Source organism: Besnoitia besnoiti, chromosome V (assembly GCF_002563875.1).
Source record: "Besnoitia besnoiti strain Bb-Ger1 chromosome V, whole genome shotgun sequence".
Classification (NCBI taxonomy): Eukaryota; Apicomplexa; class Conoidasida; order Eucoccidiorida; family Sarcocystidae; genus Besnoitia; species Besnoitia besnoiti.
Window position 1 is genome coordinate 3,520,518 of NC_042360.1, and position 273,363 is coordinate 3,793,880.

The window sequence follows — 273,363 nt, forward strand, 5'->3', positions numbered from 1 at the left end:
GGCTTCCGGCATGTTGCCTCTCTTGTGCGTCCTGATCGTCTCCAGTACTCAACCTGCGGAGGGCCCCGATAGCTACGGAGCCATCCCGGGCAATTTGCTCCCCGGTGGAAGCCACTATTCCAGCACAAATCAAACAGACCGTGGTCCACGATATCGTGCTTTCCCGTCGCAAAACCATCTTGCTCACGGGGTGGGACTCCTACTAAAACTGGGGATCACTTGGCTGTCCCCTGCACCGTTTGGTGTGATGCAAACCAAAAAAACGCGTAGCTTGCTGTACTCGAGTGATGATAGGTACTCTGAAAGAACCAGCTTCCTTGACTGTTCAGGCAAGAGTAATCTCTGCACGAACGTCAAAAAATACCGGTGACGTGCTAGCCGGTGTGGACCTGCGGCTTGCTACATGCGGCGCGAGTACAACAGCAGATCCGCACACAGTCAGTCAGTGAACCCGCCGGGGCACCCACTCCCCTCCCCCTCGCCCGCTGCGACAACCCCGCTGCAGCTACAGGCCGCCCTCGCTAAAATTGAGTGCCCCATCACCACAACGTGTACGAATTTTCCGTTTTCTTCGGCTATCGGGTCACGCCTCCTGTTACTCAATTACCTGCGCTGTCTGATGGGGGCATCTTGTTTTTCCGCGCGTCCATGTCGCAATTGACAGGCCTCACGTTAGTGCTCGCTTCTGTTACGCAGAGGTTCTACAATCCAGGCAGGTGATGCCGCAACGCGAAGCTGGGGTTTCACCGTCAGCAAATACGCGACCTTCTGCGTTGTCTTTTGTGGCCAGTGCCTCAGCTCAACGTTCTATATGCAACGTTGTCGTGTGTCGCTTGAACACCGTCAGTGTTCCTATGTATTGGCCGCTCCCAGAAAAGTTGTGATTGAGTCAATGCGGCACCAAATGCATTTCTTTCAGTGGCCATTTCTTTGAGCAAGTTCATAGTCAAGATGAGCCGCCTACTGTGCGCTGGCACGCGCGACTCCAGAGGAGTGGAAGGACAGACGCCGGATAGTTTCTACACAGGTCTCGCTCCAGTCGTGTCGGTGCTATCCGGAAGGCCGCAAGAAGGGAGTGCCAGTGGTAATCGGAATGCATCGTGAAGTGGCAGCCGTGTCTACGAACATGCGGATAGGCAGTTGGCCGCTGTCACCGAGCCCCTTGCTTTATTGTCAGCTAGACTGTCTCAAAGACATGCCGCGGGATAGGGTCAACATTCGCTAGTGTGGCAACGGATGCGCCTGCTGAATATATCTGCTACTAAGAGCAGCTGGTTCGGGTGGCTTTTGTTGACAGCTAGCCTGCATCGCCCCCCATGGTCGAAAAGCTGGCAAGAAGCTCAGTGGCTGCGCGCATGGCGTCGTTCAGCGCCTCACCGGCTGATGTCAATGTACAACGTATATTACATGGTTTGCCACAACACGCACTCGCACCCCCTGTGTTAAGGTGACTGCCACGTGAACCGACTTCTTTCTTTCCGTACCAACGTATCCGGCTTGTCAGGTAGCCCCATCACACCGCAGTTTGCTGGAGCCATTTGGTTCGCCACAGGAAACTCAGAATGTCCTCGGATCCAGAAGAAAGCACGGCGAGTAGAGGACTCACTCGCGAGCGAGGTGCTTCGCAAGCGGACAAGCAGACCACGTTCGATAGTTCTTCCGGCAGAAGCTGGTAATCTGCCATTTGAACATCTCCGTTCTGCCGTCGCTGTCCCGCCTTCCGTGTGACGGGAGGCGAAAATGGCGGTGCGGCCGGTGGTGGGCAAAAGGCGGTGCCCGGCGAGCGGGTTTTACTCCTTCGTGCCCCTCATAAAACCGGAGGCTATCGCCACCAGTAGGCAGTGATGGCTCCCCCTCTACCAGAGAGGCGACCGTATCAGGGCCTCCAGGAGAGGGAGCTGTGAAGTGGCCAAGCAGCGGTGACCTTCTACCGGAAAGGGCCAGCTTCCTCGGAGGGGCAGACCCTGGAACGAAACCTCGTGGAGCTGATTGCTGCAGTAAGCTTGCTGCCACATAGCAGGGACAGAATGTCTGTTTTTGCGGACTGCATCCCATCTTGTTGACAAAAGTGAGCAGCAGCATAATAAGCAGCAATGCTGCTACAAGCCGGCTAGCCATGTCTTTCTGCAGCCGGGACTCAGCAAACACACTCCAGCAATAGTTCCTCCGCGGTTGCGTATTAATGCAAAAGCACCAGAACATGGGAAGCAATTGAAGTGGACAACTTTATCGATGGGTTCACTTGCTTTTCTGGCATGGCTGATGCCCATTCCAGAAGCACCTCGACACAATCGTTTGTAGGAGAGGGTGCCATAGCTAGCATTTGTGGCTCACCGCTCGAGCCAAGCCGTGGGCCACCGCTCTCAGGGCAGGAAACGCCACAGGCGTTTAGAAAGGATACTTGGCGTAACCAGCGCTGCATGACCAAAGTTGCATGAGCATGCTAGCGTGACCTCATCCAGTCAGTTTAGACTGCCACGTGTGTGTTACTTGTTGCTTCCTGCACAACATGCCGACAGAGTCACAGATAGGGTGTTCCCGTTGCGTTGTGTAGCTGCTAGAGCTGCGCGCGCCTGCAACGGTCAGTTCGTATCGGGGGCGAAAGATGCGTGTTATACTATGTGTGGATGTTTCTGTTCACTATCGTCTAGTTCTGCGTGGTCGGGCTGCTTGCCAGACTTGCTCATCGCAGAATTATGAAACTAGTGATAGCATTCGCACATGCGATTTGTATTCAAACCACTTACCGAAAGTGTAGATGACGTTTCGAGGAACGGAACTGTAACGTCAGGTTCTTTAGTGAGGGGCTATCGTTTTGATGAGCGGTTGCTTTTCTTCGGGGAGAGCGCTAGCCGATCAGCCGTGTATCCGAAGTCGTACACCACTTCCAAACTGATAGCCAAAGGCTGATTCGGGGCACCGTACGCGACGGTGTATCTAGAGCACCTTGGCGTAGACGTGCAACAGTGAGCGGAAAGCTTGTCCCGCGTAGCTGTATTCGAGACAGATTAGAACAGTGCTGACTGGACGTGTGTCGCTAAGCATGAATGAATTCGTCATAAATCCATCAACGCTGCTACGGTCAGGCTTCGTTTGACAATGTTGATGTGGCCGCACACTAACAATCAGCCTATCCGAAGGCACACAGTATCGAGCAGCACCCTTCCAGGTGTTCTTATGCCAACGCGAAGCCTCATTGTGGCGCAAGTCCGAAGCGGTCGTTCACTAGTCCAGTGAGCGAGGGTGAGCTATTGCCCCGCCCGTCGCCACCGGGAAACACAGTTGTTCCACTGCTTCTAGGGCCGGGCGTTTTAGACATTGAGGTGCATGTCACCACGTCAATGCACGAGAGCGCCACACTTCGGAGAGCGGCAGCTTTCTCCAGTCATCGGTTTCAGCAATGAAGGCTGTGGAATGCATGCATGCATAGTGACAAGTGTTGCTGTGCAATGGAGCGAGTAGAGACCGAGGCCTCCGCCGGACGTCAGCGAACAAGCTTAGCTTGAGGCTCACAAGTTTCATCGTTGTTGATATTTCAATGACATGTTGACAACATAAATACTAACAAACCACCGGTTTTGAATGGGATTACTTTTGTGAATCTCGGCGCGCGGGCTCGCCCGGTTCTGTACGCCTACAGGGACATGTGAATGATACCCTAACAGCGCCTTAAGTTGTCATGCCGCAAGCACCCAGGCGACTTTGGCAGCTTGCATCACATGAAACCAGCGGTGTGCCATCGGCTCACAGCATGGGCTAGCGATGCAGGCACCTGCGGAGCGAGGCGCTGGTGAGTGAAAGGAGAACGCGGCCGCAGTGGCCGATGACCAAACTGAGTTCCTCGGGTTTGTGCCAGTAGCTGACCGGCGTACACCTGTGACAGTGGAACATATGTCCCGTCTGGCCTGCGCCAGGCGCTGGTGTTTCCCGCTGGAGACCGTCCTTGATATGCAACTGCGGGACGGGAAGCCTGGCGTCCCCCTGTACGCCATGAGTTAAGGATGCTAGAAGGGAGCGATCCATGATAACCCTCTGCGTATGGCGCAGACGATCGCTGAAGGGCGTGCCATCCATCCGCCGTGCTAGTGTGCTGTGGTAAGCGTTTGGCAATGCTCGATAGGTGGGTGGAAGGAGTCGGAGAAGGGGCTGAAAAGTGGGACATAAGATCTGAGCTAGTGGGAAGATCAGGTTGCCCGTCCCCAAGCCTTCTGGACGAGCCCGCATCGGTAGTCACTTCCAAAGTGGCCCACAGAGGAAGGGGTGCTTTGGAGCTGATGAACCTTACGGCCGTGCTGTGATCTTCATGGGCATGGGCGGGGGGCGACGGGAAATTGGCTGCCGTTCGCAGGAACGTATTGCTTTTGTGACGTTCAGACATGTCACTCGCGGCCGTGCTTTGCCCTTGCCCTGGAAAGGCCTGCTGCCCACATGCTGGGAAGAGAGAGGGACCAATAGTTGTTACGAGCGCTACCTCTGCGGCGGTTGTGGCGTATAAGAGTACGACCGAAAAAAAAATGGAGACCGCCATATTGCTCAGAATCACATGACTCCAATTCCTATCGACAGGATTACGAACATACACGCCAAACGCCGAGGGCCTCCGATTATGGGTTCAGACTTCACAAATGCGAAGAATAGGCAGATCGTACATCCAAGCACGGGCCTGACTTGCTTCCAGTCATGTGCTGGAAGCTTGACTCACTTCTAAAAACACCACGCCGCTCCGTTGATCGACGGAGCTACGGGAATGAGCGGAAACTGCTCATTCCGCTAGCTAGGGGGCGGAATCTCGTGAGAGTGCAGCTGCCCCCCCCCTTCCCCCCACTGACTACGGAAAGATAGCTCCAGGCGCGGCGAGCCGCTGGGTGCGGTACTGATTTGGGTGCCGCGCGGCAGATGAAAACACACACGCTATATCCACCAGGACGCTAGCGAGTTAAGCACAGGGTCTTTTAGTGCGATGTTTTCCCGTCAAGGGGCTGTAGGTTAAAAGGGGTGACCGCAGGAAGCGCACCGCCACAACCCAGTACCTGGCGGGCTGCAGAGGAGACGCCTGCAAGCATCCCGCAGCGGGCCGCGCAGGCCACACACGAAGCCTCTGGAGGGGCGTCCTGCAGCTGGTCGCAGCGCGCCGCAACCAGTTTCTTCCGGCAATGAAGCAACACAACCCATAGAAGTCTTGCAGTCACCGCGGGTAGCGACTGGGTAGACTTCACGACAAGGCCATAGCGAAGGACGCCTGCCCATTCTCTGTTCGCGTGCGGGACCCATCTGTACGTGTTTGCGTTTATTCGTGCTAGGCTTCCCCGTTGGATCCAGATCGCACACTGATGTGTCACACATTCAGATCTTAGGGTTCCTGATTCTGCATGTCCAATGTATTTCGCGGTACAGTATGTGGGTCTGCTCTTGTTGAATCCACTACTGCGGCCACAGTTGCATTACAGTCGCATTTTGGCCTGTCAGGCTCCTTCACACGAGTATAGCCCCACGGCCGCTAGACCGCAGTGAAACAAGTGTAAAGCTGTAGATCGTGTGGGTCACGCGGTCACCCGGCGAAAGGTGGATGGATGGGGTTTCGTGTTTCGCACCCGGAGCACGTGTGGCATTCTTCACAGCCTTTCACCGTGCTTCACCGTGTCGTGCGTAGAAAGGCCCACCTTCAGAGGACCGCACTACGGAAATGCAGCTTGGGGACTAGGGTGCGGCGTCCGAGTGTTTGAGGATAGGTTTCAGGGGTTTACCAAAAAAAGTTACCGTAGTCGGAAGGCGTCCGCACTCGAGGGCCATCATGATATGCCCTTCTGGGAGAAACGGCAACGTCTGCAAAGGAATAGGGACACTCGCGTACCGCAGGTGCGACGTCGCAAGTTATACAATTTGGCGTACGTGTTGCTAAGCGCGACTCAGCGTGTAGGCTGCAGTCGTTCCTCACTGCGCCAACCGCACGAATGAGACCATGCGCCGTGCAGGGACAACGACTGTAAGCGGATGCGGAGGGCCTGGGAGCAACGTAGCTCGCACAGCCGGTCGAAAGTGAGCGGCGCAATGGCTGAAGTTTATCGTGGTGGGGCGGGCTGTGGCACATGGACCTGATATCTGACCGCACTTTGTTAGCTGATGACAGCTCGCTTGGCCATGAACATGCGCTCTGTTGCGGTCCACGGTAACACGAAGGCTTCGGAGGGCACGGGCATGCTGAAACTCTTTGGATTGGCGTTCTGGGTCGATGATCCGCGATGCTCCAGCATATGGGTGCGGGATTGTGAGACGCAAGTAACACTGGGATGGGGGACGAATGGCGCCGCTCCTCTGAGTGGGGGAAGGTGCAGGTAGCGACTGAAAGATCGTTAGAGTCAGTCGAGAAAGTAAGTGACGAGGAAATCGACGACAAGTAGCACGAAGAGGGTACGCATGTTGACAGGTCGGAAGGGCACCCGCAAGGGGGTTCGCTCCGGTTTGTGCCTGAGACCGACACCGCAGTTTGGCAAGCACATCACAAGCTCTACTGCAATGGGCAAAGCACGGCCAAACTCTAGCCACTGGCGTTTGCTACCTTGGCGGCATGGCTTCAACAGCGCAGCCGTCAGATGCTTCCACATGTACGGGCCCGCCGGGTGGAGTCGGCTGGGGACTCGCTGGGCTGTCCTGAGAGCCTTCTTGAGAATGCCGATCCTAGAGGACGGTTCCTCCATATATTCTGGTAACCAGTAGGTGCATGGGATCGTCCTCAGGTGGCTGACCCGAACGCACAAGCGGCACCATGGTACTATGATCTCTTTTTGAAATACGCACAGCTAGGGCGATAAATCATTCCTGACTGTGTCCCCTATGTAGTGTCGACGTACACGATGGTCCGCGAGACAGGACCCTCTGCCCGCAGGAGACTCACAAAGTAAAATTAAGTCCGCGGCACAGGCACAGAAGAGGGCGGTTGCTCCTACCAGCCTGAAGCAATACAAAGCGCATCACATCCTCCTGAGTAAGTCTCATGTATCCATCTTTTACGCAGACTTCAGAACGTGGAGTGCTCCTGCACACTTTTGCAGACGGCCTTGAGACAGGACTTCGAATGTAGGGATGGAAGATCACTATTCACATTCCTGATGTCACAGCAGAATTCGAAGGACTGGATGAAAAGATGTGCTAGACGCTCTCGTGTTCTCCCGCTGTGGAGAACCAGGAAATGAGACTGCACCTTTGAATAACGCGACGGTGAGAGGCGGACAAACATCGCATACTCTTCTGCACGTTTTCCGCCTAGCAGGGCTGATGTCAACTTTTTCAAGAAGCTGTGACTCCATGGTAGGGCTTACGATAGTATGAACAGTAGGCGAGCGCTCGTTGACGCGTCGGCGAGATATGCCATGACCGCAGGGCAAGGATCCTCGTCCACCCCGCTGCACGGGTGTTCAGCGGCGTAAACTGTCCAACACCTCCATGCGTCAACTGCTAGCAGGCAACCTAAGGACGCACACGCCAAACCGGGGAGATGTCGGTTCCTCTGCAGTACACGCAGGCCCTCCTGTTGTCATCTTCCGGGTCCCCGCGGACTACGTCGCATGTAAGGTGGAAAGGATACCACCGTCGCAGGCTACAGTCGCACACGTCGCCTTTCTCTTGTGGTCTGCCATACTAGTACAACGAAGCGGGCTTACAGGCTGGGATAAGAGCGGCGCTCACACCCGTCGATAGACCCCGAAATCGATTTCTTTTTCTCAGGCACGGACGCTGCGAGAGCACAGCGCAGGGAGCCAAGAGCAGTGCCGCGGATAAGCGTGTTCGATTCTTGCCTTCAGGATTTGTACCAGAGACGAGTGATGGACCGACATCATTGCCTCGTTGCTGCCTGTGCTCGTGCCCGTGCAACTCATGAGATAAGACGACGAAATGTGCAAACTGACGGACGGTGCTCGATCTTACGAGAGTCGGTAAAAATATTATTGAGCGCGGAAACGCCATGCGATGAATGAGTGGTACGCGAACAGGCTACAATGCGCAGAACCGACAGCGCCGGGGTCGGCAAACTGTTCACGTGCTCCACTGTTTGTGGTTCTGGTTTCTCGGTAAGACGTGCGGAGAACCTGCGTGGTCGCAAATTCTAAACGCACTAATTAGGGGAGGATAATTTGGACCAGGGAAAGTAGAATGACCTGGGCTGCACTCTTGGGATGCATGTATACCCCAGTATTGCCCCCACTGTGTACGGGGCCTCATCATTTCACCCACGTCGTTGGTCCTTTACCAGCTTGCGATGGTTAATGAGGCAGTAGATATTGACCCCCACAAGGAAACATCCCAGCAGGAACACTGGTAGCAAAGAATAAGACCCTATCGGGACAGTCAGTGGCGGCGTGAAGCCCGGCGGGGGAGCCTCAGGCAGAGAACTCGGTGGGTTTACTGAAAACAAACAAGAGCTGAACTTCACTAAGACAAGGCCAACAAGTGGGACGGCTACTCCCACTTTTACCATAGCGTCAAAGAGAAAGCAGTTTGCCATTTCAATGTGTTGAGCCGCCCGAAATACTGCAACAGAGGTAGCCGGTGAGTGCACATCAGGAATTTTGGTTTCCGGAGCAAAATCTGTCTCCGGGTAACTTAGAGTGATGGACGACCGGACATCGAGCAGGACTTATCACCATCTTTCAACGCATTGTGGAGAAATGCGACAAGCACAGCAGAGGCCCCTAGCAATAAAATTCGTGATACTGACTTCAATGTGGCCTGGGCAAACGTGGAACAAACGGGCGGTGACGGCAGCTTTGACGACTCAAAAGCATAAGATGGGGGGAGCATAAAAGAATAAACGCGCGCCTCTGGAGCAAGCGGAACGGAGACCTGACAATTGCGTTTGCCCCTGGCTTGCTCATGCATGAACAACAGATTCAAAGGCAGCGAGCTACTCCCCGACGTCGGGTAGACGGGAAAAAAGGATATGTGTGGAGGGGAAACGGTCTGTTGGACTTATAGATCAGGGTGGAATATTGTAGCAGCCGCCGCGGTTACGATGACTCTATGGTGAATGCTGGGAAGACTCTTTTCTGCAGGAGACAAAATTACGTTCCCTATGTGGGGCAGCAACTTCTGTGTCACTCGAGACATGCACACACTCTGAGATAGTCTTCATCGCATGCAGCACGTGCTTGCTGCTGACATACTTACCCTAATAATGAATACTTCAGGTCTCTTTGTTAATACTCCTACAATGGTAGTGGTTACTGGGAGCCGCACATAATATATTAGATCGGGCACGCGCTCCCATCCTTGTTTCTTGGCATGAGTTCAATGCATCGACTACGCGCAACCTGCGGGCCGGAGACCTTGCAGGAAACATCGAAACGATGTATTTGGCGCTCAATTCAGTAGCATTCTGGATATCGTGCGATCACGCTTCCCAGATAAACCAGCCAGAGGGCCGTGTAGGGTGGCCCACAACGCAGACCTGTACATTTCCTATAGTGCGTTGCCCATGCGGTCGTCAGGCACGCAGCCTGCGTCAACTTTCAAGTGTGCAAGACGTAATGCATCGCGCAGCCAGAGGCAGGAATTCGGCCGCTTGCGTAAGGCTGAGCCCCTCGGGCCCATCATTTTCCTAGGTTGAGGCAGACATGAACCCTCTGCGTTCCGCTTCGGTCGCAATCTGGAATCGAGGGCTTTCAGAGCACGGATCGGTAGATCTTTTGCGACCGAACCTCTGGAAGCCACTTATCCCTCGATCCGTATGGAAGACCACGAGAGAGCTGATGTCGCGGGTGGTGGGTAAGGACGCGCTACCCCACCTAGCGCCAACTGTATCCAAGGCTCTGCGTTTTATTACCCGCCGATATCCATGTCATACCTACTAGACCGTTATTAACACAGCACGCAGCGCACGACCGGGAAACAGACGTTGTCGTGCTGAAGAGATGAGGGCGTACGGCAATCGATTGCCGCCGTGGACTTCTTCCGAGGTGGTACAAGCCTGTGTCCAGTTTCGCCTAAGGCGATCCCGAATTGTGCATCTGCCTTCCGCTTTGTCACACAGTCTAAATCGACCGGAGAAGGGAGGCTGCTATGCCTCTCTACGGATCGCTATCTCTCTTCTGCTGTCACATAGTCTAGTAAATGCTGATCTCCCAAGGCCTTACCATATTTCTCTGTGCGTCAGCTAATGGCGCTCCCACCCTCCCGTATGTCCTCTGATAGGACTCCTTTCTGCGGAGCTGCCAGACTTTGTTCGGCTGCATTCAGTAGCAGAAAAAGACAAGGCTTGCTTATGTACAAAAGGGCAAACATCAAACTGGCGAGGCCGAGTCTTCTCCTCGCAGATACATTGCTGGAGTGAAAACACAAGAGCTCTTCGATACTACCTCACAGCTGCGCCGAGATGCACGGAGCCTGGTGGTTCAGGGGTCCATTCGTCGTCCCCCTGATTGACGCTATCTTGACGCTTCTTCATGAAATATATATCTCCATTTTCTGGGTCAAAGATATGTTCAATGTCAAAGGCATTGCCAAGATCCCAAGCTCGATTCCCCTCACTTGGGTGGCTCCTGGAAATGCCCTGGGATCTGTCTGGCTACCTGTGGTTTACGTGTCGTCTTTCGCAATCTTGGCCCTGCACATCTGGCGCATGATCGTCGCGGCGAAGCACGTGAGCAGACATTCAGCTTGAGCTACAGTCCAGCACCGAACGCTGTCAGGGACGCGGATGCGGGCGCAAATCGCATTGAACTCGTTCTAGTTGTGCCCTTCATTATTGCTTGCGTATTTGTGGCACAACGTCGCGGACTGCCAGGAGACGTACAGATTTTTGCGACATACCCCCCGGAGCGTTAATAATGCCGAAACCACCTAGGGGATCGTTCAGTCTCGGCTCAGCAAGAAGAGAGCAATCTGTCATCAAGCTCACTGCTTATCAACACTAGCTGCCCAACAGTCAGAACAGAAATACCACGCATCTTCATCCTCTCGATCTTTTTCGCAATGCTAGACTCTGTCGCCCCTTTCTCCTCTCTGGTATACGTTGTGCGTCTGCATCCTCCCTGTTCTGTGCCACGACCATCAGGCACGCAACCCCTTTCATCCTGGCGTCATGCACTTTGTCTTCGGATTCTCAATCCTAGCCATTCTGGGCTTTGCAGGTGTTTGTAAGTGAACGCCGCTGCCCCCGTCTGCACTGAACGTCATGCTAAAACGCTGTTCGACACCACTTTGAAATCTCTTGCAGGTTCCAACTGTACATCCTTTTCTAACGTGCGATTCGGTATAGGCAACAGATCAGCCACCGCCAGCGTCTGTGACGGGGCTCGAGGCTTCCGCGTAGTGCCCTCACTCCTGTCAGGCCCCGACCGAGCCCAGGCAGGAGTTACGCAGCAGCGCCAGAAAGAGACTACAGTGCCAGTTCCTTCCTCATCCCTACCGGCAGGCGACCGAGGAAATGGAACGGCGAGAATTACCTGCCCAAGCCATATCTATCAGAATTTATCCGAGTTAGGCACAGCCTTCTGGCTATCTGTCATGCATTCCGTGACCACTGTCTCGCACGTGTAGCGACCAACAGCGTCGCGGTTCACGAAACTGCGTAGACGCGTGAACCGCTTGAAATTGTCTCACAACTGTTGCTGCAGGTGGCATGCTAGCGAGCGATTCTCTCACGCTGGTCAACAAGTTCAAAACGCAAGTTCAGTGCACGCCTTTGGCAGGCGCACTGAACCAGGCCTGTGTGGCAGCCAGGCAGTTCGTCGTTGCCAATCGCCGACAAGGCCATGCATTGCTTATCTTGACGTAGGAGCCTGACGGGAGAGGAAATAGACGGCCACTGGGCGTCAACTGGGATGCATCTGACCACAGAAATATGCAGCACCTTTTTGACTCAAGAAAGCCGACGCATACGCGTTTGACAGCGTCGCGGGCGAACGGTACCTAGGTACAATGCAATCTCCTAGCAACATATCGCAGATCTGACTATCATGGTGCCCGGTGGGCACCGACCAGCACGACGCGTACATTTCTTACAGGAGCAGACAGCTGCCACCGTTGTCATTATACACGTTGTGTTTCAAGCGAATTTTTCGCGTGGATGATGTCCGAACCCACCGCTGAGCTGTGGGTAGCTATTACGCCACGGGACAGAAACCTAGAAACCTAGCGATCCAGAGCGACTTTCCAGCCACCAGATAACCACTTCCGAATAATGCGCGATTCGTCTTGCGGTACGCGCGGCCCATACAAAAAGATGTTTTCCTGCCGATGATGAAACCGTCAGCCATCGCTCTACGCGAACCGGCCGCTCACTGACTCGTAGCCGAAGCGGCTGCTGTGGGCAACGTTGTGCGCAGAGCTGTTTTAGGCTTGTTCGCGATTTTTGGTGAGATGATCATCATTTGGGCGTGCCTTGAAGCTTGCTGTAAGTCCAGAAGTTGAACCTTCCTTTTGCCACTGCATGCAAAGCGGCGCTACCAGCGCCTCCTGCCCACATTTGGGCGGGAGCTGTGCCCAGGAAGACCTGCCACTTCAGAGTCGCCAGTAGCCGCTGTGAGTTGTTAGCTAGGCCAAACGTGCGTGTTTTCCGCCGCATCTCTGCAGTGTTTTCGGAGTCGCATCAAGGTGTTGCGCACCACACTGCAAGTTCTCAGTTAGTGACGGCCTGCACTGCGGCCTTGTGTATCTCCCTAGCGTACTTTTACGAGACGGTGTTCCTTTCACCTCGGCGGGTGTACGCTGTGTGGCGCCCCGAAGCGCTAGACGCGTCGGCAGGCGTGGGACTCCGGGGTAGGAGAGTCAAGGATGTAGCCGCTACCGATTTCCCTGTTGCTGAGGCTGCGTGATCTGTAGCCGCGGTTCGTCGATTGCGTCTGTGTGCTAGGCTTTGGCCCGCATATCCATTGCACCGTCGCGTGCGGGGCGTCTGGCCTTGGCTGCGGGCCCTGCGGAGGCGACTGCCACCCAGTGGCGATCGCCTGCAGTCCCGGCGCCCCCCCGGTCGTGGGCTGCATGTCGGATGGCCCCTGCTGCCCTCCAGTGTCCATCCCAGTCGCGCCGGGGTGCTGCCCGGCGGACGGCGGCTGCCATCCAGGGGGCGGCGTGCGCGCCACGTCAGGCCCCGCCGGCACTGGGCCTATACGTGTGGGGCCAGTGGGAGGGGGCTCCGCGACGTCGATCCTTCCTCCAACAAAAACCTCCACGGCGACGCACACAAGTCACTCCAATCCCTGCCACGCGTCGTGCCCAGTAGACGCCGACACGCAGCAGCGCACCGCGGTGGAGAACCCCGTGGCCAACACCTGTCAGATTTCCATCAATACAGGTACACGAGCGACCCTGTCTGCGGTGGAGGCATCCGTGCATGATCCGCCTCAGCCTCGCACGCGTCCGCGGTCAGCGAGAGCACGCCGATGTCCTGCGGCGATGGGGAAGGAGCCGTCGTGCTCCCTCGTGTGCCGGCTGGGCAGCTCTTTTTTCTCGGGTCGAAGCGGTTTCAGTTGGCGCCACCACCGGCCTCCCTGTGATCCTGTTCGTGCGTTTTACGCGGTAGGAAGGCAAGAGAAAGGCAAGCGCACGCGACGAAGAGGACATGTGGTGATGGATGCCGGCTCCAGCTCGAGGAGCAGCAGCAGCGACGACGACCGCTGCGTGCCAGTTGTGCGGACGCACCCTCCCGCAGTTCGACTACGGAGCCGCAGCCGCCCGACGAGCCCGCGCGCGCGAGGGTGCACGCGGCCTCGGTGCGAGTCTCCAGGCCGGCGCAGGTCGGAGCTTTCCCATCGCAGGCGTCCCGAGCCTAGCTGCAGTGCATCGCCTTCGGCAAGCCCGTTTGCGCCTCGCGCGCGCCCTCGTGTTCAGTCACCGCACTGCCGGCCTCCACATGGACGCACCGCCCGGCACCCAGGCCACTCTTCCCGGCGCGCTTGCCAGTCTCCTCGCGCGGCTCCGCGGACCCGTAGGCCGTGCAATCCTTCTTGTCAGCGCGCTTCAAGCGCGCGCCGGTCGCCACAGCCTTCACACCGGCGTCGCACTGCGTCAGCCTCCGCTCCACGGATGCGACGAGGGCAGGAATGGCCACGACATGTGCCTTCGCGCAGCCACTCGCCTCCACCTCCTCCAGCGGCGCTGAGGAGGCCTCCGTCGCGGCACGCAATCCCTCCACGTAGCCACTCCACGGGGGCGCGCCAGCGGGCTGGCCCCTATCCGCGAAGCCTGTCTCCTGTCCTCCCTGTCCCCAGAGGGCCGCCCGCGCGAGGGCGGCGGTTCGGTGGAGGCAGCCCCCTTCCTGCAGCGTCGCCCATGTACGAGTACGGAGCAGCGCCATGCGACACGGCAGCCCCCTTTCCCGCATCACCCGCCGTCTTGCCGTTTCCTCGCCTCGCTATGCGAAGGAGTGTCGGCTACCCACTCACGGGGTCGCCCCCGCTCGTACGACCCTATCCCCCGTTTCCACGAGGCCCCGTCCGGTCCTTGGTTTCTCGGCCGGGCCCCGCGTTTGGTGGGAAGCCCCCCTGGATCCCAGGGCTGGACGGAGAGCCCCTGATCTTGCCTCCGCCAGCGGGACCGCCGCGGAATACATTCTTGACGACCATATAGGAAGCCGGCCCTCGTCTGGTCTGCTTGTATACGTGTCGTTGTTTTCTGCAAATATCTGACAAAGAGACGAAGGGCAGGGAGCCATGCCCGACACGGGGCCGCTGTACCGGCGTTGGCATGCCTGAGGATTGGAAGGGAAACGCCGCCGCAGGGAAGCGGCCTTACCCTTTTGTCTCCACATGAAGTCTACGCAGCACCTGCGCAAAGCCGCGCTGCTGCTCGTTTGTTGAATATGTGCCCGACTGGCGTATGCAGCATGCGAAAACCGTGCACGTCAGCCCGCGGAGCTTGTGCGTCTCGTACTTCTAGGTGAAGTGCTGCACGCGCGAAAGCTGTTGTGTTTCTTGTCACGTTGCGACTCGCCCCTTCTCTTTAAACGGATGGCCTTGCCAAATGATGGCGCTGATGGCATCTCGGCTCCGTATGACGAAAGCGACCAGGTCGCGTGCTCGCTTCTGCTACAGCGAAAGCCACCGACACTTCTGGCGAGTAACGCCTGCCTTCCATAGTCTCCCCTACAGCAGGCATCCGGCCTGCTGGAGCCGAACGCGGCGTAGGCTGCATAGGATGAGACTAGAACGCAACGCGGCGGGCCGAAAAAAAGCCTCACTAGCCACGCAGATTCTACCGGAGTGCGCCACCAGGTCTAGCAACACTTCTGTGGGTTCCGCCAGAAGAAGGGGGAATTTTCTAGACGCGGACAGCTTCCGACGCCAAGCATGCATCACTGGCCCCCATAGGTCTACGTATACAGAGTCACTGGTCGGCACCGCTCGGCTGCACTGTTCTCGGCAACGGCGTCGCTCCACCTTTGAGCCCCGTGTGCAATTTCCGATTTTCCACGTAAAGCAGAAAAAGTGTATAGTTGCTCACTTCTTTTGCAGAGACCGCACATGCGGGAGCACTCAAACGCACGAAGTTCCTTCGTAGGCAAATTTTGAAAAGAGGCGTTTGAGCTTTGTCCAACCATGCTATCGAATGCGGCAGGTGATAGCCCATGCATGCATAAACAAAACGTTACAGTAGACGCACGCTGTCTCGCGCGCTGCGTGGATAGGCCGAAAGAGGCTGTTCTTCCACTATTCCAATCGCGGGGTATTCAAATTCCTTGTACGTGGCTCTCGAGCCTTTCCGTGGCGGTCGCGCCCTCCCAAAGGTGACCGGTGAACGACATCGGCGACCACGGCCGGGCCTCTATACGCAAGAGTGGTGGCCCCGTAGGGGCGCCCGCGATCGAACCACCACAGGTCATCGTATTCGTCCAAGAAGTTCAGATCCTCGTTTTCTGCCTCGTCGTCCTCTGCCGTGGCCTGCGCGTCCTCGGGACTGTCTGCCCACCTGCTCGCTTGATCCTCGAGGTCGTTTTCTTCCACGGTCGTCTCTCCCTGCTCTTCATACGCTTCACACTCGTCTCCGTCGGCGCGTCTCTCTCCGTGGCTACGTCTGTCCTCCGCGTCTCTCTCGCCAGAGTCAACTCGTGGTCTTCTCTCCTCGCCCCCTCCGCGCTCGTCCGCGGCCTCATACTGACGCCGGCCCCGAAGGCCGCGACCCGCCCGCGACAAGGCGCCCCCCTTGTCCGCGCTGTCTCCTCTGCCTGGTAATCTCCCTGCTCCCTCTTGGCGGGCGAGCCTAGAGAGTTCGTGCCGCGAAAGCCGCGCGCGACGCAGACGAGAAGCGTCTCGCTCGCTGAAATCGAACGCCTCATCGAAAAGTTGGTCTTCATCTACCGAAAGCGCGCACAGAGGTCGCGAGTCCCCGCGGTGCTTCACGCGGGCTGCCGCCCGCCGGAGGAGACGCGACGAAGACATGAGCGGTGCGCCAAACTGCGTCAACACGTCATCCGAAGGAGCCTGGACAGCCACACACGCAGCCACACGCGAGGCACACGCCGGTGCAAACGCAGAATGCGTGGCTGAGGCGCCAGCGAGCCTCCCTTTCATCGTCCACGCCGGTCAAACACCCGCAGCAAGCTCAGCACCCGAGAAAGCGGCGAAAAAGTCAGGCACCCCTCCTGGAAATACCGTAAACCCGCCCTTGACACTAAGGGTTCAAAATGTGGCCGCAGAGGGGAAAAGGACAGATGCGTCAGCAATCACAGGGGGGGGAAGGGGGGGGGGCTGCAAACAACTTCGCGCCAAAGTGAATGGATACATAGCCAGGAGACCAGTTTAGCATGTCGCGTTCTGTGAAGCTTGGGCGACGGGCGAAACGCAGGGTGACACACACACAGACGCCGGTATGAACACACACGTCGCATCCCATGCCCTCGCGTAGGTACAGGGCTTTGTTCTGGCAAGATAAGCAAAATAGAAGTGAAGACGCTGACCTCGTCCGGTCGCAGAGCATCCCCGAACTCGTCGCCGAACTTGCGATGCGTCCACAAGGGTCTGTACAGCGCCATCAGGCGCGGGAATTTCTTCCTGAGCAACAGGGCCAGCCGACATTCCACTGGGACATTTGCCGTCTTTTCCTACGATGCTATTCCGTCATCGTCCGCGCGCATTCATCAGCACGGCGCGGCAACCTGTCAGACCTCCCTCTGAGATTCAGTGGAGTTGCCGTCCAGAGTCTCACTGCGCCGCAGCGCTCGGGTGTGAGCACAACACAGAAACCCCTTTTCTGTCATTTGCGTCTATGTGGGAGATATCCTACTTGCACCTTGCCCGTCTGCATACAGCACTACGCGTACGTCTACGCACAGTTTGCTAGCCACAGGGCGAGAGCAAACACATCCGGACACGCCCGCGCGCAGCTACGTCTCGCCCTGTGTATGGCAGCGCGTGCTGCGAAGACTCTCTCAACGGATGGACTGAGCGGCTTCTTCCCCTCGAACCGGCTCCTCACCTGTAGTTTCGGTCTTCGTATTCAATGTCCGAGTAGCAGCCGATCTCAGAGTGGAAGTCGGTGTAGCGGCCCTCGCGGTGCGACTCCGTCATCCAGTAGTGCCACAGCTCAGCCATTTCCTCGGTCGTCATCTTCGGGGACATGTAGCTGCGGAGCGCGCCCAACACGCAAGCGACACACTTCAGGGCTAACGGGGGCTCTACAGCCCGGCGACCCACAGAAGGCAGCTGGAAACCAGCGAGTGAGCAGACGCGTCCCGCGGCGGAAATCTCCCCAGGCGGCATCGACACCAACACCACGCGCGGAGGACCTCAGCGAAGCATATCTGTTTAAGAACGTGCTCACGCGCACAAATGTATTCACGAGGACGCGCGCCGGTTGTGTCGGCGATTGGGTACATTGCGGATGCGACGGGTCAGGCAACGACGCGAACCCAAAGGACTCAGGGCCAAGCATCCGCTTCTGCAACGCAGTTCCCACGACGCGGCACCGCGAGACGCCGCCGAAAAAGACCTGACCGCCTCCGCCAGGACTCTAAAAGCCTGCAGACCGTACCCCTGCACGGTCGGCGCTCGCCAACCGCGAAAATCCGTTTACAGACACACATCATCACCACTCCGCCCCCCCACCACGTGCCCGGCAATCTCCCTCTCTCGACTCACCAGTTTGCGTGGGGGACGATGTCTTCGCCAAACATGTTGATGGCGATCGTCTGGCCTTCGCCGTCTTCGCAGTTCCACTTTCCGCCGCCTTCATGGTCGTACCTGCCGACCTTGGGGAGGTCTGCGGCCACGTCTATGCCACGCCACATGTCCACGATAGTCTCCTCGGTCGCGCGGTTCGCCGCGATCGACGCCGCCTCGTGCGTCGCCCCCTCGTAAATCGCTTTCTTATACACCGGATGATTCCGAATGTCCTCACTGCACGAATGGAACACAGGACCGCCAAACGAGCGGATAGCGCACGCGCGAGCGGGTGTGCCTCGGACACTAAATCTCAGCAGACGCTCGTTCGAGACTCGCCATCACTGCAGACCTATATATATATATATATATATCTAAACCCTAATATATATATATATATATATATATATATAGTTCAGCAGTGCCGTGGTATGCTTGTAGGCATAGACATACATATATACATATGAGCATATATATATATATATTCATTTGTGCCGACGAAGGGATATCTGTCCCGTGCCGTGCACGCCGGAATACGGAATCAAGGGTGGAGGGGCGCATGTCATTCTAAGCGGCGTGCGCGGCTTCATGGAGGCAGCAGCTGACGGGGAACTTACTATCTCGATTTAATAAGGAGCTGGCCTCGCTCGTAGGCCTCCCGGAACATGGGTTTGTCGAGCAGCTGAGACTTGCGTTGTTTCTTTCGCTTCTTCTTCTCTCCCTCCTCCGGCGCCTCGTCCGTGGTGTCCGCGGCTCCCGCCTCGTCTTCTTGCCACCGCTTCATCTCGTTGTACTGCTCCACGTAGTCTGCGGTACGGCGAAGGCGGAGAAACGCACAGGCAAGAGGCAAAACAGAAGCCTCGTCCTGGGAGTTGGCGCAGACTACGGCTAGTCGCTCGCCTGCCAGTGCTAAGCCTCTCTGATGCGCTGCAGGCAGCCTGAGCAGCTACGCATCTTTTCAGCGGCACTCTTCCCCGCGAAAAGGCGCCCTGCGAGGGTCACTAGGGTTTACGGTTTAGGGCTTGGAAAAAACCCGTACCGAAATGACGTGTCCAGCCGGGATCAAGGAAGTAGCCGCCGAATCTCCCGGCTGCAGCCAAGTCGAACTCGATCGGCGCAACGGGCGGCCCTGCCGAAGGGTCTCGGGAGTTGTAAGGCATTTCCTGAAGGCCCCAGCAGGCACAACGCGAGACAACAATTTCACGTCACTCACCACTACAAGGTGCATTCTCAGCCAGCGCGCACTTTCTGGTTTTAGCGTCCCACGCTTCCCGAGCGCGTGACGCTTGATCGCTTGCGAGAAAGCTAGGTACGCGGAGCCACACCCCTCAATCGCCTCAAGACTCTACCGAATGAGGTCACAGGGAAGCACGCGGTGCGTAGCTTACGATGAACTCGCCCTTTGTGTGTGTCCAGGGATTCGGCATCTCGCTCATATCGTACTGCGGAAGAATGTCTCTCCAGCCTAACATGGAGAACACGAGACCGCAACTCATCAGGAAACACACGCGCACATGCATCTGCCCCCCAGCCTCCTGCTCAGACGAGCGCGCAGTTCGTTCTCACTCCGCACGTAAAACTCGCATGGTCCTGCGTGCGAGTGCGCGGCGATCCATATTCGCATGCACGTATACACATGTAGATACGTTTGTACTCGACAGACCCGCCGCAACCCTGGGACCTGAGCCTCCGAACTCCGCTGCCTCATACACTGCCGCGCCGCGGGACACCGGCACACACCCCGCCTTCGCCAGTATTCGCACGTCCCTAGAGTCGCCCACGTGTTTTCCATTCTCTCAGATCCACAGTCTAAATTCTGAAGAACGCATCGGACGCGTGCCTGAACCACGCAGCAAAGCGGGCCGCGCCTGTTGGGTTGCCGGCGAGGCGGCGCCGTGGGATCGCCTGAGCGCCTCCCTAAACGCAGTCGTCTCGCGCTTCACCCGCTCGACGTAGGCTTTCGGGGCGGTTCTCAGTCAGGCGCTAACGCGTGTTATCTAGTATCATTTGCGCGCGCCTCGGCGCTGTCCCCCAAGAAGCCAAGTGCCCGCTTAGCCTTACCGGAGTCCGGAAAGCCCTCCTCAGTCGCGCGTGTGTGGTGGAAGGCACCCCACAGTCTCTCTTCCAGATCGATGTCTGTCTCTCCTGAACGACAGAAAAGACCGCCTCACGTACCTGTGAACCACCGCGCCCCCCACGCGCCGCCGTCGCGCAAAGGCGGACGCCTCCGTGCCCGCCGCCCCTTCCGCCGTCACACCCCACCCAAACCTCCGCCGCGGTCCACGGGGCAGAACGCAGAAATGTCGGTGTCCGGAGAGACGCGTTTTGCGCCTTCGGTGTACCCACGCGTGCGCGGTTTTGGCAGGGGCCTAGGCCACATCTGCAGGACCAGGTCCTCGCGTTTGGAAACCGCGCGCGACCCCGGTGCGGTTCCGCGCGTCGTTGGGCTTCGCCTCTGCCTGGGCGCGTGCAGTGCACGCGCGCCCGCCGCAAGAAGTGCGAACCCTAAACCTTACCATAGTAGACATCCGAGTTCCCGCAGGGAATGCGGTCGTAGATGATGCGGTGCGGCCGGTCGACGGCTTCTCGAAAGCGCACGCCGTGGTCGAGGTGCTGAGGAAAGGCTTTTTCTCGCTGGCGGTCTTTAGCGAGCGGGTTCATAGGCAGCGTCGTACCCAGGCCATCGTACACCGCGGGGCCCCCGTCAATCAGACCTGACGAAAAGAGCCAAATCGTCAAAAGAAGAGACATCCCTTTCTGTGGAGAGTCACAGAGCGACGCGAGAGTGTTTACACCTGTGCACCGACGTCCTCAAAGCTGCCTTCCCCGACGCCGACAGATCTCAAATGCTCACGCGCACACACAGCTGCGTAGACGCCTTACCCCCGGAGAGAAACCCGCCGCCATGTGCGCGCCGGGCTCCGCGAAACGATACACTGGATCCCCTATGCGACGAAAAATACGACGCATAAAAGGAAGGAGGCAGCGCACAAAACATTCGACGGCATCCGACACGCTTACGCAGGCAAGGGCGGCGGCGCCCTACCTGCGGGTTTGTCCAGCATTTTCCGCGCGTCCACATAGGTCCAGTTGCCCTTGAGAAACTGAAGCCAGAAGTTGTCTTCTTTTTTGTGAACCTTGTAGAAGGGCACGACGTGCTCCCACTGTTGAGGCGGAGACAAGACGCATCAGAGGCCACAGAGCGACAGTAGAACTTAAAACAGACTGAACATATCACGTGGCGCCTCGGGAAAGAGAGAATTCACGCCAGCCGTGCCCACCTAGTCTCGCCCGCGTGTGAGGCGACCCCGGACGGGCGTAGCGCAGAGACCGAGTTGGAAGCAAACACCGTGGTGTCCCTCTCCCTTCGCGCTTGACACGGGGATAACCCCAGCGGACGGCTCTGTCAGACACATCGCCTGCATCGTTCGCCGTACCCCCCAGAAATCAGGGCAGCCACAGAACCTCGCGGCGACCCCGGAGTGACTCGCGATCCTTACTGGCATCGTGTCGATCGGGTTGTCTCTGCACTCAGCCACCTTGGCTTCAAACGCAGTTCCAGGCGGCGCGACGTTCATCTCAAAAGAGCCCAGGCCTCTTCTGGCGCCTCGCCGCGCCTCTTCAGCGCAGCGACCCGTCTCCGCGCTTCGCCTCCGCGTCTCGTCTTCTTCAAGGACCTCCCGTCTGGCGGCTCCCGCGCGGACGCATTCGCTTCGCAAGATCGTTGCTGCGCTGAAAGCACGTCCGCCGCGTGTGGGCGATGACTGGTCCGTTGCCCGCCCCACACGGAGCTGTCGGAGAGCCCGAAACTGCGCCGAGGCAAGACGGAAGCTTCCGCTCCTTCGTGCCGCCTCAGCGCCTCGCACACAGGCGTCTGTGCCTGTGACCGAAGTGGAGTTCTTGACATCTCCTTCGCGGTCGCTCCTCGGTGTCGCGATCCCCAGCGCTCGCTGCCTCGCCTGGGGGCAAGGAGAGGGCAGCTCGGCGCGTGTCTGCAGAACACACAGGAACGCACGGGGTGTTGGAGCCTGGCGTTTACCCGCCCACGCCAGCGAACGGCAGAGGCGCTGCGATCTGCATCTTCCGGCGAACGTGGGTTTCTTTCCGCACGCTGAAGCGCGCAGGGCTGGGCGACGTAGCGGCGCACCTCCCAGGTGTCTCGCCCGCATACGCGTGACGAATACAGAAGAAGAAGGCGAGGAGAAAAAATGGGTGTGCTGTAGAGGGCGCAATGATGCAGCCAGAGAGTTGGGCGCCGACCGAGCATGCACCACGCAACAAATAGGAGAGGAAGAGGGAGCACGAGAAGCTGAGATGGATGAGGCACGGGCTGCTGGTGAAGAGGGCGGAGACGCGAGGCCTGGCTGGTGAAGTTCGAGCAGCGGGGAGACAAGGAATGGATTGATTCCGGACAGACGGGGCTGAGAAAATGAAAAATGCCGCACCGACGAAGGCAGCGTCAAGAGGTCAGTCTGGATCGAGGTCCGGAAGCTGCGAGCCCCCTGCGAGAGTGCCTCAGAAGGGAGAGAAAAGAGGACGAGGACGAAGGCCAGAACAGTCACAGAAAGGAGAGGAAGCGAACACCGGAAAACCATGAGCGGCCCCATGGTTTGCGCATGCAGATGATTCGGCGAGAGACGACGAACCAAAGGCTTGGGGGGGAACCAAAGACTGTGTCCCTGTCTTCCATGCTTGAAATACAGGGTTTAGGTGTTTCACCCCTCCCCGTCGTTCGCGCTGCTCTGCCGCGGATGCGGCTCAACGCGTCGAGTCTCGAGAAAAAGCAGGCGGCAGGCAATCAAAAGTAGTCACCTCGAGGCCGCAAAACTCGAGAAAATACTGGAGCCATAGCGCCGGCAGAGCGCTCTGACGCGATTATCATCTCCTTGCAGCAGGGAGAAAGCGCACAGGGGGTAAACAGGCGACAGAATGGTTTTCGAATGCCAAACAAGGTGAAGGCAGAGGTAGATCCATGCAATACGTGCAAGACACAGGGCATGCACAGCGGCGCTCCGCCGCACGGCCCAACGACCGCGACGGAAGACGAGTCGTTTTGTCCCGGACCCCTCTTTACCTGCCTCCAGAAATTTTCAGGCAGCATTAAAACCTAGTGGAAGGAAGAGGGAGAGCACATGCCATTCAAGTGGCGGACAGCGACGTCAGGGCTGGAGACAGGTTGCGCCGTTTTCTGTGCGGTGGTGACAGAAGACAACGGCAGAGAGTCGAGAAGTCTTCTTCGCGCTGTTGGAGACAAGAGGATAATACATGAAGGAAAAACAGTCAGGCAACCGAAAGAAGACGAAGAGGTCCTCAAAGCTGCAAAAGAGAGACGCGAATAGAGGGGTCACTGCATGCTGGACAAGACCTCCGTTCGTTGCGGCCAAACGCATGCAGTGTCTCCAGACTCGAGAGTTGCGCGCGGGTACAGATGTATAGAAGTCGGGACTTGGCAAAGCTCGACAAACATATCAGCTTCTGCCCACAATGTTCGCGGTACCCATGTCTATTTTATGTTTGGAACTGGTCAAGGCGAAACAGGACACTCACTCCAGCGCGTGGCTGCTGGCATATCCTGCCAGCGCGCCAGACTCTTTTCATGCTGCTCTGACACCTGGCCTTTACATATAGAGAGGACTGTATGCTGAAGCCACTCTTAGGCGCCGCTTCTGCTCTTTTCATGCTTTCAACTACTCAAAATGCATGAAAACGCGGGCTAGAGACAAATATGCTAGGACCCTGCAGCCGCTGAGAGAGTCACGAAGTCGGTGGCAAGCTCCGCGCGGAGACTGCCTACACGCGGAGGCACAGGAGTGCGTTCCGATATCCGGGTGTTTTCTTATTCCCTCACATGTGCGTGAAAACGAGCCCACACTCGTGAATGCTGCACAAGTACCTACAGTGAACCCACCTCTTCGAGCTGGCTCAGTTGTAAGTTTAATGCCGATCTGCAGTAAACTGGCACCCTGCGTGTACGGCCTCACATGGCAATCTGAGGGTCGGCAATATGAGGTGCTCTCCTGAAGGTGGAAAAGAGGAAAGCAGGGCCGCTATGCCGACACTTCAGAGCAACTACCGAATCGGCTGTCGCCCCCTCATATATATATATATATATATATATATATATATATATATATGTAGTGAGCGTGGCGGCACAGCCGCCTATGCACCGAGGTCATTTGGAGGTGAGTAGCGAACCCCACACAGGGCGTATGTTGCACCAAAATACGTACGGTAAGGGAGCAGCTGTGTGCTCTATGCGCGTAATGCACAGGGAGGAGAAACACTGAGCGCTTCCACGCAACGTTTCACAAGATACACAACACGACAGATACTCGTGCTTGAGCTAGAGTTGCACTACTACAGCTAACGTGGTCTCCAGAACTACTGCCCATTCGTCCGTGTCCAGGTTCCTTCCTACCGCCAGGCGCGTTCCACTGTTTTCTTTTGTTGCCGCCATCGGCCCCCTGGAGTGTTTCGACGGCATGGCTCCCCAGTGGCTACCGCCGCGTGCTACGCTCCGGCGCTGGCCTCTTCGTTCGCCTCCTGGATTTTACGTTTTCTGTTAGGTTTCAACAGAGATCGATCAGACCACGTAAAACCTACCGCTCCTCCTCACCCTTTGGAAGCAAGATTCCGTCAGTGTATCCCTGACTGTCTCTTGTGTCTCGCGTGCGCACGCTCCGAAGCAATTTCCATCTTAGACCGTGTAACTATGAGGCGCCTGGCAATGCAGGCCGTGCCCGAATGGCGGTATTGTCAATGCTTCGTTCAGCCTAAATAATTGCAGCAGTTGTGACTTTTCGGTCGGTACACCTTCACTCCGATGTCTGCTGATACAAATTGCAGGTCACGCTCGTTTGTTATATGTATACCCTGTATCGTTGCGTTCGCTCTAAAAGATCTAGGAGTAGGCATGAGCAGTTGAGAATCCCGGGACTGTACGTTGCTGCTCTCCGATCGGCCTCAGCTCTGTGCCGATCGCCTGTGTGCGTCTGTACCCCCGCGCGTGGGAGAGAGCGACGCCGAGCTAGCGCAGACACGAAACGCAGCAGCAAACGGTCTGTCTGTGTTTGAATTGACGATGCCAGCTGATCAGATATTGACACCCAGTTGGCTTATAAGATAAAAGCCCCGCCCACAACATCCACAGCAGCCGCATTCAATCGTGCAGTCTGCTGGCTCGCTTCTTCGTCATCGGTGTCAGCTCGGCCGCTCACTCCCAGCGTCCCCTGCGAGCCAAAGATCGACTCTCTGACGATGCTGACAAGACTGCGAGCAACGTCGCCTTCCCGAGAGCCTTCCTCCGCTGTCCATTTTTCTGCATTTTCACCGAGCACAGACGAAACGGCTGAAAGGGCTACGCCTCCGCCAGCTTCCTCTTGCCCTGGCCTCTCGACTCCCGGGGCGCCGGGTTTGCGCTCCGAGGCGGTGCATGGGCGCGGGCCCCCCGCGCGCGAAGACCCGCTCCACACAGCTGTCTCCTCCGGCGACGGCAGGAATTCCGCGCCCTCGAAGAACGCCTGGCTGTCGCGGATCGCGACCGCCGACGTCTGGTGAGTCACGTCGGTGGGCGCATGCAAGAGGAGATTCGTCATCCAGTCTGTGCGCACCCAGCGGCTGCTGCTCACAGTCGTCTCCGGCCGGCCCCGCCGCACCGCCTCAGCGAGCTCGGCCTCGTCGAGAGCCTCCCAAAGAGTCTCCAGCGGCAGCGCCACTCCGCATCGCCGCCAGAGGTTGACTCGGAGCTGCTGCAGCTCAGAGAGACTGAGGAAGCGCAGCAGCGGCAGCAGAGGCACCGGCCGCGACGCATCCGCGCGAATCGGCTGAAAGGCTGGCGAAGCGCATGCCGTTTCCTCTCGAACTCGTCCAGCCTCCTCCTCGCCTCGTGGGTAGCCTCCAGGGGGAGGCGACGCGGCCTGCGAGGGGGGCGTCTGCGCTGCCGCGCCTCCCTTTTGCGAGAAGCCCGACAGGACAATCTCGTAGACCGCCGCTTCCACATGTCGCGTCGCGCACTCGCGCGAGAGCCGCTTCCAGAGGCCGCGCTTCTGGCCGCTGACGAAAGCGTGAATAATCCACACGGCGAGCAGGTACTGGAGGGGAACGAGGAGCAGAAGCGCAAGCGTAAGGGCCGCGAGGAAGACCGCCACCTCAGTGAGGCTGCGATTCTTCCAAGAAAACAAATTGCAGACCTTCTCGCCCCATACCACCCACCGCCACAGCTTCACGAGGAACCGCGTCGAGGATGCCCGCACTTCCCGATACCAGGCCAAGATCTCGCCCCCCGGCAGCGACGAGCCCCCGGCTCCCGCCGCGACCGCGGGTGTGTCCCAGTCTGTGGGGTCTTCGGAGACAGCTCCCCCCGCGCCGCCAGGCCCGCTCGCCGGAAAGGGCGCCGGCACCGCGCCGCCGGAGCCGAACCCTGACCCAAGATAAAGGCTCGAAGGGGTTGGAAGCGCCGCCAAGCTTGACGGATGCAAGGGCGGAGAGCCGCCCCAATCGCCACACGGCGGGCCTACAGAGGCTGAGGACGAGGCCGCAGACGCCCCTCGCCGAGCCGACGCCTCCGGCCCTCCGCTGCGCGCTGGCGACGAGGAAAAGACTGAGAACGCGGAGGGAAGGAGAAAGAGCGACGCCGAGCCCAGGGAGGGATGGCGCACGGTGAGGAGGTGTAACAGCGCCTCCAGCGAGGCTGCACAAGAAGAAGGCGAAGCGAAGGGAGGGGCACTGAGAACGACGACAGGCGCTTCTCCGCTAGCCACGTGGCAGACAGATGGATGAAGAACGCACGCGCCTTTCTCCCGGCTTTGGAAAGACGGCGGTCTCCGTATGTCCCCTTTGTCTTCTCCTGAGTCCGTCCCCATTCGCGAAACAGCGCACTCAGAGGCACCTGCGTGACTAGGCACTCCCGCCTTCTGCTGAGTCCTCCTCGCGGGCGGGATGCCCTGAGGAGGACTGCAGACGAAGGCGGAATGAAACGGCGAAAACGCAGATATAAGGCTCCGTAGCGCGGCCCGAGCGGCACCTCCGGCGCGCAGCCTGGCCACCAGAAGAGGCGACGCGTATGGCGAAACCAGCGGGGGGACAACGTCGACACTGCGCGGCATGACTGGAGTGAGTCGAGGCAGGATCAGGGAAATCAACAAGCTTCCGAAGGCCTGAGACTGGGACATAGACCTCTGTGTCCACGGGAGTCGCGCATCTTCCATGCCATCGAGCTTCTCGCCGTCAGCCGCCAACCCCTGCGCCTCGACTGCAGGCCCGCAGTCGAGATCCGCGTCGGCAGGGAGGCATTCGTCGCCCCGGCGCCTCGTCTCCCCTGACATTCTTCGGCCCTTTCGGTGAGGCCTCGGTAGCCCCCGGCTTTTTGACGAGGCGGCTTTCCGGCGCACTGGGCTCGACTCCCTCCCCGCCTCAGTCGCTCGCGCTGCGTTGTTTGCCGACGAGCCGGTCTCGGCGCGTCGCAGCGCCCGCCGCGCTCGGGGGCTCCCCTCTCGCGCTCCCGCATCCACAGACTCGCTGTCTGCGTCTTCGCCCCTTTTCTGCACGCCACCAAACCCGCCAGCATGCCATGCGGTGGCACGCGCTCCTGCGTCCTCGTCGCAGAAACGCGCCCTCTTGCCCAGAAGCGAGGCGGCGCTAGTGCCCTTCGCGCGGGGGTCGGACGCTTCCCAGGTCGGCGGGTCCTGAGCCATGATCTCTGAAGGCGCCTTGGAGAGAGGCGGCGGCGTCTGAGTGCACACCGGAATCAAACCGGGCGTTTGTGGAGAGGGCCCTGAAGACGCCGACGGCGGCAAGAAATAGTCGAGTGCGTTGCCGAGCTGAAACAGATCGACGCGAGGCGCTCCAACCTGTCCCTCGTCGGGCGCGTCCGCGGCCACGCGCGGAAACACCACGACTCCTTCATCGCGTGCCTCGTCGTCTGCCTTCCCGCCCCTGGCGCCGACCTCCTGGCTTGGCCTGTGTATGCTTCGTTCGCCGGTGGCCTCTGCTGCCGGCGTCGGGGCTTCCTCCACCGCCTCGCCGTCTCGGCCGCCAGCGCACATGTCGCCCTCACCGGCTGGGGCCCGTCCTGGACGGCCCGACGGCGCTGAGGCGACGCGTGGATTGAGCCCACTTGCATGCGCACCGGCCTCCACGCGAGCACCCCCCCCTGGAGACGAGCCGCGGGCGTCTCTGCCGGCCCCGCACCGCCTCAGCCTCTCCCGCGAGGCCTCTGCGTCTCTGCGCGTCGCCGTCGCAGGCGCCCGACCCTCCGCGAGCCCCCTCTCCCCTCTGCCTTCGTCGCCCGCGCGCGGCGACCGGCGGGACGCGTCCGCGGCGGCCGTTGGAGGCAGCGCCGAGTGCGCATACGCGCCAGGCAGAGACGGCGATCGCGGATGCAAATGGAAGTGCTTCTTCATCCACTTGCGGGCGAGGTGAGCGACGTCCCTGAGGACTTTTTCTGCGCCCGACGAAGCAGACGAGGCCCCCGCCGGGGCGTCTCCCGGACCCCCTGCGGCATCCCGCTCAGACAGAGAAACTCGTGGCGACGACGGAAGAGGGGAACGCAGACGTGCCTGGGTACGCCTGTCGAGCTCCGCGTCATGGAGCAGCGTAGGCGCGGGCTCGTCATCGCGAGGCGTGACGCCCTTCGACGACGCGGAAGACAACGCACGAGAGCGCGGCGGCCCCCGGCGGCGCGGCGACAACGTGGAATCGCCCAAAGACTCTTCCCCGACTGCCTCTCCGTTTGCTCCGCGTCGCAAGGTCCCATTCCCAGCCTCGTCCTCCAGGCGCAGACTCGGCTCTGCCTCATCTGTCTCCGCGGCCCCCGGCGCAGCTGCAGGCCCCTGTCCCTCCAGTGTCTGCCTCTCAAACAGCGTCGCCTCAGCGGCCGTGTGCCCCGTCGGGCGCCCGTGAGGCCCTCGGCCTTCGCGTGGCGCTTCCGCTCCGGGGGCCGCTTCATCCCCGTTGGCGTCTGCGACGCTGATGCTTGCCCGGCGTCCCTCGCACTCTCCTCTGGGAGAGTCGCTCTTCCCCCGTCCCGGCTCGCGTGCGTCTTCGCGCGGGGCGTCCTCGCCTGCGGGCACACGGGGCGCACAGGGCACAAGAGAAGACATGAGACGTGGATGGCGCGCACGCGAACGAGCGTCGCCTATTGGCGGCGGCGCACTCAGGGCGATTCCACTGGAGCGCATGCACAGGCTCGCTCTTTGGCCACTCTGAGCTGCTGCATCGGCGGGGCACCGAGGAGACACAGTCGATATGCGGCCTCGATGCGTCCTTCGCTTACCGTCTGTCTCGTTCGTCAGCTCGAGTTGCTCGGCGGCGCCTGCGGCTTCTCCACCTTCGTCTCCTGCGCGGCCCTCCAGTTCACGCCCCGCGCCGTCCCCTGCGGCTTGGCGCTCTCCTTCGTCCATCAGTTCCCCTCGCTCGCCGGCTGCTCCTCGCTGGGTGCCTCGGTCGCGCCTTGCTGCGTCAGGGCTCGCCTCGCTGCCCGAGGCTGGGGCCAGCAGTTCTGGGCAAGGCTCCAACTGACAGGCTCCGCGCCCGAGATCCGTCTTGCTCTCCTTCGTAAGCCCGCCTCTTCCAGCTGCTCTCCGCTGGTCCGATATCCCTTCTTCAGAGGGTTCAGCTCGCTCGCCGCGGTCGCGTTCTTGCACAGCGTCTACCCCCGACTGCTCGGCCTCGCCTCGCCCTCCCTCATCGTCTTCCGCCTCGTCCCTTTGAGCTGCGCTGTCGCCGGTCTCCGCTCGACTCGCGTTCAGCGTTTTCTCGTCACAGGGCCTGGCGGATGGCCTCTCGACTGCGTCGCGCGCGTCGTCTCCGGCGTCTGTCTCTTTTCGCCCCGCAGGCGTCACTTCGCTGTTGCCCCCCTCGGCCGCGCACGCGCATGGCCTCCAGTAGAAGTCCTCAGCGAGCAGCAGGAAGAGCGACGGCGAGAGCGTGGGCGCGCCGCCCGCCACGGAGAACGCGAGGAGGACGCGCGCCCAGTGGCAGAGGGAGAACGCGAGGTCGGCGAGTTTGTCCCTGAGGCGGGCGCCACTGCAACCCGGCGCCCACGGTCCGCGCCGAGCGTAGCCGGGAAGCAGCAGGAGCGGCAGCGGCGGCGGCAGATACCACGGCGAGCACGAAGGCGAGAAGCAGCCGCACGTGGCTAGCGCGAACGACGCCGACGCCGACGCCGTCACTCCGCACGCCTGTGCGGAGTTCAGCGGCTCGCCATCGACGGCCTCGCGACCCCCACTGGAGGTCCTGGCGTCGCTCTGACCACCGCCCGCGGAACGGGAGGCTAGCGAGTCATGGGCCGACGGCAGGAGCGGGGCCCAGGGGTCAACGGACGAGGCGAGAGAAGCGCGAGCGGAGGCGGAGCCCGGGGCATCCTCCGGCGCTCGACTCAGACCTACATGCGCGGGCGCGCGACCACACGCAGGCGGCGTAGACGGCGCAGGAGCGCACACAACGTGCTGGTGCTTCAGTAGCAGGAGCAGCATGTCGGCGAGCGGCAGCGACGCGGAGGCGGCGGGCGGCGGGGCGGAGGACGTCGGCGAAAGAAGGAGTTTGGCCAGGTGGCGCTGCGGCGTGAGCAGGAGGAAGAATGGGAACTCAGTGAGGAACTGGACGAGCGCCGCGTCGCCGTCTGGGTGGCGCCGGAGGACGAGGAGAAGCGGCGGGAGAAGAAGGAAGCCGAAAAAGCGAGACGGCAGAAGGAGAAGGGCAGCGAGGAGATAAAACAGACATAGCAGCGAAAGCCACGGCGACGCGAACTCCATCAAACACGACGCCGAGGCGCAGAAATCGCCAACCCTGAACAGCGAGGCAAGCACAGCAGCGCCAGGCACGTCGCACACAGTCAGCCATGGACGTCGGCATGCGCGCAGCCGCATCGATCCACGCAGATTCTAAAAAAATAACGCGCGCCCTTCCCGTCGCCACGGCCTACATCGACTAACTACGCATCCCTTTATGCGCCAAAAGCATCACAGCGTACATGTATATCCTTAAACGCCGTAGGCGGCGCGCTCGTCCGCGACTCTGCTCAGTTCCCTTGAGGCAGAAACAAGCAAACGCCAAACTAAGAGCAAATCGGCATGCCTGTTTCACAGGCCTCACTGAACAGCTTGCACGCCTGTCCCGCCGCACTCCACGCGGATACGCCCCCGTGCCGTGGCCTCCACTCACCTGTCGCGGAGGCGCCCGAGGCGCTTGATCTGCAGGAGGAGCTGCTGGATGGGGAGCCACGTCCCCCCGCCTCCGCCGGCTGCATCTGCGGTGGCCGCCGCGCCGGCGGCGACGCTCGCGCACTCGAGGAAGGGCTGGGGCGTGTCGTAGACCTCCTCGACCGGCTGGAGGAAGTTGGGCCACACCAGGGGACTGAGGACGGAGATCTCGAGACGACCGCCTGCGCGACTCCGCGCCTGCCGCGGCTCGCTGCCCTTCTCGCCGGAGCCGCGCGCCGCCGCTGGCGCCGGAGGGACAGCGGGCTGCGCGGCCGTCAGCGCCGAGGCCGCCGCCGGGGGGGCGAGCTGCGGGCCCAGACCCGGCGACCCCACGCCCAGAAACGAGGCCGCAGAACCCGAAGAGGCCGCAGGGATCGCCGCGGAGGAGGAGGAAGCTGTCGCGGCCGAAGAGGGGCGCGTGCGGCAAAGGTCGGCGAGGGGGTGGGAGGGCGTGTGTGCGGAGGAGGACGACGGCAGCCGGAGCGGGAGAGAGAGGCGCTGCGGCGCCGAGGTGCCAAAGAGGTAGTTGGGCACCGCGACAGAGCCCAGGTAGTAGGCGAGCGGGCCTGCGAGCGACAGGGAGAGCGGCGGAGACGACGCGGGTTGCGGCGAGGAGAGAAAAGGGCCCAACGTGTCCGGAGGCCGCTCGCCAGAGGGCGGGGGGCACGGGAGCGCCGCCGGCGCCGCCGCCGCGCCTGCGGCACCGCCCTCGGTCTCCACGCTGGCGTCTCCGCCGTCGCTCCCCCGGTCGCCGCCGCGACCGTCGGAGGCACCCCCTTGGGCGGCCGACCGACCCGGCGGCCTTTTGTGGGGTTTGGACTTCCCGCGTGAGGTCGGCGCCTTCGCAGAGGCTCCGCGGACGTAGCTGGGCGGCGGGGCGGCGTAGAGATGAATGACAAGGTCCTGCTGGCTGCGCGTCACTGCGAAGAGCGGCAGGTTCAAGCAGGGCGAGGGCCGAAAGACGAAGCTGGAGGGGGCAAACGTCGGCACTGGGTGCGGCGCGGCTCGCGAGAAGAGCTTGTGAAACAGCGACGCGGAAGCGGGGGCCGCCGGCGTCGCGGCCGAGGCAGCGGGAAGAGGAAGCACCGGCGAGCACGAGGCCGCGGAGGGCGACGCCGGAATGAGCACGCACGGATACAGCGAAGACTGAATGCTCACTAGAACGTAAGGCGTGTACCCGACAGGAAACATGTCCACGTCGAGTGAGTGCAGCGCGAGCGAGAGCAGCGAGTACGAGGCCGACGACGGCGGCGGCAAGAGACAGAAGGGGTCGAACGCGAAGGGGTTCACGCAGCCGCCGCCCCCAGCTCTGTCGACTTCGCCGCCTCCATCGCGGGGCCGCGCATGTCCGCTCGCTCTCGCTGCGCCGTCGTCGAGCTCCAGCCCGGCGACGTAGCTCGCCTCAACTTGTGAACCACCATCTCCGTCTCTCCGGCGCCCCTGTCCGCCTCCCTCTCCAGGCGCCGCACACACTGCCGCAGCCTGCCGTCCCCCCTGCAGGTGCCTGGCATCGCTCGCGGGCTCACGCGCGCGCCCTGGGGAGCTTCCCCCTAGCGCTCGACTCGCGCCCTCCGCGTCGCCGTCTCGGCTTTCGCTCTTTGGCCGCCCTGCGTACTCTGCACGCTCCTGCCAGTCTCCAGCGCACGCCGATGTTGCCTCGTCGAGGGGGCACTCGGTGCCTCGGGTAAGCTGCGGACAAGCTACCGGCTCCTCGACTGCAGAGCGCGGAAGGGGCGTCGCTTCGTTCGCATGTGCTCTGGGAGGCGATGGAGGGAACGAAGCCCCGCGAGAGGCGTCCGCGTCAGAGATTCCCGCGCCCATCGCCGCCAGCCGCCGGCGCTGCGTCTCGCGCCTTTCCACCCACTCGACCGACGGCCAGAGCCAGTGCGGGAGGCCATCGGTGCAGGCGTTATTGTATAGCTGCACGTCGCGCGAGTGTGCGTACAGCGCAGCTGCCGACCCGAACTCGCTGCACATGCGGAGCGCCGCGACCCAGTCGTGTGCGACCACGGCGTCCTGCGCGTAGAAAGTCAAAGTTTCCATGCAGATGCCGGCCGGCGGGAGGGGGGCGAAGGCCCCGAGGTCATCAAAATATCCCCTCGCCGGCAGCGCGCGCTTTACGGTTCGTCGCGCCGGCGGGGAACGTGCCGGCGCCGACAGAGACGGGTGCCTGCGCGCGGGCGACCTCGCAGGCGACGCAGAGCCGGCGGATGGAGAACAAGCACCGTCTCCTCCCCCTGCGTTCGCCGTTTCGTTGCAGCGTCGCTCCAGCGACCGAAATGCGAGCTGCGGCGTAGGCACACCGACGAGCGCGTCGTCCGCACCTGAACAGCCGGATTTCGAAGGGCGAGGCGCCCCTAGCCAGACATACGGGTGGGTTGAAGCCGACGGACCTCCTCCCTCTCTATCCTCGTCGCGCTCCTCGCCTGCCTCGTCTCCGTCGCTCTCGTGCTCGCGAGCCGTAACGATCGAGTCCGCATCCGGCGCACCAGAGAACGCCGAGAGGCCGCTGCAATCCGAGAAGAAGTCGGGGGACTCCTCGACCGCGGCTTCCATCAGAAAGCGTTCATCTTCGAATCGTCTGTTTCCTTCCTTTTCGTCGCCCTCTCCGGCCGCCGCCCCGGCGACAGACGACGACGATGAGCGGCGAGACGACGACAAAGAGGACGACGAGCGGGGGGCGTCCGGCGGGCCGTCGTCGTCCGGGTCGACTGCATCTTTCTGCGGTTTACTTCGCTGGCCAGCGGCTCTCCAGCGAAGCACGGCAGTGGGTTTTTGCGCGGCTTTCTCAATCTGTCTGGCGAGGCGACGCGTTCTCGACGGAGCTTCTCGGTCGTCCTCCAGTTCCTCGTCTCCGCCTTCCTCGTCCGCCGCGCCTTGCGAGACCGCGGGGGGCTCCGCCTGCGTTACCCAACCCTGGTTCGCCCCTATGACGTCGCCTTGTCTGCTCGAGTACTCGCCCCTGCGCCCTGCGGATGCCCTCTGCATGCCACCGTCCGCCGGCTGGCCTGTGGAGGTCGCGTTCGTTTTCTCTTCGCTGCCCACGAACGACGAGGATGCGGACGGCGTGCGTGCGAGGTCGCCGGCCTGCGCCCGGCGACTCTGTCGGGTCTTTCGGTCCGCTTCCTCGGGCTGCTTCCTCGCGTGCTGCGTCTGGAGGGCGAGGTGCCACACGTTCGGCGCGTGCAGCGTCCACGTGAAGCCCTTCTGTTGCTTGTCGTACGCGAAGTTTGAAACGCGCACCCCCCGCAGGTCCCACGCGCAGGTGGCCTGCGAGAAGTCGAACAAATCCGCCAGTGCCGCGTCGGTCAGAATCGCCAGAGGCGATGCGGACGTGCAACAGGTGGCGGCGCCGCCCGCCGGAGCGCTGCGAGAAGCCGATGTGCGCGGCAAGCTTGCCTGGCCTTCAGTTGGGCGCCAAAGCCCCGCGCGCAGCTCCGCCTCCGTCTTCAAGACGCCCGCCCGCAGGTCGCAAGAGTCGAGGACACTCGCCACTGCTTCCGGCGGCCTCGCCACACGGGCTCGCGTCGCGGTCACACCGCCCGTCGCACTCTGCAGGCGATGCGCCTCGTCCGCGTTCGTCCCTGGGCGCCTGCCTGAGGCCGACAGCGGTGACGGAGCCTGCGCGGGCGAGAACGGCGGCGACCGTCCGACGCCGTGGGGAGGCCCCTCGTCTGCAACAGAGTCGCTCGCCAAGCCAGGCCAAGGAGACGGGGGGCACAGCGGAACAGTCTGAGACGCAGACTCCTGGCGAAGAGTGGAGGGACGGAGGGCTGGCGACGAGGCGGCTGAAGATGACGAGGGGTCCTGCAGAATCGCACTAGCCTGCCACAAGCCCCCTGCAGAAAGCCCCGCTGCTGTGCGGGCTGCGGACGAGGACGTCTCAGACGCGAACCGACCCGCTCGCGTCGCCGCATCGGCTTCTTGAGACGAGGAGGAAGATGGGTGAAATTGATCATCTTCACTGGTGACTGCGGCGAGTGAATGCGCAGGGGAAGGTGTGACGGCGTAGCGAGCAAAGAGGAGGCGGGAGGTGTATCTACACACATTTGTGCATTTGAGAGGAATGGATTTGAACGAGAACAAAATGTGCCGGTCGAGAATCATGAACCGCTTGGCGAATCTGCGAGTATGGCGCGTTTTCCGGTGCAAAAAGCCCGTCTTCATGAACAAAAGGAGCGCGCCTACGGCGCCAGAAGAAGGCGACACAGGCAGAGGAAACAAGCTGTTTGACAAATGGGTTAGCAGCGCCCGGTCTGCGCGCGTATTTAGATTCACAGCGCGACCAGATGCTGGTGCGACCTGGATCGAGCTCTCGGATTCCGTGTCGCTGGCGTTCGTCGCCTTCGATGCGGAAGAGATCGTTCGTTGAGCCCCTGCGGCTTCTACGCCCTCTGCAGGAGACGGACTGACTGCCGCATCTTCTGTTGGACCTGCATCCGCCGACTCACTCCGCGACCTCCGCAAGCTGTGAACTGCGGCGTCAGCGGTTCGCTCTTCCTCGAGCGAGTCGCCCGGCATCGAAGATGCGCGATTGCTATCCTCGTCATCGTGAAACGGACTGGGAATAAGCAGCTTCTCCTTTCTGGCGTCCTCGTGGATCGACCCCTGGAGGCCCGACACGTCATTTGGATAGGTCTGACCTGCGTGCGCGTTGGCCTCGCTTGGTGATTCAGCATGTGCCGAGTTCGCCTCGGGGTGGCGAGCGTATCCTCCCGACGAGATTCTCGAGTTCTTCGGTAGCTGCTGCCTGTCACTCAAGGCAGCCTGCGCAGCGTCACGTGTCGAGCGCGGTAAACTGAGATCCTCTCCAGAGACGTTGTCTGTGCCAAACGCGCCTGCGGCAGGAGGACTGGGGGTGTCGAGGAGGTCTTCCATGTTTGCCTCAGCGCAGCAGATGCGGCGGATACTGCGCTGGCGGCTTTCAAAGGCCGGCGCGTCTTCAGCTGCGAGTGGGCATGGCGACCCCCTCACGAAAGGAAAGACACCGCCCGCGCCTCACTTTTCCCGCGCATTCGCCCCGGAATTTTTTTAAGGCTAGGTGCGCATTCCCGCTTGGCGCGACTCTTGCGGAAGGACACACGGCTGCCTGCTCACAGAGCGCGACGCCTTCCCGGCTAAGAGACTCGGAGGCCGATCACTTCAGCGCCTGCTCTTTCAAATATACAGACGGTAACGCAGCAGGCTGGTCGTGCACGGCGCAGCGGCTGAAAACGCGGCCGGAAGCTCGAGGAGGAAGATAAAAACGAAACATACACCTCGAGGGTGACAGGCAGGCAAAGCGAGTGGAAAATGAGCGACTCTTTTTAACGGGGACCAGGCTGAGAGGTCCGCATTCAGCCGAAGGAGCCGCCCTGACCACCCCGGAACTTGCAATTAGCCAGTTGAGGTGAACGACAACAAAGACGTCACTCTTCCCGCGAGGAAGGCCCACGAGTTGATATGGAAAGCGAGTGAAAAATGCAGAAATTAAAGACTGGCTGCTTAAACAGCACACACACGGGCTTGGCAGATTTTACGCGGCAGTGAGACAGGCAGGACCACAACCAATGACCAAGATACTGAGCATGCAACAGCAAAAAAACGAATCGCCGTCGACAGCGCACACCGCACAGTGCAGGCAGCAAAAGACGTGAATCTGCTGTAATATGTTGGCTAATTTTCGTTCTCGGTCTATTGTCCTACGCAAAAAGAAATGCGAAAAGGCAGCGATACTCTGCTCGCGGCTCTACAGGCAGCGTGCGTCCATTTACAGACATCGCTCCCAGCGATGAGCACAGATAGCATGGCAATGGCATTGTTCGGTTAGCAGTCTCCACGTCATCGTGTCTCAGTATCAGTTGAAAGGTGTTGCTTCTTTCCAGCGGAAGCTGCCGCTTTTCTGCATGGGTGGTAGGTACCCTGGTGCAATGCTGCAGCACGTACCTGCTTCAACCAGCCAGAGTCCGGTCAGTGCAGCTGAACCACGAGACGAATCCGTCCAGCCACGGCCTAGTGAGAATGGTGGAAACGAGCAATTTAGGCAGCAACTGATACTCGGCGGGCTCCCTGCCGTCCACGCCTCGAGGTGTGTTTACGGTCACTTCCGCTGAAGCAGATACACTCAGAGCTGCTTCCTGGGCGTGAAGTACCGCGTGGCGGAACGCCAGTCCCTGCCGCAGCGACAGTAGCAGCCGGGCGGCCCCGTCGTCAACAAAGCTGCCTCTGCCAGGGTCGAACTCACTATTTCCAGTTGACCAGTGTGCGTCTTTCTAGTGGTTCTGAGCTTGCGCCAGCCACCGCCCTTTAGAGGGGTTCCCTTCCTCTCACATGTCTACTCAAACAGCAGAGCACATTAGGTGCATGCGGGATTACGGGGCGTCTGTAAGGCACGGCATACAGCCACTTCCGATTGCTCTCCAGCACCAACGATGTGGTTCACTGAGTCACCGCATCCGCCTCTTTCGTGCTTATCGAACGTTGAAAATGGTAGCAGAGTCTTCCTAGGGGAGACCCGGGATTTCATTGTCGGACGGCTCATCAATCGAACATTGTATGACTGTTGATAGAACTCTTTTCTGTCTTCTTTGGAATACGGAAACCCGTATGGCTGTGACCCGCACGCAAAGGATCCGCATCTCCCGTGCCCTTGTAAAGTCGACACTGGAAGAATCCCACTTCGATGCTGCCGCACCCGCGCATGACATCTGTGACAGAGGCTATCACCACCGGCGGTAGACGTATGCGTCCTCTCGTGTTTTTCGGAGAAGTTCAGTACTGTTCTTCGGAAGTGTCTGTCTCTCTCGTTTGCCCTTGCGCGATACTAACCGGTTTTCCCCAGTCCCTCTGATTTCACACATCCGTAGATACTCGCCTGGCAAACTTAATCTGTCGGGTCCGAAGAGGCCTGTCACGTGTCGATTTATGGGGTACACTTATCGTTTCAATCCGCTGGATTTATGTGGGCATGCGTGTTGTTCATGCATTACGCCGAGCCACGCGGTTATTCCTTGTTATGCGCATCACGTCATAATGTCCACACCACAAGTGCACGCGCAGTTACCTTTCACTGCTACATGCCTTCCCCGCCAAATACACCGTACTCACATGGAGGCTTCTCAATTACATCTACAGGTGTAGACTGACGTGTCTCCCTCCCCTCAATACTGTTGATGGCTCTCCGCTGCAGTGGCCACGGCCCGCACGAGGAATGAACGGTCCTTCGAATTGCGACGCCGCATTTGATGGCACTGTTTTAGCACGTGAGGTCGAATTGACCATCTGAGCTGTTTGTGCTTGCGAAAGTGACTCACATGGGGAGCCCAAAACGCCAGCCGCATCGCCTTGCCACAGTTTGCCCTCAGTAAATCCCTTCCATCCATTTTTGCAAGGTTGCCTCCTTCGGGGTGCCTTCTTCACCGGCATCGAGAGAGCACATCAATACGCGTGGTCCATCATATCAGTACGTTCGCATGTTCCTGGGCCGTACTGGCTAATTGGATTAGTCAACACTGAAGAAAACATTTCCAGCGACGGGGGGGCTTAGCATTCATGCTGCTGCATCGTTAGGAGCACATGCCTTCGCACCCGCGCCGGATACTGGATGCTAGTTGCGCCATCCTGCTGTTTCAGAGCTCCTATTGGGTACCTGCCGGTTAACGGGTTCCTGCGGGTGGTGTAACTGGCGGCGTGAGAATGAAATCTGTTCGATCTCACAACGTTTTTGGGGAGGCGCCTCACATATTCTCACTGAGAAAATCTCCAACGCCTTGTTTTCCATGGAACACTCACCACTCTCTAAACATTACACTGTGCCAGGAAAACAGTCCAGTGGTTGCCAGCAGACAGTTACCCCGTCAGCTTTCCTCCCTTCCGCAGCCAACGGAAAAGTCCGAAGAAAAACTAGCGACTACAACGCAGCATTGGTAAACACGCACTATATACGGTGCTGCATCGGAAAAAAAGACCCGGATTCCTTTGCGGGGACGTTACTCTTCGAAGGACAGTCTCAGGATTTCCGCGGCGCTGCTCTTGCAGCCATGCATCATCCTTTTGTGCCTAAGCCGTGCTGCTTGGTTATCTAGTCCCCGAACGGTTGCACCGCTCACTGGCCCTTCGATGTCGCTTTACGGATGAGTTACGGACGAAATTATCTACCGTGCAAGACGCACAACTGTCTGCGACGCGACTCTTCCCGCTAGCACCGCGTCGCCTGTCCCCTTCCGTGGTCAGTCCTTAAGTAACTGCGACGCTGCTCACGGGCAAATGATGCAGGATCACGACCGGTGCCTTCTCAACCTTCGCTCTTGCTTAGATGGTTGCGATGGGATTTGTCCTGATGTGTGCTTCAACTTGAGCATGATTCCATACGGGTTCGAGGCAGTGGCAGTGGCGCCGTGCTAAAAATCTGCCACATTCTAGTGTGCTCTTTTAACCCTTCCTTCTTGAGTGATTCATGTATTTCATGGCAAAAACCCAGCGTGGATGCCGCACTCGCGCCCAGGCCTTCCGTATCCCCGGGGTAGCCGCCACAAACACAATCTGCGTACGACGAAGCTGAGGTGGTGGCGTGGGGCTTGCCTGTCCGTTTTGCGCGCAACACTGGTCATGGATAACCAATACGACGTAAAGCGAGCGCCCTGCCAGGCATCTGTTTGGATTTAACGTAGCGCAAGGACAGACAAGAGCGTGTGTGTAGGGCTGTGGGAGCGCAGAAGGCTGTTTCTGGGGTCTCCGTCATGTAATGTGCAACTGCGACGCCCCACCTCTGTGTTTCCGAGCTGGTGGTCCCCCGCCGGTGACAGCTCCTGTGACCCAGCGGACTGCGTGTCTGCCGCCGTCGCACGCTGCCGAGGTCACGGCAAGGGAGGCAGGCCGGCAGGTAACCGTTGCCCCCCGGCCGCGTGCACGGGTCTTTTTCCCCGCAAGCTTGGTATCTAGGCAAGTTTTTAATTTGGCAGTTCCTGGATACATATGTATGTGCATGTCTTGTATTAGGCAAGCGAACCATCGTTTGCTCCACTGGAGTAGCCCCACGTCCGAGATTTCCAAGACGACCCCCTTGGAGACATCGCCGACTCTTCGGCTGTTGTGTCTCTGGGAGACTGTCTGAAGACGAATTGTGGTGGACGGTCGTACCTCCGACGACACAGCCAAGTGCCCTGCGTAGAACTTGTTCGCGGCAGGGAGGAGATTTCGGGAAAGACTCTTCACCAGTCCGTGGGGAAGTTTCGGGTTCAGTCAGCTGCATGGTGCAAGAGGTAGTGGTGCCGCTCGCAGTTGGTCAGGCGACTCCCGCGCGTGTCTGGATTGTGTGGCTCCGTGTCTACTCTGTCTCGGGAGCTCGGTGAAACTAAGTTGGATTTTGCCCTGTCAAACACGCGCGCACACCACTCACGCATTGGTCTAGGCAAATAAGGTCTTCGAACATCGGTTGATGTTTCTGGCGTTTATGTTGAAATGTCTTCTGACTCCGACTGGGGGGCAACCGCGAATGACGAGGGGGGCTAGCTGGTGGAGTAGTCGAACGACACACTACTACTTTTTGGAGCCTTTCTCATGCGTATGTCTTTTTCTTTCCATTCTCCGCGGTAGTTGAGGTGAAGGTATCACATTGGCTATCCCCCCCAGAGAGAGCATTTCTCCTTGCACACTGATCGGTTTCACTGAAGTGCCCTAGCAAGCTTGCAAGCTGTTGTTGTAAGGGCCCGCCCGGCTCCCTGCTGGGCTGACAAACAAACGTAAAGCTTGATCAAATTTTAAAGAATAGCATCGGTCTCTTATTTCACGTCGATGCACAGTGAATCCAAGCCTAAAGTATCCAATTTTAAAGCGGGTTTTCCCTGTCCTTTGTTTCTATTCTGTAGCTACCAAGTACACGGGCGGCACAAAGTGGCCGCGAGATGTATTGGCAGTGAGGGTGTCCTGTTGGCGTTGCGCAAAGCTCCGAGATACCGGCGTCGGATAGGGCTGTTCATGAAGTTGCCGTGATTTTGCGTTTTGCATAACGGAACCACTCACCGGAACCGCGTGATATTGGCGCGAGGATTCTACGTTGGTCGTCTCATATTTGCAGCAGAGGAGAGGGGTGCTGAATGGGAATTTATATGCGCAGGCGACAGTGCTCGTCTGCGTATGTCCAACACATAGACAATAGGATTATAAGTGCTAATCTGTTTCAACGGTGTGCAAATGGAAGGCAGTCGTGTATCGCCTTCTGGCGGGACAAGCGTTTCCATGAATGCATCTGAAGCATACTCCGGCGCGCCGGCCGACGGGCGGCGACGAAGGGGCATTCCAGAGGGGTTGTGCGTCGCGGTTGCTGGGCGAAGCACTGACACGCCCGTGTGGACTGAGTTCCTAAATGTTTCAATTCCTGCCGACCTGGGTCACCCCTCAGCAGCCGAGCCGCACGACGACGGGGATGCAGAACGCTATTCTCCCCGAGTCCAGCAACACGGGCAGTCCTCCGAGGTCCATGAGAGTTCTGCAACTGTGGCAAATTGTTCTGACAAGTTGGCGCGTACATCGGGGCCTTCTGAAGGCAGGAGCTGCTCCGCAGAAAACGAAACAGATGGCGCCGACGTCCGACGTGAGGGGAACACAGCGTTGATGGACTCGACATAATTTACGGAAAATGCCACCTGCGACGGGAATGACATATATCGTCCGGGGAGGAGCTCATGCTGCCGGCTGCGTGCACTGCGAACCAACGACACGTATCTAACTAGAAACCGCGCCAATTTTATTTCCGCTCCATTGTTTCGCTCCGTCATGGGGTTGTGCGTGTGGGGCCCTTCTCGTGTTCACGTTAACGTTGCCAAGGCATAGGTGGTGTTGTGACACTCGTCTGGCGGATGCGAGGGTCGTTCGTGTCAACAGTGGAAAGACCTATGTGTGTGTCTGTGCACATCCTGTTCTCAGACGCCCCAGCATGCCCTTCGGAAAAACCAACGAATCGAGGCCCGCAGGAGCGGGTATACCAAGTACCTGCTTCCGCGTGCGTCTCGACTGTGGCTCCAGCCCGGGTGGCGAGTTTCAATGAAAGCACCAGAAGTGGGAAAAGTGTCGGGGGGACGGGGAGAGGTAGAATGTCCCTAGGCGCTGTCGGCCGTCAGTTGCTTCTCGACAGGATTCGAGCGAGGTACCACACGAATCCTGTGTACTACAGTACACTGTTACGGGATAAATACAGCAGCACCATATCGAAGCTCCCGTTTTTCACGGTTAGCCTTCTGCACCAGTTGGCCGCCGACTTCGGAATAGACTCGGGTGCGCTTCTGAACTACAACGCCGAAAGTGTGTTTGGCTTCGGAGGAAGCGCAAGGGCCGCCTGCGGCAGAACCCGGGGAGTGACGCGCACAGCGAGGCGGGTGCCCCTTCCTGCTGAGGCGGGCAGTCTGAGGGCAGCAGAGGCCGTGGAGTTCCCCGAGGCGATCCGATCCTTGCGCAGGAGCTCCATCCGAATGAATCGTAAGGGAGCAGGGAAATCAGTTCATGTCCAGGGCATTTCCCAGGGAAATAGTTTTGTTTGTCGCGGCGCGCACGCTGAGCATGCTCCCCGTACAAATGCCCAGTTTAGGGGGGCTGCTGCACGCTCCCCTTCCGCACTATGCGGGCCCATGCGCAACGGAGCTCCCGACGAGAATCCGCCTTTCGGAGAGCCCGTAACGAAGGCCGACGCCCTGGGCTGCAGGGCGCCCAGTCCCGATAAAGTGGGCACTTCACCCTGGCCTTCCCCATCCAGCGGCACAAACAAGCGGCACACCTCCGTGTCTCACAGCGTCATCCACTCGTCCTGCAAATCCGCAACAGCAGCCCAGGTCGGTCAGCGTACGGCCGCATCGGCCGGCGCCTGCTTCGATGAGCTCGAACAGAATCCGTCCGCCGGGGGACAAATATCAGAAGTTCTCCCCCCAAAAAGTTTTCCGCCAGCCGACAGCTGTGCTGTAGAGCAACAGCCCCCGCCTGTGGGCCAGGTGCGACGTTCTGGATCTGCAGGGTCGCGGGCCCCCGCAAGCGATAGCGGCGCAGTGGAGAAGAAAGCCCCGTATTCCCCCGGAACGGGCTCGACGGAAAGTGTGTCCAGCAGCCCTGCGAAGTCGCATGCGGACTGCGCTGCCGGCGAAGATGCTGATGCGGCCCTGAGCACGGCTGAAGCGTTGGTGGCGGCTGTGGAGCAGCTTCAGGCCGCCGCAGGCTGCGTGGTCACTGGCGTGGAAGCCGACGACGATCTCACGGGTCTTCTGGCTCTGGGCGCGAGGGAGACCACCATCAGGGACGTACAGGCATTCTCTCGCGCAGTTTTGGAGCAGCGTGTCAAGGACGAGCCCAGCTGTGCGTCGCCTGCGTCAGGAGTGGTCAAGGGGGTCGATGGGGTCTGCCACGGTACTGCGGCTGATGGCGTCGAAAGAAGCTGTCCGCCCGTGGCCTCTTCGTCCGGACACAGCCGCTCTCTGAAGCGCTTTGCACGATGCGATATGGAGGCGATCGAGGCCCTTCTTGCGGAGGCTCGCAAAACCACTGCTGAAGGAGGCGTGAGTGTGGAAGATTTGAAGTCGCAGTTGCTCCTAGCTCGCCTGTCACAATATGCGCCAGAAACGTCCACTAGGACGAGGAACGGTCTGCAGGCGACTACTTCTGAAAGCACAGCGTTTACTTCCTCGCCTACATCGCCGACATCAGTTGCGGCCGAACTCGCCGCAACTTCGGAGCTGTGGGCGTCCTCTTCGCCAGGAAGTCCTCTGTTGAGGAAACGGCAGAGTGGCGCATTACTGCCGGCGACCGATCTTCGAGCCGACTCGTCGCCCGCTGCAGGGAACGTCACGAAAGGCGGCGACGCAGGATCCACAGACGGTAAGTGTTAAAGGGGCTCCGCGACGATTCGGGGCGGGCTGCGGCGACTGTGTTTTAGGGAGTTACATGGGGAGGCACTCACTGAATATACCGTGCGGAAACGAGAAACCAGAGCGGCGAGGCCGTCCACTCTCGCTCTGCGCGCATGCCCGCGATATGTGTAGTGCTGCTTGTCGCGGAACAGTTGCGACAGGGGCTGTTGCTTATTCGCCGAAATAGAGTCGCACCCGCGGCGGATGCCAAGCACGATGCCCGCTTCGAGTAGGCGTGCTTCATCCCCCTGGCTAGGCAGGCGTCCGCGACATGGTGCGAGTGGTGCGTTGTTGCCCTGCAGCAAGATTTGTTTTGCGTTGTGTTTGCTGCAGGCAGCGCAGCGTTCCAGTGGGGCGAAGGGACTCTGACGACTGGGAGAAGTATGTCACAGGAGCCCACAAGTGGAGAACACAAACTGCTGGCTGCACTGTCTCAGCATGCCGCTGCAGCAAACTTCACGAAGCTGCCCTTGTTTGCATTGTCCTCGATCCTAGCCGCCGCAGCAACCGGTGCCCGGGGCGGGCGAGAGGACGGTGAACAACGGAGACCCCGTGACGACTTCGCAGAAGGTGGGAGAAGCGGGATCTTGAGTGCATCGAGTCGGGCTACCTCCGTTTCTCAGCCGGCATCAGGCGGAGGGGGTGGCGCCTCAGATGGGCTTGGCGCCGCGCGGCACGAGGACCATGGTGATGCGAGAGTGGCAGATGTGTTCCCAGTTCCGATTGTCGATATGGGCGAGATTGAAAGCTTCCTGCGGACGCAGCGGCTGCGCAGATCTCGGGAAGGGCACGACGTGGGCGATGATGAGAATGTGGGTGTTTTTAGCGTCGGGGGTTGGAGTGATGACTTCAGTCCCTCAGATGACCCTACGGCCCGCAGGTGGGGCCCGGTGGCCAAGATGAGACGGGTCGTAGAGAGCGGTGCGGCTCCGGCCGGAAGCGAAGAACTCTATAATCTTCAGAAGTTTCTGCATTCTCAACCGAGAGATGCGCAGAGGCAACATGAACGTGATGGGACGCGTGCGAGCCGCGCAGCCGGAGGACGCCTTTGGAGTCACCGTGAAAGACCTAAGGAAGACAGTCACCGCGCGCAAACGGTAACTCAGCTCGTCAGATGGCGACGCTCGGTAGTGGGGCTCAGTCTACATTGCGGGCCTGTTGTGAAGGGCAGAGTTTTCAAATTTTGGCGAGGAGCTGTGTCACGTGGTGCAGATATGCGCAGGGACGTCGAGTTGATATCAAGCAAGAAGGACGTCGTGGGAGCGCGAGGGGATACGCCGCCCTGTAGTTCTACAGCAGACAGCTACGCAGTTTAGGGCTTCCTTCAGCCCGGGGTGGAAGATCTGGCTGCTGTGTGTTGTTTGTGCTTTGCAGAGAGCTCGTGTGACAGAGCCGGGCGACGGGGATTCTAGAGTTATTGGGTCTCCCCTAACGTCACACCAGTGGTGGCATGAAACAACGGATTGCCCTGAGGGAAGGTTTGCCGACGCAGTCGTGCCTTCGTCTGCTGGTTCCCAGCGGGTTGGCAGGTTCTTTTTCGAGGCTTGTGTGCGGTCGGGTTCCAGCGATATCGGTTCGGGACGCCCCCAGCGAGTTGAGCATTTGGCGGAAAGCACCGAGATCCTGTTGCAAGCAAGCAGAAGGCAGGGTGGGGAGGCCCGCCGGTCAGATCTGGCGAATACAAGGCTGCTTTCAAAAGATAATCGTGTCGTCGCAGGCCATGGCCAGATGCTTCCCAAGTCTCAGCGCGTTGGCAGCGAAAGTTCACCTTGTGGAAAGGCGTCTGGGAACAGTGATCTCGCCATCTCTCACTGTGTCGGTGCGGACGATGGTGCCAGGTGCTGCGCGGAGCCAAACGACTCGCTCTCAATGTTTCTTCCGAGAACTTACGGCGAATGTACACCGAACAACGACACAAAGAGCGACGCCGATCAACTAACTAACAAAACTGATTCTTCGGGAGGGAGCAGTAAATACGTGAGATTGGATCAGGATTCGAACGAGGAAACAAGTGCTGGATCACCAGTGCTGGAAAACGCCGGAGGCAACAACGACGATGATGGCGTTCGTGACTCTGCTCGGGACAGCCCGAGCGGAGAAAGCACCGAAGCGGAGGTGGTGAAGGGCAGTGACGATACTCGGCTGCTATGTGGGGCCCAGACCTGCCAAACAGACGTGACTACTTGTTGAGAGTGTAGCTTTATCATCGAATCCGAAGGACGCGCATGGCCTTCCGTGACGGCCTTGATCGAAAAACCACTGGCATGAGGACGGAGGCAGCGGCTCTCGCATGCTGCAGTACGCGCTGGCGTATGTGCAGCCTGAGCTAGGCTCGTCTGGGAGTGGACGGTACGCAGTTCTGTCCTGTGGGGACGGTGTGGCGCGGCAGCCATTTGCCGGTCCCGTCTGGTATCATGTCAAGATACTTTCCTCACCGGAGACAATTTCTTGCGCGCATTACAGAAGGGAAGTTCCGCTCATCGGTATTGCTTTTGGGGGAACTTGACTCCTCCTGGGCAAGGCCCGGGCACGAACCGAAGCAATTGCGCAAAGGCGAATAGCCGCTATTGCGGTGGATTGCCGAGACACTGGACGATGGGGAAAATAACGGCGCGCAAGTGTGGAGACGGCCGGTGTTTTGAAGCCAAGTTACGAGGTAGCTGTGCCAACCTACTACGCTACATAGGGACGCGTGAGCGCGTTAATGCTTGTGGGTATGTGCGAGAGCCAATACTTCCTCCAGTCACAGTCTGCTGCACCACCACGGTGCGATGGACTGAAGTTGTGTAGTCCGAAGAACCTTTTTTCTGCAGCGGTGAAGGAGCGCCGTCCGTCAAATCTGTTATGATGCGGCGGGACTGATTGCGGTCTGCGTGTATTGCTCCATGGGCAACGCCAGGCTTCTTGCTTTTTCACAGAAGGAAGACGACGCTAAGTATCGCCAGCGGGTCACTGTGCCGCATGCAGTGATTCCCTCGATGTGTGGAATCCCGCATCGTGGCCCTGTTGCTGAGGTGAACCTGGATGGCGCCAGCTTTTGACATGGGAAATAAGCATACGCCGATATTGCGTCAATGCAGCGGCAAAACAATCGCAGCCGGACGCGAGAACTGTCAATGAATGAAGCCGCTCAAGCATGACGGCGCATAAATGGTCGTTTCGATACCTCGAACGGACTCCTCCGGTGCGTTCGGCTCTTCTCATATGCTGCAGTTCTGAGCACGTGTAACTGCAATACTGCATACCGGGTTCTCAGTGCGCCGTTGACTGGACAATGTTGAGGGACTGCAACCAGAATTCGATGATCGTTATTGTCCGCTGTAGAGGGCGGTACTAGGGCCGATTCAGGTTTTCCTTGCTTGTTGAATAAGGCTCGCATACATTCGTCGCGAACGAGGTTGCGGTGGGGCACTAGCGACCGACTTTTTCCGCATACTTGGCAGTACGTGTATGGAATTACTCGAAGGGCGGCTACATCTTCCTTTCCGATGCCGGTTTGGTGACGGCGGTAATACCTTTGCATTTTTTTTACTAGCCTTGGGATGCTTCCCGTCACGATCGATGTCATTACAGGACCCTGTATTGGCCGAGAGGATGAGTGTGCTGCTATTTCAGCATACACCGTCGCGCTAGTGTTTGTGTGCGAAATTTGTGGCGGCGCGTTCTCCACAGAAGTGTGCCGTTTAGTCGTCGTACTAAGTTTATGAAATCATGCTGATAGCGATTGATTTCTGTGTACAACCATGTTCCGAGGTTAAGCTCGTGGAGAGCAGCAGCGCAAAAGTTGAATGCGGACGTGTCTTCTGGGGACATAGTTGTTTTACTGAGGGATAGAATACTTTTGCTATATCGAGTTACCCAGCAGTTGCTGATTCAAGCTCCCAGAGATTCAGAGGAGCAGTTGCCCAAATGCAGATCAAAGGAGGGTCACTCCGGATCAAGGCATTGATGTTCATGTACGCGCGCCGCCAGGCAACCGGTTCTGTTTTTTGTTCACTTCCCTGTTCTATGGACTGACTCTCATAGCAGAGACGGCACCGCAGCCGAAGGCGTGGTGCATTAGGTAAAGCCAGGAGAGACAATGGCGCAGAGGACCAGCCGGTGCACCTTTTGTCCACTGCAGGAGCGAATCGTGGGCTTCATCTAAAAACACGAGGTTTAGCGCCCCGCCACAGCGAATCTCCCCACGCGGAGATAGCGTAACTGGGAGACACAGGGTACATCTGTGAGATAGAGAAGTGCAGGCAACAATCGTGAATTCCGAGCGAGGGATACAAACCTGTCTGGTGGGTGGACGAGCCTACTTTCCGACGGGGCGCAAGGAGAGGTTATAGAGCACGAGCTGCGGGTCGCCGTCTTCATCCACGTTTGCATTAGCCAGTTCTCTTTTTGAGGGGGGTTCGGACTCAGCCTGAGCCTCTTCGGCTTTTGCTTCGTGTTCTGCGACCGCTGCGACGGATTCAAACTTATGAAGCCTATCCGACGCCTCCTGCTCAGCTGCGGCGATGTTTGGATGCTCGGTCGTAATGCTTCTGAGAGTATTGTCTGCGTTGTTTAGGATGCTTTGTGCGTGGTCAGTGACGATTTCCCTGTGCTTGCTCAACTCTGAGAGCGTCTGATTTAAATCTCGCTGGGCACCCTCATCTTGCTCTCGCTTCGCCTCTTCTTCCAGAGCTTTGAGTTGCCCCTCAACTTCCTCCTCGGTGTCACCGTGAGCCAACGCTGTCTTGCGAGCATTTGCCAATGATACCTCTATGTCAGCTGCTTTCTCTTCGTCTTCAATGCGTTTTATCTCTTTCTCGATCGCTTCCGCAATACTGTGTTTCTCCGCCTCGAGCTGGAGGAGGTCCCTCTCTGCTGCGCCAACCTCCTCCTCTTTCCGCTCAATCAGCTTTTCATTGAATTTATCTTCGGCGTCCTCCAGTTTCTCGTTCTGTTTTTTTACATCTTCTAATTCCCGCTCGAGAGCAGCCACCTCCTACGATGCGGAAGAATATGGGCGTATGTCTTCTGCGTTTTCCCTATGTACCCTTACTGTCTCCACTATATGTGAATCAGCAGCTGCCTGGGCAAGAGTCACGTTAACAGAAGACTCCTCATCCTTGTGCCTGCTCCGCAAATGCCGTTCATTGGCATTTCTTTCGTACTCAGCCTGCTCTCCGCCTAAGACCGCGGCAGCTCCCACGGCCTTAGCTGTTTCGGGGTCACAGTGCTCGGTAATATGTTTCTGCTTTAAGGAACAACTCAGTTACCAAGTTCGGCTTCGGCTTTTCCCTACACAACCGCACTGTACGTCAACTGTAGCAGTACGTGCCGCCGTCTGTCGGCTGCGCTTACCTTACTCTCCACAACCATTTTCTCCACATCACAGCAGTGTGGTTCGGGGCAGCAATGGTGCCGTCGCACGACTTGTCGCCGTTTTTCTGTCCGCGGTACTGGTGGTACGTAGCTATCCTCTGATAATGGCGTTTGGCTGGGTAGTGCCGACGATGACGGTTCTGCTTGCTGCGTGACGCCGTCGGGCGGCTGCTCAGCTACCGGCTCCTGCACACTGTCGCTGGCAACTAATATTTCTCCCGTGACACCTGACGCTTGGCCAACCACTGGAAGGAGCGCAATGCATAATAGAATGGTGCGCATCTTGCCGATATAGTGAACAACAAACAGCTCCTTTTCAGTTCCACAAAGCCGTGTAAGTGTTTGGCATTCCGCATGCAATACCATGGCCGCTGGGGTCACATACTAAATCAGCAAACTGGTGGCTGCATGTGCGTGGACGGTGTCAAGTGCCTGCTGTCATGACAGCAGACTAATCCTGGCGTGTGTTGTACACACATATCAAAGCTTGTCTGCAAACAATCGAGATATCAGCTCCGCTTTGGTGTGTGCGAGCGTGGTCGTTCTTTCACCGGAAAATGTGTGCAGCAAGGTGACTCTGCCGGGCATCCAGCGCGGAGAAAGTCTCGCCCGCGGAGCAGAGGGCGAGCGCTGCCCAATGACGTGTTGTTTTCTGGTATTCCTTGATTCACGTGAAGCGAAAGATGCCGGGATTCTCGGCCGCCGCAACGGGGGAGGCGTGTCCTAGAGCGCCTCGCTTCGAAGGACGAAGCTCGTCGCGCTCTACCCTCAACCATCCGCTTGCGGCTCCTTTATTATTGTCTATCGACCGAATGATTCAGGGGTACAACCTGATTGCGAGAGCGAAAGATGCTGACACGGAAGACTACAAGGAAACTCGTGCTGCAATCCTGAATCCTTCTTTTGCCAGTGCAACATCCAGCGTGGCAGCAGCGTGCGTGTGCCCTCGGCGACGACAGGCCGTTCTGGAGCTGTTTCAGCGGTCTGCAGAAGAGGAGCAAACAGCATCTGCTCGTCTGAATCCTCTCAGTTGGTGTGAGCGAGTTATGCGGTTTCTCACATCAGAGTCGACAGCCCCATTCGACACCAAGTATCTGTGTGCCTATGGGGAGAATTCTCAAGAGCTGCGGTGGCTGGCAACAGTGGAGAAGGCGCGACAGCTGGCTTGCTTCCGAAACAGCAGCCCCGATAACTTGAAAGAGTGTTTCAATGCCTGCGTATACTTCCTCTACACAATTACCAGCAGGTGTGGTGAGCCCAGCATCGCGTCGCTTGTGTGTAGCTTCTTGGGGACGCCGGGAGGGCTTGACGTGTATTGCTTTATTGGTGCGTTGATTTCCAGTTTTACAGCGGACGGTAGTGCTTCACAACGCCAGCCACCACAAAGTTTGTCGAAACAATCCAGAGGAGATGCGGAGGCATTGGCTTGCCTCAGAGAGGGTCGGTCTGGAGAGACATTTCTGAGACTGGTGTCGGTGTATGACAACCTTTGTCGTTCTGAATTTGTGGTCTTGCGAGGTAAAAGCCACCGGGGGATACGCAGTGTCCAGGCGGCGGTTGTAGAAGTCGCCGCGAAGCTTCTCGTCCATGCTGCGTCGGTGCCTGCTGGCATTTCCATCCGCCTGTGGAGCATCTTCGCCCTTTACAGCAAAGACGAGAATAGGGAAGCGAGTGGCTCAAGGCGAGGGAAGGCAGACTTTTCAGTTGATACGAAGCGGTACACCAAGAAGAACAGTCATAATATTCTTTTACTCACGACGTCATCTGTACGGTCTCAGGCGCAGAATGTCGTGGAGCTCCGGGCAACTGTTGACTGCTTTCGGGAAGCCATGCGCAGCAAGTTGTTCTTGCAGTTCTTGCGCACAGAGTTGCTAAGCAGTACGATGGGATTGCTGGGTACTTGTATTTCTTCAGCGGCTGACCTGCAGAAGCAGGGAGACGATATGGCCTTGTCAGTGGTGGCTGAGCTTCTTGTTTGCCTAATTACCGCATCATCCGCGCTACGGCGCCACGCAGTCGCTCAGATGAACCGCGATCCGGCGAATGCGGCGAATCAACACAACGGGGACGACACTTCATCAGCTGCCGCCGAGCCTCTGGCAAAGCGCGCTCGTCAATCCTGCAAGCTGTCGTCGGCCGCAGCGCACTTTCCATTTCTTCTTCAGGCATGTGCATCTCAAAATACTGAGGCGTGCGTTTACATGGGAGCCTTTCTCGAGAGTTGTTTCGTTACTGGCCAGCGGCACGCAAGTGCACCGAGCGAGTGTCTCGGTGTTCATCTCTCTCAAGAAGATAAAACTAAGATCTTTCAGGCGTTTACGAAGACTATCGCCGCTCCATGCGACAGTGAATTACAGGGTACGCGGAAATGATGTCTCACACCTGGTATCAACAGTGGGTTCGCAGTTAGCCTGGTCAAGTGTTAGGCTTAGCGCTGCCCGTGTGCACCTGGGGTAGTTGCATCTGTCTCTTCCGCAGCCGTGGCACACAGCATGACAAGACGGCACCAGTCGATAATTCGGTACTGTTTACTGGCGGCAGGATCCTCGAACAGTGTGTGAGATCGGGCTGGTGGGCGTGGCGGATCTGTTCATTTGATCAGCAGGTACAGGAGAACTTTCGAGAAGGCTGTGTTGCTGTGCTGCGTCCTGGTTACTCTTCGCTTCAGCGTCAGGGGAACAATCTGGCGCGGACAAAGGCTTTTCAGGCGTAGACAGTTGTTGCGCACAGCGTCGAGCGGCGTGCCTCTCGCTCCTCGGCGTGATGGCTGACTGTGCGAGTTTCGCTTCGGAAGTCCAACAAATACTTCTTGACCTCCTCGCGGATGGTAAGCGGGCTTGACACCGTATTCAATACGTCGGTGCTGAGGCGCGAAGAGCGCGCAATTCTGTCGTGGGTTCATCAAATGGCCAGGGTGGAAGCCGACCTGAACGGGGTCTACGTCATGCTGCGGACCACTACTATCAGCGCAGATCAGTGCACTTACTCGCGAAGCCGCCATTTGGCTTTTGGTCGGCCTTCGAGTCTTGCGTTCTCCCGTGGAGGCTGGGAAACTGCTCCCAAGTCTGTAGACCTGAGAGTGTTGCGTGAACTGCTTTCAGTCCGTGCGCGTGACAGATTTCGGGACGCGTGCGACCCGTCAGCCGCTTTTTCCTGCGTCAGCTCTTGTTTCAAGCTTGCGACTCCTGGTCTGTCGCTTCAGCGGCCAGCCGCGCCACTGCGAACGCTGCCTCTCTGGGCGCCGCCTTGGATTTGGCCCTGGATCTCTTGCGGTGCTGTCCGCGGCTGCGCGAGTCTGCTCTTCGCGTTCTTCGCCAGGAGGCGCCCCATCTGTTGAGCATCCTTGCGCAGACTGTAGTGTCGGCGACAACTCCCCGGGCCCAGAGGCGGCTGCTGCTACTCGTTTTCAAAATGCTGACGGAGGTAAGCACCGGCAGGACCGGGGGATCTGCTCGGCGGCGATTCCGTCCTTGAGCGCGAACCTGCCAGACCCCACGGCTTGCCTTGGTCGCGAAACGCACGCGCCTGGACTCTCTGAGCACCCGAACGGCCTGCGCCCGCGGCAGACCAACCTCGACGCGCGTGGCGCCAGCAGCGAGGCTCCACTGACTGAACGGTGATCTAGCATAGGTGATGGCTCTCTGGCACGTTTTGGCTTCGTTCGCGTCCACTGCGCAGGTGCTGCCGTCGGATCGGCGGTTGCAAGCGTCGTCTCCCCCGTGCCCGTTCCACATTTCCTACTTCTTTCTTCCGGAGCCCCCTGAACTTTCAGAGCCTGAGTCGTCTGCCGTTGCGTCGCCTCGCTCTCCCTTCAAGGCGCCCCTCGGTGGGGACCTGTCGTCCCCAAAGGAGCCCGCGAAAGCTATCGGCTCGTCGCCTGCATCGCCACTTCGCGGGCGAGAGGCCACAGCTCCGTCTATGGCGGAAGAGGAAGCAAGCGAGGACGTGAAGTACGCGGCGCAGTCCTGCTACGCTCCACGCGCGCATCGTGAACTCGAGCCGTTCGTCCTGTTGCCTGCTCATGAACTGCCTTTCCATATGAGACTCCTTCCGCTGCAACCGTGTAAGCCTGCTGGGCTCCCAACATCGAGGAAGGTGCTCCAGGCTTGCGTCTGCACCAAGCGCAGCCTCTCCTTCTCTTGCTCTCTCAATCGCATGCACATGCCATCATCATCGCATCGTGAACCTTCACCTCTGCGTGCTGGGGGCTTAGGGCGGAGGAACTCTCGGTCTAGCGTCGCTTCCACGTCTGTTGGCCGCCACACGATTTCGTCCCTGCCCATCGCGAGCCGCAGAACTGCAAGCGTTCCGCGCTGCACGGTTCCCCGTACTCCCCGCCCAAATGGGCGAGCGCGCTCGTGTGACTCTCTCTCGCGCCCTCTCTATTTCATCTCGTATGAATACACACTCTCGCGAAGGTGGCTCAGAGAAGGCAGATGCGTACGGTCTCTGGTGAATGGCGGCGACGGCAGCGCGCACTGCGCGCGACTCTCTGTCTTTGCGGCAGGCCAAGGCGAAGAAGAGAATGCCGACCTCAGCGCCTACGCGGCGGAACTTGCGCATGCCGTCCGCTTGCGAAAGGAACAGCACAAGCTGCTGGAGGATGCTGTCGCTGAGGCTCGGACTCGAGTGAGATAAAGGCATGTCCATGAAGACCGTCTTTCAGGTTTCGCTGTTTCTCAACACGACGCGCAGAGACGAGGCGAGGGGCGGAGGCGGCAGCGTGGTTACTTCATCCCAGACTTGTTTCGCCCACGCGCGCTCACTGTCCGCATCACGATACACTTCTCTCTGTGCACCAAGTATACGTGTGTTGCGAACATGCTCGTATTCGGTTTGCGTACGCCGAACACCTCTCCCTGGGAAACTCTCCTCTCATTCCGAAGCGGGCGAAGGCACCGAGGGGGGGAGCGGCGGCGACTGTCGGATGGCCCCCTCGACGCTCCTCGAGGTGCCCGCTGTCGACTGTTTTGTTTGCAGGCAGACGAAGCGACGAAGCTGATGCAGCTCACGGTCTCGGATCAACAGGTACGCAGACGAAGCGGAAATTCAGGCGTCGAGTTTCGCACTCAGCCGCTTTGCAGCGGCTGAACACCTACAAACAGACCTGGGGGAAGGAACTGCGAGTCCGATGATGAACTGCAGTTGCACACGGGGAAGTGGCCTCTCAGATCTGCCGAGGTTCCGCAGGAGAGCGGAGCTGGCGGCTCGGGTTTGCCAGATGTTCAGGCGCCCGTGTGAAATCGTGGGTGCGAGCCGAGGTCTTACGACGTTCACTGCCGCGGGCGTTTCCTCCCTCTCCGCTTTCGCCCTGAGCATGCCTCCACGCTTGGAGGCGCCTGCATGGTTCCTGGTATACACTTGCGCGCATTCAAGGATCCAAGCGTGCCTTCTGCTGTGGCGCGCGACACAGCAGGTCTGCTCTGGCCATTCGGTTCGCGGGAGAGTTCCTTTTTTTTCGCCTTCCTCTGCCTGCAGTACGAGAATGCGAAAGCCGTGCAAGAGGCGCAGGAGCGGCAGAAGGAATTGGATCGCGTCCACGAGGTCCATCGCGCAGAACTGGCGAGGTTCGCAGGATCATTCTTGTCTCGAGGCTTCGCGGCAGTGGTTGCGTGCCCGCGAGGCTAAACAGCCCTTGGAAATGAAGCATCTTTTGCGCGTCTTCACTCGTCAAGCGTGGCGTGGCTGTTTTCCCAGGCTGTCAGCGCCATCCAGCGCGCTTGTCTGCCGTGGCGAGTCGGCTGGTCGCAGAGGATGGAGCGCGCATCTGGCCGTGTAGTTCCGCGTACAGTCCTTGATACTCGGGCTCAGGCTCATATGCACGTGTACGATTACATTCGTGAACAGCGAAGGATGTGCGCATCTCATCCGCGTGCTCGATTGACAGTTAGGGGCCAATACACAGTCCTCCAAGATCCCGCCCGGGGTGACCACCGTACTTGGCATTCGGCCCTCGTGGTTCTCTGCGCCTTCGGACGCGCGTGTGCCTGTCGCCAAGGTTCGTTGTCGGTGTATGCAGGGTTAGGGTTTAGCGGCATCGACGACTGCATGCGAAGAAGTTGTGTGTGTGGCTTCGCGTGCGATCTCCACCCTTCAGGGTCCGCAGCGAGTGCGAAGCGCAGACCCGCCAGTTGCGCAGCACGGTCACTGAGCTGCAGGCTCTGCTAGAAGGCAAGGACGAAAAGTTGAAGAAGTAGGTCATCTCGAGGCTTCGCGCGAATCAGAAAACGCAGCACGCCACGTTCGCTTTATGGAACATTGTGGCAGTCGACCTCTCACTTTGCTGCGAGGTGTAGTGGAGTAATCTGCGAATGCGCCACAGCTCAAATGCGGCGCGGGGGGACGTCGTCTGCAGTCAACTTGCCACATCCGTGTCAATCTCTTGCGACTTCACCTCGCGACGCAGGGCCCAAGACGCGTTGGCGACCAGCAAGCAGCAGCAACTGAGCAGCGACGGCGAGCGCAGCAAGCTGCATAGACATGTTCAAACTCTCACGGCTCTGAATCGAAAACAGGTGACGCCTCCGCGCCCATGCATGTCTCTGGTGCGCGCAGGCGGCTTGCGCGCTCTGCTCCGCTGCCCCTCCTGCCGCGTTCGCCGCTAGCGCCGGGGACCTACGGCGGATAGTCGCTAGACTGCATGCATAGGGGGGGGGTTGCAATAGAGCTAGGTAGCCGCCATGGAATATCGAGAAAAAGTGGCTCGCCACCCGTACCGACACACAGAGGCGGTTGCGCACATCCAAGACTGCGCCGGTGGGACCGGCACGTCACAGAAGAGATGCAGGGCTTGACGAGCGACGCCGAATCTGGTGCTCGCCGCCACCATCGTGTATCTTACTACCGGATTGGTTTTGTGCATCTACTAAATGAGCAGTTGTAATGACTACATAGGGGTTTCGTGCGCAGGGCGCTGCCGCGACCACTTTGTTTGCTCCAGAACAAGTGAAAACAACTCGCTTGTGCGTGACGGCAGTATGCCTCGGAGGCGGGGTAGGGGTTCAAGCAGCTCCTTCGTCTGTTGATGGTCCGCGCTGCGTTGCAGAAAGACGACTTGACCGCAATGGAAGCGCGTTGTGGCTCGCTTCATGAGGCGAATCAGAAGTCTGTGAAAAAGCTTCACGATCTGTCGTCGAAGGCACGAAAACTCGAAGTACGACCTATAACCCTCGTGCATGCATCGTGTCCATCCCGCTTGAGTTTGACACCTCTCCTTTCTGTCCGCTACATGTGCCCTCTCTTCGCGGCGCTCCGCCTTCTTCTCGACTTGGTTCCTCGCGTCGCGCATCGTCTTCCGTCGTGGTCACGCCGCCTTGCGGGTGGGGGGTGGGGGGGAGGGCTGCGCTGAGGCGGCCTCGCCTGCCGTAGTCTCCAAGTTGTTCCCGTTTGCGGAGACATCCATGGTTTCTTGTCAGCATATACCCGCTCCGAATCCGGTAGACGCACCGCACGGGGAGTCGCTCAAGTCCCGGTTGCTAAATTCGGGTGTTGTATGTCGCCTGGCGTTTGTTTCCATTCTGCGTGCTTCCTCCACAGAGCAAGCATATGCAGCTGCAGGCCGACAAGGAAGCCATGGTAGAGGAGCAAGAGAAGCTCTTCAAGTAAGCGCGGAATAGGCCCATGTAGTGCGACTTCGGAAACGAGAAGTGCGTGGGATGCAGCCAGCGCACTCAGGTGATTTGTAAGCGATACGCTGAACACCTTGTCAATCCGTTAATGACCCTGGTGATAACGCTTAGCCCATAGTTGGGGGGCGTTCCTCTTGTCAACACGCGCATTCGCGGTCGCTTCAGTCGAGTGTGTGTTTGGTGGCAGGCAGCTCATTCTGCTTCTCGACCGCGAGCAGCAGCTGACGATGGAGCAGAAGCGGCTGCGCGAGAGAGCGAGGGAGAACCTCGAGGCCGCCGAGCGCGCTGAGAAGCTCCAAGAGCAACTCGAGTTGCTGCGACACGAAAAAGAGGTCAGACAGCCATGACTCAGGCACGCGTCTTGACGGGGGCCTAAAGAGGCCCGCGAAGCCACAGAAAACCGAGGAGGAAGATAAAGGCCTCTGGCGCAGTAACCGCGGAAAATACCAGACCCGTTCGCTCCTGGAGTGCGCCATTCACATCTCGCGTTATGCGCGTCTTCCATAAGGATGCGTTCGATGGCGTCTGTGAACGGAAATTGACAGCGCCTGCGGGCGAGAGTCATGTTGGCGGCCTGGCATATCCACACTATGAATCCGTGCGGAGAAAAGTGGGCTTTCAGCATGGCTCCAAATAAATTATGATCGTGTCTCGCGCACGCGCTCGCTCGCAGCCCGGTAGAACGCATTGCCGTCACCCTCTGAGGGTCGAGTCTTTCCGGCTCTCGATTGGACACTTAGCAGAGCGCCGTAGATCGCGGAGACACAGTCTTGCTGGGGAGGCAAGAAGCATCGTGTATAGTCTTTTTGCGTGACTTAGAAGCCACCTCCTGCACGCCGCTGTCGTCCTGTGCTACGAGGCGTCTGCACCCGGCTTACGTACGCCGAGTCTCAGGCGAGGCGCTGCCTAGGCCGCTCAACGTCGGTTCACCTGTCTCTCGAGGCCTGTCCCACGCTGAGAACGAATCTGCATCTGTCAGGTCGGAATCGCGGCCTTATGAGTTCCACTGTGGACTGGCGCTTTCCTCAGCACTACGGAAGGGAGGCGGGTCAAATGGCCTCGCGCGTGACCGCGCTGCAAACGGAAGTCGCCGCGTTGAAGGGCGACTTGCAAAAGGAGACCGAACGACGGAAGGCAGCTGAAGGGTGAGAGACGTTAGCCTGCAGGCGCGTGCCGGATGTTCCTGTTCTGTTTGTACTCTTCAGTGCGTTTCAGCAGCCATATGTCTATACAGTTACACGTTGGCGAGCGGGGGGCGGGGGGCGAGGGGAATGACCGGGGCTCTGAAGAGGCACTCGCATGCAAGATTTTTTCATTTCCATCTTTCCCACGGAGGAAGCCGCGGTTACGAGTTCCGGAAGTCTGGGCAGAAGCTCAGAAGTGTATATGCAAACATGGCTTACAGACGCACACGTAGAAGAGGGCGTGCACGCATGTGCATGGACATCAGAGGAGTTGTAGATCAGTTTATACGCAACTGATGCGCCACATCTTGCCCGAAGCGATGTGTAGCACTGTTTTTCACTCCAGACTCCACGTGTGGGGATGCCATACAGTTCCTAAATCTCAGTAGGCGTCGCACGTATGCAATATACAGAAGCCCGTATGCAATATAAAACACACAGAGACGCATATGCAGAAGGTAGATGCGCAGAAAGGTAGAGAGGAAGATATCTTGCGTGCCTGCGTACGGCAGTGTGCGCACCAGGCCCGGCAGCACGGAGGAGTAAGCAAATGCTGTTTGTGCCCCTTGTCTTGCCTATGCGGGTGGAAGCGGGACGGGGCCGCCGTCTACGAGTGTCAGTGGCGCTGTGTTTCGCGGCTCTCGCGAATGCATGGGAGCGGAGCGAGGGCGACCCGTCTACTTGGCCTGGTTTCTTGCCTGTTTCGCGTTCAGGGCAGCCAGCCATGCGTGTGACAAGACCCAGGCCATCGCCGAAGAACTGGAACGCGTAAAACTGACGTTAAAGACGCAAGCAGCCGCTGCCGAAGATCTTGAGAAGGTGAGTGCGGGAGGTAGTGGCCGCAAGGCGCTCAGCTACAGGTGTCTGCAGCAACAGAAGTACAAAACACCCCGCAAGATCACCGTGCTAACGCAGTCTCAGGACGCGCGGCGTCTTGAAGCGTTTTCGCCCGCAGAGGAAGTGCAATTGCTGGTCCCTGTCGCCGTGACTCTCTTGAACGATCAGCTTTTTAGTGAGCTGACACCATACGGAACCATCCGCGACTCAGACTCTGTCTTCGCCGTCAACCACAATCCGGGGAGACGCGGCTAATGCCGTCCCCACCATTGCTTGGTTCAGTGTATATATGTATGGTTAGCATACCTGTATAAGTAAATATATATATTCATATATATACATATATATATATATATGTACGTGCTAGATTATGCTTATACTTTTATTCAGAGGAGTTCTGCCTGTAGTCGGGCGGCTCACTGCCGCTCGATGCTTCTCTTTGCCGCATGCGCCCCTGTTCCGCGGCCATCCCTGTAAGCTGTGTGTTTCGTTTTTGCTGTACCCAGCGGCTGAAGGAGAAAGAGGATCAGCTCGCCAAGATCCAGAGTATCTTCAGTTTGAAACCGTGACTGGAGGGCGGGCTCTCGACTGTGTCAAGGGCGAAAAGCAGCTCGAAGTCGTCGAGGCGGCGCACAAGGGTACACCTCCGCCGAAAGAGGCAATGCAAGCCGAAGACAGGAATGGCAACGGGGTATAGGAGATGCGTTTGTGGCATTTGATCGGCTTTAGAGAGAATACCGCCTTGTCGGTTTCCGAATACCCCTTCGAAGAGAAGTGACAGGCTTCCGTGGATCCTTGAGTAGAATCGCCAGTCTAGGAATCCAACTTGAAGCTGTTCCTGGGAACCCTCCAGCCTGCTTCGGGTGCGCCACTAAAGGCGATACGTCGCCACGTCGTCAAAAGCTTTAGTGCTTGAATCGTTTTTCTAGTTCGGTTTAGGATTTAGTTTAGGATTTATTCTCACGCGCGGCAGCCCTTGTGTGGCGGAGCTATGTACAGGCCTAGTTCCGAAATCGTCTTTTCACCCGTTCGGGGATTTCAGATGCCTTCTGCGCTCTCCTGGTGGAGTCTCAGTATCTTACTCTGTAACATCTTTTCGCAGGTGGGAGGCGTGCCTGGGCGTTTGCGCCCAGCGGCTAGCAATTTTTTGTGAGACCCTTCAAACTCGGGTAGCGTTTGTCTCTCTGTTTTTCTTCTATCGGGAGGATGCGCAGCGGCGAGCAACGGCGGCGTACGAAGGGCTAGCTGCGGCTCGCGTCAGTGAAGAAGTCGCTGTTTGTGTTTTTTCATTTTGGCGTCAATGATAATCTGGCGTCTAAGACATTGTCACGTCGGCGGAGAAGTGAGCAAGCACTTGCTATCTGATACAGATTTCACGAACTTCCCACGAGGGCCGCACTCCAAGGAAAGGTGGCAAAATATGAGGAAACACGGGTGTATAGTCCTCCCGAAGCTCTCGCCAAGAGGCGCACGCTACACGGCGGAGACTGCGGTTTTCGAGGCAAGCAGAGAGGTAGATTTGGCTGATTAGGTGCAGGTCGCTGTGTTTCAAGGTTGTATTAGATCGACGCTGGATTGGTATATGTTGTCCTGAGCGTCTGAGGGTGTTTAGGGCAGGCCCTAAGCTCCGCTGTACAGACTGGAGATCCCCGTGCTTCGTCACAATTGGGATTAGAGATGCGACGCAAGATGATAAGGAAATACCCATGCATCTCTCCGACAGGGCCGACACGCGCCTCTCCGGTTTCCTTTCATTACCCTCGAAATCAGCGACATCGGTCTCGTGAGCATGCGTTCGCTTCAGTGAACGAAGCAATCTGCTTCTTGGGCGAGACGGCGCGCGGAGGACCGCGCATCTTGAAAGAGAAAGTCGACCGCCTCGATGTGGTCCAGTTTGATGACGGGTTGCTCGTCGTCGGCCTCAGTTTCTGCGAGTATCGACGCGGGGGTCAACAGGTGAACCGCGTAGCGGAGCGACGTCCGCTCGCCAATCTCGCCCAAGAGACAGATGGCCTCCTCCTCCATCTCCAAGTTTTCAATCTTCGCGCGAATCCGAATCACCTGGTATATACAAATAAAGACATCCACATGTACATATGTATACGCCAGTGTGCACGGGTGCAAAGCAGCCGCAGGCGCAGAGTCAGGAGCTGTTCAAAGGCAGTTCGGAGTATGACGAACAGCACAGCGGCGGGCTGCAAACACGTTCATGCCTCTTCCCGGTGAAGAAGCATATTTTTGGCGTTCTCGAAAGTCAAGGCCTAGCAAGAGTCCCAGCGCCTCCCACGAGGCAGCAGCCCGACACTAGGCCCTCCGTCGCACGCAGGCAGAATGGAATGCTAGAGCCAAATTCAGCTGCGCTTGCCAAAGGAAGGCACACGGAAACAGATGAGACAGAAACCTATCACACCCCAAGTCTGCGCACTCAGCACCGCCCGCATACAAGTAGGGGAGGCGAACGGCGAAGACTTAGACGCCTGCGATGCGACATGAGGAGGGCTGACAAACGAGGCAGCAAAGAGAGCCTACGTGCTTGATCTCCTCGAGGTTGTACGGCAGAGTTCTGGCGATGAGCATGCGATCGAGGAGGTCGACGGGAATGCCGTGAGCCGAGAGGATCTCTGTTCCTCGAATTGTGCAGATTCCGCGATTCGTCGCGAAGACCACGATTGGGGTGAGCGAAGACTCCAGCGCCCGATTCAGGTACGTGAAGCACTCAATGTCAAGCATGTGTACCTGAGTCACAACAGAGACAGAGAGGGAGAAAGAGAGAAAGCGCTACAGCAACTGGCGCAGGCTTGCTCGGAGGCGGGACAAGGAACGCGTGAGTCGACCACAACGCAGGAGAGATACCGAAAGCATGTGTCTGTGCCGCGGTGCGACCCAATGGTATCGAGCGGAGTGAATATCACAAAGATGATATAGCGAACACCACCCCGAGACCGTTTCACGTGGTGCCCATCACAGGCACAGGAAAGGAAAGCAGAAGAGGAGAGAGGCAGATTGCCATGGTAGGTCGTGTTTGCCTCATCTTGACACAGAGCTGCAGGCGCGGGTTCGCGGCAAGACCGCTATGCTCCATTCTAGGTGTGTGCGTGCGCGTCTTCTTCCGCCACGACCACCACGCTTGCTCTCGCGATCTTTGTAACGGCTGCTAGCTCGCATCCTATTCATAAAGAGAGCCACAAGGGCAGTCTCGCCGCTTCCTCGCTCGACGCGGCCTCACCGGCGTTGTTGAGCGTCATCACACGGAGGCAAAGCACCATCTTTCCGTAGAAGGTCGGTAGAGTGAGTTTCACGTGGGCGGACGATGCACTCTTTTTTTCTTTTACTTTCCTACTTCATCTATGAACAGCACGCCAGGCACCAGTTCAGCGACGCCTTGGTCGATGTAGCGATTCACCACTTTGTTGATTTCCATTCTAAGTTTTTCTGTAATTTCCGTTTTTCGGGGCTTGGCGAGCTGCCCGAGGAGCGAGGCGAAGTCGTTGCCGCCTTGGGGCCGCGCGTTCGCCGCATCGAGGTCGTGCAGAGTCACATCCTGAAAAAGAAGGCAACGAGTCTGCTTAGCATTTCTGGTTGGATCGCGACTTCGCAGTTGTCTAAACTCCTCGTTTTTCACAGAGGTCTGCTCGCGGGGTCGAACTAGAAGTATGTTGCTTTAACGCCGAAGTGATAGGTGCATTAAGGGAGTTCTTCTCTCTCTCTCTAATATGTATATATATATATATATATATATACTGATATAGCCTCAAAGCGTTTCGCACTCAAGGTATGTGGCTTTCACGAGGAAATGACAGGCGCACTGCGAGACCTCTTGTGTCTATATATTTATGTATATTTATATATAAACTGAAAGCATCTACACCACTGCAAGTGCCGATTCTGCAAAGAGCTTGCGCCAGAATAGGCATATAGGGGATGCGAGGGGTGCCAACACAGGTGCAAGTGCTGATGTGCTGATTCCGTATCCTGGTTGCAGCAGGGGACCTCCAGTGTTGTTTCCAGCGTATCTCCAGGATAATAGAGGCAAAAACCGGAATTCTGTTAGTATCTATGTCATCTCTCAATAACCTCGCATCTGGGCTCCACACGTGCCTGCACAACTTCCTTCTTCTTGTGGACGTCGCCGCGAGGAATCGGGACGTATTCATCGGCGTCGAGGTCGAATTCCGTAGCAAACTCATCTGAGCGCCCGACGCGCTTCACGTTGCCCGTCGAAGCCTCAATGTAGATCACGTCTCCTACGTGGATCTGCTGCTGTTTTATGCCTAGGAGACACAATCGCGCGCGGGGCTGTGAAAGTTTGCGGTTGGCAAAGAGGCACAACACGTGCACTCGGTTCGGAATTCCCTCCGCCCTTCACGGTTGCCGCGCGTCTCGTGCTCTTTGGATGGCTGTTCTTGTTTAATAACATATTTTCCATTTTCTCCCCTCCATTGCCACGCTGCAACACAGGCCTGCCTGGGCATGCGCGTTTGTGACGGACGGCCTTGTTGCAGGGGAAGAAAACGTGGAGTGTCAAGGAAGACTCGAGCGAAACGGTTTGCTGCGGCCCGTCGTCGAGGCTTGAGAAGCGCGTCCAGTTCCCCGTGTCAATCCTTATCTTTGGCAAAGGAAGAAGCTCTGGCTTGTGGTTGTGTAGAGTTCTTAGTGCGCTTGGTGTTAGCCTTGGAGCGTCGTATCAGGAACCGACAGATCGGTCAAGGCCGGCCTCACCTTCGTTTATCTGTGGCGCGAGACGAAGAGTTTTAGATCCCTTCTGCGTCTTCAGAGTGATTTTAATGGGACGGGTGGTCGTCTTCGACTTCTCGTCGGTCTCATCGTGCAAGGCGCTCTCAGAAGGTTCATCAACCTGCAAAACGGAGCGAGGAGACACGACGCCGGCGCCTTTTGGCTCGGAGTGTTTGGCTTCCGGGGCGCTGTTCTTGATGCTCCCGCGAGCTGCCGCAACAGAACACAAAGAAGCCTCTCTTGCGCGAGTCTGCCTGTGGGCGCATCGCGGCCTACCAAGTCAACAACTTGGCCTTCGTATACTTCTTTCATCTCCTTGATTTTGATGCCAATAGCGCGGCGGAAATTCTCCATGAGGATCTCTGTTTTCTTCACCTCGGCGGAGTAAACCTCCGAGGCAACCATGGGACAAAAGGGAACCTTAGGGCCGAGCTCCTGCGCAATAGCCATAGCAATGGCTGTCTTGCCTGTCCCAGGCGGTCCTGGCAGACAGCACGGAACGCAGCAACCGATCAAGGAAAACAAAGGAAACGAATCTAGACTGATTCTTCTCGAGCGCCCCGCATGCGGGCGTTGTAACGACGCAGCGGCACCGCCCTTGGACTCCGATGTCTCCTGCAGTTTCCCTGTCATACAGGAGTTTGTTCGGCTCGCGCTTCTGGTTTCTATTCTGCCAACGGGCAGGACGGCTACATGGTTTCGAGATAGGCGTTCGGAGGCGTTTGCCGCCTAGTGCCAGAGATTGACTCGACTGGTGTTTTCCCCGTGCGGCAACTGGCTGTATTTCCAGGGTTCCCTCCTTTGCCTGTGTTTGCTTCCTTGATTGTTCCCTCTCCCTCTCTTTTTGTCCGGCGTTCGAGGCCCACCTCCAGTCTCACCAGCCAGAAGGAGGGCCTTGCCAGCCATGCGTTTGCACCGGATGAGCTCAACGACGTAGCCCGCGGCTTCTCTGGCTTTCTCCTGCCCGACCATCCCCATGAAGATTTCTTTTGCGGACCCATCTTCGTTCAGCCCGAGGCCCTTGATGTGGCTGTGCGAAGCCACTCGGTGGGCGTGCTTCGTCGAAGCCACCTCTTCGATTCTCATTTTGTCTGTGTTACAATCCCAAAGATGTGTTTCCGTCCAAACGATCGCGACTTCCTGCCTCACGCCCCCACAGTAGGGCGTAGGTAAAGGACTTCACACGAACTTTCGTTTTCGAAGCCCGTGGGGTGGTAGTTTCGCGTCAGGAGCGATACGTCAAGAATACTGCTAGACTTTTCCTAGCCAGCGGTTTGAAGCAGATACTCCGGTTTTTCGGAAAGCAAAAGCAGGCCCCTATGCGTTTGCAGTGACGTGCGGAGGATCAGTCAATACGATCTGGTTGGCAAACAGCGTGAAGTAGTCGTTACCGGGGTCTCGTAAATTTCGTATGGTGCTTTAGTGACGACAGCAGAAGAACCAACATCTGCCTTTAGATCACACTCAGACAATATTTTCACGACTGAATGTTATCAAAAGGGGACTGCGGACCGACGATGGAGCGGAGGGCTTGCTAAGAACTGGTAAGCGGAAGAAAGGAGATGCTCGTTCAGACCGTTCAGCCTCGTCGCGGGAACGCCGCAGCAGGCAGTGATGCAGAGCAAGTATGCGATGTTTTGCACACGTTCCGGGGGATGACGTCACTTGAAAGAGAGCTTTTGCTTTGCAAAGAAGGTAGACGTTTAGGGGCTATGTGGCGTGGATATACTGCTGGTCCTCGAGCGACTGTAGCCAAAGAATCTCTTCATGAGGAAGCAAATAAATCTCTGTGCCTACTTTCCTCAAGCGCGACGGTGAAGGAATTCTGAGCAAGCACAGCAAGAACCCGAATGGTCCGCAACGATTGCTGTGGAAAAACTGTAGAGCACTCGGTACAGAGAGGCCACTTCCCTGGTGCCCTGCCCCAGTTCAAATGCTACGTTTCTTCGCACTGTTTCAAAGCAACCGTTTTCGTGAAGTAGCTTTACAGCGGCTTGTGAATAAGGCATATATTTTCTTGTGAAACGGGCATCGGTCTGCTCAGAAGAAAGACATCATGGGCACCGACGGTGGTGTGCGAAATATCGTCTCCTTTTTGCCCGCAACGAGCTCATGCACCTTGCCTGTTAAAAGTGCAGCAGCCCCCCCCTGGTGCTTGGTTGCTGATCTGTTCTGCTTTTCACTTTGCTTCTCGGTGCATGTGCCCTATGCATATTTGCGTGCTTCCCCTATAGGTGCGGCAGACGTCTCGCTCGCATAATCTCTTGGTACGCGCGGTAGTTTTTGTGCGCAATCCGGATTGGTGAAAGTTCTCTATTAGAGCAAGCGGAGGAAACAAACTGGTGTTCCTGGACTGTCACAGCTCCTTATCGCCTCCGCGGGTTAGGGAACTGCCTCGTGAAAATATGTCTAATACAAACTGCTGTCTTCACTTCCGAAAAGCGGAGGCGTCGTGATGGCGCTGTTTCACCAATCTAGTTGGCACAGACAGGGAGCATTTTTGCAGGCTTCGTAGTTTACACTTCTGCACCAGCTGCCTTGCTCCATAATTTCCATTGCAAGCAACTCGGCAAGAAGGTTGTTGTTTTTTTCACCATCCATAGTGCTGAGGCTTGCAGCATACAAAACATTGATGCACGTGGGTGTGGATTAATGGAAACCGTAGCAGCTGCAGTGTCACTGTGCGTGCTTCTGCGCTATGGTCCCGCTGCTGCTTCCTCAGCTGAAAACCGCGGAAGACAACTTCCAGCCACACGACACCACGCGTATCCTCCTGCCACGGCAGGCCGTGAATATTTGTGTATACGCATGTCGTCAAAAAGGGATTCTCGATCAAAGTGACACACGAGAATCTAGCTTTCAGCTTTCTTCACCCGCGTCGCAGTCGACGCAGAGCTCGCGGACGGGCTGAAGAAGCAAAACTTGTCGTGCAAACATGTCTTCGTCGATAACCGGACTTCCGAGCGCTTCGGCCAGAGATTTCGTGCCACAGAGCGTCTGCGGAACCATATCCCTCACATCAAAACCGCACGCGAACCCCTATACAGCCTGGCTGGCATGCGAGAGCTACGCCAGAGGGTGCTGGCCTTCTGGAAATATGTGTTGACAGGGAAAAACCAGTTCCTTGGATGGCACTCTGTCTCGCCTTCGCATCAGCGGCCTTGTGTTGCGGAACAAATACTCAGCTTGCACGCATCCCATGAGCGGGTACAACAACGTGTAACGCTTTGGCGAGCAGAGAACAGCAAGCAGTTCTATCCGGTGACGGCTCACTTGGATGCAGCTCTCGAATTCTGAATGCGGCATCTTTTCTCCGACCTGCACACACGCGTCAACACAGCCTCGATTGGAAATACGTTGCAAGACTCCCATTCGGCTGAGGGAAGCGAATTTAGTGTGGAGCAGCCCGCCAGCGCGTTTTCAGCAATCGAGCGACGCCAGCAGAGACTCTGGCAGCCCAAGCAAATGACACATTTGGTTTCATAAGGTCCTTTGCTTCCCGCTAGTTCATGAGACACCGGAGACAGAAACTGCCTTTTTGCAGCGTTCCTAAGGCGCGGCACGGCGAGGTAATCCGTGGTCCTATCGTGGCATAAAATAGCAATGGTGCTGTTAGACGGCTTGCCTCATGGCGACTATGTTGTCACACGTACAAACTCCAGCCCATGCCAACTGGCGCCCCCTCGCTTTGTGTGCGACCTTCAGTGGCAGGACGACGTTTCATACTGTACTGAAGAATTCCGAATGCTGTGTTCTCGTGATGCAGCTGCAGAACGTTTAAGATGCTGAGTCTCCGCGGAAAGCTCGGTCACTTTACTCCTGAGCAGCCCCTTTTAGTGCTGGGAATCCATTGCCAGGAGTCTCTCTTTACCTTGGAAAGAATGTGCATGAGCACCTCCGGAGTTAAGGGCGTGTTGTGGTTCTTCTTTTGAAGCACGCGAAGGGCACTGACGACTTCTTCGTAGCCGACGCTGACAGCAGCCCGATGGTTCACGTAACACTGAAGAAATTGCTCAAAAGAAACTTTACGCTGCCGCTTTGCAAAGGCACGCTTCGTCGCCCCTGAAGCGATAGGCTGGGTGTCAGCTAGAGTGCTTGTGCATTCACTTATGAGATTCTGAATGTCCATGTTCGAAGGACACTCTCCCACTGCACACAACAAGTTTGCGAGTTCTGTCAGAGGCACGGTGCCGTCAAGCTTGCGACTCTTTGTCGTGCGCTCTCCTTGGGATCGAATCTGGCAATAGTAGAAGTAGTCTTTCATGTTTCGATAGAAGTCCCCCTGGAAGAAGGATGGCGGCATACCCACATACCACACATTCATAGAGACGCAAGTTTGCTTCCTCGCGCATGCAAACGAAAGCAGCATCGAAGTCACAAGCCGACGAGATCGCCTGCGAGCACTTCCCATGGGCGTCACTTTACCGACACTCGGAAACTTTTCACACGAGGACGTCTAATAATTGAACAGCGTGCGAGCGCCATAAAGCTGAATTCCCGAAAATTAACGCAGCACCCAGCGGCAGAGTGCCCAAAGGCGGCTTACATCCACGCCGCCAGGAATGAGGTCGTTGAACGGCTGAGTGCCTTGGCCGCCTGAATGAAAAGATCACCGTGCACGCGCCCCTCCGCCTCGAGTGTTCAGCAACCAACCGGGTGAATCTTCATGAAAGAGGAAGGAAGTTAGACTGGCACGAGTAATGTCTCACGTCTTGTGCGCGGCCTCTTCCCCGTGGCATGTGTATGGAACGACAGCTTCTGGGCACCATACGCTACGCTGTACTTTGCAGAGCAGGCGAGGGACACGAAGCGATAGTGAGACATGCGCTCAGTGTGCATGTCCGAACTCCGTCCTCCATCGAAGCCTGGGCGATGCCGGTAGGAATTGATGGCGTTCGCGTGCGCTCAGGCATGCGCATCTCGGAATCGATCCGTTTGATTTACAGTCCGGTATTTACCTCTCTGTGCGTTGGCCATCAGCACGGGCGGGTTGAGTCTCCACTGGCAGATAGTGAAATCCGTTCCTCCACAAGTGAACACAAAGTCCTTGTTTATCTTCGATTGTAGGCGCTCTACTGCGAACGAGGGGATCTCTCTCGGGTGAGCTACCATGCTCATCACTTTGTACGGATTTCTGCAGTCACCGGCGCCATTACATGTACGAACAAAGCAAAGACCTCTTTGTACTTGGCATGCATTTCTCTCGCAGTGCGGCATCCAAACCGTCAACGTCTCCCGCACTGAAGAGATCAGGGCGATACCCCATCCCCTCTCGTAGCTTCTCTTACCCATCTAGAGGCTTCTGAATAAGTCCAACAAGCCTCTCTTCGCATGCAAACGCCAAGAACTGCCTGTTCCACACAGCATATATCGGTGAAACCTACGCTTGTCACAAACGTCTTCGCCACAAGAGGTAGTAACTTCCAGCGCGAGCGACACTGTTTTCCCTTCAGCATGACGGTCGAGACCCAATATTCTCGTGGCGCCGCACGCGCAGCAGTTGCAGTTCAGCAAGGAGCGTGCGTGGTGTCATAGAAGCAGCGCCATGCGCCAAAGCAGAACGGCTAGTCTACTTTAGGGTTTAGGACACGGAGCGGGCCTGCCCGTGTGCTGCTGACTGGTCAACTTCTTCCTCTTCGGGAGGCGGGCGGCTTCCCTCGTCTTGAAGACCGGACGCTGGTTGGCGCTTCTTCGTTTTGTACCGATAGGATACCTCTTCTACGCAACTCAAGATGCCGCCGTGCATTGGGGCAAGGGTAGTCTGGGAGACGTGACAACAGAGGGCGCACCAGGAAACTGCCACCTAGAAGCCTTGCTCTTCATCCGAAGGAAAGTCGCGCCAGAGCAGGGCTGTAGGAACCGCCAAGACGAATGCACATGCTTAGCGCCACCCTTTCGTTGAAAAGCCGTAGCAAATGTTGATGCGCTGTAAGACACTCCTCTTGACGCTATGTTTAAGGACAGCTAACCACGCAGTCGTGGGTCTCTTCGTTTCGGAGGACGCATTACCCTTCCAATCAGCAATATGTAGTCGCGCTCGGCAAATTTTTGGCTATGTGCGATGGAGCTGGAGCAGTTGCTCAGCGTGCAACGTGGGATGGCCTACAAGTATTGGCCTCGCAGAGGCTACATGGAATCTTCATATCTGCCACGGAAATGCAATGTTTTGACATCCAGCTCACGAATCCTGGAATGGAGCTCGAGCAGGGGCCTCAGATACCACGTACCCGAACGCATGAACGGGAGTTGGCGCTCCACACTTTGACCTTGAAGTCGCTGGTGAACACGAGGACGTGCACATCGGCGCTCCTCTGAAACCGCCCTCCCAAGCAGACATTGACATCAGCACTTGAACATTTAGATCGTTCCAGACCGGTATGTGTTACTGCGCTGAAGCATGCGTTCACGAACACAAAAGGCGCACCTGTCTGCTCAGCACACGACTACGCGGACCGTTTCGTGGAATCGACTCATTGGGCGTCCTGGGTGCGCACGTGGTCGTTAAGTGCATATTTGTGGTGGACCTGTGGGTCGAAATTTGTAGCGCTCTTGCTGCTATGCATCTACCATTCTTTGAGCGTGAACGTTCATCACTCAGTTGCGCTGTACCCCGTAGGCGCGCAGAACTCACATCTTCAGGCTGAACAGCTAGGCATCCCGTAGGCACCGCCTCCTGTTCAATCACCGTCGCGGAACTGATGATCAGACCTGACGACCGGGAAGAAGTGAAAAAAAAGTCCGCAAGAAGTCTTTCGTCAAGTACGGTAATCCCAGTTATGATGGCAGGGTCAGACAGCGCCTGCGCAGGCCTTTCCAGTTTTTGTTATTTTTTGTCTGCCTGTCGGCTGGGACTGGGGCGCGAGGTGTCTTTACGGGCACCGCTAGGCACAGACGCGCCTCACAAATAACTACTTCATTCGATTCTGCGTGCTCCTGCGCATACGCTGGCACTGTACTGGGAAATGCGACTCATCTTATTCCTGAAAGAAAAAAATCACAATAGGCTTTGTCCCAGCAACCTTTGACAGCCCCGCCACGAAGAGGCCAGCTGATGAGCCACGGCGCAAGTGAAACGCAGAGCCCACCCAAGCAGGTGCTGAATATATATATATATATATAGAGAGAGAGAGAGAAAAAGAGAGTATCCCGCGAGTTTTCGGTGGCCTGCGCACGCGGTTGCATGCGACCAGCTTTGTATGCATGAACATGAATGCATGTAAACAGAATTAATGCTGCATGCAACTGAACATGCGGAAGCAAAGCGAAAAGCTCCAGATCTGCGTCAACGCAGCGGATAACTGTGTATTTCGATACAGCCCTCCGGCGGTGGGCGCGCAAAGTGGGCAACTTGCCTGTGAATTCAGTCGAGTTTTGTACATCGTATTCTACGAGTCTACGGTCCTCGCCGACGGAGAACAGCCGCGGCACACGTGAAACGGTTGAGCTCCGTGCTGAGGTGAATCCCGAGGGCGGGTGGCAGAGCGAAGTGTAGGGGCTTGCAGGCAGGCCGCTGGGTGCGGTCAAAAACTCCGGAAAACTGAACGAGTCTGCCTTCGAGAGATATGAGTTCCGCTCAACTGGCGACGAGACGCAGAACGTCAAGCCTGTAATGCGTCTCCAGTGCGACCGATGCTTGCCTGTGGCAACCGGCAAGAGAAGAAGAAATCAGGGCTCGCCTGCAACGGAACAGTTCTGTAGCAGCGCCTTGACCTTCATGTAGAGGCCGCCCACAAGTGGGAGGATGTGTCGGCGTGAGAGTGAGAGACGGATAAGACAAACAGACAGCATTGCTACCTGAAAACAGCCATTCTAGCGGGAGCGAGGTGTCTCCCATGCGGTAGCCGAGCCTGAAGGGGAACATAGAGGCACACGTCCCCCCCCACGCTTTCTTGAAAGGTCTCACGCGGACGCTCGCTGTTGTCGCGTCTTCAAGCATCGAATAGTGAAGGACTAGCAGTTGTTGCGGTTCTATCTGCGTGGAAGGGGTTCGCTGTTTCTGGCTAAGGGGCGGCCTTGTCTGTTCGGATCCCCACGAGGACTGCGACTCCCTATGAAGGGTTGCCTTCAGGCACTCCACGAGATTGTTTTGCACGTCCGCTGAGCGAAATGCGACTATTAAACCCTCTCTTCAGCGCTCGTGTGCACCCATCTTCCCCATGTTTTGTGGTGATACACACGCAAGAGGCAACAATGCTATCCCACGGGCGCAACCTCAGTGTCGGCGACTGCTTGGCGCTAGTCAAGATGCTATCTTCCCAACGAGTGGTTCTCGTGTCAAAGAAATCCGTTGATGGTGTGGAGACGTTCCACGGTGCAGAGATGTGGTGCACTTGAGTCCCTCGCGGAATCCTCAGAGAGCTCACTTGTACAGACAGATGCACCTGTCGCCTTGAGCTACGGCAAGGTGACCGCAGTCTTCGCTGAAGCAAAACTGCATCATTTAAACAGACAAGGGTAGCTGTTGAGCAGCGTCCAAGCTGTGTGTCCGTGTGTGTAAACGACAGCGGTGTGAGCTGACAAGGGCATCCAAAGTTGCCTTCGTCTGCTGCACTCTCGCCGAACAAACAGGCACGCACGTGCTTCTGTGTCGGGGATACAGAACTTGATACATCCCTCTCTGCGCATCCGCGGTTAATGTTCTGTTCACTACCGCTGTCGCAAGCCACTGGGCCAAATCGGCAACATAAAGTGGGTGTGTATTTGCACCGGCGGGAGCGACGACCCTTGTATCGCCCCACAAGGCCAACATGCATTGACACAGGCGTTTGTGGAAGGACCTATTTGTGTCGCGAAATACATCAACTGTTTTAGTTCGCAAGCCTCTATGCCTCTTTGGAGTGAAGTTGGAGTCGGAGACTCTCGCTCTGTAGAGGAAGACCAGCGTTCACCTAAAACACCTATACCGTCTTTAACAAAATCCCTCGCTTTTCGCGGCGCCCCTTGTGGATCAACTGATGTGCCTAAAGGTTTCGTACATCGGATGGCGGACTCTGCCAGCCTAGCCCGCGGCAGAGATGCATGCAGAGAAGGCTCTTTTGATTTGCATGAGCGGAGTTACATGTCAGACCACCTTCGCCCCCACGGCGTTTAGAGGCGAAGCTCGGGTGGAGAGCAAGTCTTTTTCGCTTGCTTGTTTCCCCCGGGGGTGCGGAAAAGTCCTTACATGCGTCACAGCTTCCCTGGACTCCTTACTGCTCAAAAGCTCGACCATGGCGGACTCTGCTCCAGACTTTCCTGAGTCATATTCGTGGCCTGCATCTGCTGCCGCGGGGGCTTCCACAGGTTTCTTGGTGGAGGCCGTCGCCGCTTTCAATGCATTTTTCGTGGCGTGTGTGTTTTTTGTCGTTGCGGCAAGAGTTCGCCTGTCGACAGCTTCATCTTCGCGCCGAGCGAGTGCACGCAAGCGCTCCTCGCTCAGGGCATAAATCTTCACTTGGCCGTTGCCGAATCCAACTCCCATGAGTATCCCGTCGCCAGAGAAGGCGACGACCTGTTAGCACCAGACGCCGGGTGTGCGCTCGCGCAGTCTCGTGCGATGCATCCGCACGCATACACATTTATGCGTATCTAGATGACTTGTGGTCGAGTTCGCTGCGAAAATGGTGTAACCGACATTCACGTCTCTTACGGTCGGTGCGAGCTTATCGAACCAGTGGCTGACGACCAGGCGGTGGGTTTCGTAGTTCCACAGTTTGAGGTAGCCTGCGCAGGTGGCGGCGGAAGAACCACACTTAGCGAATTCGGCTCCTCTGTTTCGCGTTCTTCTGTGTGCTGGGACGCATCCAAGCCTCCTGCGGCCTCTTATCGAGTAGACGGTCAGTCCTAAAATGAGTCTTGGTGCGCGCAATCTGTTTGACCCTGCAATTTAAGATGCTTTCTGTTGTTCCGTCTCGGCAGAGGCGTTTTGTGTGAGGGAGAGAGATATGCAGATGTGTGTTTTGCAGCGATATCGGGAGAGGCGTTTGCCCTTGTCGTCTCTTGCGTCTACCATTTTTGACTCAGACTCGAAAGATTGAAACATACGGCAAGATCCTGTGGCATGGGTTCGGCTGCTTCATGTTGCAGGGAAGTGCATGGTCGCAAGCAACAGCAAGGCTCTCGGCGCCAGCGCCTTCTTCCAAGAGATAGCCAGCTTGCCTGATGCTTTCCGTAGACCGGAAAGCTGTTTTCGGCGGCAAACAGATCCTCACCAGAAGCGCCGCAGACCGCGATCAACGGTAAATTGGGGTGGGCGGCCATGCCTCGGGGCGCGGCGTCCAGGCCTTGAAAAATCGTTTCGTGGCTGCACAACGCGGCATAGACAGCAATGGCTATTGTAAGAGGGAGGCAGAGGATTGGAATCCAAAACCCACATGTGCGCACGCTGATACACGCCTTGGTGCGCGACCACACCACGAATCTGCCTCTCCCGAGACGCGTGTCCGCTCCAACGTACCGATATACACAGATGCTCACAAATAAGGAATCAGCACCCGCTCTTCTGTAAACGAAGACGGCCTGCGGCGCCGAGCCGTTGTCAGCCCTCAGCTGCGCGTATGGACAACCGCCGAACGCTTCGGAGAGGCCTTCCCCTCGAAACTTCGGCAGCTTACTCAGCAGCGACCGCAAACAGGGCGCAACTTCTGCTGGTACGCGACTGAATCCCGGAACGCCAGCATCACATTTATCAGGCATCCAAGGTGCTGAGTGAGTTCAGGAAAGAATGCAATTTGCTAGAACTTCATGAGCAAAAGCTTTTAAAGGGATTAAACAAGAAAAATGCATTTTTACCAAATAAATTAACTATTTCTTTATTTACTTTAAATTCAAAATTTCTTTTCCAAAAGTCAAAATCTATTTTTAAATTTACAATTTAATTACATTGAAAGGAAAACATTACTAAGTTTCTCATTTAAATATTTTGTCGAAATAAAGTTTAAAACTTTGTTATTTTTTATAACAAATATTTTTAAAAATTTGCATTTTCCTTAAAAGGGCTCCCAACTATTAAAAATTGTTTCTCCTTAAAATCACTCAAATCTAATCAAATCTGCCTCAGATCCATATCAAAATGTAGCTAATAATTTAGCACTTTACAATATTCTTTCGTTTACATTGGATACGGATATTCTTTAAAAGTTTGGTAAAAGGATGAATGATAATAAATAATTGGGGTGCTCACTAAAGTCAAAAGGGACAACTAATAGGTTTACGAGGGTTCTTAGTCAATGCTAGAAGATTTTTATTTAAAATACCTTTTATTCAGAGCTTTAATAAAGGATCTTTTCCCTTTCGTAATACTAATAGTGACAAAAGAGATTTTTATCGAGAAATACGAATTTCTTGGCTTCCTGTTTAGCAATCTTAGATAGAATCAAAAATAATCCCATTTGATCTCCATCAGAATCCCGCTACAGAGAGACAACTCAGGATAGAAAGGCGTCTGTGTATCCCAGCGCGACCTACTTCCACTGATTCTTCCACAGCCAGCCGTCGCCTGCAGAGGGTGCGCGCGGTGTCACATGCACGATCGCCGCGTTCGCGGTGGAGAAGATGAACGGAGGAATGTTGGCATCTTCGCTCTGCGGGAAGACGTCCTTCTTGCCCTGAGGCCGCCAAGAAACGAGGAGGTGCGCGTCGACTCTCTCGTCGGCTCGGGCAGCGGCCCGTGGAGCCTGCGCCTGCGCGGAGGGCGACTTCGGGCAAGACTCTGCGAGTGAGCGCCAAAGCAAGCAGAGCAGCCCTGAAAACATTCAGCTTCGTGCACGTGGAGGCGCCACAGAAGAGACACGCGGCTTGGTGCATGCCGCTGTGTAAAATGCGGTTGCCGGCGTATATCCGGTTTTGGGGGTTATACAGACCCCACTGTTTGAGCGTTGGCAACTACCTGCCTTAGAATAAGCTGACAGGCAAAGTGAAGCCGCTACCTGTTGTAGGCTTGTAATCGAACGAAATCGAGTTCACCGGACCCTGGAAGGAAGGACAGACGCATGCGAAAAACTGTGTCAAACACAGCCCCTTGGGGGTTGCGGCAGTGTAGGCAGGGGAGTCATGCGTCCAGTCTGCGGATGCTCCAACCCCCGACGCCTCACGCCTCCTAGTGTTTCGTTTGCGTCCTAGGAGCGGCCGGCGAGGCGGAGGAAAAGACAGAAGGCAGCTGCGCGCGAAAAGCTCTCGCCTGCGCGGCGGTCGCCCTCTGCACCGCCAACTCCGAAAGCGTCTGTCGCGTCCGGCCAGAAGAATCGAGAGCCCTCTCACCGCGTTGATCCCGTCGAACCACCGTGAGATGCGGAACTGGAAGTCGTAGAAGCTGGATGCAGAGAGAAGCCGGGAAAACGAAAGGTGAATGGCTGACCGCGCTGCGTTCACCATCTAGAGCAGGTGTTGCACAGCCGCTTGTCTCTGCAAAGTGGAAGAAGTTTGCTTCGCCTCGTGTCCCTGGCCACCGCCACCGCTGCCTCTTCTTTCTGTTGCACAGGGGCGGACTGGCTGGTGAAGTTTATCAGCTGACTACGAAGTTGCAGTGCGCTACAGTGGATGCCGAGAGGAGAAAGTTGTGAAGTCATAGTTGGCTTTCCAGAGAGCATTCGATGAAACCGGGGCGGTGGACTCACAGTTCAACTGCGCGCGCGGCAGCGTCTTGAGCGCTTGGCGTAAAAGCACGTGAAAAGCGCTCGCAGCGGCGCGGGCGAGTTGAGGACTTCTGGCGGGCATCCAGGAGTGCATGTGCAAGACGGCTGACAACCCCGACTCAGTGCGGAGTAGGAGGACAGACACTCACTGGATAGTGCCGTCGGCGAACCCAGCGACGATCCAGTTCTCTTCGTGGACGAACAGGTAGGTCAGGGCCGCTCGACTCAAGTTCAAGATTCGCACTGCGCGTCTCTCGTCGGGTCGACTGAGGCTGCGGAAAAAATCAAACGCTGCAAAATTGTCTAACGCGGTCGCATTAGGGCGCAGTGCGAAGGACACTGAGACACCGGCATGCAGAGACACAGAGCGTAGCTTATTGAAGCGGATCTGTCAGTCTCCATGATCGAATGACCAGCTAGGCCTCGTCATATGCTTCTTTAGGTTTGAAGGACCGTAGGTTCGCTGGCGCATGGGTGTTCACTTTCCAAGCGAGCTGGGAAACACACGAGACCGCGAGTGTGTGACTCTTGTTCTAGTCCTTCAGAGAATACGCGCAGCAGCGCTTCATCTGTGGTGCCGCAGTGGCTCCCGTCCGATTCGAAGGGGTTCTCGTGGGTTCTTGTGTGCCATTTTGCCACGAGCGGATGCCGACGCGTCGGCTTGCGGTTGTGTTGTGCTGTTTCGTAACCGTTTGTCAAAGTTCTGCATTAGCTTCTCTGAACTCACCCATCCACGATGAGACTCAAGTCCCACAGCACCACGTCGCCGTCGGCCGTGCCTGTACCGAAGCTCCCGCTCAGAGGCAATTTCGAAAAGCTTGACACACGAGACGGAGCCCTTGGCGGTTGGCATATAAACCATCTCTACGAATGTCTGCTTTCTGGGGAAGTGAAAACTACGTGAGCGCCCTACTCAAAACTGCATGCCGGGTACTCTCTGAGGGGTTTTATCTTGATTACTCTATAGCGGCGTCCTAATGCGCAGGTATATGTGTAGAAATATAGATAGATAGATACAGATATTTAGATACATAGAGGGGCATATGCACAAGCACTGACATCCATGTGTCTGTATTCAAGTCAGCGCTTCTACAGATGGAGGAATAGCTGCTGTAAGAGAGTGAAGTCACACGCCGAACGCGGAGCCGCCGTTCTTGATCTGTTACTGCTTTGCGAGGGATACTCTGAGCTCGCATCCCAGCGGACGCCTTACGCGGCCTAGGAGCGCAGGGACGCATGTCCTCATGTATGCCGCTGTGTGAATCCACGCACAGCGTTCCCAAGACTCCGTCTGTCGGCGTACATATAGATGCCTATGCATTGAGTTCTGGTGAATACTGCTTACCGGTTGCGGCTTTCGTTGAGTTGGGTAGAAAGATCGACCTCGTGAAATCTCCGATCTTCTGTTTGAAGTCTTTCGCTTGGAGCGCTGGCGAGTAGAAGTGGAAGTAGTCAGTCGTTTCTTCCCAAAACCAGAAGAACGCCCGTCGCTTTCCATTTGTTAAGACTTCATGCACATCTGTGCTGTTAAATAAAACTGTGTGCTGCACCCAGAAGGGACACCCCGCAGAACCACAAACGCGCATGCGTATGCAGATATCGATAGATAGATAGACAGATAGATAGAGGTAGATATATATATCTTGATATATTTGCATACAACAGGCATAATAGCGCGCAGAAATCGAACTCATGGATGCTGAGAGAGGGGTCTATTGGGAGCTAAACCAGAGACGTTTCTGCATACGCAAGGGCGTAAGGAGTGAAGCTGCTGAGAAACACAGCGGCAGTAGCCTCGATGAGACTCTAAACAATCTGGTTCGCCGCAGCGGAGGAAGATGTCTCTCCAGTTCTCTTACACTCCCGGAGACAGCATTCCCCTGCTTCTTTTGTATTGTCCTCTAGGTAGCAACAAACACTCTCTTTTGATGTGTGGAAAGCAATGCGTGTCGCCGCGTGCACGCCCTCAACTCCAGAAAATAATTACCTGCACATCAGGCGTGGCGATCACCGCTACGCTAATTGGAGTGTTTCTGAGGAAACAGCAAGACGGAAGTGCCTGTCAGTATACTATGTTGACGGCGAAACCGCCTAAAGCAAGCTCTGACGGCCTGAATTGAGGCATGAAGCTTCCTATGGTAGTCTTTCTGGAAACGAAGTCCACTCTGGTGTTGCGTCAATGCGACACGATGCATAGGTCGGTCGAACACTTCCCTATCTCTCCAGTTCCCCGTACTGAGCGCGACGTTTTCACTAAGACTACGAAAAGGGTTGTCTGCCTCTGCAAGCTCCCTTCATGTATCTGGTTTCTTCCTGGTTAGGCTGTGCGTCTGTCTCCACACATGCCTTTCCCCGCGTGCCGGTCTGCCCGTATTTTCCGCGCGCTGGTAGTGTCTCCCTAGTAACTACCTCATTCATCATCTCCCTGCACAAGCACTCGAAGCATGTAAAAGCTATGCTCCAAAAATAACTTGCGCCAAGGCGCGTCCGTTCGAGGGCGTCTGCGCCATCCACGCTGCGTGTCACGTCTCTTGGCGTATTTCTGTCCTTACCCGGGGGCCCTCCAGTCCCACACAGCTACACTTTGGTAAGTGTGCTGATTCGTTCTTTCAGTTTGTGCGGCGTTCGTGGCTGGCTGACTGGATCGCGCGGAGGGCTGCGACCCGTCAGGCCCTTGCTGACTGGACTGCGTGCTTCTCCCCGTTTTCTCCGCGCTCTGAAAACTCAACGAACTGTGACTGCTCCTCTCTGTGTTGGCAGTTGTCTCAGGCGCGAGTCTGTCGCTCGCCTCCGGAGCGCCGCTGCGGTACTCTCTCTTGTCGCTCCTCCTGTCGTCTTCCGCTGCTCGCCTGCGGGCCCCCGCGGGCCCTGCGAAGTCCCCAGAGCCGGGAGCCCCGGGCGCCCACTGCGAGGTCCCCTCCTCGTCTGCTTCTACGATAAGCTCGCGAGGAATCGGCGAAGACAGCGAGACGATGAAGCGGCTGTCTGGCGTGATGTCCACAGCTGCGACCCCTGGATACAGAAAAATACAAATATTCAGGTATATGTATATTTTCTAGATCTATGCCGATACGTACATTCGCACAGTACAGGCATGCATATACCGCGTGCATTGGTGGCAATGCGCGGTGATCACCATGATTCGTTCTATCCAACCCGTGCTATGTATGTCTGATAGAGGGATGTTGGCGTACGCCACGCTCGCCCAACAGGGGTGTTCCTCTCGTCGGTCTCGCACTTCTTCCGACTCTGCTTTAAGTTGGTTTGTCCCCCCACAAGCTAGGCAAAGCGAACGGAACACGCAGGCAGGGAGACACGTATCTCAGAGGGAGCGGCAACTGATGCGCCACCACATATATGAATATATACCTATGTGTACATGAGTATATATATTTATATACTCCGATGAGAAGGCGTATTCGGAGAGGCGATGGTAGCGGCCTGTTTTAAAATCAGGCGTGCGACCCGCAGTCTATCATCTTTGCCTGGTGTTACATTTCTTACCTGTCGGATGGGGCCGGAATATTGTTTTCACTGGCGTCGCCGTCTCTGCGTCCCATACGACGAGGAGGCTGTCCTGACACGCGATAGAGCATTGACTGTCAACCGCAGACACTTTGACGGCGGATTGACGTGCAGATCTGCGATCCGGTAAAGAAAACGTTTACGGTCTACACCGGTAGTCCCCCTCGGCGTGTTTACTCTCTGAAAAAACGCTGGGATTACTCTGTCGGAGAGTATCCTCCAAGGACTGTTCAGCCCCCGCCGGCGCGACGATGCGGATTTGCCGTCACGTGGACGCTAGGTACACAGAACCAGACTGGCTGAGCAATGTATTTGCAGAGGAATCTAGAGGAACAGACGGTAGATGTGATTCAGAAAACAACACCGCTGTGCTCTGTTTCGCGTGAACACGGTCAGCTCTATAGCTCGTAACGGGATCTTGAGACCTTGTCACATCTGCACGTCGACGAGCAGGATTGACGCGGACGCGTCTGCCCAGCGACACTCGGCACGGTCATCCTTCCTACCTTCCCGCTGTCTGCCGTCACGATTCGTTTTTTATCGCTGGAAATCACGACGCCAGTGATGGCGTTGACGTGGCCTTGGAGGAGCTTTTGCGTCCGCGTGCCGGAGTCGTCGTGCGTGAAAATCACGCCTGTTGTTCCAGAGACGAAGAACAAGGACTTGTTCGGGGCGCATTCTTCTCCGAGACTCTGCACGCCCCCTACCAAGTCTTTGTCATATCCGTAGCTCCAAACCAGAGACTGTGGAGAGCTCCACGAGCACGTGCACATGGGAAAGCACACCGCGCAAACAGGCGTGAACTGTGTCCCAGGTTTGACTGCTCTCGCAACAATGACCACAACGTAAAACTGGTATGGTGTCCTGCACTTTGATTCGGGTCCGGCGGCGCACGGCCGCAGAGCCTGTGTGTCTTTGCGCGACACGCCGCTGCCGTATCTGCGTCTATTCAGTGCTGTTTCCTTGTCTGTTTGTTTTTCTTGAAAGACGCAGCTGCATGTCCGCGTGTGTGTAGCGCATTCGCCTTGCGGTCATAGCACCGGTAGTCGTCAAACGCACAGTTTCTCTCGTGGATATACTATCCCACGGATGGGTAAGGTTCAAAGGCGCAACAGTTCGGTAAGACCTCCCTTCTCCAGCACCGCTCAGAACACGCGATCAATCATCAAGTGCGACTACGGTCAGCTGCGTCGACCGGAGATCGGCCCGGTAGGCACCAGGAACTTGTCGTTTCGTGCGCATGTACTTCAAAACCCTGCGCCGCTTTGGCCTCCCTTCCAAACCAAGAGAATGTGCATAGCAGCCTCACCAATGCCATGGACGACTTGTCCTCCATTTTGTCGAGGGAGGAAGCGGGATCGTCGATCCGGGGGATGTCTTTCGTCGGTTATGGTCCCCTTTCCTGGACAGGCGGTTCCGTGGCGCTGTCCACGTTTAGGGACTCGACAGAAGAAGAGAAAAGGAAACGAGAAGATGTAAAGACGAAACGAGCTACAATGTCGTTTTCCCTCCCACGGATATGGGAACAATAGCCTCAGTCGGAGTGCAACGCCCCCTGAATTAGGCAAAACTTATGGGACGTGGCTCTCGCTGTTGGAACGTCGACGCGCCTCCATAATTGTCCCGGAAGGCTATTATCCTTAAGGGTGGCGGCACAGGTGAACCAGGAGCGGAAGACGATGTCCTCCGTGCGGCATTCTGACGCTTGCGGTGGGTTTCACTGCGGAAATGGGAGATTAGAGTTTTGGCGATAACTCTGCCCAGATGCAGCTTCGCTATGCAGTTGTGCTCTCATAAACCGAGGTTTCCGATACCAGGATACACTCATCACTGACACTCCATCGCCGCTTTGCACGACATAGACGCGGTAGGGTAGTGGCGAGGATACGCGAACGCACCTCCATCGACCATTCGAGAAGAGAGCGCCTCCGAGCAACCAGCAATCCACATAGCGCTTCGATGACGGTATTCGCTTGCGTGCAAAGACGAACTGCGGAAGGCCAAAACACGCGCATTTGGTCTACACTCATATTCAATTGTTCTCTACCGGAGCATGACGTCGCTGAAGCGGGCTGTATCCCTTCATGTCACCCTTGCGGAATGGAGCTTGCTGCATCAGTCCGAGGCCGTGCTTGCATGGAACAGGAGCGTCATAAAGGCAAAATAATTTAGTGGCGTACGTGTATTCGAAACCCTTGAAGCTTCCTGAGCAGATATCCCCAGTAGCTGTCGGAGATACAGGCTAGCGACTACAAAATTTTATCCGCAACCCGGGAGGAGGGGCACCTCGCGGCTCGGCCGCCGGACAAGCTTTGTCCTGTCAGAGAAAAACGGCGCTGGTAGCGAAAAGACCACAGCTGTCGCGAATACTACAAACTGTCTCCTGTCAGACTTCACGTTATAGCCGCACCCCTAGCGATGATCAAAGTATGGGCTGGCCACAAGCAGACGGACCCGTCTCACGTCAAGAGCTTGCGATGATGCAAAAGCAGCCGGACCATTCACAGTGGTTCGCTCCCGGAAGGCTGTCCATTTTCCCCAAACTTTCGTCAAGCTGCGCAGCAGGCTCAGGGCATCGCAGTCAGTAATCTCAGGCTATTCTGATCGATGTACACAGCATGGGAGGGGGTCATGGCCGTCTTAAGCATTCAGATCGATACACGATACCGATAGCAGGACGAGCAGCGAACACAACGATTGCTTCATCAGCAATATATAACGAATATGGCGAACGAGGATTTGTCTGAGGTTGCCGCGGGATAGATGGTTTATTCACTTCGCTCGTCGTAAGCTGCGAAGCAAGGCTAGTGTGGAAGGTGAGCGGTCTGCGTTACACCACCGGCAGACTTTGGGGGCTGACAAAGGACGTTAATCGGGATCCAGGTTCAAGTGGAAACGCGGTAGATTTTTGATCCACGAGCAAGAATAGTGCCTATGGGTCCAAGCAGAAATCGACTGTCCTGCACGCATGCGCTGGAGAGGCTCGTACAGTTTCAGCAAAGCGACCAGCTGAGCGCCCCGCAACATTGAATCTCGTCTTCGTAGCACGCACACGGTTCTTTCTACATGCGTTCAGTATTCTTACGTAAACACTCGGTGCGAGTCGGGCGCCGCTGCCAGCGTGTAGGACACCTTAGTACTCAGCTGTGGAGTTCATGTCAGGCGGACAGCCCGCCATGCGTGAATGTAGTTGCCCGTTGGTTCATGCGTTGTCGCTTGCGTAAATCGTGCTGCAGGGTGCGCATGAATACGCTATACATCCGTACTCTAGGGATACGGCTCCGATTGTGTTACGCGAAGTAATCACGGTACCACGCGCTGCAGGATGCTCAGAATTGGCGAGCACCGTCTGCCGCTGGACAGAAGGAGTCGAGACTCAGAGAACGATGTCGTTTCGGGCAGTTTTTCGAGTCGCGCTCTTGACGGGCGCGTGTCTGATTGCTACGCAAACGACGGGGACCTAACGAAAGTAGGTGGGAATCGAGTGTCTCGAACACGAAACTAGACGGAACAACAATGTCCTGTTTGCGTTGCGCCGTTCTACGGCTAGTATTGACTGCGGAATCCGCTCAACGGCTTGGTATGCTACAGCCCCCCCTGCTGGTTCATGTTCCAAAAAAAATTGACAGCAGACCCTTTATTCGGCTATCCCGACGAAAACTGCTCATATTTGCTGTAGGGGCGCAATGAAGCTTGGCACTTAAGACTAGAATGGGAACTAGCGCAGCAGAGGAAAGAACGAGCGCTGCCGAGCCACAGGGGGGAGGGGGGGGGAAGAAAAGGCGACAAAAAAAAAGGGAAAACAATAGAAGGGACAGCCAGACTCACAAACACTTGAGTAATGCAACGTCTCTTCTCTTGCAAAAAGGTAGCAGCCGACCACGAGCTCTGTCACTACCGAGCACCGGAGAGGGCTGGTAAATTCCGAAACAACAGTGGACGGGAGCTGAATGCTCAGTGGTATCGCCCAGTGTTTTCGTCGGGAACATGCAGGCAGCACGCTGTATTAGCATCCGATTTGCCTCAGTAAAATAGGGAAGACAAGCTCATTCCTGGCTTGTGGGGAAAGACGTCAATGCGAGTGAGTCACGAAACTGAGCGCGCCTAAGGGACACTGCCATGAAACGCACCCGCAGAGAGTTCGTTTGGAAATTCCATAACGCAACTGGCAACACAGGAAGAGTGGTCCGACGCAAATATGGACCGCGCCAATCTATAGTTAGTGCCGTCACCTTTTCCCCTGGTTTTGTCGGCTTTGGTTCCCGTGTTTCTCCCCGTTGTTTCGGCCGTGAACTTCATGTGGATTGACGTCATTCCGCAAGGTAGGATTGTTGGCACATTTGCTGTCTATAGTTGATATAGCACATTTCCGTCCTTTTTCCGCGCCGTTCTCGTTTGCGCATCCCTTCGCCAGGTGCCATCCATACCGTAGCTTTTTCTCTCCAATAATGTCGCACTCACCTTTTATGCCCCGTCTGTCATCGTCCATGTCCCGATATTATCTTAGGCACAATCGCCACACCTTCGTGGTCCAGTTTGTCTGCCGTGTGGTTGACTACTCTAGAGTCTAGGATGCGGGAAGCTGTGCTCATTTGCTACTCTGGCTTGGCGCCCTTACCGAAGACGAAGGTGGATTGACATACAGCCATGTACGAAAACGAATCTCCGCCCAACGAGCAACTTTCCGGTTTCTGCTTTCCCTTCTTCTTGGGAATTGTCCCGGGGCTCTACGAGCATTCGTTAGCGTTCAGCTCTGCTTCCTGTTCAGTGAGATGACGCCGGCGGGGCCAGAGTCCTGCCTCATGACACGCCCGGCTGGACCTTGCTCAATGAACGTATGTCTACCAGCCTCGGATGTGGAAAGGCAACTCTAAAGGCCCGCTGCCTGCCAAGTGCAATACCAGGGCAAAGCGACAATTTCCGCTAACTGCAGATGTGGCAGACAGGCTGCCCCGGCGTGCCCCTAGACGTCGCGAGACATTCTAAACAGATTATTTTAGACGGCGGGGAAAAACAACAGTGCGGTAAAAACGAACCCTCCGTGGCCCTTTACCTTAGTATATACCTGTTCCTGAACTTTCGCGGCACTAAATTACGAAAGTTCCTCAGATGCCGTGTCACGGACCCCCCCCTGAGAAAAACCCAGCAGGAACACCATCCGCGTTGCCGCTAACGTTTGTTTGGGGACGCTCACCTCCTGTGCGCTAAGTGTCACCCATAGTTTGCGGGACTTTTGCGGACGCCCAGAAACTGCAGTTATATAGCCGACGCATTCGCCCAGCACGTCCAACAGCAAGCTTCTCTATCCTTTCTTCAAGTCGGCCTTACAGCTCCCAGGTACGCGTCGAGACAGGCATCATCAGCCATTTTCGCCGCGTTTTGGTGGCAGTTCTTCAGTTCTCTCCCCTTCCATTTCGGCAAACCGCATGCAGCATCGACAGAACGACTACCTATCCCCAGGCCCGCGCGTCTCAGCTCGTCTCGAGGTGGAGCGTCCGGCTGTTTCGATGTTCCCTGCGGAGCGCCGGCGGGAAGACGCTAGTTGCTGGGTCGGATACACAGCGGAGGCGCCGTTGCGGCACAAAAAAGGTAGTCCAACTGAAAATCATCAACGTATCGCTTCCTCTACGATGGCTTTCGTCTGAGTTTTGCAACACGGTTCTTTTCTGGCGCCAAGAGAGAGCTCGCGTGGCTATGAAGGGGGAGAGATTTCAGGCGCGATGCCCATGCGCCGCACGAGGGGGGTGGCTTCGAATCGAGACCGGCAATCTCCTTGGTTTTGGAGAAATTGCTGCGCTAAGGGTTCCCCCGCTCCTTGTTCAAGAAACCTTTTAGTTAGTTGCGTGTTCCCGTATAGTTTCGTGTGGGGGGCGTGCGGCAAACAGTGAACTGTGACCTGGGAGAAGAGGGGAAAGCGTCCGCGCTTGCGCACTTCCATCACGGTAAGAAGGCCGGACGCGGCACATGCGGGTGTGCTCATGCGGGAATCACCCTACTTCTTTCCGGTGTCCCAACAGCAGCTATTCAACGTGGCTCCGGCCTGTATACTCCAGTGTTTTTTCCCATTTGGCGTCCTCAACGTTCAGGTAATTGGCTTCATTCCCTTGTGCTCGCTTCGTAGTCGCGCGGGTCTCCGCGTAGGCGAGCTCAGAGGCCTCTCGTGTCGCTCGTAGACCTGGTGGTCCCTGTGACTATCTTACTTCCCAGCCGGTACTTCCCTGATTTTTCTTCTGGATATCACGGCTATTCCGAGCTCAGGAGCTCTTTCATTTGTGTTGGGTGCGAATCGAAGCTACCGTCTTGCATTTCTGGCGGCCGTACGGTGCGTCTGACGACGAACAAGTGGAGTCGACGTACTGCGTGTTGAGGTGACTGAGACGGAATTGACAAGTCGCCGTGAGGATCGCTCGGGTTCGCAGCCTCTGTTTGCCGCGTTTTGTGTGGGCTCCTCAATATCAGCTATTTGAGTCGCGCGTCTTCTTCATCGACGTGGGATCTGCTGCCGTCTATGCCCGACGACCCTTTTCCAGAGTCTCCTTGAGAAGCCTCTCCAGAGAGGGAGAAAAAGTGGGACCTGTTATTTCTTATTTTACCCCCTTTTTCAAACTCTCCGATTCTTCCTCCTCACTCCTTGCACGATGTGGCGGGCAGGACACTCGGAAGAGGAGGATTCCGGCAGGGATGCCAGGGACTCGTTGTCGAAGCCGCTGAAGACATTGCGGTTTCGAGGGTCTTCCCCCGCTTCGTCTCGCTCCGTAGAGCAAGACAGAGAATCGAAACTGGCGGACGACGAGGTTGCCGTCGAAGACCGGCTCACAACCTCAAAGAAGGGCGCTCCATCGGACGAAATCCACGCCGGCCTCGAGGATCAGTCTGAGACGTCTCACCGTGAATCTTCGTCTGTTTCGCAGCTGGCGTCCCTCTCCCCCGACTCGATGCGGCTCCCCTCCTCGAGAGACGCACGAGACCGTCTCTTTGGCGGTTTCCTCACCGAAGAGGAAGAAGAGGAGGAAGACGACGACGCGGAGATCGTCATCGAGCGTGACGGCCGCGTCAGGGGTAAGCTCGACAGAAAGCAAGCCAAAGCGTGAGTGCACCTCCTCGTCTCTCATGCTGAGTTCCCCCGCTGTGCGGAAGGGCCTCGGGGTCAGTCTTGCCTTGTCCGGTATCTTGTGGGGCTCTGTGGGATGTCCACGCGCAACTGACAGCTGAGCGTGGCAGCAACGGATTCGAGTCCACTTGTGGATTCTGTACTGCACCCCCTCCTCCCCCCCCCCCCCCCTCCCCCCCCCCGGCAGCGTGCGTAGGTGCAGACACGAGTGGAGAGATGGGAGTTCGGCCCGGTGTCTGGTTTTCCCTGTTAGAAGCATCTACGGACGGCTCCCTCTGCGTAGTCTCCAACTGCTCGCTTGCTGTGGATATTCTGCGTTTGCCAGTGCATCCTCACAGCCACTACGGCGGCTTCAATTTCGGGCGGCGGTTCCACCGCAGCGGACCGTCGTTCCTGGTCGCTAGCGAACGGCGCCTTCGCGAGGAGCAAAGCGAGATGTCGGACCTGGCGCTCCTGCGGGAACTCCGCCGAGAGAGACAGGACCGCGACATTCACCTGCACATGAGCGAGCGAGAGCGCGCGTTGCAGGAGGAGATTCATCGGATATTTCTTGAGGAAGAAGCGAAGTTCCCGCTGCATGAGTACCGAAGCAACCGGCCCTTCTCAGGTGAGCGTGCACAGCGAGCGCTGCGTGGCAGACAAGCCTCACTCTGCGAGTGGGGAAAGCGATGTGGCAACGCGCTTCGGCCGACGAAGTCTGCACGGAGTGGCGCTGCAGCAGCGGCGGCCGAGAGACAGAAGCTAAAGTTCAGCGTCTGCTGCGCGCGAAGAAAAAGCGATAGTTTTGACGCGGCGGGGGCGTGTTTTGTGTGCCGCAGCCGCGGAGACGATGGCTCGAGTCACATCATCGCCGGGGTCCTCGCTTACATCTGGGTCGTCCTTGATCTCGTCGTCCATCGGGTGAGGTGCAGACATATGCGCTCAGTAGTGCTGGGCTCTCGGTTACTCTATGCATTCCGGGGCTGTTAGGAGTTCCGGCAAGATATTCGGGCTGACTCAGAGCGTTCCAACGAATCGAGAGGATCACGTCAAAGGTACAAACGATCCAAGCTCCCCCCCGGCTTGCGCGAGCTGAAAAATGAAACCGCTTCCACGGGTGTGACTGCGTGGATCCCCGCGACTCTGCCGACGATGCGTGCTGGACAGCATTAGCATGAATGCGTTTTGGCGCGGGCGCCAACGTTTGACAGTGTAGCGATGCATGCCTTGCGCCTTCGCTGGTAGCCTGTCAGCCCCGGCCTGAGCGGACGACGAGGGGATGCGCGTTCTGTGCTGTGGGTTCGGTGTTTCTGCTTGTGACATCAGATACGTCATCGCCTTCATTCTCGGCTTCGGCAGCATCTTGCTGATCGCTTCGCTCTGCTGCGTGCTCCGAGCTGTCTATGTCAGAAGGAAGGTAAGGAGGAGGAGAGAGCAGTGTTTTCCTGTCTGTCTGTGTTTGTGAAGCTTATTTGCCCGCGAGTTTATACGCGTAGGTCGTCTTGTCGAAGTCCCAGTTCACACAACATCGGAGTTCCCATGCGAGCGGCTACGCAATTTGGACACCCGGAGCGTTAATCAGGCACGCATGTTACATAGATGTATTCGTTTTCTGACGGGATATTATGGACGGGAAGACATGTGGCTGGCTGAATCGTACATTTCTCGGCCGGGAGACGACTAGGCGCAATTGCGGCATTCCCTTCGTTGACCGTTCGTTCTCTCGTCTTGCATTGATCAGGAGTTTGACTCCTGCGAATCTGACCTACGGCTTGCGTAGACAAATGTACATGTTTTGAGAATAGTCTGCTCAATTCAGCGGGCGGGGCTTTCTGTGCCCTAATGGGCACCTTCACCCCCCGTCAGTACATATATATGTATCCATGTCTGCGTGGGCAACTGTTTCTTTCTGTAAAAGGTTGAGTGTCACACGTTTCCGCAGACAGTGGTGTTAAACGCAACGTTGCGAGCAGCTTTAAGGGTCGGTCTTAGGCCGCGGCGGCGCGTGTGTCTGAGGGTGTGGCTGCATGTCCTGCCATGGTTCTTCACAGAAGGAAGCTATGAAGAAGCTTCTCAGAGAGAAATTGGGACCGGATGCCGGCTTTGACGATGAGCCTGCCCCGCCTGCGGAAGTTCCTGTCAAAGATGTTCCCGGTGCCGAAGAAGGCTGGGTAGATATTCAAGTTGAACAGCAGAGTGCGCCTGCTGAGGAGATGATGGTAAGGTTTGTTCGCGCCATCCGCTGAATCTGCTGATGCACCGAGTGCTAGAAAACGGGCGTTCGCTGTTTGGTTGCATTGGGCTGGCGCGAAAGGCGAAGTCCGTGTCCTGCTCCCCCAGCAGGTGCACTTGTGTTGTGAGTTGCGTTTTGTTTGTTTGTTAGATGGATGTCGCGCGCCAGACCTCAATTCAGCGGAGCGCTTCAGAGGTGGCACCGCCGCCCATCCCGGTGCCTGTGGAGCCAGAGAAGCCTGCAAAGCCGAACAAGTCACTGAAGAAGAAGAAGGATCGCTCCGAAGCCGGTTCTAGCATGTTGGACGCATCAGGTGTTCCAGCGCCCCCCTCTGCGAAGAAAGCAGACAAAGCAGACAAGAAGAAAGGGAAGAAGAAGAAGGACGACTTGAAGAAGGCCCTGTCAAGCAAACACCGTGGTGGATCAACCGGCTGACAGAGGGACTACGGTTATCGGACCACAACGTTGTGCGGTACTCACCCAAATACGGCCAGTGCCGTCCGTTGCCTCTCTTGTGCTTGAGACGAGCGAGGAAGCCGTTGAAAAGAAGCAAGAAGTAAGCAGCCTTCTCGGTGTACGCATATGCACCAGCGCTCGTACATGTGATTGTATGTATGCCTGTGTAGTGCCTGTGTTTGCGTATGAATGAAGAGTTGGTTTGGGTATGAAAGGAGAAGCTCAGTGGGGCTTTTTCCGGCAGCCATTTGACGCGCAAGTAGACAGGACGTCTCCTGACGTCGAGACATTTTTATTGGGGAGAGACGGGCGCACGCTCCCTCGGCATTATTCTGTCATTTTTGTGTGCCTCCTAATGCGGTCGGAGCGCAATTTGTGCTCTTAGAAAACGCAGCAGTTTTCGGACGCATTGCTCGGGCTGAAATACCTGTAAATCAATGCAGCAGCGGAAATGTAGGCGCATAGGGAAGTATGTTTTGGCACTTTCAGTGCCGTTGCTGGGTTTGTCGCGTGTCCTTGTGGTGAGTCCATCATACTTCCTCAATAATGCGTCGGACTCGTCGCGGTGTGGAGGTTTCTCCCGTCAAAGGGTCGAAGGGGTGTCGCTGCCCCTGTTCTCTCCTCTCTTTGCATCTCTGATCAACCACAAAGCGTGAGAGACTGGCAAGAACCCTTGCAGATCTTATTTTTTTGATTCGAGTAAGCCCCTAGGCTATCTGACCCAAGACGGCCGTACGGTCGGAAAAGAATAGGGAAGGGTTTCTTGCAGTTACCCGCCCACATCGCCGTCTCTTTCACTAGGGTGATTGTGGATGCCGAACACTGCGTTTCGCAGTCTACGCAGGAGCTCAAGATGCACGTGCGGATGGATGTGGGCTTTCAAGTACCCCACAGAGTCCACGCATACGTACATATATATATATATTTATGTATAACTCAAAAAAGTAGATAAGCATATATGCAGGGAGGGCGACCATGTATTGCATATTCGAAGGTCGGATGCATGAGAGGCATTACCCTTGTTGGGGGGTATCACAAGCAAAGTCCGCTTCCTTGTCGCGCATGAGGAATCTGACCATGTCGCATCCGCGAAGCTTCGTTGTCGCTGCACTGAGAAGAAGTTGCGGCCGGAAGGAACGTTTGACAGCACGGGTACCACGAGTGGGTAAGCGGGTAGGATACCAAGTATTTAACGTCTTGACTTCCACTTCCCAAGAAAATTTGTCTTTGTGTCTGCGCAAGCAGAAAATCAGAAGTCACCGCAAGAGGTCTCTGCTCTGGTTCGCCTCTGCTGAACTTCTCTGATCGCCATCCGGCAAGCCGCGGCAAACGCGTACAACCGGCATGTCATGCTCACAGCTTTTGTTTCCGCACAGACCTCTTTTCGACTCTTTTCTCCATCCTGTCCTTTGTTCTCTGTTCTCAACCTGTCTCGTGCCCTCAAGGGCAACGTATATTCCGAGGATTGGCGCCCCCTCTCTGGCAGATCACAAGATACATTCTAAAATGTTTCGGCTTCCTGTTGTGTTCGTGTGAGCTGAAGATCCAAGAGGTTTCTCAGCTGTGGAATGGATCAAGGCTCTACGAACTTCAGCGGCAAAAAAGAATGAGATTGAACATGTTCGTTTTTGGTCTGACGCACTGACGACGGGGAGCTGTGAGGGAGCTCAGCGTGCTCGCGCGCGTGGAATCTGTTCTGTGCTGCTGTGCGAATGGAACACAGTCACGACCTAGGATCGGGTTCTATTTCCTTTCTTTTCAGTCATCAACGTCGTATGTTTTTGTAACTGCTCCCCGACAGTTCGCACGCTGGAGGCACACACACAAAGGTTCAGGTTTTTCGTGGTTTCAAACAGGCGACTGGTCTTTCTTCCAGTCCTGGTCTGAACGAATACATCGCCGTATCGTCACTCGAATCTCAGAGAAAAAACAGATAAAGCAACGTTCTCTTCGATATTCTTCCCAAGAGTCCTCAACAAGCATTTTCGTGTCTGTGTTACCCTCATCTGGAAAGCGATAAAGGCGCAACGCAGAACGTTCACATCGTAGCAACTGACATCGGCGTGCGTTCATCATCAGTCCATCTTGTCCTTTCTCCCTTAGACATGAGAATGGAACGTGTTGCCTTGCCAAAGAAGACAGCTTTGCTTTTTCTGCTTGGCAGTGCCCTTCTGCTGACGCTGGCGACGGCGCAAGACACTAAGACGAGGACCACTGCAGCAGCTCCGGCTAGCGGACATTCTACAGATCCCGCTAAAGCTGATGACAGCACCGCAGTTTCGCAGGGCAACGGAGGTCGTCACAATGGCGGTGTTGGTCCTAAACAAGAGATGGTAAGCTACGCTGAGGTGGTAAACTACGCTGCGGCCGCGGGCTGACGCTCACCGCGGCACACGCGCACGCGCCTCAGACTCTGATTTGGCAGAAGCTCTCTCTAGCAAGCTGCGTTCTACGCACTCGTGTGAGTGGGTCAGAGTTGCCAGAAGCACACAACGAATATATTCCGCTCACAGTGCCCGTTCTCCCGCTTGGTTTTCCAGCCTTCAGATGTGTTGTGGGACCCTCAGTATTGTGGCTGCTCCCATCGTTGACTCAGCTTCGATCCTGCATTGTTCCACTTCTGAAACGTCGTGTGTGCGCCTGTACAGGTGTCCTTCACTGTCAACGTGCCCCTGAGCTCTCTCGAGGATCCTGCAGTGGGTGACTTTTTCTTCGGGGACCTGCTGTCTTCCTTCGGCTCGTTCTTCTCGGATCTGTTCTCTGTCGACGGCTGGAACAGAGACGAGGTCGAAGAAAACCCGTACTCTTCAGCGGCCTCTGGTGTTTCCACGTCCGGCTCCTACGGCTTGGCGCATTCAACATCCCCTGAAAACATGGTAACTGCCGCTGGCGGTTCATACGCTTTCACAAACACTTACGGCGGCTCCGCGTCCTCCCAGTCGTCTACGCGCGTCGGCGAAGAGGACAGCACCATCGCGGAAGACGAAGCTTTTCTCTCGTACCTGACATCTGCGTACCGTCTTCCCGGCATGCAGAGCATCCTCGGCAGTGTCATGGGAGTCCCCTTCATGGACATGTTCACAGCAGGTTTCGATGGAGGAAGCACGGGCATGGCAAATGCAGGCGGGAAGCCTGCAGGCAACGAAGGTGCGGGGATGTTCGATCTCATTGCGAACCTGCTGTCTGCGAATCCTGAAAGTCTCGTCGGGCCAGACGTTGTGTCGCACATCACGGCAGACAGCTGCCTCTTTGAGATCGACCTCAAGTCTGTCCCAAAAACCGCCTCCATCACCGTAGGCGTCGAGGGCGATGCAGTCTTCGTTGAATACTCCAACACCTTCTCCGAAAAATCCAAGTCCTCAACTCTCGACGCAAAGGCGGAAACCAGCGCCGAGGACGCGGCTGTCAACGCGAATGAAACGGGGGACAACGCAGTGGAAGGGGTTGGTGAGGACAAGGCGCACACCGGCTCTCATTCCGAGTCTAGGAAGATGGAGTCAGCCAAGAACCTGAGAGGCAGCGGAGGGGCACAAGCAAATGTATACTCGTACGAAAGGTTCACGATCGACCCCGCATGCGACTACGAGAGCTCCGACGCGAAAGCCGCAAGAGTCGAAGACGACAAGCTGCGGATTAAGTTTCCTCTGAAGAAAACAGACGGCGTAAAGACCACCGATGGTGCCGAGGCCACTCAACTAGCTGGAGAGGATTCCGTAGAGGGAAAGACGGATGCGAGCACACAGGAAGAGGCGACTGAGGCTGAGACTGAGCACGAAGAAGCCAAGGAGGCCACGCTAGATATGACGAAGCCGGAGGAAGGGAGTGCGCCGCAGAGGCTTGCACAGAAAAGTTCTTCTTCAGCTCCGACGAGCCACGCGCGACGGAGGATTCTCCCTTTGGTTGCCGCTGAGGAGTTCTGAAAATGGGTTCAAGCGAACGGCTAGGTATCGCACCAATGCAAGGCAGAGAATGGGAGCAGAGATACAGGGCAAGAGTGCGATTGCACACTGACGTTTGATCTACACGTGTGCCCCCAGGGTCTACTCATTTCCTTACCAGCACAGGCGTCGCACGAGAGGAACTTCCTCTCACACGCATTTCCTCAGGTTTGATTCGTCGCACCCCATACAAAAGAATGACTCAACATGTACCTGCGCGCGCGCTTGCACACGTATCCTCTATGTGCCGTTATCCTAAATATTGCGCCGGCAGTGTGACGGTGGGGGCGGACGACGCCTGCAACGTCTGTTTCGAATTAGGTATATCTGGCACGAAGCATTCATCGTAGGTGAGCAGGGAGGTATATCAGGTGGCTTTTGGGTCTACTAGTTGTGGAAAACGTCGCAAAAAGGTCCTTCACAAACTGGGAAATATTCGTCCTCTCTCAACGATTTATTCGAGTCTCCTCGGCTAGCTGACGCGGCGGCCGCGAGACCGTCACGGCGAGGCTTGCATGTGTTTCACAGCGCCGTGCGACCGACGCAGAGATGTATTTCATGACAAATTGAACCTCCGTTGTTACTCCTGAGGCAATCCAGCCGCGTCGAGTCCCCCGCAATCCACGCGCGCCACGAATTTCATAACAGTCAAACAACTGGTGCATCGAGTGAATATGCATAGACGCGTGTGGTGCGGACGCGGCTCCCGTAGAAAGCAGGATAGCAGGCATCCACCAAAAGAAAGAGGATTCTGAGAAGAGGTTGTTTCCCATGTAATGTTCAGCCTGCAGGCTCGTCTGAAACGCGACGCGCACAGGCGGCACTGCCGCTGCGCCGCGGACGACAATGTATTCACACATATGTAGTAAAGAGGCAGCAACACGATGTCCGGTACTAAAACATGCGATAATAGCTAATCTAATATTACCGTGTTTTAGTCCTACATCAGATACGTGGTACTAAGTATGGTGTTGGAGAAAGGAGCGCTCATTTTTATACACATTTCCACAAGTTGAGGAGGCAAAAAGCCGACCAGCTTTGTTTCTTTCGTGTCCAGATACCCATGGTAAGACGAGCATGAATGTATGTATTCAATGGCTGCCACAAGGCAGCTGCAACGGTGCCGCACTAAAATTAAACAGATGCTGCGCCCTGCACATTCAGCGTTTCTTGCACGCGATCCGACATCAGTGAATATCTCAACGCTGAACACAAAGCGTGCGTAACGCCCTCTCGGATACGTGCAGCAGGTGCGCCTTAGGCGCTCTCTTTTCTACCGCGCATGTCACCTCCTCACCCTGCCCTCAACCTGCCCAAAAACTCCTCGTGGACTCCGCATGTGCGCTACACTACTGTCTGAGGTGATGTGTGCCTCCTTCGCAGCATGAGCTACCAGCTCGTCGCGCCCATCCTGAACTCGTGACGTCAGGGCCATATGAGCGGGGGGAGCAACTTGCCCATTCCCTGAGGAGTAGTGCCCCTGAAGCTGCCTCAGAGTCGCCGCGCCCAGCCATTGAGCCGCCGTAGCCCTCGATGCCTTTGAATGTGCAGAGCACCCGCAACCGACTGCAGAAGCGACGCTCGACTCACAGCGCAACTGCGAAACCGAGGGCGCCCAGAAGGGACAGTGTTGCCGGCGTGTGCGCATGATCGTAGTCATGTGTCTAGGCTCTCTCTCACCCTCTGTCTCTGTAGCACGCGCTGGCGCACACACGCAGGCCCCGCTGCAGCAGAACTCGACAGCCGTGGAATGGCAAGTATGCGTGGGAAACGACAAGGTGCTTAGGTCTCACGGCAGTGAAGCCCTTTGCATGCGGAGTCTACCCAGTGTCTAGAGCCTTGGTGACCGCCGTTTCACAAATCCTCGGCGATCATCCGCCCGTTCGTTCATTCAGTTGCCTTTGACTTCTTTTTCAGAGCTAGTGCACGCCACTGCTTCTGCACGCCGAGAAGGACCGCGAGACGCTCTACGGAGCAGGCCGCTGCCTCGGCGTCAGCCTCCAGCGCCGATGCACCGAGGCGCGACTCCGCGCCTCCCACGGCCGAGCCGCATGCGGCGCTTGTCCCCTCGCCCTGCACATCCAGCTCCAGCCAGGGCGTCAGCGTGAGCAACTCCATTGCCTCGTCGAACTGCTGCTCTGAGAGGCGCAAGAAATCGTCAGACACGCGCCCCGAAGCGAGCGGCTCGCCGTCGGCGCAGGCGGGGCCTGAGGCCGGGACCGACTGGCTGACGGCCCTTTCCGCGTATGCAGCGTCATCCAAAAAATCCGTGCCGGGGGAGAGACACAGCAGAGAGCCGTAGATCGCCTCGGCCGCCAACGACCGAATTTTAGGGAACCTGCGAAAACAAACAGCGGGGTGGGTGGAAGTCTCACAGAAGACGCAAACCTCAAGAAGGCAGGCAATCGCGTGAAGCATGCGACCAGTGTGTGGGTATGGTCTTCGGGGGGTTCTGAGGCTGCACCTACCTCAGCCCGCATGTGCCACACGAAAACGATTTCTTAGGGCAGGGCGACCGCGCCTCCCCCGGTTCGTAGGCGGCGCAGAAGGGGGTCAAGCAGCAGCACGAATGCTCCACGTCCACTGCAATCCAAACTCAGTGCAGGTGCATGCTTCGTTCTCAACTCGGGCTGCGGGCGACCCCTTACCGATGGAGAAGGAAGCTCAAGGCATGGCACAGCGCGACTTTCTGCGCCTCGGTCGCGGCCGCTTCGCGTCGTTCTTCGCAGGCGTCGCCGGCGCCTGTTGTCGCTGTGGCGAGAGCCATAAACGCCTCGCAGCGACTCTTCACCAACTGGAAAGACCGAAGCCACGCGCCTCGCGCGAAGGGACCGGCGGTCAGGAGCGCCAGAAGACGCGGCACTGCGAGACACGTGGACGCAGCAGCACAAGAAAAACCGCCACGATGCGCTTCCCGCAGAGAAAAATACCGACTACGCCCTGCAGTGTCCTGCCGGCGCCGGAGCTCACATCAGCACGCAGACGCACATGCATGCACGCATCCACATGCACGGAGACACACACATATACATATGTACATGTAGTTGGGCATATCTCCGTGCATGTGGATGCGTGCATGCATGTGCGTCTGCGTGTGGATATGTGTATAGCAAAGAAGACAGTTGAGGTTCTCTGGCGCTCGCGAGCGAGGCGCCAGCCTGTCGATGAGCAGGTACGCAACCAGATCAGCTGCGAGGCGCGCCGGCCTCCTCCTCCCTGCGAGCGGCAAACGCGGACGCACCGTCTTCGGGAGTGACGCTCTCGTTGCTCAGCACGAGGGTCACAGCCCGCAGACTGGCTAGCGAGAGCTTTTCGATGTAGGCGCTTGACGCCCCGCTTCTCAGCGCCGCCGCACACTCCGCCAGAACTTCGACTAGCGCGTGCGTCACCACGGCGTTTGGCGCACGAAGTCCTTTCTCCCTCGCCTCATCTTCGCTGGTTTCAGTTGCTTGCAGCGCTGCGACGCAGCCGCAGTAAAACGAGGAGAGTTCATCTGCGCCGCAGGTCGCCCGGTCCTGTCCAGCGCCCGCTTCTGCGGACTTCCCGTGGAGAGGCTGCGCCAGCCGCTTCACGTCGGTCATGAATGAGAGAAAGGCTTCCGCTGTTTTGTCCGCGGTGCTGCCCATCGCGGCCCCGAGGCCCAGGCAGGAGCCCTCGGCGGCTCTCCTTCTATACGGGGGGAGCAGGAGGAGCGGGAGCAGGCGCGGGTAGGTCACTTCTGGGTCGGTGAACAGCGGCAGCCGTAGGAGAACGCCAGCTTTCCGCGTCTTGTGGAGCGTCGCGCAGCCGCCGTCGATCACAGAGAGCTCCAAGAGGAAATCAAAACTCCCCCCCGTCTCCCAGAAAGACTCGCCTTCGTCTCCGTCCTCTCTGAACTCGGGGCTCTGCGGATCGCGCCCTCCGCCTAAAAGGCCCCTCCCGCTGGAGGCTTGAGGAGCAGACAAGCCGGCCCCAGACGCCGGCGACGCTGCCGGGAGAGCCGCGGCGCCAGAGGGCGAGGGAGACGCCGAGCCCAGGTTCGCAACGGGCACGCCGGAGGAGAGGTCAGAGAGGTTGAGACGCTGGAAGGGCAGCTCGGGCTTCGTGTCTTCGAACGCGAGCTTCTGCCGCACGGCCACCGGCAGGAGACTCCTCTGAAGAAGCCGCAGGAAGGGCGGGCTCTGCGAGCCGAGGGAGAGAGTCAGAAAGCACGGGGCTGCGCGCAAGGGAGGCGACTCTCCCTCAGCCGCGTCGGGATAGGGCTCCTCCAGGGGCGGAATGCCCGCGGCGCCCAGCTCGTAGGAGTAGTCGTGGAAAACGCGCCCCCAAATCCACTCAATCTGACACGCACACGCCAGAGACACCTCAGGTTAATCACGAATGGACCACCGAAACTGCTAGAAGTCGCCTGCCGCGCGGTCGCGCGCCTGAACTGCCCGCGAGAGAGGCACGCATGGGTGTCTGCTCACCGCCTGACGCCATTATGCCCATAGGTGGAACCTCCAGCGGCAGCCCTCTGCGTGTCTAAATATCATTCAGCTGCTCTCCACTGCGTCAGCGGCTTCACGTGGATAGGCATGCACATGCACTGGAAACACCCTTGTGCCCATTCTACAATTGACACATCCAGAGCGACCGCCTGTTGGATCGGGTATCGGCGTCGCCTTTCCTACAACCGGACTGTAAAGACCTCCGGGCAGCTGCATACATCAACATATATACGTCCATGCATGCAAACATAGATACACGTATATGCATACGTAAATACATACAGACATACGTACATATATATATATATATATATATATATATATATATATATATATATACATACACGTACATACATACATGTACATACAGATGCGCATTTATATACGTGCACGCAACATGCATGCATGCATATATATATATATATATATATATGCACATGCATATCCGCATGCATACATACATACGCAGATGGATAACTGGTGGTGCTTGTGCGAGAACCTCTCGCTGCCTTACTCTGAATGGCGGAATATGCGTCACGACGCGCATGTCTTCTCGCTGAAGACAAAGCGGCGCAGTCATGTGGTAGAGCAGAAACGCCGCTCGGCTCCGCGTTCTATCCAAGTTCTCCATCGCCATGCGGACAACCAGATTTACCAAGCGCAGCGTGTCTTCTCGACTCAGGCCGCCGGCGCCGTCGTCGGCTTGCGGCTCGCGCCCCCCCGCCGCCTCACACTTGGGGTCCCCGAGCCCCTCCGCGCCCGCGCTGGGCTCCGGAGGGCCTCGTGGTCGGGCTGCGTGGCGCGTTCGCCTTTGCGACACGTTCTCTAGAATGAAGCACGCGGTCTCGCAGGCGACTTCCCTCACCCACGACCCGACGTCACCGCGTTCATCTGCTTGGAAGTCTGCGCTGCAAGCCTCCAGGGTATCCACGACTTTCGCCCAAGAAGAAGACGGAAGCGAGTGCCCTTCAGGCTCCTCCTTGGCTTCCTCCGCAGGAGCCCCAGGAGGTTCTCCCGCAGTCGCGGTCGCGCCTCCCCGCTCTGGAGCCTTGTCCGCTCGCGGCAGCCGCGAAGTCAGAATCGCGGAAAGCGCAGAGCCCAGCGCGATCAACGCATTTCGTCGCGTCTGCGCATCACCCAGCGCAGGCTGGCCGCAGGGGGCCAGGGACGTCGCTTCGCGGCAGAGGACCTCCAGCAAGTCTCCCTCGAAGGAGTCTCCCGCGGCGGCGTCTGCCGCAGCGTCGCCTCCGAAGGCTCCCCGCGGCTCCCCAAGCGAGCTCTCTGCAGGCGCGGCGCCTGCGAGCGGTCCCGCCGCCGCGCCGAGCGGCTTCCGCTGGCTGAGGCACCGGCGATAGACTTCGGGAGCGAGGGTCGCGAGGGCGAGTACGTAGCCCCTTCGGGCCGCCACGTGCTCATCGGGGTTGGCGAGATTCTTAGCGAGCTTGGGAAGCAGCGCTTCGAGGGCCTCCGCGGCCGGCATGCGCAGGTGAAGCAGAGTGCGCAGGGCCTCAGCTGCCGCCAACTGCACGGTCTCGCTGAAGTGACGCAGCCCCTCCAGCAGCGTGGTCAGGTACCGCCGCGCCGTCGCAGCCTTGAACGTGATCGAGGGTGAGGAGGCTGAAAAGACGAGCTCCGCAATGCCGTGGACCGCCCATGGAAGAAAGGAATGCGAGAGAGGTCGACAGACACAAAGGAAAGCGAGAGGCGCCAGGCACATCATCCGCTGAGACCGTGGGCGTGGTCAGACACGCATGCACGTGTGCGAAAATGAAGTTGAGCCTGCTACTCGCTGAGATATACTCATATACATATATTCTTGTAGTGTCGGGTCACGGCGTTTCTGTAACACGATTGCACATTCAGCCGGGCTGTCACCTTGCACGCAGGCTCTCAGAAAACTCGCTGCCTCTCGCGATCTCTGCCTCGCCGCATCGAGCGACGGGCCTCTTGGCGCCAAGACGCGCGGAAGGCACGTGGAGGGCTTGCAGGCGACGTGTGACTCACCCAGGCCCTGAATGAGTTTGCAGACAGCCACCCGGCAAAGGTCTCCGCCCTTGCCTCGATACTGCCTTTGCTTCTCGACTTTGAGAACGACTTGCCGAATCTCCGCTTGAAGCTCCTCGGGGAGACCCTCGCCGCCGGCGTCTGGATCCTGTCCCTCGCCGGTCTCGCTTCCTGGAGCACTTGCCCCGCCAGCCGCGCTGCAGGGCTGCGGGCGCCGCTTGCCGCAGAGGGCCTCCGTCAGCGCCGTGAGCCCGAGGAGGGCTCCGTGGCGCGTCCCAAAGTCCTCCTCCGCGGCCGTCGACTTGGCGAGGATCGTCGGCAGGATCTCCTGAACACGCAAACGGCGCACACCAGCCGCGGAGGTGATGGGTACGGGCGCGATTGACAGTGGGCACAGCATGTATCGCCGCCGCAGCGGAAACGGCATGCGCACATCTCGCCCCTGCAGCTCTGCACGTGCTCAGACATGCCAGCGGGGGTCTCAGGGGGCGTGAGGCGACCCTGCAAGCTGCACGACGGCGCCGCGGAACGGGGCATGGAATGGAGTCGGCGAGCAGACGAGAGAAGCGAGCGTTCAGAGGCGTTCGTGTCGTGGGGACGAAGAACGATGCGCAGCCGTGCTCTCGACTCACCTCTGCGGCGAGTCTGCGCTCCCTGACAGCAATGCGCTTGAGGGCGGCGGCGCCCAAGGTGCGGATCTCTTCGTCTTCATACGGCGAAAGAAGCAAGGCCGACAGCGCTTGGAGCAGCAAGCGCGCGTAGTCGCGGTGGAGGCTGGCTACTTCAGGGGCAACGCGCAGATACGACGAGCGCCGCGTTGCCAGCGCAAAGAAGTCCGCCAGCGTGACGATTCTCAGGCCGCAAGGAATGCCGCCGTGCCGGCCCTCGAGTTCCTGGAAGGCCGCCGCCGCTGCTCGCCTGAAGGCGCGAGCCCCGCACACCTTCACCTGTCCATCGGGCGAGCTGCGCCGAGCCCAGTTCACATCGTTTTCCCCCTGTATCTGTTTGCCTATCTTTCTAGCTAGCTGTCTAGCCAAGAACCTATCTAGCTTCCTAGGTCCGCTATTTATCTGCTCTCTATCTCTATCTTTATGTTGGACGCGCTTGGGCGAGGCCCCACCCTGGACTATCGCCGTGGTTGTGTGGGTCCTTTCTGCGTCCTGCAAGGAGGCTGCGGTGGCGACGGACCCGCAGTTTTCCTCTGAGGAAGAGATCGTGTGATGAGACTTCCACGTCTCACGAGGCAGAGCAGCAGATGCTGCTCTGCCTCTGAAGGCAAATGCTCATGGCGTGTATACAGGCCCACGCGGATCCAGACGCTCACCTGCAGTTGACTTCGCGATCGAAGAGCGCAACGAGGAGGAGGGAGCGGGAGAGCGTTTCCACTTCTTTCTTCAAAGCCTCTGTGCGGTAGTAAGACCGAGCGAGACTCCAGGCCGCGTAGCAAGCGGCGTCTCTCAGCGCAGCGACTGCCGCCGCCGCGCTGGTATCTCCGGCGGCGCAGCTCCCGCCCGCCTCAGCAGCCAGCGCAAGGCGCAGCGACGCGCAGCACGCGCCCAGCCGCTGGAGCCCAACGAGCCCGCGGCGCAGCAGCTCCGCGAGGGCCAGACAGCTGCCCTGCCACAGGCGCTTGGAGGTCAGCGACGACGAGAGCGGCACCGACGCGAGCGAGTCAAGCACCGTGGCGACGACCTGTGGAAACCGAGACACGTGCACACAAACGCCTCTCGATGTCTCTGATAAAAAAGCGGGCGAGGGTTCACCAGTCGCGGCCAGACGCACACGCAGCGAGGTGCGCATGGATTCTTTGTCATATTTTGCAGACTAAAAAGTTTCAACTCCAGGGCGTGCCCGATGCTCTGCGGCGCATGTGCAAAAGGCCCAACGACGCACTCTCCGGATGAGCAAACACAAAAGCTATCCGCCAGAGTTGTCGCCTGAGAAGGGCCTATCGACGAACGGGGGGGAGAAGACCGCACCGCCACGCACCAGACGATGCCCGCCTCGGGGCTAAGGTCGTCGTCGCGCCCTCCCTCCCCTTCTCACGGCACCTGCTCCAAGAGGCGCCCGCCAGCTGCATCGCTCCGCCGCCTTCGCAGCAACTCGCATAGAAAAACATGCGGACACGCAGAGATATGTGTATGTAGATGCGCATGCGTGAAGGGGTTAGGGTAAACCCAGTGCGTTGGTAAATAGACAGAATAGACAAGGAGCACGGCTCGCCACGCCTCTGTGCAAGCTCCAGCGATGCCGAGAAGGCCCCTTCCCCCCTCGCCGAGCGGGTCGTTGTCTCACTTGGTCGGCAAAGTCCCTCGGCAGCTGCATGACAACTCTGGCGACTGACTTCGCCGCAGTCCACCTGACGGCGCTGTCGCGGTCGGAGAGTCTCTCAAGGAGGAGCCCGATGACTTCTTCAACTTGCTCAGGCACGTCCTCTTCTTCCTCTTCTTCATCGTCGGGTTCCCCCCGCAGGTCGTGGGCCTGCTGCGCCTGGCTTACCGCCGCGGCCTCTCCAGCCCCCGGAGTGGCTGGCTGTTTCCTCTCTTGGAGAAGCGTGGTGAGGCACCGCGCGTGCGGCGTGTACCTCCACCGCAGCGACCGCGTGTTGACCGGCGGCAGAAGAAGCATGCAGAGGCGCGCGGCGCAGCTGCAGCGCAGCTTGCGAAAGAGAGCAGAGAGGGAGGACAGCGACGTCCACAGGCTCCGCTCGTCTTCGCAGGACGTGAGGCCGAGGAGCGACAGCAGGCGCGGGAGCTCAGGGAGAACTGCACGTCGTCCGATAATCTTCAGAATCTCGTTCAAAGCTCGAATTGCTGGTGAGACGCAAGAGAGGCACAAAGAAACAACCGTGGGAAGCATCCGTGGAGGACCAAGCAGAGGGAGAGAATGCCGCCTAGGTAGCGAAAGCTGATGCTCGCCTCGTGTAGAGAGGCACACGTGCATAACTATGTGCCCAGCCCTCAAGCACATGCCCTCGCATACAACTTCAGCATCAAGGTGAGCAGGCGAAGGAGGCAGCGGGAGCGGCTCGCATCTCTTGTGAGCGGAGAAGGCAAGCAGCAGGGACGGTGCGACCTGTGAACAGCTGGCGAAACATCAATTGTGCGCCTGCGTGCATGCGGGTATGCAAAATTCAAAACATCTGTATCGGCGATATGCCACGGCTGCTTACCATTGGCGCGGCGAAATATCGGCACAGACGAAGGGGAACTTCCGTCGAGCTCAGGAGAGGAAGCGCCAGCGCCGGGAGGCGAGGTCGCCTCGGTGCTGGTTGCTTCGGATCCCCGGGGAGCCGCAGTGGCAACAGCCCAAGTTGAAGACGTGGAGGCGGACTTCGTTTTTCCAGCAAAAAGGGACTGCTGGCAGAAACCGAGGAAGTGAGGGAAGAGCTCTGGAGCCTTCGCAGATATATCCGGACGGCTGAAAAACCGCGCGAGCGCGAAGGCCGCTGCATCGCTCGCTTTCGTGTTAGTCGTGCGGAGGTACGCCTCCGCAAGAAGAACGATGCGAAGGCCCAGCGTCTGAGGTCGCTTTGTCGCGAGGCCTTCCTGCCCAGTAGCTTCTTCTCTCCCTGCCTCTCGACCCGCGTGAAGCGAGCTGTCGAGGCTTTCTAATCCGAAGGGAGCCAGGACGAGCAGAGAGAGCCACACAAGCAGAGAGTAGTGCGTGCTCCAGAGAGGCAGCTGCTTCGCAAAGGACAGCAGCTCCTGGAAACTTGCCCGCCCGTCGTCGAGTATGTGTCCCCTGGCCTCCCCGTTTGCTGCTCGCTCTCCCAGTCCTGTCTTCGATGTCGTCTCTGCGCACCCGGTCGCCGCCGCGCCTTCATGCGAGCTCGGTTCCTCCCCCTCAACCCCTGCAGAGGCCACGGACCCGCGCTCTGTGGATTCAGCACCTGGAGAGGCACGTGAGGGCGAAGCGGTTTGCACTTGCAGAGGCGCGGAATCTGCGACGCCAGAAGAAATCTCAGCCTCGAAAAGAATCTCGCATAAGTCGACAACGGGTTCGAGGAGCTCGGGGCTCTGCGGAAGCAACAGCTGGATAGCCTTGTACCCACGAACTTTGCAGAGCGAGTAAACGAGGTGAAGCAGAAGCCTCAGAGACAGTGACGCCGCCAACACGTCCACGCTATTCGCTGCCCCCCCGGACGCGTTCCTATCGTCCACAGAGTCGCGATGGCTTTTAGAGGCAACGCTGTCGGAGCCCCGCAGCTTCAGCGTGTCATTTCCAGTCGTGCCCACCGGTGTGACAAAGGGGATGAGGTTTAGGTGGTTTTGCACGACGTGAGCCAACGGTTCGACCATTTGGAGTAGATGGCGATCGAGGAGTGTCGGCTGAGTTTGGTAGCGGTCCAGCACTCTGGCACAACAGGCCACCAACGCAACAAGCTCTTCGACACGCTGCACCGGCGTCGGCTGGCAAAGTTCAGTAGCCGATGCCCTCGTCGCTGACGGAGTGTGCACAGCTTTGCAGAGGGATGCAGAAATATCGGTCAGTCGCGCGAGGTCCTGAAAAAAGGAAGTCGCTTCGCGAAAGTGGTCGAGGTTGCTGCACACGGCGTCACCCGTGGGCGAAGAGTCGGCGAACTGGTCCTCCGCAGCCATCTGCATTTCCTTCAGCAGCGTAGCTTTTGAGGTGCCGCCGTTCCGCAGGCCAGCTAGGGCTTGTCGAGAGCCTGAACCCGCGGACGCTGCAGACGCGGCTGACCGCTTCGAAACGGAGATTGCGTCCATCGGGTCAATACGAATACAGCCGCTAGTAAAACAACTAAAGGATGCAGCACAGGTAAGAAGGAACCGACTTTTTCGTGGCAGCCATTATCCAACAGGACAGGCCGTTGCCTGCGCTGATACGGAAGAGGTCGTGAGCCGTGCCAGGTGCCCTATGAACGCCAGACAGCAGATGAAAAATGGAGGCTGTGTGGTGTCAACAGAGGGCAGTCTTCGCTCGCCGAAGCATCACACTAGGACGCAATATTCTCTTCTAGAGAAAGGAGGACCGAAACTTTGCAAGTGCGTGCGAAAAATATGCGGACCTCAGCAGCCCCTGTCCTGCATGCGTGCGAGGCGGTGGTCTCCTCACAAAAAGGCCAGGGTGCACAGCATTTGGTTGATTTGCAGAGAAAAGTTGAAGCAAGACAGACCATGGCGTTAGTTACGTTATCGGAGAGAGATGACTTGAGGACATCAGAAAGCGTAGCTGTGCGCGCTGCAATGTCTTCCTTGATTTGCATGCGACCGTCCATTGTAAGAAGACACGGGGAGGCTATCAAGGACCGACACGCAGAATGCGACGAAGTTCTCTGTTGTTTCTGGCATTTGTATTCCCTCAAAAATACCTCTCAGCACGTCGTCGCGGGAGAGATGACCACTCTTGCATTTACTCAATTATGAGACCAGGCTGTCACACGGTTGCGTGTTCTCGTGCTGGTTAGCTGTTCCTTGATGACCCTTTATCGAAAGGCGGGCATACGATAGAGAATCTGTGCACGCCCAGTGCTGTGGAAATGGGCTCCCGAAACATATGCTGGTGTGTGCGTATTTTTCAGCCGCCCGCAGCTCGGGGGACTTACGCAGGAGCATTCGGCCTCCTCTACTCTAGAGTCCCCTACTGTTTTTTTTTTCCAATCAGAGTAAGGCACCACGAAAATTTAACCGTGCGAGACAACAGTGCAGAGAGCTCTAAACAGTGTCTGGTGTTTCGTGCAGGTTTTATGTACGCCTGTTTTGACTGGGAAGCCGGCCGGGATTAGACGAAAGAACTGGCTGTGTCGGCGACACATCTACCACACGGAGTCTCCCGTACTGCAGCGTTTCTTGCGACAGTATGAATTATTCGATGCCTTCCTTGTGGGAAGGCCGAAGACTGTAGCCAAAATCAAGGAGAAACGCAGAGGCGAGACGGAGCAACTGCGACGCAGGCAAGGGGCACTGCCCTTCTTAACCCAGATTCATTCTTCTACGTCCTAAACCCTAAACCCACCTTTGGCATCAGAACGTGAGTCAGCGAAAAAGATGCCTCCCGCCTGCCACTCTCCATCTGTTTGTGGCAGCTGTTCCGCTGTCCACGTCTTAAAAAACCGTCGAGTGAAGGCGAGCCGTGCGGACGGGAGGATGACGCTGACTGAACACGTCCCTCGGCGCGACAGAACTACTCAACGCCTAAAAGCAACAAAAGCATCGCTGCAGCAGGATAGGTATCGAATCATAGCGTTCTGTTCGTCGCGTTCCAGAGTTTATGTCGATCCCGCGCGAAGGATCAACCAGTTAACAGCATACGCCAGACACGAATCGTCGGGGTTAGTGTGGTCTTACCGCTCCCGTGATGGTGAGGTTTAGGCAATTACCGTACCCCCATTCATTTTTGTTCCGAGGGGAACTGATTCTCCTATCGGTGTGGCGGTGTGAGGCGATGCCAGTTATGCGGGGTCTCGAGCTTTTCTCGACGGCTCTCTTGCTGTATAAACCTTCAACTACTATGTTCAGCGTATCTTGCGTCCTTACCCCCGGTAATGAGAGAAGCTACAAACTTGAAGGTGTTTCCGGACTGGGCAAGCAAGACCTCACAGGTCAGATTGTAGCGGGCTTGAAACAGAGATGCAGCCACATGCGCTAGGGCTTGCAGATGGCGACTGTGTCGGCGGCGTGCGTACTTAGAGCGGAACAATCGACAAGGCATTCGTTTCGTGAAGAGGCCACACTCCTGCTGAGTGATCGAAAATGAAATTCACCGCACCTTACGCAGCTGAGGTGTGCGGGATTTAAGGGGGGGGACAGCGAAAAAAGCAACATACCGTTAGCGCATACACTCTCATGTGGCAGGCACGGAAGGCATGCACTAATTCGAGCTCATAAGTATTGACGACTGGCAGCGCTGTTTGGATAGGAACCAGGGGGATTCTTCGATCAGGGACGGAGGTGCTGTTTGAGTTTGCTTGCCTTGAGGGAGTGCTCCGCAGCAGCAAGCCTCGATAACGAAGCAGCAGTGTAGCAGTGTGCAGCACAATAGTGTAGCGTCCCGTCTCGTGGATTTGGTTACTACCTTGTTGCCTACACGCTTGCAAGATGCGAAATGTAGTTTTGGTAGTGAGCGCCGGTGAGTATCGCTGTCTCAATCTCTCCTTAAAAGGCACACGGCAACCGCTCCGAGTCGAACTGAGGAGTCAAGAGAGAACGCCAGATGAAACGGAGCTTTGACCACAACACTGCTGTGACTTCCGTTGTGACGACCTACAAACTCTCCGAGGGCGCTGTGACGGCATGACGCTCTTCCACGGACAGGATATGAGCACTCAGGCGCGAGTGTTGAACCGTCCTGACGTCAGCCTTTAGCAGCGAGTCTCCGCTTGACTCATTACCGAGACTTGCGCACCGCTCATGTCCACTGCCCGCTGCGTATTGTGTACGCTCTGTTGTTCCCGCACTTCCAGTTCCATCCGCCGAGACGTTTCTCGTTTTTTCTGTCTCTTTTCCTAAGTTTCCCGTGAAGCCCCGCAACCGTGGATGTCGCGCACAACGCGCCCCAGTGAGTCGTCGGCGATTTCGCTAACCCAGGGCACACAGCTGGTACCAACGCCAGCAGCACACAGTCTGGGCAGAAGTGAAGACCGGCAACTTCTCCCAGTATCTCCCTGTTGTTTCCCATACCCCGTACAGCCGGGGGTTGAGAAAACGAACGGATGGAGAGGTGACGGGACTGCCTGCTTCGGGGGTTGACTTTAAATTCTGCTCTCGATGACACGTCCGCTTTCCTCTCCTTTTTTTTAATTTCTCCGCTCGTGGCACCGCATCTCTGCGCGTCTTCCCCCTTGTTGGTCTCTCACCCCACCCTCGGGGATGCTCGCTCCGTCGCTTTTCCTCTACGCACGGCGACCGCGCCGTCTACAAGGGTGGTTTTCACGCTTTGCCATTCGTTCTCCAACCACTTGTTTGTTTTCTCCCTCAGATCGGCCGTGTCGTTTTTTCTTAACGAACAGCCTCCTTTTTCTGGGGATTATCCTTTCTCGCCCGTGTTTCTTCGTGTTTTCCTTTGCTGCCTCTTCGGTGCCGTTCAAATCGGTGCGCGCTCGTGTCCTGCGCGAATCGTCTTTTCCTCCTTTGCCTTGAGCCGCCTTACCTGCTGCAGCTGGCACGCTCCGTCGACCTTTTTATATTGTCTGCAGGCATCGTGCAAGTTTGAGCAGTTTTTTGCCCATTCTCACTCCGTCTAACCCCGTACTTTCCCCCCGCTGTCTGCCTCCAAAATTCGTGCGAAACCGGTGTCTCCCCCTCCTCCCCGTGTGCAGCTGCCCAGTAATTTTTCGCCGTCTGGCTCACGTATTTCTGTCGTTTAGTTTTATTCCTTGTCGGACGCACCCCGTAAGTCACACTCCAGTCTTTCCGCCGAGGTGTCGTTGGAAGGTGACGTTTTCCGCGTTTCGAGTTCTACCGCAAGTAAAGAATCCGAGTGGGGTCGAGAGCGTCAAACCGACGGGAGGCAAGGTTCCTCGCCGGGCTCATCTTCGTAGCAACACGGATTGGCGCGCGATTGACTTCGCCTTCTCCGATTCGAGATTTTCTTTCCCCCCCCCTTCGAAAACAAAATGGTTCGGGGAGCATACAGCCGTGGTGCGGGCGCAGCCCGGTACTCGAGCAACGCAGCGAGCCGCGGGAGTAAGTGTTTCGGTTCTACAGAGTGGCATCCTTTTCGAAAAGAAGCTCAAGTGTGTGAGGTCTCCATGACTCAGTCGCAGTGTTGGAAGGTTTCGGAAGTGAGGCACGCTCGCGCACACTAGGCGTGCGGGGCGACTTGAGTGGGTCTTCTGCGGGTGCGACCACTTCTCAAGAGATGTCGGTGTTGTCATGTTTCGCTTTTTCCTCGGTTCCCTCCACGGCGAAGGGGATTCCGCGCTGTCGCAGCTGCGTGACTGTCTCGCTGGAAGGGGAGGGGGGGAGGGGGCAGAGACTTCGGCGGGGGACACCAGAATGTGCGCCACCGATCTGCAGCTCTGTTGGCAGCCACGTTGCCAGTCAAGCGGAGGAGGGATATTTCACTTCGGAGGGAGTGCCACGTAGACGTCGCGTATGGGAGAGACGGCAGGTGTAGTTCAGCGAGTCTTCACAACTTACACGGCGTGTCAGTACGGGGGTCGTGCCGCATGTAGGCCTGGCCGCCGCGCAGAGGTGCGCACATCTGTTCTTCGGCAAAGGAAACACACTTTTCAAGCGAGTGATTTGTTGTCGTTTCGAGAAGAAGGGCCCTGGAGTGGTAGGCTCCGCCGCCTGGTTCCCCAGAGGCTCGAACAAGTCTGCGCAGCAGCCAGGGCGTGTATTAGGGAACGGCGTGAAGGCCGCACCGAGGCCGCCGCTTGTCGTCGCGGTCTCACAATTTGGATTCGAGGACCGACACATGCCGTCTGTTCTTTTGTTCGTCTTCGGCGGGAGACGGTCAGCACAGAGTGCGTGTTTGAGCCGGCAAAAACAAGAAGGTTGTGGATTTTCGGGTGAAGCAGAATCCGGGGTCGCCGCTTCCCCGCGTGTCTGTCAGCATCTGAAGAAGCTCGTCTTCCAAGGTTTTGCCAAAGAGCAGCGCGTGCGCGTTTCCGCGAAATCGTGGAGGCCGTCGTTCGAACCAGGGGTCACGAGTTTCTGTTCTCTTCTTCTTGCAGCGGGTCTACGCAGTTGGGCTCGAGCCCGAGTCTACGGAATGAAGAACGCAAACGCCCCTCGATTCGCGTCGAACCGAGGCGGTGCGGCGGCATCCAGAAACCTCGCCATCAGCCGAGGCCGATACACCGGCTACGGAAGCTACCGCAGGGCGCCCAGGTATTCATTTTGACTCTTGCTTCCCCACAACTGAAGAAGGCACACAGCTGCGGACCGGGAGGTCGTGCTTGCCGCGACGCGAGCGGCCCTTCCCGCGTCGCCACGTTTTCTATTTCCTCCGTTTCATCCACGCGCTCGCGGCCACCCACCACCGCCAGCGGGGGGGGAGGGGGGGGAGGGCGCGTCAGTTGCGACTGCCTTGCGCTTGGATGGTTTCCAGTCAAGTCTAGAGAGCGGCGGACACGTAGAGAGCGAGTGGAAACGCGTGGATCGACGAGTAGTGGTTCCCTGGCGCATTGTCTCTTCTTCCGCAGCTCTTACACACGCGGTCGCGGCGGACAAGGCGCCGCTCGGGGTGCCGCAGCCGTCTCCTCCGCCTACAGGGGCGGCAACTCGTCGACGCGCAACGGCGTCCAGGCCTGGAGAGAGAGACAGGCGCAGAGGGGCGCGCGCGGTGGGGCGTTCCCTGCGCGCCGTGGGGGTTTCCGAGGCGGTCGCGGAGGAGGCGGCTTCCGCGGGGGCCGTGGTGGAGCCCGAGGCGGCCGCGGCGGCCGCGGCGGCCGCGGCGGCGGCGTGTCCGTCAATAAGGAGTCGCTCGACGCGGAGCTCGATAAGTACATGGGCGATGACAACATCAAGAAACGCCTGGACAACGACCTCGAGAACTACTTCAGCCGCAGCGGTGGCGCCGTTGCAGGCTCGCCCGCCGCGGGCGCCGGCGCGCCTAGCCAAACAGACGACGCCGCCCGCGTAGCAGGCACAGCCGTCGTCGCCAACGGCACTGCCGCGGACGCGACCGTCAGCGGAGGCGTCGCTCCGAGAGGTGAGACTGCGCACGCTTCTGCGGCCTGGCTGTGCTGTAGTAGCGGTTGCACTGTGTTTATTGCGCGGGAGCGGCGGGGGAAAGGGGGGGAGAGGCGGGAGGCTTCGTAGAATACTTTGTATGGCGTAATGGAGTCTGTAGACCGCATTTGAGGTGGGTGGGGTCCTGAAAGGGGAGCGAGACTTTTTTTGATGCTCCATACGTGACGCGTTGCCTCGAGTTTCGGAAAAATGCAGTGACCAGGAGTCAGTGGTTTAGTGGTGCCTCTGTTTTGTCACGCGCGTCTCAGGCGGCATGGACGTCTCTATGGACAACAGTCTGTAGAGCGGCTCAGCGGGAGAGTGCGCGTCGAGTAGGAAGACGGGCAGGACGGCTCGGAAGCGGCACGGTGCGGCGCGCGGCAGTTCAGGAAGGTGGCAGCCATCGACCCCGATTTCGCTGGGGGCCTCTCCACGCTGCGCGTCAGCACTGCTCTGGCGCGCCGCAGGAACTGCGCCGCCGAGGGCGAGTCGTTTTCGGAGTGTTTGCGTGTGCGAACGGAGTCAGACCCCTGGTGGGGGTGCAGTAGAGTTGAGCCCTGTGCATATTCATCGCCTAGAATGCAAGAGCGTGTCGCTGCGTAGTTGGCGGCCTCGCTGGAAGCCGTCCTTGGCGGGGACGTTGAAGAGTTTGAGCCACGAGTCGCGGGCACCGTTGGCGCTGCGTAAAGGGGGTCGATTGATGACAGAGTTTCAGTCCTCAGGGAGAGAATGACCTGAAGTGGCGGCTGCGGAGGGGAGTCTCGCTGGCGAACGTAAGCTTTTAGAGCAGTGATGGTGTGAGGGGCTCAGATTGTAAAACAGGACCTGGAAACTGCATGTTTCTGAGCATGCGAGGAATGAAGCCAGGCGGAAAAGGGCTCGTCGCGTGGTCGTGGGTTCGGGTGGGCGAGTGCGTCTGGTGTTCAATTGAATCCGGTGTGTCTCCTCCTTTTGACGCGTTTTTTCATCTCCAGCGTCCGTCGAGCATGTTCCTTCTGCCGTTGGCAAAATGTGAGAGAAGCATGAATTTTTGCGCCCGTAGAGACGATATACATCAAACCGCTGTCGAAAGTGAGGGATTCTTAAAGCTGATTGGACACTCGCGGGTGCGGGTTGCTGGCGCGGTTCATCTGCAATAAAGCCAACGTCTAGAGGAGAGTCAGACGATCCGCAGCGCGAAACGCACCTGTAGTTTTAGGGCGCGATGAGTTCACACCGCGACGCATACGGGCGTGCTGAAAAAAGCTCAGTTCGTTCTCGAGATACAGAACGCGAAGAAATCTGGTTGTGCGACACCTTCTCGTTCTTCCGCATAGTTTCCTGAAGCGGTCAGAGTATACTCTGCCCACTCAACTACTGCGTGCCATGTCATCGCAAGTTTGAGGGGGTGTGAGTATGCGTGGATACCCAACGATCATCGAGTCCCGCCTACATGTGTGTCCATCGTATTCGTAGTGACGCCAAACTTCAGCGATATGCAGGAAGGTGTAGCACACACGCCATCTCATCGTGTGAACGCCGCTGATCGTTTCCGGTGTCGGCGTGCAACAAGGATGCTGTTATGAGCCTTCTCATGCGTATGTGGTGTCCGCAATGAACGTCGCCGCAGACAGGACTGCCTCATAGATTGTAGGTTCCCATGTACACGGCGCGGCAGTACCATGTGACAGAGTAACCGCTCCCAATCCTCAGAAAGCCCCTCGAGAGGAGGATGTAAATCCTCGTCGGACGATATGGTCGCCTTTACTTTGGATAGGCCAGCAAGACTGGGGAAGTCAGCTTGAAGTGCCGAGCGTCGGTTACTCCATGCTGCTCTTCTTCGCCAGGCTCATGGACTCGCGCCGTAATACATGAAGAAGTGTTTGCGAGGACTCAATGATCTGAAAGGCAATGGGAGGCCATCGACTCCATACCGCAGTACAGATGCATGCTCGGGACGGCGTGTGAAGGCCTCTCGTCTTTCATCAGCCCGTCGTCCCGTAGTCATTGTTTGGAGTGTGCTGATTCGACAGTCCATTCAAGGTTGGGCCTCTTAAGTTCGCTATTCCGGGAAGCCAGACTGCCGAGTCATTTGCCCCACCTTCATGTATGCAGCTTCCGTGTCTTGTATCGTCTTGTCATACTCTTCTTTTGCTTGCATGTTTTTCTCATTGCTCGCTGCGCACAACAGACTCGGATCGAAAATGACTGCGACAATCACTCAAGCATTTGTCAAATCTTCATCCGCTGGCACCAAGGAACGAGAACTTCTCTCGTCGCCCCTCTTAGCCGCACTTCTGAAGCCTAACTGTTCGAACCGTTCTGAAACGGAGTGCGCGAATGAGATAGAACCAGACGTCTCACAAATCTTCAGCAGTGAGACCAAACTTTCAAATGCCTTGAAATGACCCTCTCTTTGTTATTTACTCGTAATTTTGCTTCTAATTGGACACTGCGCCGGCCCTCAGAAAGAGTGAGTGCTGCCGAGTGTAGTGAGAGCTGCGAGAGAGAGGGAGAGTAGTAGGACACTGGCTGTTCAGCGCTCAAACGTACCGTTTAACTTCTGCAGTTTCTCAGTGAGAGCCGAGATCCCTCGCTGAACTTTTTCTCTTTCTTCACTTTCCTGCGGACAAGATGACTTTGACACAACGCAAACTGGTTGGGCGTCGGGAGTAAGTCAAGATTCCCTGCACCCGCTCCGCCTACCATGCGGTGAACACAGTAGTACCTAGCGAATATCCCGCAGTGTGAACGTGCTGTGCTCAGCGCTTTTTTATGGTTGAGGGCATTTCGTTTTACCAGCATGATCTGCTTGCTGATTTCATCTCGTTTTCGCTTGAGGTCGTCAATACACTTGAGAAGCTCGTTGCCGCAGCTTGACAAGTTCGCAGGGTGGTGATTGGCCATCATTCTGACGACGTTGAAGAATGCAATCAAACTGACCCCCCCAATGAAGGACGCAGCAAGTGTGGTGGTTTGGGATGCAACTGTGTTTGAGTTCTGCAGCACCGACCGGGTGTCCACAGAAACAATCACTCTCTTCGGGTGTGGTCCTGTAGCGGGCTGTAAGAGTTAAAACAGGATGCAAATCTCATGTACCATGGACATGGGTTACAGCCGTCCAAAAGTCGTCTGCGGAAAGGGTTCCGATCGGCGAAACAGATAGTAGTGAAGAGTGCAGGCGAAATGGGGGGGTTCGGCGAATAGGCTGGAGAAGGCGAAGGCGCCTTGTGGCTGACTGGATATACTTGGTCGGACAACCCACCTCGGTTCTATAGAGTTCTTTGTTAAAATGGTTACATAGCGATCATCGCATACTTCAGCAATTCGATCGATTACACGCGTTTACTGGGAAGCAGACCTTAGCGTAACACTTGGAAGGAGGCACAGAATTCTTCATCAGATGCTGGACATTGTTTTCGATTGTGCATTCACTTTAGCAGCCTCGGTGATACGAGTGAAACTCCGCAAACCAGATCTTTCCATCACCCGTAGACCATCTTTTCTGCTGCCGGATCTGATTACAACTGGCTATCTGGGTCTAGCTCGTCAGTTCTCCGATCTTGAGCCCCATGAGGGCGGAACACACTATCCGCTTTCGAAGGACATGTCAACTCCTATCTTTGAAAGCTGCGCATGCTGGAGAAGAGGATGCCCCACAGAAGCGGGTCTTGCTGGCTTCGTGAAAGCGTAAAAGCGGTGGTACTTGCAAGGGACACTCGAAGAATACTTTGCAACAGCTATGCACCACACCAGCGATCCTCTGGTGTTGCTGAGTTCTCAAAGCGCGTGCGTTGGTGGGAAGCGAACAAGACAGAGGTGGGCAAATGAGTATCCAGATCGACCGTGGCTGTTCAGACGATTTTTCACCCACCAGGGCAGCGTGCGCGGCGCCGTTAGGACGGGGGCAGATCAGAAAATGGATGCTGTCGCCCCGAAGTTGCTCACCGTATGCTTGAACCCAAATAGTGGGAGGTCGGTAAAGTTCTCGCCTTGGCCTGTGTGGGCACGTTTGAGCTTTAGCCCGCGTTTGGGGGCTCCCCAGAGCCGCGACGCCTTTCTACGTGCCACCATGCGGTGAAACACGATACTGAAACTGGTCCGCAGCATACCCAACGCATACAGCATGTAGCCAGCATCGTCTGCAGAGAGCATCACTGGCCATTCCCAGTAATCAGAAGAACGTTTTATGTAGTTTGCCCTGCCGGTGGCCCATCGCGGTTGCAAATGAAGGCGAATGCGATTGAGGAACAATGACGGATCACAAGAAAAATATTTGCGTTTGCAAGGAAAGAGAAGTAACAGCCGTTCTGTCAAACCGGAAATGCGCCCGCGCCACCATGCCAGCTCAGGCGTATGTGCTGCACTGGGTATGAGCTCTCACAATTACGTGCCACCAACCCCAGACCGCAACCAGGAATGTGGAACCGAAAACCCTTCAGGTTACTGCACCCGCCTTCTGAATCATTACTGCTGCATCTGCTTAAGACACACGCAGAGGCTGCTACACGCACCAGCAGAGCACTGAGCCCCTCGCGGTTGGCTGACACCGCTTGCGCGTTGCTTACACAATTTCGTGGCGCAGTCCTGTCTGGACTGGCTCTCGCTTTTGCTGTCTATGTGAGCTATACGACTTGCTTGGTCAACTATCCCTCTGCAGGGAATGCAGCTAATGTAGGCGGATGCATCAATCGCAAGTATCAAGTCCTGTAGATAACTGTCACCTTCACGCTTCGTTTCCTCCTGTGTAGAAACTTGCGTGTCGGGTCACTTATTGACTAGATCTACTATTACACCAGTACGCGGCCACCATCGGCATCACCATCGTCCCCCTCGAGGTCATGCCGCACATATACTGGCGGCAATCTGGTCTTTTATCGATCACACGATGTCGCGCATCTCTGTATGCGGCGTTCCCGGGCTGACCTGTCTCGTCGATTGTGACTGACAACAGCGGGGCCCCGATCCCACTGGCATCTGCTCGTCCGTTCTGCATGCGTTTTATGCCACGCCCATGATACGTAATTTGAGATTTTTCTCGATTGGTTCCCCTTCTGTGGCAGTCGACTTTCAGATAGCGCAGGGAGAGAGGACGGGGCGACAGTGGCCTATACGTGGAGTGCGGAAGCATTTGCGTGCGCTCTTTTCCACCATTTTCACGGGCGGTGCATGCCAGATATTACTCGTCGTCTTTCCTCGGGCAACAGTGTTCGCCAGAGTCCTCCTCAAAACCGTCGGCTAAGGCTCGATTTCATTCAAGACAAATTTTGCTTCAGCGCCACACACAGTGGCGCCGATGCCTGCGTAACTACCGGGGAAGGTTTCGTCGTCTCGCATGTCTGACCGTCGATTGCACAGCGCACACACAGGATTATCCTCCTGGAGTCTGCCGCACGGAACGTGCTGACCGAGAATGCTTCCCTATGCCACAACCTCTGCGCATGACTGTCCTACGTCAATGCCCTACCCGCCAGAAAAACACGGCAATGTGACGGACGACGCATTGCTGGTCTGCATACACCAGCAGCACACAAATAGAGAAACTCTGCACTTGGGGCGTTCCAGTCTTCTCTGGCTGCTTGTATATCAACAGGATGCTTCTGAATGAAGCTTGAATTCATTAGAAGCCAAATGCGGAACGCGACATCCTGAGTGTGTAGTTCACCGTACGCGCTTGATCCCGTATGACGTGTACGCCCCACATACTCGAGTCTACAGTGCTCTGAGACTCAGGGAAGAGGCAGGCAGCAAGAAGGAAACTACAAGCATGCCCTCCCTTTGCAAGTAAACCAGCAACTTCAGAAACTACATAACAACCTGAAGAACATGCAGTGTTGTAACTGCCGCAAGCAGCGTTAATGCACGTGATTTGTACAGAGCCAGTTTCCGAGAAATCGCCATCCCTAGGCGATCATCCGACAAGAAAACGCAGTTTGGTTGGCGGAGAGCCCCACAATAACGTCTAACGTCCCAAATCGAGGCCAGACATCCAGCAAGTTCGCGCCTGTGTTCGTGTCATCACAGTGAAGAGAGTAAGACAAGTCCCAGAGGCCAGTGCACGATGGAAGCGATGACCTCGATTGCGGCAGCTCTGGAGGCAGAGCTAGCAGCTGTCGCTACTCCAGCCTTTTCCCTGTCTCCCTCGAGACCAAGTAGTTCAGTTCTCGTACTGACGCCTTCCCACGAGAGGCGTCTTCTTGCTTCGGAGCCGGATTGCATGTCCTCACAGCATGCACCGTCGTCTCTACCTCCGACGCTGGAGACATTCGGCGCCTCTTCTGGAGCCTCAGAAGGGAACACACCCTCCAACCGCTGCGCGAGTCGCCTCTCCTCCCCTCTGTCCATGAGTGAGCAACTGCACTACTTGTCCGTCGCAGCGAGGGTGGCGCCCGAGTCGTCAGCGTCTTACCGACCATTCGCGGGGAGGCCGCTTGACGACAAAGATGGAGATTTGAAGGAGGAAGAAAAACTGTGTGAGCTGATGAGAGTGCAGTACGAGATACAGAGACAGTTGGCCCGCGTGCAACAAGATGCTCTGTCGGTATGTCGAAGCTTCAGCAGGCTGGCGGCGCAAGCGGCCTGCGGAGTGCGGTCGCTGCGGCGCTGTGACCTGTTTTCTCGCAGCGCCCGTGCCAGCAGCGATCCTCCCACACCGGACGGGCGTGAGGCCCCCCCGCGACCCCACCTGAGAGAGGCAGAAGGAGCACCTACCGCCGGCTTCTCTTCCGCAAGCGCCGCTTGCCCGCGTTCGCCCTCGCACTTCTCGGGATTGAGACAGATTTCGTCTGCGAGGCCGGAGAAAAGGAGCCTCTCCGACGCGAGTGTCAGCGACAGACGAGTGACTCGCGGTTGTGAGTCAGCAAGAGGCAGCCTGATGACAGCCTCATTTCCCCTGAAGGGCGAGGCGCCTAAGTTTCAGAGGGCACGCGTGCGGACAGCGGACGACAGCGGCGTTCGCCTCTTTCGTCAAAGAGGCCGAGCCCACAGCACGCTCTCGAACGTGGCGTATGAAGTCGTCGCGACGAGAAGAGTTAGGCGACAGACCTTTTCCGCAGACGATCACCACAGCGCCCAGAGCGCGCCGCCACACCTTCCGTGTTCGCGCGCTTGGGGAAACCGCTCGGGGGCCTCTGAGTTTGCCTCAGACACGCCACACGCGGGCGAACGGACTTCCCTTGATCCGCTGGCCGCGCGGAGTCTCGACAGTCATCCCACTCGCACGCGTGATTCGTCTTCCTGCTCTTACCTGCCGCCGCCTCCTCGAAAAGTCCTTCCATCCGCATTGGCCTTCCAATCGCCTCGCAGACGCGCGCCGATTTGGCGCGTGGCTCTGCTCCCGAAAGGGAGACGGCAGGAGGGCGGGACGGCAGCTGCGACGACAGAGGCCGCTCTCGCGACCCTGAGGAGATTCGTTGAGGCGGGAAGGGACTCTGCGGAAGCCGACTACGTGAACTCAGTACTCGGTGGATACGAGGCGCGCCTGCGAAGGTACGATGAAGCACTCAAGGCAGTCGGACAACGGAAGGACGATCGCGGACCTTCCATCGGCAGCAGGAAGTCGGGGGCGGTCGCCGAGCCTCAGCGAACACAGCACATCGACGCAAAGGAAGATCAAAGCTCCCGGCAGGACGGCAACACACACCCAGCTGCGTGCCCTCGAAGCTCATCTTGCGACGGGAGAGATCGGCCGCCGCACGAGTGGGAGCCGGCGACATGCGCCGTCCCCTTTCGAGGGGGCGAGCGCCCCTGTAACAACGCCTGCGCGCCTTCTGCCACTATCGACTCTTCCCTATCTTCCATGAAATGTGCTTCCGCTTTCTCCGGTCTCTCTTCATTTGCTTCGGAAGACGCGGCTGAACCCACTGGCTCTCCACGGGCGACCGGAGCCGTCCAGGCGCGCGCCGAGGACCTCAGCCCCGTCGCGGCCTGCCCTCACGCCCACGTGCTTTGTGAGCCAGAGGCGAGCGGCGAGTCTAAACGCAACGTGGAGTCTGTGCCGTCGAGCGGTGCGCAAGCTGAAAGCCCCTCCTGCAACCCTCGGGGACGCCAGGCGCGGAGAGAATCCCCTGAGGCAGGTGGGCTCTCGCCGCAACCCCCCCCGACTCGCCTTTTGCCGACGCCAGAGGCGCCGCCCCAACAAGGCGCACCGACGCAGACGAGCTCCCTTCAGCGGGAAAAGGAGATGTGAGTTGAGAAACAAACTGTAGCGAAGGGCGTCACTCACGGCGTAGCTTTCCCGACGCCAACGCATATCTTGGCCGAAAGAGAGCGGGAGAGCGAAACGAGAGAGAGAAAGTAAAGAAAAAAGTCGCTTTTCCCGCAGGGACGGGCTACTGGGATACTCGCCAGCGCTCTGGCTCAGAGCGAAATGCCGAAGCGAAGCTACCGCAGCCCTGGCTAGGTCGAATCGGTGGGGTCCTTCGGTTGCCTAGGGTAGTCTGAGGGGCGCAGTTGTGTGGCGTCTCACCTCGGCGTTTCTATATCGACTAATCCATTTTGCAGACGTATGCGCCTCGTCGATACCTGTGCGTGGGGTTCCGATATGGGCGCGTGTGCATCACCGCGCGAGGCTGAGGCAATGATGAAGGCGTGTATTGGGTGTAACCTCAAAAGAGGGATAGAGTCTCCCGCATTCGCAGCTTCTCCACTCTTTTCAGGCTGACGGAGAGCATGCGCATGTGGGACGAACAGCGACACATATGTGACGAGGACATCCGCACGCTTCGCCTCATAAGTCAAGAAAGAGACCAACTAAAGTAGGTCCGCTGACAGAGAGTGTCTCGACGGGGTGACGCTTCCTCGCGGAGCGGTTCGATGCGGCGCTTCGCCCTGAAACACCAGCCTGCAGCAACTAGATCCAGCTCGCAGTAGCGCGGCCGCGCCAAGGCGCCATGTCGCAAAGAGAGCTGGTTGAGTCAAGACGCGTCACATTCGGTCGCTTCCACGAAAGAGCGCGGCAAAGGCAGAGAATCGAGCGTCTGCGCGCCGGCCTTAGCATCTGTTTTTCATATTGCTGTCGGCGGCGGGGGGGGAGGGGGGGGCTCTGACGCACTCACTCGAGTTCGTCCGCTGCACGTGAGCCGCTGTGGGCTTCTGCGCATGACCAGAGTGGAAAGAGCAACGATGAGCGTGGAGGACGGACGAAGCGCCGCCGCCGAAAATCTTGTGCGGATCCTGGCCTTCGAACTTCCGCAATTCCTCGCGGCCGACAGGAGAAGCAGGCAAGCACAACAACAGGAGAAGGAGAGGCGGCGCGCTGCGGCCGCCCTTCTCCGCCAGGCAAGCGTGATTCGCATCCAAACTCATTGGCGCCAGTTTCGCCAGAGACAGAAGCGGCGGGCGCGACTGCGTAGCGCTCTCGATCTGGTTCGCCGCTTCGAGCGGAGACGCCTGAGCGCGCTCTTCTTGCACGCCCTCAAGCAGCAGACACAGCGGAGATACGCCGGCGTCAAGCTGCTGCTGCGTGGAATGGAAGGATACGCGAAGCGAATCCAGAGACACCAGACGGCAGCTGCGGTCGTGGCGTGGCGGCGCTGGGTGCGCGACGCGAGGGCGCATGCAGCAGCGAGAATTCAAGCGCTTTGGCGAGGCAGGCGTGCCAGGGAGGAATTCAAGAGAGCTCAGACGCTGGCGGCAGTCGACAGAGACTTCAGAAGCCAGGTGATACAGATCCAAGCTGCGGTACGGGGCATGAGGGAAAGGCGGAGTCTAAGGGAGCTCGGAATCCAGCTGCCGAAGGAGAAGAAAAGGAACGCCGCAGCGGCCAAGATCCAGGTAAGGGAGGACGAAAGGAACACTCCACACACTCCTCACACATTCACCGAGGGGGGCGGGCAATCCGACTCCAAGACCGGCGAGCAGACTCTATTGTCCCAGCGTTTGCCGCGGTTTCATCTTGACGCCAATGAGGCCGAGGCCGTCTCGCCTTTTCTCATCAGCCGACTCTCCTCGCACATGGCTACTCTGGAGGCGCCAAGGCTCTCTCTCGCAAGCGAACGAGCTTGCCGAGTTTTCGGCTGCTGCTCTTCCGGGGCCTTCTTGTGACTCAGAGTCTCTTTCGCGGGCACCGGGCGCGCCGGCGCCTCCGCCGTACGCTGGAGGGCGTGCGCAGTGTGACAGGCGAGGTGCTGGAAGCTCTGCAAGAAGTAGACGTCTCGGAGTTCATTTTCCTGGAGAGCCTTCCTCCTGAGCGTTTCTCAGACCTTCTCTCGCTCTCGCTGCCGGCGCCTTCGTTCTACTTCCTACACGCGCGGGCGGCGTCAGTCCACCCGCTCGCCTCGCCCGTGTTTCTGCGACAGCAGCTGTTCCAGGGCCCCACCCAGGTGCCTCCTGGACAGACCCAAGCGCAGACCGCGGCCTCGAAACCTGAGAGCGCGCGCGAGGACGCGCCGCTCGCGCCCTCCGCTTTTGCGCCGCCGCGTGCGTCTCTGTTGGATTTCGAGAGCCCTATCTCTCTGCAGGCGGCCCTCTCGAGCTGCGAGCCCTCTCTGGAGCCTGCTCCGTCGCCTTTCCCCTGTGAGGACCTGGCGCCTGCAGGCCGCAAGGCGCCCCCGTCGCCGCAGCGAGGCCGCGCGTTCGGATCGCGCCAGCCGTCTCGCGCACTCGATGGCGCTACGCCGGTCGACGCAGACGAGGCGGCACGCGCTTGCAAGGCGAGGCCGCCGCTCTCGAGTCTCAGCCGGTTCTACCCTTCGTTCGCAGTCGCGCGCCTTCTCCCAAAGTCGCTGCAGACGAGTGTGGGGTGCGTGGCCGTCGGAGCAGGGGAAAACGAGGGAGAACGCGAGGAAAAGCAGGCGGACGCCGACAGGCTCGGAAAAGTCCCTCCTCCTCCAGCAGAGACAGAGGCGAGCTTCGGCGCGTGGCGGCTGCAAGGGACAGCCCAGTCGAGGGCGCTGCCGTCTCGCGGCGGGCAGCCCCCGGCCCCCGCGTGTGCGCCCACAGAAACGGCGAGGCCGTCACTTGCGAGGGAGACTCAGACCGCTGCAAGCGAGAAGAATGCACCGGGGGAGCGAGCGCTCTCCCAAGCCACGATGTTTCTGTGGAAGTCCTACCGAAGCGTTCTCTTGCCGTTCCCGTCCCCCGGACTCGCCGCGGTGCTGCTGGCGCACTCTCCCCCCCAATCCGCGAGCGAAGTCGAGCCCTGGCACCCGCGAGAAGAGCCTACCAAGAGGCTGCCGCGGGCGCTGCTCGAGCCGCTGTTGCCGCAGCCGCGCGCGCACGGCCCTCTGGGGGGCGCTGGAGACGCGGTGCGGGAGACACCTTTCCCGCGAGGCCTGCCGGAGGCAGAGGCGAAGGCAGCGGGAGGAGGGAACGAACGGGGACTTCCTGGCGGTGTCGCGGGGGGTCTGCAGGCCTGCGAGTCTCCTACAGGAGAGCTCCCCACGGATGCAACATGCAATGCGTCTACACTCCAGGGACTGTCCACCAAGGTGAGGAGAGAGCGGGAAAGAGAGAAAGTCACGCGCCTTGCGTAGGTTGCATGTACGCAGCGAGAATACGGCTCTGAGAGGCTGCGGGCTGAGTAGGCTGAGCCCTCCTCTGAGAGGTCGCGTGCGAGCGGAAGACCTTCAGAAGAGGTCTCGGGGGGCATCAGAGTTGGTTCGCAACGACTGCTATTTCGGCGTGTGTCGACGTGCAGGGGGGGACGGTCACGCCGCCGCGGCACGCGACGAGGAAGAAGCAGACCGCCGGCGACCCAATGACGAGACTGCGAAGCGGTGAGTCTGGGCGACGGCTCGCCGCCGCTCGGGAGACAGAGAGACACACGAGAAAAACAGTCGCGCGGAGTGGACGCCGCGAGCCTGAGTCACACGGCCTGAGCGGCAGATTGCATCCGCTGCTGCCAGGCACAGAATCAAACACGCGGAGCGAGGCGCGGCGAAGTCACAGAGAGAGAGAGATCATGTCGTAAAGAAAGCGACGGATTCGCAGGGAACGCGCTCGGGCACGAGTGTGGTGAGGACGCAGCTTCACGGCTCGTGCGGAGTTACCATCGAGCTGCCTTCTACCTTTAGGCGCTCCGCCGCTGGAAAAGTGTGTCCGCTTCAATGTCGTCAAAGGCACCGAGGCACCTGCGCCGCTGCACTGAATGCGTCGCTGCCCGCGAGTGCAGCTTGCGGCTCTCTTTTTGTGCAGCGGGTGACTGGGGCGATTGGGCGGCGCGAATGCCGAGAACCCATGGCGGCGTCCCCTCCACCGGCGCTGGATCACGAGCGAGAGGCGACACTTTGCTGCTTTGAGCAGCGGCAAAGCGTGAACACATCTGTGCTCACAGGAGGCGCAAGCCTGGACTCGTTGTTGGCTCTCTGCTGCGTGGGTCGCTCCCGCAGGCATGCGTATGAGGCCATCAGGCGGAGCGCGCGACATCGGCAGAGCAGCCAGTCCCTCTGCAGAAGCGTTTCCTCCACGTCCCCCCCGAGCGCGGCGCCTCGATCCTGCGGCTCCACAGCGCACATGCTCTTCGCCCGCCTGCCGCGCGAGCTCTCCTCGCCGCTTCTCAGACCTTGCGGGCTCGGGGGCAATTCCCCCTCCGCGGGAGACCAGAAGGCCGCGGTCTGTTCGCCGGCGCGCGCGGGCCGCCCAGGGGGGCCCCGCGGGGGAAGCCCTTCGCCTTGGGCTCCAGCGCGCAGCGCCGGGCGAGCGGCGCGTCTCGCCCCTGCAAGAGACGCGCAAGGCGAAGGCCCTAGTCCCCTCTGCCGGCGGGGCTCGCACTCGCCCCCGACACGGGCGCAGGGAGCGCCTGTGGACTCTGCTGGAGCGCCGCTTTGCGGCGGTACGAATGGGCCCTTCCCAGACGAAGGCCGCGCCCGCAGCGGACTCTCCGCCTCGCCGCTGCACTCGTATCGCACAAACGGTTCACAGGACTCGGACGCAGTTCGACTGGGTGTTGTTGCGACCAGCCAACCACACACGAGCGCGCCGGCTCCGCGACGAGACCTTTCGCTGAGTTCACTAGATGCGAAGAGCACAACACACACACCATGCGCCTCTCAGGCGCCCGAGCCCGCGCGCGCCCCCCGCCCCGCGGCGTCCGTGAGAGCGCTGTTTTCGGGGGAGAGCTGCAGCGAGAAAGCCGCGTTTTGGGGAGGCGCGGCGGTCTCTGTGTCGCGTCAGCAGCTGCTGCTTCGGCGAGGCACAACCCGAGCCGAGCGACTGCAAATGACGCTAGAGAAGCACATGCGAAAAACAGCTGGCAGCGTAGGAAGGCCCGCGTCAGCTGCTGAGGTTTCCGCACCGGCGAGCGAGCGAGTCACGTGCACAGGCGCGAGTGCAGTTGCACTCCCGCCGCGGGGGACAGGAGCCCCGCCCGCCGGGCCCGCGACCCACGGTGGAACATCGCGGCAGGAGGTGAGGCACCACCTCGAGCGCGTGCGCGCGCAGATGGAGCGGCTGCCGCGGACGAGAAAGGCGCAGGACTCTGTAGCGCGATGGAAGCTGCTGCAGCAGGTGAAAGCTCTCGAAGCGCAGGAGGCTCGCCTTGCGCAGTGCAAACCCGACGGCGGGCACGCTGGAAACGAGTGACAACAAGGGGGCTGCCGTCGGTCGCGCGAACGCAGTGCTGAGACGGCCTTGTGCGGTCCATTTCGGTGTAGAGCTGAGCTGAGTTACACTTAGTTGCTAGGTGGCGTGTGCGGAGGGGGTTCGAACAGGGCGCTAGCCGCGAGCGGAGTTGGTTTAAATTGCTGGAAACCGATACGCGATCCGAGCAACACAACTGGACACAAACGGCTTCGGTTCAGTAGCGGCGCCAGGCTGCTCTGACCCGCGACATGCTTACGGAAAAACACAGGGACGAACAAAAGCTCAAGAAATCGCCACACATGACACAAGCACTGAAAATGCGAGAGACAACCACACCTGCGCGTCGGGTTAACTAACCTCTGCACCCCGCCGCGCATCCCCCTCCCGCCCCCGCCCCCTACACCAGTGGCGAAATCCGCAAGACGCTTGCAGAGAGGAATAAAAACAAATCCTAGGTCTGGAGAGGCACCCTCAAAACGCAGTTGCAGACTGCGGCGCGTTCGGCCGCCCTGCTGCCTTTTCATGTGCACCAGAACCACAGATCGCCCGGCAGCTGCCCGCCGCACAAAGCACCCCAGTCACGCACAGATGAAGCTTCAGGCATACAAACCCGCCTCCACGGCGGGGCCCTCAATCCACATTGAGCAGCCCTTCCACCTCCGCCATGACTTGCGCGCATCAAAGATGGGATTCACGGGTTCGCCGCTTCCACGCCTCCGTTTCCTCTCAACAGGGGACGGCGGAAAGCAAGCTACTGCGAGGCCTACACCTCGGGGAGGCGCCACAGCTGTGGGCGGCTGTCCAGCTGCAGGAACACAGGAAAAACGGGGAAAGAAAGACGTCTCACTCAACGCCGCGCGCATGCGGTCAGACCCGCCGCATGTCAGGGCTCTTCGGCTGCGCCTTCCCACGCCCTCCGCGCGCTGGCGTCGTCGTTCCCCCCCCCCCACCCCCCCTCCCCCCCCGGGGGCCTGCACGCGGTGTCTCTCTTACCGCGGCCGTGAGGATGAAGCCGCCACTGGAGGGCACGACGAGGGTGTCGATGGCTCTTTGGTGGGCGCCGCGAATGAGCTGGATAGGTTTGAACTGCTGCGCGGCGTTGAAGAACTTGAGGTGAGGGCCCGCGACGCAGATGAGGACGCGGCCGTCCGCGGAGAAGGCGAGCTGCGAGACGTGCGCGCGGAAGGTCTCTTGGACCTCCGCGTCGTCTTCGCCTTCGGCCGGGACCTCGAGCGCGCGAGGCACTGCCAGCAGCGGCTTGGGGTCTTCAGACACAAAGTACCGGACGTCGACGTCCCACAGCGTCAACTCGCCGCTCTTGTCCAGGGAGACGGCGCGCGTGTTGTCCGGCGAAATCGCCACACACTTCGTGCCCTTCGAGGTCTTCAGATCCATCGCCTTCTCCATCTGAGACGAGAAAGACACACGCCGCAGCACACGCGCGCCTTCTCAACCCAACCCTGCGAACCCGCCCGCCCTTCCCTGTCCTCCACCTCCCCCCGAAGGGGACTACGCGGAACCAGACGACGCAAGAAGAGGGACAAAGACAGAGAGGCATCGACGCCGGAGAACAAACCTATCGAGAGCAGAAAACATGTTACTTCGGCCTTGTCTCCGTGGCTCGAGAGCCGCGGTCACGCGCGCTGCGGCATAAACGTTGGATCTAACAAACGCGCAGCGAAACTCGTCAAAAAAAGGGTAAGAACTCACCTTGACGAAGATGCCGTTCTTCCGCTTGATCTCGTAGAGCTTCACGCCCGGCGACCAGGCAGACAAGCCCAAAAACCTGCAGCACGCGAACTCTCGAGCGTATTCGCGTGCATTCATTATGCAGCTGTGCCGCTACAAGGATCTCTGCTGCCTCGCCCAACACTCTAGAGGCATTGGCGCATAAGTGCTTCCACGCGGAGGCGCATCTGCGGCCGGCAACACACCCAGATCTCTGTGCTGCTAAACCGCGTCACCGATTCGTGTTTTCGGGTTTCCATGCGCCATGCAGCAGCCTCCATACCCGGCAGCCTCTTCTGTGTCTGGCGTGCGCTCGGAATCCACAGAGACCAAGCCCGATGCAAATATACAAATACATATATAGATAGATAGATATACAGGCATGTACGTATATATTTATATATATATATATATATGTATCCATGCTGCACATGCGTACGTGCTAGCTGGCGAAGCGAGGGCGCTGGACGGCCAAGCCACGCACACAGTGGTCGCATCGCGTCAGAGAAAGTGAGATCTCTAAGGTCCACTGAAAAGTCAGCAACGATGAAACTTATTCAGTTGAACCTTGACGGCCTCGCGGCACGCGTACCTTCCGTCCGCAGGACTGCATGCGAACTGGAACGCCTGAACCTGCTTGGTGTCTACGGCAGCCAGCAGCTCGCCTGTCGGCGCCCAGACTCGAATCTGAGAAGCCGCGACACACGCATCGATGGCTTCGACGCTTCCAAACCCCCTGCGTCCTCCCCCTCCCTGAAGGCATCTGCCTCGGTCGCTCTGCGCGGCCGCGCAGCAAGTCACCGTTCAGGAGACAGAGGCGCATCCTGGCGATGGCCCGGCGCCGGCGGAGACCGCGCCAGCCAGGAGACTCCGCATGCAGCCTCGAGGCAGATCACGCGCCTTCCACGCACAGGCCGCTGCGAACGCGGAAGCTGCGCGCACGCGCGGTGCGTCGCTAAAACAACGACTGAATAAACCCGACAAGAGAAGCGAGACCGCCGGGAAACCCAGCGGCCGTCTGCAAAGCTGCGCTGCGCCTCCGTAGTTGCTTTTACGGCTTTCTCAGAAAACGCACCTCCGTGTCGTCTTCATCGGAGGCAGTGCAAATCCACTCGCCCTTGGAGGCGACCAGCCAGCGAACGCGATTCTTCTGCAGCGGCGTGTCGCCTCGAAATGTCTGAACGCGCAAAAACCGACACTCGCAAAGACAAGCGTCAGCCGCGCTAGAAAACAGGATGCTTCAGAGACGGGGCTGAGGCTACCCTGCGAGCGCGGAAGCGCGCGCATGCCACGAGTCACCCCACGCCGAGTCTCACCTCGACAAGCGTTTTCTTCTTGTCGGCGTCGGTTTTCTGCAGCTCGAAGACGACTAGGCGACGGTAGTTCTCTGCGGGTCACGTACACGCGAAACATCAGTCTTTCTCAGCTTTCTTTCGAAACCTGTCAAACGAGGATGCCATCAATCACGGCCGGAAGAGGGGGGGGCGGGGGGGGGGGGGGGAAGGCGAAGGACGAACGCGTTTTCTCGCGTGTGCACTCGGCATCCAACCGGAGAGCCCGCAGCCAGCCTCAAGGCACGCTTTGGCTCTCGCAAAAGTTTAAGGCGCTCAATAAACGGGCGTTTCATGCGAAACAAGGCAAAGTCGTGACAGCGGCGCTGCAAAACTGTGGGCTGAACTCAGACGGTCTAGCATCTCCGGTTCATCGACCGGGACCTACGAGAAACCCGTGTCTACATACTGTTTTCGTGCGTCTACCCATATCTCCGAATAGCTACATTCTAAAAAATATATATATGTGTACCCCGAAACGCTGCGCGAAGATGCACGGTGAGACAGATGCACATGCAGACATGTTGTTGCACAGCAGCGCCTCTTTGTCGCTCGACTTCCGCGTAACGCAGGACGACGTCTCGGGCGTTTCCTCGACGTCCTTCACTTAAAGAGCGGGCGGAGACCATCTCACTCACCGAGGGCGCCTGCGATGCGGAGTTTACCGCCGGCCGAGGGCAGGAAGTCGACGGCGCTCAAAGCCTCGCCCTCGACGCGAGTGAGGATGTGAGGCCGCGCTGGCTGCGGCGAGCCGAGCGGCGCGACGCCCCCGGAGAGGTCAAAGAGATGCAGACTCGCGTCGCTGCCGGCGACGGCGGCGACCGCTGAAAAACGCGAAAAAAAGGGAAAAAAGACGTAAAACAACGCAGAAGGAAGAGGCGAAAGGGGTGCCGCAGGGAACAAGCTGAAGCAACTGGGAAGATGCCAAGGAGAATCGAGAAAACGCAGGCGCGAGGGCACCGGAAGAAGCACGTTAGACACAACCGCAGCGACAGACGCAGAACAGCGGATAGCGGGAAACAGAAAAAGACGTCCTCCCGCGGAAGAAGCAGAAGATGTGCCGCGTTAAACTTCTCTTCCACTCCATTTTCAAAGTGGAGTGTTGACTTACTTCCTTCCGGAGACACTGCGGCAGCAGTGGAAAACTTGGAAATACCCTTAAGCACGTCCGCGTGCAGAGGGTGCTTGCCTGCGGAAGCGGCCTTCGAAGCCTCATGGTCGGCGCCCTGAAAAATTAAAAAAAAAAACTTCAAACCTCCAAAACCTTCATTCCCTGAAAGAGAACCTCGGAATCCGCATACAAGAAAAGAAACAAGAGTGTCCTCCAGATCCTTACGTTTAAAAAGGGACACGAATCCAAACAACGATGGAGAGAAACCGAGAAAAGGGCTTGGGGCGGACCCCGGAACGACCACAGACACATTCTGCATTCTGTTTCACTGGCTAAAAAGCCGAGGAGGTACGATTGGCTTTCGTGCTCTCGCGCGCGTTTACATTCTACTCCGCGCCCCTTGTTTGTATGTACAGCGAGTGGGAGTCGTTTGCTTCGCTAGTTTTTCGTTTATGTTTTCTCAGCCTCCGCTGCGCATCGCGACCTACGGGAACTTTCTTCCGCTGGCTCCCAAGGGTCTGGTGGTGGCGGCCGTGCCGGTGCTTTTTATCCTTTTCCTTCGTTTTCGAGTCTTCGGGCTCTTCCTCTCTGCGGTCATGCACGCTTTTCGACGGCGAACGCACGAGGAGGAAGCGCCAAGCGGTGAAGATGCTCGCCAGCGCAAAGAGGAGAGGTATGAGCCACATCTCGAAAAAATGATGAGATCAGACAGGACAGTGAAGACGATGCGAAGGGAAAACATACAGGAAACCAACAGATGGAGACAAGAGAAGATCCTATCTACGCAAGTTCGCGCCGAGGGAGAACGCGTTGCCTCAGCGCTGTCTCGCGGTCTGCCTCTAATACGCCGATGGCAGACAAGGCAGGACAAGGAGCCAAAGAGGCGCAACCGCCAGAGGAGCCAGCAGACGAAGAAAAGAAAAAGAAGGCGGGAAACCGACAGCAAGACAAGCAGCTGCGAGACGGTGACGCGCGAGACGCCAGGGCAGCTGACGACTTCCGCTATGCACCGTATACACCGCTACACATGGACTTTAACGAACAAAGGACGCTCTGAGACGGACAGGCCACGCTTCCTGCGAAGTTTAGCAGGAAATTAAACTGTGGTCAGATTCTCTCTCGTCTCCTCTTGAAGCGAACAGCAGGTCAGCAGCCTGTCAGACAGACGGGGCCGTGTATGCATGCGCACATGCGCCAGTGTGCAACGACTCATCCGCGTTCGCTTTTCACCGTCTTCAATCACACGCAGCCGATTTTCCATTGAGCCAGACGCCTGCGCCACCGAAAAAGGCAACAGGTGCTAGACAATGGTTTCGCTTCCGCTTTCTTTATCCCGTCACTTCGCTTGTTTCATCGGTCTCTCGCCGGTGCATGCGCTCGTGGCTGGTCACGGCGTTCTGATGTATATACACCGCATCCTACTGGCGCCTCTCGCACGTCGGCCTGTTTGCCTTGGAATCTAACAGATTCTCGACTTCTCGAGTCCTTATGTTCTACTGTGTCTTGTTTCTGGCCGTCTGCTTTGGATGTGTTGGAGCCTGTAGCGCAATAGTCGTTCACCTCACCAGGCCAGGGCCTATACAAGCGAGCGGTGTGACCGAGCCGGCGACGAGCCTAAGAAGAGGCGCGGAAGCGAGAAAAAGGCAGATTTCGACACAGAAGAACAGAGAGTAGATCACGGACTTGCTCCAGGAAAGAGACCTGCGAATCTGTTTTCACCACAAAGTCCCTACCACTGTAACCTCGTCATCTATACGAACCGCGCATACAGACTCGAAGGCAAAATGGTGGCCTCCGCGGCATCCAGTTCCTCTTCACCACCCTCTTCCGACTTTGTCTTTCCTCCCTTCTTCCCGCTCGTTCGGCCAGGTAGGATCCGTAAAGGGAGAGCGGAACTGAAGACAAGAAAGGAGAGCGAGATGCGAAGAAGAGTTTTTTACGACTTTCGCTTTTAACACCACTAACACTGGCGTGGAATGATGTTAAGGCCGTTGGATTCTGAAGACGGAGCTTCTCTCCTGATTCTTGCCTCGTCTTCCCTCGCATTTTCTTGTTTTCTGCACCCTTCTACTGGCAGCCTTCTCCCTGTTTCGTCTCGCGCGCGTTCTCTTCTGTTGCGCTCGAGATAGTCTTTGCCGTTCGGCGACGGCGAGTGTGTCGTCTGTTTGACGTTCATGGCCCCTTTCGCCTCACACTTTCGGGCTTCTTGCCCTTCTCTAGCGAGTTTAAATTCGCAGGTTTGATTGACATTTAGCCGCAAACATACACTCATCCCCCCCAGGATATATTTTTCTATCGCAGGCTCCGTCTAATGCCCCGTTTTTCTGTCTAGATCACAGGGTTTCCGGTGCTTTGAGGTCACTCGAACTGCAGGATGCGAGAATCAGGCGGACGCGCTCTTTGCCTGCTTCGACGCGGCGAACGTGCCCGGGGCTGGGCCTACCACGGTCGCAGGCCTCGCGCAGTGCCGCGATTCCGCTAAGGTAAGCCAGCTGAGGCTGAGAGAAAAGAAGAAGCAGAGGAACGAACGGGGGTAGGGGGAGAAAGCGGGAGAAAGCATCTCGCATTCCGGGTGGCGCGGGGCAAGCGTGCCGCGAGTGTTTCTGTTGCGTGGCCGCTCTCAGCTCTACGAAGCGTGCACGAAGAAGTCCCTCGCGGATCCGAAGGTGCCGCTGCCCATCGTGTTTGTCGAGTTCCAACCGGGGAGTCAGACGCAAAAGTGAAACGAAGACGCACGGAGGCGGGGCGGGACTTTGTCGCACGCCTCAAAAGAACGAAGCCAACGCGACGCGGCCAGCGCGTCCTTTCCGTCTTCGAAACACCTCAGGACGTGTCTCTCTTCTTCAGCCCGCATGCGTCCCTCCATGCGATGTCTGCTCATGCACAAGAGCTCTCCGCTTCTCAAGTGCAAGTCGACCGCTGCTCAAGCATCAGCTTGCAGATCGAACTCCACCAGCACACGAGGGCGATATACATATATATACATATATATATATATATATATGTTGGAATACGTGATCAGATGTATGGGCGGTGGATCCACACCCATGCCCAAACATAAATGCAAATATGTTTGTGCGTGAAAAACACGCCGGTCACACGCCCTGTGTGCGTCTACGTTAATGTGATAGGCACAGATATTTGTGTTTTCTCGCATTTGATGTTGAGTCTGCGCATGTGTACCTGTCTCTCGGTCTCTGCATGACTTCACTCCCACAGCTACTAACGTCGGTGCGAGTGCGTTTTCTTTCCGAGTGTCGCGAGGTTTCTTTTTCGATCCAGTGTGTCACGAGTTTTCGATTGCATGCTCTGCTGGGGTTCGCCCTATGTCGCCTCTTGTCTCTTGCAAGAATACCTTTCTCCCGTTTGACGCCAGTTTCTTTTTGTTAAAAGTCCGTCAACTGTCGCTCTCCACCAGAAAGACTCGCGCGTTCGCACGGAACTTTTAGGGCCACGCCCTCCGCGGCCGCATATTCATTTCAATTCGGCAGTTCGAGCCTCGGCTCGAAGGGATCTATATACATACACTTATATAAATATACATACTGCATGTTATGTACGGCGGATATGATATTTTTCTGTATTCAACATCACTGGTGACTCGGAAGCTGTTCTTCCGGCAGAGCGTTCTTCTAGGCCGCGGCAGGCCCTCGGTCGCTACTGCGGAGATCAGAAGTGTGCGGCTCTGCTCTGCGGCGCAGAGAGCCTGCCGTTTCTGGAATAGAGAGACACTCAAGCGATTGAAAATCTCATGAAAGCAGGCGCCGCAGCCATGCTTGTCGTAGCAGAGAAATACACAAGAAAAAGATTAGCGATTGAGGCCTCATTCGGGGCCACAATCCGAGCCAGACTGAGATTTGAAAAGCGAGCTTAATTGCGTGCCCACAGCCACAGGCGCCACACCACGCTGTTCACGCTGCATACAGAGTGAGAAGTCGCCTCTTATAGCCCTTCGGTTTCCTACTTGTCGCCCCGACCCTTCTGGTCGGTGATATGGCCGCAGTCTCCTGGGTTCCGCGCGAACGCCACCCTCTAACGCCCTCTATGTGCGCATGGAACAAAATGTCAAACGCGTACAGGATATAAACATATATTTGGATTTGAGCGTACGCATCTAACACATGTATATACGTGCGCGGCAGCGACATGCATGTCACTGCTCTTCGCTTTTCGGGTAAAATGCTGCCGCTTCCGACGTGTAGCTCGAGGCGACGCACTCGGGTGGAGAGAGGCCTCGTCGCCGCGTCACAGAGAGCATGCGCCTGAAGCGTGATCTTCTTTAACGTGAGATACGCCAAGCCAAGACATGCGTGGAGTGGCCCTGGAGGGCGTTGTGCAGCCTCAGAACTCGCGCTGCTTCGTTGTCACTCTTGCTTCTCAAGCCCGTTTGGTGCTTTCCTTCGGCCTGCCTCTCTTTCCCTACGTGTCTGCGTTTCGCTCCGAAAAGACGTCTGTCTGACAGCCCGGGCTAGGAGCGGGCCCCGGTGACGCCTCCTCGTCTCCGCCGCCGGGTGTATCGGCGCGTTGTGAGCGGAAGGGAGCCCAGCTGCGACCCCAACTGGCGCATTGAGGACAGCTCATGAGAAAATAGAGGTCTGCGACAGAGAAACCGCCTGAGCAGATGGCTCTGCGATCTGCGAGCACCCGTGTGCTTGACGATTGGGAAGGGCTTTGCGTTTTTTGGCAGCCCCCGAACAGAGGGCGGCAGCGAGAGACGCCGCGTTCAGTGGAAGGGAAGCTCTGGCACCGCAGGCGCGGTCTCGATGCGTTTGCGAGCGGCAGTCGAGTGGAACTCAGCGAGCAGCCACGTCGCGGCTTTCTCTGCGCGAGGACGTTCACACTCTGCAGCGAAAGAGGGCTGCTTGTGTGGCGCGAACGAGAAAACGTAAACACGAAAAAAAAAACACGGAAAACGCGCCGCAAAAATCAACCGTGTCAAACAACGACTGAGAGTGAAACTCACACGCGCTACCTACCAGTTTTTTTGACGACGAGCCTCTCGCGCGGGTCCCAGGTGTGTTCTTGTTGTGTATTTCATAGAGTGTTCGATGCAGTTTTCTCATTTTTTCGTGTGTGTCTCAAGTGTACATACACCTCGTTTCTCGCAGCAGACCATTTTCTCCGCTCCTTCCCTGACTGGCCTTCTTTGTGAGATTCCGCGCCGCGGAAAGCACGGCGAAAATTAACATTCTGTGAATGCGGCTCTTCGTTTTACACTGAGAGGGCTCGGAAAGAGATCACAACCCACTGGATTTGTTCAACTACGAAACTCATCCCGGCCGACTGTCAGATTCTCTGTACATCTGTCGTTTTCTGGTTTTTTGCGTATCTCTGTCCTTTCATCGGAACGCGCGCGGCGCTTCTGCGGGATCTTTACTCACATCACACAGCGGAGTCGTTTTCACGTGTTTTACGGTGAAACATTCAGAGTTTGGATGCTTCGCCCCGTGCTGTCCTTTCCTTTTGAGGCTTCAGGTGTTCATACACATCAAGATTCGCATCTTCTGTAGCTGACTCGCAGCGGGCGGTTGCTGGGCGCCGGTTTTGCTTTATGCGCGGGCCCAGATTGTCTGTTTCCCTCTTCTTCTCCGCTGTGCTGCCCGCTCCAGCAGATTTGAAGTCCCTGCAGCCGCTTTCCACGCAGCATCTCCGCCTCCGCCTCGGCATTCGCTTCATTCTTCTGTGTACTGAGTCGCTGGGTCAGCCTGTTTTTACGCGTTACCTACTCCGCCTCTCTCTGGCTTCGCGTGTGTCGCTGCCTCTTTCTTGCGTCGTCATTCTCTCATCACGTCCCTTTGCCTCTGATTCGCTTTTTCCCATTTGGCTGCCTCCGGAGACTCCTCTGTCTCTGCTTCCCGTGCCTTCGCTTCCATTTCCCTTTCGCGCTCTTTCCGCGTTTCTCTGTCGAAAATGTCGGACACTAAGCGGCGTGCGTCCTGCGTCGGCGGGCGCGATATCTCGACGGTCGTTCTCATTGACCGAAGCCAGCGTCCCATCATGAACCTCCACAAGGTCCCGCTCTCCGCGACGATCTGGGCGATCAAGACAAAGATCTCTGAGCGCCTGAAGGAAGTCGGGCGCTCGCTGAGCGCTGACACCATGTAAGTGAATAACTTGAATAAGACGAGGCAGTGTGTGCCGCGGAGGAGCGAGGAGGCAGGTACCGAGAGCGAGAGAGACAGAGAGAGCAGGTTTCTCTGCACGAGCTGCCTCATACAGTTCCGTTGTCTCGGGCACCTGCGCCGTTTGCGCATCCCATTGAGCGACACTGTGGCAGACACAGAATGCAGAAAAGCGGCGCCAATGCCGGCCGACAGGAACATAACAGAGATGGGAAGCAGAATATGTGGGCGGGAGAAGTTGCGGAGGGACTGGAGAGACGCTGACCGGTGTGAGACAGCGGAATCCTGACGCGTGATGGAGCTGAGGAACTATCCAGAGTTTCTGCGTTTGCGATACAGGCGGATTCGTGCCTGTCCCGCGCGACTGTTGTAGATCTGACCCAGACGCTGAGGAGTTGAGCCTCTCGCAGCTCATTTCTGCCTGGCGAGAAAGCCCGGTCATCACGCCGGCGATGTACGACCCTTGCGAAGCGATTCTGGTCTGTGTAGGGTTGCTTCGCTTTGTTTTTCCGCTTGCGAAAGCCTCGAGTTTGCGTCTGTGTGCGCGGCTCCAGGCAACTGTTTGTCGGCGAGGGCTCAGACCGTCTCGAGGAGATGAAGAACAATGAGATGCTTTCTACCTACAACACGCTCGGCCTCTCGCGCTTCACCGTCATCATTTCGCGAAAGACGAAGGTGGAGATTCTCATCGCGCTCACGAGACGTAAGTCGCCTCTAGGCAACCGTGTTCGAGTAGGCGCCATAGAGGCCTGCGTAGACCATGCACGTGTGCAAATTCCTCGGTTTTGCGTCCTCTCATTTCGCTTATGGTGCTTCTGGTTGTTGTGTGGCACGTCTCTTTGTAGCGGAGAAGAAGTGCCTGTGCATCACCAAGCAGAAGAAGCTCCAGGAGGAGTTCCCGGTCGTCGTCTCCCTAGGCTACAACCCTCTGCAGTTCACGGTGAGCGCAAGCGTGCCCGCCTGTGTGCTTCCGCGCCTTTTGGTTTTTCTGCACGCTGAAGAGGCGCTCTGTTTCCTGTGGTCGGGGGCTCTGCCCGGTGAAGCCTGGGTCCGGGCTGGAACAGATCTGAAAGCAAGTGCAAGCTGTTCGCCAGGATGGTCGAGGAGGCGCTCTGTTCAGTTTTCTGCGGTGAAAAAATCTGCTTGCCGTTTGGTGCTCGAGTCTCTTGGTTCGTCGTTCTGCGGAGTGTGTCTGGATCGCTCCCATCAGGCTTGGTTGCGGCTTTTTCGCGTGTGTCTCGGTGGTGTCTGTCTCCCGCGAGTCGTGCGGGTCTCCCTTTCTATCCAGAGGCGTTTACGCGTGTTCTGGTTTTCAGCGATACGTCGCGGAGACTATGAACTGTGGAGTCACTCGCACCGATGTGAAGCTGTACCAGGATGAAGCGATGCAGGTGAGTCGAGTGCTTGAGTTCGAGCTGTGTCTGGGCTCCCTCCTCCCCGCCCCCCCTGGCCTCCCCACGGCATTCTGGGCGTGGCTGCGCGCCGTCACGGGCGGTCCCGCCTGCCGCGCCAGCCAGGCGGCAGCTTCCGCTTGTCAGACACATCGCCTTCTCGGCTCTCAGCTGGCTGCGACGCGCAGCGCTGAAAAGGTTTCTTGCTTCTAACTAACTCTAATTTTCTCACCGTATCTACAAGCATTTCAAGAAGGTAGTTTGACTGGATTTTTGCGTCTTCCTCAGGACAAATTCCCAGAGGAGGGCACTCTGCGCTCGCTGAACATCGCCGATAAGACGCGGTTGTACGCGGTGATGCCTCCGGGGTTCGATATCAACAACATCAAGTACCCGACGATCGAGGCTGAGGCGAAGAAAGTCGTCGTCCAGGAGCCTGAGACGCTCACAGAGGAGGCACCCGCGCAGTCGGTTGGCGAGAAATCTAAGCAAGAAAAGGACTTTGAGGCGCGAGCAAAGGTGCGCACCTCTGGGCTGCACTTGAGATGCGTTCACACATGCATACAAAAAGAAAATAGAAGCCAGAGCGGACGACGCGCGAAGCGAGACTATGCATGTCTGTATTTATACAGACGTAAATTGGCACGCATATACTAATGACGATGCGTATATACATCTACAAATATATGTCGATAAATATGTATATATATATATATATATTTGTTTAAGTTGGGGTGGAATTGATGAGGGGCGGCAGTGGATCTTGGCGTCTCAATTTGAAGGCGCTTCTGCGGCGTTTGAGACATGCTGTTGTTCCATTTGTGCGTTGTTTCGATCTCAGCTGGTCGCAGGGTCTGACTTCATCTGCTGAGCTCGTTTTGTCGCATGACTGTTGTTTTTCCTTTTTGTGTTTTCTTTAGGGAGGCTCGATGTCGCAGGCCGACGCCGGAGCTTACGCGCGCTTGCTGGTACGCTCGCTGTCTCTGCGCGCAGGAGCTTTCAGTTTCGTGTGTTGTTGGAGGCGCGAGGCACTAATCTGAGCTCCAGGGCGAGACTGAATCGTTTATAGACGCAATGCAAGGCTTCGATCTGTTCCTTTCGTGTATCACAATATGCCGTCCCATGCGGCCCGTAGTTGTAAATCTATTCATATCTATCTATATCTATGTTTCTATATGTGCTCTATCTATCTGTCTATCTATATCTATATATCTATATCTATATCTATCTATATCATTCTACCTATATCTGTCTATATCTTTCTACCTATATCTATCTATATCTATCTATCTATCAATATCTGTCTGTATCTACCTATTTTTATCGATCTCGATTTATTTATGTGTCAATCTCTATCTGTTGATCGATGAGTGCACTCACACGATCTTTCAGCTGTCTGTGCAAAAGAGTGATATGTGCGATACCTAATAATCGGCGACGACAGTTCTACGCGGCGCAGCGCCTTTTCGTGCAATTTTCCTCCCGCAGATCTCTCACATGTCGTACTCATTTGTTTCTCACAAATCAGCTGCGCTGCATCGGAGCCAAAAAAAATGCGGTTTCCACCGCGCATGCAAATATGAACCCAAGTGTTTGGGGTGCTCATCTCCAGGGCTTCTCTCCGTCTCTGAAAGAAGTTGCCGCGCTGCCCGCCAAGGTTGGCTACAAGGCTTTCCAGGAATTTTTGAACGTCGCTATGCATCCCGATGACAACCAGGAGTCTTTTCGCGAGTTCTTCAACTCGTTTGACACACGGGTATGAGGAGCTGAGAAAGGACTCTTTATCGCTCTGCGAAACGAGCGCTGTCTTTCTGATGCTGGGCTCGACGCATGCAGGCGACGTCGCTACATGCCACCGTTCACGCACTCACGGCAGGGCCAGCTTGACAGTCCCTCTATGCATTTCTGGCAGACGTCGGACTGGCGCTGTGCCTAAGTCTACTGGCCTTCGTGTAATACATATATATATATATATATATATATATATATATATATATATATATATATGTACATATATATATATATATATATATTGTCGAGTACAGATGGCCTGCCGCATATATATCTGCATATGTGTATCCGCATCTGTTAGACACATGCATGGGTATCGCCATGGATTCCTAGTCTCTGCCTCTGGATATCATGTGCGTGTCGTGTCGCACATCTGCAGCCGTGTATCACCTGCACGCCGATACAGATGAATGGCGTGCCTACGCACCTTGGAAGCATGTGGATAAGCGATTTTGTGTGTGTTGGCGCTGACTGGACTGCAGGCAAGCGGCGATCTGACGAGGAAGCAGGTGACAAACATTCTCCAAATGTGGGGCGATGAGCCTCTCAACAAGGCCGAAGCCGCGGCGTTCTGCGAGTAAGCCACGTGTGTGCGGCTGAGTCTTGCTTTGTGTGAGGCCTGCATGCGCATCGGATTCTCGAACACTAGGACATCGCCTTCTGTGAAACCTGAAAAAATCGTGTTCACTCATTCCAGCATTGTCTGGTTTCGCGCGTTCTTCTGCAGGCTGGTCATGGGCCAACAGGACAACATCCCAATCAAGGTTCTGCTCGATGTGTAAGTTCTTGAGAAGCGAATGTGGAGCAAGCTACCTAATCTTGGCCTCCAGGCGAATGCCCACGCAGAGTTACAACCTCGACTTCGGCCTTCTGTCGTTCCGATGGCAGATTTTCAACAACTGCAACTGCCTCCGCCGCCAGTGGGTGCTGCAGCAACGTAACCGGCCGCCCATGTAGAGAGCGGCCGCCGCGGTGTGTGTCGCAGTCTGCATTTTCTTTCTGTCCCGTCTAATGTGCGTGTCGATGTGCTCCAGGGCCCGCGCCCCGCCCCGTGTCAGAAGCGTGTGCTGGTTTATGCGTTCGGCTAGACTGCTTTTCGCTGGCGCGTGACAGCGAGCGTCGTCACCCGTGCGTTCGCCGTTGCTGTTGTATCGATGTTCAGGCTGCAAGAAGGCTCGGCGTGAGCGTCTTCAGGGCTCCGGCGACAGCGACGCTCGAAGGTGTGACTAGGTCAATTTTGTAAGCGAGCGATGCGCGGCGTTGAAAGGGGCTATGCACGTAACGTCGCGACGAATATGGAGGAACGGAAGATGACGGAGAGAGTGGATTGGCGAAAAGAGGGACTGTTGTCTCTTGTCACCGAATATCGAATTCGGTAGCTACTTTGTCATCCGTAGAGGGTGCGGTCTATAGTAGGAAAAAGCCAAGAACGCTTCGCCCCTGCTGTTTCCCTTGTGCAGGTGTGGTGTTTTAGCGCGTGCTTAGACTGTACGCGTCTCGCGCGCACTCTTTTGTGTTTCTTTAGAAGACAGCGTAGAGATTCCTTGCACCTTTTCGGCGACCCTCTCTTGTCCAGCATCCTACCTAGACTGCGTAGAAAGGACGCGCGGCTCTCCCGCAGTGTGCGCGGAGTCTCCCGGACTGCCTCGTGGGCACCGGCGCAGGCTGCAGATTTGCTTTTTGTACTAGACAGCATCGCCACGCGAATATCCATTTTAAAAAAAAGTCGCCAGTGGAGTTTCCTGGGCACGAACCACTTTCGCGTGAGATGGACAGACGAAAGACGATGCGCCTAGCTAAATTAAGCGATGCGCGGGCGCCGCATACTCTGATAAACCAGTCAGTTTACTGAAGGACCGGTGCGGCTCTAGTGGCCTGAGATTCAAGTTTGTACCCGAAACTTGATCCAGGATAAACGCATTCTCGCCCTTTGGCAAAAGTAGAAACGGGCAGTAAATGCGCAAACACTGTCGCCTTCGCTCCGAGGTAGTCCGCGCCGGAGCAGCGGCGCCACAGACGGAGGATTGAGGGCTTTCGCCGTTCTCGGCGTGTGGATTGCGCGCCTGAAGTTTTGGTGAGCGAGTGAAGAGCGAAAAAAATAAGGCTGTTTGTCACGAGGTGCGCACACAGTCAGGATACGCACTCAACTTCAAATCGACTTGCTATGTGGGCGCGGCTTCTCGACCAGGCATGAGCAGTATTGACGAGTGCAAGACCTTCTAATCTGATGGAGTGTCTATTTTGTGCAATTATATATAATATAATATATATATGCAATATAATATAAATATATATATCACGCGAAGACCCTCGGGGCCTCCTCTATTGCCGAAACCCAATAAGACGTGCTCGCAGTTCCAGAGTGCTGGTGTGTCGTCGGAAAAGCGACTTGAGTGGAAAAACCAGCAAGGTTGTCGAAAGGACGACAGCGCCGGAGCCAGGAGACTCGCGTGTGTTCTTTTTCAAGGAGTTCAGGACACGCTGTGTGTGTTGTCAGACGTTGGTTTTAATGCCTCCGCTGCGCACCCGAGGAAGCGGCTGTCTAGACGGTAAGTGTTCGCGCCGTTTCATCGCAGGGAAACTGCCTTACGTTCGAGGCCTTACTTTAGAGGGTCATCACCTTAGTTAAAAGCATCTCTCTCCTCAGACTCATCCATAGCGGGTTGCTTCCGCCCCGCACGAGACGACACAGCAGCGGCAGGATGTGTAAAAACTCTCAATGCTAGAGTTGAAGCGGGTAGCATGCATATGCGGTAGGCGGCTGGTTGCGACACGAGTCTGGGGGCAGTCTATTCCGATCGATTTTAGATTCATCAGTTGAGCTACGTAAGAATAGACCTTTCGCGCTTCCTTCACTGATCTGAAACGACAGGCCCGTTGGGGGCCACGCTGCGACTCTCCTCGCCACCACACAGCCCCGCATGTGCGTCTTTTCTTGAGTCTTCGCATTTTCTTTTCCGCTTGTTGCCGGCCCCAGCGCCTCCAACTCACAGACTGTAGCGACGCCACTCTCCGCCGATACAGACACTTTCAGGTGAGGTAGAATCCGTTCCCCCTCTGCGCGATATCCACCTCGAGCCTGACTCCCGTTCTAATCGCCTTCCTAGAAGGATCTAAAGCGGTCGACTCTTCTCTGCATATCTAATTCTCAGCAGCTTTGTGAGGCTTGTAATTCTCAGCAGCTTTGTGACACTTGCGTTCAGGGTCTTCTCCGCATCCAGACCGGTACTTTTTGAGTTCCACATCCTGCAGTTTCGTGCTCTCAGCTACAAACTCTGATTCAGCTCTCTGTTTATGAGACGATTCTCAAGAGAACGTATAAGCGCAAAAAGGTTCGCCTCTGCGCCGCGCAGTTTAGGGTTGTGGGCTCGACTTCAAAGCTCACGTTGCAGCGAGATGCCGTCTGCGAGCCGACGCTGCGCCTCAACCTTTACCAAATCCACGAGTGAAATCAGATTCCGAGCTAACGTTTCTCATTCATTGGCACAACAGGCAATCTGTACAGAGCTTCTCCTCTGGAATACCCGTGGATGTCTTAGTCGTTGCCACGAGTTCCCGTCCGGTCATGCTCTGATGTGCATAAAAAGTGCGTCTCGGGTCCCCGCGTACCGCGTTCAGCGTTCCCCTATATCTTGAAAAATATGCGGCCGTGTTGCAGTGACAAGCAGAGCCCGTTTTTCGAATGGCACCTCCGCGAGAAACGCTTAGGTTGCAGCACTATAGATAACATTGAACGAAACGGGGATGCACACGCCGTTAAAGGCCGTGGCTATTGTCGCCTTCCCCAGGTTCTAGGCGACGCTTAGAAACCAAGAGTGTTTGTTTGCAGTTGCGACAAGGACGTGGGGACGATGGCGATGGAAGCGTCCCCCTGTCAGACATCGTGTGCCTCGAGCCGACAGGACAATGGCGCTTTTCACTCTCCATGCAAACACACGAGCGGCGAGGCAAGTACTCAAGCAAAAGATGGGGAAGGGGCTCCACCGCAGCCGTCACCCGACTCGAGGCACACCTGCGTGGCACCCACGTGCATCCCTCTCTTCTCGCCCGCGTTTCGCCCTACTGGCAAACCCTGCGCCTGCGGGCCTCGCGCCGCGGCACCTCTCAGCGCGTCGCCGACACCCCGAGAGACCGGCGTCTCGGCCGGTCGAGAAGGAGACACCGGCGCATTGCTTCCCGAACGCGCCGTCAGGAGATATCTGCTTCGAAGCAGCGAAGACTCGTCGCTACACCTGTCGCCGACATGTTGTTCCATGGGCATTCCCTCTGCCACGTCGCTCGCCGCCGAGAGAAGGCTGCCTCGTCGGCCGCCCCCCACTGAAGTGTCTCCTCTCCCGGCGAGGCTGCTGCCGCGGACCGAGAGACAGACAGCCCTCGCGCCGAAGGCCCGCGCCTCTGGGGCCTGGCTGGAACACAGCGCGCCCGAGCCGGACGCCGAGGCCGACGGCCTGAGAGAGCGGAGTTCGAAGGCTCCCGTTGGAAGCTTGGAGCCCAACAGGCCTGAGGGAGGGGATGCGGAGACCCACGCTCGTCCGTCGGGCGATGTGACGGCGGTCGCGTCGCCCAACAGACCCCGGCCCGTCTCCGCGCCGACGCCCTGGGCGAAGAGTGGCTCTCGAAGCTGGGACGTCTCTTACTCCTGCCTCCAGGCACGCCCACGGCAGAGCGCCGGGGACCGGCTACCGCAGCGGGCGCAAGCCCTGCTGAGTTCGCTGAATCAGAGAGAGAAAAGAGCAGAGAAAAACCCTCCCTTCCGCTTCGAGCCTATCGACAGGCTTCCACAGCGCAGGGCCTCAGCGAGCGGGGCGACTCGGACCGGCGATCGAGTCTTACTTGAGGCCGACCAGAGAGCGGTGAGAGTGCGACACTCGAAACCCTCAAATGCGCTTGCGAGAGGATGCTTTTTTCCGCATGAGCGCCTAAAAGCCCGACCTCTACCCCGCCAGCGTATCCGCACCTTGGTTTTATCTGCAGCGTGCTGGTCAACGCCATCCGCCGCGTACGCGCCTGAACGCAGTGTTTCTGGGTGAGGCGCCGTGGACTTCTCTTCAGCTGCAGATGCGCATTTCGCCACGTTTTGTCGGTCTCTCGGGTTGCGCGGCGTTGTTTTTCAGCTCCAAGCTGAGCTACGACGGCAACTCGCGGAGAGAGCGCTGATGGATGCGGAAGGGCCGCGCCACCATGAGCGCCTGCGGCTGCTTGACGAGGCTTCGCGCTTCCACAAAGCCGCGCTCTCGAAGGTGCGTGAGACCAAGAGACGCACTCAGAGAGGGGGAAGGGCTCGAAGCCAATGACAAGAGAGCTAACGTGAAGGAACGAAGGCACCGCGAAGAGACAGAGGCAACCGCGTCTCACCGTCGAAACGCAGCGACGTGCGCGGCGAGGAAACGCTGACAAAGAAAAGCGCCCCTGCGGGTGCCTTTCCCCGCTTTGTCCTCGGCGTTTTCTCAGTGAGCTTGTGCAGATTTGCCTACATACGTTTCTATACTGGCTCCCATGTATGCTCTGCATTTACCGGCCGCGACTTACATCTTCGATGGTGGATTAGCTTTACCCTGCATGTGCCTCTGCACGGATGTCCTGCGCGTTCGCCTCAGCTCGGGCCCTTGAAGGGTCTGATCAAGGAGCTGGACGCCACCTTCGAGATGGTGACGTCTCGCTTTCAAACTAACGCTTCGTTTCTCATTCCTTCGCCGTCCGCTCCGCCGTTCGCTCCACTCCACTGCGCTGATCCTCGCGACGCGTCGCCTCCGCCTGCGTCTTCTGCGCGCTCTCACACTAGCAGTCAAACGCCGACGCCCCGTCCGTCTGCACCGCCCTCGTCGTCGCCCTTTTCTGCTCTTTTGTCCTCTTCTTCCGCATGTGTCACGCCCTCTGCGGCCTCGGCTCCGCTCGACTCTCCGCCTCGCGAGGAGGCGCAGGCTTCCACTGGGTCAGCGGGCTCGCCGCCGGTGCCTTTTCTGAGCCGCCTGCAGCCTCCGCCAGCGCGCGAGTCCTCACCCGCGCGCCTCGCCCTCTCTCGAGGCCGGCGCAACCCCTTGGCGCCGGCCTGCGACTCCGATCTGCGCAGAGAGGCGCGGAGGGCATCTGAGGACGCAAGGCTCGTCGCGGTTGAACGCGAGGAGGACGCGCTCGGCGGCGAAGGTCACATGCACTCGCCGTGGGTCCTCGCGCAGCTCGCGGAGTTGCAGGAGGGAGAGGAAGCGCAACGACGCAGACAAGGAGACAACGAAGCGGACGCGCGGGAGGAGGCGCAGCGGCGGAAGGTCAAAGAGGTACTAAGGGGGGAGAGATGCCATCGGGAGGGAACGCCCCCGAGAGGAAAGGCGGGAACAGGGTCTGGGCGCGCGACGCAGGGAAACGGCTTGCGCGACAGAGTCCCCAACACCACTCAGACATACGGCAGATCGACTGTCGCGGGGACCGCTGCGGAGCCCTATTAGAGAGCTTAGTTGAGACACCAGTCACCCGCCCTGCGTCATGACCCCTGCATCCGTTGAATGCCGCGAGGCCGGCAGTGCGTCTTTTCGAGTCTTTGGGGGACGCTCTGCGCGCCGAGAGAGTTGGCATGGCTTGGCGTTTCGCGCTCGTGCTTCGCTTCAGGGATTCGAGTTTTTTCGTCAAGTCCGCGAGAAGCTCAGGCAGCTCGCGCGCGCGCCTGACGCCTCCGCCGGCGCCTTTTTTGCGTCCGTGAGAAGCCTCGAGGAGCACGTGAAGGCGCGCAACCTTTCTTCTCGCGCGCGAAACTCTTCTTCTTCCGCCTTGTCTGCGCTTCCTGCTTCGCCTCGCATGTCCGCGCCGCCGCTTGCGCGCTGCAGCGGAGAGCTCGGCGTGACGCCGCCGGTCCTGTGGTTACGGCAGACGCTCTTCCGGTGAGCGACCGCCACTCCCCACAGTGAACGCACCCCATATTGGAGGTAAAACGTAAAGATAAAGCGCATATTCAAACGTCAGACACCCGCTCACGGCACATGCCTGTATGCGAACACGACGTGCTTAGAAAGAAGACGCGCAGGCCAGGGGGGACGGGGGGGCCTGTCGACCTTCGTAGCGGAAGGCTGATTCGCGCCATCCGCCTCGCTGCGTGTTCGCCACGAGCAACTCTGCCGAGAGAGGGACGCTGTCGAGCCCGGAAGTGTGGGCGGTGAAGGAGACACTTGCAGGCCCGAACCTTCCGCCACCTGCGAGAGTCGTCTGACCGACCGACACGGATGGGAAGCAAACACGTTTGCGGTTCAACACAGACTCACGCGCGAGTGACACGAGACAGCGCCCCTTCTCTTTTGAGGGATTCAAAGCTGCGGATGCCTCTGCGCCTGCTTCAGCGAGATGGTGCTGCCTTCTGAGAGCGTTCGAAGGAAGTATCTGAGTCTGGTGCACCCGCGCCTGTGTCTGCCGTCAAAGGGACCCGCGGCCCGCGCTTCGCTTCTCGCCAAGGAGCGCGGGAACTTCTGCCTCAAGCGTGCCTCCGCCCTCGCGAGGACAATGAGGAATTCGCTTTCATGCGCCTCCCTCCCCTCGAGCTGCACGGCCGGTGCCGCAGCCGCTTCGCGTCTACGCGGCCGGAGCTCGCCGTGCTGGTCGTCTCTCTCCGGTCTTCTATCGCCCTCATTTGGCCCCCGAGACAGCCTCCGCCCAACCGCAGCCGCTGCGGCGGACACGAGGCTGCCTCAGGCGCTCGCTTCGCCCTCGTCTTCGCCGTGTTTTTCCCCCCCCCACGGTGTACGTACCCCCCACGTCGCGGCGTCCCAATCGGCTCCACCACGAGGCGCATCCGTCTCGAAGTCGTTTTCCTCCGCGCCCGCGGGCCGCGGCGCAGGAAGCGAGGTCTGCAGTTTGCGAAAGCGAACGGCGACAAGTCACGACACAACGGGCGACATGGAAACGAGGCTCGCTCGCGCTCGCCGGCAGATCGCGCAGACCCTCGAGGCGCATCGGCAGAGGGATCCCGATGTCGACACAGTCCTGCTCAACCTCCAGGAGCTGAGGCCGGATGCCACAGCGGAGGACTTTCTGCGGTAGGGTGAGCGGCAAACCGACAGCGAGCCCCTAGCACGAAACTGAGACACCCCATGCATCCACGAGAGCTGGGGCCGTCACAGAGTAGAGCCAAGCCATGCACTGCGAAAGGGGGGTGAGGGCTGCGAGCAAGGAGCGATCGAGGAGGAGAAGAATGTCCAGCTACTCGACGCGCACTCCACGCTCTCAGGCCCTCGCGTCTCTGGCTGTGTATATTTGGATTATTTCAACACCGATTCTGCGTCTGGCGGCAAGTCTGCGTCCTGATTTTCGCGGCGTGCGCCTCTCTTTGTGTGCCTCCTTCTCGTTCGTCTGTCTGTCTTTCTCACGTTGCGCCCACCTCCTGTTACCTCTTTGCTTGACATCTTCGCGTGTCATCTTCTATCTCTTGTACGGCGCGTGGCGCGTGGCTGCCGCAGCGACATCCGCTTCGCCCTGCGGCACCTGCTCGCGGAGACAGGCGCGGGAGCCCGCTGGGCGGTCGCCGCCGTTGAGCTCCTCGTCAAGAGCCTGATCGTCACCCTGGACTGCGAGCTCGCCTCCCACCAGACGTGAGCCTTCCCGTTCCTTCCTTAAGGCGAAAGGAGAAACACAGTTGCGGCGCAGGGGCCTGCCGAAGCAGAGGCGCACAGAGGGCGACCACGACCTGCAGCGTCGCAGAGAGGGGCGACAGACACTGCACGCGCGTCGGCGGAGGCACTTGCCTTCAGCTGCGCGAGTTTGCATCTATTGTTCCCGAATTCCGGCTTTTGTACTTTTGCGTGGCAGCTACATGCACCAGCTGGAGCACCTGTTGCTGGCGCACCAGAGTCGCGACGCCGAGCTCCTCGCACTCGAGCTGCGGAATCGCGAGCTCTGCTGTCTCGTCGATTCCACCAAGCGCCTCAAGCAGGAAGAAGTGGAGAAACACGAGAAGGCGCAGGCCGTCTTTCGCAGCAAAATCGCAAAGCTGGTAGACGAAGTCGCTCGCCTCACCCCCAACGAGGAGGTGCGCAGCACATGCCCCGGCCCCGGACCTTTTCGGCGGTACCCTCTCGATCCGCGAAGTCTTTACGTGCAGTCAGCCTATCGTGAAACAAAGCACTCGAAGCTCTCGAATGCTGCGTGGGGTTGGGGAGCCTAGAGCGTTGCCTGGCTCTCCGTGCTTCCTGCGCCTTCCTGCACCCTGAACTCTGCTTCCCCCGGCGTCGGCCGTGGTGGCGACTAGGCTCGCAGTAGCGAAACGCAGCGAGCTCTGCGTCTGCAACTCCTCTCCGCGCCCCGCCTGTCTCGGGCGTTTGTTTTCGTAATAGCTGCACTTGCATGAATTGGTCGCCTTTCTTCAGAGAGGCGCCGAGGGCAGGAACGGAGGTCGCCTCCGCTTGTCTGCCTGGAATTCTGAAGCTCCCTCCAGCGCAGCCGGCGCTCCCCGCAGCGCGCGTGCGGCGCCCGCGTCGCGCCTGTTGCTGCGCGATCACTCACTCTCCGCGCGATGCGCCTTTTTCACAGGTTGTCGAGAGGACGCGCGATCTGATGAGCGACGTGGCGAAGGCGCTGGAAACGCAGAAGAGCGAAACTCTGCAGCAGCAGGAACTCCTCGAGGCCCTCCGGCACACGCTGTGCGCGCTCGCGGTCGGCGAGGAGAGGCCGATGGAGGCCCTCAGAGACAAGGCCGCTGGGCGCCTCGTCGAGCTGACGAACGGCGAGCTGGAGATTCGGTGAGACTGGAGCCGCGAGCGCCTCGTGGGCCGGCGCGGGAGACGCGCGCGCCCAAACCGAGTGCGCCTCGACAGCCGCGCGCAGTTCACGCCGGTAGGCTTGACAGGAGCACCCATGCAGAGTCAGACGCGAGGCAACGCTGTCAAGCAGACGCACTGAGCAAAGAGACTCTCTGCCGCCGCACCCTGAGTGCGCCGAAGATGCACACGCGAACTTCCTTCTCTGCGAGCGCCACGCTGCTGATGAACCCTTTGGCTTCAGGAGGGCGTCGCGGGAGTGTACTGCGTGTCTGCAAGGCACAGAATACTCCTGTCTTTTTCACTCGCGTGACTCCGCTCCACGTCGGCAAGGAACTGTTGGATTCCGAGGCGCAGACATCCCTGGCGACGGCAATCATGCCATTGGCCTCTCTCTATCGTAGCTCCTCTGTCGGCGCCTGAGCACAGCGCTGCGTTTCGCTTCTCGCGTTTCTGTTTGCTGGAAACCGGCCTCAGGTCAGTCGACACGAAGGACGCTGCAACGCTCGTCGTAGCAGAAGACCTCGGCGATCCCGATTACTGCAGCCCCGTGAAGCTCCGCTGGCTACTGCTGCGGCAGATTCTCCTCGCGCACAGAGGCGAGGATCCCGTGAGCGCAAGCACTCGAGGCAATGATCCAGAAACGCGTTGAAAGAATGAAAACAGAGGCTGACTTTAGCGGGATACTGGGGGAGTGCGATAGCGTGGACAGCAGAGCAACCGCCACGGAGCTCGCTGCCGCTCGGACGCGCCGGCAAAGGAGAAATGAAATCTTGAGTCTCGGCGTTATGAACGATGGTCAAAGAGGAGCCCGCGAGGAGGACGGAGGAGGGAGGGCGACGCAGAAAGCGGCACATGCTAGCTGACGAAGGAGGGAGGCAGACAAGGAACACAGCGAAATAAAAGGGCTGGCGGACACAAAGAGATGGCCGTGGACGCAGACTGTCACTGAAAGGAAGCCGCTCAACGACAAACGTGACACATCGCAGACACGATTTCCAGAGAGCCGAGGCGTGACCTTTCGAAAACAGGCGTACCTCCTGATAAAAAGGAACCAGGTCACGCGTAATCTACATACAGTTGTGTAGTGAGATGCAGAGAAGCTAGAGGAAAACAACAGTCTCTCGCAGGCTTTCACTCAGAGTATCACCTCTCCCTTCGCGTCTGCAGCTCATTCGCGTGCGCTTACTCCGGCCTCCGCTTTCGGTTTTTCAGCATCCTCCGTATTCGACGGCTTTTCTTCAGTCGTTTGCAAATCATTGGCGGCGAGTTTCTAACTCTTTCCGTGAGTCTTCATCGGCTTTTTGTCGCCCGCTTTCGCTCAGGTCTCGCTGTCCATGTCGGATCTTGTCGCGCATATCGAGCGCATCTACGATTTCAAAACTTCTGTTGAGTTCTCGGCACCTCCCGCGCCCGCCTCCGCTCCTTCTGCTTCAGAGGGGCCTGCGGTTTTCGGCGCGCGGCTCTCGCTGCTCGAGGCCTGGCTCGAGTTCGAGGTCGAGGAATTCGGCTTCGTGTCGCAGGGAGAGAAGAAAGTCGCGCACATCCTCGCCACGCTTCTTGGCCTGCTTCGTGCGGCGGGTGGCAGGACTGAAGGCCTTCCAACGGAGGTCAAACTGTTTGCCAGGTGAGCGATAGAGGCGACGAGCTGACGCGAGTGAGGCAAGGCATCTGCGGAGTCAAGTCACCTCTGTCGCTGCACATTTACGTGCGACTCCTACGAGTGGGTATATATTCTCTCACCCCTCATCAGTCCATCGATTCAGATATATATATATATATGTATAAATAGACATACATATGTATTTGCAAAGGCACATCCAGCCGGAAAGAGTCTGTGCGCTGCTACATCCGCGTGTTGCCGTCTCGCACTTACACGTCCCTTATGGGCTGAGTATCCGCACTCCCACTCGACTGAAATAAACAATTTCGCTCTCCACTGTTGGCAGCCCTTTACACGAGTTCACTAGACTTATGTCGAGTCCTTCTTCACTACTTGGCGCAGGTTTCTGGGGCTCTGCGAGCTCACGGTCTTTTATCCGCCGCCGCTCCTCAGCGTGTTTCTCGGCGTGCGCCAGCAGTGCATGCGGTGGCGCCGAGAGAGGCTTGCCAGCCTCGCGTCGCAGCTGCGCCTGAGGCAGGCGAGCCGCGAACGGAGGCGGGAACTCGAGCGCCAGCAGCGCAAAGTCCTCGAGGAAGTCATGAAGGAGACGCGTCTCGAGATCCTCTCAAAGACACAGCGACCCGCCGAGCGCGCATCAGGCCTGTCGCGGCCGCCTTCGTCGACCGCCAGCGAGGCCCGCGACCCTCGCTCGCCGCCAATCCCGCGCCCTCTCGAGTCGGCAGCGCTTCGCCAGCGACTTGCGCAGGCGTCCGCGGGCTCGCCGCTTGGCGCGCAAAAGGCCAGGCCTCGCTCCGCGCTGTCGGCTGCTTCCTCCTCCTCTGCCTCAGCGGTCCCTTCCGCTGCGTCTTCTTCCTCTGCGCCTCGCTCTCTGGCTGAGACTCCATCGGCTGCCGTCACCGCGCCTGTCGAGCAACCCGAAAGACGCGCAGAAGCGGAGGAAGCAGACGACGGGGGAGAGGACGACCGCGACCTTGCGGCGCCTCCTCCGCACCTCGTCGCCGCGAGCGCGGGGTTCGCCGCGGCTGTGGAGGGTCTGAGGGGCTTGCCCCCGAGTCACTGGCCTTCCCTTCTCAACACGCTGGCGATGCAAGTCGTGCGCTGGTCGCCCTCCGCTCCCTCGGTTTCGCCGTCCGCCGCGGAGTCTGCCGCCGAGACCGCAGGGCGACGGCGCGCAGACGAGGCCGTGGAGCGTTCCTGGTCGCTGGAGGCGAGCGAGGGCGCCGCGTCCCGAGACATGAAGGAAAAGCTCATGCGGGCGTTTCTGCGCGAAGCATTTTGCAAAGAGTTCGCCGCCGTCTTGGAGCAGAAGGTGAAAGAGGCCAAACTCCGCCGACGAAAGCAGAATCTGCAGAGCGTGAACATCTGCCTCGAGCTGTCGCACGCACAAGTTGAGGCGGTGAGGCAGCGAGCCGGCGACACGCGTCAGAGAGAGTGTCTGCGTGAAGCTTTAAGACGGGTTTCTTAAAGGCGTGGTCGCCTCCCATAACGCGCGTCCATTCGTGTCTATCACGCACGTCAACCGCAGCTCGAATAGGAGCGATGAGCCCTTTCCTTATCGCTTCAGCGTTTGTCTGCGGTCCTTTTCATCGCAGTCGGCGCTGCGTGGCGTGTCCAGCATCTGCAAAGCGCTGGCGTTGAGGGTGTAGGGTTCAGAGGCGCTGTACAGCCGCTGCAGCCGTTCGCCGTGTGTTCGAGTCGAAACCGCCGAAGGCGCTCAAGGCCTCTCTGAGGAGCAAAGGGCGGCCCAGCTCGCGCGGAGCTCTAGAAAAAGCGCCGAAGCCGTCTGCGTCTTGGAGGGAGATGCGTTTGTCCTTCACCCATGTGCCTTCAGGTGCTGGACAGGACTGGACTTCGGCTGCCGGGCGACGTCTGGAAGCCGCTGTTGGATCCTCTTTCCACTGGTCAGGTGGAACTAACCGAGTGCATTCTGTGTGAAGCGGACTCGCCCCCCGAGCGGCGGCAGGGACTCCTGGAAGACGGTAAGAAGAAAGCGTTTACGGACGCGGAGAGAAAGCGACGCACTCGAAAGTCTCTGCAGCTGAGCGACGCGAGGCCAGGGGCCTGACTACCAGCTGAGAAGGAGAGGAAACGAGTCGCATTTTCTTGTCTGAGGCGGTGCGTCTACTGGAGCCGAGCCTCAGATCCGAGTGACCTCGCAGCCCTTGAGGCAGACGACGCGCTGCAGCGTTTGTCGCTTACCTCCCTCGCGAAAGTCACCGCGCGCCGCTTCGCTGTGTGTTGTCAGAAGCCCGGATCGCCGGGAACAATGTGCATGCCACTGGGGGTGGAGGTATCGAGGTCTGCTCCGTCTTTTCTCTCGCTTCGTTCCCTTTCCCTGGCAGCCTTGTGTGGAATTGATTTACGCGTGGCTCCAGGCTCCTCCTGCGTTTCTGGTCCCGCCTCTTCCGGGTTTGCTCAGCGTATCTGCCTTTGACAGACCTGCTCGAGGCCGTCGTAGAGGCGTACACTGCCGCGTTCAAGTGAGAGAGGAAGCGAGGCACATGCAGAGAGAGAGAGAAGTCGAAACGACCTGAACAGGAACGAGATCAGCCACGAGGCTCTGCATAAAAGCCGAACGTGAACTGCGCGGACATTCTCACTCGAGTTCTGCTCAAAAAGCACACGCGATGCCGACCGAACACTCGGCTACCCCCAGGGGCTTGTCGCATCTGTCAATCAAATTGCATGCACGCCCACGCGGTCACACATTCTCATATATATATATATATATATATATATATATGTATACATGGCCGCCAGTGCATTATTCCCCCGTCTAGGCAGTGAGGTCTCTTTGGAAACCGAGCGGCGCGGCCTCTCGCCAACTACGCGCGTAGTCCAGCTTGTGGACAGTAGACTAAATAAAGCATTTTTAAACGTGGAGGACCACTTGCTGCCAGATGGTCAGCTTGTCGAGGCCACCACGCAAGTACCGCGTGCTGATCTAGTAGCAACACGCTTATTTGTTTTCTCACCGACGTGGAAAACGCGGAAGAAAGGTCGAATGGCCCAAGAAACGAGGAAGTGTGCAGGTTACATCAACGAGCGATCCAGAGACATCGAGAACGCAATCGCTCCCCCACAGCGTACATACAGGTCTTCGCCGAACAACGCGCTTCACAGTGCTTTGTTTCATTCTTCTACCAGCGCCTGTCGATTTGTTCCTCCTTTCTCACTTTGCCATATGCTGTGCTTCTGCCGGCCTCTCGCTGTTTCGCTGTCTCCTCGCTGCGTGGGAACCCCAGAGAGAGCATGGAGACGCCTCTGAGTCGCTTCCGGTCCGCGGTGGAAGCGAAAGGCTCTTCGCGCTTTTCGCGCGCAGAGTTCCGTCGAATTTTGAAAACGATCGACGCGGGAGTGAGCGCCGCCTTTTCCCGATTTCTGACTCCTGTAATGAGATACAGGCAACCAAGTTCTGTACGATTGCACTAGACAGGCCTAAGACCCCGTTATACTACTCAGATCACATGGCGTCTAGCCGTTGAAATCATGCCGGCGGCGGAAATGCCGTTTCAAAGAAAAGGATGTTTAGCCGAGACGCAATTGCCACCGCGACGAGGGCAGTTGCAGGCGAACGAGAAGTCGACGCGCTTGTTGCCTGAGATGAGAAAAACGCTCTTCTGCATGTTGTTCTGCACCGCCACGAGCTGCATCTCCAAACCTTCCTACCGACAATCAGATACACCTGCAGCAGTGAAATCGTCTATGCCTCTCTAGCTCTCTCGCTCTGTCGCTCGGCATGCGTCTATGCCTTAGTCGATCTATGCCCTAGTTGATGCATTTGCAGCTCTACACTCATACATGTGCCGGCATGCAGATATGTATACATATATATATATATATATATATGTAGGTAAATACACCTAACGTGCCGCCTTCGTCTCTGCTTCGTGCTGCGGATCTGTGAGCCTCTACCTCCTTGCATGATGTCGGTTGCATTTCACCTCTCTGCGTTTTCCTCTCTTCCTGCCAGGCGACGGTAGCGGCTTCCAACGCCCTGTTTGCAGAGTGCCGTCGCCTCCGCGCCGCCTGCACAGTAGACTCCGAAGTAACGTCTTTGAGATCAAGGGAATTCCTCGATTTCGTTGAAGACGCGATTCCTGAAGACGTCTTCTACGTTGCGTCGCTCTCCCAGGGTCACTTCTTCGCACCCACCCTAGCCCTCAGAGGCCTCGCAGAGAAAAACTTCATGACTGTCCGCGAAGTGAGAAAAGCACCAGGCGTGTACCGTCGGCGCCCGCTCCGCGTCACCATCCGGCCGTCTCCCTAGTGAACGAGATCAGATCTATCTGCCATTTCTCCCCGTACATCTATCTATCTAGATATATATATTGATATACCAGTCTATCCATATCTACCTATATCAACCTGCCTATTCATGTGTATATGCATCTGTATATCTACTTTGATCGGGAGATATTTTTCCACTGTGGCTGGACAGATGCTCGTTTCGCCATCGCACATGTCTACGATTGTGCGAAGCCGTGTGAGGTGACGCCTCTATATCTGTGTATATCAACACAGAAAAAAATACGGAAGATTACCCATCAATGCTCAAGTGCAGACACACTCCTAAGCAGGGAGGTTGTTCTGAGCCTTAGTTCGAAGCCAGTGGATATATATACATACATACTTATGACCATATGTGCATATATGTATACTGGAGCCTACACAGTTATCCAGCAGAGAATATGCTCACCAAGCAGTCACAGAGCCTACGGCCTTGCGCGCTCCAACTGGCAAAGCGCGTGTCCCAAGAAACTAATTGATTTTTGCTTTCCTGTGCCGCAGGCTGTCCCACCTCCAGTGAAGAAGCGGCGCCGGGGCGGCAAGGCGGGACGCGAAGGAAGCCGGCCAGCCACCGCTGCCGGAAAAGCGCCAAAAAGACGAAACTAAAAAGACAGAAAACCAGGTTCCTGCTCTGTGCTTCGTCTCGCCGCGCGTGTTGTAGCGACGCGCCATTCTTTACGCTCAGATGCCTGGCAAAAGTCTCTCTAGGGCTTCCCTCGCTGCATGCGAGCGACCGTGGAACGAAAGCAAATCGTCTGGCGGCCGTTGCGAGACGGCCGGAACTGAGGAGGGTTTGCTATCGCCGCGTGACCGCTCTCTCTGATTGAAGAATGCGTTTGATCTCTCACGTTTGAGTGTCTTTCCTCTCTCCTCTCGGCAGTTCTTGTGCCTGTGACTGTGAGAATACTTTCCTTCCACAAACATTTCCGTTTTTTACACGTCTTTCGTTTGCGATTCTTAGTGATTTTCTCCTTTTCCATCGATGCTGGTGCCTTTGCACGGCGCGACAAGGCGTAGAGGCCTGGCGTGCGGCGGCGATTCGGCGGTACTTTGAGGACGGGCAAAATAGGAAAAACAATTCAAGAGAGGAAAAGCCAGGTCGATACATCCTCAGGCAGCACGTGTTCTGGAGCCTGGGTCGACAAAAACAAGAAAAAAAAGACATCCGACGAAACTCATGCACTGCCCCTTCGCACCCCCTTGTCCGAATCCCACGACACGCACTTCTACACATGCACATGCGTACACTTTGCGTCCTACACATATATATATATATATATATAAAGTATAAGCATGCATATTTGTGGCGCATGCAGATCCACACATGTGTATGGATCTCTGCTTGGCTGACGCATGGCGCAGTCGCGACGTCGCAGTTGCGCGGGCGCGCGTTCACCTCCTCTTGGGCGGCATGCGCATCTGAGGTCCCCCCTTCTTGTCGTTCGGGTTCGGCTGCTTGATGGTTTCGTCGATCGACAGAATGATGCACGCCGCCTCAGTTGCCGCAGCGAGCGCGTTCTCCTTCACCAGCGCAGGCTCCCAGATGAACTCCTTCATCGCGTCGCAGACACCTCCGTTGATGCAGTCCACGCCGTACCACTGCGTCTCACCTGAACGCAAAGCACAGCGGACGATATTATTATACATTTATGTATGTGTATTTACGGATTTATATTTGGATACAACTGTGTTGCGTGCATATTCCCTCGATGTGCAAGCACGCAGCCCGAGCCGACATGAGTGAAGACGCGAAACGAAACTCGAGGCAGGGCGAACACGCATCTCCTTTGCCGGCCAAGTGAGGCCGCGCCCCTGGAGACATGAACTCCTCAGATACCAACACGTAGCCACAAACCTATACCTAAACATTGATAAATATATACATGTACGTATCGCCTATCGACCTAGTCCTACTGATGCAGAGGTGCCCTGTAAGCGGGCGGTGTATCCATTTTACGGCAAAACGGCGTCCAGACGGCACACGAGAGGATGGAGACTCTACATGCACTTCCCTCCGCTGAAACAAACGAGAGAAGGGCCTCCCGCCACTTCTCCGCTCCCCACGTGAGCCTCTCTCGACTCACCCTTGCCTTGTGCGTGTTTGTGGCGGAGTTTGTTGAGGATGTCTGTCGCGTCGTAGCCCGCGTTGGTAGCCAGGGCCCTCGGAATGCACTCCAGCGCGCGAGCGAAGGCGCGCACGACCAGCTGCTGCTTACCGGAAATGCCTTGACTCACTTCGCGGAGGTGCTTCGAAAGCTCCATCTAAAACAAACCACGCCCAGCGCGCACATCCAATATACACATATACACAAATTCATATTTACATATACAGACATACATACATGTATGAAGACACGACCGGTTAAGGAATTGGAGAACTCGTGCGCCGTCGCATCTCTGACTTCACATGTAGACGCAAATCTATGTCTGTCTCCAACTCCACCGATATACATATACATATATATATACATCGATCCCTGGTGGCTCCTGCGACATGAGTTGCTTGTTTTGCAGGCGCATGGGTGACTTGGACGCCGCTGAGACGTCTGCATGCAGGCTTGGCTCCTACCTCGATCGCGCCTCCTCCGGCGACGACGGTCTGCGTCTGCATAGCTCTGCGGACAATCATCACCGCATCGTTCAGCGAGCGCTCGGCCTCCTCCAGGAACTGGTGCGCGCCGCCGCGGAGAATAATCGTCGACGATCGCGTCTGTGGGCAGTGCATGAAGAGGTTGAATCGCTCGGCGCCGATCTGGCGCTCTTCAAAGGTGCCGCACGTACCTGAAGTCACCGCACGCGCAAGACGCAGGGAAATGAAACGCCGGCGCATCCTCACAGAAGCAGAGCTTGCGAGGCGCCCGACTCACACAGCACGCGACAGCGCGGAAAAAGCACGTCTCGGAGGGCTGTCTGCTAGAATAAACACACAGGTGTTGGTTCTATTTATATGCGAAGAGACACGTAGAATCCCCTCTCTTTATTTTTCCGTGTCGACTTTTGCTGAGACTCACCGAGGACGTCGGGCGTGATGTTGCTGACGGTCGTTTGAATCTTCGCGCCAGTCGCACGCGCGGTGCGCTTCATGTCGCCCTCGTCGACTCTGCCGGCGCAGAAGATGTCGCGATCCGCGAAGTACTGCGTCGCCAGGTCTCCTGAACTCAGAAAATAAAAAAGCAAGAGCTGATTAGCGGATTCTGTAAAAGCCTAACCCCTAAACTCACTTTCTAACGGAAAAGCCCATTCTGAGTGCTTGTCACTGACGACTGTGATTTATTTGCGTTTTCTGACTTCTCGATTTTTTCGCACTCACCGATAGGCAGGCGGGAGAGGACGACCTGTGCGCCGCTGTCGCGGATCTTGTCGAGCTTCTCGTAGATGATCTCCCATTCGGCATCGATGATGGACTGGTATTCCTGTAGAATGAAAAAATGGCAAGGTGCTACGGTCAACACAACCTATTCGCACGCCTTCGTGGTCTTTTTTAGCGATTTCTGCCGCTGAGCTCCGCTCTCCCACGCATATTCAGGTATCAGCCATCCACGCGCGCAGAAAGAGACGCAAACTCAAGAAGAAAAGCTAAGTATCTAAAATAAATTTCCACTCAAGCGTGCACTCGCCCCCTCAGCCTCGCATCGCCCTCCAGGCGGCGATCCTCTGCAACCCCGTCTCTGTGGACTACATGCCTCACCAAATTTCTAGGCTTGTAAAGCAACATAAGCACACACTGAATACATATTCGCACGCTTCTGTGTAGCTTCACACAATATCAACTGAATTCGTTGTCAGCATCGCTAGACGGGCGCGACCCCTGGACTTTAGGATTTTCAAAATTGTGCTTTTTCTGAGCCTCGAGGCGCGGAGGCTTGCTTCTGTGGACTCTCCGTCGCTCTTACATCCGGATTCTTCAGGCGGACTTCGGCGTTTTCTTTTTCAGCCTTGAGCTCGAGCTCGAGGTTGAGAAGAAGGATTTTCGCGTTCTCGAATTTCTTCGGCTGCTGCTCAAAGCCTGCGTAGGAGAAGGTCTTGGCGAACGCGACGCCCTGCACTACGAAGCTGTCGGTGTAGGAACCGCCGGTGACTTTCTTGACGCCGATCATCTCCTTGTCGAGCGACTCGTCCAGCATCGAAACCGCGTCAACTACCATCTGAGAATGCGCGCACGGGACAGGCCGGCGGAGACCGTCAGGAGGCGCCGCGCGGAGAAACGAAAGCCGCGAAGAGACAGGAGCAGCGCACGGCGCGCCAGCACAGACGCCGTTCAACCTCGCGCGAGAAAAACTCACCTTAGCAAAAAAATCCTTGTGACCCGAGACCAACTTCGAGTTCAGCGTCGTCTGGGCGCAGCGCTCCAGCAGCGCGCGCTTCTCGCTGAAAGAGGAGACGAAAGGAAACAACACAAACCATGTTCAAGGCGGCCGCAGACGTCACACTCGCACACGACCTAGATCTGCTGATCTCCATACCTGTCTACCTGTCACTCCATCTTTGTGTGTATCGATCTTTCTACATCTATCATCCCTTGCATCTACCTATCCATACAGGGTTACAGATCTGCGCCACGTGCAGTGTTGCAGCCAGAGGCAGCCAAGCGCAAACAGGCTGTTTGAAGCGACCTCTGCTGGAGCCGTCGTCTCTCTCGTGCACGAAAAACGAAGAACGAGAGAAGGACTCACTCCGCGGGAGTGCTGGACAGGTCGATCTTGAGCTCGCCGATGCGCTCGACGGCCTGAAAAAGCATGTCAAAGACGCGCAAAAGTAAGCACGATGACTCTCGCATCGAAGCGCAAATGCAGACGAAGAAAAACGCGCGGAGCAGGGCACTGCCGCGACCGTCTTTCTCAACTCGACGGACTTGCGTGCACCGGCATACACACACTAATGTCTACGCATACACGTAAGTCTATTCATCTATCTATCTATATATCGGTAGACATGGCAAGTTACCCTCGACCATACGGCTTCGAGCAGAGACGAAGGCCCCTGAGGCGTACCCATTCGGGCTCGAGGGATCAGACAGCGCCCACGGTCTACCGCTTGCAAAACGCAAAAATAAATATGCTTCTCTCTACATGTGACTGCATGCAGAGGAGATTATGCATACATAAACACATATATAGCTCGCACATGTTCGAGCGGCGCTCTCCTCACCCACTCTGAAGGACAGGCGTGACTCCAGCATCCCCATATACATATATATATATATATATCTACATGTACGTGAACTGCATATGCGTAGGTGCGCAGGTCTCAGTTCGTTTGTGAGGCTAGAGGAGGCCGTATGTGTCTGCGCACGCACCATTTGGCAGGCTGACGCGTATCCCTTGATGAGGATTTGCGGCGCCATGCCGCCTTCAATGAAGCCCTTGGCAGCCTCGAGGAACTCCGCGGCAAGCAGCACCACAGAGGTAGTGCCGTCGCCGACTTCGTCATCCTGCGCCTTCGCGATATCGACCAGAAGAGACGCCGCAGGATGAACGACGTTCAGAAGCGAAACGACCGTCGCGCCGTCGTTGCTAATCGTCACGCCGTTCTCTGTGTGAATCAACTTATCCATGCCACGAGGGCCTGCAAAACCGACACATGCATACGTCGCCCTCAATCCAACCAAGATATATACAGAGATATGTATACGTATATATATATATATATATATATATATATATATATATATATATATATATATATATATATATATATATATATATATATATATTTATATACATTCACGTGTGCGCACGCCGGTGCAAAATGGTGCAGTTCGTTCTCTATATACATGTACATATACATCTATGTACATACACGTATGAGTGTATGTATGTTTGCAAGTTGTCGCTGCGTGAAAAATGGGAATTCCAGACAGAGGGGAGACGAAACAAATTGCATGCTGCCTCGCACGACAGAACAAAGGTCATACATACAGGAAAAAATATTTTTTATATGACGTGACACGCGTGAGCCGCGCAAGACAGAGTCGTGGAGCTTCGCTTCCCACGCAGGCGCGCACACCCACACGCCTGTGGGTAGAGCAGCACACAGTCGCTTGGGAGGCAGACATCTTCGTCGTATTAGATGTTTTTCAGTAAAAAGGACGCGTTTCTCACCCAGCGTCGAGCGGACGATGTCGGCGACGACCTGGCAGGCGTTGATGTTGCTGATGATCTGCCCGCGGCCCTGGGAGGTGTCGACGCCCTCCTTCAAGAGGATGATGGGGGGATTCTGAAAAAGAGAGAAAAGAAATCAGTCGAGTGAGAAGCGGAAGAACGGGGAGGCCGCGTGGACGAGAGGCCCGGTTGCACACAAACCAACCCCGAAGCACGCGGAAGAGACAGGTGAAAACTGGACCCGAAGCTGACGGAGACACCACGAGAAAGAAGAGGCAGAAAAACGGCGAGGAAGGAGACTGCACAATGCTCTGCGCCTCTGCACATCCGGCAAATTGACTGCGGGAGGGCATCACAGTTTCGCACCATGACACACTGCCGCAGAAAGCACGAGACGCGAAAACAGGAGTCTTTAGCTCTTTCACGCGCACGAAGAGACGCATCTGCTGGAGCCTGCGGTCGCAGAGGACGGCTAAGCAAAGTGCGAGAGAAAAAGACCTGACCCGTACATGCCCAATAGAGGAAGAAGAGTCAGAGAAGGAGGAATCGGAAACCAGAGCCTTCGAGTGCGAGGGAGAGGAGAAAACCGGTCACGAGACAGCGAAAAGGTGTGGAACGGGAGACTACGGAGAAGCGCGCGAAGACGAGACTCAGAGGAGGAGTGAGATTCGGACGAAAAACGCGACAGAACTCGAAACCGTTTGAAGGGGAAGACGCAGCAGAAGCGCTTGTGCCGCGTTGAGAGGTCGGCTCTCGACCGCGAGGAGACGCCCGCACGCCGCTCGACGCAGGGACAGCATCGGCACGCAGAGAGGAGAGGAATAAAGAGAGGCGCCAAGATTCACGAAGCGAGGATGCATTAGTTGCAAACAGAGAGTGCCCAGCGCAGACGAGACACCGCTGCATCCGGTTCAAGAGGCCGAGGCACACACGCAGCAACTGAGAGGGCGGGAGAGGCGCCGCAGACAGACAGGGCGTGGAGCGAAGAACGGAGACGAGCGAAACGAAGACAGAGAAAGAAATGGACAGACAGTCTGAAGAGCGGCCGTCGCCGGATAGGGGAGAGGCACCGAGGCCACGGCGGAGTAGAGACAGCGGAGAACGAGCTGGCGCCGCTGACTGAAAAAAAAAGAGATGGAGCCTGAGAGACGAGAGAAAGATGTAGAGAAAACTTACCAGAAGATGACTCATCTTGGCGCGGCGGAGGAGCAAGAAAGAGCGACGTCGGGGGAGAGAAAACAGGTGGCGCGCGGAGAAGTCTCTCTTCGCGGAGAGAGCTTTGGCGCCCAAGACAAGGGGACTCACAAAAAGTATTTTTTCGACTTTTCCGTGCAGAAACCGACGCGCGGGGGCCCTAGACACCAAGAGGGAAACGCAGAAGAAACGCGATTTGCGACTAGACTTCACACAAGTCCCTAGACGGGCAGACGAGACTGGCAGCGTGAGAGAGGAGAGCGAAGAACACGAGCGAGAGCAAAACCTGGGACGACACCAAGGGGCGACGGTGAAGGTGGTGAATCTTTGCGAGGCACCGCGCGAGAAGCTGCACACGCGCGAAAACCCCAACGGCGGGCGGCAGACATGAGCGAGCGCGTGTGAGGGCGGGTGTCTCTCTCTCCCTCGCTCTAGGCTACGAATAGAGCGAGTTGAAGGCTGTTTCGCGTCGCTCCAGCGTCATTTTTTCCGCGGAAACGAGCAGGCTCACAGATAGGCGAACAAGATACGCACATCCTGCTCGTTGTCGCCGTTTTTTGGGAAGGAAAAGCCCTTGCGGCGCGGCCAGGGGGGCCGCCCTCTTCCCCTGCTCAAGCACTAGCACCTCCGAACCGCAGCATCTCTCTCTGGAAACCCCACTGACCCTTTTGCTGCGGCTTCTTTTCGCAGAAGCGCGGAGGGCCGCACCGCATGCCGAGACACCTCAGGAGGGCGCACAAGACGCGCCGCCGCCAAATAAAGCAGCTCCTTCGTGGAACGGCGGCTTTTTCAACGCAAATCCACTCTCAGGCACTAACGCTCAACACTTTCGCTCTCCAGGTTTTCCTGATCGCCTGCGCCGCCGACACTCTCACGGACAGACACACCACGCGCGCGCATGCAGCACAGCACACGCGAAGGCGCAGCGTCTCGCGTTTCCGCCGTAAGGAAAAAGAGTAGAGCAAAGCCGAGACACGAGTTGAAACGAACCTCTGCTTTAAGGCTGGACACGCGCAAACACGAACTCTCGGGAGACGAGTCCTCTTTTTGCGCGCCGCCTACCCCTGCAGGCCGCCGCAGAGAGACGCCCGCTTGTCGCACATGTCTCGCGAGCCGTCCATGTGTGCTTTTCAAAAAGAAAAAACGCTGACCTATGGTGTTCAAGGCGCCTACTCTGCTCCCTGACCCATCTTCCTCTCTTCCAGTCGTCTCTATTTTCTCTGAGGTCGGTCTGTCCTCTCTCGGTCAGTGAGGCGACCCAGCGTCCCCACCCGGACGGTTGCCTCGTCCCTGCTGGCGTGTTGGCTGCCAGACTTTCAGCGGTGCATCCCTTTCTTCTCAAAACACAAGGAACCGGAAGACAGGCTTGAACTGCGCGTCACGGGTCAATCGGAAACCGCTGAAATTACGAAGGTTGTTCTCGGCTCGTGAATGTCTTTTAATCGCTAACTGAGTGCTTCTACACCACCGGCATCAACGCAGAACCAATTGAGGCAGGCGTAGAATGCTCTATGCGACAACCGAGTCCTCCTCAAGCATCAAGCTCCGGTAAAGGCCGGCGACACCACGGGGAGGTTTCCACTTCTTTCTTCTCCCAGATCCAGCGGAAGGCGGGAGAGCGACAGCGAGGCGACCGGCCTTCTTCTGGGGCGAGAGCGGAGGCCTTCGCAGAGCAGAGAGGCAGGGAGCATTCGTTTCCTTCTAGGCTTCCCTCAGCGTCCACGCTCCTCAAGCAGCATGGAGGCGTTGCTACGCCGCGAGGGAAAAAAGAAAACTCGAGGCGACGGCTCGCCGCACTCGGTGAGACGAGGCGACGAGGTCGCAGCCATCGCGTGCAGGCCTCAAGGTGAGTCGGGATGAGGGCGAGGGGTCGGTGCGGCCCTGGACGCTCACCAGCATGACAGAAACTCGCAGCTTCGTTTCTCGTGTCGACACGCACACCGGCGCCGAACTCGCAAACACGAAAGCGAAAACGGCGCTTCCTGACTGGGGGTTGAAGCGCGGCGCCAGAGTAGCCGACGATGCAGCCCGCGGGGCCTCCGGCCGCCGCTGCGGGCTGGAGACGGAGGAGACGCCCCGAACCTGAGGCTCCAAGAGGAGGGCGACAGGGGCGTGGGGAGAGAGAAGGACGCCTTGCGTTTAGCTGGTGACGCGCGGGAGTCGAGCGAAACCCGAGTCGCGTGTGGAGCCCGGCTGCTCAGCGCTTCTAAACAAGGCGCCGCAAACTGGCAGCCCCTCGCGGCGAAGTTTAGTTTTCAGAAGGAGCTGGGGCGGAGTTCAGCTTGGTGAGTTTCTTTTTTCGCTTTTCTTTATGGGTTTTATTTATTCTTCTCGTCGGACTCGAGGCGTCTCCTTGTGTTCTCGCTGCCTTCAGATCGGAGGCGCTTCGACGCGCTGCACGCACTGTACCAGACCGGCGCGCGGGCGCTGGATGCCGACCTCCTTGAGGAGATCAACGCGGCTCTCGAAGTCAACAGCGGCAGCTACACCGTGTGGATGCTGCGCCGGCGCATTCTCTCGGCGTCTCCCTCGCTAATTGACGCAGACGAGCTCGGTGAGCTCCTTCCCCCTCGCGCAGCCTCTTCGGCGCAGCAGCGGACGAGCCTCGAGGCCTCTGCGCCCAAGTCCAGCTGCTGTCCAGCCACATATTTATATATATGACTCTGTGTTCATATGTATATGCAGGTGCGCCTGTATGGGTATACATATATGCATATGTATGCGTGTCTGTATGTGTATGTGTGTCTGTATGCGAGTTTGTTTGCCTTTGCTTCCATGTGCGCGTGTGACTGGCGAGGGCCTGCGTTGCTGAAAAAAGACGAACGCAGAACAACCGTTCTCTAAGGAGAATCACGGAAAGGGGAAAGGTCTACCCGTGGATCTCTTCCCCGCTTGCCGCTTCGGGCGTTGCTCCTGGGCCCCGACCTCGTCTGCCCTGCGCCTATACGTCTATACAAACACAGGCGTATTGCCTTGTGCATGTGCAGGGAAGGGCTAGGATTTAGGGGGGGGATATGAGTTGCGGCGTTGCATGGATTCCCGCACTTTCGCCGCTTCCTGGCATTCTTTTTTCTTGCTGCTGGTGCGCTCGCGCAGAGTTCATCCGCGACTGGACGAAGGCGAGTCTGAAGAACTACCAAGTCTGGTTCCACAGGCGCTGGGTCGTTGAGCAGTGCGTGAGCCGCATGCGAGAGGAGGCCGCGAAAGCAGGCCGCGACGCCGAAAAAGACGTCCGCGTCTTCTGCGAGGAAGAGCTCGAGGACCTGACGGATGTGCTGTCGAAGGACGCGAAAAACATGTCGGCTTGGTCTCATCGGTGAGACACTTCGGCCTGCCTAGAGTCGAGTGGAGTAGACGTGTGTGACATCCATTGTGCGGCCGCGGATCTCGACTCGCGTTTGCGTGGATGGCAACTCGCGAGGGAAGTCCGATGGCGCCACACCGGGCATTTGGGCACTTCGCAGAGCGCCCAGAGGTGCTGCGCGGGGAAGAAAATCGAGCCTCGATCTCGACTGGAGATGACCTTTTTCGAATCTGTCTAAGCTTTTCCCCCACCTCGCAGTATGCCTGCCTACCCAGCTGTCGAGCGCCTCATTCTTTGCGTCTGCGGCTGAGGCGTTGGCCTCTATCCGCCTCTATCGCTCGGCGCGTCTGAGGCTCGCGAGCTGTCGCCTCTTGGTCTTCCGCGAGATTCAGATCTCTGCAGTCGCCTCGCCGGCGTGTCTCTCCGAACGCCTCAGCGCGGCGTCTGTGTCGGTCCAGACTTTCTGTTCCACTTTCTAAAATGGGATTCCACGTTGATATAACGTACCGTTTTCTGGGGAGTATGTACTATGAGCTGGGCTGTCGCGCTGCGCCCGCGTGTCGTCCCCTCTGAGGGTCTAGCGCGCCTCACTCTAGAGACTTCAGTGTCTCTCTTCTTCTGAATTTCAGCGTTTGGCTGCGGAGCGTCTGTCCGCGGCCGGTCGCCGCGGACGTCGCCTGGGGCTTGCGCTGGATTCGCGCAGACCCCTTCAACAACTCGGCGTGGATGTTCCGGCGCCTCCTCGCGAGCGCACAGGCGCGCGGCGAGGGGGAGGCAGACTGCGGCGCGCGAAAACCCGAGGGCGACCCAACGACGCAGAGGCCGCAGGCCCCAGCTGCAGCAGAGCGTGAGGCGGAGGGCGACGCCGCGGACGCCGATGGAGGCGCGAAAAGCGTCTCACGAAGGGCGACAGAGACAAAGACCGCAGAGCTGGCGCGCCGACGCCGCATGCGGACGTGGTTAGACGAGGTTCGGTGAGTTCGAAGCTTCGGCTCCGCGGGCCGTGAATTTTTCTCCTCCTTTCTTCTTTTTCTTTTGCGACTTGCTCTTTTTGTTTCTTTCTGGCGGGGCTGTTGTGTCGGCGTTTCGTGCCCTTCCGCCTGCCTCCTCTCCACTCGCCTTCGCCCGCTGTCGCGGCTCGCAGAGCATCGGGTTCGCCTCGTCCCTCTGCGTTTCCGTCACTGTGCGCAGCTTTCTCCTCGCCCCAAGCGCGAAGCAGCACCTAGAAAACTCCTTTCGTCCCGTGCGCGTGACTCGGGATGCCAGTACGTTGTCGCTGACGCGCGTCCGCGAGCTCTGTCTCGTTTGTTTCAGATTTTCGCTCGTCTGCTGGCGCACCACGCCAGGAAACGAGGCCGCGCTTCGCTACCTCCTCGACGCTGCAAACCAGTCGTTGGCAGCACTCGCGGAGGCGCAGAAGGCCGGCGTTGCGGACAAGGCTGACGCAGTGCATCGTGAACCCGAAGCCGATTCGCGGGCCTCATGCGGCGGAGCGCCCTCGGCTGCGCAACTCGAAAGGGAAGAGGGCGACCTCTCGCGCGAAGAGCTCATTGGAGTCCTGCAGCGAGCCGCAGAGCATGTACTCAGCCGCGTGACCCGTGGAAAGCCGCAAAGAGCCACGTCATCCTCGCGCGCGTCCGCGGCTTCGCCGGCCTCCGCTGCGTCGTCTGCTGAGGCGTCTCGCGACCCTCCCTCAGCGTCCACCGAGCCGACATCGCGTCTTTCGGTGCCAGCAGAAGACTCACGCGTTGTGCTCTCGGGGTCCCCCAGGGGCGAAGAGAAAGGCGCGATGCGCTTCGCGCTCGAGTTGCTTCTCTTCTGCGCCTTGGAGGAGAGTAACTTCCTTCACGCCGCGCAGGTAGGCCGCCGCTGCAGCGTCTGTGGGCGCACATTTCGACAGAGACAGGGGAAGATACGTAGCTTCCATCGGCGATAGGGAGATTACTGGCTTCGGGACAGAGCGGCGCGCCGTTCAGTTTTTTGATTCTGTTTTTTATGGTGCCCTGGCGCTGACGTTCACTTTCACATAGCAGCCTGGCGTGTCTTTCGCGCCATCTTGTCTCGAGAAAGGGACACCGCATTCTTCTCTGTTTTTTTCGAGTCGGAGTGTCGCCAGCCGTGTGTAGAGACCTCTCCCGCCGCACCGTACTTGGACTGCGTTTTTTATCAGATCTCTGATGAACTCGCGCGCGTGGACCCAATTCGCAAAGCCTACTGGGCGTGGCGAAGCGACGAGTACCTTCGCCGCTAGGAGAGAGTTTGACAAGCTCAAGACGTGCATTTCCTTCTGCGGCGGAGTTGCGAGGTCCCATTTCCTCGCTGTTTCCATTCCACCGCGGCGCCCCTTTGTGCGGCGCCTGCTTTTCGGCTCACGTTGACTCGCGAGTGACTCATCCTCTGTCTGTATAAAACGGGAGAAAACGTCGCAGAATGCCTCGAATCTCCGCGACACGCCTCCCAGCGAGGCAGCAACGCGCCGAAACTTACGCACATGCGCATGAAAAACAGTGCAAATCCACATACCTACCTCTACGGTGCACGTGGTCATACATTTATATATAGTCTAAGCCGTTATATATCTATCTGTCTATCTAAATACATATATATATTTTATATACATCTTTGTTCTAGGGAGAAGCTTTTTTCTTGAATGTAAGCCTTTTATCGGCTACGAGGACATCGAACGGCGGCTCGCTGGAGAGGGAGAGAGAGCGCACTCGCACTGCGCCGCGGAGAAACTGCATACGCGTCGCTCACCCACATTCAGTTTCGGCCTGCATCGTAAACCATTCGGAGGTTTGCACCGCCCCCAGAGACAGATACACATTCTCACGCATGAGTTTCGAGTTCCATGCATCCATATATACACTTCTAGAAAAAGGTGCAATTTTTTCGCTAGCTTTCTAGGCCCTGCGCTGTGTCCGCTGCTGCACCTAGGGGCTTGAGACGGTCTCGGGGGCGGCGCTGTTAGCGGGTTCGCTCCTCCCGTAAGACATTGCTTCTTGCGTGCAGAGTCTTCATTGATAACGTAACAAAGTTTTCAGACAGCTTTCGCGCGTATTCTCGCGCGAGAAGACTCAGAAACATCTACATTTGCGGTGCAGGTGCAACTATATAGCGGACGCAATTTCATCAAGCCAGAGCTTTACACGCAGGTTTCGTTCCAGCAACATCAACGCACGTCCATAAAGAAATATATATAAATATATATGCCTATATGCGAGCGCTTCTGTGAAAAAATATCTGTATATGACAGAAGAGGCTCGCGGGAAGAAAAGGACGCTACTCAAGTGGATCTTTGCATGCGACAGACACACACTCTTGCCGCCGCATACGTATATATACATATATAGGGCTTGGGGATAAATATGTATATATACATATCAGCGGGTTCTGGGCGACACTGCACACGATGAACGCGTGACGATTTATGTTTTAGAAAACCCTCTATCTGTCGAGGGCGCGGCGTCCAGGAGACGATCCTGTGCAGAGGCTGGGTATCGCCTGGCTCGGCAGCACGCGGACGACGGGGGGGGGGGGGGGGGGGGGGGGGGGGGGGGGGGGGGGGGGGGCGGTTTCGGTTCCCGCGGCGTCTGCCCTCTACGCATGCGTGGCGTCGAGAGGCGCGCCCTCCATTCCCTGGAGAGGCCGCGAAGCTGGCGAAGCGCTCGGGCGAGACGACGTGCAGACCGTCTGAATCGACGGCGTGCGACGCGAAGAGGAGGCGACAGACAGCGGCGAAGACACTGCCGTGCGAGCGGCGGGGGGGGGCAGCGCCGGCGCGTCGCCAGCGCCTCTCTCAGCGCGACCGCCTGCGGAAGAGAGTCCGGGCGGCCGCGAGCCAAGCGCAGACGCCCGCGTAAGCGAGTGCAGCGAGGCCGCGGAGAGCGCCGGCGAAAAAGCGGAACTCGCGGGAGAAAACAACGAGGGAAGCGACGGTTTGTCGGCGGACGGCGGCGCGCCGGCTCGCGCGAGGCCGTTCATCGTAGCACCGGAGGAATCTGCGGACAGAGAGAGAGCTCGACACTGCATGTGGGACTTTGATTTCGAGCCTTGACCTGCCTCTCTGTACTGGGAGTAAAGACAGAAACCTATCTACTGGCAACAGACAGAAGAAAACTCAAGCCAGGAGGCGCATCAGCGATTGTGGAGATTTAGGGTCTGCGGCTCGCTCACATGATGACGGGGCTGGGCGCTCCCGAGGTGGTCTCTGCGGCGCGTTGGCGCCCTCAAGAAACGTCTTGAGGGGAATGAGTCCGCTGCTGGAATCGACTGCAGGCAGAAAAAAGCGAACCAAAGCAGCAGATCTTCTGCGTCCTTGGAGAGACAGGAAGCGGACCCCCACCGCAGCGCGAAACGCGCAGAGACACACTGCACGGGGGCCGACCTAGACACGCTTTTCCATCACAATATATATAGACATATATGCATGTACATTCGACAGATTTAAGCAACCAGATACGCGAAGGAGTCTCTATGCGCCTGGATATACGCTTTTTCCGTGCTTGGCTAGCTCGCGCCGCGCAGGTCAGGCCGAGGAGGTCCTGTAGGTCTGGATTTTGGCTGGAGCGGAGAAAAGAGCTTCGCGCGACCCCAGTTGTCTCTTTCTGCCCGCGAAGCTCTCCGGGAGAGTCGTACCCATCACCGCGCCGTTGGTCAGGCGCACTCTGAGGCGCCGGCCAGCATGCAGGTAGACGCCTTCGGAGATCCTCACAAAGGGCAGCGCGGAGCCTCCGCCTGCCTGCTGCGTCAGCTCCCTCACGTAGCGCTCAATCGGATCGAGCTGGAAAAAAACGCAGAAGCACTCTGGTAAGACACGTGAGAGAGGGAGAGAGAAGTTCCGCTCTCAGGTCTCAACTCTTGGACTGCGTGTTGAGCTTCCTCGTGCAGACGAAACTGCCACGCGTTCCAGCGTTGCTGGATTGTGCCAGGCCGAGAGAGGAGGCCGCCGCGAAACGGAAGCCCACAGAATGAAGAAAAGGCAGCGAGCGGAGAACGAGACTTCCACGCGCTGACGACAGGCTCGCCGACAGAGCAAGGCGTCTGTGTGTGAGGATGTTCATGGCATGTCCCAGGGGCGCTGCCCTCCTTTTGAAGTTTGAGTGAATCGCGACAAAGCGGAGCCACGAGCCTACCGTCTTCTGTATACCCTCGACGCCCGCGAGGGAGCTGCGACTCAGCACGGCCTGCGGGAGGAGGATTCGTTCCTCCTGCCTGTGTGGCTCTGCGCCGCGCGGGGCTTCTGGCGTGACAAACTCCGCCCCGAGTCGCCCAAGCTCCCGAGGACCTCCTTCCACTCCGATCTCGCGGACGCCTTCCCGCCCGTTGCCCTTCGCCTCACCAGACGCTGAGGCCATGCTGACCGGCGCCGCCTGGGCTCGTGAATGACTCGCGGCTTCCAGTCTCTGCTCCGCCCCCTGCGGCGCCGGTGCGCCCGTCTTCGCGCCTCTCTCTCCCTCGTGTCCTCTCCCCGCCTTCTGCTGCGGACCTGCTCGGCTCTCCAGTCCGTTCTCCGACGAAGGCGCAGCCGACGCAGACGCCGCGCGCGCCGCGTGGGGATGCGTCGTCGCGCCTGGCAGGGTGGCACCCCCCACAGGTCGCGCCGCGGAGACTGACGAGAAAGCCACAGAAGAGGAAGCGGAGGAGGAGGCGGGCAGGGGAGACGCCGCGCGCGCGGCGCCGACCTCTGCGCCAGGCTGAAGCTGCGCCAGCGCCAGTGATCCAGAGGACTGTCGAGTCATCAGAGACGGCGCGGCCGAGAGGGCGAGCGGCTGGCCGTGGGTTGGCGGCGCAGAGGGAGGCGACGACGCGGAAAAAAAGGACGAACCCAGAAGCGAAGCCGAGGTCAGCGACGCGCGCGCAGCGGCCTTCTCGCCCGCCGCCAGGGCCTGTCTGCAGCTCGATGTGTGAACTTCGCGCAGAATCGCCAGCTGCGCACCTTGCCGCCGCACGACGATCTGCGCTTCTTCCAACTTCAGGCGAAGCGCCAGATTCTCCGCGCGAGTCTAAACACGCAGCAACGCACAGAGGAACACGCATGGAGCGATGCAACGGGCGGCAAGCGGAAAGTAAGCGAGTATATCATTCCGGGATACCCCCACAAATGTTTCTATATATACACTTCAGGTATATTTGTAAGACTGAAGGTATTCATCATAGTCGTGTCATCAGTCTCTCTGGACGTCCATCTGTATTCCCATGCGCATGAATGTATACAAGCTGTGGTCTCTCTCTCTCTCTATATATATATATATCCATCTATTCATCTAACTCTACATCTCTATGTCTATGGAGGTCAGTCCGCGATTCTTTTTCGCGCTGCCTGGCGTTGTTCCTTACTTGAGCGAGCATGTGAACGTCCTGCTGCAAGACGTCGTTTTGATTCATCTGCTCAGCGAGGCGTTTCTTCAGCTCGCGCTCTCCCCGACGCAGGAGCTCCAGCTGCACAGACTAAATCCGCAGAAAACACAGCGAACGAAGAGGGCTCCGACGAGATCAACCGTCATCCCCGAGAGGACGTAAAGGGGAGAAGGCCAGCCAAACACGCCGAGGCTTAAATGCCCTTCAAATTGGTTTCGAAGCTCCCTGTGGAGCGTACCTTGTCGTTGACGTGAGCATGCATCTCGAACTCTGCGAGCTGCTCCTGCAGCTCGATCAGCTGATCGTCGCGCGACCTCAGCATCTCCGTCGCCTTCTGAAGCTGCTCGGAGAGAACAAACTCACGAATCGCTCAAATCATGTCCGCGTAGAACGCAAACCAAACTAGCCGAGACACACATAGCTGCCTCCTTCAACCTGAGCTCTCTGGCCTCGCGCTCGCAGCCGCGACTTCGCCACCAAGTCCCCGCCCTCCTCTCTCCGCGTGAGACTGCCCTCTCCACCGACTAAACTCAAGAAATTAAAAAAACTTAGAAATTATATAATTGTGTACAGCTGCTAATTGTACTCCAATTTCTCACCCCTTCTTGCAGGTGGGCGTTTTCCTTCTCGAGCTCGCGCACAGTGTGCTGCAGGTCCTCGACCTGAGTCGCTCGCTCCCGCACCAACTCCGCCAGTCGATCCACCTTAACCGACAGAAAAATAAAGGTGAAAAAATGAAAAAGTATTAGCTGCGTGCCGTGTTCGCCCCAGTTAGTCATGGCTCTGGGTTAGAGTATGAGTCAAATACTCGCGCCTACTCTGCGCCCGCATAGATACATATATACACACATGTATATGATTTATATTATATATATATATATATAAATATACAGCCAGGCAGACATGTACGCACTGAATACTGCGACTAAAACCACAGCAAACCCGTAGGCACAAGCCTCCCTCACTTCGCAGACTCAGGTTCGCGACAACACATACGCTAATAGTACCGCCGCGATTTCAGACATCGCAAAGGAAAAACGAAGAGGTCAAAACAGCCGGATGAATCACTCTGCAGACCTACTTCCACTCGGAGCACCTGTCTGTCTTTTTCTCTCTGGCGCTGCATCTCGACGTCCATCGCCTCCTCCCTAGAAGACACATCACGAGAAAAAACAGTCACGCTCGCCCGCAGTGGGACCTAGAAGCGGACGCGCGCCACATGACGTACAAAAGAGGCGCAAAGCCCTTTAACCACTAGGTAGCGCGATTCGGGACAGACCTTAGGGTTCAGAACTCGGAGCAATTACTTGTTTTTCGCAGCTTTTTCCACGTCGGCGAGGTGAATTTTCATCAGGGAGACGTCGAACTGCATGGCCTGCATCTGTCTCTGGAGCCGCTGCGCCTCGCCTTCTCGCTCCTGCAGCCGCTGGTGCGCGACGCGGATTTCGTCATCCTTCAGCTTCATCGCTTCCTCGAGCTGCGCGTGACAGCAAACGAGAAGACCTCAAGCCCCATCAGAGCTGTCAACGACTACCGCCCCGCTAAGTGCGCCATGTCAAGCGTGCTGGCGACCAAGCGCTCTGAGAGAAAAGTCACAACTTTCCCCTCCATCGCGGCCGCGCGACGCAGTCTACGTCTCGCCGGATCGCTACGCGCCACTCCGCATTCCGGCTGCGCCACGGACCGCCCAAGCTTCCCTCCCCCGCTGCAAGCAGCGGGGCTCAGAACAGGCATCTCCCTGTCGCAAACGGCGATGCGGCGTCGAACGACGAGACGATCAAGCCCGCACCTCGCGCAGGCGCTGTCGAAGAACTTCCTTGTCCTGCAGGTGCGAGCGACACTCGGCGTGCGCAAGCTCCACGCGTGCGTCCGCGTCCTTCTGCCGCTGAATCACCGCGGCGACCTGCCCGCTCTTCATCTTGGCTTGCCAGTCTCGCAAATCCTCGACAGTGTGCCTGCAAAGAACGACACCGGTGGGCAGGGGGCACGATGTGACACCGCGGCAGCACGGCGGCTTGGAACAAACGGGAGTTGCTGAACAGAGGCGGTGCGGCCTCGCGACGATGCGGCAGAGGTGGCCGCGGCGATAGACAGAGACGAGAGAGCTCCTCTGACTGCGAGCCGTCCTCTGCCGCGCGGTCAGCGCTCAGGAAGCGGCGAAGGGCAGTTCGGAATCCGTAGAATTTCGCGCGAGCGTTGCTGCCTACTCCCAAGCAAGAATTCGGGTGAGGCATGTCTGCGGCAAAAAACGGAAGAAGCATCCTTCACACGCGCAGCCGCGAGCCTTGGTTTGCAGGGCGGTCACACGCCACCCCAGCCGACTTACGTGAGCTCGTAGATCTCTTCTTCCTTCGCAGCGAGCTGGCTGTGCAGCGACGCAATAATGCGCTCCTTCGTCTCCAGCTGGAACTGGGACATAACACGCCGACCCCAGCTCAATCGAATTCAGAAAAAAAAAGTCGACTTCGCGGCTGTCCTGAGACACATTTTGCAGCTATAATTGTCAAGGACAGGCGACAGCGTCGCGCGCAGAAATCATCTCCTTTAGATCTTTCGTTAAAAAAAGGATGCACAGACGGTGAGCTGCGCGAGGCACATCCGCGCTCGATGACACCCGATACCCACGGCCGGCAGCGCGTCCGGCGGAGGCCCTTACACTCAGTTTTTCGAAGGCGAGTTCGCGACTCTCTGCCTCAGTGTTGGCGAGTTCCATCAGCGACGTCTGGTGTCTGAACGCCGAGGGACACACGCGCGACTCTTCTTGCTGGAGATCAGACAGCAAAGCTGACGACGCGCGCAGCAGCAACGCCGCGAATGCTCGGGTCGTTTGCTCAGCCCCCTGACAGGCGCGGAAAACCGAAAAACCGCGGAACTTCGAGGAGCAAGAGCGGCGAGTCAGGACCCTAATCCCTAAGGACACGAGCCTACTCGCACGTGTATATCACAGAGTTGAACCGTGCATAGTGTGTAGAGGGCACTGTCTGTTTACGCGTCTGCTACCTGCGAGCGTCGAGGTAAAAGTTGTTTGTGAGTTGCTCCTGCTGGCTTTTCAAGTCAAAGCAGATCGCCTGCGTCTCCTTGACCTGCGCCTGCAGCTGTGCGTTCTCCTGGGCCGCCAACCGCAGAGCCGCCTGCAGACTCTCCACTTCTCCATCCTTTTCGCTGAAACAATGCGGCAGGTCACACTGAGACACACCTTTTCACGAATGTGCGATGCTGCGCATGCACAGCTACCGTAATGTGTGTAGAGACTGCACATCGTATCCATAGAAAGAAGTGCATGCAAACATGCACACTACATTCACGGATATGAGCATATCCGTGAAGTGGCCTGTGTGCTGGAGGAGACGGAGGACGCTGTTAGCGATGCAGTCAGGGACTTTCGGAACGCACGCTCCAGTTCGACTTACATAACAAGTTCGCGCAGAGAGAGAATTTGGCAGTCCTGCGTTGCCACGACACGCGCGAGTCGCTCCGCGTCGACAGCTCCCTGAAACAAAGAGGCCCCCGCAACATAAACGAGTCTAAGGCTCAGCGGGAGCTGCGGCCGCCTCACAGGTTCGGGGTCCACGGTCGCTGCTCGCTGTGTTCTCTCCTCTCCGCTTGCGACTCTCTGTGCACCTTCCTCTTCAGCGGCTTCGCCTCCCTTCTCTCCGTTCCCCACATCGCCACCTCGGTACACCCTCGCCGTCTGCCTCCAGGCACCTTGGCTCGCCTGCGGCGCCATCCGTCTCCCTCGTGTCTCGACACGTGTTTAAATCTTGACTCCATGCATTTCGGGCAACGCTGCTTCCATGTGCGATTCTACCCACCTGCAGCGCCGCCACCTTCGCAGCGACAGGGCCTTCTGGCTCCGCGGCACAGAGTGCGGGGCGGAGTGCGGATTCCGCCTCGCTGGCAAAGCCAGCGCGATTTTCATCTCCAGAGACCTCCGCCAGCAGGCCTAGTCTCCCTGCCCCCGCCGTCTCTGCGACAGGCTCCATCGCACTGGCTGCGCTGAGGCAACTTTCAAACTCTCGACGTGTCTGATTTCTGGCTGCCGCTGCCTCCTCGCGCTCGGCGGCTTCTGCGTCGACTGGAAACTCCCCGCCGCCCTTGCGACGCTCTCCGCCGCTCTGCGAGGGCCTCCGCCGCTCCTGCGCGAGCTGCGCAGGCGCAGCTGCAAGCAGGCCTGAGTCGAGTGCAGCCGGCGAAGCGGGAACGGGCGAGGAGGACGAGGAGGGAGAGGGGCAGATTCCGCGCTCGGCGGCGGGCTCCTGAGCATCCAGGCGCGCCGCGAGTGCAGGCGAGGAGGGCGGCGCGAACGAGCAAGCGCCTTCTCCCGCGCTAGACAGCGACCGGGAAGAAGCAGCGAGCTGGCAGAGCCACGAGGACGACGGGCGCGCCTCGCAGGCGACCTCCTGGCTTGCGGGCGGCCGCGGATTGGCTCCTGGCTGCCACCCCTCGAAGGCGGGAGACGCGAATCGAAACGTGCAAGCGAGCAGGTCCTCAGCGATTCTCTCGATCGCCCTGCTCCTGCTCTCCGTCTTGGCGTCGTCGCGGCTCTCCGCGGGCGCCTCCGCCTGCGGCTGCTCGCTGGATGCTGGGCTCAGGAAGCCGGTCTCCGGCGGCGACGGTCCACGCGCCTTGTCCATCTTCCCCTGGGCGCCCGCCTCCGGTCGTTGCTTGGGCGGCAACAGCCGAGAGCCCGCAGAGACGCCCGCCGGCGCCGGAAGAGGAGGCGACGGTCCTCCTCCCCTCGAGGCGCGGCGCGGAGAAACCGCCAGCGAGCGGGCAGACGAGGGCTCGCGCGCAGGGCACGAGAAAGAAACAGGAGCCGACGCCGCCGGCTCGGCAGCGGCCTGGGCGGAGAAACACGTCCGGGGCGCCGGCGACGAGGCGCCGCGGAGCGAAGCAGAGAAGGCGCCGAACACGCCGGCTGCGGGCTGTCTTCCGCCGGCGGTCGCGGCGGTCGCGTCGCGCGTCTCGCTGTGCGAGCGGAAACGCCCAAGAGAGATGCGAAGAGGCGAGGGCGCGGTGTGAGAAGCCAGGTCGGCGGAGGGCGAAGGCGGCGTGGAGGGCACCCCGAACGGCGAGGCTGCAACCGAAGAAGCGGGAGAAGCAGCGAGGACAGCAGAGGGCGCTGGAGAGGGGCGGAGAGGGACCTCGCGTGGCTGGCTGCCAAGTCGGTCAGATTTCCCACTCGTGTCTACAGCAGCTGCGCGCGGAGCCGCGTTTTCTCCCCGTCCTACAGGCAGCAGAGCCTGACTGCCGTCTGCCGCCTCCCTCGTGGGGACGGAGCGCGTCCGCGGCTCGCCTTCCGGCGAAGAGGGGGTCGACGGCGGCCGCCGCACGCGCGCCGAAGGCGCCTTCGAGCCAGAGGCTGGGCAGGAAGAGGCGGCGCGCGACGCGCTCTTCGAGGAGGCGCAAACACGAGACGAAGAAGGAGCAGAAGCTGACGCGGTCCGCGGATGAGGCAAGCCCGACATCTTGCCGTAAGAAAAACGGAGGCTCGGAGAGAGGGCGGAGAAGCGCTCGGCGAGGGCAAACAGCGGCAGCGTCTGAATCCCCGTGTGTGGATTCTTGCTGGCCTCTTGGCTCTCTGAGGCACGCGGCGCCGATAAGCAGGACGCGAGAAAGCCGGAAGACACACGCGAAGGCGCGCGGCAGGGAATCGGCAAAAAGCTCTCGCCTCAGCTCCGCCCGCGGCAGCGAAGTGGCGCGTCTGCAGCGGCAGAGCCAAGGCAGCGTCTGAAGGACATTCCCTGCGGTTTCGCTGAGTCCTATCTCCGCAGGCCATCGCTCGCCCCGTTGCAGTGTGTACGGTGCCGACGGCGGACGTCGTCCGCGGCGATTCAACTCGAGATGAATCGGCGGAAAAAGGCGAGACCGGGCTCCGGAGACACGCGAGCCTGTCAAAGTGAGACGAGAAAGGAGGTGAGCAAGCGAAAAGCAGAAAAAGGAAGGAAAGGGGCGTCTTTTCGCAGCGCAGCGTCCGTGCCGCATTCAGGCCACCGAAAGTCCTCTTCCGGCGCGCATCTCCGTCCGCGCGGCGGCTTCCACGCTTCTTTTTGGCCTGAGAGCTGCTTTCTTCCGCGGACTTGATTTCTGAAAGCGAGGCGGATCTCGTAATCACACGCGGCAAAGAAATCGACGAACCGAAGCGCAGGCGAGCCGGAGACACCGAAGGATGGCGCCTGCAGCGGCGCCGCGAGCTAGGCAGGCGCCACGAAGACGAGTTGACGCGCTTTTGCTGCGGCTGACCGCCGAAACGAGTGCATGCAAAAAAATAAGTCGATTGTGATGTGCGCGCGAAACTGGGTGTTTCACGCGGACTTTGTGGGCACAGAAGAGACACCTCGGGCGTTTGTCTACACGTTTTCTTCCCGTTCTTTCTGCCTCGACTGCAGAAAGTATTTCATTTTTCGCCCGAGGCTCCTCGACGTGCCGTGCTCTCTCGTCACGGCAGGAAGTTTTCTTCTTCATCTCCGCTTGACGGCCCCACTGAACTCAAGCCGAGCTCACGCGCGAACTCGAGAGTAAGCGAAAAAAAACTCTTCTACACGGTCTAGATGGACTCCACCTTCTAGCTGCCAGATCTGCCTCTGGTTCTTCGTTTCGCAGACTCAAAAACTGGAGGGGTTTCGAGCTTTTCACCTTCTCTTCTCTCTCTTCTACGTTTCCTTCATTCCCTCTCTCTCTCTCTAGGCTCATCTTCTTTGTCTCTTTTCTCGCCCACATCCTTCCTCTTTTCCTCTCCTCCTTTCCTCTCCTTCCTCTATCTGACTTCTCCGCGCTCGCGATCTCGGTCTCCTCTGTAGAGGCGTGGTCTCTTACTTTCCTTTTCTCTTCTCCCTCTCGAGTTCCCCTTTCAGCCCCGGAGATGACCGCCGAAGACGGCCGCGGGCGCAAGAGGCGTCCGCCGCCCACAGGGGCGGAGGACCTCGAGGCGGGTGAGGAGGCGGCTCCTGCCGCCGCGAAGTCCTCGTTTCGGCCTTCGAGCATGCCTGCGTCGCCTCTGCCGCGCGCGGCCTTCAACGCGGCGCTGCAGCAGGCTGTCTTCTCTCACGTGCGCTCCTACGACACCTTCGCCGAGGTATACGTTGAAGAAATGGTCAAAGACCTCCCCGTAGTCTACGTCGACCCGAGCTACGACGCGGACAAACACGAGGCTAACCCCTACTACGCGCCTTCAGACTGTAAGTCGCTCCGCTGCGGCGTTTTGTCGCACCCTGCCTCCCTGATTCAGTCTGCCGCCGGCCTTCCACGAGCGTCTCTGCGCCTCGGCGTTTCGGTGTTTCTATCAAGTGGTCTCCCGGGAGCTGACTTGCAGGCCTTTTCGTGTCTTCTCTCTCTCCGATTTTCGCATTCGGCGACTGCTGGGCGTCTGGCGCGCTGCTGCACCTCGCGCCTTCTGGCTTGCTACTTGCTTCACTCGCTAGCTAGCGCACATCCGCCTGCTTGATTCGCGTCCCTGCGGCCGCGTAGAGCACATGTCATGCCATTGAGAGTCTCCCGTTGTCCATCGGCGTTTCACAGACATCAAACTCGCGGTTTCATCGGTGTCTCTGGGCGCGCCCGTCCGCTTCGACGCTTCGCTCAAGTCTGGGCTGTCGCCGGCGGCGGCCGCAGTCGAGAAGCTCCTTCTGCTTCCGCGGCACTGCCGCGAATCTCACACGACTTACGGCGCGCCGCTGAAGGTCTCCTTCGTCCGCAGCAACAACAAAACCGGCGAGACGCTTCGTAAGGAGGTCGTCGTCGGCGTCGTGCCGCTCATGGTGCGAAGCAGACTCTGCTCCACTCGCGGTAAGCAACTCTCACTCCCGTCTCTGTGACGCGCACGGTGCTGAACCCCTCAGTCCTCGAGCGCTACGAAAGGCGCTACGATTCTGCCGCAGACGCATTTTAACTCTGGACGCCGTGGGGACGGCTGCGGCGACACGGAGCCGCGTCGACAGCGCGCCGAGGCGTCGCTTCGGGCTTGAGAGACGCGAGGTGCGTCGCGCAAAAGGAAAAGGGACGCCGCGCGGAAACGGCTTTCGCGCGAGGCGACGCCGCAGGTTGCATTCACCGCGACGAGTCAAGCGCTGAATACGGGGTCTGAATCGGGGTGGATCCCGAGATGCGTGAGCGCTCTACAGGGTTTAGAATTCGGGGAGAAAAGATTATTTTCGTGTCTGTGCAGGCATGAGCCCCGAGGAGCTGCAGAAGGCCGGCGAAGACGTCGACGACGGCGGCGGATACTTCATCATCAACGGCAACGAGCGCGTGATTCGCTACGTCATTCAGCAGCGCACGAACTTTCCGATTGCGCTCAAGCGCGCAGCCTTTGCAAACCGCGACGCCTTCTGCACTCCGTACGCCGTCCTGCTCAGGAGCCAGAGGTACGAAACAGAGAAAACAGGATTGCAAGGCACAGGACTTTTCTGCGATCGCACGCCGAGTCCTGTGTGTGCCTACGTCGCATGCGCGTAACCGGCTTCACTTCGTAACGGTTTTTACGCGCGTTTCGCCTGTCGCCAGCGCGAGAGCGCGCGTGAGTGTGGCCTCCGCGCGGCGCCGGTCTGAACGGGTCGCGTGGTGCGTTTTCTTGCTCAGGTATGACGGCACTTCGACGTCAAACATTTTGCTGGACGCCGAGGACGGGCGGTGCACGTACCGCATTCTGTTGAATCGCCAGGAGCACTTTTGTTCGTTTTTCCTACTGCTGCGCTGCCTCGCGGGCAATCTCTCGCTCGCGCAGCTCAAGGCGAAGATGCTAGAGGGAGCATGGGCGGACGAGCAGGACTGCGTCGGGCTCAGTCAGCTCTTTGAACAGATCTGGGGACAGGAGGCGCCTTTCGCGGACTCCGACGTCCTCGAAAACCGAGTAAGCCACTTCTCCGCGCCTGAAGCATGCAACTCGAAACCCGGGTTGATAGTTTTCAGCCCTGTGTGCAACAAGCTGGCAGCGCCGGTGCCCGCTTCAGTGTTGGTATTTGGCAGACGGCATGTCGGCAGGGTGTGGCTGGAGAGGAGTCAAGGCTTAGAGAAAGGCGCGGTACAGGTGAGCGCGCAGGAGTTGAATACTAGCGGAGCTGCTCGCGGCGTGTGACGCGGTGGCGCACGTGGCGACGGCCGCTGTGTGCGAAAAAGATCTGTGTGGTGCGGTGTTTTTCTCGTTTTCCGCGCGCTGTTCAGCCTCTGCACCAGCTTGGCCTGGTCTTCTGGCGGGGCGTCTCGTGGCTGCTGCGGCCGGGTAGCAGCTACGAGGACGCGGGCGCATATGTGATTCGCCACTTCGTGCTTCCCCACCTGGACTCCTGGGCAGACAAATTCAACATGGCGCTGCTGATGTACAAGAAACTCCGTCTCTTGAAGCAAGGAAAAATCTCCGTAAGCCGCCTACCCAGCGGATCTAGACGTCTCCACAAACGCGCATGCAGTTTCGCCGCTTGTGTGCCCTGTCTCCAGTCAGGCATCGTGGGGGAGGCCTCGTGGGGGGTCGCGTCTGTGGAAGCGCCGGCTTGCAACTTTGCTCACCACTTAGGTTTAGGGTTCATCGTATACATTTTCTCTGGATACGTTTCCTTCTGGGGTCAGGAGCCCAGGATCTGAAATCCCGCGTTCGAAAGCCGTCCCTCTAGGACGTCTATCTGTCCATCTCTACATCTATATAGCTGTATATATATCTATACGTGAGATTTTAGAAGTTGCTTTGCTGCGTGTTTTGTGGTTTTAAGGCGGAGAGTTTGGATTCCTTCGCCTACCAGGAGGTTGTGCTACCCGGGCAGATCCTCGCGTCGGTGCTGAAGGACGCGCTTTTCTCCTGCCTCGCCAAAATGAGGCTGCATTACCTGCAAGTAGGCGCTGCGGCAAAAGAAATACTATTCATGTCTCTGCGCCTTGCCTCCGGCCTCGCGGTTCTAGACGCGTGGGCACGCGTGCGCACACATGCCGAGCAGGCAGGCCTGCTGTGGTCGTCGTCGCGGCCCTGGACTTCCCAAAAGCATTGCGACGGCCTACCGCCGAGCTCTGGGTTTACCTCCATATATGTATGTATGCATGTATGTATGTATGTGTATGTGTGTTTCTGTGTATGGTCCTGTGTACGTGGTCGTTCTCGGTCTGTTCGAAGTACCGCTGTCCCGCTGCTTAGCAGCGCACTTGGGGGGCCGTCGACAAGACTCGAAACGGTCCCGCGGGTTTCGCGCCGCGTGCTGACTGTCTCTCTGCCTTGGTGTGGCGCGAGTGCTTCAGGAGGTTCGCATGCTGCAAGGCGCCGACCAGAACCCGACGCCGGCGATCTACTCAAACAAGCTCTTCGACGTCGTCACAGATCGGTACGTCTCGCGTGCGCTGCGTTTCGTGCTGCGTCGCTGAGGGCGCGTTTCGGCGCTCGCGTAGCTGGCGGCTGGCGGACGTTCAAGCCTCGCGGGAACGAAACGTCCTCTGCGCGACAGCCGCTTCGTCCCACGCTCAGCGAAACCGTCCCACGTCTTCGTCAGGTGCTCTGCTCTGGGGACGTGTGCGGTCGCTGGAATGTCTGCAGCTGCGCTCCTGAGATCTCCCAGAAGCTTTCCTACTTCATGGCCACGGGCAACATTCGCACGACGCAGCTCGATCTGCAGCAGGTTCGACTTCGCATTGTCGCGCGCTGCTGCCGCGTCGATCTCACACCTCTTTGGGCGCTTCGGGAACAGACAACGCTGCGGCTGCCGCCTTTGCGCTGCTCGCCCTGAGCAAGCGGAATCGCTCGGGACGGGTGCACTCTCGGAGTGCCCCGAGGTGTGCCCGGTGCTATAAAGCGGCGTAGTCATACGCATATCCATATAAACGTATTTCTATGTGTTTATGTATATACATGTATTTATATATATGTATGCGCGGAAATCTTTTGCATGGAACCGGATCTGTTTGGTAGGAGGCGCTGGCGCAGTCGCCTCGGCGTGGTGCTTATGCGCGCTTCTCAGGCTGGGCGCCGTTTCTGCGCGCCTGTCCCCCCCGTATCCATTCTCCGCGCAGTGTTCGTCTCCTTCCGTTTTTGACCCGCAGCTCTCAGGGTGGACTGTGACAGCGGACCGGCTAAACATCCATCGATTCCTATCGCACTTCCGCGCCGTCCACCGTGGGCAGTTCTTCACGACCATGAAAACGACTTCGGTAGGCATCCTCCACGTTGCATCTGCATCGATCCATAATCCTTCCCCCTCCCTCGCCGACGTGTCCGTGCATTCGTGTTTTCACTGCGTCGCGCTGTAGTCCAGCGCCCTCTTGGGATATCGGGCGCTTTCTAGATCTCGCCGTGGGCGTCCTTTTGCTCGCCGTGTGCCCCGCAGCCGCCGTGGACGGAGTCTTTGAGTCCGCGGATTCATCAATCTGTTATGTTCTACTAACATATTTGGTCCTTGCTCGCTCGTTCATGGGTTCCAGTGCTGGTCTTGAGAATTATATTCTGTGCATCTCGGCTACCGTCTTTACTGCTCGCACGTCAAGTATTCTCGAGACACCACTGTCTTCTGCTCGGTGTCGGTTTTCAGGTTCGCAAACTGCTCGGAGAAACATGGGGATTCCTCTGCCCTGTACATACGCCTGACGGTGCGCCATGCGGTCTTCTGCTCCACCTCGCGCAGTCCGCAGCGCCCGTCGCGCTCCCCCCCGATAGAAAAGTGAGTCCGACAACTTGCGACGAGCGCAGCGACGCACTGGTTTCAGACGCGGGAGGCTTTATCTTGCTGAAGGCGACCTTTTGCATGCCGACGTGAGCGCGGCGCCCAGAGGGGGAGGAGACGCGATTCACGTCGTGAAAGTCTCAAAAAGCCCCTAGGTACACACGGTTCACTAGAGTTCGCAGCGATGTGCTTCAAACGCCCTTTTCTGTGCCTGATGCATCCTCACGAAAAAGGGGTGGGGTGTCGGCAGCCTCACAGTTTTCTCCCAGGGGCACGCACCTCGTGGCTGCCGTCGCCCGAAAGGCCCGCGACCGCGTGGAGCACCAGGCGACGCGTCGGCGAGCACTCGAACGCATGCTGGCGGCTTTACGGAGAGGCTCGCTCGATAGAGTGTGTCTCATTGTCGTGTGGCGCCGGTGTCTTTGCGGCTTCAGGCGATCGCGAGCATTCGGTTGTTCCTTCACAAGCAGGGGATCTGCGTCGACCTCGAGGGCATCTCGGGCCTCCCGCCGGCGGACCTGGGCGCCTCCGTCCGCCTGGCCTCGCGCCCTGTGTCTCTGGCGCCGCCCGCAGCTTCGGCCGAGTCGGCAGAGCCTGCGGACGCGACTGAGTCTTCGGAGACGTCGCCCGCGGTCTCCGCGCCCTCTGCGGGCGCCGCATCCACCTTCCCGCTGGTCGTGGACGGGGCGGTTGTCTGCCACCTCGACAGAAAAGACTTCTTCTACTGGGTGGAGCGCTTCCGCGACCTCAAGAGCAAGGAGGCCGAGGACTTCAAGCAGCACTGGGAGGTCGTCGGCTTTCCTCACAAAGGGTAGGCTCGCGACGCGGACAATATAAGTATATATTTATACTTTGTGTGTTTACCTCCGTTGGCTGCATTCATTTGGCTAGGAGAACATATGTGCGTCCTCGAGCGTTTGTGAGTATTGCGTACTGGGAAACGCTTGACGCCTTCTTGCCGGCCGCCTGTACCCAGGCGTGTATGTTTGCATGCACCTATTTATAAACGAGTACATCCACCTTTTGCAGTGCCGTCGGCGTGTGTGCGCACTTTCTTTCTGTACGCGTTTTGGCGTGTCGCTGTTGATGTGCGTTGATGTGGCCCTGCAGCGGAAACTTGGAGAGCATTTTCATTTTCACGTTTCCAGGTCGCCTCGTGCGTCCCGTGAGGCACATCAAGAGCGGCCGGTAGGGATCGGAGACTCGCAGAGGCTTCGCCTTTCTACTTGCCGGCGACAACTCACAGCCCCCATCCTCCTCCCCAAGGACTGTGGCTTCCGTGTGCACGTTTAGTGTCGTGGCGCGCCGCGCCTGTGTTCGCCGGAGAGCAGGAGCCAGCGGTGTGTTCGGCCCTGCAGCTGCATACATCCTATGTATATAAAACAGTGTTTGCGTATGTGTACAAATATGTCTGTATGTATTTGGATCTGTATAGGAAGACCCCTGGAGAGGATAGACCCTAGATTTGCACGTAAAAACGGCGAGTCGTCCGTCCTTAAGGCGTGTGTTTGTCGGCGTTTGACTCCCGCGCCCTGCGCGGTCCGGGGGAGGCGCTACAGTCTGCAGCTTCACTTTGCGTCTTTTTTTTATGTTCTGCAGAATCGAGTATATTGGTCCTCTGATGCAGCCGTGGGCGGCGATCGCGTGCCGACCGTCGGACGTGAAGCGCAATGACCGTCTGCGGAAGCTGCATGAGCCGATCATTTCCGAAGTTCTTTCCTCCTCTAGCGGGAGCTCGAAGGACGCCTTGGCTTGGCGCTTCCAGGCGCTCGCAGGCACGCCCCCGAGCAAGGCGAAGAAGTCGAGCTCGGGCGCCGCGCGCGAGGATGACAAGCCGTTCCCGCTGATTGGCGCCGGCGAGGCGACGGGAACGGACGCGCTCTTCGCTTTCAACGCCCCGGTGCAGTACGAATACGTCGAGCTGAAGTCCTCCGCCTTCCTTAGCATCGCCGCCAGTCTGACGCCCTACAGCCACCACAATCAAAGTCCGAGGTAGGCATCGCGCGACCCCGTGAGGCAGGAGGAAACGTGGCACGGAGTTAGAGTTTCCAGTTTTTTCTAACTCCCCGGCATCAGTTCAGAGGACCCTGTCTATACCTCCACGTCTAAACGTATATATATATATATATATTCTATATATGCGTGTATATGTGTATTATTTGCATGCGTTGGTCAGTTTGTTCTTGCGTTAGTCCTGAAATGTCGTCTCTTTTTGTGCAGTGGGAAGCGTCTCGCGTCTCATGAAGCCTGGCCTTGCTTCAGTCATCGAGGCTGTAGTCTATTGTGTGCATGGTGGGCACGCTTTGCATCCGTGTCTGCGATGTTTGTTTTTCTCAGAAACATTTACCAGTGCCAAATGCTTAAGCAGACGATGGGGACTCCGTTCCACTCTGTGCCATATCGCCACGACAACAAAGCGTACCGACTCATCACGCCGCAGCGCCCGCTCGTGCGAACCGAGGACTACCGGCGTTTTGACTTCGATGACTATCCCAGCGGCGTCAACGCGGTCGTTGCTGTCATGTGCTACACGGGGTACGCCTCGTCAAGCGCTCGCGAGAGAGGGACAGCTAGCAGATTGTGCGGCATGCGCGCGTTTCGTGCGTTCGTCTCTCTGCTTGCTTTCTTCAGTCGGGGCGTGACGCACCTGCAGCTGCTTTTGAATCTGCTGGATAGCTCGTTCAAAGAGATCCTAACGCCTGGCGCCGCGAGTTACCTCTGCCGCTCTCCGCGTCTGTTGTTCTGTTCCTGTTCTCTGGGCTGGGTCCGCGCTCGCTGATTTTTTGCTCCCTCTCTCTCGGAGTCCTTGGGTGTTCAGTCTGTCTCTCCGTTCTCCTCTGTTTGTGCAGTTTTGATATGGAAGACGCAATGATTCTGAACAAGGCGTCGATGGAGCGCGGCGCCTTCCACGGATGCGTCTACAAGACCAAAGTCATCGACGCAGCGCCGGCCTCAGCTCGCATGGTAACCCTCCTCATAGTGGCAGGTTTCGTCGTGCGCCTCTTGAAGCGTAGTAATGCATGCATAGTTATGAAAATATTTATATTTGTTTTCACGGTTATGCGAATCAGCACCTCTATCCGGACGCGCAGACTGCGGAAAGAGGTGCTCGCCTTTATCTCGTGAGGCACGGGTCAACTCACAATCCCTACACAGGTGCCCACATGCATGCATGCCCACAGATAGATAGATAGATAGATAGATAGATAGATTGATTGTTTGATTGATTGATTGATTTCTAGATAGATATATATGTGCTGACTGATGTAAGTTGTATACATATATCATACGTGTATATGTATATGTATTCGAATATATGAATATTACTGCGACTTGCAGGAAGCTGTTGCCTGTGCAGTTGAATGGAATTCGACTGGGGTTTTCAGGGCACAGCGGCGCAGTACACTTTCAGCAACGTCAACGCCTTTGGCAGGAAGCACGTGATGGGCCTTGACGGCGATGGCTTCCCGCCGATCGCCGCCAGGCTCGAGAAGGGCGAGACCTACTGCAGGTGCGTCGGCGTATCCACTTTTGAAGCGTTTCATATCGACTCGTGTTTTCGTCGCTCTTCTGCTCCTTTGCTTTGTCGCTGTGAAGCGACCGGCCGGCGACTCTTCTTGGCATCGTTCCCCGCGTCGTTATGTCTCTGCTGATGCGGCCTGTACAACTCTGTCGCAGCGTGCCTTTCGCGTCGACACCACCACCGCATTTATACATACATATATATATATATATGTATGCATACTCATATATATATATATATATGCGCACGTTCATTAGCTATGTAGGAACATGGAGGCGTAGAACGGCGTAGATGGTCTGACTTTGCAGAGGAGTTTGGCACGTCGAGACTGGCACGCAGGATTGGAGATCTTTTTTTTCGAATCTTCTCAGAGTACAGACATCGTCTTCGTCGTCGTCGTTTCTCTCAAATAACGGAGGCGCGATTCAGCACGGGTACAAGGACGGAGAGACTGCGTACGTCGACGGCGTGACTTTTATTTCGCCGCCCGAGTCTTCGCAGGAGCGCTTGGCTGCGGCAGGCCTCAAAGGCTGCCGAGCGTCGCTGCGCTTGCGCTGCGTCCGAAAGCCTGTGATCGGCGACAAATTCGCCTCCCGCCATGGGCAGAAGGGGATTCTCTCGATGCTCTGGCCCCACGAAGACATGCCTTTCACGGTGAGTGCGCCCGCATTCACCGCAGAACACGACGGGGGACGCGCCCCTGGGCAAGCTCAGCGCTGCGTGGGAGGAGTCACTCGCATGCTGCGCATCTCCGCGGCGCAGCGAGGCGGCAGTGCGGATCAGCGCTCGGACACAGACGGCGCGAGGTAGCCCTGGAGAAGGCCAGAAGGCCGGGGGTAGAGGTGGGCGCAGCTTTGCAGTTTACGCGCAGAGTGCACAGCCAGAGGACCAGGCTTCCTAAGACACCGCTGCTACAAACTTCGGGTGCATTTCTGCGCGCCGTGGGAGGGGGGAGGGTTCAGGGGGAGGCGGTGAGCTCGGTTTTCGACGTCTCCTAGGCGAGCCATTTTTGCGGCTGGGTGAGCCGTCTGACTTGCGCAGGAATCGGGTCTGGTGCCCGATATTCTTTTCAATCCGCACGGCTTCCCGAGTCGCATGACGATCGGGATGCTCATCGAAAGCATGGCGGGCAAGGCCGCCGCAGTCCACGGCGCGTACCAGGTGAGATCCGCGCTCGCACACACTTACACATACATCTGCACGCGCACTTGGGTGCAAGAAGGTAAACCTTCTTCTACCCTCCTCGCCCTGCGAGGCAGAGGTGTCGGTGGGCACCCGCCGGCTTGCCGGGGGGCGGCGCGGGCCGGCGGACAGGCCTGAAGCTGTCCGTCGGCGCGGTGAGAGTGTGTGTATCGGCATCGCTCTTCTGGACTGAAAACCTGTCCGTAGAGCTTGAACGCTAGATATCGCCTGCAAACAGACACATGTGTGGATCGGGGTTGCGTTGCACCACTTGTGCGTTCGTCGTCCCGGACATCCCAAGACGCTCAGAGAGAGTTTCGGTCGCGTTTTTTCCACATTTGACTCCGCCTTCAAACTCTCGCCTTCTGTCGCCCACTCCGCCTTCAGGACGCGACGCCATTCCGCGAGTTCCCGCCGCAGACTGCTCAGGGAACGAATAAGTGGCTAGACCAAGGAGGCTACCATGGTGAGAAGCAGACACGCCCCCGTGGCCTCACGTCTTTTCAGCGTCGTTTCCTTTTCGTACCAACTACACATATAACATTCCTATACATGTCGGGGTTCGGAAGCCTCGCGGGCTAACCCTGCAGTCGCCTTGGTGTCTCGCGTTTTAGTGACGAAGGTATTTGTGTTTCCGTTGTGGATTTGCGAAGTCGCGTGGGTGGCTATCGTCCGCGTCTTTTTCAACGCCGTGGAGCGACACGTTCATGGGTATGGCCGCGAGGTGGAGAGTCACCAGGGGAGGGGGTTCGCCCGGAGGTGACTGATTCACTTTCTCTCCTTTTTTCTTTGCAGGCTGGGTGAAGCGAGGCGAGCGCTATCGCACTCCCGAGGAGGAGCGTCAGGCACAGCAGGAGCCTGAGACGCCCGTGGACTACTTCGGAAAAGCCCTGCTTCGAGCCGGTGCGTGCATGCGTCGCACATCGATCATTCAAAGACGTTTCTTCTGTGTTTGGTGCAGGCCTCCAATTCTTCGTATTTTCTACAGGCATGTGTGGACGTAGATGCGTAGTAGCATGTTGTATAGGCACGCATATATATATATATATATATATATATATATATATATGTGTATTTGGAATCCGGAAAGCCGTGTAGCTTGCGTTCGTCTGTTCTCCAGGTGTGTGCGGGTGTCTTGCAGATTCACACGTGGCCTGCTCGTTCGTCTTTGCTAGTCAATCGCATCACGTATTCCTCTGCCACGGTTTGCATGCGCGTCTCTGCCTCGTCTTTCCTTAGCAATTGTTCATGTTCACGCTGTCAGTGTGTAGCCGCGCGTCCCTGTGCAGCTGTTTGATAGCGCGCACGTGGCGGTGCTATTTTATTTTGGATTTTCTCCCGTTGCGCGCGCCGGTTTTCTGCAGGCTACCAGTACTACGGCACGGAGGAGCTCTACAGTGGCGTCTACGGAGTGCCCCTGACGGCCCACATCTTCACTGGCCTCATTTACTATCAAAGGCTCAGGCACATGGTAACTATTGCATGCATGTATATATATAAGTATATGCATACGTATTCGACCCCACATTGTGTGAGGATATAGATGGATGTCTGTCACCGTTCAGAGTCGTTTCGGGGGGTCTTTTTCGTGAGGACTCGATGCGTGCCATGGTTAGGAGAGCTGATTCAAAGACAATTGGCGACTCGACGACGCGCCTGAATCTCCGGAGCTGCCGGTCGGCGGCTGCGGAATGAGGGCGTTTGGAGATTCGCGCAGAGATTTAGAGTCCGTCGGCACGTAGTCTACAAATGCACCTAGGCGCGCCACTGTGTAGTCCGTGTCCTATACGCGTAGGTACTCATGCACAGAAGTCTGCAAGTTTTCGCATATATATATATATATATATATATATATATATAAAACCCTAAACCCTATATATATATATATATATATATATATATATATATATATATATATATATATATTGGAGTCCGTCGCGGGCTCTTCCCGGCTCTGCGTGTTGCCTAGAAACCCAAGTTTTTTCCTCGCTTTCGTTGGATACGTTTTCTTTCCAGGTTACGGACAAGCACCAAGTTCGTGCGACAGGTCCTGTCGATGCGCTGACGCATCAGCCTGTCAAAGGCAGAAAGCGCCACGGAGGCGTGCGGTTTGGCGAGATGGAGAGAGACGCGCTCATCGCCCACGGAGCCGCTGCGCTCCTGCAGGATCGTCTCCTGCACGTATGTCGCGCCTCTGCGGTGCCGTCTCAGTGCCCCCGCGCAATCGTACAAACCCCGCTCAGCAGGCCGTCAGGCGTCGTCAGAGCCGCAGCACCTATATATCTGTCTCTATAGATATGTACAGGGATATATATCTGCATATCGTGAGTCATGTGCATCTGTTTTTGTGCACTAGAAAGGGATTCCTAGGTTCGTATAAATTACACTTTTTTGGGGAGGGAAAACGGCTTCCGAACCACCAACATATCCAAGTAGACATACCTCTGAAGCAGACTTCCACGCAGTAGTTGATAACTACGACTCTCGCGTCGGTGTCTCACGCCACGCAGATGGCGCGTGTGGTTCCACCGGCCGTGTGCCTGAGTACGTGCATGACGTCGGTTTTCCGGCAAGTCACCTGTCTGCGCGTGTGCACGAACTTTGCCTTTTCACTGTGCTTCCCGCTGCTGCCTCCTTCAGTGCTCGGATGCGCACAAAACCTTTTGCTGCCCTGCATGCGGGAGCATTTTGACGCCGGCGGTCTCGCCGACGCTGCGCGGAAGGAACGTCGGCGGCAAGCGGACGGTGCCTCTGTGCAAGGTCTGCCACGTGCCTTGCCGCCTCATCATGATTCCTTACGTGTTCAGGTAGGGTTTAGATCTCAATGAGCGCGAGCGGAAGCAGAACGCGGTGCGCGCCGACTCGCTTCGGCGTTTGAGGGGGGGCCTTGGGGGTCTGGGGGTCCTATCTGCCCGGGGTTGCAGCTGTGAAGGTAAGTCGAGGAGTCTTTTTCTGTGCTGACTTCCGAAGCTGGCGATAAGGGAACTGGCGGGGGGGGTGGAGTCAAGGACACTCTGTCGACGTCGTGGTAGTACATAACCGGGGAAAGTAGTGGCTATAGGAAGTAGATAGTCTATTCCGGGCACACCTCGTCTTTTGTCGGTGTGCGCTCAATCTAAATTCATCTACAACTTTGGTTTCTTAGTTGCAATTACCGTCGTTCTCAACTGCGTTTTCCGGCGCATGGTTTTTCTCCAGGTATCTCGCGAACGAGCTCGCCGCGATGAACGTCACAATTCGGCTCAAACTCGCCGAATTCGGTCAGCCCCTAGGCATGAAGCCGAAAACTGCTTTGGGCCCTGTAGAGGCCAAATAGCGCCAGCGCGTCGCCATCCCGTCGGTGCCAGGAAGACGCCGTGGCGAAGGCTGAAGCTCGTGGGAGACCCGCGCCCGCGGAACGCAGTGCAGTGGCGGTGCGCCTTCTGTGAAGAGCATTCAGCTGTTTGGTTGATCTCGCGCGACGGTTTGTCTCACTGTTGATTTCGCCGCCGGTGTGCCTGTCTTGTCTCTCTCGTTAGCGCCCTAGGGCGCGGTCTGGATTACCCTCTTGGCCAGCTGTGGGTCTGTGATAACGCACCGTCTTGCTCGTTTCCTTGTCTCTTTCGTCTCCAACTTTTCCTCTCAAAGCACCAGGTGCTGCTTTGGGTCCTCCTCACTTCACTCTGCCTCTCGTTTCCGTTCCGCCTCCATTCCTCGTACTGCTGCGGTGCTGAGCTACCTCTTTCTGATGGAGTTTCTCCGATTCGCCGCTTCGTGAGCGCACGGGCTGGTCACGCCCGGCTTCGCCCGACACTCACGCTAATTGATTCCCTTCAGAAAGTTGAGCAAAGCGTGGTGCAGCTAAACCGTTTCCTGCGCTTCTGAGGCAGGTATGCGCTTTTGGCCGCCACGTCGAAGAAGCGAAACGCATCCTCAAATTAGCATTATTTCTCTGGAGGAAAACATGTATTCAAAATCGATTTTGGGGTTGGTCTGTCGCACAGTCCGCGCACGGGGCTTACCGACAGACGCGTATTCAAATGTGAGGTGTTTGACACGACACTGCCAGCTGACAAGCCGACTCGACGGTACCCAAAGGACTAAGCGCAACAGCACGTAATGAATATTCGCTGGTTAGGGTTGCGGGCTGGGAATGACAGGTTGCGGGACATGAAGAAACGAAGTCGTCCTGGCGAGTGAAGAGAGACTTGCACGACGCCAAGGGGCGAAATCACACACGTTAATACACAGAGCCAAGTTCACATTTTTTCCCACTGCACTTCCCGCGTCGGCGTAGACGCTCGCAGGGACACGGTTCAGTCAGGCATCACTCAAACGCGTAGGCGCATGCAACAAGCAGGCCTACGCTGTGGCAACAAGAATACAAAGGTGGACAGCACTGCGTCTTTGTTCACACTCGCATCGTCAATTTCCCACTTCCCGCAAATTGCTCAGGCCACCTTCCAGTCTCTTCCCTGCTGCATGAGCTAGCATACGTACAGAGACAGCACTTTCTGCAGGTTATGCAGAAACACATGCACGCGTGCGCAGGAAACGCGAGATGCCTGTTCCAAGAGCCAATCTGCATCTGCGGCGCGAAGTCCTCGGATGCCCAACCCGGCAGGCTCAAGCAGATGGGATGACGCTCCATAGAGGGGCGCAGGGGGGAACTGGGGAAACAAACATTTTTATCTACCAGTCATCGCGCTGTAGCATTCACGCTCCTCTCTGAGGCATCGCGTCCTTGTCTCGCGGCTGAGTCAGATGTCTTTTGGTTCACCTGCCGCGCCTTACCCGCCGTCCCTTTCGTCTCCAAAATCTCCTCGGTTCGCGAAGCGGTCGCCTACGTGTTTGTCCGGGGCTCCGCGCCCTTCGCGCGCTCTCGAGAGTAGCGCTGCTACTCTTCGTTCGCGGAGAGCGGCTGCTGGCTCTCAGGAAGCGCGGAGCGAACCGCTTCCCACGCCTCAGTACGAAGCTCGTCCTGCAGGCGATTGCGCACGCACACGAGCGACGACGCGGGCGCCTAGGGTGCAGTTGCTTCGATAAATCTATCGTCGCTATCCGCATGATCCCCCTTCAGTCCTGTACGTTTGCTTTTTCTCGTCACTGTCGGCTCTCGTCCCTCCCCGAGTCTCCGCGCACGCTGTCACAGCTGCAGTCTGACTGGCAGGCCCGCACTGGCAGGCTACGAGGAAGGTAGCTCCAATCTGGTAGCATGGTGCGACAGCATGTAGCAATCGCAACAGTCATTTTGCGTTGTCTCCAGCCACATGCTCGCAGCGCCTATCTCTCCGCCTGAAAAGTTTCGCAAGTGCTGGAGCTTCGCGCCGCCGACCTCCCCCCCCATCTCGTTTTTCGCTTGCTTCCCTCTCCACCTCCGTCGAGCCCCTTAAGTCCCTGCCATCGCTTTCCTCACGTGGGTTTTGCCGTTTGGCGAGATCGGCGGATGAATGACGACCTTCAGGCTGCCAGGTGGCGGCCGCGCAGGGGGCAGAAGGGACTTTGCAGGGAGCAGCGAGTGCGTGCCAGTGATGCTTATCGGCACGACGCGCGTTTTCGTCTGCACAGGAGAGCAAAGGAGAAGGTACAGTAAATCCACGGCCTGCCGCTCCGAGTGAACGAGCGAACGACCAACCGGCTGGCGAAACGGTACATGCACAGGAGGGTTTGGGGTTTAGGCTTTAGGGTTTAAACGCGGGAAAAGCTAAACGTGCTAGGGTCGGTGGATGGACGAGGAGACAGAAGGAGGCACACTAACGATAGGCCGCGGACGGGCGCCCACGGTCCCCTACTTGGATGGCGAGCCGAAAAACGCCTCCTTTATCGAAGGGATCTAGTCGACCATCCGCGCTCCGTTTTCCTTCTGGAAACGCGACCAGGCCAGCGCCTTCTTCTGCGACTTCTGCTGCGTCCTTCGCCTCGCCACTGGTTCCAGCCGCTCGTCGCCCGTCACCTTTTCTCTCGCGGCCCTTCAGGAGGCGCAGCGTCTCCCGGAACAGCGCGAGGTGGCTTTCGGGCGAGTCACGGTCGACAGTGGGACAACCGGAGAGCCGCATGGCGAGCCCGACGACGGGGGCGGCGAGGAGTTCGACCTTCGCCACGAAGCGCAGACAGCGGGGGACTGCGAGCGCGATGTAGGCGACATCCATCAGGGAGCAGTGGTTAGCCACGAAGATGACTTTTTCGTCGCTCGGCGGCAAGTTCTCCCTTCCCACAATCTCCGGCGTGCAGCCGATCATGTTTGAAAACATTCGGCCCCAGAACGTGTTGATGCGCCAGGCGAACCGCCGCGCGCGCTCGGCGACAGTCTCCCGCCACGAGGACGACGGCGCGAAGCGCGCGGCGACGGCGGCGACTGGCGCCGAGAGCGCAAGGGCCGTCACGCCTTGGTGCAGACGAAGCGCCGCCCACCAGATGCTGCCAGTTATCGCAGTGGTCGCGAAGCAGTGGAGACCGAAGAGCGACGCAGCCGGCCGCGAACCAAGCGGCTGCGGCGACGCAGAAGCGCGCGTAGGCTCCGCGGCGGAATCCGCTGGAGGCGAAGGAGAAACTGACGACGCAGCAGCGCTCTCCCGCGACGCCAGCAAGGCGCCTGGGTCACTGTCGCGACGAACGCGCAGCGGCAACAGCGGAGATAACGGCGAGGAGCGAGAAGACATGGGCGGCGCTGTGGAGGCACGAAGCCAGGAGCTCGAAGAGACGGAGGCGTGGGGGAAGAAGGACAGGAAGGCGGGGCGGTCGTGTGCAGGCCGAGCAAGAGAAAAGAATCTCGAGGAGAGCGAAGCGGCGAGTTCATCCGGAGCAGTCACGCAGGCTCCTGTGCCGCGGCCTGCAAGATGGCAAGAGGTCTGAGGGCCTGGAAACAGAAAAGCCGCCGGAGACCTCGCGAAGGGGGACGTTGGGAGGTGGTCGCTTCCCAGTGTCTGTCCGCATCCCCACTCTCTGCCGTGAGTTTTGACGTCGTGAAACGAGCCGCGGGTGGCGCCCGATCGCGTGTTGTTGCAGAGCTCTGTTTGGCCTCCGTCGAAGGTGAGCGCACACGAGGCAAGCGGCGCAGACGCCTTTCTCCGTCGCTCGTCTCCTCCAGTCGGCGGCCTCATCGGCGCCAGAAGACGGTCGCCGGCAGGGGGGAAGCGGCGATGCTGGTCGCGGAGGGCGTCGCGCGGCGACAGGGCACGCGGAGGCAAGGCGTAGCCGGATAACGCAGAGGAAACCGAGGGCGCTGAAGCAGGCGCTGCACACGCGTGACTGACGAGGGAGAGGAGAGAAAGGGCTCCAAGCCAGACGGCGCGACTCCGCGAGCTGCCCTTCCGCGCCGAAGCGGAGGAAAACCATGACTCGAACCCCGCAAATGGAGAGCCTCGAGAAGCAAACAAACGCCAGGATGGAAAAGCAGCAGGCGCGCGAGCCCTGGCGCGCTCTTCTAAACGCGCTGCGTTATCGACAGGAAACAGGGGAAACGGCTGCCCGTAGGAGAAGTTAGGCGCACACCCCAGAGGCGATATGCGCGCAGCTTCTCTCCCCATCTTGGCGCACAGCCCGCGTTCGACACCTTCTGATGCCGAGAGACACAGAGGACATTCCTCGTTCAGTGAAAACGCGCAAGCAGCGGGCTGAGGATAAAGGGCCTGAGCGCCGCCGGGCGAGGCAGCCGCAGCGGGGAACGGTCGTCGGCAGCTTCTCCGCAAGGCTCAGCAACGGAGATGCGCAGAGACAGAAAACAAGGAAGGAGAGACAGAAACCGAACGAGCAGACGAGACGCGGGAGCCAAGCACTCTTTTTCTCATCATCTCTCGTTCCGCGCCTGGCGTCGCAGGCGCTCTCCCCTCAGGGAACGGCCTCCGGCATGCCGTCGAAGAGAAACGAAAGCGCGCATCCAGAGGGCACGTTTTGGGATTGCAGGCCGCCCCGTCGCCTCTCAGACGCTTCAACAGGTGGAGGGGAGAGCCTGTCATGTAGTTCTGTACAGCAGCTTTTCTGTTTGTTCCCTGTCACGTACTTCTGTGCACCCAAGCTGAAGTTTGCGAAAGGTTCGTTGCTCAATCTCTCGGCCACTCTCGCCCTCTTTCTCGAGAGGAGGGACCTGAAACACAGTGTGTGGAAACTGCGGATAAAGAGATGTTGAGGGCGCGCCGTCCTTTCGTCGTCATCTCGCAGCCTGCACGGGCTGCGGCTTCGGCCGACCAGCGCCGAGGCTCCAGAGAAGATGAGTTCCTGGTGTTCAGCTGCGCATGCCTTTATGACGACGTGTGTGCGGCTCCACAGAATGCCGTTGGAAACGCACGAGTGCACCGAGACAGAGAGAGAGGGAGAGAGGAAGGGAGAGAGAGGAGACGGTGTTGAGGTCACTCGGGTGCCCGCCACGTGGTACCAGGTGTCTTCTCTGGTGAGCATGTTCCAACCTGCAGAGACAGACCGGGAAGCTCGTGCTTTTTTTTGTGGAATTGGCGTTTTCTTGCTACGTAAAATGCATCCGTAGCGAGCGCTCCTCGTCGTCGTGTTGGGCTTTGAGCCCCGGTCACGGCCGCGGGAGCCAACAATCGAAACGAGTGCGCGTCTCTCTGAGAGGATCCGAGTCCGCCGGGAAAGGTCTCCGCGGCAAGAGGCGCGCACAGTAGTTTCTGCCTTCAAGAGGCACTGTTCAAGCCTCGCTTGAGAGCAGAGGGCGCTTTCTCTCCGTTCCTTTACGGAGACGAGTCTCCAGTCGAAGCAGGAGATGCCGCCTAACGCTATCAGCGGATCTGCAGACGGCTCCTGGGCGGAAACGAGTTGTTTCTCGAAAGTAACCGCGTCTGTGCGAAAAGGAAACAGTGCAAAAAGCGATCAAAACTGCGCATAGAAACCTGTAGAAAACGGGAAGACAACTGAATTGCAAAGACGGTGGACGAAAAAAGGAAGCGGAGACGGGAAAAACCTCGCGCTGCATCGTACATTTACTGCCGAACTGGGAATCCGGGTTCCTCTAACGACTCCAAGACGAAGAGGCCGGAAGAAGCGAATCCAGTGCAGCGGAAAGAGAGAAAAAATGAGGAGATCGCAAGTAAAGGGCGCATCTCACGTGCGCGAAGTCACCGTCATTAATCCTGATGCACACCTGTCCTGCGAGATTATAGGCCGCCGACATCGACCCGCGACAGGCCTGAAGACAGGCTTGTCTCCGGCACCTCCGTCACGCTGGTGTAGATGATTCAAGGCTTAGTGAGTCATGAGTTTACTTCTGCCTCACAGACACCTCGAAAGCGCTTCTGTTGACTAGACAGGGCAACTGAGAGAATTGAGAGAATCCTGCGGCAACACCAGAGCACGCCCCCGCTGCGTCAGTACAAGACACGTGTGTCTCGTCCGTTAGGCTCCAGCCCCGTCTCTGTCCGCGGGAAGTGAGTTCGGAAGTCTCCAGGTTTTTAGAGCTCGACAGAACGTCTCAGGAAGAGCTACCCATTCATTATCGACCAGAAACGCCTTCCGCGTGTAAGCAGAAAGCTGGCAACGGCCCTATCAACGGGCACGACATCAAAGCCCCCCTCATGAGTGCGAATAAAAATTCGCACTCATGAGCGTACAAGCGTCCTTGGGCCTGAGGCCACCTGTTTCTCTCTCCACAGAACTATGATGGGCCGGGACTCTCCGCGACTGCTTCCACCCATCTCCAGCAGAACAGTGGAAGCGAGTGTATGCTGTAGTCCACAGGATGCGTCCAGGTCTCCTAGACTTGTGAGGCAGACTCTGCCCCCTCATGCAGCATTTTCGTGTTCCGACAGTAGTCCCGGAACTCGGCTGGGGATCTCTGCAGGTGTCTCAAGAGATCTCCTTCGGCACTAGAGTGAACTGTGTGCACCGGGGCACCGCGCTCTGCTTCTACTCACACCCCTCTCTCCGATTTTCCCGAGACGCGTCGTTGGCCTCTCGAGGGTCGCCAGCAAGTCGCCCGCGGCCTCTCATGGAGAAGCGAACGTTGCGGTGGAGCGTTTGTCAACAGAAACGAACGTGCGTCTTCGCCGCCGTTGCAGGACCCGAAAGCGTCCGCCGAGACTGAGACACGTGACAAGGACGTCGGTTGGTCCCAGCAGGATGAAATGTTCGCTCGAGCGCGTGATATGAGCAGACCGGGAAGCTATCTCCCTGACACATGCAAGAAGCCTTCAGCGCCTTCACGTGGGCAGCGGCACTTGCAATAGGCAGAACGTGAGAACACCTACGAGTGAAATGAACACGCGAAACACTGTGTGCGCGCTTGTTCGCGCCCTCGTGAGTATGCTCATCCAGGACAGACTCTTCCTCGCACCTCTATGCACGCTCATGTCTCGCAACCTTTCCTGTCGCTTTGGAGAGCAGGCCTCTACGTGTGTAGTGGCCTCGCTCGAGTCGATCCCGTGTCGCGCTTTGCCGACACCCGCAAGAGTAGCCCCCTTCTCTCCCATCGGTGGCGCGCTGGGAGACTCCTCGAGCGCGACACCCTCTCCAAGCCTGCGTTGGAAGCGAATCCTCCAGCAGGATAACATCTATCTGGCTTCTTCTCGCGGGGGTGTCGGCCGCTGCCTTCTCGTGAGTCTGTCTCCCTCGCGCCGGCGGCTTGCGGTGCGCTGGGCAAGCCCCCTAGATGGGGTTCTGCCTGACTTCGTCATCAACAAGGAGGAACTCCAAGGCGCCGAACAGGTCGGCCGCTGACGGATTTGTCGCGAGGGATCCAGTCGTCTGAATCGCTTCCTTCGCGTCTGCGTATCTGCCGCCTCGCCTGCCGCCGCATGTCTCTCGTTATGCGAGCGGCCCAGTGCGGCTTGCGCGTGTCTCGATATGTTTTACAATCGTCCAGCTCGCGCAGGAGACGAGAAGGGCAACGGCGAGCCCGTTCGCCGCGACAACCGATCGTCTGCTAATCATCGATGCCGTCTGAAACCGCTCGCAGTCGCGAAGATCTCTGGGTGCCTCGAGACGTAGGCCGTCCGGGCGCTAACGTTGTCGTCTAGTCTCAGCGCCAGGATAGCCTCCTCCGCAGACGGCAGGCCGAATCTATCGCGTTTGACTATCCTGAGGGCGGTTTGAACCGGATCCGAAGACTTCAGGTTCAATCCCAGCGCGGACGCGATAGGCTTGGCCTCGAACCGGACGGGCGCGCAAACAACGCGACGAAGCAAGCGACCAGACTGAGCACGCTCAGCTTCAAAGTGGCCTGCTGCAGAAACCTGAGGGGGCGCGTAAGTTTCGGCTGCTTCGCTAGCACTTCCGTGATCGACGAAAACGAGTCCGCAGACGCAGTCCGCGCGCAGTGCATCTCTGCAGGCAGCCACACGCATTCGCAGACTCAAGGCGCACGCAGCGTGGGAGAAAGACACCAGACGCGCAGAAGACATACGCTTGCATGGCAGCTCAGGATGCCTGAGCGCACGGACACACATGCCCGTAACCCAGCCTTGCACCAACCGATCTTGCTTCGAACCGAGCTACCTCTGCTTCCATCGCGGGCGGCGTCCAGCCTTGTCGGGTGTGCTCTGGGCCTGCGCGGGTCGACCTTGAATTCGGCGCTTTGCATGGCCAAGCCCGTGTCCCCCCCTCCACCCGCGAACTCGGGTGTCGAGAGCGTCTCTGCGTTACCTTCTTCCTGTCGCGCGACTCGCCAGCACTGCCTTGTGCTTTGAAAGGGACGCACAAGGAGACACTCTACTGCGGTGCCTCAAATCGCTCGAGCGCGCTTCGTCCTCGGCGACCAGAGCCTGCCAGGTCGAGGCGGGCGAGCCGCGTGAAAGCGCCGGGTTACGCGCCAGCAGTTTAGTGAGTCACGAGAACTCCCGCGAAGGCGCTTGCAGTTTGTAGACGACATTGGACTGAAAATTTGGTTCGTCGGGAGGTTGGGCGGCCGGCGCATATGCAAAAGCTGCGGCAGAGATCCCGGTCGACGCGCTTACGCGCACGTGGACTGGGCGGCACCATTCGCGTGTGCGTCGTCCTTCGGCACACCGGGAATCCTTGTCCCGCGTGGCAGTGAATCGTGGCGAAAGTGACGTCTCTCTCTCGATGCAGATAAAATCCTTCTTTTCAGTGCAGCACACGACGGATGCCCCGAAAATTCAGACCTTCACGGAGCATTTCGTCGCCTTCGCTCGCTCTCTCGCCCGCGCCGCCGCGTACGCACTACCTTCGGGTCTCCCGAGCGCCGAGCGGGTTCCACAGGCGCACACGGTTCCACTGGTGGCAGTCGCGAGGACATACAGAGCCAAAGTGCTCAAGGATTTGTTGCTTTCCCGTCAGCTGCGCTGCCTAATCTTGCAGATGCCTCTACGTCGGCTCTGAAAAGACGTTGACTCGGAGCTTGCTGCTCTTCAGAGACGACAGACACATCAAATCGTGGCCTACGAGCGCTGGGTTCTGTATCGAATAGTGACGCCCGTCTCCGGCTGCAGGTGCCCGGGAATCTGGCAACGTTTCGGAAGGAGACTTCTTCTTGCGCGAACCCCCCAAGGCGAATACTCCTCGTCTGTCACACTTCGGTCGAGTGAGCCCTCTGCCTGCGACGAGTTGAAGGCAGTTCAGCAAAGGACTCCTAATACTCAGTGCGTAGACACCCACATCCAGGGGAGCTATCCTCGCACCGACCGAGGCAGCGCAGAGGCTACCGCAACGATCCACGCGTAGTGGGCTAATGCAGGTGGTAGGGAATACTGGGGGCCGTCCTGGATAGAGAATCAATGCATGGACTTTGCTGAAGGATGGATCGCTGCTTCCTCCAGCGTGATGGTGGTGTCCGCTGCTCTATTCACTCTCCCTACGACGCTCAGCAGGCAAAGCCGTAAGCTGAGCATTTCGGGGAGATGCTTGCTGTGAGATGTGAAGTGAAGCCACTAGATTTTGAATTTCCTGAGGCAGGGGCTGTTGCAACTGTGCGGCCGCCACTGGTCTGAGTAGCTGGTAGAGCGTGTGTGTAGATGAACTCTGCAATGAATGAGCCAGTTTTAGGGAGTCAGAGACGTGTTGCCCTCACAGGGGGTTCCTGATATCTTCTTAATCTTGTGTTGCCCCCAGTCCCTCCGCTCAGATTCCCTCCTTATCGCCTTGCAGCAGGTGCTCCTCCGCACCGCGTTTTCCGGACCAAGCCTCTGCGATTGAGCTGGATCGGCAGTGTATTTCGGTGCCAGCCATTGCCTGTTTCGTAACGGGGTTCGTGAAGGATGAGCCGCGGATCCGCTTTCTCTTCCCGATGCCGCACCTTTTGTAAATGTTGATGGGCAGGCCAGCAGCATTTCCGCAAGTCACATGCCGGCCGAAACTCGACGCTGGTTTCCTTCGCAGAACAAACGGCAGGCCCGCGGGGTTGCTGTGCAAGCGACGCGTGTTCAGTGAGTCAGCAGATGCCGGTGCTTGCGAGCAAGAGTATGGGCTTCCCTGAAAACCCACGGCGGCACCATTCGCTCGGGCTGGAGGAACGGAGCTGCCGCCTTTGGAAAGAAGGAAACCGAAGTTCGTTTGGCGGGCGATGCGAGTGTGTGTCACGGGAGCAAGCCAAAGTGCGACGCGAAAAAAAACACTATCGATTGCCACGCCGCCATCCTGCCGAGAGCGAATGAGGCCGGTTCACAAACATGGCTACTGACGCGCTAGGTGTCGAGATGAACGCACAGCCGTCATCCAAAGAACGCGCCACTTGAGAGCAAAGTCCAAATCTGAAGCCCCGGATACACGTCCCTTGATAATCTCGTAAAGGCGAACAAAGCAGTCACGGAGGCTGGAGGCATTCTGCGTTTCCCACGCCCGCCCAGAAACACGCGACAAACAACTTGGAGATACACCTGCTCTCCAACACAGACAGAGTGACCTCGGGTGGGTGCGCATGAAACACACCGACGCCGAGGCTCCGACGCTCACTCAGACAACGAAAAGGGTAAAAGAGGACACAGATGAATCCACAGATATGTCACTCACACACATGTCAAGCGCACAGGCGACGGCACAAAACACGGAAACAGCCGCCCCTCATATCCACACGTCCTCCTTCCACCCGCACCCCTTGACGCACGGCCATGGCGCTGCTTCGAACGAATTTTGAAGCACACAGATGAGCATGCTGCCAGCAAAGGTGAACGCTTTCCAATCAAGAGCTATTCTACAGTGCACAGCTGCCGATATATATATATACGCGTACAACGCACACACACACCGGCACAGTTGGCGTGTTTTACGGTCACCGGAAGTAGAAACTGGCAACCAGCATATCGAGAAGGGCTTTTACGACATTTTAGAGGTCGTCACGCGGGAAGGGTGCTCGCTGGCGCGATCAAACCGCCACGTGAAAAAAAGACCTGTGGAAAACCAAATGCCTCTGTGAGGGACGCTAACGGGACAAGTGTTGGCTGCGAAAGCGTCGCCCGCGTCTGCTCTGTCGCAGCCGCACGCGAAGGAAACTTGTCCTTTCTGTCCTCTTTAGTTCCCCTCCCTGCTGCTCGGTGTCTCTCGTTTGCCCGGCCGCAGACTCCGTGGCGTTTCTACGGTCGTGCAGATAATCCCCCCCCCCCCCCCCCCCTCCTCCATCAGCGGCTGTCGTGTCTTCACGAATGGCGACCACTCGCAAGGAGAAGACACACGGGAGCTCGTCTGTCGCTTCCCTCGGCGCGCGTTCTGTTTCTGAGTCAAGAATTCGCCGCGCGAGAGACTCCCCCGCGTCGTCTCGCTCTGGCACTCCTCTCCCGGGGTCTATCGCGGAGAGATGACGAAGGTACGATTTTGGGCTCGTGAGTGCCTGTTAATAACTCACTGGTTGCTTGCACAGTCATTACATCAAAACTGTCCCCATTTAGGCGTCCTCGCAAGGCCGCGAGCCCGCGCACCAGCGCCGTCTCCGGACCCTCAAAGGAGACCGGAGACGGGCGCGGAGCACACCTCCCGCGCCCGGCCTCCGTCTGCTGTCGGCGCCAAGGTGTGCCCGAGCAGGACCGCGCCTTCCACGTCGACGGCGGGGAGTTTCTTCGACGTCTTCCGGCTGCCGTCGGGCGACTCCTGGGCGCCAGGGGCCGTCGGGTCCTCGCGCGCGGCCGCGAGGCCCTGCCCGGCAGCGGGCGCGCCCGGGGCCTCGTTGTCCTCGGCGGGCTTCTTGACCCGCACCAGGGGCTGTCCCTCTACGGACCGGTTCCCCACGGTCGAGAGCGAGGCCAGGGGACACGAATAGCGCCTGTTGGAGAAGCTGGGTGACGCCGGCGGCGAGGAGGACGGAGGATACGCGCGACCCAAGACGCCGCACAGGCACGCGAAGCACGCGACACAGCAGCTGGGCACGTTCCAGCGCCCGCAGACGTACCGGATGTCGTCCTTGTGTGTGGCGACGAGCGGGACGGCTCGGCGTCGGACCCACAAGACCAACAGAAAAGCCAGTGCACAGGCGAAGGCGCCCAAGAGGAAGTACGCGTATTCCGGCAGCCGAAGCGGCGGCCGCACGTGCTGCATGTCATGCGGACCGATGTAGACGCGCCGAATATTGGGATACCTCGGCGAGGACTTCGCGGCCGAACCTGGAGAACAAGAAATCGGAGGCGGAACGCAACTTACGCCGAGAAAAAACGCGGAAACCCCTCCCCTGTCCCCCCCGTCCCCCCCCCCTCGCAGAGGGAAAAGGCCTCGCGCGCGGGCGCGGAAGAGAGAAAAGGCCTCGCGCGCGGGCGCAGACGTCCGCCAGGTTTGCGAGATGAAACGAGGAAAGTTCTTCCTGCTCTCTGGCTGCGAGGAATAGGCGCACTTACGCATCTCGTCACGGTCTTGCGCGATCTGCGTCTTCGTGAAGAGAACTTTGCCGTCTGCAGAAACGAATGCGTGGTGGAGCTCCTTTTTGCTCAGTGCATGCAGCGCGAAACCCGCTTCCGTTGTGCTGAACAGACAGCTGTCTCGCCGGCAACTCCCGCGGTACGCCTGCTTGCTGCCACTGCCGCTGATGATGAAGGTGGCGTCGTTCACCCCAGGCTCCTGAGCGGAAACACACAGAAAAAGTAGCTTCGAACCTAACAGGAGATGGCCCCCTCCCTGTCACTGACTGTAGACAGCGATACAGACATGTGGATGGCGTGCGCAGACGTGCGCGTCGCACGGCACGCCCTCGTTCGGCGTGCCTCTACGCGAGCCGTTCGCTACATGGAGAGTTGTGCGTTGAGTATGTGAAGGCACTCAGGCCCGCCTCTCGTGCATGGGCGCCTGCATTCAGGCACGCAGACGTGCGGTGCCGTGCAGGTGAACGACGCGGTTGGCGCGGGTCTCTGTACCTGGAAGAAACTCAGCATGTGTTCGTGGCCCGCGAGGTAGCTGTCGACTTTGTACTTGTTCATCAAGTCTTTCAGGCGAGTCGAGAACTCGGGCAGATTCCGCCTGGCTTGTCCGTCGGTGACCACCGGCGCGTGTCCGCAGATGAAAATCCAGTCCGCCTCCTTCGCCGCTGCACACACGCGAACGCGGAAGCCAGCGTCTCGCGCGTCTGCCTCGGTCCACGCAAAAGACGCACCAGGGGCCGCGGCGCGCGGTAGATCGCCCCCGGGGGCCGTCGGGGGGGAGGGGCGGGCAGGAGCTCCCGCCTAGACTGCGCATCTACACGTATGCGGTCGCATGCGTGCTCCCAACTGTCTCTTGCCCCGGGTGGATGATTCTGCCGCCGCCGGAAAAGCGCGCGCAGCTTGGCGGGCGCACCTGCACTGAGAGTGGCTTCCAGGAAGGCGAGTTGCTCTTCATACACGGAGTCCTTGGGGAACCTGATCGGCACGCGAGTGAATGACCGGCGTTCGTCGGCGATCAGCGTCATCGCGTCGACGTAGACCGTCACAACAATCACATTCGACCTCTCCGACTCGTCACCCGTCTGCACAGACACCAGGACGCCAGACGCTCCGCGCGGCCAGCTGCAGATCCGCAACACCCTGCAAGCCCGGGCGCGAACGCGAGGGGCGCACCCGACGTGGATCACCAACACGCAAACCCGCACACCCGCCAGCCACCGTCGCCGGCAGAATCATCCGCCTGGCATGCACGGACGCAGGGACAGCAGGCGCAGCAAGCAAGCATACACCTCAACCCCCCTCTCTCCGCCGTAAACCCTACAACGTTGCGCGCTCCAAGCGTCACGCTTCGCCTTAGAGGCATGAACGAGAGCGACACTTCACATCTGTGGCGCGGAGAAAGCGTGAGAGGGTGCCCCCGCAGGCCAGCGCATATGCGTGGTGCGGGCTGGTCCCGGGAGAGAGTGCGGCGGAGCGTACCGAGGGCGCCAGAGAGAGATCGGCGACGGAAGCGCCGACTGAAAACGGGTTCTTGATGTGGCGCGGGACGCTGCGAAAAAACGTGCCGGGTGTAGTACCAGTAGTTGGGGAAGCGCCACTGAGGTCCGTCCGCTCCAGACATCGGCGCTGAGGAGACACGCACGCAGAGAGACACCTTCGCAGCCAGCGCTGACAGGGCGCGCCGCGCGAGAGAAAGCAAAGCAGAAAAACCGCTCGTGAGGAAATTGCCGGTCGCCTGACGATGTCACCGCCGAAAGCGCGAGAAAAGAAACACGGCAACTAGCGGACCCTTGGGCGTCGGCATGCAGCTCTGCGGGGGATACGCGCAGAGACGTTTGAAGGACAGACGACGGAGGCACTAAAAGGAGCGGCGCCCGCAGCGTGAAACAAAGGAACGGGCGAGTAGGGACCACAACTCCCCACCCCGCGGCAACGAAAAGAGACCGCATGCGAGCGGACGGAAAAAAAAAGGTCGCCGCACTCCGCAACGTTCGCACACCACACGCGTGTGCGTCTGTCTTCTGCGCCGGTGCCTTGCGCGGGTTGCGGTCACCTTTGCGTCGTCTCTTGTTCACTTCACACACTTTTAAAAGTGATTTCTCGTTCTCAAGCCACGCCCTCCATACTTGATGGGCCGCTCTTCTCCCCCTGCGCGTTGTTGAATGTTTCGTCCTCCATCGGGCCTCACCATTCGAGAATCGCATGGCAGAAGCCCTTTTACTGGCTACAAACCAGGGAAGCTTCTCCTGCACGTAGACCGCGTCGAGCGACGACAACAAGTCATCTTCGTCGCCGTCTTCGGGAGAGAACTCCACGGCGGGCACGCCGGGAGCCGAACTGGGAGTCTCCGCGGCAGCGTCAGTCGCGCGCGACAAGCGGGCCTTCACGTAAGGCGCGTTCTGCTGCGCGTACCGCTCGATCTGCGCGTAGGGATTCGTGTGGTAGTCGTGGTTGCCCAACACGGGAAAGAAGGCTACCTGCTCAGCCAACGGCAATTCATTCACAGCCGCCGTGCTCACCCGAAACCAGACAAGAGACGCCCCGCCAGAGGCGAGAGACGCAACCCCAGAGCCACGCCGTCGGCAGGGCTGCCACGCACGGCGCGTTGATCCGAGAGAGGAAAATAGAGACGACGAGCCTCCCCATCCGCCGGCTTGCGACAGGCTGCCGCAGCGACGAAACACGCTGATCACGCGATCGCAAGCGGCCCCAGAAGAGGTCGCTTCCGCACGTAGAGCTCCTTCAGCTTGTCTTCGGAAACGCTGCCAGTCCCGCCCCTGCGCCGAGCGATCCCCATGCATGCATATGAAGCGATTCCTGCAGAGTCTATCGAGACGCTGACATGTGCTCAGCCAGTGTCTGACGAGGAAACAGAGAGGAACAAGAGCAAAGTTACGGACAGCTGTTCGTGCTGCTCAAACAAGGAACGATTCTCTGAAGCGCCCTGTGCGACAGCGAACTCACCTTTCGCAGAGCGGGGATTCCAAACGGCCGGTCAACCACAGCCGTCCACGAGGTGTCGTTGGTGGAGAGAACGCCATCCGGGTAGAAGTTGTCACCGAGAAGATTCACAAATCGAAGATCCACGGCGGTACTGGCAGCAGCCAGAGCTGCCGCATTCTGCAACGCGATGCGCACGTATCCATTCACACGGCTAAATACATGAATACGGGGTGTATTATGAATTCGTATGGAAAATAGTGCCAGAGTAGAACTTACTTCAAGTACAGATATCGTTAAAATTCATGTAATGCCAAAGCAGTTGATGCTTGATTGGATCTAACCTTGCGGAACAAGCAGCTCAAAAACGAAGAGTTTTTGATAGGAATATATTTTCAAAACCGCTTCTTCCCCGCGGAGTCCAACTCTATATTATACGGAACGAACTTGAAACACGGAAAGGCGTCAATCCACCAGCTCAACGCGGGCGACGCAGGCCCATCCCTGCTCCTTCCCCTCTCGCGCGTGTGTGCAGATGTCGCTGCACCGGTGAATCATCGAGAGAGACTCCACGAACCTTCACGAGGAGGTCGCTGGCGCGGCCTGTATCGCCGATGGACGCAAAGGTGACGCCGAGAGGCGCTTCGAACGCCCTGAGGAACGCGTCTGCTTTATCGGCGCAGCACAAGCCCTCTCGGCCGCCAGCGTTGCCGCTCGTTCCCGTGTTTGTCTCCTGACCATCCGCCGCGCTCTTCGCAGCAAGGAACGCGGCTGTGGGCGAAGACGCGGGGAGCGGGGCCGCAGAAACGGCGCCAGGGCAGACGCACTTAGCTGAGTCTTGCCCAGAGAGAAAAAGCGTCGGCGGCATCGCATAGATCGGGGTTTTGCCCGCGCTCGCTCCCCAAGGAGGCGGCGGCAGCAGAGAGCGGAACGCGTGGACAGGGCGCCAAAAAGCGGCAGCTAGAAGAAGCAGGAGCAAACTGGCAAGAGAGAGGAGCGGCAGAGAAAGCAAAGGCGACTGGGTCCGCATAGAAGCGCGCATTTTCATACGGAGGCTGACGCCAGCTAACAAGTCCCGTCCGGGAATTGAGTTTCGTACCGCAACTTCCACCACCCTGGCTCTGACAGGGAAGGGGCGCCGCGTTCAGAGCGAATTGACAATCAAAAAACAACGACCTGAAGGGTGAGTCACTGCAGAGCCATGTGACGTCGGCCTGGCTATCGGCACAGGCGACGAAAACGGCGAGAGGGGCGCACGTGGAACAAGCTGAATGACCAAGATGTGCGCCGTCCGCCCTTAGGCAAACGTGGAGACAGGTGGTCTCACACACTTTCACGGTCGCCGTTTCGACCGCGATCCCCTCCGCCCGGAAGAACTATCTGGATTCGCTAGCCGCAAGAGCGTTTAGACCGACAAGCACACGAAACGGCACTCTCTACACACACAGCAGCCGAAAGCGACCACCAGAAAACCACGGTGACCGCCAGACATCGACTGGCACGAGAATCCATAACGCGATAGCATGCAACGTACCATTCCTTGTCTTCCTCCAATTCGGACGTGTACCTGCTAAGTCAAGGCCACTGGGAACACGAAATCATTGTGTGGTGCTCTCACGCAACCCTACGAATCGCACCATGGTACGAAGTCGTGAATCCGCTCTGTCCCCCGACCTTTTCTACTCCCCCATAACGCATCAACGATGGCCGCCTCCGTGTTTCAGTCCAGCACGAGGATACAAGCCGCTCGGACAGACAGCCACGGACTACCGTGGAAAAGACCTGCCGAAATTTTGGTCAGCATAGGCCCGTCACGCTGGGCCGAAGACGGACTCCACACGCGGAGAAGGTGAACGGGAGCTCGGCCTCATGAGCGTGGCGAAAAAAGAGACGCCTGCCCTTCACCGTGGGTCGGATGCGCAGAGGTACATTCTGTAGAAAGAGTGCTGCAAAACAAGGACACAAACGGATTAGGAACGTCACAAGCAACTTTGCGAACCGACAAACAGCTTGCAGCAGCAAACTCAGAGTGTCACCGGCGGTCGTGCATGCACCCGCATGTTCGACATTTCCTTCGACAATGCCGCGAGACTGCACGACCGAGTATTGCAGGAGCGAGGCCGAGGCTGAGTACAGAAAAGGAGTAGTACAACCTGAGCTAGAAGCCGAAAAAACGCTTTCCGTGTGTGGACATCTAGCACAGTGTCTGAGTGTGCACGGCCCCGGTTGAGACAGGAGAAAAAGCGACGCCTGACGGGCCTAACGTAGAAAGAAGCCCGCGATACGAGCACCCCCTACCGGAGCCCGTACGAGCATAGATTATATGGCTGTCGAAAGGGAAGAAGCGATTAAGTAGTCCACTGCCATAGATGGGAATTGTTGCTGTGCTACTGTGAAACATCGACCTTCTGCAATACTCTACATCGGAGAACGTTCCAGCATAGCACTGCCGGCAGCTCGCCGACGTGGAAAGAAACACGTCCGCCACTGAAGGCGAACCAGCTGGCAGAAATGAGAGTGGGTGAGAGGCAGCTCTACTAAGGTGCGTTCCTCTTTCAGCTGCACAGGTCGGACCTCAGGCCGACGCCCCTAAAGCAACCTTGAAACTGAAAATTTTCCCGATGAGCGGTTTTCTGCGGATGACGAGTTCCGGCGCCCAGTACGGGAGTGTCGCGTCAGCCATGCCTTCATGGACGAAAGCTATTGTTCCTGGTGCTGACTTCACGAGTGACGCCACTGTCTGCCTCCGGAAAATATACAGCTCCTGCCGCTATTAAGCCGCTAGACGAACCGGAGGTTGCACAGGAGACGAAGAAGATACGGTTCCATTTGCAATCAATGCCCCGCGGCATCGGAGTCGTCGCGCGTCGGCTATGGCTTGGAAATACAACTGTAGTCAACCGCCCCTTCCTTTTTCCTTTGACATGCATCATGTAAACCTGTTCACATGAAGTCGGCTTCTTTACGTATTCTTCTTTTGACTGAATGTAGTCGCGCCCGCAAATCGCCGCTGCGTGTTCACCCTGAAATGTTTGTCATCTGTCAGTTGGTGCCCAAGCACTTCGAAAGTACAAGTATTGCGGGTTTAGATCCAAGAAGCGCCCTAACATGTTCTTAGTCCCGCCACCTGCTTACCTCTGACCTGCTTGCAGGACGTGTTCAATTTAAATGGCACTCCGAGTCGCTGATAGGCAGGCTCCGAGGCCAGCGACAATGTCTCGATACTGATGTGTTCTGATTTATCCGCAGCACTGATTCAGCATGTTTCATCGCTTCGTTTGTGAAGGGCTGCAAGTGGGAACAGCATGCGGAGAGCGACGTTGGAAACCACAAACTCGTATCAAGAGTCACAGAAAAGCTAGGGTAGTCCGATAGCGGGCCTCTTGTATTGAGCAGTTCGAATTCCCCCTCTCACCGGCGAATTCTGGCATGAAGCACTCCCAGGTACCACAACGATATTCGCAGTGTCCGGCAAACAGCGCCGAAAATACTTCAAGCGTATGGGTCTTCTCTATGCCGTGGTAGTGCACTGAAGCAAAAAGAGCGGAAGAACTAGTCTGGTAGAAAGAAAGCCTGTCCTCAGCGAGTGAATTTGTATCCACGCAGTGTGAAGTTTTTGAACACGAGCGGCAGAGGGCTTGGACCTAGAGCAACCGCCAGTTCTCATTTGTTTAGTCTCCTGTCAACAACTTCAAAAATGTCTCTCATGAACTGCTCACTAATGTTGATAGCGATCCGGTGGCGATGCCCATAGTTTCGTTTCTTCTGATATAGTACGATACCCTCTTCATCGGGGGTTCGGAAATGGTTTTCCCAAGAACTAACGCGATCACCTATTTTCTAGTACCATTAGTGAACTCTTTTGGTCTGATCCCAAGTACGCAGTGAGCTGACTAGATACAAGGAACTTGACAAGCATTAATAGATTTATATAAACGACAAGGACATGAGTCTACTGGAATTTATAATACAGGGTTGTGCTATCACTAGAATCCTTCCTTGCTGAAATACAACTTCCGTCCTCACTTCTTTGAAGCCCTTATTCGTGAATGAGCAACTCTCTGGTGGCCAGTAGCCTCGGCAGAAAAGTCAAGACGTTCCTTTCGGCGCTTCCGCAAGTAACGTGTTTCAAGGGTTGGCGTGAGTTAACTACGTGCGTGGCACGTTTCTCCGTACAAGGAACGACTGTGACGCGCCGGTCAAGCTCCTGCTCGATGTGTGTGAAATGGTATCCACCTTTCTGAGGGGTTGCCAGGCCGGCACGGGGGTAGCCCCGTGTTACCAGCGATAAGATTTAGTAAGCGGACAGGGGGCCCAGCAGGGGAACCCGCGACGGGCGCAGAGCGTCGATGAGCTGACCTGGACGTGCTGGATACGCTATGATGAGTCGAAACAGAATGCTGATGGACGTCCGTGAGTGACGAACTGGCGCATGTATTCGAAGTGGGGCATGCATGGACTCGGCAAATGGCTGGCTGCTCAGCACTCCTTGGAAGCGCACGCGCACCTTGACACATGTCAAGGTGTAAGCTTATAAAGCCATTTTATGGACGTCCTCGAACCTCACCAGTACGTGGTTGAGCCGCACGTGCACTGCTTCAGATATAACTAGGGTTTTCTCCGTACCAGCCGGCTGGCCGCTGTGGCGGCTTAAAGCCTCGAGCAGCCGGTGCTGCAACCATAGTGGGGAGAACCAGGGCTGCTTTGTCTCCCGCCTGTCCTGTGCGATTCTTGTGCATGCCTTTGTCTGGAAGATCAGGCGCGGGTCTCTACAGTGAAACTGGTATGGGGGGACGACAAGTAGATGAGCAACCCCAGTATAAGAGGCCGGGTACAAAGTGGCGCCTACAGTGAGACAGCAGCAGATTCTCTCAAGTGTCACTGCACGTTTGACGGTTTGTGAGGTGAATAGAACTCCAGCTCCTCAGCGCAATGTCACCAGAGCAGTCGCGGCCGTTGCCATTAAAGAGGACAGCTGCCTCTGGAAAGGGCAACCCTTTTCGAGTTCTGACGGCCGAAGAGGTAGGTCCGCATCGCCTCACTACGTCTCGCGCAGTTGGGAGCGCAGCTTTGTCGTAGGAGGAAAACGAGTGGCTCCTCTAGCTCTTCATTTGCTCGATGAACTGCATTGTATAAACGCTCAGCAGGCATTCTGTTCCCGTTTCCGAAAACTCCATGAGAGGGCAAAAGAATACCAAGAACCAGCTTGCTGTCTCTAGGTGCCTCGCCCGCTCCTGCGTGCTGACTGTCAGGTTTTTTCTTCTAACGGGCATACCCTGTGTCTTCTACACCTGCTGCATTGTCTGGCCCTCTCTCATGCACGATGTCTGCAAACAGATTTTCGCTGCGCGAGACCAAGAGAGGCGAGAAAAAGAAGAAGTACGTTTGCCTGTCTGACTGCGCGTGCGAGCCCCAGCAAGGCTGCGCAGGCTCTCTCCGCCGGAAAAAAAAGGGGTAACATGGTACACACCTCGTGTTGAAGATCGCCATCACGCTTGGAACTTCCGGTGCATGTGTCCATCGACCACGGTACTACGGGAAGCCTTCTAGTTTTCCTTGCGAAAAACGCGGGACAGATGAGGCCTTTCAGTTAAGCACGTATGAACGCATCAGTCCGAGTCTCTCCCTTTGGCATAGCGCGACCACGACCGAGCGTGTAGCTATCAGGTGGATCCGTTGCAGGCCAAAAGAGTGGTGCAAAAGCTACCCTTGTGGAAAAGGTCCACTGCAACATCAAGATGCCGACGTATACGGCGACTGAGTGAAGTGGATGACAACGGCTTCCTGTGCAGCGAAAAGGAGGATCCAGACGCTTCAGCAGACGAGGGTTCTGGCCCTTACCCGGCTCCAACGTCGCCACTGCAAGCGGACAAAAGATGTTGCTCACCAGCAGGCCTCTCACCATCTGGAAACAGCCAGTCCCCGGAGAAGGAAGGGGAGGGTACTGATGACAGTGATGGAGACACTGATGAAAACACTGACAGCTTGGCGGGCGACGCGCGGCCAGAACACGAAGAGGACCATATCAAGAGCACGGACGCGACGGCATATTCGGCTGCGCGTGAGTGGAACTCAGGTGTCTGCCGCGCAGATTGAAAGCGAATCTGTTGGGCCGCCAGCAGGCTATCACGAGGAGACGTGAGAGGGAAATATACCGCCTGGGGTAAAGGAACACATCTGCCGTGCACGGGCAACTAAAAACGCTTCATCTAGGCAGTGTGTTAAGCGGAACTGATCGAGCGGATAGCGCATGCTTTAAGGACGAGTTCAATAGCTTGGATTGGACGTTGACAGACATCGCACCACCGTTTTTCCCTAAACTTTATCCGAGGTGCTTGCGTCGCTAGACGGCTTAAACTGTCCAGCGAAACTCCGAGGCTCGATGGGGTTTCGCCTCTGACTCGTGGAGACCATTACTTTGACCTTGCACGCGCTCGCCACGCCGGGACGGATCAACTGCGCTGTGTGCACCCCTCAGTCCTCTCGGACCGATATTCTTTTCTCGCGGTCCAAGTCTGTACACGTAGACAGTCCAGCTGTCTTGCGTGTTGTTGGCAAATGGCCCAGCGCTCACGTGAGCTTTCTTGAAACGACGTTCTAGTCGAAACAGCGTGTCCAAGTATGCAGCGTGAACATCTACACAGGGAGTCAGCACGCGAATCCCATCCACAAGCAGCCGATCAACGTTCCGCTTCCGCAGGAGACGCGCCCTCCACCTCAACTGCCAAGAGGCGCCTGAAAGCACCTCCAGGGCGTCCGGAGGGGTTCAGAGAAAAAGAGAGCGCACACGCGTGTGTAGAGAAGAAGAGGGAGATATTTCTTGTACAAATGGCTGTCGAAACCCGTAAAGCAGGTGAGCGAGGTAGCATACCGGATTAGTCTCGATACAGAGAGACGGCCAGTATGCTGTCGGATTCCGTACGCTCAACCGTGACGCAGTGGGCAGCTGTGAAGCACTGGGAGGCTGTGCCGGCAAGGTTCGAAGGCTCATGGGGCACAAGCTGCCCTCTTCGTGTACCAGGGCGTCGAACAGTCCAATACTGCGACTCCGACTGCGATCGCTCAAAAAACAGTTCCTGAGAAGCTGCGCGCGAGGTAGTCAGGGACCTGCCACGTGTTCGCTGCACCGCAGAAATTCTAAAGTTACATGGGAAGGCTGCGCGAAAGGAAGAAGCTCTTCGAGCCGCAGATCAACAGTTGACAAAAGAGATGCAGAAGTTCGACGAGTTTCTTCGAGCGACAGACCAGCGAGCACACATGGCCATCAAAGTATGGCTGACAGAACAGGCATCTGCGTCTTCAGTCCTTGGCTCTTCGGACTGCTTCAGTCGTGCTGGCCTCTGAGCGAGAATGGTTTAATTCCACTTGGGAGTTGGCTCAAAGCCAGCACTCTGCTGTTCCGAAACGGGGCAGGAGTGTGGGCCAGGAACGCTTTGTCCAGGTGAAATGGTTCGTCACCCTCCGTCAGTATAGGCAATAGCATGTTTCCCGCACCTCGTGACTCACCACAGAGCAACTTCGAAGCTGCATACCAAACGGTAACACACTGAACGTAGCCCCGTCTCCTCAGCCGTGTAACCTCACATCGCGTACGCCGCAAGCTGGCGGTGCGATGAAATTGCGCATACAACCCAGGGCCTCTGCGCGGCAGCGTTGTCATCATAGCACGGCTTACTCGTGAATCGCTGACCATGTAGGAAGCAGACGAAGTAGGACGTATCAAACTGGAGAAGCAACAAACCATCAGGGAACTTCAGGAGCGTTTAAGTGCCTGCAATGCGCGGATAAGCAAATACGAAGAGCTCGTGCAAGAAGGAAACAAGTACAGAAGTTTTCTGGAGAAGCTGTCTCCCCCAGTAAGCAAATATGTTGCGCTCCCGAGGCCGAAAGTCGCAGACAACAGCAGCACAACTGCACCATTACTGCGCCACAGCACGGGAGTGCTCACACGACAACTCGAACCTAGCAATTGCGACCGGCAAGAGGCGTGGGAGGCGAATCCTAATGCGACACTGGCGTCCACCTGGGGGTCCTGCGAATGAGCAAGCAGTGGCTCACTCGGAAATATACACAAGGTGTATCGAGTTACGGTCCCCGTATCGCGGCCCTGTGCGCGGCACGCTTCTCTCCAGCCCCCACCGCAGTCGAACATGGAGCGGTTCAAAGCATTATGACGGGGGCGATGAATCCAACGTTGCTAACATTACGAAACCAAGTAGACGCAGCTTCGGGGGTGCGAGTCAGCTGCTGCCTACACGCTGCTCCCGCATGCAACCAGAAAAGGAAATCGCTAGACTCCCCGGTTCTCTATTCAGAGCACCCCTTGATCCCTCGACCCGCGGCGTCAGCGTCTGACTAATTTGCCCTAGGGGGGGCCAGTTGTGCACGAGGAGTTCGCATGCCACTTAGAAGCTAAACGCCTGCGGTTTCTCAGGGGAGGAACTGTCTGGTGAGCCAGAGCACGTCTCACTAGTGTAGCGCTTCGAAATGCGTGCGTGACAGGAGTGGCTCGAAGAGCAAAGGAAAAAGAAGGCGGCACGCACGGCCACACGAAGGAGGGAATGGGCAGAGACACAATTACGGGTGCAAGAGGAGCGGCTGCAAAAGGACATACGGGAAATAGACTCCGAGACTGCCGAAAAGATCAGTGAATTGGAGGAGAAGAGGAAAACAGGCAAATCAATAGATGAAGGTAAACCTACAGGCATGTGGAGCACTTTGAGGAATCGCACAGGATTGTGTCACTTTTGTGAAGAGAATTCCACACTGCTCTGAGACCAGAACTGGCCCTACCATGGGATAGAACCCCGTTATATCGACCCCGGCGCAGCCAGAATGGGCCTAAAAGCCGACGCTTCTTCCGTCATGGGCTGCCAGCCATTCTTCGCCAGTGCGAGTGCATACCACATCTACTGAACTTGTGGAATGCCCGGCTCTCCAGGCCCCGCATTCCCTGCTTCCTGACAGCAGTTTTGATGCACGACACTCCATGTCACTTAAAGCCTGCGGAAGTGGTGCGTAGGATGTCATACGTGGCTTACATGTATCACTTGTTCTTCAGCGCGGAACGAACTTGAAGTGAAGGCAGAAAAAAAGAAAAAGCAACTGAGGCGCCGGCTGCAAACATTGGCTGACTTCGAGGAGGCATACACGAGTACGTAGCTGCGGGAGGCGCGAGGCGAAGCTGTATGAATCATGGCATCACAACGGAGTCCTAAGTCGTAATGGGTGCTTGCATGCGCGCTCAGCCGAGGCCGAGGAGGACAGTGAGGATTTACCCATGTACTTCACCGAGCCTGAGCAGTTGCTCGAGCTGTTCCGCCAGCTTGAAGAACAGAATCTCTTCTTGATTCAGAATGCTCAAGAAAACGAAGCCGTAAGCCACGAATCACTCGACAACAGCGGAGGGAGTGGCTGCCTGCCAGCGTAGCAGGTACGCGCGGAAATCTAAAAGATAATGGCTGATTTTATGGGCACGAGGAGAAAGTCTTTCACCCGACGCGGGGTACTATCAGCGAGTGCCGCCTGTTGGCGCCTTTCGAGAGCAGTGAGCGTGTGGTTTTCGCGCTTGCAACTTTGGGCTGCTGCAAGGGGTACTGAGCGTGGAGGCCGCCGCCTTCATGAGCAGAACACGGGTCGCTTCCGTATGTTTCCTGATATTGGATGCCGCAAGTTTTTCCGGCATCTAGAGGCACACAACCTGCACACGTGCTGAGGCACTTGTGCCGGTGCTATGCGATCTGAGTGCCTGAGCGTGAACCTAACGCAATGTGCAGGCTCTGGAGGACGTGATGGGGAAATTCGCAGAGACAAAACAGCAAATAGAGGGAAAAACAAAAACTTTGGATGCACTGGTCCAGCAGCTGCAAGACCAGGTCAAGACCCAGCAACGAATATGCGGCAATCTGCAAAGTAAACGAAGAGGGAAGCGAGTGAGGCGATGCTGGGCGTCATAGCTGCGAACAGTATGTGCGTTTGGCATTCGATCCCCGTCGGCGTCCCTCCTGTTGTTCGCCTGGATGTGGGTAGCTACACTTCAAAAGAAGGGAAACAAGCGAGAAGAGAAGATGATATTTCAGCAGCTGACGAATAAAATAGGAGAGGTCCACGCAATATGTGGCTATGAAGGTAGAGTTGTACTCCGGCCGTTCTTCGGATCCCGAAATCCCCTAAAGGTTGGACGCACCGAGCGCCAAATTCTTCAGACTCCCACGCGAAAATATGCATTACCAATAAAGATGTCCTCCAGTGTATGAAATGGCACTACTCCATCGGCACCTGGCATTACCGTACAACAGCGTCTGGCGGTGCAGCGCCATCGCGGAAGAGAGTAGCAGCATGTGTGTCTCTTCGATATGAGTGACTCCCTTGCCGCGCCTCCTGATCTGCGCCGCATGCCGCTTACCCCACATCGACGCGATGTCACCCCGATAAGCGTCTCTTGCTTTCTCAAGACGATGATTAGTGCTCACTGGGGGCGCCATGGCCAACACGGCAGAGGGTCACTTCGTGTAATGCATTCATCCTGCGGACAGCCAAACTGGGTTGCGGGGAGCCACACAGTGAAAAAGTCTGTCCTAAGCGCATCGTAGTAGCGGCGCACACATCAAGCCACTCAGATGCTCCGTCGGCTGGTTGGCATGGTGTGTTGGTCGCGGTTCATTCGGTTCGCCGTAGTAGGACTGTGTATGAGGATGTGGTGTAGCACGCAGAACCGCTGAATACCTGCAAGATAATATGATTGTGCGTCCTATCCGCATGCGTATATCTCAGGGGATGCTGCCCACGATGCCATTCGCAAACTCGAGCAGGTCGAAACCAAAATGGAAGAATACCTCGCAGTCCTAGATAAGTATGAAGGTAAACCAGTCCTTTGTGTCGTGGTGCCTCTGGTCAGCAGATATCAGGACCACAGTGGCATAGCTGCCACATAGTGCACTGTAGAAAAGTGTGGAGAAGTCGCTCGGCAGGCAGAGGACGCCTGATGTATCGCTTGATCGATGTGGGTAACGGTACTCTGATATTTTCGAGCAAATATGGTGATTGGCGCTGCGTATGTGACTCTGCGTGATACAGCTGAGAATCCCGAGCTCATCGCCAGGTTGGAGCGCACGAAAGAAAAAGAGCGCAGGGAACGCGTCCGGCAGGAAAAGCTTGATGAGCAATCTCAAAAGAATGATGAACGCTTGCAGGTAACTCCGCGCATCCGGGTTACGCACCTTAAGGACGCTCTTCTATCGTCCTTAACATATAGAAGTTTTTGTGTCCGAAGGACAGGCTGGCACTCACTCGAAACCCTAAACCCAAGACGGCGTAGTCGGAGGTGTATTTCCGCACTGGTGCTAGGTTCACAACTTTGGGTTACGGCCACTGGTTCCAGAGACATGCAACCTAGCGCCAGACGCATCATTAGGCTTCTATTTCCAGACTCCCGCGACTCCAGGAGCGGGGCCATACACCGTAGCTTCACCAACAGATGCCCCACTATCAATGGCATGTGCTCTTCAGGCTTCTCTGAAGAGATCGCAGGAGCCTACTCACCAGCGGCAGGGAAAACAGATAATGTTTAGGTCCCCACCGATACGCCATCAACAAGAGGTACGTCTGTCGCATCTCATTGTTCGGTGGCAATCAAGCTATATGAGGTTACCGAGTGCTTCCACATTAAGACAAAGGAGGGACACAGAATTTTGGAGCGTCGAGTCGCGTGCACATCCGATGCGAGTATGGGCTTATTCCTACACACTGCACCGCGAGTGACGAGCCGCTGGCTGTTCCCTGCATTAAGGGCCGTGCTTTGGCAGAATAATGCCCACATTGCAACTGATATTTTGTGGAATGTGTCCGTTTTTGAATACGCAGACGTCCCAGGCAGCTGCTGATGATTCACAAGCAGAGATGGAATACCGGCTATTCTTTTGCTAGATCACGTAGATCGGGAGATGTGACGTACGTCAATCTCCACACAGCAAGCAGCCGGCACTGCGCAGTTGGATTTTGATGACGACTCATACATAAGAGGCTGCGTAATCTACTGTATCGGATGGTGAAACCAAAATAACGGCACTCTCCACGAGAGGATCGAGAGCAGTCAACAGGCTGTCCGATGTTCTTTGCGATGGGCTGGCTGAAAACTCTGAGTTTTCTTGCTGCTCGTGAGTCACCCCATGTACTGGAAGCAGCGTTGCTCTATGATGGTCGCTCAGTACGAACGGGAACCAGCGGTGCGCTGGGGACCCACCGGCGTGCTCTGTATTCTACTTCTGTGGACGTCCTTTAATAAACTTGCTGCTGTCCTGCTTCCTGCGTCGGCGCATGAGTTGAATCTATTCTTGCGGCCTATCGTGTCTGAAGTCCTGGCGTGTCCGAATATTGGCAGCGCGAACCAGCACACAGCACGTCGCCAGACAGCTCGCCTGAGATTATTTTCCCATGAAAGGAAAGACCCACGAGTGCCGCCTTGAGGGCGCGTGTATGAGCACGCGCTCGGTGCGCTCTATGACCTCATAGTTCCTTGGAAGACTTTGAGGCTCCGTATGCTCAAGGACTCATCGTTTGCCTCGATACGAAACACACAGCACAAACCCAAACCTCGATAGTACGAGTCGCGTAACAGGACGGCCCGCTTCACGTGTCGTTAGCGAAGCCGCGGGGCAATGACACTGCAGAACATCGCCCGCGCTGGAAGTGCAACAGCATCACACAACCCACAACATCTTTAAGACACTGTCTCGCAATGGAAATGGAGCCCACAATAAGACTAGAGGACGTGAAAACGTTGTTTGGGCCTCACAACGCACCCATGAGACTGCCCCAAAATGGCTTCCAGTATCAACCTCCTCGGTTCCGTCCTCAACCTTGAGTCACATGCCAGGGGGTCGGTCTCCTGCTGCAAGCAAACAAGCAAGGCCTCTGATCAGCTGCGGCACCCGCAGCTTACAAAGCAGCAGCTTATTTCGGATGCTTTCCATGGTGGCCGCTGCTCCGCTTCTGCGGTGGTTCTGGTGGGCCCTTCGGCTGCTCATCCGGATCCATAGGATACATGTAAGGTGGATAGCTGGACTTCCCTTCACGCGCATCAGCGTCTGCCGATGCCGGTGGCTGAGGTCCTGTCTCCGTTTGGGGCATCCCTTCAACAGTAATCTGCTTGTCCTGAGGGTTGTTGCCTCTCTCCGCGCCGTCCATTTCCCCTTCTGTTTCTCCGTGAACGTGTGTGGAAGGAAATGCCGCGTGCTTTTTTGACCGCTCTTCCCTGTCGGTCGGAGTACCCGAGCTCGGGAACTGAACGTCAGACAGATTCTGAGAACTTGACGTGCCTGATTCCCTTACCGTTTTGCTAATGTCTGTGCGAGTACCACCGTAATCTGTGGGCCCTGGGGCAGTTTGGGTAGCAGGATCGACGTTCGCAGAGCTGCCTCTCTTCTTGAACCAGTCAAGAACAGAAGATTGCGGGATCGTCTTCAGTCGGCGCACGCCAGGAAAACGGTTTGGCCCTTGAGAGACGGTGAATCCACGTTCAAGCAACTTGTAATATCGTTGCTGTCCCAGACGAAGCGAAACGACTCGCCGGCCCACCACAGCAGTTGCGGATGGCCGCAGACCGCTGGGAAAGACCATGTCGCTAAAATGAATACGCCAGTGTCGCAGTGCGCGTCACCTCGCTGCTAGCTGTGTAAACCCGGGGACACCAAGAAAAAAGTGGGCAAGCTAGTGCCATTGCAGTGACTTTTAGAGTGAAGGAACATGCGCCTGTCCTGAGACAATCGCTGGTTTCTTCCTGTTTTTGCAGGCAAACTATAGTGCCCGGCGCCGCATAGGGATTCACCATTGGCACCAGCTAGCTCCTTGCATGCCAGATGTCCGTCCCCGCCGCCAGCCTCAGTTCGCCTTGCCAGCCCTGCTTTTACCGGCGTGCATACGCGATAAGTGGTTTCTCCCGCCAGTGTGCCTGGTTCCAGGTACCTGTATACGAGATGGACCTGTCGTTTGCGTGACGCGCTGACGCATGTTACACCATCCTCGCACCACAGGCTACACACGGAACACAATGGAGAAATCTGTACCGGTTGAGTGAAGGCAATGAGGGGTAGTGCATGCTACGCATGTGCCACGGTGGTTCTTGCTGGCGGTGGTAATACTATTCTTAAGTTTCTTCTTGTGCCAGTGCACCTTTCCTTCACGGGGTCCCACCGCAAAACGACCACAACAAAAAAGTATCAAACTGCGTAGGTGGCTTGACAGGTAAGTTTCCTGAAGAGCCCTCGGACGGGCAGGTGAGTACACAGAGGCCTATTTCACCTATGCTCCGGCATCAAGGATAAGTAGACCAGCGTCCGTGTTGTCGAAAACCTACTGGATTGCGTGACTCGTCCTTCTTCAAGCTGCTAACGCATGGAGAGGCCAGGCAGGCAGTAACATGATGCACTTACAGCGTTACCAGTGCGTAAGTGGTCTACGAGCGAAGTTTCTGGTCAAGAGACCTCAGGCGCAGGCACTTATGAGCTTTCTGCTTCCTGACTGAATCGTTTCTATAGACTAATAGCGGGGACGCCGGTCCAACCACTAGGAGAGGGGATTGCACGTAGTGACTCCCGTGGGCAGAACGTGTATAAGAAAGTGTTAAGTTATAGAAGAGCTAAAAACTTTCGAACCACCAATATATATTGGTACAAAGAAGTCACCATATCCTCTGTACAGAGCGGGCATTAAGAACATAGAGATCATAGCTAGGCGCTCTGCTAATGCACTTAACATGATGGTCATGAAAAGCACATCTAGTTAGCTCACTGCGTACTTAGGATTTCTAAAAGAGATCACTAATGGTACTCGAAAATAGGAGATCGCGTTAGTTCTTGGGAAAACGCCCAAAACACTAACTGCGTAATCTCAATGGTTTGCGATAGAATCATAACACAATGATCTTTACACAGTTCAACCCTGTATTATAAATTCCAGTTGACTTTCCGGTGTTGGCATCGAGTACAGCCGATGGCTGCATATTATATTGACTACCATAAAAAGTGTGGCTTCTTTGACTCTAGAGTACGCGTGCGGCTGCCTTTAATCTTCCTTGTCATTGAGTACGTTGCCCGAGAAGTTGAACGAAATACTTTTCTTCCGGAAGAAGGTTCTGTTCTACAACTCTGAGCGCGTGTGAGTGGCTGTCTCCTCCGTTCCAAGGCGCTCTATTTCACTCCATTCAAGGCAATGAACACATGTGCTTCCAGCATGGTTTATCAGGCTGCATACTCTCAGCTTTCTGCCCCACTCGATGAATCGGCATTCCAAACCACGAAAGGCGCCCCGAGTGTGCCGAGACGATGGATGAGACTGCTACGATAAGATATTTGGGTCCTTGTCCATCAGCTCCTTCGTAAGCTGCTCATAGTTCAGTACGCCATCCTCCACCAAGACTTCCTGCGCCTGATAGACAAACCCCATATTGAATTTCTTCATTGGGTACTTCTCTTGATATGGAACTTTGAAAGGAGCTGAAGTGTTCAGCGTAGACTTAAGGCTTTCGTACCCCATTGGCATTCCGATTATTAGATAAAACACGTAACACCTTGACGAGCTGGTCAGTTGACACGTGTCGTTGCGCACGGAAGAAGTGCTTACCTTCTGGGCCCACTCGATAAACTCGTCTGCTTCTTCATCCGTTAAGCGCTCGCCTAACTGCTGTAGAATGTAGCGAAGCTCTAATATCGTGATTGTGCCCGCTGCGTCTCTGTCGAACTCCCTGAATGACTCAAGGACTTTCTCTTCCTTCATGGGATCTTGAAAATGGGGAGACTCACAGATTTTCAGGAACTCCGTGAAGCTGAATTGCCCTTTCCCCTTCTGACCGTCGTAAATCTGAATCAACTGCCGCAAAGCCTCTTCTGAAGGATTTTGCCCCACCGACCGAAAGAGTTTGCCGAAGTCTCTGGAAAAAGCAAACAACGTCAACCCCCGCCCCTATGGACTGATAATAGAGGCAGAAAATGGCGTCGTCTTCATGCGTGAAGCAGTGAGCTGCGGCCGTACTTCTGTCGCAGATGTTGTAGCTGCGCGTTAACGTGGGACCGACTGAAGATTCCAGCGCCGTGTGGAGACACGAGTGACCGATCAAAGTTATTTGCACATGCTCGTCATTTCAAATGAATCGTCTTGCCTCGTGTTCGTTATGTGCATTTTAACTTGGTAACCTACCTAGGATCTAGTGGCCGGAGGGAAACGCAGGCGGACAGGCAGAAAGCTACGGCCACTCGTAGTTGACTACAGTTCCTTTTTCGACGTGAAAATTTTCCTGTCGAAGTGAGAAACTGGTTTGTGACTTCGTTGTTAAACATACCCACGATATCGATTTTCCACTTACGAGAAGCTTATTTTCCCATCCTGATCCTTATCAAAGAGCGTAAACGCTGTCTTGAATGTGTTGACCTGGGTCTCGGTCAGCTGATACAAAACGCCGTCCACCTCTGTCATGGTGCCGCGGCTTTAACGTTTTTTTTTCGGCATCGAAGAAATAGCAAAAAGCCGAGAGCTAATTGTGTCTTACTTGCATCTGCCTTCACCTCGCACTGGCGCCAGTGAGATAAGCTGCACAGAATAGCCACACGTGCCGAAAAGCCTCCGCGGGAAGACGCTATGATAAATGGCAGCGACAGCTAAGGCCTCGCTTCTCGTGGGTAGTACCTCTCCAGGAAGTTAGAATGGAGATCATGCCAACCCCTAAAGTAAATAGTCTCCGCACCCGTCAGTGCGGAACTGCGATATACAGACGTGTAAGGGACCCAAATACCTGGCGAAGTGCCCAGCAAAGAAAGCTGGTTAAAGGACAAGGCGTGTGGAGGTCACCTCCGGATGTTTCCCTACCGCATACCAACCCTCGAACATAAGCAGCAGCTGCGATGGTACTTAATATTAGACGTGATTTGCAGAGCGACACGGAGATAAGGCATCTCCGCAGAAGCAAGGCATTGAATAAACCAGCTCCACAGAACAAAGCTTCGGCATGAGCCCAGCCTGCTCGCACAGAGATTTCGAAATGGGTTCTCAGCAGAACCTCAGAGCATATTTCTCTGTCTTGCAATGTACTATTCTGGAGGTGCATGTGTCAATGAAAAGTTCGCATGCGTTGCTCTTGACGGTCCTTACTCTTTGGTGGCACAATCACGATGTTCCTTGCCTTGCTCCGCAGGTTTACGGCAGAAGGAGCTCGCCGAATCTCCAGCGCCATGTAGCGCACACCGTTAGTATCATATTACTCACCTTTTCGCAGGAAGTTCGTATCGTCCAACAGCATGCGGGGTGCGATTGAGTGATTGGGGGCCGTGGGCTTGTAGCGTGCAACGGAACGACAGCAAGCAACCGTGTGTCAACACATAGTTTGGGGTGTCTGCTCTGCGGTGCAGTTGTTACATTCGACTATAACGTGCGTAATGTAACGTTCCCCCCATCTCATACAGATAAAGAGGTTCGATCAACAGGAGGTAGTTTCCGTTGCGTGGCGGCCACCGCGCGGGAACCGCATCTATACAAGAGAGAGAAAAAACACATCAGAGGACAGCAGCGCATTGCTCGTTTGCTCACCATTCCTTTTTCCACAGCAGGAATGCAACGGCTCTGAACACACTATTACGTGGCTCAGTGACACTGGCTCGCCCGTAGACCTTGACGCTTCGCTCTGTGTGAGCACGCGCCGAAAATGACCTAAGCGGCAGTCAGTCTGCGTCAGCCGACATAAGTAAACTTTTGGGCGTTACCACTTGCCACTTTACAAACAGAGAAATAACTGTACGGAAGTCCAGTGTGTCGCAAAGCTGGTAGCATATTGTAGACATGCTGGTGGCCTTCAGTGCCCCCCAGGAGCGTGTGTAAAGAGATGCGTTTCATTATCAGGGTCCCAGTCAATCGCTTGCGTCGGCGCGAGGGCAGCCTTGAGGCCAGCGGGTGAATTTCCTTTCCTAAGGGCATCCCGCGCTATAAGTTTCGACGGGTCCGCGCTGATCGAGCTAATAGGGGCGCGTTCTTTTATGTGGGTACGGTGACATGCAGCACATGCGTTCCCCTCGAAGCTCCGCAGTTTGAATGGAGCCGCCTATTATCGGGACCCAGCAGAATCAATGAAAAAGATATTTATCCGGCGAAGGGGTGGTGCAGGGCAGTTGTAATGAACTTTTATACCACAGCTTAAGGCAACGTTGCTCCCGGCCGGGGTACTGAATTAGCCTCGACTCTACAATGAAGCACAGTTCTTTTATTGTTACCTCCTTCCCAACAGCTTCTGGTGTTACTGAAGTCACGATTTCATCATTAGCAGCACACCCTAACTGCATTTATTTCGTTTGGAACCAGCACATAGGCGCTGAAATGCGGCACGTGGGCCAGCACTAAGCAGCTGCTCGCAGGGTACCATGTGCACAGCAATGAACGCCCCGGTTTCCACAAGAATCCGGACTTGCTCAGCTCGAACGGAGATGGTAGCAGACTTGATTGCAACTGCATCGTCGGCCGCAGGTTGCTCACACTATCCTGACATAGACGCTGCTTTCGCCCCGGCACCGTGTCTGAAGTTAGCCCGTATTTTAACACCCGATGTGCACGGGGTACGATACTGTGCTTCTAAATTTGGATACTGGGAAGAGTCTGTGACAAGCCTGCGCGTCTCACCCAGATCAACGCTATGATAACCGCTCAGGGCAGTCGCAGTGGACAGAGTCCCACTCAGTTACTTCCGTCGTACCAATCTCCCCGCGAAGCGGCGGCCGCTTATACTAACTCTTGAGTGCTCTGCCTGTGCGTGCGTGCCCTTGAAGCATATTCCAAGGAAATGAAAAAAAAAGGTTAAAAAGGTGCACATCGTAGTATCAGCAGTTGAGCACTCGAGTATCGTGCATAAACTCCAATGTAGCCGAACTCTTGATGGCACCCAGTGCGCACAACTTCTTCACAGCCGCCTCAAAGAGGGGAAGCTCGACGCTCCGGCCGCGCTGGACGAAAGCACAGGCAGGCGTTTTGGAACCCCTTGCACAGACAGGCGTGCGCTTGGCGGCTAGAGTAAAGCAGTAAATTCTGATCCCGGTTTCGAATTACCGCCCTGCTCATCATCCCACATCGGTCGGTGTCTCAAGTGACTCCACGCAGCCGCTACCTCCAGCCTTTTACCGCTCGTTGGAAATACCTCTCTCGGGGCACCAGGCATAGTCCCGTCCACCCGCCTCACCCACAGCACCCGCACAGCAATGCGCTCCTTGTTATTCTCGCTCGCCACGGGTCCTCAGGCTACGGCAGCGCGTCTCGGCCTACCGCGCCATGCAGGCTTCAACCGCACTCTTCTGCGCTGCGAGGGACGGGGAGAAACGGGTCTCTACCGACGTAGGTCGTGTGTTTTGGCGCCGAACATTCGGCCTCGCCACCGACGCTTCGTGGAAATCACCGTTTCGGCAGCCAGGGCTGCAGGTGTCCCCACACGGATCCTCTGCGTGCTACATGGGGACCCCAGACCCGTTCTGTCAGGCTATACCGTTCTGCGGAAGCTGCTGCAGCTGCTGTTGCAGCACCTGTCTCGGCTGCTCGAGAGTCTGGAGGTTAGGGTGTGTTGGCTGACTCTGCGCAGAGAGCTGCGCGAACGCCGGCGGATGCGGCTGCTGCACGGCCGGCGGCCATGGCTGGGACAGGGAAATCGGCGGATATCCGGCGTGGGCCGCCGCGACTGGGACCTGCGTCTCAGCCATGTCTCGTCCTGCCGGCGGCGCTCCAGCTTTGGGAAGTTGGGAGAAATGCAGCAGGTCATGAGCCTGGCCGTGGTCGACGTGCTCACTCGCCTCGCTGCCGTGTGGCTGGCGGAGCTCGTGCACACGCGAGGGCGCTCCAAAAGCCTGAAAACTGGAACTTGCCGGATCTGCCAGCTTGCCTGCTCCGCAATCGCCTTGGGTTTTCGCCCCTCCTTGTGAAGACGGCCCCGCGGCGCCGGAGGGTGATGTCGCGCCCTGGGTTTGACCGCTTCTGCTGCCTCCAGCATACGCCACCAGGCCCGCTGAGGCTCCGACGAGGGCGCGAGGCACCTGCGTAGGTCCCGTTGCAGCAAAGGCGTTCTTCACGCTCGTGCCCCATTGAGGGTTGCCTGCAGAGTGCGCGGTCCCGGATTCCTGAGAATGCGTCGCCTCTCCCGACACGCCGGGGGGGCACGCTGTGGGCTCAAGCGCAGCCCCCTGACTGCACGCGCCGGCCGTGTGAAGCACTGGCGCGAAACTCGATGAGCTAGGCCTCTCGCGGGGCACCTCCGCGCCGTCTGGGTTCGACAGGAAAACTCCGATTTGTTCGTTCCGTCTTTCGTTCGTGGCAAAGGCGTGCGCGTGCCCAGCGAACCTCTCCCCTGCGTGGAGTGTCTGCGGCGCCGGCGCACTCTCTCCCTGCGTCGGCCGATTCGTTCCAGCCTCGACGGATCCGGGCGCGTCAGGGCCGCTGGCAGCGCAGGGGACGGTAGTTGCACCTCCCTCACCGCTTGTGGGCGCCGCTTCCCTCGCCGCTGTTTGGCGTGCTTGGAGAGCGGTTCCCTCAGTCCTCCGGCCCCCATCCGGCGTCTCCTTCGCCTGCGTGTCTGTCGGCGCACGGCTCGTGGCCTCGCCGTACGCCTGTGTCGGCCGGGACGCCACCGGCACAGAGGGACACGCGCGTTGGCGACCCACAGCGTCTGCGCCGGGCTCGGAACGGCTCGCTCCTGCATGCAGGGGCACGGAAGACGCGGCGTCGTCGGCGCTGGTTGGGCCTGAGGCGGCCGCCGAAGCCGACGGCAGGGGCTGTGGGGACGGGATCGACGGGGAATTGGAGGGCAGGGGCTGAACTGAGCTTGCTGGCGCTTCGAGAGGAGAGCTCTGGCCGTCAGCGGAGCTCGGCTGCGGTCGGTCCTGCTCTCCTCTCTGGGGTCTTTCTGCATCGCTTCGACAGGACTCACGCAGTATGGTTAAGTTCGAGTGTGCTTTCTCGTTTTCCTTCTTCCTCTGCGCTTTGTTTTCGCGCTCCCGCTGCCCGGCCTGGGTCGCGCGTTCGTCCTCGATGCCCATGGCGCTGCGCTCACTGGCTTCCTGCGCACGCTGCACGGCCCTTTCTTCCCGTTTTTTCAACTCGACCTCGCGCAGCTCTCGAAGACGCCGAGCGTCCTCTGTTCGCCGTCGCTCTCTGCTAGCCAGCTTCTCGCTGAGGCGCCTCAGGCGCGCCTGGATCTTCATTTGTTCCTTTGAATCTTCCTCGCTGATAATGTGCCCCAGGTGTTGTCTCGTGCGCTCCAGGCGATCCCACTGCCGCCTCCTCTCCTCTCGAAGCCACTCCAATTCAGCTTCCTCCGCCTCTGTCAGAGAAACCAGCCGCACGCCGGCGATCTCGTGGTTCGCCCTGAGCGGCCCGCGTCCGCTCTCCTCCTCGCGGCGGGTGCTGTCGCCAGAAGCAGGCCTCGCGCCTCCGGCGGACGTCCGCTCGAGTTGGAAGAGACGCAGGTTTCGAAACTCAGTCTCGCGTTTCTTCTGATCTCTCAGCGCCCCCCGGAGCCACACAGCGAGCTGTTCCTCGTCCAGGTCCGGCGGCGCACGCCAAGGCAGTGCGGCGCGCTGCTCCTGGAAGGCCTCAGGCAGCGTCTGTGGAGGCGAAAAGGATGGAAGTGGCGAGGAGGCGGGCGCGGTCGCGCCTGCGAGGCGCCACGGGTCTCCGGAGCCGGACGGAGGCCGCGCCGAAATCGGAGCTGCGGAGGCGCCCGGAGTTGAGATGGTCGACGGCGGAAACGAAAGCCCTGGAAAGATATCAATGGCAGACGCCTGGTCGCCCGGACTCGAATATAAAACGGAGTAAGGGTCCCCAGGTCCGAAGGGAAATGCGCAGAGCGCATCATCCGCCTCTTCGTCTTCAGACTCCGACGACCACAGATACATGTCTTCTGCCTCTTGCAATAGTCGAGCGTCTTCTTCTCTCTTGGACTCGGCCGCAATGCGCGCGCACGCCGAGGGAGAAGAGGGACTGCATTTCGGAGCGGAGGACCGCCGGAAGGCATCCGAGGCGCCCGCCGCAGCCGCAGGAAAAGCCGAACAAGCCGCTGCCCCCTGGGCACCTGAGGTTCTTCGCGAGGGCGAGGAAGCAGGAGAAGGAGCGTGCGAGCTGTCCGCAGAGGGAGTTGCGCGACCTGAGCGACATAGAACGACGCAGAGGATACATGCAATCACATTCGCGGCTCAGCCCACAGACTCCGCCGCAACACGTATCTATCAATCTGTCTATAGATATATAGATAAATATACATACGGATCTTCGCCAACAACAATAGCTACACGTCTAATGCAAGACGCTGACGACCGCACCAACTTAAAGCGACCTGTGTGACCGCTCCAGGCACACGGTCGCGAGCAATATGCTACAAACAGGTCGCCACGTGTTTGTAGAACGTAGTTTCGCCTCGGAAGCCGCGAAGACCGGGAGCACCCAACAGTCACTGAAAAACGCCACGGTCAGTGTCCGCCGGCGCACGCAGTGGCGCCTCGACGTTCTCCGCTTTGATTGTATTCGCCCCTCGGCAACTGTGAGGACAAGACAGTCGGCGCCGTGGACGGAGTCGACTCCCGGCAGGATGTAGCCGAAGCCACTCGAAGGGGCTGCCTGACCTGAAGCGGCTCCCCGGGGGAGAGCCTCCAATGGCAGCGAGGCCTCGCTGTTCGCCAAGCGAAAGAAAACGTCGAGCCTCTCTGCTCCGCGCTCGGCTTGCAGCCACGCGCGCTCGCTAGGACAGGAGCCGGTGCCTCCCTTCGAGCCGCAGGCGAACGAAGAAAAGTGCGGAGGCTGCGTTGGCGACAACGAGGAACGAGACAAGAGCGGACTCGGGGCGGCGAGGCCCGCCCAAACTGCTGACGGCGGAAGGTCTAGCATCGCTTTCCTCAAAGCCTCCAGAGTCGCGCTCCCTAAGCGCGCGAACAGGAAAAAAAATCGCCTAAAACAGAGTCTCTCGCCCAGAACCCCGAAAGAAAGGCAACGCCTGCCGGCACCGCGGCGCGGCGCGCAGGTCCCGCAGCAAGCATATACTCTTCGAAACGCGTCCATCACACGCAGGAATCAGGGCGCATGCAAGCCGCGAACTCAAAAGATGCATGCATGCTCGCTTAGAGATACGGGTGCGCCCACGCGCCTGCGGCCCATTCGGTGAGCGCCAAGAGGCTGCGGAGTAGCCGCGCGCACGTGGAGTAAAAAAGACCCCACACAGAACCAGCAAAACGCACCACCACACAAGCCTGCTAACCCTCACTTACGGCTGTCGGTCAAACCGTTGGGAGGCGCGTCCGGCGCCGCGGCAATCGTGCGAGGCAGCGCGTCGAGGAGTTGCATCTCTTTGACGCACTGAAAGAGACTCCGCGCGGAGGCGCAGAGATGCTGCACGATGCAGACAAGGCACTCCGCAAAACAGGATTCTTCCGTGTGAAGAAGTACGCCACAGAAGCACGTCCATCAGGCACGCCGCTCATCTATTTGAAAGCAATACGCATGCATGGACAGGAAGCTACACGATTTACGCACTGGTCCGCGATGAACGTGAAACCAGGCCTCAAGCAGCGCATTCTCATTTGATCTGCCTTTCCGAAGGCGAACAAATCGACACCGATAGAACACGCAGGGCTTCTCTAAGTGCGCCGCACCGTCACGTATTCCTGTACGCGCACATTTGGCCAAATACTTGAACATGTATACATAGTTCCCTATATATGTATGCACGGAGCGAGTGTGTCTCCCGCCGCAGGTTTAGGGTTTAGGGTCCCTCCTTACCTCTGTGACTTTTAGTCTGCGTTCTCTGGAGAGTACCGGCAGCTCGAGTTCACGCACGCGTCGCTGCTCAGCAGCGGACAGCCGAGGCAGCGTGTAGAGCATGTCTTCCGGCGGCAATGCAGCCCTGTGTGCAGCAGCGTTGAAGTCGATGCCCTCGCCAGTTCTGTGTCTCTTGCGCGGCGACGCGCTGCTGTCGCCGTCGCCCGAGCTCTCCACGTCTCGCTTGCTGCCACCGCGTCGCGCGTCGTGGCTGCCTCGTCGCCCCAGACTGCCGCTATCCTCCCCCGACGTCTGTCGCGAGAGCTCGGGTGCGCGGTCCACGCCGCCCTCGAGAGCAGCTGAACCCGAAGGCGAGTGCGCGCCCGACGTAGACGCTGCGCGCCGCGGCGACGTGAGGCCTGACCGCCTGAGGAGATCGCAAGCGAGAGGGACGCTCGGGGCACTGACGCGCGGCGAATGGGGTCCCTGGACGCTCCAGCGGGACGCGACCGACGAATGAAAACAAACGCGGCTGACACGCCGTTGGCCGCATGCAGATCAGCCACAAGACGCTACAGAGAACAGGCAACCGACACGCCACCAGCACGCCGACAATCGGTCCACCAGCGCCTGCAAGGAGGCGACTCTCCCTGAGGCTGGCTGGTATCTTCCTCGTCTCACTCAAACAGAACGACTGGACTGCGTAGCGTGCCGCCCCCGTCTCCTCGCTGCGCTGCGCTGTGTCTGCAGATGCGGACTCACCTGTCGGCGCTCGCCCCGTCGTCGGCCGCGCTTCCCCCGCCGTGAACCGCTCCTCCTGAGTGGCTCATCTGTTCAGGCGGAGAGACAGGCATGTGGCGCTGCCCCGTGGCCGCCTCCAACTGGGGCGCCAAATGCGCCCGCACCTTCTCGCGCAGAAGCTTTTTCTTCGCTACACACGCAGGAGCCGAGCTGGCAACCACAAACCAGCCGTCGCCGTTCGGGTTGTCGTCGAGGAAAAGAGGCACCTTGGCGATCTCCAAGTCGTCTGCCAACAGAGCCTTCAGGCCCTCCGCGTCTTCCAGCTCCTCGGAAGACGGCGAAGACAGACGCGGCGCGCGAGAAGGCGTCGCGTCTGCAGAGGTGGAGGAGGGCGAGCCTGAGCGCGAGGCGGCGCGCGTCGTCTTCCCATCTTGTTCGAGGACGGTTTTCGACCCCTCTAGGGGGGGAAACAACGCAGACAAGATCCGAAGTCGGTCCGGATCCTTCTCCCGTTCAGGCTTGGTGGTTTCGGCCTCGCCCCCTTTGCCCTCCTCTGGCTTCCGCTGGGCGCTGGCCGCGGCCTCGGGGGCTCCACGGCCCTTGTCCGCCTGCTCTCCCTGCCCTGCCACCCCAGCGCCCTCCGCTTCCTTCGGCGACTTGCTGGTCTCCTTCGCCTTGGCCTCGGCGTCGACCACGGGCGTCTTGGCTGCGCCGCCGCAGGGCGCCTCTCGATGCGACTCCTGAGACGCAGCGCTGCTCCCCGAAACTGTCGCTAGAGCCCTGGCGCTGGCCGCCTTTCGCGACCCGCCCAAGCCGCCAGCAGCTGGCGAGTCGGCGGACTGCTGGCTGCGCGCGCGCGGCGACGGGGCCGCGTTTGCGCGCCCGAGCGACGAGACTTTCAAAGAGGCACAAGGCGAGAGGCCCGAAGACGTCGCGGCCGCCAGGGAAGAATACCCTGCTGCTGCGGCAGCGGCGGCCTCTGCCACGACAGCCGCTGCCCGGGAGGCGGCGTCGTTCGGCGGCGCTTGGGCTCCAAGCCCGCGCCCGAACAGCGGCGCGCCGCCCACGCCCAGGGGCCCTCCCGCGCCGCCCGCCGCCGTGAGCAGCGGGCCCAGGGCCGTCACAGCCGACGACGGTGAAGGCAGACGGGATGGAACGATCCCTGGAACTGTGGAGCCGGTAGGCGACGCCCGCCCCGAGAGGTGAGCGAGACGGCTGGCGGCTGCTGTGAGCACCGCGGCTGAGGACTGCCCCCCGCCCGCAGAGTTCGACCGCGAGCGCGCGCGGCCGCCAGTCGAGGCCCCTGACCGCGGCTGGGCGCGGTGCGTAGGCGTTCCTGGCGGGGAGGGCGTCGCCGACAGGACGACCTGGGGAGAAGAGCATTTGCTGCGACTGAGCAGGCCCTTCAAGCCGTGTGGAGTGTTCGCCGCCGGAGAAGGTCTCGCGGCGGCAGCCGACCCGCCGGCGGCTGCTCCCGTTTCCTTCTTCGCTGCCGCAGGCGCGTCAGCGGCGCCTGCGGAGCGACGCGCGCCCTGACAGCGCAGCGTCTGCCCAGGCCCGCCTGCGGCGAGGGGAGAGGCCAGCGCAGAGGGCACAGCGGCTGCGCCAGCCATCCCGCCCTGTGGTCCCGCCTCGAGCGGGGAAGCGCTGGGTTTGGGCGCGACCCCGACAGCAGACCCGGCCCCCGCCGCGGCTGGAGACAGGCAGCGCGAGGCCAGGAGGACGGCCTGTGCCCCCCCGCGGGGGCAGCAGCCCCCGGGGCACGCCGCTGTGCAGCTGCTGCAGCAGCCGCAGCAGACGCGGGCGCGAGCGGGCCCGGCGCGACGGCGTTCGCGACGGGCTGGCCTGTCGGCGGCAGGAGTTTCCTCTTCGCGGCGACCACCGGCGAGGCCGCGGGAGCTGGCGGCGCCGCGGGTGTCGGGACGGCTTGACGGCCTGCAGGCGAAGCTGCCAGGGCGGCTGTCGCGGCGGAAGGAGCCACAAAGCCGGGCGTATCGGGGAGGGGCGACGGGGAGTTTGCCGCAGCGCCAGGCGCTGGCAGCTCCGTAGGGAATCGCGGCGGAGCTGTGGAGGCAGCGGCAGACACGGCGACGCTAGTCAGCGACGCGGAGACGAGTTTGGAGCCGTCCTTCCCGGGCATCCGCGGCGGCGGGGCTGTGGCGCTGGCGGCCTGCGCAGACGAAGGAGCCGTCCGCCCTGCGACGCCCCCCTCGTCGTACGCGCCACTCACGCCTCGGTTTGAGGCCGGCAGGGCCAGGGGGGCCGCGCCTGCGTGGCGCGGGTTTGGCGGCACCGAGGGAGCCTTCACAGAGGACGGAGGAAGCCCCCAGTGCGCTGGCAAAGGCGAGGCCAACTGCGACGTGGGATGAGAAGGGGCTGCGCTTCGCGGCGCAGCGACCCCGGCGGCAAGGGCCTCCGATGCACGCGCATCGGCCGGCAGGAGCGACGCAGACGTGACCATCGCCTGAGGAAGCGACGACGAACTGATTGGCTGACCGACACCGGAGTTCGTGGCAAGCGCCGCCGATGTGCGAAGCGGCCCTGACGGGGCGCCTCCGGAGGCGCCTGGCGCTGGTGTCTGCAGAGCGAGAGATCGCTTCCCTCGGCTCCCGGCGCCTCCTCCCTCGACTGCAGGCCCCGCGGGTCCCCCGGCGACGGTGCGGGCTTGGGAGGAAGAGGCGGGGGGAGCACTCACTGGGGGACCAGCGAAAGGGCTCAGCGATGGAGTCGCCACAGGCAACGCAGCCGCATGTGAAAGGCGCTGCAAGGCGGGCAGTTGGTGAGTGTCTCGGCCGTCGGGCAGCCCCGTTCCTGCGGCGTGCACAAGGCCAGCCCCGCTGAGGAGGGCGGGGCACGCGGCGCCCCCGCCGGCAGTGCCTGCGGCGGCGACAGCAGTGCCTGCGGCGTTGTCCGCCGCGCCTTCGACACTGTGCGGAGACTGCGGCTGACTCAGGAGCCGCAGGACATTCTGTTGGACTGGAGTGCCCCGGGGAGTGTGCGCCAGAAAGAAAGCCGCTGCCTGCTCGAGAAGGTGTGGGCTTCCCTGGCTGGGAAGCAGTTGGCCAGGGCAGAGGAACGCAGAACGGGGGTCCGCCTGGTCGGACTGCAGACCCCGCTGCGGATCTGACTCTCCGGCAAGACTTGCGGGCCCTGGGGGGCGCCGCAAGTCTTGCTGGAGAGCGCCGTAGCTGTTTTCCGCGCACTTGGGGGACACCGAGGCCTGCGTTAACTGCGTTGGCGCCACAGATGACCGTTCAGATGTCGGTGACCTCAGGCTGAAAGGCGGAACTGGACCTTGGGTTGCTGCATGCTGCTGAAAGCACGACAAATTTATGCGCGACGCGTCGGCTGCTGGGTTGACCCCTGGGAGAGCGGCCGCTGCGCAGGGAAGCGGAGCGCCTCGGAGGGGTCCGGCGCCATGGTGAAAAAAACTTGCAGAAGAAAGCGGCGCCGCTTGCGTTTTCTGGCGGGCTGAGTGCGAGAGAGCCTCGTCGTCACATACCGCGGGAGAAGAAGGAAGGCTCTCAGGAAGAGTGAGAGGGGCCTGCTCGCCTTGACCGGAAAGAAGGCACGACAGCGGGTCCGCCATAGCTCATGCAACGAACTCCTCAGCGATCACGAGTGTGGGCTTACAAGCGCAGCCCAAGAAAGGCGGAAATGAGCCGCCCAAAAACGCCAGGCCACGCCGTCAAGCGCGGGACGAACTCAGTGGGAAAAACATCGAAAAGGAGGAGTGTGCCTGCTTGGTGCGCGGCAGCGGAAAGAAGCGAAATGAAGCTAGAAAATCTCACATTCCCGCAGGCAAGCCCATGCGACCCACCTTCGGGTTTGCGGAGCCGCTAGTTGCAAAAGGAATAGGCATGAAGAGGGGGAGAGGGGCCTTAAAGATCAGAGACACTGTCCGCAGAAGAAACAAGCATTGTCGGAGCACCTCCCGGTGCCTATCATTTGACGCTTGGTTTCCTGCACATTGCAACTCACCTTTCAAGTACGGAAAGAAAAAATACAGGATAGCGGATCGCATGGTCAGCCATGCATTCACGTACTTCACGAAAGAGCATGCATGTTGATTCTTTTCCCGGTTTTTGCCGTCGTCGTATCAGCGTCCGCGGCCAGAATCAAGATGACTGACGCTGTACGTACGCACACCCAGGTGTCTTGAGGCGTTCATGCATCGAAATAAAATCTGGATTCTCACGGTTTCATTATCTGCGCGTCCGAGCGGGCGCCAAGCCCAGGTTGCGTATCTGCTCGCGACTTCTACCTGGAGAGCGTGCCGCGATCCGCCTGAGATCTGCGGTGGCGCAACGGGCAGCACGCGATAGTAGGCGGAGCTCATGAAAATCTGCCGCGCCCAGATTCAAGCTCGCCAAGTATGAACTGGGCGATTGAGCCACAGGGAAGGCTCCCCAAATGGGAGAAGGACAGCATCTTTAGAAAGTGCAGATAGGCTTGGCTTCAAAGACCTGTTCCGAATCTCAGAAACTCGTCGTCAGAATCGATTGCGAAGGGTATGTGCCCATGTGGGGGGGTGCCACTGCAGTGTTGCCCTTCTTCGATTTGCCGCGCATCAGATCATCTTCCTGCCACGGAATGAACCGGGAGATAGACGCGGAATGATTGAACCCAAGTCTACACGTCCAGCAGGCGCCAGACATAAGGCAACACTTTCACCGTGAGGTTTATGGTGACGAGGCGCCTCTGGTTCGAAGCCCCGCTTGCGAGACATAGTCGCTGCATGACGTTAGCATGATCTAAAGCCCCCACTACATTCCTGACTGGACTCCTGCAAATTTCGTCTTGTTTGGAAACGCGAGAGCTCGCGGGACGCTTACGGCAGTTGTGCTTCTGCGGTTTTGCACGGGGAACTAAGAAAAACAGAGTTTCAAGAATGCTCTGTAAGGCTGCTCACCTGTATGATTGTGAGGCAAGCTGGAAGAGGCGGGGCCTGCTTGCTCAGAAGATTTACATGACCGAAAATCGACGTGAACTTGTCCCCACGTCAGAGAGGATTTCGCTTCAAATACTGTCATCGGCTGGAACCGGTGTGAGGCGTCATCGTGCCCGACGGGCTTTCGGAACGATGAAGGCCTCAGATTCTGTGTGTTGACGACGTTCTAAAGGGCACCCTCCAGAAGCCGGTTTCTTTCCTCTCTAATCAAGAAGATGGAACAATGGTGAGAAGTTGCCATCCACCCTGAGTGAAGCACATGGCGCTGTCGCGCTTTCGTTACAAAATTTTTCTCAGCGGCTGTCTGCCTACGAAGACTGTTAGTGCCACGAAAACTCTGCGAATCTTTCACCTGCAGTGCCGAGTTGCCACGGCCACCTTCGCCCCGCCTCTGTCCAGTAATGGTGCAAAGCCTCTACCCCCTGCAGAGAGTATTTCCGCAGACTTTGACGGCCGAGTAGGCTAGTACCGAGCCCAGCGGTTCCTCTGCGCAGTCATCCAAAATTCGTACAGCCATCCAGAAGGTAAGGAAGCGTCTTCAACTCAGCCTATAGCAGGGCGGTGGCTGGTCGTGGTGGCCTGGCTCGCCTCTGACAGGTGCGGTGATGCGAACTCCACCAGACGCAAGTTGTCCACGAGATCTCACGCCTTCGGCCTCCATATCCCGGCAGTGTTAAGACGATTGTTTCCCCCCGGTGGGTGGGCTAAGCTGCCGTACTGGCTTGTACGTGTAGCGATTGTGCCCGGCTTTCCGGGTAGCCGGTATGAAAATACCGTTGACGTTTGTTCGCAAGAGCAGCTATCACCAGCGGTCACTGCTTCCACTACAGGAAATCCACTGTACCACGCATTTGTCCCATGATGTGCGAGTGCAAGCTGAAGTATCGCGTTCGTGAGCCGCGCAGGTGTTTTTTGCGTTGCAGCACGTGCCTCCTCACATCTTGCACTGGGCAGTTCTGGCTTCGTTTGCTTTTCTCCCCTCAGGACAGTGGGTTGATGGCTTCGCGGCGATCCTCGTCGTGTATCCTACATTAAAGTGAATGTGCACTACTTTCTCATCGGTCCCTGAAGTAGTTGTTGCATCACTCTCCAGGTACACGATTGCAAAGTGAGAGACGCCGCCACGTGAAGACACTCCGCGCCGGATGCTTCCATTTCTCAGCCGCGCGTCGGCGCTGGCTGTATACGCTACCCGCTGCCGCCCTCTGCGCTTTGAATTCAGACAGCAGCTATCCCTTGCGCAACTTTAGCGGGGCAAGTGGGGGCCTCCCCTGTTTTTTTCATAAAGAAGGAAACTCGGGGAAAAGGAACAGGTTCGGGAGGCTGTTGGTTTGTTTATTGGAAAAAGCCGGAGGGAACTCTGGGCACATCACGCCTCCCTCTCTGCTCCTCGGCGTCCTCGATTTCCTCGCCTTTTCGGCTACCGTTTTTCCGTGTTCTTCGCGCGTTGTAGAGAGGGTTCCTTGTGAACCTGTCTTTGGCAGTGTGGCGACTGCCAAGTGCTGGACAAGTCCGTGGAGTAGGCCGCTTTTAGAGTTTCCAGAGGTTTCGCGTCTTCCACTTTCCCTGGCCATATTTCGATTCGTCACGCCCGAGGTACCGACCTCTGGCATTGGTGTGGGTATTCCTTGTCGAACCGTCCAAGCGATGCGGCGCCGCCCATCGGCCTCGCGAACGGCTTGGCTTGCCGAAATGCGTTTGCAGAGCTCCGCTGTGTCACTTCTGTGATTTGCGGGTTACCGGCCCCGCTTCCGCGTGTGTTTGCACTCTTCCGTCGATGATTCCAGATTGGTTTTAGTGTTCCGACCGTGCCACTATCTCCTCGCCCCGGTGCGGGTCGTCGTCAAGGCCCGCGGGCAACAATGCACAGGCGAGGCAGGGAGCGTCGTTTCTTCTACATTTGAGAGAGCTTTCGGTCGCTGTTTTTCGTTTTCAACCCGCGCATCGCGAAGGAAGCCGTTCGCACTCCGCCATTTAGGCCGGATTCCGCAGAGGATGTGCCTGTCTGCCGCAGTGTCGCCTCCATGCGGTCTGACGCCTGTAGGCCTTCTGGCCCCGTTACCCCTTTTCGGGGGCGCCGGCGCGTCTCGCTTTGGCTGGGCCTTCTGGGAGGCGGCCTGATTTCGTGTCTTGTCTGCGGAAAGAATGCGTTCTCCGCGGAAGCCAAGGTGCGCGCATGCGTTGAGGCGAGTCGAGGGAGAGCGCCGCGGAGCCAGGGCACAGCCTGGAAGGGGCGAGTCAGCGACGTGTTGATGCGTAGTAAATGGAAAGGCGCCACAGCGGCTCGGAAGGGATCGATGGGTCGCTACACACTACAAACACGCATGCCTCGACGTCTGCTGAAGAGAGCCCGTGCCCGCCTCCAGCGCCCGTTTGGCGCTCGCCTGTCAGCCTCCGTTTAACTGTCTGTAGACCAGTGTGGTTTTCTGTATTTCTCATAACCGAAGTCCTCTTCAGTATTAGGAACTATCGTGTGTCCGGTCGACTTGAGTTCATTCGGTATGAGTTTGGATTTCACTTCTTGCCCCTCGGCTGCAGATGACGCTCGTCCCGGACTTTGATATCTCCACGATCAAAGTCTCCGAGCCAGACGACCTCCATCACCTTGTCAGCAGCGCGGTGAGAAGGACTTACACGTACCGCGCCGAACGCTCGCGGCCCGCGAAACCGTCGGGGGGCGGAGGTGCGCCGGACAAGCTGTCCCAGGGCGCCACCAAGAGCGGAGTCTGCGCGATCCTCTTTTTCGTCCCTGGAAAGCGCCTGACATCCCCGGCGTTCGCAGGCGAGAAAGATCCCGCCTTTTGGGACTGGGCGTGGCCGTGGAGATATCACAAAATGGGCTTTGAATACCAAGATCAAGTAAGTCGGGACGGGTGCATCCGATTCTCCGTCACCCGGTGCCGCGACTCACGCCATGTCGCAGTCTCTGAAGTTCGGGGCGCTTCGCGGCCGAGAGCGAGCGTCTTTTGCGTGGTACCGACCGCGAGTCTGCTTGGCGTGGCGCAGGCTCTTGTGCTGTTCGGAGAAGCCGCCTGCGTCTTTTGCTGGGGCCCCGCGCTCCTGTCCCCACACCGACCTCTCGTCGGCTTGTGCTGTTTCGGCGTTGCAGGTGGAGAAAGTCGTCGTGTCCGCTCTGCATGTGAATGCGTCGAACGAGTCCCTCCGCGAAGACGCCGTCGACGTGGGAGAGCAGATGATGGGCGTCCTCGATCGCGCCATCTCAGACTACAGCTGCGACACGTACAGAATCTACATCCACGCGACGGCCTATGGCGGCCTCATCGTGCGATCTCTGATGACGATGGACGACAGAGTCTGGACAGAGGTGAGCACGCAGTGTGTAATTGCGTGAAGCGCACATTCGTTATATCTGAACAGTAGACTCTGATCAGGTAGCGGAGCAAGCAGAGCATGCACCTGGGAGTGGACCCTTCACTTAGCTGCTTTCGCTATCTTAAGCAGTCCACTGGGGTGGGGACGCAGTGCACGCGCAGGCACCGCGGCCGCTCGAGAGAGAGAGAGGCCTCTATCAGCCGTGGACCTCGCGCCGTGTGGCTGATTCCGTCTACCAAGGCGGGTTGCGCAGGCCGTTTGGACAGTCCCAGCCAGCTGACATGGGCAGGGGGGTTGGTGGAAGAGAGAGGGAGGCAGGGGAGGGGCGCCTCGGCGATGCAGCGCGTATGTGTGCCTTGGGCAGGGGGTGTTTGTCTCCGAGTCAGCAGGGAGTCGTCCTTCGTTGTGGTGTGCCTCTCGGACGGGCTCCGCGTGCGCTCATCGCGCTCCTCATGTGTCTTCGCTTTGTGGCGCTGCTTTTTGTGCGCAGAATCACCTCGCAGACGATGTCGCCCGGTTCCTGCTGGATTTTCATCGGACGCTGAACTCGAGTCTCTTTGTCCTCGAGTCGACGGTTTTCGTGGGCGTGCCGCACTCCGGGCCCCGCCGCACGCTGGGTCTGAAGTCGCGCGTTTTGTCGCTTTTCAGCAGGTGGTTCTTGAAAGCCGCTTCGTACGTCGTGGATGGCCTTTCCGATGCGCTTCTCGAGTTTATGCATGAAGACGCCGAGCGCGTCTTCTGTCAGCTCGCGGCGGCGGAGGCGCAGCAAAATTACGAATTCGACCCCGTCGTGGGGTCGTCGCGCGGCTCGCTGCTAAGAAGATTCGGAGTCGTCGCCACGTACGGCCTGTTGAACGGGGACGCCATTGCGGCCGCCCGCAGCAGCCTCGGAATCTTCAACGACTTCAGCGAATCCAAAGCTGCTCTCCTCGTCAGAGCGACCCCCGCCCTGCAGAATCGGCCGTTGAGACTGTCTCTGGAGGACGCTCCGCTGAACAAGTAAGCGCACTGCGTAGTCGCGGAACACTCAGAAATGGACCGTAGGGCGGTCTCGAGGACGCTTTCGGCTACGCAGCCCGTGCAGAAAGGTTCGCATGCAACGCGATCGCGGCCCCCGGGAGCTCATTGCAGTTTAGTACACAACCCCACATGCAACCTACGCATCGGTCGCGCTCCTGTAGGGACTTCACGGTCTGTCGGGCTCGGTCTCTGCAGGGGTCCACCCAAATGCGAGTGAGGAAGGAATCAGAGCCAGCCTGGTGCATGTTCGGCGCTCTCTGCATGTGCGGCTGTTCAGGCTCTTACGAGAAAGTCCGGAGGATCCACTGATTCGCCGTCTGTTGACCTCGAAGGACATCTGTCAGACCACAACCACGCCGGCGGAAACCTATGCCCTGACTTTGCAGCTCCTTCAAATCACTGGGCGCGCGACCGCCAAGAGTGCAGCAGAGTACCCAGCGCGTGCGACTCTTGCAGAAGAGCTTCATCGCGTGAATAAAGAGTCGTCTGGCGTCGATCGGTATGTGGTGCTTCTCTCGCAAGAGGGAGCCGAGTCGACGCAGGTCTCCTCCAAGGGGAACATGCAGGCTTTGTTCCCCGAGTTCCTTCGTGCAAAACCGGCTTTCCAGGAGCCCGACTGGCTGTTGGGAAAACAGCACGCGCTGCTGTCACATGTTGTGCATAACGTCCTTTTCCTTCCTTTGAACGACAGCAGCCCCGTGGATCGTTGGTGGTGGCAGGCGCCAACTGCCCAGTAGACTGCGCAGTGGGCTTGTGTGCTGAAGCGCGGCGCGTGAGCAGCCGTATGAGTCGTGATGGCGAACTCACCCAGCACACCGGGTGCGGCATCGGCCGCATAGCTGACGGGGATGCGCACTGTTTTAAGATTCAGACGTCTGAAGAAAGCAGCATGACCTGGGTTTTGCGTGCTTGGTTCTGGGAGCCCCCTGTGGGGTAGCGTGCTACTGCCCTAAAGTAGTGCGATGAATGTCCGTGGCAAGCGGTGCATGCGCCGTTGTCAGGCTTGCCACGCAAGTCGCCATCTTCCAACAAAATTGATTTGTAGCCCCTTTATTTAATTTGAAATGCCGAGCTGCTCGCCCTCAGCCTAGCTGAGCGAGATCCCTACGTTCCGCAGCAAACAGGATTGATGGCGGACGGTATGAGGTGGACGCATCTGTCGGCCGTGCTGTGTCCCGGTTATTTTTTGAGTCTCAGCATATTTGTGTCTACCTTTGAACGCTTCGTGAGAGCCATCCAAATCCTTGTCTTTTGCTTAAAACAGTTTGTTTTAGTCGTGTTTCAGGCACAGCGGCATGCGAAGTTCGCGGTAGCGAATCCCCTTGGACGGGAAAAAAGGTGGCTCCGGGCTTTCCATCTGCCGGAAGGTTCAGCGGCGTCGCTCGTTCGTGTGAACCCCTAGTGTCGATGTAGAAAAGCGAAACGCACAACGTGGGGTCACTATGCTAAAGACTTGCTTGCACGCGATGCAAACATACACACAGAGCAGCGTAGTGCAGACGGCGTTGTGGATTTGTTGAATGCCTCCACGTGCGCGAGTATCATCCTGCGGAACGTGTAGGCGAGCACTTGTTTGTAGACACGTTTGGAGACGACTGGAGCAGTGATCAGGAACGAAGAGGTCTTTAAATCCCGTACGGAAACTGTTTGACGAAGAGTTCCTGCGCTCACGCGGTCGTCCCGCCCAGGGGCTACGGGAGGTCTCCCGATCCCCCTCTATTGCGCAGTTGCCTGTCGGTGTCGCGGCTCGGTGCTGAGAGCAGTTTTCTGGAGTAGCCGCGAGCAGAGCCTGCGCCAGCAGCCACGCCCTCAGGGTATGCTGAGAGCGTAGCCGCTGGCGGTAGCTGGGTCTAGTGATGGGTGCCGCCTTCCTCCTCGTATTCTCGTGTTAGCATCGCGCTTCCTTCAAGAGGGGACGACTTCAAAGTTGAGAGGAGGCGGCAGGTTTGAGTCTCAGAGTTCATCAACAGCTGCGGCCGACAGCGCGCCACACGCCCCTCTGCGTGTTCCGTGTCGACAGCCGCTGAGAGTGGTTTCGGGGTGTACTGAAGCCCAACGCTTTTCCTCTCTCGGTGCATCTAAAAGCCTGCCACAAAATAGTTGACGGAGGCTAGCGCATGTTGTAGTCGTCAGTCTAGTTCGTGTCTGTTGCCAAATGAGTTCATTTGACAGTTCCAGTGTGCTCCCTGCGCGGCCCGTCCGCAGTATTTGCAGCCCCAGGTCCGGCAAGGTGTCCTCACGTAGGGCTTCCATCTGCCTGCGGCTCCCTCTCTATTCTAGCGCCTCGGTGCTAGTCCATTTCAGAAGAGTGAGGGCGTCAATACTGTTGGGGGCTGCCGAATGTGCGGCGCGGCGCTGTAGGGGGGGGGAGGGGGGGGGGGGGGCCTGCGCGCGCCGGTTGGGTCACGCTGCGTGCCCGCGCCCTCCCTCGTCCATTAAAAACTTCGTGGCTCCTCCATGTCATTTCCTGGTAGGTTTCTCCACAAAGAAGCATTCTCTGCACCACCGGCTAGTCTATTTCTCGTCTTCGTTCATTGACGAAGCGGGCCGCGGGCGTCGGAAGCGACACACACGTATACTGGACCCTCGAAGGCGCCGCGAAGAGTTCGCGCATCTTTAGAAACGAACGGCCAGCAAGCGGTTGAAGGGCGAATCTATGGAGGGGAGATGTGGTATCGGGTGTTTTTGATTGTTTTCGCAGCCCTTCTACGTGGAGGGAGTCCCTTCCTGACTGGTGCTGTGCGAGACGCAACGCTAGACGGCGCGGTAAAAGAGGCTATCCACGCGCGCTGTGGTTGCCTCAACAATCGTTTTCTTGGTGTCTCCCTCCTTTGTAGAGTCCACCGGAGTTAATTTCGAGAAGACGTCCTTTCGTCGGTGTCTGAGCGACAATATAAAGACGGAGCTGATGTTGCTGAGGAAGGATCCCTAGCCTGGTGTGCCGAATGAACGACTTGAGCGCGCCCAGATTACGACAGCCAACTTTCTGGCACCCTTTGCGTTTGCGTTTCCCTGCGCATGCATAGAAAAACAGGATGCGAAGGGACCTGTTTTCGTTCCGTCACTTCTCTTTCCTCCTCCTCCTCCATTCCAGTCCTTTTTGGACTTTCCGTGGAAGCAAGTGTTTTCGGCTGATTTGTGCAATCGAGGATGCTGGAGGGATTTGTCACTTGTTCCCGCTTTTCGCGATCGATTTCTCCTGCATTCTGCGAGGCGCCCACCCCAATCATCCACCCCTTGTCCTTCTCCTCGGCGCCGGGGCTGTCGGCTTTTTTTGGTTTTTTCTCTCTTTCTCGCTTCCGCTGTTCAACGGCGTGCGCGCCGTCGGAAGATCTGTGACCTCGAGCGCAGGGCTTGTGGTACGCGTGCCACAGCGAAGGCGAAGTCTTCCGCGCTCTCCTGTGTCTCTCCCGCCTCCCTGTCCATCGGATCAGATTTTATGCATACAAATGCTGTACACAAGGGTTTTTTTTCCGTGCACTCGTCCGGACTGACTTCGGTGAAAGAGTCGCCGTCGTCGGGTCGTCTCCGGCTCTAGGGAACTGGCAGGTAAGCTGCAGCCGGGGTCTGATGCCCCCCGTCTCTATGATGCATGACTGGGGCTGCCGCGCACTCTGCTTGTCTCGCCCATGAGAAGTGAAGGAAAAGAAAAGATCGCAAAGTCCTCGCTGCATGTCGAGCGCAGGGCCCCCTTTGCCCTGCCTCCAGCCTGTGGCGACATGCGGGGAATCATCTCCCCGCACTAGAGTCGAGAGTCGCGACAAGTCACTCCATGACTGCATGTCTCTCCACGCAGCGAAAGATGTCCAGAAAAGTGAATTGGAGTTGCCTGGAGCCCGCCTCTGTCTCGGGGCGCCCGTCGTGACGCCGTTTCCGCCTGACTGCTTAGGTGACATCAGCGTTGTTTTGATGGGAGGATGGTGGCGCATGCAGCGCATGAGTTCACATTCATGTCGTGGGGGATGAGAAACAAGAGAGTGCGTCAACGTTTCGGTCTGCCGCCGTCGCGCCTTGCCGGGCGGGTTAAAAAGCGGTGTCTGTGCTTTTTTCTGTGAATCGTGACTGATAAATTGAACTTTCTTTTTCTCGACTCCTCCAGCTGACGGGCTGCTTGAGCGTTTCCTGGCGGGGATCTTTCGTCCCAGTCTGTATCACGCGCCTTGCTCCGCCCTGTCCCTCCGCGTGGCGTGTCTCTGCGCATCGGTCCTCACGCTGCGTTCGCGGACGGCTCGACGTGCAGTTTGCTGCAGCGTGCACTGCCCCGAGTCGACGGAGCTCGACGGGTTCACAGCCGGTCGAGATGAAAAGGTTGGGTGTTATGGCGTCCTCTGCGGACTTCGAAGGGAGACTCCGCGAGGCGCGCAGTCTCCATTTGAGCGTCTCGGTCTCGCCTCGTTGGGTGATTAAGCGGGCCTCTAGCGCTGCGCCGCTTTCTTTCTCGTCGCTCGCTTCGTAAAAACGCGCAGAGACATCTGTGTGAGGTGTGTCTGCGTGTGGACGCGTGTGTCTCTCGGGAGACAGGACATCATGTCTTCACTGCCTGCGCGATTTGTTTACAGGCGAATCACTGCCATGAACTTACCACCAACGAAGATGTCTTCCCTTCGTGGTTCTCCAAAGAGCCCGTTTACCTGCCGCTGAAGAAACCCGTCTCGTACAAATATGTCATTCTCGACGAGCGAGGCGACATTGTGCGGTACGTGCGGCCGAATACTCGAATGCGCGCATGCATGCATCCGCTGTGCGCGCGTATATATATATATATATATATATATATATGGGTGGTAGCTATATATATATGTATGGATAGATAGATATATACGTATATACGCACCTGTACACATATATGGATATATATATATATATTCTGTAGATGTCTGGTGGGCGTGCTGAGCGGGTGTCGGGTGTCCGTGTGCGTGCGCACGGGGACTGAGGCGGGGACTCCCTAGGCACCCTCTTTTGTCTTTTAGAGACGAGTGAGAAATGCGCAAAAGCATAGGTCAGGAAAGCTTCAAGTGCTTTTTGTTTCATCAGGTGGGAAGAGTGCGAAGGCAACCGCGAGCTGGTTCCTACGGGCGTGGAGATGACAGTTGAGGACGATGACGGCCTCTTCAGAGAGCAGATGACTACCAGAGGGGATCATGGAGTCGAAGGCGACGACGATGTAAGTCCCCCTGTCCACTTCACTTCTTCTTCTTCGCCTTCTCTCTTGGGCTGACCGGCGCACACGCGCCCCAAGTCTACCTGCGTATACGTGGACCTATCCATATATATATATATATATATACATGTATGCGTAGTATGTGTGCATGTGAATATATGCGTATGCACAGCGGTAACCGGCTGGACCGCGTTGACACTCGCCCGGCTGTTCCACGGGCGTGGTCGCCGCCCGCGTCGCATCGCAGTTTCAGAGCTTTGGGTCTGTAAATTTTTAAGGCATCTCTACGCGGGCCTGGGTGACGAGCTGGCGCCGGGCGCGTCCGTGCCTTGCGACTCAGGTGTCGGTGACGGCGATAGACAAGGAGGAGACAGAGGCGCGCAACCGGGTGCTGGCGATCCAGGAGGAGGAGCCGCAGATCGACGAGAACGACACCCTCGTCGTCTGCGCGTTGGACTTGCCGCTGCGGGTAGTCCGCGTGTCTAGTTCCTCGCCCTCCGCCTCAGGCGTCCCTTGCGTGGCGGGGCCGTGTGCAGGGGGAGGCGGTGGCGCGCGGGCGGCGTCGCTGCCTGGGGCGTCTGGCGGGGGCCGGAAGCGCGCAGACGACGGGGAGCACGCGTCCGCGTCCGCGTGCGCGGCCGGCGGCGCTCGTGACTCGGAGCGGGATGCGTCGCCGGCGCTGGTGGCGGCTGGTGCGCCGCTGTTCACGTGTGGGGAGCATCCGCTGCGGAGCAGCCGGGGGACCTTCGAGGTTCGCGCGAGTAAGAGCGCGTTGCTGCCCTCGCTGTACACGCTGCGGAAGAAGACGCGGCTGCCGGTCCGTTTCATTGGATGGCCGGGAGTCGACGTGGAGGACGAGCTGGAGCAGGAGGAGTTGACTGAGTTTCTGCGCGCGTACGACTGCGTGCCGATCTTCCCTGAGAAGCGCGAGTTCCACAGATACCTGACTTTCTGTCACGGCTTTCTCTGGCCGCTCTTCCACAACGTCGTCATTCTCGACTCCAAGACGCAACTCCCATTCGACTCCGACCTCTGGGCCTGCTACCAGGCCCTCAACAGACTCTGGGCAGACGCCGTTGTGCGCCACGCCCACGAGTCGGACATGATCTGGGTCCACGACTACCACCTCCTCCTCGCCCCCATGCACATCACGCGCAAAGTCCGCAAGGCCAACGTCGGCTTCTTCCTCCACATCCCCTTCCCCTCCTCTGAGGTCTTCAGATGCTTGCCCTGCCGAGAGGACGTGAGAAAAACACGCTCACACGCCAGCCACGCGTGCAGCGGCGCCACTTGCATCCAAGTCGCACAGCACAGCGACGCAGCTACATACATACCTACATACATACACATGTATATACACATATATATACATAGATTTACGTGCACACATATACGCCCATGCAACTGTTTCCGCGGGGTTCTGTTGCGATACAATCTGTACAGGTAGGTGCCATCAAATCTGCGTACGGAGGCAGGCTAGGGCATGCATGCGCGCGTGCACGCATGTTTATCGGTGCATGGTCAGAGGCGGACCCGCCGCCCTGTCTCTTTGCCTCTGTCGGCCTCTCGCTCATCCCCCCACGTGTCGGGCGGGGCGTTCGCTGACGAGTGCGCTGCATGCGGAGTCGGCGGATTTTTGTGTCGGTCGATTTCCGACCGGAGGTGGTCCATGTATGTTTCATCTGCATCTAGTCCTGAGTGCGAGTATGTCTTACGACGGTGCCGGTGCGTGTGTGTCGTTGTCCTGCGGCTCTGCGTTTCAGATTCTTCGGGGGATGCTGTGCGCGGACCTGATTGGTTTCCACCTGTTTGAGTACGCGCGCCACTTTCTGGTCGCGTGCAAGCGGCTGCTCGGACTGGAACACCACTTTTGTCGAGGCGGCATCCTCAGCATCGAATACGGTGGCAGGAACGTCTCAGTCCGCATCGGTCACGTCCACATCCAATACGCAGACATCCGCGAACGCATCGAAGCCAGCCCCACAGTCCAGCAAATGGCGAGAGCGATTCGGTAGGCGCGACACGCTGAACGGCAGCGACTAGCGGGGCGGGGGGGGGGGGGGGGGGGGGGGGGGGGGGGGGGGGGGGGGGGGGGGAGGGGGGTTGCCTGTGTTTGGCTTCTGTGTGTTCGCGGCGCCGTCACTCACCCCGCATTCCCGTACGGTTGCTGGCCTTTTTGTCTGCAGACAACGATACGTGGGGAAGTTCATTTTTGTCTCCGTCGACCGCTGCGAGAAGCTCGCCGGTTTGCTTCTGAAGGTTCGCGCCTTCCAGAAGTTCCTCACGACCTACTCCTACGCGCGAGTAAGTTCCTGCTGCTGCGATCGTGCTTCGATCGGCCTCGAAGTCGCCTCGCGCGCGCGTCTCAGGCGCCGAGTCTGTAGTCTGCGCGTGCTGCCTGCTCTCTCGCCGCAGAGCCGCGGCGCTCCGCAGTCCGTCGCGTGTGCCTCGGGTCTGCGTTGCTTCCAGGGGAACACGGTACTCATTCAGTACGCCTATCCGACGATGAACTGGTCTGAAGACTCCGACGAAATGGCGAAGGAGCTAGCCGAACTAGTGGAGAGAGTCAACGCACAGTTTGCGCCGCCCGGGGACTCGGGTGAGAGGCAGAGTCGAGCAGATATCCTTTTCGGATGTACAGTCTATTCTACAGATCACCCGAGCATCCATAAGAGGGAGGGAGTCGCGGTGCCCGCTCCGCGGCTGTCGGCTGTTGCCTGACTGCGCAATTTGCTAGAATCGACGTCTGCGGGAGGCCGCGTGCGGGCGCGGTCCGTCCGTTTTGCCCTGCTTCCACTGCTGTCCTCTCTCTCTGTGAGGCGGATGAACGTCGGCGGTGTCGGTGCAACGGCTCTCTCTCGTTCCCTCTCTCTGTTTCGCGTGCCGGTCTCGACGCTCGCCCGGTTCGCCTGTTTATGCGTCAGCAGGGGTGGTTATGTGGCCTGTGCGTCTGCGCTGTCGCGGGGTTCGCAGGCTTCAGGCACATCGAGCTGCACATTCAGTCGGTCGCTTGGGAGGAGAAGTGCGCGGTGTTCATTGCGGGTGACTGCTTTCTCGACACCTCGATCCGCGACGGCCTGAACTTGAACCCCTTCGAGTACATCTGCTGCCACCGAGACAACGTGACCGGCGTCATCCTCTCCGAGTTCACCGGCTGCAGCCGCGCGCTCGCCAGCGCGATCCGCGTGAACCCCTGGAAGGTAGGCGTCGGGCGAGTCCGAGCCAATCCCCGAGGCAGTGGAGCAGAGAGCGAAGAAGACCTACGGTTTAGGGTTTTCTACGATGGCGAGCGGAGCGAAGAGAAGGAGGGGTGTCGGTTGTTGGCGGGTTGCGGGGGCCGCCGCGGGGCGGCAGGGGTGTTTTCGGTGTGGCGCGCGGATGCGGCGGCCGTTTCTCTTGGTTTTCGAGACGGAGTTCGCGGTGGGGAGACTTGCCTTTTTTTCAGGTGGAGGCGGTGGCGGACGCGATGGACCGCACCATCAACATGTCGGTGGAAGAACAGCGCGACCGCTTCATGCGCGACCAGGACTACCTGACGCACAACAGCACGCAGAAGTGGGCGGAGGAGAATATCCTCGACTTGCGCCGAGCGCGGAAACCCGACGACTTTGTCTACGTCTCTTGGGGCCTTGGCAACACCTTCCGCGTCCTGGGCATGGACTCGAACTTCAGGTGTGTGAGCGCAGTCCTTTTGACAAAGCGGAGACTGCGCTGCTCCTCGCAGACATCAGGAGACGCGGGCGACAAACCCGCGTGCGCCGCCGTGTCGCTTCTGGGGAGAGTCTCGGGGGCGTCTAGAGGCATTCGTTTCTCCCGGGGGCCTCGCTCGCCGATGCCCGCGCGTCGTCTCACCTCTCTTGCTGCACCCGGTCGTTCGCTGCCTCACGCTGATTCCCGCGCGCATGAATCGCAGAGAGACAGCATCTGTGCCGCGTGTCGGTATTCTCGCACTATAAGTAGCTGTCGCCTGATTACACGCGATCCGCGCTGCGGAACTGCGTAGCTCGCATTGTATGAGCGGGCGTCTCGGTCTCGCGTGTCTCTCGCCAGAGCCCTGCGGCCTTGCATCACCGCGTGTCGCGCGCGCGTGGCTGTCTTCAGGTTCCTCGACACGACGCAAGTGATTCGCGGCTACCGCACTTCCAAGCACCGCATTTTCTTTTTCGACTGCGAAGGAACGCTCGCGCCAGACCGTCGACGCATCACCTTCGTGCCTGGCGGCGAGAATCTCTTTGCACAGGGCAGGCCGCCTTCGCGGCAAGTCAAGGAGTGCCTCCAGGCGCTGGTCGACGACCCGCGAAACACCGTTGTGATTCTTTCTGGCAGAGACAGGCACCTCTTGGAGGAATGGTTCGCCTCTGTGAAGGGCATTGGCCTGTGCGCTGAGCACGGTAAGACATACATAGACACGATGCAGAGACGCAGTGCAGACTGCCTGTTTTCTGTCTCCCGCGTGCGGAGAATATCCATACGCACATAGTTGTGTATATACGTTTATACATGAGCGGGCGCGTCTTCCGCTCTAAACGCTAAACCCTATGCGAATTCATGCATACGTGCATGCATACGTCTCAGCATACTTGTATGCATGTATATACATCTATGTTTGTAGATACGCGGCGAGCTGGAGCGTTTTGAGTTTTGCACGTCGCGCCGCGCGTTCTTAGCAGAGCAGAGGGTGATAGAGGCTTTGGGCGCACGTGCTTGGGACTGGCGGTCCGCGGGCGTCTTCTCGTTGCATTTTCCGCTCGCATCTGGGCTGCTGTCGACTGCGGTTTGTGTTCTAGGCTTTTATTATCGAGTCCCTGGAATCACAGGAGATCAGTGGCACTGCATGTCGCGCCAGCGGGACTTCACCTGGAAGCAGGTCGCGATCGAGCTCATGCTCCAGTACGTGAAGCGCACTCAGGGCTCCTTCATCGAAAACAAGGTAAGGCAAACAGCTGGCGAGTTCTCGAGCGCCGCGCTCCACTTGCCCGGCGTCCCTCTCTCTCTCGAATCCTTAGATGTGACTTTGGCGCATCACGCGCACGTATCAGTTTGTAACTCCGCTTCACATGGGGCCTGAGTGGTAGTCTTTGTCGGATTATCCAGTTTTGTGTGCCTTGAAGGGATGGAAATTGAGTGACGTCGGCTTGTGTGCATTGGCTGCTGCAGGGAAGCGCTCTTGTTTTCCAGTACCGAGACGCCGACCCTGACTTCGGTAGCATGCAAGCGAAGGATCTATCTAATTACTTGGGGTGAGAATGAGGACAGAATTTGCAAACTCTCCTCTAGCTGCCGCCCCTGGCCGCCTGCTGCACTGCGCCGGCGACCGCTTGCTTTCTGTTCCCTCGCAAAAACCTTCCAAAGAAGACTCGTGCATGTTCACGCGGCCTTTTACGCGTGATACGAATCGTGTAGCCCCGCGCACCGTTATCTGCGCGCCTTCCTTGCGGAGATCTCTGGTTTGTCTCTCCTTGCCTCTCCTGCCTCTCGGATCCGCATGCGTGCGATTGCTGGTGCGTTTGCGTGCGTGTTCTCTCTTTTTTTCCCAGCGACGCTGATCCCCAACTCCCTTCTGTGCGCGTTGTCCTTTCTGCTTCAGGGAGTTGCTTTTCGGCTACCCAGTCTCCGTGATGAGTGGGAAAGGATACGTGGAGGTGAAGCTTCGCGGGGTGAATAAAGGCCACGCCGTGGAGAAGGTACTACGGAAGCTCAGCAACTTGCATGGCGACATCGACTTTGTCCTCTGCGTTGGCGACGACAGGTAGGCGCGCGCGCGAGCGGCAGACAGACACGCGGGGCCTGCGGAGATCCTGGGAGGGGGGGAAGCCCCGCGGGGGGTCTAGGCGGAGGGTAGCACGCACGCTCGCGTGGGCGTCGGGTGCGTGTCGCGGGTCTGGTGTTCCATCACGTGCGGCTTTGCGAGCGCTCGCCTCTCAGGAGCGACGAAGACATGTTCGCCGTCATCAACGCGATGACCGAAGACGGCTACCAGCTCTGCGTGCCGGAGGGTAGCGGCGCGGGGGGCAGCGGGCTCTACCGCCACCCCCTTTCCAAGGACCGCATTCATCGGCGCAACTCAGTTTCGGTGAGATTTTTCTCATAAAAAGCCAATTTTATCGGCGTCTCAGAGGCTGCTGCGAGTCGAGGCGCCCGTCGACCGGTCTTCTCGCAGGGCGTCCACCCGTAGTGGCGCTCCCGTGCGTTCTGTGCATGACGACTTGTTGGCAGCTGTGACAATCTATGATCTTATTTGTAGGTTGTACTTCTATTCTAGGTTCCTCAGTATGGACGACTCGTTTTATGACGGTTTGGCTGCGAGGGAGTGATGGGTTTTTCTCTGCCTGTGTGCCGTTTTCTAGTCGGATGAGAACCGCGCGGACGCGGCGGCGCCGAGCAGCGGCGAGCCGCGCGTCCAGCGCGTCGAGTCTTCGCCGTCCGAGCACCGCGGCAGCTCCGGCGGGCTGGCCTCCACGTCCTCCAGCATGAACCTCGCAGCAACCGCGAGTGGAAAGGTGAGGGAAAAAAATGGAGGGGAGGGGGGGAAAGGGGCTGCAGGGGTGGGAGGTTGGGCGAGGGCGGAACCGCGTTAAGAGAGTGCCAGGACAAGGCGAAGCATATGTCTACATATATATATATATATATATATATATATATATATATATATATATATATATATATATATATATATATATATGAATGTGCATGTGTGTATGCGTGCATTTGAACCTTTGATGAGAGTGAAACGGCGGAGAAGCGGGGTGGAGGCTCGGGGGGGGGCAGCTGTGTGGACTCTCGCGGGATCCTTTCGAGGGCGCACAACGAGGGAGGGCATCAGGGAGAGACGGGAAAACAGCCGAAAGCGCCGGAGACCAAGCGGAAGCAGGAGGCAGGTGGAGGCACAGCTGTGGCGCAGTCCGGACCCGAGAGAATCTGGGGGACACGCAGGCTGAACTCCGGGCAGGGAGTTGACCTGAGCGATGCCCTGCGCTTGCGCTGTGTTTAGCAGAAAGTCGGGACTCATTTCTTCACATGCACAGTTGGAAAGAAGCCGTCGAACGCTCGGTAAGGCCCTTCTCTGGCTCCTGCGGTCAGCTTTTTTGCTGTGCCCAGTGTCCCTTCTCGTCTCCGCGCCGCGGGCGCTCTCTGCGTCGCGGCTTAGAAAACTGGCATTTTTTTTTGAAGTCCGCTTGGCTGCTGCGCGCCTTCATCGTCGGGTTCCTTCGCGTGTTCCGGCATGCGGACTGTGCTCGTTTTCCTCTTCGTTTTGTCTCTCCGCAGCTCACCTCGCGGTTGCCACACTCGAGCTGGCTGGCGGCGTTTGCCTGCCTCGAAATGAGTTTTAAATGAATTTTAGCAGTCTTCGGTGAGAGTGTGGAGAGGTTGCTCGTCGTTCCACGTGCCGCAACCGGCGAGTTTCCTGTCTTCTTTGATCAGGTACTACCTCAACGACACCGACGACGTGTCTGACTTGCTTGACTCCCTCCGGCAGTGTACGGAAAAGGTAAAGCTTCGCCCTCGTCTTTGTGATGGTCTCTCGTTATGGCGCTCTTGTTTATGCCGCCCCTCTGCTGTTGTGTGTCGACTCACTTTGCAAGTTGCCTTCCGTCGCTTCGCGAGTCTGGTTTCGCTCGAGTGATGTCTGGGTCTTCCGGCGCATGTATCTTCTGCCGTCTCGGCCTCGCCTGGCTTCCTCTGCCCCTTCTTGGTCCCTGCGCTGTGTGCTCTCCTGCTTCCACCGCTCTGGCGCGCGGGCTTTTCCGGTGTAGGGACAGCAAGGCGGCGGGGTGTCTCCCTGTGCTGTCTGGGGTGCAGGAGACGCAGGAGAAGCGCAACACGTCCAGGGACGCGAGTGGCGCGGCGCCGGTGGTCGCCGCGGCCGCGGTCGCGGGGTCCCTCGCAGGCAACGCGGCGGTGCAACTCCGGAAGGGCGACAGCTCAGGGAACTTCGCCGCGATGTGGCTGCAGGGGCCGCTGGGCAGCGGGACTCTACCCCCGAGACGCAGCGACCGCGGCAGCTTCGGCAGCTTCCCCGTCGGGCTCGGCGTGGACCCGTTCGCCGCGGCAGGGCCCTTTGGGGCGCCCGCGCCGCCGCCGCGAGCCGCGCCGCGTCAAGGCCCTGCCCAGGCTGCGTGGGCTGCAGGCGGGAAGGGAGAGTCGCGGCCGCCGGCGGGGGTGTGAGGTGATGCATGGCAGAGGGTGCCGGCGGACAGCGAGACGCGCAGGAGACAGCCGAGAAGACAGGCGGGGGAGGGACCAGCGCGGGAGGCGCGCACACGCGCAGTCAGGTCTGCAAGAAGCGGTCAGAGAACGAGGAAGCATGCGCAGGGGGGGGAGGGGGGGGTGGTTCCCGGTGGAGGCGGGGCACAGAAGGATCGGAGAGAGCGCCGAAGGACAGCAGCGATGCAGGCACAGACACACCCACGGATCTAACGGCGGCGGCGTGCGAGGGAGGGGCGAGGAGAAGTATGCGTCTGCGCGGCTGGCAGAGGCCGGTGAGAAGACCGACATGCGAGAAAGCATCAGAAATGCAGCGGAAGCCGGAGAGGAGGAGGGAGGGAGGGGAGGAACCGGCGACAAGTGGAGGCAGGTGGCGCAGTGAAGAGAAAGAGAGACAGCAGAGACGGCCTCTGGGTGACGGTGTTCTATGGCGTCTTCACCAGAGGGGCCGGCCGGTTCAAGTATCCCGGGAGATCTGTTTTTCGAAACAATCGCGTCGGAGAGGCGAAGCGGACTAGCGAACTCGGAAGCAGTAGAGCGCAGCGAGCAGGCTTGAGGGGGTTGAACAGAGAAGTGAGACGCATGCAAGCGAACAACTCATGGACAGCCAACCCTACACCGTGCAGAGGGAAACAACGCGGAGGCACGCGCAGCGCGAGGACGCGACGCAGCACGGAGGGGCCCTGGCGAGGGCGGGCAAGACAGAGGAACGGATGATGGAGAGAGGCGTTGGCGGGGTACGAGGCGCGAGCAGACGAATCGTCAAAAAGCGAAGCGGTGACGCTTCTTCATGTGCAGCTTGAGCGCGGGAGAGTGTCGTTCAGGAACGCCCCAAGCGACGCACTCGACAGCGTGAGAGGCACATGTCATGAGAGTCGTCGAACAGACGAGAGCGAGACGTTGAAGAGCGAGCGACCCGCAGTCACACGGCGAAGCGGCGTTCGAGGGGCGTGGCGAGCCGCGGCCCGTGCCGCGAGTGCATTTTCTTTTTTTGAGAATAGAGAGACAGCGGCGGAGCCGGCCGGTCGAGAAGCCGTAGGGAGAAGGAGAGTGCGACGAGAAGCAGAGGGGAGCTGTGTGAAACCTTCCTGTGTCCTTTTTTTGCAGGGAGACCGCGCCGCCTCTGTTGGGGTGTCCTCTCCTTTCGATTGTCTTTTCTCAGTTCTTCTCTCTTCACTTTTGCTCGCGTATGTAGCTTTTGTGAGTGCGCGGGAGGCGCAAGCGTCGTGGCTAGGGCGGCCGGTCCTGAGGTCCTCAGGCCTTCTGTCACTCCTGCGAAAGGCGAGCACTGCCCAGGCGGGCGGCGTGCGAGAGGACACGATGCGTTGTTTTGCTCGGCGGCAGGGGGAGGGCGGCTTTTCGCTTCGTTCCCCAGATGGGTTGGAAAGACGCACGCTCGCGCCTCGCTCGCAAGCAGGCTTGCCTCTCACTCGAGAGTGAGACGCCGGGTGCGGTTTCCGGAGGCATCGCCGCTGTCTCTTGTCCGTATTTTTGCCGGGGGCGCTTGGAGCCTCGAGCGTGGAGGACGGAGGACGCGACGCGGTTGTGAGACGATCGCCCCAGAGTGTGGCTGCTGTGCTTGCCCTCGTGGCAGGCAGGGGCAGTGAGAGACGAGTTCATTTTGTGGAGAGAGCCAAACGGAATGCGTGTGCAGAAGGAGCGCATGAAGAGTTGTTTTTTCTCTGCCGTTTCAGTCGGTGGCGCTCGTTCCGGCGGAGCCGATCGACAGAGTAGCGTTGGCAGCGGCCGGGGGGTGCGAGACCTACTCGCTCGTGAAGGCGGGAAAATTTTTCAGAGCTCTAAAGTAAACGCAGACAAAGACTGAATCGCGAGTAGAGAAAGACCGCCTCTCTGAGTCGCCGAATATAAGTCTTGAAGAACTCAGAAGTTCTAAAACAGGCAGACACCTCCACCACACCAGTCGGGAACACAATGTGCCTTCAAACAGAATGCGCGATACATGCGTCCGCCGCCCTGAACGGGTTCTCTCCAGTTGTAGTCGTTTCGCTGGGATGCGCTCTGCGAACATGCAGCCACCGCGTGGGTAGGACTCTCTCGCCAGCTTCTTTCGTTTCACCAGAGGCGCAGGAGCCCTCCATCTCCATCGCAGACGCAGCTCGGGCAGATAGAGAGATAGCTCAGACCCTCATAGCTTTCTCAAATGGTGGCACGCAACATCGTGTAGCCAAAGGGAGCCGACGAGGCGATACCAGTCAGACTCTACGCCAGGTTCCCACGGTCGTCGGCTCGCTGCTGGCTGGTCGCGTTGAAAGTGCGCTCGACGAGAGCCTTGACCTACTCGATTAGAACTGGCCCCCAGGACCCCCGTTGCTGGCGAGTATGCGACAGTGCAGCACGAAAGGACGAGCTTGTGCGATCATACCTTTCTTCCCACAGTTTGGGCACAGAATAAACCGAGTTCAAACGGCAGCCTCGTAAGATATGAAACTGACTCCTTTTGCCGCCTCCTCTATGTGCTGTGCCACAAACATCGGACGCATGACTATCTGCTCGTCGGCTGCTGGCATGTATGGTTCTGTTCAGCGGGCGGGGTAGGAGGCGCCCCGTAGTGCGGTAACTGCTCTCTGGAATTTTCCCGAGAAATATGAGACAGTCTGCCTTTCTAGACATACGCAGCTTGCACTATATTTTTCGCGTGACCGTCCACAGCTCAGGCCGCATCTGTACCTGCTCCGTCGACTGATGACCGTTCTGTTTGCGCCCTACTCTGGGCATACGGTGCTTGTGTGAGTGGCCGTCTTGACTATTTCTGAGTACCCGCCCGCTGTCTCCATGGCGCGGCTAGTGTGGATGTAAAGATAAAAGTTAAGCCTTCGTGGTAGACAGTGCAGTCTGCAACTTCACGCGCCATTGCTGTTTGCATTCATAACCGCCCACTATGAACCCGGAGCGGCTTGATAAGGCCAGGAGAGCAGAGGTATCTAGGTACGCCAGCTGTCTTATTCTAAGTCTCTCGACGGTGCATGCTCCAGAACCCCTCAACTTTAAGGTACTCAAATGCGCAAGTAAACTCGTACTCTGCTCATGATTCGAGGTCGTAAGACAGAGCTACCGTGCGGGGTTTCCTCAGTCCCTGTACGACGAATGGGAAGTACATCAACGCCAACTTCTTGCACGGTCAGGTTTCGGGCAGTTTGTGAGCATATCTAGACGTGAATGGATGTGACAAGCATAAAGCGAGAGACGTCCCAATTCAAATACACCAGGTGCGCACTGATTTCAGGCGGCAGCTGTCTCAACGTCTACGTGCACACTAGCCCCGGCGACCCTCAGCTAGCGGCAAGGCACTGCCGAGGCCTCAGGTGTCGCACCATCACATGATTCCTTTTGCAATTCGTATGATTGGCTGTTGTCTTTGAACAGAGCTCACCCGAGCTGTTCTCGTTACAGGAGGCCAGGTTGTCCTGTTGCCTGCTTCCGTCTTGCATCTCTTTGCGGAATAGACAGCTGCTGAATCCGGTTCCGGGCAAACCTGCTGCAAGATGTCTTACCTAGCCGGCGTTCTCATGTACCGCCTCCTCGCCACGGCCAGCATTTTCGACAACCTCCCTTCCGTGTTGAGGACTACGAAGAAACTGCTTTCCCCGCAAAAAGGCGGCACGCCTATGTTACCGGATGCCGTGAGCGGCGAGGGGGCAGGGGCTGTTCGCGGGATTTTTCAAGCTGACGGCTGCTTTAGCAACAGCCGTCCAGGCAAGTTGCAGACAGCCGACGTCGGCTTCGTTCACCAAGAGGTGATCTGCCCTCGAATCTGCCCGAAGTGCTGCAAGCCGATGAGACGTGTGCGTCCACATAGCGATACGAAAGCCGGCAGCCTAGGAATCGGCAAAGTCCCCTTTCAAGAGAAAACGGATTTTGACTCACCAGAAGACGCATCGTGGCATGCTGTCGATTTTGAACGAGTCCGTGGAGGAGATATGAGGGACGGGAAAATCGATTTTCGGTGCTTACCAGATCTGGCAGATTGGGTGGAAGTGTCTATCTGACTGAGTTTACATGACAGTTCTCTACATGCTACTAGCATAGCGTGTGATTCAAAGGCCGGTATATATTCTTAGATCATGTGACCGACCGGGCAGGCCATGGCAGCGTGTGGAAGTGACCTCGCTGTCCTTGACTTCACTAGAAACTGCTAACCTAGTCTAAGCTCTGATGGTGTACTGCGCGTCGTCGTCTACTGGTCACATCGTACAGCCCCCCTGGGAGCATCCCAGCGCAGCCATTTTTCGGCATTAAACGGAGTGCCAGCGGAAGGCAATGTTTAACATTAAAACGCGGCCTTCTACTCACTCAGATCATAGGTAACCACGACTGCTGGGAGAAGCTGCGTCCAGACGACCACATGTGACTGTGACGTCAGCCTGCACCGTACCGCATCGTAATGCAAAAATACAATACCCACCCAGATAAGACGGAATTGATAGTGACAGCCACTACGAAAATCTGCTGTCCCTTTCGCCCGTTCACTGCGGGGGGTTTCCTCGGTGGCGCGGCCCACACAGAAGGACGCGAGCCGCGACGGTAGCGATGTCACAACCGTTAGAGCAGCTGTCGAGATATGGCGGTGCGAGGAGAGTTGGAAAGAGGCACTGCCGCACTTCATCTGCAGAAGCTGATACGTCGCTGAGGCCCGTGTTTGTGTGTTCCACCTTTTACCTCCACCTTCTTTTGAGCCTTCAATCGCACACAGCTTGTGAGGGTGATTGACGCCGCTAACCCACCCAACGAGTGTAAACACGCAAACGTGTAAGACGCCGTAGAACGGCGGGGCTGCTTGTGACCTCTCATACACTCCCTGCAACTCGAATACAAAGCACAGTTTTTGAGCGAGTTGACACGCCGCGAGCGACACTGACTGCGAAACGGTTGGCTCGCCGGCGTTGCTCCACGCAGATGTGGCAGTCTATCGCCGCCCGTTCGTTTTCAGCTCTTTGGAGCGAACAGTGCCAATCTTCCAGTTCAGTACAAAAGTAAGACCTGATCCTTCGTGAGCGTCTATGCCGTGCGGTCGCTTCTTGGCATCCTTGCATGTTGGCGGGTGACGGCAAAGAAAGGGACTTGTCCATCATGCATTTCAGCGTCAATAGACAGCCGCACGCCGCTTGACGGCTCGGCGCAAGAGCCCCCTGTGCGGTGAGGGCCGACCTCACACAAATAGATCCCGTGTCTCACGTGTGGTATCCTGCATCATCCAGTGAAACGCACACGATTGGCGTTCGTCGCGCCACCGGGGCGGGCTCTCACGGAGAAGTGTGAAGTTGCAGAAATTCGAGAGTTTTGGAAGGTGCTGTTACACATGACGAGCACCTCAGCGAGAAGAATCATTCAGAATCCAAACAACTCAAGCATTCCGCAGAAAAGGCAGGCAACGGAATGCTTATTCAGGACCGGGACGAGAAGACCTGTTCCGTGGAACACTATACTCCTGTCCAGCAGTGGAAACCAGCTGAAACCCTGACCCTCTCCATGACAACTCGATTCGTTTCACCGTGAGCAACCGCAGAAAGCCTTGTCACTCATCGTCTTCAAATAAGGCGCCGTCGCGCCCACTGTCCGCTTCCTCTTCTTCCTCTTTCTGTTGTTCTCGCAGTCTCCTAAGTACCCTCATCGCATCCGGCGCAGCTGAGTCGCCTCTGTGGTAAAATCTCTCCTTCGTGGCACTGTCTTCATACTCGCTGCTTTCGTCATCCGTTCCTCGGCCGCCCCGCAGACGCTTCAAACGGGCGCCGCTTCCTGAGGCCGCGCCTCGGCTTGAAACGGACGCCGATGTGCGTTGAAGATCCTCGTCACTGTCGGCGTCTTCTTCTTCTTCATCGTCCCCGTCCGAGGCTTCTGCCACTGCTGAACTCCTCCGCCTCGCAGCTTCCTGCGCATCAATTCCAAGTCTTCTTCGTTCTTCTCCAGTCGACCCTCCTGCTCGCGGTCGCGCGCCTGCGAGGCCGCCGCGGAAAGGCAAACCTGCAGAAGAAGCGCCATCTCCATCAAATCCGCCGACCTCCCCTTCAGCGGACGACCCCACCTTCCGCCTAGCTTGCTCCGCCGCCTGCGTGTTGGCTTTCACGCACGCGTCGATCCACGCGCCAAAGATATCGATGGGCTCGTCTAGCCGATTGATTCGTTTCTCATACGAGGTACCACAAATTCGACAAGCCAGCGTCCCTATGTTTCGCCCGCGGTCCCTGCATGGCACGCAGAAAATAATGGAGCAGCCAGGTTCTCTTGAAGAATCTGTGAGGATAGGGAGAGCCCGCCAGCGAAAATGCACATACACACAACCCAGACGGCAACTGACGCTTTGTCTCCCCCTCTACCCTGCTGTCGGCAACTTGCCAAGCACCACATCGAGACTACAGCTGTATGCTCCTCTGACGACACACGCCAAGCTGCAATAAAAGAAGTTCCTTTCGAGAGGAGCTAATGTACAAAACGGCGGGAGCCGGCCGCACAACGCAAAAGGCCGTTTCCGAGGACACACGTCCGCTTCTTCTCCTGTCCTTACATCTTTACCGCCACCGCTCGAGGGTGGCTGCAAAACGGGCACTCAAACTCTTTGTCGAGCTTGGGCAGCTTGGATTTCTTCGTCTGCAGCGCCTTCGATTTCCGTTTCCCCATCCTGGGAGTCCAAACTGAATTCGGACGTAAAATTCGGAGATGTCAAGAGAGACGCCGCTGGCGCGAGCCGCGCAGCCTGTGCCACCTCCCAGTCAGCTTTAGGACCCCGAGCAGTTTGTACGTTCTGTAGCCGGGTGCAGTGCGGGTTGCCAGAAAATGAATCGTCGCGTTCTTGAGAAAGAAGTCATTCGCTCGCGGCCGGCGAGCGACGCAGAGAAATGGAGGCAATCCTTTCTCTCAGCTGGACACAGACGAGCTTCCTACCGTATCAAACAAAATCCTCCGTGTGTCACGTCACCACTTTCACGAAAGGAAGCGCAACCGTGCTCGTGCACGTCCGTCTGCAGACGGCTTGAAGCCGGTTGTGACGAAAAGACTACGATGGCATGCGGACTAACCGTTCGTTCGATCTCCAGTGATGCCAAACAAACCACCGCCCAAAAGAGTGAGAGAGCAAAAGCTGGACATTCCAAATAGACGATTCGAGAGAGAAAAGCCTGCTTTATCTGACGAGGGCGCGTCAGAGCATCGACGGCATTGCCATGCACCGTAGAACGCAGTAACCTGTCGGCGTTTGCAGTTGCCGCATGCGCATGCCGACGCACCCAATGCCAGCGTGCGAGATCGCTTGAACCGTGGACAACTGCCAGTGTTCAATGGAGGGCAAAGGAACAAAAGCAAACAGCAGTTCCTGTGTAATGTGTAGCTCCTTGGCGTGTTCATCAGAAGCCCTGAACTGACGAGCACAGGGGATCGCTGCCGTCTGCCGACTTGTAAGACTCGTGGCGGGAGGGGGGGGGCTGCAAGTACTGCTAATGGACGGACACTGAAATTGGGGCCCTACCCGGGTGCCTTTCTCTTGCGAGTCTGCAACAACGCGTGCGCTACTGTGTGTTGCTGGGCTGTGCTGGCTGATCGAGTTCGTAGAAAGCCTATAGTGTTCTCCGCCTTCATTCAGAGATCTGTGTGGGTGACCAACACTACGTACTTTTCACAGAACCTGTGATAGAGTGCCAATGCACACAGAGACGGATAACAGCTCAATCGCGACGAGACATGTTTCTGGCGTTCAAGTCGATTGAAAAGAACTGCTGAGTTGCCGGACACCACACCTGAGTGGGACGTGCTGGTTCGCTCGGTTAGGATGAGCGCAGCACCACAAGGTGTGAGACGTAGCAAGGGAGGCTGCAGACCACTCACTAGCAGGCCAACCACACGAAAGAACCGGTGGCTGAACTTGGCTCCGACACTTAGTGGAAAGAGAGCGGTCTGAAGCCACGCTGAAATGGCTTCTCCAGAGCGAACTTTGTCCATCTCACTGTGTCGCAATGGCGTGAGTTCCAAAATACAGCCACCCCAGAAAGGGAAACTCTAGAGCAGTTGGAGGCGATAATACATCATATTGTGCATCCACAGGAGCAAGTATCGTTCCACTCGTCTGCATCGCAGCACTATACTGGGATGTTCGTCCGTCCTGCCTGAGCAGCGGCACACTGTGTGACGGCCACCAGACGAAGCTAGGCCAAGACCGCCATGCGGGGTGAATCTTGCACGTCACAGTGCTTGTTTTCCTCATTACCGCACCACATGAGATTCTGAGCTTTCCGCACGACTACGATCAACGGTAGTGACTGAAACTGCGGCCTGGGCACGCGGCGGTGACACAGGAGCAGCGACTCCCATGCACCAGTCCTTACCGCGGAACAGCTATGAAAAACCGTGACGGAACACACCCCATGAAGGCAAAATATCGTGAAATGCGGTGGCATCCCTACACTGACTCCGCAGAAGGGCGGACTGGCTCCTTTCCTGCATGGGCTGAGTCAGCACCTCACACACCCGCTCCCCTCTGCAGACGTGAAAGAATGCCTCTCATCGACGACAGCGCTGAAAACAAAGTGCGTATGGAGTTCCACTGCTGGGTCACTGTTGATCGCTATCTTTTAGGAAGTCAAAAATCGCTCGCAACGCTGAGGAATAGGACAGGGCAGATCGGCTGCGCACGGCTGAGGCGGAGGCACTACACAAAATGGGAAACTTACATTTCTTTCGAGCGGGGTAGCCCGTCTCTCGAAAAAGTTCCGCTCGGGAGGCGACTGACCGGGAGGCAGTGGCGTGCTATTCCTGACACAGTATCATCTCCGGCTCGTACGGCTGCGTGCCAACAGCCCCGCTGCTTGGTGCTTGCGACAAGGCTCTTGAGAAGTGAGCACCCGCCCATTTACCCGATCATGAATCTAGCTAGCTTCACAGCACTGCAGCGATACAAGCTTTTGCTCACACATTGCCAGCATGAGCTAAATGCCCATCACAGAACCGTTTCAGCGTGAGGTGCAGACGAAGTAGTCACTCGAGTTAGTTGGACGGGACTACGCCCTTTTGAACGCACAGCCACTCGCCATTCTAGAGAGTCGCGAAGCGCTAGTTTGCAGTTGGCAGCAAGTACACAGCGCAGGGCGATGATGCTGCCTTCCTCAGGCTCTGCTGATGACGCACAAACGTTCCCACCAAGTGACGGTGCCTGTGCCAATGAATGGGCCGGCGTATCAAACTCCGACACCCTTAAGCGTACAGTGGCTAGCCGTTGTTGAACACAAGTGCGACGACTGATAGCTATCGCTGTGCCCCCGTGCTCTGCTCCATGCATGGCCTCGAACTCATCTTTAAAAATAACTCTTGCTTCCTGGCGGCGGTTCGCGTACAGCGAATATCACCCCCCAAATTTTCCATGCTGTCACTTCCCATTGCAGGTGTGTCCCCAGAACTACTGTCCCGTTTTCATATACTTCCGCAATGAAGTACCATGCGGCTGTCATTCTGGCCCTGCTTTATGCAGATCGATTGCCGACAACTGAAAGCATTCTCATCCGACGCCCCGGTGTAGCTCTCATACCAGACGGAACGGCGCCAACGTTTCTAGCCTCTCGCAGCGATGCGACGACAGATCACCAGTCAACTTCCTGCGTGCGCGGAGGAAACATAGGTTCCAAGGCGCGCGACGCGAAGCAGCCCGTTCAGAAAGGGAACACGGAGGCGTGCATGGAATACTGTCAGAGCACACCAGGCTGCACTCACTTCACGTATAATCTGACATCAAAATACTGCCACATCAAGAGCGGCCGGCCCCAGTTCTACACGTACAAGAACGACGTGACGGGGTCCCGGTCATGTGACTTCAGTTGTTTCGTGAAAGGTGTAACGTACACCAACGCGCCGCAGGTAGCTGACACTCTGTCGACGCCCCTGGCGACTGACTGCCAGGCGGCGTGTGCGGCGGAGCCCAAGTGCAAGGTATTTGTGTGGCATGAGGACGAGTCGAAATGCTACTTCAAGGGGGAAGGCTTTGGGAAGCACAAGGAAGTAGGAGTACACCCAGATGCTATTGCCGGGCCGAAGGAGTTTTGCGACATGGGCGGCAACCTGATGCAAGCCGAGGTAGCGAATGGAGGCGCTCCGCCGACTCCTTCGACGGGGCCGCAAGTCACTCCCGGTCTCCAAGGCCCGGACGCAGGGCCAGGGCTGCCGCCTCCAGAAGCCGAGGTAGAGGAGCCATCGGAGGGTGACACAGCAGTCGGTGGCTCTGAGACAGAGGAGCCACCAGCCGGCGGCGAATCTGTTGAAGGCCCCGAGGCAAGTACGCCTTCAGGAAGCAATGACTCGACGCTGACAGAGTTGCCGAATGCTACCACCGACAACCCGAGGGAGGCCTGCATTCACAAAGGCAACACAGGTTCCAAGGCACCCAACATCAAAAACGCCGTCCAGAAAGGGAACACGGAGGCGTGCATGGAATACTGTCAGAGCACACCAGGCTGCACTCACTTCACGTATAATCTGACATCAAAATACTGCCACATCAAGAGCGGCCGGCCCCAGTTCTACACGTACAAGAACGACGTGACGGGGTCCCGGTCATGTGACTTCAGTTGTTTCGTGAAAGGTGTAACGTACACCAACGCGCCGCAGGTAGCTGACACTCTGTCGACGCCCCTGGCGACTGACTGCCAGGCGGCGTGTGCGGCGGAGCCCAAGTGCAAGGTATTTGTGTGGCATGAGGACGAGTCGAAATGCTACTTCAAGGGGGAAGGCTTTGGGAAGCACAAGGAAGTAGGAGTACACCCAGATGCTATTGCCGGGCCGAAGGAGTTTTGCGACATGGGCGGCAACCTGATGCAAGCCGAGGTAGCGAATGGAGGCGCTCCGCCGACTCCTTCGACGGGGCCGCAAGTCACTCCCGGTCTCCAAGGCCCGGACGCAGGGCCAGGGCTGCCGCCTCCAGAAGCCGAGGTAGAGGAGCCATCGGAGGGTGACACAGCAGTCGGTGGCTCTGAGACAGAGGAGCCACCAGCCGGCGGCGAATCTGTTGAAGGCCCCGAGGCAAGTACGCCTTCAGGAAGCAATGACTCGACGCTGACAGAGTTGCCGAATGCTACCACCGACAACCCGAGGGAGGCCTGCATTCACAAAGGCAACACAGGTTCCAAGGCACCCAACATCAAAAACGCCGTCCAGAAAGGGAACACGGAAGCGTGCATGGAATACTGTCAGAGCACACCAGGCTGCACTCACTTCACGTATAATCTGACATCAAAATACTGCCACATCAAGAGCGGCCGGCCCCAGTTCTACACGTACAAGAACGACGTGACGGGGTCCCGGTCATGTGACTTCAGTTGTTTCGTGAAAGGTGTAACGTACACCAACGCGCCGCAGGTAGCTGACACTCTGTCGACGCCCCTGGCGACTGACTGCCAGGCGGCGTGTGCGGCGGAGCCCAAGTGCAAGGTATTTGTGTGGCATGAGGACGAGTCGAAATGCTACTTCAAGGGGGAAGGCTTTGGGAAGCACAAGGAAGTAGGAGTACACCCAGATGCTATTGCCGGGCCGAAGGAGTTTTGCGACATGGGCGGCAACCTGATGCAAGCCGAGGTAGCGAATGGAGGCGCTCCGCCGACTCCTTCGACGGGGCCGCAAGTCACTCCCGGTCTCCAAGGCCCGGACGCAGGGCCAGGGCTGCCGCCTCCAGAAGCCGAGGTAGAGGAGCCATCGGAGGGTGACACAGCAGTCGGTGGCTCTGAGACAGAGGAGCCACCAGCCGGCGGCGAATCTGTTGAAGGCCCCGAGGCAAGTACGCCTTCAGGAAGCAATGACTCGACGCTGACAGAGTTGCCGAATGCTACCAGCGACAACCCGAGGGAGGCCTGCATTCACAAAGGCAACACAGGTTCCAAGGCACCCAACATCAAAAACGCCGTCCAGAAAGGGAACACGGAAGCGTGCATGGAATACTGTCAGAGCACACCAGGCTGCACTCACTTCACGTATAATCTGACATCAAAATACTGCCACATCAAGAGCGGCCGGCCCCAGTTCTACACGTACAAGAACGACGTGACGGGGTCCCGGTCATGTGACTTCAGTTGTTTCGTGAAAGGTGTAACGTACACCAACGCGCCGCAGGTAGCTGACACTCTGTCGACGCCCCTGGCGACTGACTGCCAGGCGGCGTGTGCGGCGGAGCCCAAGTGCAAGGTATTTGTGTGGCATGAGGACGAGTCGAAATGCTACTTCAAGGGGGAAGGCTTTGGGAAGCACAAGGAAGTAGGAGTACACCCAGATGCTATTGCCGGGCCGAAGGAGTTTTGCGACATGGGCGGCAACCTGATGCAAGCCGAGGTAGCGAATGGAGGCGCTCCGCCGACTCCTTCGACGGGGCCGCAAGTCACTCCCGGTCTCCAAGGCTCGGACGCAGGGCCAGGGCTGCCGCCTCCAGAAGCCGAGGTAGAGGAGCCATCGGAGGGTGACACAGCAGTCGGTGGCTCTGAGACAGAGGAGCCACCAGCCGGCGGCGAATCTGTTGAAGGCCCCGAGGCAAGTACGCCTTCAGGAAGCAATGACTCGACGCTGACAGAGTTGCCGAATGCTACCAGCGACAACCCGAGGGAGGCCTGCATTCACAAAGGCAACACAGGTTCCAAGGCACCCAACATCAAAAACGCCGTCCAGAAAGGGAACACGGAGGCGTGCATGGAATACTGTCAGAGCACACCAGGCTGCACTCACTTCACGTATAATCTGACATCAAAATACTGCCACATCAAGAGCGGCCGGCCCCAGTTCTACACGTACAAGAACGACGTGACGGGGTCCCGGTCATGTGACTTCAGTTGTTTCGTGAAAGGTGTAACGTACACCAACGCGCCGCAGGTAGCTGACACTCTGTCGACGCCCCTGGCGACTGACTGCCAGGCGGCGTGTGCGGCGGAGCCCAAGTGCAAGGTATTTGTGTGGCATGAGGACGAGTCGAAATGCTACTTCAAGGGGGAAGGCTTTGGGAAGCACAAGGAAGTAGGAGTACACCCAGATGCTATTGCCGGGCCGAAGGAGTTTTGCGACATGGGCGGCAACCTGATGCAAGCCGAGGTAGCGAATGGAGGCGCTCCGCCGACTCCTTCGACGGGGCCGCAAGTCACTCCCGGTCTCCAAGGCTCGGACGCAGGGCCAGGGCTGCCGCCTCCAGAAGCCGAGGTAGAGGAGCCATCGGAGGGTGACACAGCAGTCGGTGGCTCTGAGACAGAGGAGCCACCAGCCGGCGGCGAATCTGTTGAAGGCCCCGAGGCAAGTACGCCTTCAGGAAGCAATGACTCGACGCTGACAGAGTTGCCGAATGCTACCAGCGACAACCCGAGGGAGGCCTGCATTCACAAAGGCAACACAGGTTCCAAGGCACCCAACATCAAAAACGCCGTCCAGAAAGGGAACACGGAAGCGTGCATGGAATACTGTCAGAGCACACCAGGCTGCACTCACTTCACGTATAATCTGACATCAAAATACTGCCACATCAAGAGCGGCCGGCCCCAGTTCTACACGTACAAGAACGACGTGACGGGGTCCCGGTCATGTGACTTCAGTTGTTTCGTGAAAGGTGTAACGTACACCAACGCGCCGCAGGTAGCTGACACTCTGTCGACGCCCCTGGCGACTGACTGCCAGGCGGCGTGTGCGGCGGAGCCCAAGTGCAGGGTATTTGTTTGGGAAGAGGACGGGTCGATCTGTCGGCTGTATGGAGAGGGGTTCACGGCGCACGAGGAAACAGGCGAGTTTCCAAGGGCCATCGCGGGACCGAAGGAATTTTGTGACATGGGTGGCAACATAGCGCGGACTGGACCTGCTGACTGGTGAGACTTCCGTGCCGCTTTTTATTTAGCGTGTCGCGCGGACCAGTGTTACGTATGTTGTGGGCACAAAACGTCTCCAACTGAAAGAAGTTTGTGTTGCGTGGGCGTTCCGTCGTTTGTTGTCATGCGCACTGCACGTTCGTAACATAGTCTAGCTGTGATGGAAAAAACTGTCTTTTGCTTGCAACCTTGGAGCGCGTAGTCGTTACGAAAACTCGTCTGATGCAGCTAACGGAGAGGGCCGCTCGCGTGAGGAGCACCGGTGCTTGACAGGGAACGCCAACGGCGCGGATACCCTTTACTTTCACAGCGTCATTGCAGTTCCTACCCCCACACGTCAGTGCCTGCCGATTCGCTTCTGTGACCGAGCATCGGGGCCGCGAGTCGCGCTGCTCTCTTCGATACCGGGGCTTTTTGATATGAAGGGCGACCAGCCCCCTTTTTCGCCGTGGTTTCGCAAGCGCTTGCCGCCGCATTGACTTACCGAGGTGCATTCGACTCTCCTAGTGCTCCCTTCTAGATGTGACTTAGTTTGCAGTTTCGCAGCGGCGGATCCTGAGACGCCCCATACTTTCGGGCGATGTACATATATTCGAGGACAACGTCAAATAGTGTGGTGAGACAGGCGCAAGCGTAGCATGGCGGCCCTGTGCTCAAGACCCTTTTCAGATATTCGCAAGCGACCGAAAGTTTTACCCTGGAAGAGCCGCACTGGAAGAGCCGCACTGGAAGAGCCGCACTGGCCACTATAAGAGCAAAGCGAACGCACACCGCCCCTTTACTCAGGGCCTAGAAGTGTGCACGGGATTTCGTGACATTGCGAAGTCACGATTGCAGCACGATGGCGGCTTGACTCATAGAATACAGCTCGATGACGGGATCTCGTTGCACCGAGTTTCTACACACCCACCGCACGCTGTGGCCCTTGGTTGAGAGACAGAAACCGCCGCAATCCTAAACTCACTTGCCTGAGGAGCACGAGGGTCAGGAGCCTTCGGAAGTTGAGAGCCCTCTCCCCAAGCCGGCCCCGGAGGAGCCGCCACGGGGCAGTAGCTGTGTTGGCTCATGGATAGAGTCCGAAGCAGAGTATACAGGTGCAGTGGCTTGGAAGGACGCGCCCAAGGCGTTCTTGGATACAGGGACGTTTAAGAGCTCATCGGCAAGTTCTGCCTCGTACAGAGCTCTCGAGTCGTGTTCGTTTGCCACACCGATGATGGAAGCAGGTCGCGAAAGTGCGCGACTAGCTGCGTCCAGAAGGGAATACATTTTCCAGTGCGCCTGACGTTGCATCCTCTTTGTCGACCCGTTTGGCAGCGTGAGACGCTGAACCGAACTGCAAGATAGTCTTGTGAGCGGGGAATGAGAGCCGAAGTGCTTCTATACGGGAGACGCCGTGGTCGTGCGCCAGCAGCTGGGCAAGGACGCTGACGGTATTGCGGAGCTGAAGGTTCTTGCGACGTGGGCCACATGTCTTTCAGTAGCACCTTGCTCCATTTAGCGTCCGCATGTCGCCCACGATCAAGCTTCGCGACGATTTTGCCAGAAACCATCTGCGTTGCCGAGCGGCACTTCCTCTTTCATTGGTTTCAGTTGTTTCCGTGTGAGGTACACTGCGTCAAACGGAAGCGCGTCGACTAGTATTCCGTAGCTGGTGAGTATGTTTTTATGTGAAATACCACATGTTACCTTAGAGCGGATAGTGACAGAGAATCTTTCGTTGTGTCGCTTGTAACTCGGAAGACCAATCTTACAAAATTGTCTGAGTGAATTATCAAAGGTGCTCACACGAGCCCCAGGGCAGCTCTTGAGAGGACAGCGGCTGTAGTGCCTACTGTTTCGACACACTGCCACGGCGCGGCGGCATCGTATCAGTAGCAGTCTATCCAGACTGACGAGTAGAGCCGCGATTCGTAGCGTCGTACGCGATACCGGGATCCTCGGCGTCGGGAGTTGATGAACGTCACCTGAGACACTTCTGCGGAGAGGCGTTCGCTGCACGGGTAGCCAGCCGCTGTCCACATAGCGTGTGGCTATAGTCCTGCCCTTCAGCCACGTTTTGCTTCCTCGGTGACGGACCCTTGACCACCGCCATTAAAGCGGGACGCCTGCGTTCGATACGACCGCGAACGTCTCTGGCGGGTGCGAAATAAGACAATGAATGAATGAAGCCAAAGCGGTGTCGCTCTGCGGGTCACGAGCGACCAGCAAGTCGCCCGCAGCTCGTCTGCACGTGTGCATGTTGATCGCCGAGACAATGCCATAGCAGAGTCTGGAGTTCGAGGGCATTCCCGAGACGACATTCGTGTCGAATGAGAGACTGCCAGATGTGCTAGGTGAAACTGCAAGACATCGAATGTGGCCGCGGCACGCGGGGAAGGCGCTGCTCGATGAATAACCTCGTCTGCTTGTTGCGCGGAGATTGATTCTGCACGTTCTACGAGTCCATGCCGCGACACCCTCCTTCGTCCCTAAGAGTCCCCAAGAAAGGGCCACCAAAACAGTGAACGAGATGTGCAGGGATGCATGCCGCGAAACTAAGGGCGTTAAGCAGAAACGCACTGCGCCTGTGTCTGACCTAGGGCGGGCTCCAGTGGATTGTATGTGCAGATCAGCGGGCGCCGCGGCAGGCAAGACCATGCTGTTTCATCTCACACTCTGCAGTCTCTCGTACATCTACCCGCGCAAGTCCAGCCAACCTAACGTCCTCACATTAGGCGCCAAACCCGCGTCACTTCCATGAGCTTGTGCACGTTGACACAAGGTCCCAACGCGCAATCTGGTGCAAATCTGTTCGCGCGGTCACCGCCGTGAAACGAGGTGGGCTCAAGACGCTGCAATGTTCGGGGGCCTCGGATTAGCTCCAGTGCGGCCCGATTACAAAAAAAGGCATGTTTTAACACGTTGGCGGCAACAAGCCACCGACAAAACGTTGCCGGGTACTGTTATATCTGTGTCTCTAAAGTTCCGAAAGAAAAACAAGTAGATCCCGCCACCGAATCTAATCACGCTACAAGGAGCTCCACCCCCACGGGCAGCCACGCGGCCCACGGGGGTAATGCGTTCTCCCACGAACCCCCTTCCTCCCCCCCCCCTTCCCCCGTCAAGCCAAGATCCCTCCTGGCTGCAACGCGAGAGGAAACCCGCATAATCAGATAAAGGTAACAGTAGTCAATTTATCGCCGCCAAACAAACAAGAAATAACACAAAGGGGCATCACGGTGTACAGATATACACATATAAGTACCACAGGTGCTGATGAACAACTCTTGTTACATCGGCCATGCACTGTAGAATGCATTCAACACTGGGCAGTTGCCCCCTAACCTAAAAAAACGACTCAGTTCAGTAACTCATCAGCTGCGAACGAATTCGCAATCACACCAAAGCTGCTGAAGCGTATTCCTGTGTTTCTGGGAATCGTTCACGTGGAGGGGGGTGAGGCGGGGCTGCACTGGATGCCCTGACTGCCGTCGCCAGCGCGGCTGCAGGCCCGCCAGCGAGCCAAGTCGGCGTCCTCCAGGCCTCGCCCGTTCTCTCGCGCATAGTTGCTCAACTGTAGTGCTTTCTCGCTACACTCCCCTCCTGTCTCCAGAGCGTCTCTTGAGAACTTCCTTCGCCCTGGTCCGCGGCCACCCACTTCCACTGACCATCAGGCTGCATCTGAAGCGTCTGCTGTGGCGTCCGCCCCACACTGCAGTTCAGGTCAGCGCCCCTGCCCCCAAAACGCGAGGCAGAAAACAAGCAGCTGAGCGCCTCTGCGTCAGCCATCCGGGCTGTCTCCAGCCTTGCTTTCTCCTTCAGGATGAGGGCCGGCCCTTGCGCCGTCGCCTTCGTTGAAGCAAAGAGAGGCGAAGAATCGATGGCGGCGGAAGTACCAGGTGAGGGTCCTCCGCACGGATGGCAAGGCGAAAACTGAGGCGAGCGGCGCTGGCAGAACCCGCAAACGTGAGGCAGGACGCAGACCAACCCCGCGATCAGCAGCACGAGGAGGATGGTCCACTCCCACAGCGAACCAGATGCGTCGCTGCGCTCTCTCTGCTCGCTTGTCTCTCCCTTGGCATCGCTCTCCTCCGGTGCTGGTCGCGCGTGGGGGCCTCCGCCGCTGGCCTCGCTCTCTCTCCGCGCAGCCGGAAGCTTGGAAGACGACGACGAGAACAAGAGAGGCGGGAAGAGAAGCCGCTGCTCCTCTCTCTTCTCCTCTGCTCTCTCTCTCTGCCTGTCAACTTTGCGCCCTCGCTGTAGCGTCAGCGTGAGCCGCTGCTTCCACTCGCGAGATTCGATAGTCAGTTGGGCAGACTCTGGAGCTTCCCACGCGTACCCGCGCCCAGCCCTGGACGCGTTCTCTTCTCGGTCGCTATCTGCCCCGCCTCGCCTGTCGCCAGGGGACGCAGCCGCGCGAGACAGGGCCGCCTCCACACGAACGGCCAGCAACAAGCCCTTCTGCTGCGCCCGAACTGCGTACGCGTCAGAGGAGACACCGACGTCGACAGACACCTCTGCGGCGCTTGCCGACGCGCCGCCCTCGCGGCTCACGACAGGAGGTACAGGGTACACGAAGACTGTGAGCGGCAGCATCGCGCCTTCGCCGGCGCGCGACTCCTGTACGCTGGCGAAGCCCGCCCCGGCTGTTCCTTGCTCCTCGCCACTGCCCTCTGCGGCCCGCCTGCATTGGCTACTAGAGTCCGCCACGTCTGCCTCTTCAAAGAGGTCATCGCGGTCGCCGCCGCCACCACTCGCGGGCTCGCTCGTCTCCTTCGTCTCCCCTGGAGCCGAGCAGCCTGCGCTCATCCGCTGCGTCTCCCCTACGTAGAGCACCGGCGGCTCGTCCAGGCGCATGTAGCGCGAGTCGAAGAGAACGCGCATCTGCGGCTTATACGGGATCGCTGCACAGAGCTGCGCGGGAGGCGTCTCTCTGAGAAGGAATCGGCTCTTTGCCCGCTGCAACGCAATCTCAGCGCTCGCGTTTCCTGCCTCGGGTCCCCCGTCGGGCTCTGTGAACGCCGCGAGGGACGCTGGCGAGAGAGCAAGGAGACTAGGTGCCAGCCCGGTGCTGACACTGACGGACACAGGAAGAGACAGGCTGTCCAAGAGAGGCGCGGGCGACGCGGCAGCGGCTCGACGACCGTCGTCTCGGAAGGACGACGCAGCAGAAAGGCTCGCTGCTCCACAGGGGAGACGGCCTGCCGGAAGTGCCCCTGGTGGGTTCGCACGCTGCGCGCGGCCGTCGCCAGCGGCACCGGCGACAGACGAAGACGTCTGGGAGATACGAAGAAGCGTAGGGAGGTCAGATTCGACAGAGAGGAGCCGACGCTCCTGGAAGGCGCACGCGTGGGACACGAGGAGCTGGTCAACGTCCTCGCGGAGCGTCGAAAGAGTCGCCGTCTCGCCGTGTCTCGCCTTTCCCGACATCCGCGAGCCCGTCGGGGACTCCTCGCCCGTTTCCGCCTCCACGTCCAGAGACAGAAGCGGCAGCTGCGTGCTCTCCGTGACGAACAGCGGCGCGAGGCGAGGATCGCTCACGGCACACTGGATGCCTCCGCCAGAGTGCACATACACCGATGACGCCACATCTGTCCACGATCCCCCCGCGGCCTGCGAGGCTTGCAGACGGAAGAACAGGAGCTCGCCTGCCGGCGAGCGGCCCGCGTCTCCCCCCAAGTCTCCTGAGCCGCCGAGACGCCCGAGCGCGAACGGCCTCGCGCTCCTCTCCTCCCCGCCGCCGCTGGATGCTGCCGCCCCAGTGTTCCTTCTGTCTTCTGCGCAGCCGCCCAGTCGCTCGAGACGCGGCAGAGAGGTCACCGCGCCTTCGCGCAGCGGAGCCCAGGCAGTAGACGGCACAGCCAGCAGCGAGGCCCGTCTGCTTTCCGCGTCTCCTCGTGCGAACCGGGCCGCGCATCCTGCAGCCGCCACGACTCGAACGCGCTCCGGGTCGCGTGCGTCGGCATCTCCCTCTCCGTCCCTCGCCTCCCGCCAGCTCAGAATTTCGACGTCCAACACTGAGCTCTGGTGGCTCGCGAAAACCGTCGCGTGCCCTGTACGCTGCGCCACGGCGACCGGGCCGTCCACGCCGGCGGCAGACAGCCTAGGTGAGGTCGCATGCGCAGGCGCGAGCCGGGTCGCGGTCGCAGACGCCGGCGTGGCGACGCTGAGCAACTCCGGGTGCGAGGTCTGCCACCAGAGGAGAGCGGGTTGAGGGCACTCAAAGAATGGCGACGAAGACAGATACTCCGCAAACAACGCGGGCGAGGCAGAGCGACGAGACGGCGAGAAGCTCGACGACCAGTCCAGGAAGCCTGTCATGGAGAAGAAGGGCGACAGAGGCGAGAACGAACGGCGGTCGGCGGAGGAGCCGTTTGCGCAGCCGCCGAGCGTCGCTGAGGACTTTGCTGGGCCGCGCTCGCCTCCGGCTGAGTCTGTCTGCTGTCGATACGCCGCTTGCTCGCTCCACCACGCGGCGGCTAGCCGCTTTCTGAGCGCGGAGAAAAGCAGGTCCACACCGTCGACGCGCAGACGGACTTCGGGGAGTTCGTGTTGCTCATCGCTGGCCGCGCGCTCGCTCTCTTCGCTGAAGACGAGAGAAGCTAACACAGCCGGCAAGTCGTGCAGCGTGACTCGGAATGAGACAGACACGGGCAGAAACGATGGCGAGCTCTCTGATGCGCACCGCGCCGTCCCAGTCGCACACGACGCGCGCGCCGCACGGCCCACAGGCGCATGCCTTGCGCAAAGCCCTCGCTTCAGGTGAAGAAACCAGGCGGAAGTGCTCGCAGCATCATCTGAGAAATGGATAAGCGGGTCGCCCACAGAGAAAGCTGGTGAATAGACAGCTGCCTGCGCAGAAGCTTTCCGCCGCATGGACGCAAAGACAGACGAGAGGGAGAGATGCAGAGACTCTCCTAGGGACGGCGCGAAAAGGTCGACGAGCCGAGCAACAGAGAGGAGCGA

The 273,363-nt window shown here is 57.9% G+C and overlaps 35 protein-coding genes across 35 annotated transcripts in view; 17 read left to right on the forward strand and 18 right to left on the reverse strand.

Moving 5' to 3' along the window:
- Positions 1-10,366: 10,366 nt before the first annotated feature.
- BESB_063090 (uncharacterized protein) lies at positions 10,367-13,564 on the forward strand (the record flags this gene model as incomplete). The annotated part of the gene is made up of 6 exons (XM_029364723.1): positions 10,367-10,633; positions 11,048-11,129; positions 11,610-11,766; positions 12,321-12,388; positions 12,848-13,416; positions 13,517-13,564. The coding sequence occupies 6 exons, from the start codon at positions 10,367-10,369 to the stop codon at positions 13,562-13,564; spliced, it is 1,191 nt and encodes a 396-aa protein (XP_029219431.1).
- A 198-nt stretch (positions 13,565-13,762) lies between these two features.
- On the reverse strand, positions 13,763-14,290 carry BESB_063100 (uncharacterized protein; the record flags this gene model as incomplete). Its single annotated transcript, XM_029364724.1, has 1 exon — positions 13,763-14,290. The coding sequence occupies one exon, from the start codon at positions 14,288-14,290 to the stop codon at positions 13,763-13,765; it is 528 nt and encodes a 175-aa protein (XP_029219432.1).
- A 1,351-nt stretch (positions 14,291-15,641) lies between these two features.
- Positions 15,642-22,696, reverse strand: BESB_063110 (uncharacterized protein; the record flags this gene model as incomplete). The annotated part of the gene is made up of 11 exons (XM_029364725.1): positions 15,642-16,412; positions 16,889-16,982; positions 17,407-17,553; positions 18,069-18,326; positions 18,707-18,896; positions 19,129-19,252; positions 19,478-19,554; positions 20,151-20,234; positions 20,606-20,803; positions 21,136-21,253; positions 21,590-22,696. 11 exons carry the CDS (start codon positions 22,694-22,696, stop codon positions 15,642-15,644), a joined length of 3,168 nt encoding a protein of 1,055 aa, XP_029219433.1.
- Positions 22,697-25,204: 2,508 nt separating this feature from the next.
- On the reverse strand, positions 25,205-36,166 carry BESB_063120 (uncharacterized protein; the record flags this gene model as incomplete). Its single annotated transcript, XM_029364726.1, has 2 exons — positions 25,205-30,875; positions 31,251-36,166. 2 exons carry the CDS (start codon positions 36,164-36,166, stop codon positions 25,205-25,207), a joined length of 10,587 nt encoding a protein of 3,528 aa, XP_029219434.1.
- A 5,292-nt stretch (positions 36,167-41,458) lies between these two features.
- Positions 41,459-46,344, forward strand: BESB_063130 (uncharacterized protein; the record flags this gene model as incomplete). The annotated part of the gene is made up of 4 exons (XM_029364727.1): positions 41,459-41,858; positions 42,191-44,122; positions 44,488-45,251; positions 45,529-46,344. The coding sequence occupies 4 exons, from the start codon at positions 41,459-41,461 to the stop codon at positions 46,342-46,344; spliced, it is 3,912 nt and encodes a 1,303-aa protein (XP_029219435.1).
- A 2,110-nt stretch (positions 46,345-48,454) lies between these two features.
- BESB_063140 (uncharacterized protein) lies at positions 48,455-49,794 on the reverse strand (the record flags this gene model as incomplete). Its single annotated transcript, XM_029364728.1, has 4 exons — positions 48,455-49,132; positions 49,190-49,347; positions 49,407-49,428; positions 49,492-49,794. The coding sequence occupies 4 exons, from the start codon at positions 49,792-49,794 to the stop codon at positions 48,455-48,457; spliced, it is 1,161 nt and encodes a 386-aa protein (XP_029219436.1).
- A 401-nt stretch (positions 49,795-50,195) lies between these two features.
- On the forward strand, positions 50,196-59,858 carry BESB_063150 (uncharacterized protein; the record flags this gene model as incomplete). The annotated part of the gene is made up of 15 exons (XM_029364729.1): positions 50,196-51,870; positions 52,181-52,339; positions 52,715-52,935; positions 53,191-53,575; positions 54,020-54,141; positions 54,493-54,540; positions 54,991-55,079; positions 55,610-55,705; positions 55,919-56,027; positions 56,558-56,689; positions 57,070-57,113; positions 57,328-57,472; positions 58,170-58,285; positions 59,038-59,336; positions 59,668-59,858. The coding sequence occupies 15 exons, from the start codon at positions 50,196-50,198 to the stop codon at positions 59,856-59,858; spliced, it is 3,831 nt and encodes a 1,276-aa protein (XP_029219437.1).
- A 1,103-nt stretch (positions 59,859-60,961) lies between these two features.
- Positions 60,962-64,981, reverse strand: BESB_063160 (TIP49 family protein; the record flags this gene model as incomplete). The annotated part of the gene is made up of 7 exons (XM_029364730.1): positions 60,962-61,222; positions 61,691-61,897; positions 62,502-62,702; positions 63,260-63,432; positions 63,881-64,016; positions 64,172-64,377; positions 64,774-64,981. The coding sequence occupies 7 exons, from the start codon at positions 64,979-64,981 to the stop codon at positions 60,962-60,964; spliced, it is 1,392 nt and encodes a 463-aa protein (XP_029219438.1).
- Positions 64,982-66,754: 1,773 nt separating this feature from the next.
- BESB_063170 (uncharacterized protein) lies at positions 66,755-80,804 on the reverse strand (the record flags this gene model as incomplete). Its single annotated transcript, XM_029364731.1, has 22 exons — positions 66,755-66,892; positions 67,767-68,177; positions 68,442-68,491; positions 68,854-69,029; positions 69,184-69,246; positions 69,514-69,656; positions 70,527-70,603; positions 71,690-71,742; positions 72,259-72,326; positions 73,059-73,385; positions 73,524-73,597; positions 74,086-74,177; positions 75,341-75,480; positions 75,782-75,844; positions 76,133-76,184; positions 76,656-76,778; positions 77,234-77,285; positions 77,852-78,050; positions 78,494-78,539; positions 79,059-79,518; positions 80,011-80,083; positions 80,538-80,804. 22 exons carry the CDS (start codon positions 80,802-80,804, stop codon positions 66,755-66,757), a joined length of 3,147 nt encoding a protein of 1,048 aa, XP_029219439.1.
- A 5,865-nt stretch (positions 80,805-86,669) lies between these two features.
- On the forward strand, positions 86,670-89,789 carry BESB_063180 (uncharacterized protein; the record flags this gene model as incomplete). The annotated part of the gene is made up of 6 exons (XM_029364732.1): positions 86,670-87,090; positions 87,468-87,749; positions 87,961-88,042; positions 88,448-88,538; positions 89,173-89,340; positions 89,505-89,789. 6 exons carry the CDS (start codon positions 86,670-86,672, stop codon positions 89,787-89,789), a joined length of 1,329 nt encoding a protein of 442 aa, XP_029219440.1.
- A 2,132-nt stretch (positions 89,790-91,921) lies between these two features.
- BESB_063190 (uncharacterized protein) lies at positions 91,922-93,730 on the forward strand (the record flags this gene model as incomplete). Its single annotated transcript, XM_029364733.1, has 2 exons — positions 91,922-92,143; positions 92,459-93,730. The coding sequence occupies 2 exons, from the start codon at positions 91,922-91,924 to the stop codon at positions 93,728-93,730; spliced, it is 1,494 nt and encodes a 497-aa protein (XP_029219441.1).
- Positions 93,731-95,635: 1,905 nt separating this feature from the next.
- BESB_063200 (uncharacterized protein) lies at positions 95,636-104,951 on the reverse strand (the record flags this gene model as incomplete). The annotated part of the gene is made up of 9 exons (XM_029364734.1): positions 95,636-96,086; positions 96,397-96,610; positions 96,990-98,067; positions 98,732-99,834; positions 100,222-100,549; positions 100,854-101,139; positions 101,546-101,913; positions 102,517-103,034; positions 103,394-104,951. The coding sequence occupies 9 exons, from the start codon at positions 104,949-104,951 to the stop codon at positions 95,636-95,638; spliced, it is 5,904 nt and encodes a 1,967-aa protein (XP_029219442.1).
- Positions 104,952-108,799: 3,848 nt separating this feature from the next.
- Positions 108,800-111,168, forward strand: BESB_063210 (uncharacterized protein; the record flags this gene model as incomplete). The annotated part of the gene is made up of 4 exons (XM_029364735.1): positions 108,800-108,869; positions 109,865-110,021; positions 110,336-110,844; positions 111,134-111,168. 4 exons carry the CDS (start codon positions 108,800-108,802, stop codon positions 111,166-111,168), a joined length of 771 nt encoding a protein of 256 aa, XP_029219443.1.
- Positions 111,169-112,663: 1,495 nt separating this feature from the next.
- On the reverse strand, positions 112,664-113,753 carry BESB_063220 (sjoegren syndrome nuclear autoantigen 1 family protein; the record flags this gene model as incomplete). The annotated part of the gene is made up of 4 exons (XM_029364736.1): positions 112,664-112,744; positions 112,945-113,021; positions 113,397-113,466; positions 113,643-113,753. 4 exons carry the CDS (start codon positions 113,751-113,753, stop codon positions 112,664-112,666), a joined length of 339 nt encoding a protein of 112 aa, XP_029219444.1.
- A 3,151-nt stretch (positions 113,754-116,904) lies between these two features.
- On the forward strand, positions 116,905-119,031 carry BESB_063230 (uncharacterized protein; the record flags this gene model as incomplete). The annotated part of the gene is made up of 1 exon (XM_029364737.1): positions 116,905-119,031. One exon carries the CDS (start codon positions 116,905-116,907, stop codon positions 119,029-119,031), a length of 2,127 nt encoding a protein of 708 aa, XP_029219445.1.
- A 911-nt stretch (positions 119,032-119,942) lies between these two features.
- Positions 119,943-124,364, forward strand: BESB_063240 (uncharacterized protein; the record flags this gene model as incomplete). Its single annotated transcript, XM_029364738.1, has 3 exons — positions 119,943-120,617; positions 120,893-122,272; positions 122,979-124,364. 3 exons carry the CDS (start codon positions 119,943-119,945, stop codon positions 124,362-124,364), a joined length of 3,441 nt encoding a protein of 1,146 aa, XP_029219446.1.
- A 763-nt stretch (positions 124,365-125,127) lies between these two features.
- BESB_063250 (uncharacterized protein) lies at positions 125,128-129,220 on the reverse strand (the record flags this gene model as incomplete). The annotated part of the gene is made up of 9 exons (XM_029364739.1): positions 125,128-125,169; positions 125,358-125,771; positions 126,075-126,150; positions 126,685-126,779; positions 127,168-127,269; positions 127,409-127,479; positions 128,062-128,247; positions 128,535-128,649; positions 129,029-129,220. The coding sequence occupies 9 exons, from the start codon at positions 129,218-129,220 to the stop codon at positions 125,128-125,130; spliced, it is 1,293 nt and encodes a 430-aa protein (XP_029219447.1).
- A 1,098-nt stretch (positions 129,221-130,318) lies between these two features.
- BESB_063260 (uncharacterized protein) lies at positions 130,319-131,257 on the forward strand (the record flags this gene model as incomplete). Its single annotated transcript, XM_029364740.1, has 3 exons — positions 130,319-130,403; positions 130,908-131,017; positions 131,159-131,257. The coding sequence occupies 3 exons, from the start codon at positions 130,319-130,321 to the stop codon at positions 131,255-131,257; spliced, it is 294 nt and encodes a 97-aa protein (XP_029219448.1).
- A 3,187-nt stretch (positions 131,258-134,444) lies between these two features.
- BESB_063270 (putative myosin light chain 2) lies at positions 134,445-138,620 on the forward strand (the record flags this gene model as incomplete). The annotated part of the gene is made up of 9 exons (XM_029364741.1): positions 134,445-134,635; positions 135,211-135,359; positions 135,502-135,596; positions 135,973-136,047; positions 136,336-136,566; positions 136,968-137,015; positions 137,660-137,803; positions 138,321-138,415; positions 138,566-138,620. The coding sequence occupies 9 exons, from the start codon at positions 134,445-134,447 to the stop codon at positions 138,618-138,620; spliced, it is 1,083 nt and encodes a 360-aa protein (XP_029219449.1).
- A 3,069-nt stretch (positions 138,621-141,689) lies between these two features.
- On the forward strand, positions 141,690-153,466 carry BESB_063280 (uncharacterized protein; the record flags this gene model as incomplete). Its single annotated transcript, XM_029364742.1, has 15 exons — positions 141,690-142,691; positions 142,953-143,078; positions 143,436-144,113; positions 144,442-144,710; positions 145,164-145,856; positions 146,277-146,408; positions 146,626-146,845; positions 147,346-147,554; positions 148,050-148,182; positions 148,898-149,199; positions 149,578-150,592; positions 151,028-151,175; positions 151,616-151,676; positions 152,442-152,553; positions 153,170-153,466. The coding sequence occupies 15 exons, from the start codon at positions 141,690-141,692 to the stop codon at positions 153,464-153,466; spliced, it is 5,397 nt and encodes a 1,798-aa protein (XP_029219450.1).
- Positions 153,467-154,878: 1,412 nt separating this feature from the next.
- Positions 154,879-161,902, reverse strand: BESB_063290 (T-complex protein 1 eta subunit; the record flags this gene model as incomplete). The annotated part of the gene is made up of 12 exons (XM_029364743.1): positions 154,879-155,096; positions 155,571-155,748; positions 156,056-156,267; positions 156,498-156,638; positions 156,797-156,899; positions 157,380-157,631; positions 157,770-157,854; positions 158,160-158,212; positions 158,783-159,051; positions 159,588-159,702; positions 160,764-160,941; positions 161,844-161,902. 12 exons carry the CDS (start codon positions 161,900-161,902, stop codon positions 154,879-154,881), a joined length of 1,863 nt encoding a protein of 620 aa, XP_029219451.1.
- A 616-nt stretch (positions 161,903-162,518) lies between these two features.
- On the forward strand, positions 162,519-166,336 carry BESB_063300 (uncharacterized protein; the record flags this gene model as incomplete). The annotated part of the gene is made up of 6 exons (XM_029364744.1): positions 162,519-162,627; positions 163,156-163,335; positions 163,878-164,097; positions 164,715-165,059; positions 165,400-165,943; positions 166,256-166,336. 6 exons carry the CDS (start codon positions 162,519-162,521, stop codon positions 166,334-166,336), a joined length of 1,479 nt encoding a protein of 492 aa, XP_029219452.1.
- A 1,349-nt stretch (positions 166,337-167,685) lies between these two features.
- BESB_063310 (proteophosphoglycan PPG1) lies at positions 167,686-175,913 on the reverse strand (the record flags this gene model as incomplete). The annotated part of the gene is made up of 15 exons (XM_029364745.1): positions 167,686-168,086; positions 168,262-168,357; positions 168,724-168,868; positions 169,221-170,090; positions 170,425-170,535; positions 170,684-170,785; positions 171,045-171,149; positions 171,527-171,593; positions 171,753-171,922; positions 172,235-172,400; positions 172,772-172,854; positions 173,102-173,174; positions 173,446-173,607; positions 173,856-173,935; positions 174,258-175,913. The coding sequence occupies 15 exons, from the start codon at positions 175,911-175,913 to the stop codon at positions 167,686-167,688; spliced, it is 4,287 nt and encodes a 1,428-aa protein (XP_029219453.1).
- Positions 175,914-177,307: 1,394 nt separating this feature from the next.
- Positions 177,308-190,096, forward strand: BESB_063320 (DNA-directed RNA polymerase I RPA2; the record flags this gene model as incomplete). Its single annotated transcript, XM_029364746.1, has 24 exons — positions 177,308-177,623; positions 177,964-178,230; positions 178,610-178,808; positions 179,023-179,293; positions 179,605-179,799; positions 180,147-180,266; positions 180,664-180,746; positions 180,956-181,037; positions 181,459-181,566; positions 181,944-182,072; positions 182,510-182,886; positions 183,186-183,263; positions 183,675-184,067; positions 184,413-184,610; positions 184,925-185,039; positions 185,462-185,586; positions 185,970-186,252; positions 186,640-186,759; positions 187,168-187,246; positions 187,576-187,683; positions 188,145-188,251; positions 188,797-188,961; positions 189,421-189,587; positions 189,979-190,096. 24 exons carry the CDS (start codon positions 177,308-177,310, stop codon positions 190,094-190,096), a joined length of 4,203 nt encoding a protein of 1,400 aa, XP_029219454.1.
- A 1,560-nt stretch (positions 190,097-191,656) lies between these two features.
- BESB_063330 (acyltransferase domain-containing protein) lies at positions 191,657-194,285 on the reverse strand (the record flags this gene model as incomplete). The annotated part of the gene is made up of 3 exons (XM_029364747.1): positions 191,657-191,740; positions 192,176-192,319; positions 192,552-194,285. The coding sequence occupies 3 exons, from the start codon at positions 194,283-194,285 to the stop codon at positions 191,657-191,659; spliced, it is 1,962 nt and encodes a 653-aa protein (XP_029219455.1).
- Positions 194,286-201,591: 7,306 nt separating this feature from the next.
- BESB_063340 (Ser/Thr phosphatase family protein) lies at positions 201,592-206,478 on the reverse strand (the record flags this gene model as incomplete). The annotated part of the gene is made up of 8 exons (XM_029364748.1): positions 201,592-202,250; positions 202,479-202,698; positions 202,992-203,161; positions 203,410-203,618; positions 204,074-204,122; positions 204,685-204,973; positions 205,461-205,616; positions 206,014-206,478. The coding sequence occupies 8 exons, from the start codon at positions 206,476-206,478 to the stop codon at positions 201,592-201,594; spliced, it is 2,217 nt and encodes a 738-aa protein (XP_029219456.1).
- Positions 206,479-212,264: 5,786 nt separating this feature from the next.
- On the forward strand, positions 212,265-216,370 carry BESB_063350 (uncharacterized protein; the record flags this gene model as incomplete). Its single annotated transcript, XM_029364749.1, has 8 exons — positions 212,265-212,289; positions 212,569-212,705; positions 213,134-213,292; positions 213,939-214,128; positions 214,685-214,812; positions 215,213-215,348; positions 215,466-215,564; positions 216,210-216,370. 8 exons carry the CDS (start codon positions 212,265-212,267, stop codon positions 216,368-216,370), a joined length of 1,035 nt encoding a protein of 344 aa, XP_029219457.1.
- Positions 216,371-218,387: 2,017 nt separating this feature from the next.
- BESB_063360 (uncharacterized protein) lies at positions 218,388-219,053 on the reverse strand (the record flags this gene model as incomplete). The annotated part of the gene is made up of 1 exon (XM_029364750.1): positions 218,388-219,053. The coding sequence occupies one exon, from the start codon at positions 219,051-219,053 to the stop codon at positions 218,388-218,390; it is 666 nt and encodes a 221-aa protein (XP_029219458.1).
- Positions 219,054-220,769: 1,716 nt separating this feature from the next.
- Positions 220,770-221,903, reverse strand: BESB_063370 (putative calmodulin; the record flags this gene model as incomplete). Its single annotated transcript, XM_029364751.1, has 3 exons — positions 220,770-220,859; positions 221,055-221,361; positions 221,794-221,903. The coding sequence occupies 3 exons, from the start codon at positions 221,901-221,903 to the stop codon at positions 220,770-220,772; spliced, it is 507 nt and encodes a 168-aa protein (XP_029219459.1).
- A 3,029-nt stretch (positions 221,904-224,932) lies between these two features.
- BESB_063380 (uncharacterized protein) lies at positions 224,933-233,523 on the reverse strand (the record flags this gene model as incomplete). Its single annotated transcript, XM_029364752.1, has 6 exons — positions 224,933-227,589; positions 228,065-228,358; positions 228,704-228,824; positions 229,215-229,620; positions 229,956-231,627; positions 231,699-233,523. 6 exons carry the CDS (start codon positions 233,521-233,523, stop codon positions 224,933-224,935), a joined length of 6,975 nt encoding a protein of 2,324 aa, XP_029219460.1.
- Positions 233,524-237,423: 3,900 nt separating this feature from the next.
- On the forward strand, positions 237,424-239,975 carry BESB_063390 (uncharacterized protein; the record flags this gene model as incomplete). The annotated part of the gene is made up of 4 exons (XM_029364753.1): positions 237,424-237,744; positions 237,995-238,210; positions 238,709-239,217; positions 239,516-239,975. The coding sequence occupies 4 exons, from the start codon at positions 237,424-237,426 to the stop codon at positions 239,973-239,975; spliced, it is 1,506 nt and encodes a 501-aa protein (XP_029219461.1).
- A 1,418-nt stretch (positions 239,976-241,393) lies between these two features.
- Positions 241,394-252,565, forward strand: BESB_063400 (trehalose-phosphatase; the record flags this gene model as incomplete). Its single annotated transcript, XM_029364754.1, has 19 exons — positions 241,394-241,458; positions 242,673-242,787; positions 243,798-243,934; positions 244,273-244,402; positions 244,740-245,642; positions 246,163-246,410; positions 246,586-246,703; positions 246,869-246,998; positions 247,373-247,599; positions 247,845-248,071; positions 248,501-248,790; positions 249,187-249,329; positions 249,557-249,639; positions 249,987-250,148; positions 250,325-250,472; positions 250,747-250,899; positions 251,394-251,449; positions 251,822-251,888; positions 252,200-252,565. The coding sequence occupies 19 exons, from the start codon at positions 241,394-241,396 to the stop codon at positions 252,563-252,565; spliced, it is 3,768 nt and encodes a 1,255-aa protein (XP_029219462.1).
- A 5,572-nt stretch (positions 252,566-258,137) lies between these two features.
- BESB_063410 (putative transcription elongation factor 1) lies at positions 258,138-259,237 on the reverse strand (the record flags this gene model as incomplete). Its single annotated transcript, XM_029364755.1, has 2 exons — positions 258,138-258,804; positions 259,125-259,237. The coding sequence occupies 2 exons, from the start codon at positions 259,235-259,237 to the stop codon at positions 258,138-258,140; spliced, it is 780 nt and encodes a 259-aa protein (XP_029219463.1).
- A 2,793-nt stretch (positions 259,238-262,030) lies between these two features.
- BESB_063420 (uncharacterized protein) lies at positions 262,031-266,422 on the forward strand (the record flags this gene model as incomplete). The annotated part of the gene is made up of 1 exon (XM_029364756.1): positions 262,031-266,422. The coding sequence occupies one exon, from the start codon at positions 262,031-262,033 to the stop codon at positions 266,420-266,422; it is 4,392 nt and encodes a 1,463-aa protein (XP_029219464.1).
- A 3,545-nt stretch (positions 266,423-269,967) lies between these two features.
- Positions 269,968-273,363, reverse strand: part of BESB_063430 (uncharacterized protein) — a gene marked incomplete at both ends in the record, with an annotated part of 12,837 nt that continues 9,441 nt past the window's right edge. The window contains one exon of the mRNA XM_029364757.1: positions 269,968-273,363. This exon is cut by the window's right edge and continues 520 nt beyond it. Within this exon, the coding sequence (XP_029219465.1) occupies positions 269,968-273,363 (3,396 nt within the window).